General features: G+C 43.4%; 8 protein-coding genes across 12 annotated transcripts; 4 read left to right on the top strand and 4 right to left on the bottom strand.

Moving 5' to 3' along the window:
• Nucleotides 1–8,305: 8,305 nt before the first annotated feature.
• On the bottom strand, nucleotides 8,306–112,533 carry sema3aa (sema domain, immunoglobulin domain (Ig), short basic domain, secreted, (semaphorin) 3Aa). Of its 3 annotated transcripts, none has more exons than XM_041963926.1 (17): nucleotides 112,445–112,533; nucleotides 27,152–27,312; nucleotides 25,644–25,706; nucleotides 21,992–22,111; nucleotides 20,960–21,050; nucleotides 20,747–20,866; nucleotides 18,521–18,663; nucleotides 18,267–18,381; nucleotides 18,107–18,176; nucleotides 15,645–15,789; nucleotides 15,277–15,496; nucleotides 15,055–15,146; nucleotides 14,688–14,729; nucleotides 14,332–14,489; nucleotides 12,579–12,646; nucleotides 12,334–12,485; nucleotides 8,306–11,455 (listed from the first exon to the last, which is right to left on the bottom strand). In XM_041963926.1, the coding sequence occupies exons 2-17, from the start codon at nucleotides 27,308–27,310 to the stop codon at nucleotides 10,739–10,741; spliced, it is 2,475 nt and encodes an 824-aa protein (XP_041819860.1). In that variant the 5' UTR covers nucleotides 27,311–27,312; nucleotides 112,445–112,533; the 3' UTR covers nucleotides 8,306–10,738. The 3 variants fall into 3 exon arrangements, with proteins under 3 accessions (XP_041819860.1, XP_041819857.1, XP_041819858.1); XM_041963923.1 differs by lacking the exon at nucleotides 112,445–112,533 and adding an exon at nucleotides 39,949–40,663; XM_041963924.1 differs by lacking the exon at nucleotides 112,445–112,533 and adding an exon at nucleotides 39,949–40,663 and having other exon boundaries at nucleotides 12,334–12,482.
• tspan11 (tetraspanin 11) lies at nucleotides 105,496–122,865 on the bottom strand. Of its 2 annotated transcripts, XM_041963927.1 has the most exons (9): nucleotides 122,744–122,865; nucleotides 120,352–120,460; nucleotides 118,799–118,990; nucleotides 116,315–116,389; nucleotides 113,843–113,947; nucleotides 113,207–113,365; nucleotides 112,445–112,531; nucleotides 110,609–110,732; nucleotides 105,496–107,639 (listed from the first exon to the last, which is right to left on the bottom strand). In XM_041963927.1, exons 2-8 carry the CDS (start codon nucleotides 120,436–120,438, stop codon nucleotides 110,655–110,657), a joined length of 783 nt encoding a protein of 260 aa, XP_041819861.1. In that variant the 5' UTR covers nucleotides 120,439–120,460; nucleotides 122,744–122,865; the 3' UTR covers nucleotides 105,496–107,639; nucleotides 110,609–110,654. The 2 variants fall into 2 exon arrangements, with proteins under 2 accessions (XP_041819861.1, XP_041819862.1); XM_041963928.1 differs by lacking the exon at nucleotides 110,609–110,732.
• Nucleotides 122,866–126,608: 3,743 nt separating this feature from the next.
• Nucleotides 126,609–127,865, top strand: LOC121625576 (E3 ubiquitin/ISG15 ligase TRIM25-like). Its single transcript, XM_041963707.1, has 2 exons — nucleotides 126,609–126,685; nucleotides 126,836–127,865. Exon 2 carries the CDS (start codon nucleotides 126,838–126,840, stop codon nucleotides 127,846–127,848), a length of 1,011 nt encoding a protein of 336 aa, XP_041819641.1. The 5' UTR covers nucleotides 126,609–126,685; nucleotides 126,836–126,837; the 3' UTR covers nucleotides 127,849–127,865.
• A 4,571-nt stretch (nucleotides 127,866–132,436) lies between these two features.
• LOC121625575 (protein arginine N-methyltransferase 8-B-like) lies at nucleotides 132,437–144,824 on the top strand. The gene is made up of 10 exons (XM_041963706.1): nucleotides 132,437–132,505; nucleotides 133,147–133,371; nucleotides 134,784–134,939; nucleotides 136,462–136,525; nucleotides 137,516–137,658; nucleotides 137,976–138,063; nucleotides 140,702–140,817; nucleotides 142,332–142,482; nucleotides 143,527–143,648; nucleotides 144,711–144,824. The coding sequence occupies exons 1-10, from the start codon at nucleotides 132,437–132,439 to the stop codon at nucleotides 144,792–144,794; spliced, it is 1,218 nt and encodes a 405-aa protein (XP_041819640.1). The 3' UTR covers nucleotides 144,795–144,824.
• Nucleotides 144,825–145,394: 570 nt separating this feature from the next.
• On the bottom strand, nucleotides 145,395–155,763 carry cracr2ab (calcium release activated channel regulator 2Ab). Of its 2 annotated transcripts, none has more exons than XM_041963961.1 (18): nucleotides 155,695–155,763; nucleotides 154,558–154,930; nucleotides 153,480–153,591; nucleotides 152,594–152,783; nucleotides 152,292–152,438; nucleotides 151,243–151,333; nucleotides 150,869–150,964; nucleotides 150,388–150,575; nucleotides 150,193–150,264; nucleotides 149,934–149,982; nucleotides 149,751–149,833; nucleotides 148,840–149,500; nucleotides 148,564–148,702; nucleotides 148,031–148,112; nucleotides 147,583–147,697; nucleotides 147,309–147,410; nucleotides 147,156–147,232; nucleotides 145,395–147,024 (listed from the first exon to the last, which is right to left on the bottom strand). In XM_041963961.1, the coding sequence occupies exons 2-18, from the start codon at nucleotides 154,708–154,710 to the stop codon at nucleotides 146,937–146,939; spliced, it is 2,445 nt and encodes an 814-aa protein (XP_041819895.1). In that variant the 5' UTR covers nucleotides 154,711–154,930; nucleotides 155,695–155,763; the 3' UTR covers nucleotides 145,395–146,936. The 2 variants fall into 2 exon arrangements, with proteins under 2 accessions (XP_041819895.1, XP_041819896.1); XM_041963962.1 differs by having other exon boundaries at nucleotides 148,840–149,407.
• Nucleotides 155,764–155,997: 234 nt separating this feature from the next.
• Nucleotides 155,998–159,515, bottom strand: ccdc59 (coiled-coil domain containing 59). Its single transcript, XM_041964267.1, has 4 exons — nucleotides 159,150–159,515; nucleotides 157,998–158,361; nucleotides 156,840–156,948; nucleotides 155,998–156,697 (listed from the first exon to the last, which is right to left on the bottom strand). Exons 1-4 carry the CDS (start codon nucleotides 159,295–159,297, stop codon nucleotides 156,533–156,535), a joined length of 786 nt encoding a protein of 261 aa, XP_041820201.1. The 5' UTR covers nucleotides 159,298–159,515; the 3' UTR covers nucleotides 155,998–156,532.
• A 241-nt stretch (nucleotides 159,516–159,756) lies between these two features.
• mettl25 (methyltransferase like 25) lies at nucleotides 159,757–171,684 on the top strand. Its single transcript, XM_041964231.1, has 12 exons — nucleotides 159,757–159,970; nucleotides 160,761–160,922; nucleotides 161,046–161,152; nucleotides 161,280–161,843; nucleotides 162,161–162,308; nucleotides 164,970–165,064; nucleotides 165,281–165,310; nucleotides 165,823–165,896; nucleotides 167,643–167,736; nucleotides 168,106–168,180; nucleotides 168,671–168,742; nucleotides 171,407–171,684. Exons 1-12 carry the CDS (start codon nucleotides 159,757–159,759, stop codon nucleotides 171,512–171,514), a joined length of 1,743 nt encoding a protein of 580 aa, XP_041820165.1. The 3' UTR covers nucleotides 171,515–171,684.
• Nucleotides 171,685–179,170: 7,486 nt separating this feature from the next.
• On the top strand, nucleotides 179,171–242,091 carry tmtc2a (transmembrane O-mannosyltransferase targeting cadherins 2a). Its single transcript, XM_041964449.1, has 12 exons — nucleotides 179,171–179,253; nucleotides 210,833–211,433; nucleotides 222,314–223,151; nucleotides 224,392–224,506; nucleotides 225,291–225,376; nucleotides 225,991–226,175; nucleotides 226,468–226,546; nucleotides 228,062–228,183; nucleotides 231,475–231,556; nucleotides 234,200–234,314; nucleotides 237,103–237,166; nucleotides 241,095–242,091. Exons 1-12 carry the CDS (start codon nucleotides 179,171–179,173, stop codon nucleotides 241,296–241,298), a joined length of 2,574 nt encoding a protein of 857 aa, XP_041820383.1. The 3' UTR covers nucleotides 241,299–242,091.
• The last annotated feature ends 4,655 nt before the right edge of the window (nucleotides 242,092–246,746 follow it).

Here is a 246,746-nt window from a genome sequence, read left to right as displayed (position 1 = left end):
ACACACACACACGCACACACACACACACCTGCATACTGTGTACACACAGCAGACGTGCTAGCACGATGCCATCAGGGCCCTTTCAGCGTATTTCTGTCAAGGAGTAAACAAAATATTGACTTTTTATCTGCTGTTGAAGCTTATCTAGTGGTCGAGTAGCCCGGATAAGGAAAATCTACCTGATTAAATGCAACAAAAAGTACTTTAATGTACTTTTAAGTGAAAATACTCTGCAGAGAAATTACCCCTGTGGCCGATATAGCAGATCAAAAAGTAGCAAAAAAGTAGTTTGTGTATTTGAAATATAATTGAAGTATTGAAAAATCAAAACCAAACTTACTTTTTGTGCTTAATTTAAATTATGTTTGAAATATACTTTTAAAAAGTGTACTTCTAAATAGATGCCATTAAGTTCTACTTAAATGTATTAAAAATGAATATGCAAATTACGTGCACTTTATCGTAAGTGTATTATGAATTGTACTTTTAAAAGTGTATTAAATTACATTTTTTCTAGCAGTAACAAAGTGTACTTATGAAAAATATGCTTATTTTCAAGTCTTTTGTAAAACACTATTAGCATACTTTGTTGGTACTGGATTGGTACTTCGGTACTTGTAGTTTGTGCCAATTTAAACAACTATTTACACTTCAAGTACTCTTAAGTATTACTCAAGTGGTTCTCAAGGACTACTCGAGTACACTAAAGTATACTTGAAGGGGACTAAAATAGCAAAAAGTGTCTATTCTTCAAAAAGTATAATTGAAGTATTATTATTTTTATGTATATGACATTATCAGATTTTTAGATGCAGCTCTTTCTTACTGTTTTTATATTCAGTTATGTAGTTTAGTCCAAAGGTTTCCAAAATTAAAGGCTAAAGAGGAAGAAAAATTCTCTTTTTTAACTTAAAAAAACATTAAAGTTTCATCCATGAACAGCTCATCTCTGACAGTTATTTAAATGAAATATCTGAGAGGTTCAGCGGGGAAAGAGGTCACGAGCCAAAAAGGTCATGAACTGCTGGTTAAACCTCTATTAATGCACTGTATTTCCTGTATTTCTAATATTGTGTGTTTTTTAATGCAGTCTTAATGTGAAGTGTAAGTAGTGAAGGCAGCTGTTAAGTTAAGTTAAAGTTAAATTGTACTTAAGTGCAGTGGTTGTGCTTTCCACCTCTGAATGCACACACTGATCTACTCGTTTCCTGGACATTTACAGTTTGTGTGAGACGGACTTGACAATGTAACCTGAGTGTGGTAACCAGATAACACACACTGCGCTGTGTTCATTAAATTTGAATACACAGTTGGGGCATGAGGCAAAGATAGTAACAAAGACAATTTGTTGTGCTGCAGAGATCGGCGCCTTTAAAGTACCATGATATCATCCTCAACGCAACATGTTGCGCAATTTACACAACAAGACAATTCACCGAAGCCCTCCCTGTAGATCTGATACTTCTGAGACGCGCTCATGTTCTCCGGCAGCTCTTTTTCCCCTCCTGCGATCAGCTCGAGCTCTTTTCCAAACAAACTGCTAGAATCTTCCCTGGAGAGCTTTTTACTCCATAATCCATCTCCTTTCCAGAAGCAAGCGGCTCGTCCAGAAGGCGAGCAGGAAAGGAATTACATACCTTTACTTCTAGTGTGCAGGAGTGTGCATCCGGTGCTGTCGCTGAAGTTAGACGTGTGTGACGAGCTGAGGCAGCTCCCGGGTGCAAGTGATGTTTCATTTCTACCATATTAACACTGAGCCTTTCTCATCCCTATTAGCAACCTGGCACGCGCCTAAATCCACCGTCAACGCCAATTTCTCCTGACCAGCGAGACACCGTGGACTAAAAATACCTTTAAAGTCACAGAGGCTGCTTTCCCGTCCTCGCTCAGTCTTACTACCTGGTACGTACGGGTAGGCGTGCTCGGGCGCACCTGCTGCCAACACACAAACACTGCCAGAGACAAAGACAGGCTCGTGCACGGACATAAGAGGTCCCTCTAATCCTCTTTTCCTCTGAGAGATAGGCCAATCACACACCGCTCTGTGCTGTAAGCTGTTTTCTCGGGCACACGGTACAGGAAGTCCTGCTGCAACCCTGTGCTGCATTTGAGGGTCAAGTTAACTCGCTTTCAATCAGCCGAAACAACAAAACAAACAAGCAGAAAAAGACTCCTGGATCAATTATTCATCTCTTGCCAAACTACATTTTACCCTCACGATGCTTTCCCTCGCAGCGGGCGCAAATGGGCCCCGAAAGCTGCACCAAGAAGCCATAACACCACCATCTGTTAAAGCCAGTAAACACAAACAAGGGAAGTGGATGGAAAAGCTGCATCATTACAGAAACATACATTATTTCCCTGCAGGGTTTGAGAAGTAGGCCGTATTTCTTTCTCAGAGCACGTGGAGGCCCTTTCCTTCCAGCTGAATTTTCTGTGAAAAATGTTTCCCGCTCCCTGAAGACACACAAAAGGCGTCTGATTCAGAGACCCGGCACAATGGCGGAGTTACACAAGTGCCTTTTGTTTCGCACAAACAGAAAGCGCGCGGGCATTCGTGGGCCGGGAAGACGTACGCGTGCGCTGGACTGACAAAAAGCTGGAATTAACGAGGTTTTTGTGACAGGAACTGTGTAAAACATCGCCGACGTGCTGGGAGCTGAGTCACGCGTGCTTCAGCTGTCTGTCCTTCTGTCCTCATCTGCGTCTCCTCGTCACGACTGAGGTGGATTTAAGAGGCTGCACCTCTGAGTCTCCTGTCAGTCCAAATCAGTCCTGAGATCTTTGCATTCGAGGGGAAAGATTACACATTTCTGGACGGTGAAACAGATCTAAAATCAGCGTCTCTAGGATTTATTTCAAGGACATTGTTGTGGTGCTTGGGTGAAGGGCGTGGGAAGGAGACTTTAGCCGGTAACATGACTGTTAATAGGATTTACTGGTCACTGTCTAGAAGCCAATCTCTGAAGACACCGGTGGCTGATTGATGTAACAGCAGCTTGACCTCCCCCGCCAGTGAAAGGTGGAGGGGAAACAGTGAGATGACAATATGAGAAAACTATTAGAGAACAAATAAATCAATAATCAGAGTTACATAACGAAGTAAGCGGAGCGACATCCCTGATTTCCCAGAGATCACCCAGTTCTTAGGAAGTTTCAGTCCCTGAGAGAATAGAAGTCATTGTCTCAGTGTGTTCAATGGTGGCTGCTCATGCTAATTAACGAGGCTTTCTACGCAAGCTGCTGCCAGAAATAAAAACACATCCCTGGAGGACGTTTCTGGAAGAAGACCCACCGACAGTAAAACAGGTTTAAACCAGCAGAAAGTGTATTTGTGGATTATTGGCTTGATTATTATTACCTTTGCAGAGAGTCGGACGAGAAGATTATGCTGAATATGAAGCTATCCCCAGCAGACCGTTAGCTTAGCGCAAGAATTGGAAATGGAGGTAGCTAGCTAAAGCTAGCCAAAATCCTCCCACCAACGCCTCTAAAGCTCACTAATTAACACAGTTTGTCTCATTTGTTTAACCCATAGACAACTGGTGAATAAACGTTTGTCTGCGTTTTGGCGGTACTGAACGCGCCCGTGGCGTCACAACGAGGGGCCTCCAGGAAGTTTCCGACCCTGGCCAAGAAATAGTCAGATACATAAGCCCTATTAAACCACAACTTGTTGCTATTACATATCCTTTTTTTCTACAGATTGAACAAACAACTTGCAGTGTGTACTAATTAAGCTATAGTTAGCCTGTAGGCAGATGTTGTTATCTTTGCACAGTTATCTTAGCTTAGCATAAAGACTAAAGGCGTGGGGGGCAAACAGTAAGCCCGGCTCTGTGCAGAGGTAAAAACTTGCAGCGTGTTAATTAATGAGCGATTATTAGCTTGTAGGCACCTTTCAGCAGAGCCAGGCTTGCTGTTTCCCCAGTTTCCAGTCTTTATGCCAAGCTAAGCTAACTGCGCCCTGGCTCTAGGACCATATTTGACATACAGGCATTTTTCAAAATTGCCCAAAATGTCAATCTATTCCAGATCGATGAAAACGTTCTCATATCAATATATTTCCTGAGCAGCAACTAAACAGCGCTGTTGCTCATCAAAATGCAATTGCCAGTGAAGATATATTAATTATCATATTAATAAATAAAACAGTACACATCCCACTCATGCTTTACATTTCATTTTGTGTGTCATCTTCTTTGGAGAAACGTGGCATTTGAGAAAGAGCCGAGAAAAGCCGGCTCACCAGTATAATGGATTTGCGTTATCTCCTCCTGCCCTCGTCTCCCACTCTCACTCCACATGCCACTCTCATTTCTCCTGGTGAATTGACTGCAGCTGACATCTTAACTAATGCTGCTCCAGGATCTAATGGGCTGATTCATCAGGAGCGGAAGAGGACCGGGGCAGTCCTTCAGAAATGAAAAGAGACCGTTTCAGGAGGAAAAAGGCCGATAGATAATGTCAAAGTAATGCGGGTTTGAATGGCAATCAAGTCACAAACACCCCCGCAGTTCATGAATCATTAACAGCACACACCTGTTGTCAAGGTAGTGCGTCACAGCCGGCGACATCATCGCTTTGCAATGAGGGGGTAAGTCCCCTGAGTTCAGCTGGACTGAGCACAGATGAGTCACAGAGAGGGCAAATTCAAATGTGTGCACGTCCATACAAATACACAAACACATCACGAAGCAAACAAGGGGGTTACATAAAACACCCTCCTGAGGAAATGTTCCAAATGCTGCTTCAGCTTTAATACAATTTGTTTCTTGGCTTGTAACTTTACTAAGATGATGTTTGGACCAGAGAGCTTTGGCAGTCCTCGATGCATCGGCGAGTCCTTGAACGCAGCATCAGTATACCCTTCAGAGACAGGCAGGAATAGGTCATTGATCACCTCATCAGTCCCAAGCAATCAGTGAATGGCGAGTGTGTGAGGTCAAAGTGGTGTGAGTCGGTCTTTATCTGTGCAGCAGCGGATAGCGTCTCTGTTTATGACTCCCAGCCGTGTAGCTCGGTGTTGAAGAGGCGGGATCGCAGCCATAAATCACGGCTTCTTAACAACAGACGTGGAAACGTGGCTCCCAGAGGTCACTGCGTATACAGTGAAGCCCTGAGGAATGTATGCGCAGGGAGACGAAGCGCTTCCCTGTGTGGTTAGCATTTGAAGGTAAACATGGCTGAGGAGCTTTTATTCCAGTCCAGGCAAATGTGTTGAGATGTGATGGATCAAGATTGCTGACCTTCGTCAAAATGCAGCTCAATCAATGTTATATTATTATATGTTACAACCAATCTAGGCCTTTAAAATGGGAAGCTGGTCGCGGACATGTTTGAAATTTTTGCTTGAAAAATGACTGAAAGGATTATTTAAGAAATATTTGGCAATAATTAATGGATTGTTTCATATGTAGTCATTAATATTTAAATTTTTAAATATAAACATTTTGGGTGAAACAAAATGAAGACCCCTTTCCTGACCCCCCATTCTCCCTAACACTTTTCATACAGTCCCTGAATCCATCTGTTGAATGTTAAAGTGTTAAAGGGGGACAGCAACTGATTTACAAATGAAGTCAGATTATCATGGAGATTTCTGGACAGCCTGTGAAAACCCATGTGTATCGCAGCTCTGATAGGAGTTTCCAAGAGTCTGAAAAATAACCCTGATGATGTCATCAGCTTGTCATTTGCATTATGGGAAATGTAGGATCCAGCATTTTTGAAGCTTGCTGGGGGACTAAGAGTCAGGATATTACAGCCTCTATTGCATCGGTTTTAACCATTCCTTTGAGCCCATATAGGTTGTTTATGCAAGTAGGTCATTACAACCCTAATTCATTCATTCATTTATTATTTGTACGTAGTAATTATGAGGGGCACAAATGGTGCACAATGCACAGTATATGAGATACTGACAGGCAGAAGCTCTTAAAATCAACATAAAATGGGAAAACTGTATGTTAAGGCTAGCCATAAAGTACAACAAACACCCCGATACATATGTTTACATATGTGAAAAAAAAAAAGAAAATGTGCTCACATATGTTAGCACTATATATTATGCTTACGTTTACTTTTCTCGACAGTTTTGACCCTCCTGTGAACGCAGCCAGTGAGGAGGAAGCAAAGCTGCTGCCGGAGAACACGGCTGTGGCTCAGCGGGGTTCAGTCTTGATGGAAAATGTCATCTGTCATCAAGGAGAGCTGCTCTGAATCTGATCCCTCCCCAGTTGCCATGGTTTCTGAGGCAGCTGCCACTCACCTGCAGGGTTCCTAATTATGGGATCAGTTGAAGATTAGTGCAATGCACATATTGATTCCTCGCTGTACAGTGTCGCATGTTTATGAAGCCTACAGCTATGAGCTTCCCTGTGTGATTGCACAGCGGTTTACTCAGAAAAGAAAAGGGTGGATGAAGTTCAGTTTTACAGATGTTTTAACATCAGGTCAAAGGAGAGAGATGAGCTGGAGATGGAGGGTGAAGAGCATGGAGGCAGCTAAACAGCATGTATATTTAATACACTGTGATGGTGTTGGTGGTAGAGAGGGGTAAATAACAGTGAGTTCAGCAGTCTGCTGGTGCGTTGTCCTGCCATTGACCTAAATCTCCTTCTCTCTCTTTGCCCACAGACTTGATTTCCCACAATCCCTTGGGCTCGCTCCTGGGCAAGAAGGAATGAGTCAGAGCTTCTGCACAGAGCCTACTCTCAGGAGCCGCGAGGAGCTCTGGATACGTATACGCACATACTGCACATGCACTGAGGACAGAACACAAGTTAGAATATTAAATGAAGTCTGACTATTTAAAAACTCTATTCTCTTTTACTGAATATTGCGACTTTATTCTGAAAATCTCAAATGAATTTGCCCCCTTAAGAATCGGTCAAATGCTGTGCCATGAGGTTCAGACCAGGAAGACAAAGGGAAAACTCAAAAATATGAATAAATACATTTGATTTGATTCATCTAATAATAATAATTTAATTTGCCTTGGCAGTGATGAATGCACATGTACATGCATCCTGTGGCAGCTGATGTTGGGGGCTGACTGTTGCTGCTGCTGAGATGACTCTGGGGACATGAAGAAGAAAAAAATACTTGAGACAGTGAAGAAGCTCCCCTAAAGCAAAGGACAGATAATAGTAATAAAACCCTTTAACAGCCAGACAGCTAAAAATGTGTATTTTGAAGAGTCAGACAGATGCACACACAGGCACACAGGACATTCAAGGACAGTCGCCATGGTAACAGCGCCAGCCAGTTCACAACACGTGTGTGAAACTTGAGGGCAGGGGACATGATTGCAGCGCTCTAATCACTTCAGCTTGACATGCACGCGTGCACAGGCAGCTTACCGGGCGGGGCAACTGTGTCCCAGCGTGAGTGGGGGGGGGGGGGTTTCTGCAAAAACATGACAGCATGTCAAGATGCTCCAGCTAACACTCGCACCACAAAAAGACTCAGACGGGTTGTTGACAAGCAGGCTGCAAAGGCAGTGAGACAACAGCGGCCTCTGGTGGTTCTTTGTGAGAATCGTCTTGTTCTCTGCAGGCCGTGCTCCAGCAACAGAACCTGAGAACAACACAGATCTTCATCTTCATTTGTTTCTGCCTCATCACAATTCATTTTTAAAAAATCCAACCCTGAGCTTTCCAGCTTTCCACAATAGACGTTTTTAACAGCAGGTGTTTTCACTTGTCATAGCAGGTGGAACTAATTTCGTGTCGCAGTGCCATTAAGTGTCCCAGGGAGCCAGCACGCACAATACCTGAACCCTGGAATTAGCTCACCTAAATGGATTGCGGTGGTTTTTAAAATGATCAGTTCCACCTGTGCCTCTCCCCGCTATGGCGAGCCAGAGTGTCTGCTGTGAAAAAGGTTGATTAGTCGTAATTACTCCAGACAAACCAAACAGCTTGCTGTGATAAATTACCGCTGGATCTACTTTCATTAAAGGAAACTGTTGACAGCATGAAGGGGACCTGGGACAGTGTTTCTGGAAACATACGTTGCTGAAGGCATTTTAGCCACGTTTCACACGACTGCATACACACATTCATGTTTCCCGGAGGATGAATCCAACTTTGGTGACTGATCCTCGAGCCCCACCAGGAGGTTGACATTTTTAGCATTTAGTGAAATGTCTCCACAGCTATTAGACGAGCTGTCACACACATTACACACGCCCCCCTCAGCATGAACTGTAATAACTTTGCATCAATCATCACATCAAAATTTTTATTTGTCCAACATACTGATTTCTAATTAAATAGCTGGAAAACTAATGTCACTCCCGTCAGCATGCAAACATGCTAAAATAAGATGGTGAACACAGTAAATATTACACCTGCTATCAGCCTGTTAGCTCGTCATTTTTAGCATTTAGCTCAAAGCTCGGCCTCAAAGAGCTGCTGGCTTGTTTTAATATAGTGATATTGATTGATAGCGTTTGCATCTGCATATGTTCTTCGATAGATCTCAAAGCACAGTTGTTCCAGGCAGTATTTTCCCCTGCAGACCACATGATCCTGTACGTGTCGCTGTGTTTTGTCCTCAGACCAGCAAACATAAGGTTGTTAAAAGCTGAAGCCCAGGGTGAGGCTGAAATTAGAACAAAGGGACTCTTTTTGTAACGGAGATGTTTATTTAGACAACTGAATGCATGCCAGGAAGAACTGTGTTACAGCAGCGGTAACTTTCAGCTCTCTCGCTTTTCTAACTCTGAGGGAGAGACCCCAATCGGGGACACACCAAACTTTGGAGTTTTGGTAGAGAACACGATCTGCTCTAATTTATTGCATTGACACATTACTCTTGTCGTGGATTACGGGGACGGGGGAGACGAGGGGGGTACCATTGTTGAAGATTAAGGAGCTTGGATTTTACACAGTTTTGGCCAGAGTAGCATGAGTTGTTAATATCACTGTTTTGGCAAAAGGACAGAAGTAATTCACACCTTGCTTTAAGGGAACTTTACCTCTCACACAAAACACATAAAGAGACGATAAAAAAGATGCACTTACTGTAGGTAGCATTCACATGCAGTATAACGCGTCTTCTCCTTCAGACTAGATTTAACATTTTTCTCCACTATTTCTTACAGAGATTCACAGCTAATGTTTTTCAGATTGGGGAATTATCTTACACATAATGGCTACTGGATGAATAAAGACATGTTGGATGGATTTGGGAGAACGAAAAATAAACACTTATGAAAGTCAAAAGAGACACAATTGTGCTTATCGTTAGTGGGATTTAGTTAACGACGCAAACCCCTGTACTCGTGCTCCTAAACGTCGGTCATTTTCAACCCTTTTATCCCCAAAAAGGGAATTCTGTGACACAATTTCAGCCAGTTGGTCCATCAAAGTTTTCGAAGTTGCTGTTGCCATTGTTTCTCCAATATATTGATGAGCCAAAAATACCATAATATCAAAAATAAATGCAACCCTTTCACAAAACAATGAGCAATAAATAATAATCAAGTGGTGTTCTTGTACTGTATATGTACTGTATATACACAGAGAGTTAAGTTTGTTGTATATATGTACACAAAACAACTGGCAGTCTACGTCAGACTGGGTTTTTAGCGTAGCCTACAACTGGAATTCGTGCCCAGATTCTAGAAATCCCAGAAAAAAGCAACAACAGAATAACTTACACAGAATCCTGGAGAGCAGGAGGGATAATGCACAATGAGTCTACTATGTTGCTTGTGATTTTTTTTGCCCCAAAATTAGAAGCACTGGTCTGGAAAAGAAAGGAAATATAAAAGAAAGATGTAACTTTTTTTTTCTCGTAGGTAGGGTGTAAAAAAAAAAAAACAGCCTCTAGAATTCCATAAAATAACTAGCTTATTAAAACATTGATTGACAACAACATGCACAATGCTTTCCCAGCCTCGGGCGGAGAAGGTTATGATGAAGCGGGTTCTCCCCACCGCGGCGCTGCAGTTTTTGCATGTGATAATGCTTTTATTTTGTTTTTAGACAACATGAGGGCCACCGGTGCAAGCCGTGCACGCCTCGAGGTGAAGTGCAACCCTTCCCTTTTCTGCTGTTGTCTGTCTCGACTTGAAAGACTAGATGGGAGGTTCTTTTCTCCTCAAACAGTTCTCCAAAATAAGAGTTTGTTGTTTTTTTTAAATTCCACTCCACGTACGCTGTCTTGCAGTTCCCATGCTCAGGTCGAGGGGGGCAGCAGGATGCAGCGAATGCATAATTTCTGCCTCCATGAATGTCTGCGTATCTATGAATGTCTCCACAACTGTCCTCTCAGCATATTAAGTCCATCTGCATACCAACAAACACCTCACTAAACATTTTTGTCCCAGTCTTATTTTAGTAGCTTATGTACAGGAGGTTGAAGTGTCTGCCAGGCAGTATCCCAGGCAACCAGCCGTATCCTCACACATTTACAGTATGCATTCCAGCTCTTCAGTCCTCTGTTCGTCTCTGTCCTCTTCACGGGTTATGTGCGTTTGTGTATGTGTCTTCGAATGAGAGCTTTACTGTCGTGACACGAGTGCAGTTCATGTATTTCTACCTAAAAGTGTGTGCGGCTGTTTCGTCGATGGGTTTTTGATTTGCTGTTGTCATGGCGAGGTCACTGAATCATACGTTGGATACACAATCTATAGAATGTGTTTGTGTGTATGTGTGTGGATGCGTGGGGGCTTTGTGCTTGTGTGTGTAGATCTGGCTGCATGTGTGCATCTCTGTGCTTTTCCTCAAACGCTACGTGGGGGTCTTTGAAGCTCGTGGGTCCTCCTGTTGCGTCCCTTCTTATTTTCCTGCATCCGTCTCCACTTGGCCGCGTGCTGGCTGCTCGCCCGAGGCCCCCCCGCGACCTGAGAGCCGGCTGCGGTGCCCTGCCCCTTCTGGCCGTTTTGCGTCTTCTGGATGTTTTTGGGTGCTTGGCCACTCAACATACCCAGGTTTTGTTGGCCTTTCTGGGTATTCTGGTTCCGTGCTAGCCCTTCCACAGTTGGAGCTCCAGCCTGGAGCCATGGCCGGCTCTGCGGTGGACTGGCCTGCTGCTTCTGGGTGTTGGGAGCTTTGGGCCGCAATGCAGAGTTGGAACCGCCGGCGCTGTCAGGTTTACCCTGACCGCTGCCCCCGGGCGTCTTCACCCTCTTCTGTTTGCGCTCTTTCTTCCAAACTCGATCGCAAAACTCCTCCACGCTGTTTAGGTCTGGGTGGTCCAGCAGAGACAGGAAATCTCGATACCACAGCCTGTGCTTTGCGGAGTGACCTACCCCGCCTCCTGCACCGGGCAGGATGTCACCCAGTTTCTGCGTGGGGATGACCTGGAGGTTGAGGCGCAGCAGAGGCTGGATGAAGCCGTGTTCCACAGCCTGGCAGTGGTAGATACCTGTGTCGGACTGGGACAGACTGCGTATGAGCAGGCCCTGGTCTGTGCGGAGCACCCTGTCATCCAGCTTGATCTGAAAAAAGTCACAGAGAGAAAGACCAAGATATAAATAAAGAGCAAGAAATGAGAAAAACAGTTGCGTTCCCATCTGGATGGGAGTTTCTCAAACTCTACAGTTCTACAATTCATCACTTTAAGATTCATTCCAGACGTGTTTGAGGATGTAAAGTATTGCAGGGAATAAAAATGTATGTTTGATATTTGTGTCTGTTTCCACAAAAAGCTCTCATCTTTCTCTCTAATAAAAAAAATCCAAAATGAATATGCGAATGTTTACGTTTAGACGTTTAAATACTGAGATGTCTCCAAACAGTCCATTCTCAGTGTTTGTGCCCTGGAGGAAGTTTCCACATCACACTTCTGTAAGTCTGTCAAAACTATTTGTGATCAAAATCATGCTTGTACATGACCAGGATGTCTGAAGTCAGATTTAAGGTGAGCGCTGAGCTTTCGATGGTCGCCGTGCTAACTTTCCATGGAAGTAAAATCCTTCCTCAGGACATTACAACCTGCTGTGCAGTGGTTTGCGTCTGGTAAACCTTAAAACTCATCTGTTACTTAAACTGGACTCCCTGAGTTGTATTAATGACGCCTACAACCACACACCCTGAACACCCGGTTAGACAAATACCAGCACATCAGAAAGTCAGGCGAGAGCAATTGGTTACATCATAGGGTCAAAAGTCAGCCTAAACAACCACACCCACAAGGTTACTGAGGTGAAGGGTCATAGGGGTCAGAGGTCATCACATGATAACACAGACAGAGAAGAAAAAGTGTGGCCTTTAGCAGAGGGATATTTTGTTTGCAGAAATTTAATTAACGTGGAACAGAGCTGTGGTCCGAATTGCAATGTGTGGGCTTTACGATCATCCCGCTGCAAACACACACCTCCTGCTTGCGATCGTCGTTGGGCCTCTGCAGCTGCCAGTAAATCAGCGCCCTCTGAGACTTGGGGCTGCACTCCAGGAACATGCTGCTGTTCTCCACGCCATACACACTCCTGTCCTCCACGCTGCCTCCGAGGCCGTCCACGTCTTCTGCTCGAACCAAAACGCACACAGACAGGATGAATGAGTAGAAGAGGAAAGAGCGTGTGTGTGTGTGTGTGAGAGAGTGCGTGGTCATTCAGGTACCGTGATGCTGAAGGTCTGAGCACTGCGAGAGAGGGTCTCCGTTTCTGATGTCCTGTCGTCTGGTTCTCCTGAGAAGAAGAATGAAAGTCAATGGGCGGCAGTGACGAAGCGCTTTGATGTACTGACAATTTAAGCAACACATGTTCTACATAGACCAGAAATGATCACGTTCTGTTCCCTGTACTGTTTAATTTCAGCCACTAGGGGGCAATGTTAGCCAACAGTTATTCACATTCAGCTTCAGGAGTAGCGAGTGGGTATGCATTCAGCCTTCAACTCCACTGTTAAATCATATTAGCAACATAAAAAACCCCCACTAACCCTGGCAGAACGTAAGAGACATAAACCTGCGGAGCAGTGAAACAGCGTGCTTCATTTCCTTCTGATGAGCTGAAATTATGAAACACGTACAGGATTGCCTCCACCCTTGAAATGCCTTAAAAAACAGCCCCGCTCTTTGTCCTCTAAGCCATTCAGCTTTTTTTTTTTTTTTTCATGGTCTGGCTTTACTGACCAACTGCGAATGTGTGTTCCTAGTTGTCATGATCATGTTTAAAGTCTCTGACGGGGCGCAGTAAAAAGCAGAAAGAGAGGTGAGGCAAGCCAAAGGTGAGGCGAGGGTTGGAAAGAAGGGAATAAAGGAGGTAGAGGAAAAAAGTAGAACCGTTCCAGGTAAAAGGGAAACAGATGGAGTGAAAGGGTCAGTAGGTGTGCATGATTTCTGCACACAAAATACAGCCACTGACATCCTTTCTTCCTCACTTTGCGTGTGTCATGTTTGGTCGCTCGTCTTTCTGTCTCTTTGTCCCACGTGTCCCTCCTCTGCGTCTTTCCTGGGCTAAACATTCCTGTCTTTTTTGGCCGTCCGAGCACGTGCGGGGCCGGGAGTCTGGTTCTCGTTCTGGGAGGAAAAATATTTGCAGTGCGGAGGAGCGCCGAGAGGAGCCGGCCCTGGCCTTAACCACGGGGTGTGCCACCTTCTCTGTAACCCTGCCAAGCTGGAGTATACCCACTGGCCTACTTCTGCTGGTGTGAGAAGTTCTGGATGAATGAGATGCAGGGGTGTAGCACGTTGTGTGTGTGTGTGTGTGTGTGTGTGTGTGTGTGTGTGTGTGTGAGGGCTGGAGTGGTCAGCCTAATCCCGCTGGATACAGCAGAGGGTAATTTGAGGGTGTGTATGTTCATACCTCCTGGCTGCAGGGTGAAGCGGTCAGACAGCTCCTGTTGGCTATAATTTAGTGTGTGTGTGTGTGCTTGTGTTGATTCAGGTCCATGTGTGTCTCTTTATGGCTGTGAGTGTGTGTGCATCTTGGCTGTAGGGTGACGGGCTCACAGCTCGGAACAACTGTTACTGGCAGAAGTTATCACCCAGGTTGGTGGATTGTACCTCTTGGAATGAGCCTGTGTGTTTTGTGCCTGGGTAAGATTCTGACTCCAGATTACTTCCATGTTGGGATGTTTTGGCTTACGCCGCGTATCCGAGTTCATTTTTTCTGATTCACAGCGCCTGCTAATAGGCCAGTGGAGGTCTGAGGTCGGAGAAACAAGGTTGTATATTGAGATGCCCTTGAGCCTAGCATTCAAAGCCAAGCACAGCAGCAGAGTGCAGGTGTACTGATAACTCCCAGGTGTGAGCGCGTGTGACGGCATTAACGCAAAGGCAGGATGTTGCTAAAAGAAAGCATGCAAGCTCAGCAAAACCTCGGAGGGTAAATAAAGCTCAACGGTTTGTGAGGCGCGTGCACGCTCCTACCTCTTGGCGGTAGGGAAGTATCTGGAGCACTCGGTGCCGTCCCAGGCACAGTACGGGTCTCTGGCCAGGCAGCACTCAGCGCAAGCTTTCCCGTACACCTCGCAGCGGTGTAAAGACATCTGCGACACGCCCAGGGCCGAGCCAAGGTACAGCTGTTGCTGTGGGGGGGAGAGAAAGAGGGGGGATGTAAAAATTTTATATTCCTGCTTGGCTCAGTAGGACAGGATCTGGTTAAAAGAAAATATCTATTAGCTATCTCTGTTGGATATCGGTGTTTGCTGACAGGCCCGGAGGTTCTCACTTCTTTATTCCGCCTGTCAACAACCTTTGGATGAATTATTAAAACAAGTTTTTACCTGCTTGGTGGACAGCTCCATAGCAGTAATGGGCGTCGGCTCCTGCACAAAACAAATACAGAACAGTTGCTTTGCTATCACATCTCTTCTTCATGTTTTGTATTTTTTGTTGTTAGGGAACACGTACACAGAAGCACTGAACGGGCAGCTCGTATGTTATCAGCAGTTAGCTTTCCCGACAGTGCCAGGAAGAAAGAAAAGCATGCAAAGACAAGACCAACAGGGCGTCAAGTACAGATCAGCACAAGTCCACATCAGTCTCAGACTATTGTCTAAATTTCCAACCAAATTCAGCTCCTCGTGCGTATTTTGTTATTAAGCATCAGCTTCATAAATGGTCATTAACACTCATTTTTCAGTGTCGTACCCTAAAGACGGTCATCTCCTCCAGCACCACCTCTTCCAGGTCATGCCAGCTCTCTCTGGGGATCGTCACCACCTTCAGCACCGTGCCCATGTCTGAAAGAATACCGACGGTCACACTCAGTGTATGCCTATACAACGCGATGTTTGTTTATTTGTGATGCACTGTTAACAGAAGAAAAAGCTTTTTTTAGTATGGAAAATACATGTTACAGCACAAACGTACCTGTCCCGATGAACATGACGTCGTACTGTCCGTCCTCCGCCTCCACTCTGTCCACCACCAGCTGGGAGAACTGGTAGTCCACATCTGTCCGCACCATGATGGGACGTCCACCTATCGGGTGCACTGGGTTGTACATGGCTGGGTGACCCCTGGCGAAGGTGATGACATCATCGGGGAGGTCCTTGGTGGAGTCAAATCCTCCAAAAGTCTTACTAGGACACTGAGAACCAGACCAAAAAGGAAAACAGGCAAGTTTTAAATAATTGACAGAGTTTGATTGTTGTTTCTTTCTCTAAATTCTTTATCTGTTTTATGTTTAGTGCTTGTAAAATCTTTTATTTGTGGACTTTATTCTGACTGAGACTCACGGTGCCAGGGCGGGGATAGGGCACCCTCCCTTGGAAAGGCACCCACTGGTAGTTGGGTCCGTCTCTGTGGGCGTAGGGCCCCAGGAAAACCCTCCTGATGTCTGCCATGTTGTACATGCATACCGCCGAGCCTTTAAAGATGTTACTGCGGAGAAAGAGGGGGAGAAAAGGGGATGAGAGACGAAAAGAGAGGAAGAGTTCAAGGATGAAGAGATGGAGGGAGCGAGCGAGCGGCGAAACGAAGAAAGATGGCAGAGGCAAACAAAAGGGATTCATAAACAATCGGCCACAAGACAGGGATTAGGAGCTTGTGAAATACTGAAGAAAGACAACAAAATGACCCTTCATCGCACAAAGACGGAGGTTGTCATTACCTAAGTACAGGAATGACAGATTGGAACTTCACTCTGATTGCTTCCAGCCTCTCGAGAACAGACAGGAATTTGGGCACACCACCAACAGAACAGGAGACCTGGTTCAGAGCATATTTGAAATCCCCTCCAATATTTTGCGAGTGCTCGGCCGGGCCAGATGGGCGGGTTTCGTTTTCGCTTGCCAGACGAGGTCCAAAGCAGGCGAGGTCAGTCGATCTCGCAGAGGAACGCGGGGAGACGATGTGGATTTCATGTGAATTCATGCTCTGTCGCAGGTCATCCAGAAGACGGCAATTTGAGCGGTGACTCATTAAAGTGGAGAATGTGGGAGTTTCACAGGAATATTCCATGATATACATATTCCAAAAGAGTTCCTAAAATACTGGAGGCTGTGAAAAAGTAAGCTGGCTTTTTAAATCTCTGACCACATAAAGGGGATCTGTCTCACCAATTTTATAGATTTGTAGTTATTTGTTTTTACGTTCGACGCTCATTCATCAGCTTCTTGTCACATTTTACAGATGGCAGATTTGAATTTGGACAGCAAGTCTCTCGCATTTGCAGGAACCAAATGCTTCAATGAGATTCGGGACGTCCTTTGTCTTGCTGACTGCAATGGGAAGTTGTATCAGACTAATTAGGGATGTGGCTGGCGCGCACGCACCCGACAGCACTCGCTAAAGCGTGGAAGATGAATGGATTAGCATTTGAAAATGTTAATTACAGAGAAATTCAATTAACTCCAGGGGCAAAAAAAAAAAAAAAAAAAAAGACACTCCAATATCTCTGCTTAAGAAGAAGGGGCGAACATGTGTTTGCGCAGATACACACAGTTCGAGGGAGAGGACACACAAATTCAGCCGACCCCACACAAATGCACATACACACACACAAACAGGGGCACAATCAAACATTGATCTGTCAGTGGCGGCTTCTCTGTGCCTCATTAAGCAGTGATATTAAAAGCCGGTCCCTCTGAATCTCTGCTCTATTCATCTCTGAAAACCGGCCACTTAGAAAACCAATTAAACCACTCTAATTCCTCAATGCCCCATAATTGAATTTTAAAGCGTGCATGTGTGTGTGTGTGTGTGTGTGTGTGTGTGTGTGTGCGAGTGCACACATGCGGGTACGTAGGTGCACGCCCACCACCGTGCACCGACCTCTTGCTTTGAATGCATTCCAGAAAGCTGAGAAAAGCCATACGGGCCTGGTGATGCGAGGCGCTTGTCGGTACGCGTTAGCCTACGCCGCCGCTCCATTCAGCCTGTCTTATCATTAGCGGTGATTGATGGTGAAGTGTTTGTCCTCCTTTCAAAGCCAGTCAGAGACACTACTGGCCACAAGATGCCCCCGCCTCCTTCCCAAATGCAAATTCATCATCATCACGATAAGTGCCACCATCTGTGCCATTTCAACTCGCTTATCTGTCTTTGCCCCGAGCCTTCACCTCTCCGCATGCTTCAACAGAGCCACACCCGGCCTCTGAAAATCCCATTCAAGGCTGGGGCGGCGGCCAGGGGAGAGACGCTGATGACGAGTGCGTTCCTGCTGAGTGAATATCGCGTTTCTCTCGCTCCCTCCTGCTCCATAATCTGATTTCCCTACAAGGCTCTGCCAAGGTTTCAATGAAAAAGGGGGACAGGTAGCAGGGGAACGGGGGAATTGGCTAAAAGCAATCTCCAATCTAAGACGTGGGGAGGGGAACCATGCGAGGGGAAAGCAGCCATAAGACACCTGTAAGTGGATTACGGGACCGGGAGCGCTGTCTGGGAATTTGACGGGGGCACGCTCAGTTGCTTGCATCCCGCCTTGTCATATAAAGTGCTTACGAAATTACAGATAAAGGGAATAAAGGATGTGAAAAGGAAGAATTCTTGAGAGGAAATATGAAGCGTGTGTGTTTTTCAAATACAGAGGAAATAACTTGTCCAGAACATCTGAATGAATATATATCAGCTCCCTCTGATCGCCTAGCAACAAATCAACAAACAAACATGATACTACTGATGTCTTTCAAGCTATTTGGGACTTTCAGTCTCTGTAGGCACATTTTGGAGGTCGCCATGAAAAGATCGGGGCGGGTACCTGGATGTGGTGAATACGGCGTAGATAACCGGATTCTTCGGGTCCTTGGAGCTCATGAGAAACACGTCCTCTGCAAATTCAAAGCAGAAATAGGTGAAGGTTAGACCTGAGTCTCCGAGGTCGACTTTTCCTCGTGCACAAGCGAAGAGAACACACTCACGCAGCTCATCGAAGTGCGTGTCGATGCCGTTGACCCCGGGCACTGAGCACATTAGCCGGGCCTTGAGGAAAGTGGTCCACTTGTTCACCAGACTCCTGTGACCTCCCATGTCATTCTGCGCCACAAACAAAGAAAAAAAAAATCTCAATGCATTCCTGCAGCCTCTCACATAAACATAAAAACTTCCACGCAGCAATGTGAGACATGACGATGAATCTGCGATGAGGATTTTGTTTGTGTTTGTGTGTTGTTACCTTACACAGTTGTCCTATCCGGGCGATGGTGGCCTTGCCAGTGTGCTCTCCGTCCATGGCGTTCTCCTTGAAAAACAGGAAGATCTTGTCGTCTTCAGGGTTGTCACTTTCTGGGATCAAGTTAACACCTATGAACCTGGGGTCTGGAGGAAAAAACGGAAACGAATGAAGCACAGAAACCAACGGCGTACGCAGGGAAATACGCACACATTTGTTCATACACACACACACCCTCACACAAACGTATTTTTTACAATCCAGCCCCTGCCCCAATGGCAATCCCCTCACCCCTATTTTACACCTCCGAAACCAATCCCCCGTGATATTCTCCAGTCACGGCTCAGTAATAACAGCCATTCACTTTACACCCTGCTGTTACAGTATCTGACTTTACCCCGAGTGAGCGCTCTGAGTCCAAATCCCACATAACCCCTGTCTCTAGACCACATCCTCACAGCCACACATGGCTCCGATTGTCCCGGGTAACGCGTGAATAAATTTATCTCGACTTTTAAGCGCAAGAGGAAATCAAAGCTAAACGGGCGAGGCCGGGGCCTTCGGGCCGGGACATCTCCTGACTTGAAGGGGGCAGAGGGGACTGAGGAGAAGTGGCCGCAGTCACTGAGGCGTCGTCACGCTTCAAACGAGCCTGCGTCTAAAAGCTCGGGGGGTTAGCTGGAGAGAAACAAGCAGTGCCATGTTACGCCTCCGTGGCCGTTTAGGATATAGAGTAGCTGTGAAAAAGTCAAGTGTGGCCAAAGTGGGAAGCAGATTTATAAGCGCTGTGCGGGTGCGAGACCTCTGGTATGAATCATGTGTACCCCACACACGCTCCATACCTCTATTGCGAATATGCCATTAAATCTACACCTTCGTAAATTCAACCTTGCACGCAGCCGCGTACAAAAACAGGCTTCTGCCGCCGTCGCCAACCATTGAGGTCATGCAATTCATTTCATTTAATTCCCAACAAAAGGCCACTTTATTCAGCCGAGCTTTAATCTAACCTCAGTGCTGAATGTGAGGGCATTAAAGGGTGAAGAGATGTGTAAATAAACTGCATGAACCAGCAAAGCCAAAGCTACCGTTTAACCCTAAATCCTTAATGGAATCGACTGCTATTAAGGATTCATTCCCAAGTTTCTCTCTTGTTACATTTGAGTACCATGTAACCTTGTTGATAAAGGCTCAATAGAATATCCCCATCCCAGTAATCCATGCAATTACAATCCCCCCCTTTGTGGAGAAGGAGCTGGATTTTGCCGGGCTGGATGGATACAATCCCTGGCGTGTTTGTTTGAACAAGGTGAAAGATCGATGGGGATTAACGGGGTAACAATGACTTCTCCTTTTTAAATCTCTCTTTATTGATATGTCACTGTAATCAGCACTGCAGAGACGGTGTTTGTGAGTTTTGATGGTGCTGTGGAGGAGGGGTTGTTTGAGGGGAACTGAGAGGAATTTGACTCCACTACAGGAAAACAGCTGAGACCGGATTAGTTCTGTGGGAAAGGGGGGAAAAAGGGATGGCACAGCTTGAGGGAAAGGTTCAAACTGACCTTTTGTGGCTCCCTAAGTCCTCGGTGCCGAAAGATAGCCAGACAGACTGAACAGTCAATAACCCTCGCTGCCGCACTAATCTTACGAGCGCAGGCAAATCCAGTGACTCTGTGAATGGGCTCTGATATCTGATGTCTGCACATGAATGGAAATGATTGGAGACTCGAGGCTTGTGAGAGAATTTAATGCTTCAAAGTCTGCTGAAAACTGGTATTCTTTCTCCCAAACTGGTCAATGACAAGGGTTTGGTTACATCTTGCTCTGAATATTTGAGGTTTATTGCAGGCCACGAGTGGCCAGTTTTATTTTACTAGTGAAGTTTGTTGGAGTTTTGTGTGGTCTGAAAATGTATGCTATCTTGGTTTTGCAGTCTGAACACTATTAGCTTCCACTGTGAGTTTGTAGATGCAAATGGAGGTCATTTGCATCTCTTAAAAAATCCTGGAAAGGTAAGATATTTAGGTGGACTGTAGTTACAAAACCCAGAAAAATACAGTACAAAATTAAAGTACACACGAGGCTTCTAGGAAAACAGAAATATCTCTTTTTTCCAAAGGAAAAACGTATTTGTACAAAACACAGATTCTTTTTTTTTTCCTCAGGAAAATGCATTCCTTCAGGAGAGAAATTACATTTAATTCACATGCTATCTATTTATTTTTTTACCATTCAGCCATCTTGAATCATGTTGCTCTGTTCTGATTGGATGATGATCTCCCAGGGTACGGAAAATAGCAAAGTCCCTTCCCATGAAATCAGCAGATGTGCCAGAGTACAGCTCTCCATCTGCCAGTGAGAAAAGTATTGTTAGGAGCAAATGGCCACTTCTGAATCGAATGTGTGCTTCCTGGAACTAATCAGGGCTGAGATCAAACTCACCGATCAGAAGCGAGGCCGAGAGCATTTTGGGGTCGTAGGGGCTTTTCCCGCGGCCGTTCTCGAAATGTGAGGACAGTCGAAAGATGTTGTCCTGTGGTGGAAAGGGTCAAAGTTCAAAACGAGGCCAGTGAACACCACATTAAGCCTGGCTAAAGGTACATTTATAGCCTGTGTTTCAAATTACAACAAATTCTCATTATAGCACACTGTGTTCAGGGTGGGATGCACTGCAACTTCAGGCTGGACATGAGCAATACGTTGTTGTTTTTATACGGAGGACTTCTTCTTTTTCTGCTTTGGCTACAGATCAACAGTAGTTTCTGCAAACTGTGCAACAAAAAAGAAAAGTAGGCAATGAAGTAGGATCATGCTGCAAAAGCACAGCTCCCCTCAGACTCTGAATATATTAAAAGAAAAGTCACAAAAGAGAGACCCAACTCAGTTTTCTTCAAATCAATTACTGCCAACACCACCTTAAATTCAAGTGGACTCATGCAGGGTCTTCTATACTCAAAACCTGCATGGTGCAAACAGCCATTCCCCTCCCCATTGTCACACTGCAGAACCCATGCCGGTGCATTGATTAACCTGTAGACCTTCATCAAGATGACTGATTAAACTTTTATGTAGAGGAGAGGTTGTTTAATTTCCGAACCATGTAGTGACCACTTTTTTCCACTTCTTCACACAAAGGAAAACATTGATGAGGAGATAATCAATGGAGGGAGTGATTACTGCTGTGCTCGACAGAAAAATGTGTGTGTGTGCGTGTGTGAGAGAGAGCGAGAGAGAGAGCATGCTCTCAGTGCAGCCTGTGTGATTGCTGTGCACATTTAAGGGGAAACACTATTGGACATTCCCTCTCATTAGTTTACAATAGCACTATTGTCACATTTCATGACTCGTTAATGAATGCTCAATTCAGATCTAAATTACCTTTTGCATATATATAACTCATTAAACATGTAGACCCCCCCCTCACACACACACACACATTTTGGTGAGCCACCATTAATGCATCTAGTGCATTACCTCTGCCCTCTTGCCCATTTCCAGAAATGCACAGATGGGGTGGAAGGCTCCTGTGCCACAGATGTACAGATGGGTCTGGTTGTATGGTTGGAGGACCCGGATGAAGTTATTACACTCTTTCTGAAAAAGACATGAGATACGGAACATCAAAAACCCAACCAACGAATATTTATGCAGCTGGCAAAGAGATTTAAATACATTTATCGCCATACGTTCATGTGTATGCAATATCTGTCTGTGTTGATGTAGTAATCCTACCAGTGTAATATATTATAAAGCCTTGTAAAGCATGTGAAACGTTTGGGATTTTTATGAAAGAGATTGTTCGCATTAACCTCCCCCATATCATAAAGTTTAAATTAAGTTTTATCCTTTATGAAAATAATGCTGACACATTTAACAGAAAAAAGCTCCGGTGTTATTCAGTTGGAAATACAGACTTAATAGAAAGCAGAGAATAATGGAGAATAGAGCAAAGCTCTGTTGGAATTCCCTTTAAATCAGGGACTTTCCACTGGGTTTGGAAAAGACTTACTGTATGAAACTCAGTCTCCTTCAAGGAAATCCCACCTGTAAGTCAAATCAGGCACATCCGCCTCAGATCTTTAATGATCCATATGTTTGAATTTACTGAGGGTATTTGGGTTGGCTCTCCAGCACATGTTGCAGTCCCAGTGGTGTGAGACTGTTTATTAGTGTGCTAATCAACTGGATTGGTTAATGCAGGAGGGTCATTAGCAGCCTCGAGGAGCTGATTTGGGCACATGTGTTTAAGAGATTAGCCCGGGGTCTGCCTTATTATAAATACATGCTGAATACCCACCGAACAAATAAGTAGGCATTTGCTTGGGGATTTGGAAATGTAGTATACACATCGCATGATGTGATGCAGGCGGGCAAATTATCCTTCTTTCCTCCTCCTTTTCACACGTGGAGCACTTCGGGCTGCTAAACTTCACTGACATTTCAGTTTGGTGATTTGACGATGTCCCACATATGAGACATAAATGGATATGACGCTTCGCTGAGTTAAGGTTTGAGTGCTGACATTTTCCAGTGCAACATCAAATTGACTCTGGCATCGCACACTGAAAAACGTTTCAAAAAGACAGAATTTCCTGCTATTATTCAGAAAGTGTTCAAGCTCTGACTCTTTGTCCCCCTTAGTAATCTTCTTAACGCAACAGTCGGACATTCTGACAAACATGCTTAGTTACTTTCTTGTTGAGACTTAGATGAGAAGATATCTGGACATACAAAGATGGAGCCAGCAGGGGGAAGCGGCTAGCTTAGCTCTGTCCAAATGTAACAAAATCTGCCTACCAGCAAATTGATTTAATCTGTTTTACGGGGGTTATGTGTGGGACTGTTTCTTGGCTGGGTGCAGTGACTTCCTGAGTCTTGCCAACTGAGGTCCTCACGACAAGATTTCAAGAAGTCACTGCAGCCAAGAAACAGTCCCACACATGAAACCCCAGAAAACCACAGACTGACTTTTGTACTTCGGTTTTTGTATGATTCAACAAACAAAAGCGTGCTACGTTTGGATGGAGGCAGGCTAGCTGTTTCCCCGTGTTTCCAGTCTTTATGCTAAGCTACGCTAACCAGCTGCTAGCCACAAATCTGAATTTACCATCTAGACAACAGTGTGGGATTTAGCTCATCATCAAATTCTCACAAAAGCAAATTTCCCAAAATATTCCACAACTGTTTAATATGGAATCTGATTTCATCTTTACGTCACAATCTTGATTTAGTTTTGTTATAAAAACATCATGTTATACTGTAGCATGCTAGAAGTTTCTGACGTTGGTTCATTGAAGCACTCAACACCTTTCAACTGTGCACATTATCATCAGCTCACTATCCCAACAACAGATTTCAGCTGCAGGACTATCACTGAGCTCACACAGGACGGCTAAACTCGCATGGTGTCTTGTGGCTGACCTCAGCCCTGCACGTCCCTGCGCCCATGTGACTGTGTAACATAATGACTTTACCCTCTGTGTTTCCTACTGTCGAACAGCGGGGTCACCCATGACCCTTGATGTCCCCCCACATCATTCTCACGCCCTGATTATATGCATTTCACCAACTCCTGTAATTCCACCTCCCCCAGTGCCAGCTCTGTTTAGGATTTTGCACGCCTGTCTTCCAGTTAGACTCATTAGCTATGCGGTAGGTAGGTTGCATCCTAACACTGACGACCTCAAACACGCGGCTCTGTCTTGCGTCCAGGTGAAAAACGGCTTCCCTGATCACAAACCATGTCATTATGTGAAAACAGCAGCGGAGCATACATGACTCATTATTGGATAAAATGAACGACTCCCTTTGGACTGAGCATTAATGACGACTTTCCACGGGAGAAATGGGTGGACAGATTTGTATGCATTTGGAAGAGCTGAGAGAATTATGAGATTATGCTGAGGTCTCTAATTAAATATGGAAAATGCATTGGAAATGCAGGAAAACTGAACTGTGATTTTTCCTTTAATATCTGTAATCGCTGGAGAAAAAAACAGGGAATGACATCAGGCAGTATGAAACAGTGAAGACACACTCCAGTATCTGAACCCTTTGTTGACTGAATCAAACGCAACAACCTGGGCAATGTCATACACTCGTCCTGCCAAGGAGAATGATACAGCCATCAGGCATTTCAGAGGGCAGCTGTTACATTTGCTCTGCGGCTGTAGATTGTGGTCTGGAGAAATGCATCACTTTGGGAGCTCTGAATGCTTTAGTAATGTCCTAATCAAGGTCTCTCCGTGCTGCACTCCGTCTCTGCTCTCACCGCCTCATTTTCAAGAGTAAACATTTTCGCAGCACGCAAATACCTCATCGTTGTGTTCTGTGTGATTTCTGTGTGTGGCACACACACTCTCTTTCCACTGTGTGAGGCAGCGAAGGTGTAGCGCCGCTTGTGTGGCTGCGGCTGTGTGTTTGCGTGAGAGTCCCAGAAAGCTGGCGGCGAGTTAGACCCCAGTAAAACCTCTGTGATTTAAAATCGTAATTCAGGATAATCCTAAAACCCTGCAGCCGCTGCACTCTAGACCCATCCAGCCATGAAATTAAGATCAGATACAACGCGGAGAGGGCCTATCCAAACAGCAACACAAAGATAACACACACCACCACCATCGTGCACACAAGCTAAGCTGGTGGCATATAGTGTGTGCTCAGCAAACTTGTGCGGAATGCCACATGTGAGCTAACGCGCTGCGCCAGATAACAGGAACTCAAACAATACACTCCCACATAAGTATGCACATATGCGCACACTCTGAGGCACATGCATAGACACACTCCCAACAGCAGCAAATAACCTCTGAGGTAGTGCGTCATTGTACACCTTAGTGTGACCGAACATCTGTTGTACAGCGTGTTTAGCTGTGTGTGTCAGTGGGGGATGGCCTGCAGAGACTACCGTGTGCTGGGGAACATTTCTACTGTGCTATAATTTTTATCTGAGCTAATTTCCTCCCTCCGCAGCGCTCTCGCTGGATCCGAGCAACTTCTTCTGCGCTGTGTGAGAAATGTGAAGACCTGCATTGGACTGCACGGGGCAGCCGTATAATTTGTGCAACAATAGAAGCAAAAATTGCAGGGAAGAGTTCAAATGGTGACGCCGTCGTGAATGTGGACTTACCCCAAGGTCTTTCCCTGCCCACTTGCATTCATCCCTCTTGGAGGGGGTGGCGGGCCACGCGATCTGCGCAAATGAGAGAGCGACAAAGTCAGACGACGCTGGAGGTGGAGCGGAGAGATTTCCGTGCTGCTTCATGAAACAGTGAGTCAATGCAGTGAATCAGAGGAAATCAGGATTTGTGTATTTCCAGGAGAATGACTTCTGAATTTGTCATGTTTTAATATTGACAATTCATAGTTTACTCACTTCCTTATTTCCGTCTATGTCCCTGTCAAACCATCAGTGCTGAGGGTGGATGATAAATAAGGAATGGCCTTTGAAACAGTATAATCAAAAAAGTGGAAAGGAAAACGGTTCAGGTGACAGGTAAAAAAAAAAAAAGAAACAAATTGAGTTGAAAAAATGTATGTGCATGTGTGTCTAAGTGGAATTGAATGAGATACAGCATGAAGGTACAGCACACAGGAATATTACCCTCAATATTGCTGTTGCTGTGTCGATATAGACTATTTGTAAAGTCTAAATACGGGTTCTGGTTCAAATTATGGCATTTAAGAAGTTAAACTCTCTTCTCCAGTTGAAATCCTGAGCATGTGGTTCTGCTTTTCACTTCGACTGTGAAGAGAAAGTAGGCTTTTGCTACTTTGTTTAGGAGGAGATAGGACTCATTGTGAAATAAATGATGGCTTTGTACTGTCCTTAAGGCAAATCCATCTGTGGCCCCTGGTGTCACGTGAATTATAAACACGTAGAAAAGGAAGGAAAGTGCACGACTGAGCTGTAATGAGTAAGGGAATGATTATATACACATAAATTCGGTGCAGTTGAGCTCCGTTTTTTCCTGGTGGCCACACAGATGTGGACAGACAAATGAAATGCATGCACACGCATGTGCATGCATTATTATGTCCATACAATGTGCAAACATTCCTCGTTCAATCCCTAGACTTTATCTCCTCTTGAGATCAGCTGAGTGTTCCTCTCTTGGGAATCTGCGTTACACATTTCAGGATAATTACATTAGATTTGCTTAATCACTGCTTTCTGGTCTTTATCTCACAATGACGCAAAGATCAGAACAAAAGAACGAAAAAGGGGAAAAAAAATACATCCGAGCCAAGGGCAAAAGAATTCAGAGACACGCTCTCTCTCTCTCTCTCTGCATTCGCAATGTGCTTTTCAGCACTTTCATAGCCCTGCTCAGCTCTCTGCAACCTCCAGGCAAGTCTGTGTCAGTCTTCTGTGTCTATGATAGCAGCCTGAATCTGATAAAAAGACTGTTAACCTAGCCCAGGTGGTGTAATGGAATTATGGACAGCCCTGTCTGGACCGAGACAGACGGTGGGAGGGATGAAGGGAGGGGAGGAAGAGGTGGTGTAATGCACTCCAGAGGGAGGAGAAGAGAAGAGCTCAAATAACACCTTGCAACCTCGACCAAAAGAACATAACTGCATTCAACAATCACACACACCTACAAAAGACTAAAGTGGAGTAGATCCGAGGTCTACCTGTCTGTGGTCTCTGTTGATGTTGACGAGGTCGAACGAGAAGATGTGGTCCTCGGCCCCGACCAGTAGCCTCCCTCGCTCCTCGTCCAGGAGGAAAGCGTCGTAGCTCGAGCTGTTGGCCAAGCCGTTGAAGGTGACGAGGTTACTGGACTCTAACATCTCTGGAAGAGAAGGAGAAGGAAGAGCAAGTGTTGATCGTGCGCAGGAATGGCTGATGATGGCTAAATATTGTATGAGAGCACAACTATTCATACAGAAGTCAGTTAATTTTCATCATACACTTTAAACATGTGTCAATAGCTTTAAATATATTTGCATTGAAAAAGAATAAATATGTAAATGTAAAAACATTGTGTTTGTCTTTGCATTAATGACAGAATATCAGAGCTTCCACATCAAGATGCCCTCTTGTATGAAATGAGTGACTTTTTTTTCACATTTCCTTAATTGCTTTTCCACACACACATTTGCACACGCTTCCACGCAGACACACGTCAGTCAGGTATATAGCGTGAGACTTTTCGAAGTGAACACAGCGTGTCCCTGATTGGGACACGGTTCAGACTGTTCAGCCGTGTGATTGGTTGAATAATTCATATGGAGTCAGGGCCGGGGGAGACACTGTGTGTCAGTAAGTAAGTGTGGGTGTGTGGGGCATGCTGCTGTAAATGGGTTATTATGTAAATCAACACTGGAGAGTGTGTTTCAGGTGTATAAACTAACAGTATGCAGCCACGCTCAGTGAAAACCAGCACAGGACTTGAGGTGTGGCGGCTGGAGTTGAGTGACCTCTGATAGTCAGTTAACATTTAATCACCAAAGACTCTGATGGTATTGTATTAACAAAGAGACACACTCCCTTCCTGACACCAAGTTAACCCTGTGATTGAATTTCGTTTGCAACAAAAGTAAGACAAAATAGTTAATTTCTATTGGTTATAGTGTAACCGGGAAAGCTCCAAGGTTCAGGTGAATCGATGGAAGAGCCAGAATGTGCATCATCCTTCGGTCTGTATCAAAAATAGAGCTGATTAGTTATTTTTAGTTTATAGTATGAAGGTGATCAACAAGAAAATTAATCAGCAGCCTTTTGGATGATTGATCATTCATCAATCTTCGCTATCTTTTGCTAGTTACAGCTTTTAAAACCGGAGGATTTGCTGTTTTATAGCATTGTAATTTGAATATATTTATTGAATGTATTTATACTTGTGTACCTTGGGGTCTGAGAAGGTTTAACAGGCCTTTTTCACTAATCTACATATTGTAGATAAAGCAAATAATCAAGGAACTGGGAAAAAAAATAAGCCCGGTTAAACAACAGGCACAATGATTGTTAAGTTAAATTAATAAAAAGTTAATAAATTACGAATTAAAACTCATTCAAAATGCCCTCAATTAATACTACTGTGTACAAAGACGCTTAATGAGTCACTTTTCTTACCCGTCACATCATCTTATTTACGACATATTTCTACCATGAGAGCCCAAGTGGACCAAAAGCCAATGAAAACATCTTTAATTATAATTAAAAACAAAACAATGGAAGATGTTTAGCTAATTGAAAAGCAGCTGCCACAATTAATGTGGAATTTGTCAATCAAGAGTAGCATTTTTGCTCATAACCTCTCAAAAATATGATGGAAATAACAGTAATATTTGGTTTACAACTAAATTACTAGATATTAAATTACCTTAACCATGTGCCTCTGGTTGGTCCACTGGATGCAGACATGTGCTCTATATTTGCACCACAGGTACAGTCCTCTAACACATCAGCCTCACTATCACACTACATCATCCATCATCATCAGCGTCAGCGTGTATCACGGACACACGCAGGCACGCAATATAGAGACGAGCACAAGCGCACATACGCACACAAACATGTATGTACTGTATACACACACACACACACACATGCACACAGTCCGGCGGATTGTGATCTCCCTGCTCTCCCCACAAAGCTCTGATTGACGGGCTGCTATAGGAGCCATCTGCGCCCACTCACAGTGTGTAAGATCTTGGACATCTGTGTCTACATAAAAGAGGGGATTGATGGGAGGGGAGAAGGAGGAAGTGGCGTGTCAGCCATGTCTGTGTATCGAGTACCAGCGGGGCGGACGAGGACCGTGAGAGGGAGCGGTCGTCACCTAATAAAGACGGTTGCAGCTCATCTGCGTCAGTTGGATTTCGGGTTGAGGCTGAGGTTGAGGCTAGGGAAATGGAGTGGGTGGGTGTGGGCATCAATGGAGGTCTGTGGACGTGTGCTGGTGTGAGAATTCGTAGTGTACCACAGATGGGTTGAGCGTATGTGTGTGGGTTTCAGTGTGTGTGTGTGTGTGTGTGTAGGTATTTTTTTCTCTACGCTGGCCATTGCATGCACACCAACATCCAGGCATTCACGTTTTTACACACTTGTAATGCTATAATACTCAAACTGTGACGACAACTAATTAAATATTGAAGTAATGACGTGACGTCAGAGCCAATCAGATAGTCCCTCACGATCAGATAACCAATCAGACCTGAATTCGAGGAGGAAGTAAGGAAATGTGATTTCCAGTTGACAGGCTGCCAGAGGAGGTCTTCCCATGTTTCAACTATGAAGTAACGGAAAAAGAAATGGATGTGGCAGAAAGCCAGGGTATTCATAAAAACAGGAATCAAATGGAAAAATAAACAATTTCAGGCAATTGAAAGATTAGAAAAACATGAAAAGGGAAGAAAAGAATGAGACACAAGGACAAACAGTCAGAGGACAAACAACAATATCCTCTGCCTTCCCCCTGTTTCCACTTAGGAGAGACTTCTTCTCATTTCCACTTCACTGCCATCTTGGCTCGATTTGTGACGACCTGTATCATCTGAGAGCGAGAGGCTGGAGCTCGACCCGGCAGTCAGGAATGCGGTCCAAAATGGCAGCCGCCGCGGGCCGTCACGAAAGGTTTACCCCAGATGGGCCAAAGAAGAGAAAACACACTCGCGCATTTCAACACGTGGCGAGCTCTGACACAGGCACGGTGGCCTGAACGCGCAGATGCACACAGAGGGCCGCTCTATCTGCGCCGGGATCGACTGCGTGTGTTTGGAGAATCGGAGGAACTGGGCGTGAGCAGTGAAGGACCTCCAACCTAAACACAGACACGCTCGTTTGGAAATGAGAGCATGGGCAGATACCGGGCGCGCAGCACAGCTCATACAATATATAATAAGCAAGCAAAAGATGGGAGCGCACACACTCGGCTGACACACACACAGAAAAACACACACACACACACACACACACACACACACACACACACACACACACACACACACACACACACACACACACAGGCGAAGCAGGTTCGCCATGAATTCACTGCGTGCTGCTTTTAAAATGCAAACAAGTACAAACCCTTCAACTGACATGCATATTATATTCATATTGACCTAAATGTTTACACCACATCAATTCTCCCTGAACACACACACACACACACACACACACACACACACACACAGACAAACTTCTTCCCAGACTAAGTTGTAATCCAATCAGTATTTCTGCTTATGCAGCATGTGCTAGAGGAACAGTGAGCGCACTCAGCAGCTTCCACCTCTAACACACGCGCCCTGGCCCTGGACCCCCCAGCACACATAGATTAAAACACACCACCTCTCATGTATGTGTGTGCATACGCATGCCACTCAGGCCCCTCGCCGCACACAGTCTGCTTACACTAGCCACTGGACACACGGGCACATTTAATTGTATGTGCGTGCGTGTGTGCACGTGTGCGTATGCACTTCGTAAACACACGCACACGGCTACACACACGCACTCTCTGTTCAGTCTCCACTGCCCACTTCCATCCCACTTTCTCTTGTTACACAGATCATCTGTCTGCTCTTTTTCACTCGCACGTTCTGTCTTTTACACATGAAGTACACACATCCAGGCACAGTGGCCTGTGCAAACCGCTACACACACACACACACACACACACACACACACACACACACACACAGGCACAGACGTAAATCTGTAGACACCTGTGTGCATCCAAAGATATGGTGAAATCATCAACTTCATATGAATGAAAGATGGAAGTTTTCAGTTTCATCATATCTTATATATGCTAATGTACGTATTTTATGTATATATGTACCAGCTACACATTCACTCCATACACAAACACACACACTGTACATTCAAGGACGCCCCTCGAAACGGGCAAATACACGCAATTCATTCAAATAAATTATCATTTGTCCCTCTGCCACACTCCATTATGGAAAATAACCTGCCTCTTGTCTTAAAAAGCCCCAGGAAAAAAAAAAAAAAAGAAGAGCTACATTCAAAATTCAAGTGCAATTGTCTGTGGAGTACTCTTCACTCCCCCATTCTCCAAACAGGCAGGCATTTTAGACGCCTACATGCCACGCAATAGCGGAATAATGAAACGGCACGAAAGAAAGACGACAGGGCATTAAATGATGTTTGTCCGAATGTGTGTACGCGCCGCTGGTGTGAGTGTGTGTTTGAGTGACACGGAACATAAAAGCCCGACAGAGGAAAACACTTTACTGAGATTCAACAGATGGGTAATATTCCATTAAACTAATGCAACACCTGTGAAGTGTTTCTCCTGCTCATATATACAGGAGAGGGGCTTTCTATGCGTAAAAAAAGTGCTTGAATGACACATTTTACTTGTTAGTTTCCTGGTGTTGACACAGCTTTCTGTTTCATTCTGCTGCTGGCAAAAGGTGCATGACTTGGACTCTAGGTGTGTTTCTGCGGTTTGTCAGAGCGTGTAACTCTGTGTGTGACTAAAGAGCTACTCCGCTGACAGGCAGTGGGGGGAAAAAAAAAAGAAAATGGCAGCTCTAAAGGAACTGGCGCAGAGAATTACACGTTTATCTTTTAAATACGAGGCTAGTTTCAGAAAACCAAGGGCACGCAGTACTGTAATATCTCCAGCGGTTTGGTTTGGCTCGTCGATTCTCTCCGCCTTTCTCAACGCTGCCTCCAAACGCTTTCTTTCCTCTCCGTGTGTGGCGCCTTTTTTTTCCCGCTCTCGTGATGGCCTCGGCCACAAAACACAGGTGTCAGGAGGGAAAAAAAAAAAGGCGAGACGGCCGCCCCGTGGAAATTTGCCGAGGGCTTTGCTTAACAAAGTGTTCAAATATTATCCTAAGCTCAAGGATATCCACACATGCCTCTAAAGTTCGCCTCCCCTCTCTTTCTCTCTGCCTCCCTTTCTCTCTCTTTCTAAGCACAGTAGCAGGTGTGGGTTGGTTTCCATGGTGACCGTCTGTACAACACAACCTGGGGCCATCGGATTTCTCATTCAGGTGCGGCTGAGTGACAGCTTTGACAGGAAATGTGCAACCTCTCACACACACACGGCGATTACGGCGAGCTCCTGTGTGTGTGTGTGTGTGTGTGTTCATCAAAAAGAACAGAGAACGTGAACAAAGTGTGTGTTGATTGATTGTTCATTACGGCCGCGCTAAATATGTGACGAGTTTGCTGTTGATGCCATGGTGATATTGCTTTGCAGAAAGGGTGAGCGTGTTTCCTTTCATTTCCCTTCTGCGAGATTTAAGCTGAAATAGAAACTTTTCTGCTTTTTGACCGAAGTGACTCAGCCATAATTCATAATCAAGGACTGTATCGTATGGGAAATTTTAATACCATATTCTGCCCCGTGAATATGAGTATGTTCGACCATAGGATATGTATCAGAGGGACTAACAAGGAAAACGTGACCACATCCCAAACCACAGAGAATCCAGAGAGTAGTCTAAGTATGTGTTGAATTTCACCATACAGCACCATTCATCTCTCTCAAACCAAATGCTAGACTTCCTCATCACCGCACGACATTCCTGTCCTCCCTCGAGGGAGAGACGGACAGGCGGAGAGCGAGGAGGGATACTGAAAACAAGGGCACGGGGAGCTGGAGGAGTTGACAGCGGAGAAAGCAACATAATGACAGATAAAATAGAGACCAAAAAAAAAAAAAAAAATCAAGGATAATGACGGCAAACTAAGGCAGAAAACATGAGCGCAAGGAGGAAAGAAAAGCGCGCATAACAAAAGCGGTTGAATATGGAACCATTTCATTAGTGTGTGTCTCCTCCTGTCGTTGGACGGCTGGACCGCAGAGAGCAGTTTTCCACCAGCGCTGCGACCACAGACGGCTCGAGGCCTGGCCATGCCTACCGCAGAGAGCCCACTCGCTCACCACTAAATGCTCACGGTATAACCAGGCTGCTCAGACGCTCTGCTTCTTATTACTTTTAAGGAAAACACACGCGGGCAAACTTGCAGATATGCACATTCGCTTTTGTATGCAAACACAAACTTGTTTGAATATGTACAAACAGGCAAAATGGGCCATGTGTATCAAAGCACAAACACACACACACAAATCACAATATCGCTCCTCTGCAAAGCTGTGCAGGAAGAGGGAGATAGTGCTAACGCGAGGCGGTTTGATGGATGGACTTTGAGAGGGACCAGGCTGTGGTTAGCGTGGTCATGTCTGGAGCCACTGCCTGTTAGTGCAGCCTGTCAGCTGTACCGTGTAGCCGAATGGCAGCTCTGCCATTTTATTAGAAATTAATGAGGCACGGCTACAGATCTGAACGTGTCCCGGGCAAACTGTGACAGCAAACACGCCGATGCCACAGAGACGCTCGAACACAAATCCACAGGCGCGGATGCACATTTCAGCCCTGCACAACATTATCCGAGGATCTCATGGAACGGAACGAGGTTTCATAAGATAATTGAATACGCTGTCTGCATTTCATGAAATGCATTTGCACTTGAAAATCACAATAAACAAAATCCCAAGCGTTAATTATATAAAGTCAAGATTTATATTTGCCATTTCCCAACGTGGCGAACTGAAATATGACATTTGAGCAAAGTGTTTTCAAAACCTTCCTCATTATATCTCATGCTGCTTCTGACATTTATGACAGAGAGAGAGCAATAACAAGTCTACAGGAGAGAAAGAAAAAAAAAGACTCCACGACAAATTAAGTCTTAAATTATTGAAACTTTATGGGACTGGTATTTCAAGTTGACCTTATGTTTTGACATTCCAGGCAGTAAGAGCGGTAGAGTCGGATTAAAATCACGCCCAGTGTCTATAATTATTATAAATCACTGCACATCCTTAATGGCATCATTCCTGTGCAAAAGTCCATCACGCACTCCACTTTCTCTACTCCTTTAGGTTTCTGTTGTCTGCCACTCCCCCGTCTTCGTCCGTGTGTGCGTCTGTTGTCTATCAGTCGCTCTGTCTGTCTTTCTGCAGAGATGTCCCCCTCATTTGTAACACGACTCTGTTCAGATTGAATGGTGCACCCTTTCTCCATCTGACTGACAAGACTTAGCAGGTGGCGGGCCCATTCATACCCGCGGTTCAGCAATCTGCACCGCGCTGTAACCCAAGCCTGCGTCCCAAACACAGATGCAAAGGCACGGGATATTTTTCCTGTGTGCATGTCCGCACGGCGCTTAATGTACGCACGGACAAAAAAGAACGTGGACTGAACACACACAATTACTGTATGCACACACGTTAATCTTCGAGCAAACACGCGCTGCTCTGTCACTACCTCCTACTGCGCCTATAAGCACGCATCCAGCTTGTTTTTGCTAATCATTTTAGTTTAAATAAAATGTTCTAAAGCATATGGCAGCGTAATTAGGGAACATTTTATGAACGCTTGGGAAATGCTTGACATTCCAAAACACACAGCGACTTGAAAGGCGAGCAAGTAAGGCGCAATCGCTTAAATTACCTCTAATAAAATAAGATAGATTAAGTATGAAACAATCTATGATAACGAACAAAATCACCCACTTCCTGTATTAGTCGCAAGTGCAAAACTGCGACGAAAACAAGCGACAGATCCCTCTGCGGCTTGACGAATGGCTTTTTGTTTTGCAAGTGCATTTGAGTCATTGCACAACAATCTACGGGGCAATGAGTGTCGACATGGATACACACTTACACACGCTTCATTATGCCAGCTTTCAGCGTGTGGACTTGGGTGATGGGAGCTTACCAAACACTGCGGTCAGGTGTGTGAGTCAGTGTGAGGAAATGTAATATATTTGGATGTAACATGGGGGCAAACCACTGCAAAACATTGGCTTATACTATTGGAATGTGCCCGTGTGGGAGCAAAGATGAGGGCAGTTTAGAGTGTGTGTGTGTGTGTGTGTGTGTGTGTGTGTGTGTGTGTGTGTGTGTCCAAATCGAGTTGAAAAGAAGGATAGCCAAAAGATATGTATCAACTGAGCTGCAATCACAGAGACAGGAAAAGTAGACTAGCGAAAGAAAAAAAAAATTACAGACAAACACACAGACACACAGCCTACTAGAAGATTGTACTTAGGGTCTGCGGTGTTGTGGTTCCTCGAGATGCGACTGAGCCGCAGGAGAGGGAGGAGGGGGCAGGAAGAAAAGAGCGATGAGAAAGAAAGCGAGAGAGAGAGAAGGAGATGGAGGCAGACATCTCCAAAGTTGGCGCGTTGGGAGAACACCTTATAATTATCTACATCCGCTCTGTCAGCCCCGGCCCGCAGAATGGACAGATACAACAGAGAGAGACGGGGGGCCGAGACAGGCAGACAGATGCTCCTTCACATGTAAGAGAAGGAGCAGACGAAGATACACTGATAAACCGACACACATGCAAACACCCACAAACATACAAACAGCACATATTTTCATAGGCAGGCACGCCCACACACAAACACACACACGGACCCGCTCACACAGACGGGCTTATTATGGGGCTCAGTCCAGACTGCGTTGAGTGCGGTTCCACACCAAGTGTCTATTTTGAAGGCTTGTAAGCCAAGTCCAGATTCCCTGTCTCTTTCTCAGTCTCGCTCTGCCTTTCCTCCTCAGTTCCACCCATCCAGCCAGCGTGGGGCGGTTGCGATGGCATTAAGAGGTCATACAGTAGGCTCCGTAATTACCCACGCCAGGGGTAATTATCAGGTTGTTTAACGAGACCGTTTAAGTTTAAAGTGCCGCTCGCTGGCTCCTTTTTAGGGATCACAATAGGGTCAAGTTTTGCAGTTGCATGCATCTACCCCCATGTGTTCGCATTCGCCTGTGTGCTGTATGTGCGTCGATTGACCTTTAGGGGTCAGTGTTCCTCCTGATGACTACTTAACAGAGCAGAGTGCGGTAGATGGACTGTGTTCAGGAATGTGATAGTGTGCAGGTATGCATTGATCCATGGGAGCATATCATTGCGATCCACATGGTTGCTGTGCTGCAGTCGTGCAGCAGCGGCACCGAATAGTCTCAGTTGCGCAACATTAAGGCACTACTATGAAAGATTTCAATATGTTGGCAGTTGCACTTTGTTAGGCAAATCTAGGTGATGAGTCACTGTTCAGAGGCAATCAGGTGTACTTTAAAGATTACAACACAACACTGATTTCTCTCAGTTGTTTGAATGAGTCAGGCTTTGATGAAATGATACTAATACGCAAGTTGCCAAGCAAGATTATTTTAATTTGGACCTGAGTTTCACTTTGTGTCTCCCTCTCCTTAAGCTACTAGTCAAGGTGAGGAAAGTGAGAGCTATCCTAGTCTCAAGGAGAAGAGAAAATCATTAACTCTTGTGATCATAGTTCTGTCCCCATCAAGCCAGATCCTTTTACCTGAATGTCTAACTGGCCCCACTGGGAAATCATTTACTCTGCACTTGCTGCGCCAGCCGCCCCACGAGAGGTCATTTTATCTACCTGCCTCCGTTTCTCACTCGTTCTGCCTCTCAAACTGCTCACTCTGCAGTCGCTGCCTGTCCTTCGCGGCGGACGAAAAATCACTCACTTTTTTCCTGACGATCAGTCCCCGGAGGAGTGTCATCAGCACTCATTTGGGGATGATTTCATGGGAGCCTGCTCACATGCTCAGTGTTTATTTGACTTGCCCGAATCACGGGCCCTCCCTGTTCTTGCGACTGTCCGACTCCCGGGCCTCAGTCTCTGTTTCGTTCTCTGCTTGTGTGATCGTCCCTCTCAAGGACCCGCTCTTTTCCTCCGCGCTCGTTTGACTGTCCTTCCCAGGAGGATTCCTCCTTGTCGTTTATTTGACTTAATTACTATGCCGGCTTCGTGGAGGGAGGGGGGGATGAGTGACACTTCGTTTAACGACCAGCCTCTCTTCCTTCTGCGTCGTCTACTGTATGTCTGCCAGCTTTTCCTTCATTAAAAGCAAATTTCCTCCGCTCCACCGTCATCCCCCACCATGCCTCCGTCGCTCTCTCCGCCCCTCCACCCACCACAGTATGGGTGTTAACAGAGAATCATCCCCTGACAGGCACCAAGAGAGCCATCAAACACCTGTGGGCCCGAGACACAGGCGCAGACACTGGCGAGCAGTGACACACAAAGAAAATGGCAAACGATGCACTCTGATGCCTTCACGCCCCGTGATCGCTCACACAATGTCATGCATATACACACAACAGCAGAAGCCGACAGCAGTTTGCCATCGCACAGTATTACAGGAACGCAGCACAATGAGAGATACCGATTCGTGAGCTTATGCACACGTGCACACGCACAAAACCAGGTGTCTAATTATATGAGTGCACGCCAGACCTGACACATTTCTTGCCTCGCTAAAACACACACAGACTCGCGCACCGAGACACCGCTTACAGTCTAAGGGGAGGAAATCACAAGAGAGGGTGTTGAGTCCTCACACCAAGACGTGGCAAGAACATTCACACACACACACACACACACACACACACACATAAACAACGAGGCTTTGATGTACTTTTAGCAAAAATAATTGTACATCCACAAAAGTACATCTGCCATGACAGGCTAGTCTTTCCCTGCAGACCTGCTCTCTCGGTTTGAAGACACACATCCATCACTCGCACAGTCAGTCAATGCAGACTTTGATGCTTGATGACATATCTCTTGTCTAGTATTGTTGTCAGCAACATGTTCACTTGTCAGTCTGAACAGTGAAGAGGATCACAAAGGGGGGCAGGAGGGAACTATTTTCACATTCTTTAAACAGATGGCTGCGTGAAGGAGGGATGACATTTTCCCATCATGCCTAGAGGCTGCGTTTCGTGTGAACTGACATAATGGAGCCCAGGGGATATATGACTTAGCAGGTAAGTGCAACTATGATTTGTTCCAGATTTTATATTGTTCACATGGCAAATGCATGTCATCGCCCTTTAAAATCTTAGATCATGATATGCCAACTACGCCAAACCACAGTGGCACCAGGATGCATTGGAAAAACAGCATTAAATTACAAAAGTCACATGCCTTTTTATTTTAGATTTAAAACACAGACAATCGCCATACACGCTTAGAAGTTGACAGGGTGATAAAGGAAAATATACTGTACCAAAATTACAAGTTGCACTCCATCTAAAGAATAAAGCATGTCATATAGCAAGCCTCTAAACATAAGTTACACCAAACGTCTTGGCTAAAGATAGAAAATGAATTAGAGTGACAAACATCAGGTTTGCCCCCTCCAAGACTGAAATTGTCCCTCAGCATAGATTGAAATTATTTGAGGAACCAAAGCTTTGGGTGACACAGTCAAACACATAAAGGGACAATCAACCGCACGCTCGTGTTTTCAGACGCGAAACGACGGCAAATCAGCCTGTTCATAAATTTTCAGAGGGCATGTTTTATGAGAGAAACAGGACTAAAATAAAGAAATGGGAGACCACACTCCCAGCCATATACTTTCGGTCAACAATAGCCTCCCTCACTGACATTAAAAAGCAAAAAAACCTTCCCAAAATATGCCAAAAATGTTGCCAGTTATTTCTAGCTGAGATGAAAAGTCTGCTATTACAAAGAGCCTGATTTAGTGTAGGGTGTGAGAGAGGAGACGAGACAGAGAGAGAGAGAGAGAGAGAGGGAAGAGGAGGAGGAGGAAGAGGAGGAGAGGAAGAACCGGCGCTCCGCAGTCTCCCCTCAAAATAACACAGAAGGAGAGAGAATAACATGTTTGCTGTATACGTCAAAACTTACACGTGCACGATATAAAAACACACATGAAACTCCCTCTCACTCCCTGCCGATGCATTCTACTGCAAATAGATTATTTAATGCACACACGTTAAAGCAGCATGCATATATAGTTTTCCATTTAAACAAAACTCTGTGACTGTTGGATCCATTTAGGATAGAGAGTAATGAGAAGTCAGGAAACCTGCACGGCCCCTTAAAGAAAGGCTCTGTGTCATGACCAAAGCAGAGTTTTTGGGACAGAAGCCATCAAAACAGAGGCTTGCCGCCTGTTCCGAGCACTTAACAGGGCTGTACAGTGCTAGCAGAAGGGGACAGCACAAGGGGAAAATTGGTACAGGGGCCAATATATACATTTAACCCCTCAACATATGGAACCAATCTGACTATTTGTAAGAGGAATTGTGAATTCTGAGAGACGGGCAGAGCGAGTGAGAGGGAAGGAGTGAGTTAATAGGAGAGAAGAATACAGGAGGTTGAGCCGAGAGTTAGATGCTGTGTACTGACCAAGAGGGAGAAAGAGTGAATGAGAGAGACACAGAGGCAGAAATAGATTCACAGAAATAGGAGAGGAAAAAGGGATACTCAACATAAGGAAGAATGGAAGAAAAGAAAAGCATGAAAGAGCAGCCACGGGCAAGAAAAAACAGACCAGACAAGCGGGTCTACGTTAAAAGCACCGGCGACCACCGCCGTCCCACATATCCTGGAGTCAGGGGGGAATGGAGAATGGGCTTACCCTTGTATGACAGCTTTAGCCTGGGCACGTTGTGCTTGGGCTCAGCACCTCTCCCCGGCTGCACCGCCCCGCACAGCAGCACTACAATCCCAAACAGGTAATCCATGGTGCTGGAGCGCTGGCCTCCAGACCAGGGGGCACTCGCAACCCCGACCAGTGCCCAGAGATGAGTGTCTCCCCGCTGGGGTACGCCGAGCCTGGAGAGCCCCTGAAAGTGGAGGTTCCAGGGAGGGGGGGGTAGGGGGAGGTGGGAAATCCTGGTTGTGCTCCCCAGCTCAGAGTGCAGACTGTGAGGGGACTTCTGTAGTGTGAAGTGGGTGGCGGGGCGCCGCTCACATGGCTCCCCGTGTGGAGGTCCAGGCTATATAGTCCCTTGGCTTATCTGTTCTCCCCCAGGTGAAGGCTCAGCGATGCTTCAGCTTGGCGTGAAGGAGATGAACGGTTGAGCCTGTGTAAAGGTAAATCAGTTCACTTATCCAATAGTAAGGCTCTCCTTTCCTAGAGGCTTCTTTTTTTTATCTTTCTGTCTTCTGGCTTCTTCTCGTTGAGCAGACACTCACAGCAAACCTCTAATCCTTGTGTGCGGCTCCACCAGACTGCCAGGGAGAGAGAGGAAGACAGAGAGAGCTACACCATCCACGGGAGGAGAGGGGAGGGGAGGGAGAGCAGCTGAGAGAGAGAGAGAGAGAGAGAGAGGGGGGCGGGATGACTTGAGAGCAACGCTGAAACCAGTATAGTGGATAGAAAGTGTAGTGGAAGGTTAGGTTTTTATACTGTTTTCTCTTCCGCACTTAATTCCTTTTTTTTGTTCGTCATCAATCTCATGTCATCATTTCCTTTATATATTTCCTGCTTTAAAAAGCCTTTCCTGTCAGACTGATATCTTCCAATAAATTTGAATGATAAAGCTTGAACCTCACAGAGATCTGTACGGTTGTTTTGTTTTTGAGTAGGCGCCAGTAAAACGTTTCGGATGCACGCACGCTACACGGTTTAACCTCAGATCTTTGTCCTGAGTTAAAATCCAGAGAGTCACCTCGTTAATGATTGCCTCAGTTATTTCAGAGAAGCGAGGTTTATTTTGCTGTGCACTGATACCAAGTCCTGAGATGGTGAGATTCAGAGTGCCTTATTGAGAAAATATCTCACCACAAGGTCCGTGTGGCACCTTTTGTGGAGCTCTGGACCTTATCACGCAGTCTTCCTCAGTAAAGTTTGCCCAGCTGTCATTGGTTTAAATTTTCTATTTCTTTAGGAACTTTTCATTCATGTTGGCCAACAATGCTGAGACTGATTGGTTAGATTAAAAAAAAAAACATTAGAGACATCACATGTAAGAACAGGAGTGTTTTTTAAACGCTCACTCTATATGCTGTAGCTGCTTCAGCACGGGGTGACATGATATGTGATTTATATCCTCAACAGAATTTCAGGGAATACACAGAAATATTTTTCACAAATAGGATTTAGACCAGCACAGGTGAGAAAGGGCGTCTCTTTACATTTTAAATGCTCTGCAGATCATGTTCATGACTTTTCCAGCATGTGTGGGTTATAACTCGGGATTGAAGTGCGTCTGGGAGTTCGTAAGAAGTGGACTGGAGGACATGGATGAAGAAAAACGGTCATGGTTCCTGGGAAAAGTTGACTTTTGACTTGAAATAAATAAGACAGAACAACAGTGTCTAATTTCTAAAACACCCATATCATGTAAACTCCAGGCCCTGCAGAGTTCAACAAAGTGGATCCTAAAGAATTTCCCACATTTGTTTTCCTTTGAGAACTGAATATTTATATTTTTCAGAGAGCTATGAGGAATATTGCACATACATTAGGTGTCAGAGTTTTTTTTCCCACAGAGGGTACAGCTTTGGGTCTGTTTTTCACTTGTCCAGATGAAACCAGCCGGTTAAGGGGAACACATGCTGGTAGTTAACCCGTGTAGTCTGAGACGGATCCTGTATCTGGTTAAGTCATTCACATCAGCGAGGCAGGTCAACAGCACCCCCCCCACACACACACACACACACACACACACACTCCTCTCAACCCCCGCTAGCCCCTGCAGGTGTTTGTGTGTGAGTGGGCACCTCCTGCTTCCTCTCGGAGGGTGACAGCAGTGGTGAGGTGATAAAAGCTTTGATAAACAGGAGTGCTGATGTGTCAACTCACACACCTCAAGACACTAAAAGAAAACAACCTGAGAATTGGGCTGGTATAGTGAGCGCAGTGTGTGTGTGTGTGTGTGTGTGTGCGTGCGTGTTACATAAGGGTACCCTCATCTACTGCACTCCCACCCATGCTTTGTGTTGTGAAACTATTGTAGCTGCTTTGCAAAGCTTATACCTTCTGGCATTTTGTGTGTGTTTGTGTATTCTATAAAGCCTGAGCCTTTCCAGGATGCTCCTTTTTAATGCCCAATCATTATACTATCACCTGTAAAATGTTCCAAACAGGTGTTTTTGGAGCGTTCCACAACTTTATAGCAAGTTATCACATGCTGTTTAGTTTCTGTTTCACACAGCGTCCCAACTTCTTTGGAATCGAGGCACCATTGATAAAAGGTGAGACCCCGGTTAAACCTCCAGTGCAGCCAGAGTTATCTGGAAGAGAAATGACGGCATTTTTATCTACCACAACACAAACTGTCACTTCTAAATATGCATCACAGCTGATTTCTTTGTTTCAACTTTGACCAAATATGCTCACTATATTGTTGTGGGCACCCAAGTTTCCTGAAATATACAGACATTTCAGGTTTGCCTCCAATAGAGAGTTTTAGTTTTAGTCTTTTTTTCGCTGCAACCAGGCTGATGTGTGAAATCATCAGAGCTCTGATTTAAGAATTTAATTGGTTGCACCATTTTGCTCCTTCTTGGAGTTGTTGTCCGGAATGAATTTTGATGTGTTCCTACAGGTCTTCCATTGTCCATTCACTTCCACAACCGTGGCGTCCACGTCCTCGTATCTCATCACCCCTTTAGTCTAAACGGCCTTTTTAGCTGTTTACCCAAAACAAAACGACGTGTGGACAGACACATGAAAGCGCCCTCTTCTCACAGTGAGCGTCTCTCCATCGACCTCTGCCTCGCTCCTCTGCCCCGATCAGCCACCTCCCTCCCATTTATCCGCATTAGCCAAACTAATGGCGGCCTGGCTACCTGCATTGATCTTCACCGGCGGAGTGAGATGTGCTGGAACACGCCTTTACGGGTTGCCCTTTAGGGAGTGCAGCAACAGTCCGACCTATCCTCGCTGATCTATTTGCGACACCCCCCGGCACCGCGGCAGCCGGAGCGGCCCTGAGTAATGACGACTTAATAAATGGTGACACGCCGTTGGCGGTGGAATGAGATGCCCATTGACAAGGAGCTTCCAGAGGCTTTCAGCGCCTGCTGGTAAAAATAGAAGAGGACACGAGACACCCTGCTTATGAGGACGCAGCGGTTAGGGGATAGGCGTCAAACAGGTCTGTGTGTGTGGCGAGTGTCAAGGTGCTGTTACTGATACGATGCTGTATCTTCATCCGGCGGTAGGGGAAGGGCTGTTAATGTTCGGTGCATGTGTGTGTGTGTGTTTGAGAAAATGATTACGGTAACATGACGCCAGATGTCTGTTTTACAGAGAACATCGGAAATTTCCCGCCCTGAACTTCGCACACACTGCCCTTTGACCGTTGCCCGCTTTAGCACACGCCTACAAACCAGCCTGCTCACATCCTAAGCGACCCTAATGTTCCCGAAGCCGTTGCCACCGCCGGCGCGGGGTAACTAATTGCTGTTTCGATAAATGACACATGAAGTTCAAGGTAGGAACAGACATCACTTCCTCTGTGCCACGGGAGTTTCTCTTCCTATTCACTTCCTGTTCCCAAACACCACCTCCCGCTCCACATTACGAGGGGTCACACAGCAACTCCTTGCTCAGCAAATGACACGTTCAGGAAACGTCGATGAGGAAAAGGTGGGAGATAATCAGGAAATAGTAGCAAGTGGGGGGTGTTACGACAGGGCGGCACTTCCGTTTGCCGTGAACTGCTAACCAAGGCTGCTGATCACACAGGCTCAAGGCAACGAGACTCCAGTGACTTTTTGTGGGCACAGGTGTGCTCGTTTGAGGGGAGGGGGCTATCCGTGATCACATGACGCCATAAAAGATGCGGCAACAGATGACAAGTTAGGAAAGCGAAACGGTAAAACATCAGCACATGGCTGAGTTGCGCTGATGACGTTTATTGCAGCAGGGAGGGTAAGAGGAGGAACGTAAGTTAAGGAGATAACAGTGCAACTCTGGACTTTTTCATCTCACACATTTGGCTATAAAAAGGGACGATCACCTCATTTATCACCGGTGGTGTAAGCTGTATGTCTCACTTAAACATTTACCTGAACGTGTGGGCGTGGGAGAGGAACAAAAAAGAAAAAAACACATCTGCGTTGGCAATCATTATTGTAACTCTATAAACCTGTCTGTGTCTGTGAGAGCTATACAATGACCAATATATCACAGTACATGAAGCCTGAAAGCGCGTCTCGGTTAGCATGTGAAAGTGTCAACTCGGAGTTTCTAATGTTTCCAAAATCCAGACAAAGAGATAACTTTAACAGAAAAGACATGTGGAATGTGAAAGAGAGAAGGTCTGCTGCTTCCATGGCTACAGACACATACTTTGACCTCATTATAAGGCCTCGCAATCACAAAAATCATCCTCCTGTTTCATTACCTGTCCAGTCAAGTGCTGACACCTGTTCCTGCTCTTGCATGCTCTTTTTGCCCGACTCAGTCTTCAAACAAAGTGGCGGCCGCATTAAAAACCCTTTCTAGAGCTCATTAACAACGCGCCCTCTGTGCCAGGAGAGCCTCCAAACCCCGGCGGAGGGAAATGGGAGGTTTCCCTCCATTTCATGGCTTCTCAAAAGGTCAGAGGTCGGCCTCCAGGTTTACAATGGGGTCACGCAACCCCATCGGGTGCATGACGGGGCTTGGGTAATCTCTTTTAGGGAGGCCTTCCACCTACACAGACATGCACGCGGTTCCATGCGTGCGCATCCAGTTTCCGCATCCACTCAAGACAAGTACGGGAATGAGAGGATAAATAAACAAAAGTGGAACCACATTGCACCATGGGAGGGAAAACACGAGCGAGCTGTAACATCTGTTGCAATGAGGGAGGGACGGAGGGAAGTTGTTGGGTGTATTTATTCATTGTTGATACATTTCCATCCATCTTCTGGTGACGGAAGTCTCCTGTGGAGCGTTGCCTCGCGCAGATGTGTCCGCTCCGCTCAGAAGACGCTGGTGGTACAAGGCGGATCAGGAACCGTTTACAGGAAGCGAGCGAATTTGACTGAAATGTAGCAGTGATTCACAAAGTCTGATCATTTCCTGCCGTGACTCGCTGCTGACGTTCAAGTGGGGGAGGAGGACGGAGGAGTTGTTTTGTCTGATATCAGCTGGCGTGCGCTTGTTGGGCAAGAACATAGCCATGTCCAGAGCAGAGGTGTGATCTTCAGAAGTAAATTATAATAATAATATACGCCACATGTAAAGCAGCAGGCTTTTTAAATCAGAGCAGCTGAGCAACAAGCACATAATGTTACAAATGAATGACTGAGCGATTTCTAATTCTGGGATGAAAGACTTCTAACTTGTTTGAGACCAAAGGAGGCTCATCATGAGGCGCCGCTGATGCGGAAAGGACCAATAGAAATCTTGAAGTGAGGGGGGCGCGGACTAATCCAAGACCTGAAGGATTCCTTTAAATCGTATGTATATGTAAATGCAAAACACACCACTTTTGAATGGAGGTTTGTTGGGGGAGGACTTAAATCCGGGGTCGGGATGAAACAACAGCGGAGAAGCTCATTATTCCGTCTATGTGGTCAAATCAGGGAGCTTAAAGGCCTTGAAGAAATCTGCTTTCCCTCACCCCTTCCTCCCATCTACACCCGCAGTGAAAGTCGGGCCTCTGAGAGATCTCTCAAAGAGCATTAGCTTCTCTGCTAGCCCCCTGAAATTAAAGTGTCACCTAATTGAGTGGCAATGGTTTGCTAAGTTGGGGGAGTAATGATGGGACTAAAAGCACTGAATTGGGGCCTTGTTTATGCCATGCCCACACTCATTCAGATGAAGATGATGGAAAATGCAAATTTAATTTCACTTTTTTCTGAATGTTTTCTGAAATAGCAACGAATACATTTCTTCTTTCTCCGCCTTCAGTCTGATGGGAGTTCACAATCACTGAAATCCTGCACTACTGCCCCTCTCAGCTGAGTGTGGATGGATGCGTCCAGCCTTTTACTGGAACAAAACATGGCTGATGTTGATGTCTACTTGTTTGTCAGGCTAAAACACAGTTCTGTCAGCTTCCGATTGCAACTCGCTGTCTTTTATTTCAGAATACAGCTCCTGACATTGTGTTTGAATCCTGAATTGTTCTCACCTTTAGGACCAACTGAGGACAAACTGGCAATCCTGGCTGACAGCTGGCATTTACCACCATAAAGCAATAAAGTTTTCTACTTGTGCACTCTCCTGACGACAGTAACTCAAAATAAATCACGATGACATCGTATAACGTCACCGGTGTTGCATGGCAAAACTAAGACACAAAACAGAGTCCATTTCCTCATCAATGCTGCAAAATAAAAGTTCAAATGTACCCATTCTACGATTATTTTCAATATAGATTGATCTATTGATTATTTTGTACATTGTTTAATTTATCCATGGTCCATACAGTGTCAGAAAATAGTACAATATACCCATCATAGTATTTCGATATTCAGATTGGTTATTTTATCCAATTTCCAATTTAACTTTACATTACTGTTATTATTATTTATTTATTGTTCCTTTTTTATCATTAGTCTTTAAATGTATTATGATTCTACTTATGCACATCTGCATTACCCTTGGCACATTCACATTTTACTATTGTTATATTATCATGGTTTTGTCTTTGTAATTGGTGTAGTAGTTTGTAACTTTGTAGTTTATTACATTTTTCAGTATTTTATCCCTCTTTCTACCCGTGTGCACAAAGGAACTTCCCTGTAAGGATCAAAAACGTTTTTTTAATCTTAAATTGGAAAAAGATGTTCACTTTGATATAACAGAAGACTAAGAAAGCCATTTTGCTTGTTTGCATGTATCATCAAAATATATGTTTTTAAGATTAAGATTTAAAATTTTTGCATTTATTGGATAGCAATTGATGGTGAAAAGGCAGAGAGGAAACAAGAGGAGCTATCACAGAGCCCCTGTCTCAACAGTTGTTGATTAATTTTCTGACAACTGATTAACTGACAGATAGTTTGAACTCTAATCCTCTCTGAAGAGCAGTTTTTCTTTAAAGAGTTTTGAGGGATCATTTTTCTCTTTATTAGACAGCTTATAATAAAGTAGGGAGCAGAGATGAGGGGAAACAGTGGGGGAGAGACTTAAACCAGGGACGATTACATGGTCAGCGTCTTGAACCCCTGACCACCAGCACACCCCCTTTAAGAGCATTTTTAAAACCTCATCTGCAATGCGTGGAGAAATCGAATTAATAGTGGCCGTGAACGCCACTCACCGCGAGGAGTTCCACAGGAAAGTCTGACATCAGCGTTTACTAAATCAACTTAAAACATTTGTTTTTGTCCCGCACAAGCTCGCAGCTCGTCGACTGATTCGGATTTCAAGCCGAGCGTCTAAAATGGGACTGAAATGTGAAGCGAGACCTGTGATGTTTCAAAAACATGAATGTAAAAAGCTACAGGACCAAAAAAAAAAAAAGCATGTGCACTCCCACCAGCCGTTGTGGGCGTACAGTTTGCAGTAACAAAATACCAAACTGACGCTCCAAACACACATCGCAGGTCTGGAATGCTGTTAGTCACCATCGTGTTTCATACATATCAAGTTAGGTATCAGCATCTATACCAACTGACATCTTCTGCAACCATAAACAGCATGTATATCCATGTCTGTGTCATCCTATCCAAGAACCCGACTGCGACGAAATACGGTCAAGAATGAGACTCGCACATGAGTCTTCTTGCTGCCCCGTAAATCTCTCCTGTCAGGAAGAAATCCTCTCAGTATTTCTCTTTCTGCGTCTGTATGGCTGACAGGGCAGGAACAGTGACACAGCACTCCATCCCGCTCTTCCATTAAATATTTACACGCTTGTGAAACATATAAAACTAACCGCCGGCGCTCGCATTACCGCTCGGCAGAGGAGTCAGATTTAATATGGCTCACATTCGCTTCCAAGAATATGTGTGTTAAATAAGGAGAGGTAGACAGACAGACAGACAGACAGACAGACAGGCAGGCATTCGTACTGCTGAGCAAGTGTCCAGTGGTCGACTGGGAGCTTTGCTTTTTGGGTCTTTTTTTCTTTTTTTTACTCAAACAGAAGCCGAAAATCCCACATGAGGAAACTGCTCTTATATCCCATTTTATTTAATATAAATCTGTATGTTTTCATAGATTATGTGCTGCCGAAGGATTCGAGCTGCCCCTGTCTGCTTCCATCATGAGCGCTTTTTTGAATCATAATCATAACTCAAAATGTAATGCCTATGACTCAGGGAAATAACCATCAATTATGTTGTCTTTTAAGGCTGGGAGATGACAAATTACTAAATAATCACAACGGCATGCAGCATGACAAAGGACTATTTCATTTCCAGCAATTATAAAGTCTCATTTTTTTAAGTTAGTCATGTTAACTGTCACCCTTTAAAATACACGGATTAATATGAATTACGCAAAAACATGACACCACATCCTCGAAGTGATCATGAGCTGCCTCCCCTGATGTATGCTGCACGGATGAGTGAGGACAGAGATGCTTCGCTTCTCTTCTCATCGTGGAAGTATTTCCACTCCTTTTATTTTACGATGAATGTAATATTGGATTTCTGCACTGTAAAATTTCATTTTCATCTGTAATCATTCGCAGGGAAAGAGAGGAAAAGGTAGCTGAGTTCTCCTCGTGTTTCGGAGTCGGAGAAGAAGCTTTTGCCAGTTTGTGGTATATAACTAAATAAATCACTGCTTCCAGGGAGTAATAAGTAAAGTGATAATATTCCTTCTGAAATGATGAATGAGAACAATATATTTTTTGATTGGTACCATATGATTCCAGTGAAAGCTATCTGAAAGTAAAAATATGTATTTTAGCTTGGTTGGCGAATGTCTCCTTTTAATATAGTCGATGTGTTGTGGCATGTGGGTGACTCAGCCGCCGCATATTTCTCCACGGTGATTTGCCCCAGCTGTGTGAACAGGCTAACACTTCCACGCCGAGGGAAAACATTTCTGTGTTTTATCAAGACGAGAAAACTCATCGCAGATACGCGGCAGTCCTGCTCAGCTGGCACCGAACTTCGTCACCTCTCATTACCGAACCCTGTTTTTCCTCCAGATAAACGTCCGTACTCCTAAACAGAGTTATGGCCTCCATTTTTAACAACGTAATTACCTTCTTTTATTTATTGTCCTAGCCCTCTCCCGAAGCCATTAGCACAATATTATCAGTTCAGATTTATCAGGGCTCATAATGCAACCTCGGGGAACTTCAGGCAACCTTTGTGCCCCAGTCTGTCTGGGGAAAGTGGTTCACGTCTGTCGCTTTTAACTTCTTATGAAACCCTGTGTCATGTAACCCTGAGAACAAAACCGTCATGTACTCTCTATTCATTGCTCGACGCAGACAAAGTCCTCGCATTCGGCTAGCTTTACAGCATTCACATAGGGCCTGAGTGAATACAAACCATCTGTGTCAACAGACTTCTGACGGGCCGGTGTGGTGAGCGATGAGTCCCACCTGTGCAGCAGCACAATAGCTCTGGAAAAGTCTGAAGTGGCTATGTACCTTCTTATACAAGTCGCACAAGCTCATGCGCACTCACGCAGACTCTCACTGTATACCTGGGAGAGGTCGTCCCCGATAAGAGTAATGACTGAAATGACTCACTCCAATTCGACAAGGGATAATTGAAGGACATCCTGCCATGTTAATGAATGATATATTCTGCCATCTCCTCTCTCTCTAGTGCAATCACCCACTCACAAATTGATGCTTCACATTCGCTGTCCCTTAGATACCTTGTAAATCAAGTATAATTGACAGACAGAAGTGATGAAATGCAAAGCGCTGCAACTAAATGACTCCATCAAAGCAGCTCCATTAAAACCTCCTAGGTGACCAATTATCTTTCACACTTGCTTGGCAAATAACACAGGCAGGCAGATACTAAACAGCAAACTTTTTGCCTGTACACTATAGACAAGTTCTACACATAAAAGTGCTGTTCGGAAAAGAGGAGCTAACAATTTAAGGTGAATTTTTGGGATATGGCCAATATTCCTCTCACTATATTCAACAAATCCAGTGAGACGTCTCAGTGTCTCACCTTTATTCATTCATTCTGTAGCAGCACAACGAATGATGAGTGCTGCTGCCAAAATTTCACATATCCATTAACATCAGTGGGCTACTAATGATTTTCACTTGCACACCGGGCGAGCATGATAGCACCCAATGGTGGGCAAGCTCCCTCTCCTCATTCTTCAGAGGACATCTTGGTGAAAGGTGCTGTTAAAACGGGAGCGATGGCCAACGCAGTTCTTTTCGGTGTACTGAATCATTAGAATCTGTTCATTAAAAAGATTAATTCAAAAGATGGATTCACTGAATCGCTGTTGACCATCGCTCGACCGGAGCGCAGACCGTGTAGTCCCACTGTCTGAACAGAATGTTCAGCCTGGAAGCTGAGCAGGAAAAGCTAACAGTGCATTTTTTGGCTGCTGTGTACCTTCAGATCCATTGACAGGAAGTAATGTTAATCACTTGACTAAGCTGCATGTCAGCAATACGTCCATCCAGGGTTTTTACCACAACTATAAGGCTTAGTTGTAGCACCCAAGCCATTTTGGACCACCTAAGCTGAATCAATGAAAAATCAATGCGGTGAGCATCAAAATTAACTAAATGATGCTTCCCAGATCCAATGGTTGTAGTCGATCCTTTGATTCTTAAGCAAGTTTTGTCTCTAAGCTTTTTGGTTGTTATTTTATCATCTGCTCTAGCTTTCAACTCTTTGTACTCAGATATGGTCATAACAATGGTCTAAAATGATGTGAAACTGCATATTTTTCATGGGGATGGACCCCCAAACCCCCTGGCAAACACATGCACTGAAGTCTTCCATAAGTCTAGGGAAAACGCTTAAATTGGCAGCTATTCCGATACATGTATATGTATATGAATGCAGGCTGGTGTCGCATGGCTTGGAGAGACCACATGCACCACAGCACTGCAGCTGAAAAAAAGTTGTGATGGAAATGCATACATTCATAAACATATTCATGTTGTCTTTTGTGGTGGAGTTTATGCTCAAAAAAGGCGGGTTAATAAAAGCGCAACACAGCTAATAAGTTACAACACTTCCTCCATTTTTGACTCACCAACTCTCCGTTCCCTAAAAGGTCAGACCTGTCAAAGCAGCTTGCTGCAGGCCGACTGCATACATTTGCAGGTCAAGGTTCAAAAAACTAAACATTTGCACGGATTTTACTTTGACTCCACTAGTGGATCAGCAGTTCCTGAATGAAATGATTTTGCAGCAAACGTTTGCTGTTTTAAATGCTGGTGTCACCACGCAGTAGGGTGGACAGTTTCATTTCCTCCTAACAAATCCCATTCACCAGCATCTGTCAAAATCCATCTCTGGACTTCCAGCTACTCATGTCATCATCATCAACACACGTCAGCCCTTCATGATCTAAAGGAATCCTTCACTTCAACTGCAGGCGGAGAGCTGTTCTGTTCCGCGGCTCAACTTCGACTATTAAACCACTGGACAGATGGATTCAAAGCACTGTCCACAGGGTGATTAGGTTTCATTAGGCCAAATTAAACACCCCATTACTCTTTACTATCGTATAAAAAAGGGCTTCAAAGAATGCCTCCATGACTTAGAAAAAGAGGCTGTCCAGATATCAGGAGGAATGACCGTGATGCTGACTTTTGAGACAACGAGACAGACAGAGAGGATGAGAGGAAGAGGAGGAAGAGAATACAAATGTCAGCAGTTTGTGTCTGTACAGCAAGCCTTGTTAAAACAAATAAGTCAGTGTGTCATTGGTATGCTCTGTTCGACTGGCACAGCACAGTCCATCTGGGGCCTGAGAGGAATATCCAGAGCTCACGCAGAAAGATCCAGATTCAGCAGCGTTGCACAATTAATTTACAGGACGAATATCGTGCTGTGGTTTGTTCCACTACTCAACGTCACGAATGGGGACTTGCTTTTCCCCCGTTAAAATGCTGACAAGGCAGCGGCGGTCGGCACCCGTCTAATGGAGCAATCCTGATATGCACCATGCCCAAAACACAACACGCAGCGCCCGTTGCAACACGGGGCAGTCTGTTTGGACAGTTCCCCGGAAATTCTGTTATCAGCGCACGTCCAGATATGAATGCGGGGAGGGTGGACAGTGGGTGGACGGCGGAGGGCTCGCGGGGGCGGGGACTTGTTGGAAAAATCATTTGGATGGTGGCCCCCCAGCTGAGGCTGTCTGGCAGAGGATCAGTCTCATTCCTCTTCAGTCCATGGCTCCTTTTCTCTGACCCGTCAGTCCTGACGTCTCAGAGAACTGACGCAAGGCATGCAGCTATGAAAACAGCCTCTGGTCCTGCTGGTGAGAACTGGGCAAAGCTCGCAACCCGCATTCTCCAACGCACACACAATCACATCACGCGATGACATACGGACTCGCTGTACTGTAGCCATCTTGCATTTCAATAGGGAGAGCCAATGAGATACTGTACATTCGAGGGGGCTGTGTGTGTGTGTGTGCAGTGGGGTGTTGGTTGATGATAAAAGGAAAAGATAAAGATGATATTGATGTATTAGCGTCTCAAACAGCTGTACGGCATGTGTTCTGGCACTGAATCCCGCCTTTGAACTGAGGCCTTTGTGTTGACTGTAAAATAAGATGTAGAGGACTGACAGCGTAAGAAACCACATCAGTCACCTGAGCAGTGAATGGCGCATAATGGTGCACTGTTCAAATTAGCGCAGCTTTTCCTCCAGCCACGCTGAACTTTTTAAAAAATGCCCTGAAGCCTGAAGTCTATTCACAGCTTCATTTCAAAGCTGCCAACTTTTTTTTTTATTCTGCCGCCAAATGAAGCAAAAAAAAAAAGAGAGAATTTTTTGTGTGTATTAATGCAGCCACTGTTTGCTCCAGTAACATCGCGAGCTTCAAGGCTGGTGGCACGGCGGTTCACCAGTCACCTCAGGCACAGAAACTCATCACATCCTGTTTTCCCTGTGCCAGTGAGGTGGGACAATAGCAGCGCATCTCGCCCCTGTGTTTTTCTTCAGGGTGGATTCTTGTTGGATGATAGATGATGCAATGTCCTCCTGTTTCCCTCTGATGTTTGGGCTCTGGATTATCCCTCAGCTCAGTGTGGCTGTTTTGGGTGGATTCTGCTCTAATCTCATGAGCTTCTGTCACACTGGGATGAAAGACAGCCTGTTGGTATTGGCCCAGTGCTGAAGCTGACTCACAGGCACAGGTGCACCGTGTGAGAGGGGAGGTCGCACCACCAGCTGAGCCTCGCCGTGCGTTTACATCCTCAGAAACATTAATCCCGAATGTAAACGATGCAAAATAATGCGGCGTTCATCCAAGAAACAACCGCAAAACAAATGAAACAAATTAGCTGGCTAACAGGGGTTTGCGCCAACAAACACCTCATTCACCCTCAAGCAGTAAATACATGCTGGTTTGAACTTGCAAAACCTGATTTTGCAAGTTCATCTGCACGGCATGACAATTTACAGAATTCTGGCCCTAATCCTTTAAAAGGGGTGGAGATTTTTTAAAACAAACCGCTCACTGTGTTCTTTGTTGCACGTTTTTGCAGACCTGACAAGTTTAGCCTCTGCGGGTAAGCTATTTGTGATTAACATGTCTTCATTTTCTATGTGCAGGATTACCTTAAAACAACAGCTGTCATGAGGAAAATGCCTGCCTTCTGAATCATCTATTATTATCTGCACCAACACTGTATAATCATACTGTACACACTGTGCAGCAAGAACATGTCTGCTAACACCTGCATACCACAGGTGTGCGTCTGAGACTCAGCATCATTTACTCATTCAGTCGTTTATCAAAAAGAATCATTTCAAGGATAACATACTCGTGAAAATCAAGTCTAAAGCCGCAATAATTTTCTCATTTTCTCATTTCTCAGTGTTCAGGGATCTTTATGGATTTCGAGGTTTTGGTTCGGTGTGCTAATTACTGTTTTTTGGTCAATATGTTTTTTTTTGTTAAATTTTTTGAGATTGGCAGTTAATTGATCACATAAATAATCACGACAAACAGAATCCTGGGGGACGAGGTGGGTTTCTCGACCTGCTGTGACTTAGTATGAACCCTTTAATCTCTGCCAGACAACTCCTATATTTTACGCTTGGCCAGAGAACAACATGTTTTGATACCCTTCGAAACATACATGAATTCATGTCAGGGCGGGGGATTCTGCTTGGCCTTCTACCTGCTGGGGTGTGATGGGTAAACAGTGGCTCTGATAGTGGTTGGTGGTCTACAGCATTCAGTGGTTTACTAGGGATTCGCTGCTGTGGGGAGCAGCCCTGAAGAGGAGGGGATTACCTCAATCCTCTCTGCCTGCTTCACCCCAACCAACTCGACACTTCAGATTCAAACAAAAGCTCAGGGACTGTGGGCCTCAGGCCCCTGCCGGACTGCTAATCCCATTCCAGCTGGACAACAATCTGTCTGGCCGGTGGCCCCTGTGGGGCTGTAAGCCCCTGGTAAGAGGCTTGGAGGAGAAGTCAGACAGCTCATCAAGGATGAGGACTTAATTAGCCTTGCAAAGTCAACCTGGCTAATTGAAATGATTCGAGCTGCCGCAGGAGCAGAAGAGTGGAAGCGAGCATTTTTTTCCTGCATTGTTCAAGGTGTTCTGTTGCCAGGCGAAGAAAAATGCCAGGGATGAGGCACCCCTGCTGCTTCGGAGTTGGCAACGTGAAAAAGGGCCTGCTTGTAAGGTTAATTGGGCTGGACACAGTGCCAAGATAAAGTATGGGGGAACATGTCTTGAAGTGTTTTGCTGGATCTGAGCTTAATCTTTCATGACAGGCTTTATCGGCAGGGTCAGGAGAGTAGTTCTGGGAGTGATTCTACATGCCGGTTTTATTGGATGCCTCAAGTTTAAAAAAAAACAAGAATAACTGGGTGTGTGTTTCAGTTTGTGACTACTCAGAAATGCATCCATGTCTACAACCATGTGTGTGTGTGTGTGTGTGTGTGTGTGTGTGTGTGTGTGTGTGTGTGTGTATTTGTCAGCCCATGTGTATGTGTGCGCCAATAAACCCTCAAGTGTGCTTTCGTTGAAACGAATCACTCTGGTGAGTTTGTGTACCCAGGTTGAGCCGATGTCAAAACTCAGTCAGCACTCAACGGGCAGACAAAGCACACACACCTTGGCGAAATAAAACAGAAACTCTCATGACCCCCCTCCCTCTCCGCCCTCCATCAACACTCTGTTTAAGCATGCCATTGCCGCTCCAGCATAATGTGTTTAGAAATGTTGCACTCCCTCAACCTCTCCGTCTCCGTAATGCATTTTGCGACGCGACCCCCATCTCTCTTATCCATGTGTTTGACTGCGCCACTTCTCCCCAAACGCACCATGTTTAAAGAACGACACACTCTAACTCTCGAGCTCAATCACTGCAACGTGTTTGAGAGCACAGGCTGCCTCTCTCGCTTTGTTTAATTTGTTTGACGTTGCTAGCCTCTCCGACGCCACTTACACCTAATGCGTTTGAGCATTCACAGGATCAGATAGACAGACAGACAGACACACACACACACACACACACAACTGACGATGCTGACTGTAGAGAAAATAACTAATTTCATACCTCAGTTCATGAGGCGAGGCCAGCTAGTTGTGCCACCATTTACAATCTTGGATTTAATTAAACATTATGTTAAGATGTAAACACTCAAATGCTTGAACAGAAAAAAATACATTAAAAGAAAAAATTAACATTAAAAGTACATTCTGTTTTTAAATGAATCTATGAGGTTCATTCTATTAATGGATTTTTCATTCGTTTACACTGTGGGTTTATTGGCTGATCCAGAACTTTGGTCCAGAATGACACAGCTCAACAGCTACTGAACGGATTGCTAAGCAACACACTAAACTAAGAAAGTGAGCATGGTGAATGTTATACCTGCCAAACTTCAGAATGTTAGCATTGCCATTGTTAGCATGTTTCTAGCATTAGCATTTGGCTCAAAGCACGGCTGCGCCTCAGTGCAGCTTCGCAGAGATGCTAGCATGGCTGCAGATTATACGTCTTGTTCTGTCAATTTCATTATATGATGACTAATTTTAATTTCCTTTTGACTTCAGCTTGTGTGGTACTTTGTCTTTCAAATTTAAATCAGTTCAATTACTGGTTTTCAAGTGTTTGACACAATTCAATGAAACAGAGCAACAGGAATGGAACAGCTACTTACAGCTGCAAAAAAGCTTACATTAGCATGCATGTAAGCAATGCACCCATAACATTAGTACATCATTTTAAAAGTAAAAGCGTTTTTTTCTGTAATAATGATTTGGGATGCAGCACGAGTGACTGCAGTTACCGTCTTGACGAGACGTGAATTAGTAAATCACCTGTCAGCATTTTGCTGGTTGGGTCTTTCTTTCAAAACATTTTTCCGCTTTGTCAAGTCAAATGTATCTTTCAGCTAATCCCCCTCTGTCTCTGTCTGTCTGTCTGCTCTAAGACCCCCACTTTGATCCACGTCTTTCTTTCTCCCGGGCTGCCTCAAAGCAAACCCGGTGCTGACCCCGGGCTGCAGAGACCGATCTCCCACTGCTACGATGCTAGCGGTCTTCATGAGGTGGCGATTCTGCGCACGGCGTGGTGGTGAGGGCTTGGCGCGGCTCCGCGCACATGGAGCCATCACTCACGGGTGAGGACAGCTGGGAGTGAAGGCAGATTCAACTGAAAATGATTTAACAACTTCAGACATGTTTTGAATTCTCTCTCTCTCTATTGATGTATGTGGGTTTACTGTACCATGGCTGCCACACTGAAAAGAAGAAAAGAAAACTGGAGGCTTCTTATTCCCTTTTGAAGCATCTCCATAATGTATCCCATGAATTAGAGCATATCCCATTCGCATGTACAAATAATCTGTTGGCACACAGTTTGTTATTACAGGGATCTCTTGTCTGTTTAATATCAAATGCAATGCTTCTGGATTCAGCTGAAATAACACCACTGGTGTTTCAAGCAATTAACCTTTTCCACTGTGTAAATGGCTCGGGGGGGGGAACTCAAGTGGGAATGAATGTCTGTGCCTGTGCGCTTCATCCAGAAGAATACATGGCACGTTTCAGGGAGGCCCCAGCTGAGTCGGGCAAGAACCCTGCACAGTGTGAGTGTGTGTGTGTGTGTGTGTTGAAGGGTGGGAGACAAATGCAAAAGAAATCAGTGTGGTCTCTAAAGCGCTGTTCGGAGTTAATATAATGGGGGAAGGGGAGTGATGTGTGGGAGCTTGTGGCAGTGGGGGAGAAAGGGAGGTAAGACATTAATAAAAACTAAATCAGTCAGGCTTGACATAAACACCCCTTTGTTCTTTGATGTGATGGCAGCAGCCACACAGTCAGCAACGTGATACATCATGCACGGGACCGCTCAAACCCCCCACAGCCTTCCCCACTCGATTGCTTCATGAAGACCACGTACACTCATGCTCTCTCTGCCTCCGACTCTCTCATGCACACACACACACACACACACACACGCACACACACACACTGAGGCTTAATATCCCCTCGACCTCCATCCCCTACCTAGGAGCCTAATATCCAGGGCTTGATAATACAGCGCTGTGTCTGATTCGTGTCTGCAGGAAGGAGCCATGAAATTACCTTCCTATGCATCAAGGCCTATAGCATAAAGCCGCACCTCAATCACCAGGAGAATAAGGCCTATTGTTACAAGCCAGAGCTTTGACGAAAGTAAGCGATCCTACTTAGGGAAAAAAGAGAAGATGATAAGACTTGATATCTCTGAATGGTACGACTGTCGCCCGCAGTTAGAGCTTTACAAAAATCCAGGTCAAGCCCCCTCTGCGTCTATGTGAGATCTTGGAAGAAACTCTTGAGTGTGTGATTATATATTAACCCCCAAGTGCAGGAGCAGCTCTGTCCTTCTGCTCAGAGATGTTGAAAGGAGGGTAAGTTTTCAACTGGTTTCAGTTGGCGTTGTCTTGCCTTTGTCTTCTTGGAAGCCAGAGTTGAAGTTGGGTTGAGGCTATGAAACTCGGCGAGAGCAAACTGCCATTATCCCCTCATCAAATGATATAATGGGCATGTTGCACTGAAACAGTGGCGTTCGATGACCCTGAGCGCTACAGGTAAAAAGGGTCACAGTTGCCTTTTTAGCTTGAAAGGTCTCTAATGGCCAGAGGTCGGCGAGTCATGTTTGTGCTGCCTGGAGTGAATAACAATAGAGGAGGGTGGCGATGGACAGAGGCCGGCAGGTAGACAGATAATTAGATGGATGAGCAGACAGAGAGCTGAATCTTATCAGTGAGGAACAACAGGGAAGCAGACAATACTGGATCCCCATGTCCTAGTCTCTTTGTTGGATCCGCAGAGGCACATGCTCATTAAAAGTTTTGTCCCACATTCACAAAACAGTTTGCTACATCTGCCGCTAGAAAGATGGCAAAACAAATATGTTTAGTGTGTGCAGTTTGTTTAGGATTGTTTGGCTTGCGACCTCCTCTACACGTGACTAAAGGAACAGTGTTTTTTAAAAGAGACATAGCACATGATTTGCACCAAACAAAAACTGAAATTATTTAACGATTTAAGGATGAAGGTTTTTAGCTTTCTGTGAAAATGTGGAAGTTTTTCTTTGCTCCTTTTGGGCCATCAGGACTAGGAGAACATGATAATTTAGTCCAGAGAGGATTGGGATGATTTTTTGATAAGATGAAATTCATTAACAGAGACAGGCCATCATTTATTTAATTTAAAGTAAGAGGATAAATGAACCAAGAGGGTGACTCAGGTCCTCAGAGCAGAAGCTATTCTGGAAACTTTGCTGTAAAAAAAAAAACTGTACAGCTCATTTTGATGAGCACTAACTGGATCAAAATTCAGCAGGAAACATTTGTCTTTCTTTTTAATCTCAGTATTATTGGTGATGCTAAAACGATGATCAGTCGCGCAACATGTTATACCCTGGAAAAAGCTGGAGAGCAAGATTTACGATGAGAATTAAAACCCAGACTTTCATCTTAGAAATGCTCACATAAATGTTTGCTTAATTACCAGAGCAAGAATAATCCCATCAATGGTCAACGCCTTCAGCGGGGTTGATGGGTTCTGTTGCAGTGACAGCACTGTGCACAGGGATCGATCAGGGACTTTCATTAACACTGAGTGACGGGCGCCCCAGATGGGTCGATCCTGAACCAGGACCGACATTGACCCAGTTCCCTCCCTGCGTGAGTCCTGTGTCTACCCAAGTCCATCGTCACTGTCATCAATAGCAAAAGCCCCCGGGGGCAAAATGCGCGTGAATTGATCGCGGAGGGCACATGCAGAGCATTACTTGTGGAGGCACTGGACCTCATCCAAACCCTCACATTCATCACTACGCTGCCTCTGTTATCAATTCTCCATTATGGTTAAATTAAAGCTCAGCAGATTCCCACTCAAACATTTCGCCTCATTAGTTATGTGGTTGCTCTGTGATTTGAGCGATAATATGCCAGAATTTGTCTCACATTAAAGCAAAAATTGATTGAAAGAAGAGTGGATGTGTTGGTTGCTTAGCAGGTCAAAGTAAATCCGGCTTCTCCGTGGTTCTAATTGTGCTTTGAGTGATAATTTCCTGCATTCTTTCTCATCCCTTTCTATTTGTTTAAAGGCTTCCCAACCCCTGTCTCCCAGAAATTATGTTTACACACGACTAATTTGCAACAGCACATGCATTTTCATAGAAATATAATGCTGGCTCTCAGTGTTCTCAAGGACATTTGGCAAAAATATTTGGTGATACTGAATATATCTGCAGAAAGTGCACTGCAATTTATTTTGGTGGTTTTCTCGCATTTTCCAACGAAATCATACAGTTCTCTAACCTTAACCTGAAGTGCTTTTGCTGCATCAACATAATCACATACATCCCGTGCTTTGTACCACCACTTACCTCAACTGCCTCTGAACAATTCTCAGTGGTGGATAGTAACTATGCCCATTTACTTAAGTGCTGTTTTTAAGTACAATTTTCAGTTGCACTTTATTTAAGTGGATCCAAATAATACTTCTTTCTACTTCTATTCCACAACCCTAAAAATACTGCACTTTTTATTTCACAACATTTATTTAACTGCTATAGTTACTTTGATTGTCCAAACAGAAGGAGTAACTTATGATTCATTGTTGTGGACGCGCCCGTCACAGGTGTTTCCAGTTATGTTGCTGATTAGACCGGCTCAAGTTGGAGTTGTGCAAAGCTCTGCTGGGATTTACATGAGGTCATCACACGCTGAAAAGAATGATAAACCTGTAAATTGTTCTGCAATAAAACTAACAGGAGGGCCCCTTAAGTCCCGAAAAAGTTATTTTTCAACCTGTTGCAGACAATAATAACGTGTGTGTACAAATTGAAATCTTGTGTGCATAAGATTAAAAAAAACAACTAATCTTTCGGGACCTTGAAGGTACCATGCTTTAACCGCCACGTTTTTTTTGATGAGTGATGAGTTTGATGAATGCAGAGAATTTCTCCACTGTAGTATTGTTATTTTTAAAGTAAAGGATGTGAGTATTTCATCCACTTCGGGCGACTTCTGTGCAGACTGGAGCATTTCTTCAGTGCAAAAACACTGCCAGCGAACATGATTACATTTATCAGCAAATCATAATTGGAAAAACAAATTAGTTGTACATAAATGTAATTTCTAGGAGACAGAGTTGGCCTTGCTGTGTAAAGTCATTCACGTACAATTAGACTGCATCCATGTTCAACTGGCTGAATCTGAAAAAACAGCCTTTTGATGAGGACATTGGGAAGGGAAAACTATGACGCATGTCTGCCAGACACAACTGGGTGCCGTGTGGCGACAGAAAACCTAATGCTTTCAGGGGTAACTCATTTTAACTGACTAGATCTGATAATACAGTACATGAAGCTGTGCTTATGTTTATTTTGTCAGATGACAACGTGGCAGTACAGGAATTACGGTTCGCTTTGGTTAACAGGTAAAAGTTATGACTCGCGATTTTATGCTTGTTTAACTGAGAGAAAACAGCCAAGCAAGACTTTCAACTGTTTTACAAAAGCGACCTGAAAATGATAATGTGGACTCACGTCATTTTCACGTGCTAATAGATCATGACACAGTTTCTCACACTTATTAACCACGTTTACGTCTCTTTAACACTTGCCCATTCTATCATCGCTGCAGTCTATTTTTCTTGTTAATTCAACTTGCTTTACTGTCTCTCACACTGTAATGTGACAATCTGTGCCGAGTTTACCTTCTCTCTCTCTCTCTCTCTCTGTTTCTATCAGCAACAGCCCCCGCCACCCCTCTCTCCTCCCAGGGGAGTCACTCCAACAGACAGGACCAATTTTCTGCTAATTGGGCCTCAGGAAATTGCTCCTCGTTTTAATTTACTGTTGGACAGCCATGAAGACATGTGATCCACCGCTGCTCTTCTCTCTCCCTCCCTCCTACTTTCTCCTCAGCGGGTACAGGTGTGAGGATGAGAGAGGCACACTGCACTACACCCTCTCCCTCTCTCTCTTTGCAAAATTAAATAGTGGCCGATGATGCCAAGTTGAGGGGTTAACTCACCGTGGCAACCAGATACATTAAATATGATACGGTCCAAGTTGTAGGTCAGACACGCACACAGTGGGGGATGTGACTCAAAGGTGTTTAAAGTTTACTGAGACAAAAGAGAGCTTGAAGAGAAGAATGTATATGGAAGAGCGGGATCAGTTTCAGACTGTTTTCACCAACGCAGACTGTCACAATATTATCCAAACCACCGGGGCATAGAGTACACGCTATCCAAACAGGAAATGTATTCACTGGAAAAAGTATTAACCTTTGCTATCTGTGGACTGTGAGATCACCAGTATCGAATGACCACATCTGACAGAGCGTCGTCCAGAGGATTTTCCAGATAAGATTAATTGCTATATAGTAACAAAACTAACACGATAACCGTAACATTAGTAACAAGGATTACTCTGTTAGCAATTACTGAGGAAATATCAGAGGAAATCTACACCACACTCAAGATTTTCAGACCTTGATAGTGATGGGCAAGTGAGACAGGTGTTCCCTCCTCTGCGGCCGTTCGTTACAGGACTAGAACTGCTCCAACTACGCTTCAGGAAAGTCATTAAAATATATACGATTCAACACTGTCAATATATTTCAGGATGGGGAGAAATTAGTCACAATACTGGTTGTTACACATATGTGTGCCTCACAAATAAAAGCAAGATTTCCAAATGTGTATGATGATGTGATGTAATTTAGAGTGTTCACAAACCTACACCAACCAATTTGACTTGAATGAATCAGTATTCCACATACAGGATACAACATGTGTACAGCAATACCAACTTCAAATTATTTGATTTTGTTCATATAAATAAAAGTATAAGAGTTTTGTGTGTGTGTGTGTGTGGATCACTTTACATGTGTGGGTTACATTTCTGTGTGGAGACTTTTCACAGCCTCAGAACCACAAATGTTGCATTTAAGTGCTGGTGGGAAACTAAGACATCCGCCTTTTCAGGGCATTTATGTGGAATACTATTTTCAGTGTTGAATTGTGTACAAATTTCATTGAGCTTAGTTTGACATATTTTCTACACGTGCTGAAGCAACAACAAACATGTTTCCAAAGTTAGCATTTGACTATTTTTTTTTTTTACCTGATGAAAGTGTCAACCTTCCCACTGACAGAAAGCATGCCTCGTGAATCAGGGTACAATCCAAGCTGTCTGCAGAAGTCAAGGAGAAATGCCGTCACTCTTAATGCAGCTCCTAAATGAGAATTCCCCTCTTGCCTTGTTTCCCCCTCTCTTATTTAGTTTCTCTGACATCATCCATTTTTTTCAATTCTGCCCATTGTTCTTGTGTCTTTTGCAACATAAGCAAAGTAAGAGACATTGATTTGAAAACTGTGAGGCTTACCACTTTACTGACAATCTATAAACTATGAGAATAATGCAGGTTCGAGTGGAATTTAGTGGTTCAATTCAAAGCACATTTGAAATACAGTGAATACAACCTTCTGAAAATATCTCACTGGACTGATAGCCCCGCAATTGCGTTTATTGCACATGTTTACTGCACAATTTTGGCATTGACCATAGAAGCTCATGTGGTAGTAAACATTTCTGGAAATTACTCAATTTTGTGCTCACAGCAGAAACACCAAAAAAGAAAAGACAAACCCTGATGTGTATGCTGCATGTCAACACACACCTATGGGGTAACGCTACACTCACACACACAGCCCCCGGCCCTTCCTGAACACACGTGTTGCAGAACGACTAGATCCAACCTTGGTCGACATTCACACCAACACGTCGACGGCCCCCGAGGGCCCGCTCTGACCCTCGAGCAGGGTTCATCTGCATCAGCCAATCAATAGGCACGCATGTTTTAGCACAGAATCCCTCCATCCCTGTCTATCAATACTGACATGTTACCCAGGCCAAACATCCATCAGGCAGCCTGACATGACTCTGAGCCAAGCACCGCCATCCATCAGTGCTCGACTTTTATACACCTAACGACCTAATATGAATCAATAAGTCATGTTTTCAAACAATCTGCCGAGTCGATATGCAAAGCTGCACTCCAACACCAGCAGTGACCTCCATTCAAGGACCCCAAGCACAGTCATAACAAAGACTAACCTCAACTGCTATGCAGTACGCCACTGTAAACAAGCAGGAAATGGAGTTTAGCATGACTTGTAATAGTGTTCATTGATTCTGTGTTTTCAGGGATTAGCGAGGTGACAAAGCCCCTCTGAAGTAGTCAGGCTTGATAAATCTGCTGTGTTTGGTAAGATGCTTTGTTCTTATTAAAATGGGTGTTGGAGTAACCTGTGTGACCGTGTGTGCATAGTATGTGTGTTCACGTGTGTGTAGAGGATATAGAGGGAGAGAGGCGAGAAGGGGAAAAGGAAAAGACATGACCACTCTGTAACACACACAATCAAAAACACCCCTTTCTCTCTCGCTCTCTGAAAAGGACTCATACACACACACAAACACACACACTGAGCTCATTACATCCACCCCGCTGCCTGATGCCTGGTTGACAACTTAGCACCTTCAACTTACTTTCACACTTTCCAAACTTCCTAACTGCTCGGCCTCTGTGCACAGTGGAGCTCATTCACTCGAATCCTCAGCGGACGGAGAGGAGACAAATAACCCCGCGAAACCCGTCTCCCCCAAATCCTCGGTATCTTATCAGTTTGAACTCCTGACTTCCCACTCCCACTTTAATTGTTCACACACCGGCAAAACAGTGCTGGCCAAAAATATGCTTCAATAAAAGTGAGAAACTTTTTCCCCCAAAGCGAACAGGGGTTCTGTTGTAACTAAAATCTCCATCCATCATGCAGATAGGTATGTGTCCCTCGAGGGGACTCAGCAATCTTTGGCTCTTGTAATAAAGTGAACCTATCAGTCAGGATGGAGCAGACTTATTACTGTCTGTGTGGCCTCCTAATGCTTTACACACTCTGTAAAACCTCCTGCTGCTCCTGCTCACTGTGCAATAACAAACTGCTTAAAACATGGATTTAGAAACAGTGGGAGGCAAACCCCAGGGTACAGAGCAGGGGTAAAACATATCAATGGATACTAATGATAATGATCAGTGGTGATACTCAACAACAAACATAAAAAAAGAGTTCTCAGTGACATGTTTAATATTTAATGTAAATATAATGAATTACATGAGGAGCCTTTTACCTCAGGCTGACAGCTTCTGGCCAGACTTTGTTCTCATTTTGTTTTGATGTCAGAGGATTAATTAACTGGAAGGACAATGGCCAAACACATCCTGCAACCAGGGGAAAATAAAACAATGTGCTGCACTGCGGCCACCACACAAAGGCTTTGGCTGCAGCAACAACACAAGGACACTTATCAAGGATGCAGCAGCACTGCAAAGGCGACCGGGACTTTTTCTCCCCCAAACCACCACCACCACCACCACCACCACCACCACCAGAACTGTGTTCTCAGCACACCATAAACAGTTACATCAAAGCTGCAGTACAGCGAGACAGTTCAAATCAGCCCCCGGTTTCTGCCCCACAGAGATGCATCAATCTTCCCAGTAGTTTGCAAGTGAGCCAAAGGTTAAGTCTTGGAGAATAACTAAATTATTCGAATGACATAGTTAAAACCACAAACGCCGTATGCATCAGGACAGACGGGACTAAATCATAGCTTGCACTCTCGCACGGTGCACCTGAACGTGACTTTTGAGGGCTTGGTGAGTTTAATGGTGTGGCAGGTCATCTGCACTCTGCTCGACACCCCTGGGGCAAAGGAGAGCGAGAGCACTCAAAGACCTCCAACATGTACAGCTATGCATTCCACCTGGGTGGCGAGTAGTAAAGATACAGTGGGAGATCGGGGGAAGGAATGTTATGGATTTATGCATGTCAGGTATCACCTGTCAAAAAGTGGGGAAGATATACAGGCACACATCCATAATGAAGAGGCCAGGGCTTGTAAATGAGCTTTCCATGTTTGTGGGTTATGGCTCTTTTTTCCACTTTATCACACCTGTTTTCTCTCTTACTATATCACTGTCCATGTTTGTGCGGGTCTTTAGAGGTAAGATGTTTCTATGAACCCTAGGAGTTCACCAGCTGCATTTATTATGTCCCAAAGTCTTGCAGTTACACTTAATTTTTTACTTTATAACACACATTAGGTACTTTACTTATTTACTATCATAATACTACTACTTCTACGATGCACATGTGGTACATATTTCATGTCTTTAGTATGTCCTGGAAGATGGATCGTTCCTCTGTTGCTCTTGCTGAGTGTTTTTGCCATATATGAATTGACCATTCGTTAAGCCCCTCCCCTGAATATGGTTGTCCAATCACAGCCCAGCAACCGTAAACAGGCCCGGCAGCTTCACATTTCTAGAAATGCTGAGGTGGCGTGCACAGGGCCGTAGCAAGACTGATAATTTATCATGACTTTGGAGAGTCATATCTTTTTTTTTTTTTTTTAGCCTTTCCAAAACCAAAGCTACAAGAAAGAAAGAGGATTAAATGTAGCAAATGCATGTCTGGCCAACTATCTTACTATCAACGGAGGTAAAGCTAACATAGTCTTATTTCTAGGCTAACTCCATTATTTTTGTTGGGTTACAGTCCAGTAGCCCATAGAAATTAAGTCCATATTGCACGTGATGATTTGTGTCCACTGCTGTTGTTCAATGAGGAAAGTTGTGTGTATGTCGAGAAGCAGAGAAGCAGAGAAGAAGTGTGCGTGCGTAGGTGAATTGTTGTGTACAGGATATGGCCTTCAAGAGACTGCAGTTTGAATCCCACCACATTAGCGTTCCCATTACTATTAACCACTGATCTTGATCCAACCAACCCATACATTAATCCTATTTCAATTGCCATAACCACGATATTTCCATAATTTTAACCATTCCGTAGTTGTCAGATTTTGCAGAAAGTCAAATTAAAAAAAATCACTGGCAATAGAAAAAAGTTGTCCCTCGACCTAATCAAGCAGAAATTGCAGAAGTCCAATCAACATTGTTATCTGGCAGTAGGGTTCCATCTTACATGTTGAAATAAACTGCTTACTCTCTCTAAGTCCATTAAAGGACGAGGAAAGGCTGGGATTAGGCTGCAGGTACTGTGGTAAGCCATTATCCCCTTTGTCCCCGGGGACTCTCCGGTCCAGGCTGGGAATGTGCTGCAATTCCCAACCCCAACCAGAAGCAACTATTTCAGGTCATCTTTTGAAGGACTGCCCCTTTCCCCTTGCATCATCAACTACAGGCTCTTTTCCTTACCTGAGAGCTTTGGGGCAGAGCAGCAGGGGTCAAAAAAAAAAACCCGCAACCACTCCATCTTGATACCCATCACCTGTCACTATATGACCCAGGTGATGCATTTAAGGCAGCCTGCGGGGCCTTGAGGGTATTTCTTCTGTTTTAAGTATCCACAATCAAAACTTCTTAAAATATCGCGGAGTTCCCCTGAGGCTGGGTGCACCGGCAACCTCTGACCTTAAAGGTCAGCTGACTAATTAGCCAACACCTCTGCGGAGCTGTGGAATGCCCTGTGCCGAGGGCGGGAAAAACTGAAGCGGGATCTGTCAATTCCCTTTACTGGGACCATAAACACTCGCAGGAAGACACTTGGAAACAGCTGATGATTGTGTGTGTACAGTCACTCCTCGTGTATACGACACAGCAGTGGCACTGAGTGTCAAGTGGAAAATGACAGACGGGGAAGAGGAGGTGGTTTGGGAAGGAGACCTAGTTGTGGTTGTGTTGACAGGAAATTTGGTGCAGACATCACTGGCGAAAGCAAAAGCTTCGACGTGTTTGTGTCCCTGCCTGCCTGCACATGTACACATGCAATGTCATTTGCTGACTTTACCCTTATTTTACAGAAAAGCACCCTTTATTCCCAAAGAGTCTGTGCTAGTTTGCTGAAGGGGTGCAGTGTAATTTAATGTGTTTAGTTGAAGGGTATGAGCTGGGTTCTAATGACATATAATGGTCTGTGTCCTACAGCAGTTTATTGGCTTTTCAAGGGCATAATGATAGTCAATGGCCATGCATTACATTTCAGACCATGGCCCCCATTAGGTCCAATAGGATCTTTCATCTTCTACATTCCTGCTTGTAGCCGATAGAAGATCCTATGTCATTGTCAAAACGCTGTCCCCACGGTACAGGAATCAACTCCGGGCCACCTTGACACAGAATTCAGCATGATTGATGGTAATTGCCTTTTGTGAAATGCCACAGCCACTCTTTATTTTCCTCCCTCCCTTTCATAAAGAGCGACTAAAATACTTTACCTGATCTATATGTGGAAATGGCAGGCATCGTATGAAAGGCATGACACATTCCGCTCTCTGTGCTAAATGGCTTAATTATGCTGATGACATGTTGCGATTCATTGGCCTATTTGGACGCGGTGACTGTGGTCGAGCAGGGCCAGATATAGAAGGGATAAAAAGACTATTGTGTGTGTGTGAGGATGGACGGGGAAAACACATAAGGAAAGGCATCTGAAAATGAAACCAGATGTGTGCGTGAGTGTGTTTTTCTGTGTGTGTGTGTGTGTCTTTGCAAACGCGGTGCTTGTTTCAAGACTGCCGGCCATGCCATTTCTTGGCCGATGAATTTTTTTTAAGAGTTTGTGGCTTTGAACAAGTATGTTTGGTACAATTAAAGGAAAGAATAAAATGAGTAACACGGTAGGGTAAGAAACTGCTTGAGGGAGCAGAGGGAGCAACCAGGATAACAGGAGCCGAATATATCCAAAAAATGCTCTCTTGACTCAGCAAAACAGACCACACTGGGGGAAGAGAATATGTCAAAACCTGACATCCTGGATTCACATCACTGGAACAAAGGATGGGCACAAAATATCACCCGGGGATGACCTGACAGACGTCCCCACAGCAGATAACAATGTCCGGCCTTTTCAGAACTGTTCGCTCTGTCGGTGTAATAGCCGAACTGAGCAACAGAAAGTAATTTCTGTTTGGGGAAGTCATGAAAAAAGTGCTCTGGCTTTGCTCGGGACAACATAAGCCAAGAGACTCATTCCACTACGGCTCCACAGACGTCCCCTTTCCTTGCACCTTGAATATTTCCAGCCGCGCCAAATAAAATTGTTCCAGGTGCACCAATGAAAAGGACGGGCCCGATTTCCTAAAAGTGGGGCCAAGGGCTGTTAAACGGAGAGGCGTGAATTCGGGCCCGGCTTTGTAATAGCCTGAAGTACTGGCCAGTGGCCCCTGCGAAGGCTGAGTGGCCTCTCTCACAATACCGTGCGGTGTTATAGTTACAGGTGTCTGCTAACCATTATAACACATGGCAGATTAATTCAGTGTCGTAGCGTATGACAGAAATAGGGATGTTCATTGATTTAATGTTGTGACATCTGGTGGAGAAAAGAGCTATAGGAATTCAATTAGGAATGATAATAATAAAGGAGACATTACATATATTAAACACTGCAGAGAAATAAGCTAATACAGCTCAAAATTACACCAGGGAAAAAACAGTTATAGAAGTGCCACAGACTAACATTAAATATATATAATAATATGAGAATTTATATTATTTTATTATTTTTTGTAGCTAACTTTGGGTTACAATTAGTCCAAATAAATCAGCATCTTTAGAAATTTATGAAACAGAATGATTTACTGTAGCTCACTTATTATTTTAGTCATTACATTCAAAAGTGGCTAATGGTGATAATAACAAATTGCTGGTTAAGTCACGTCTGACTCGATCCTGCTGGCAGCTCTGTCAGTTAACATTATAATTGCAATGATATCACTTGAACTGTAGCTTGGGAAATCCAACTATTGTTAGCTATTAGGTGGTAGTCAGTGCTTGACTGCTATCTAAAGTAGCTAAACCGTGCAGGACAGGACAAGCACATGTGCAGTCAGCAAACACAAAATCATTTGTTGGCCGTCAGAGTCATCACTTTTGGTCTTTTTGAACAGCAGAAAAAACTAAACCCTCACCAACTTTTGAAAAAAACTCAGAGTATGGAGTGGAGTCCTCCCGAACAGTCCACCTGGGGCCGAGCAGACAGACACCGGACTGAGGAGCCTGCTAACAGCGTTGAGCGTGTCTTTTGATTTCATGGGGACAGTTGGGTGCTTGTAAGCTGTAGCGATGGGACATTTTATGTTTTAATAGGGACATTGCTCTTGAAGGCGAAGATGGTGCAGGGATCCGTTATAATTATTTGAAGACGGGGTTATACAAAAGATTCTGAAACTAGATTTGGCAAGAACCATGTTTGATATATGAGAACCATTTTATTTTTTACAAATATAGTGGCTGACTTCTGTAGCTACCTGCAGTATGGTTTTGCAGTGTCGTGTGAACCATAAAGCGGAGGACAAACAGAGAAGTGAGTGAGTGGAGCAGGACTCTTTACAATCGCAGACCAACAGATCGCACCAACTACCAACAGCTACTTCTTCTATGATGGATTTCTTTCTAAAGCCCTAACAAACTGTGAGCCTAACAGAGCAAAGCTTACGTTCAAGGTTCATCAGCAAGCTGAAACCTGAGCGGAGGGAAAAGGGCACCTCTACGTATGGAAAGGTTTAGGTGAGTAGTAAACTCCCTCCTACGGAACTGATGAGAAACACCTGGGTATCTGAGCAACAACGTCAGCCAGACGAATCAAAGCCAGAATAGATGATTGAGAGCGAGGCGGCACACATGAAGAGCTCTGATCACACAGTCCAGAAGCAGGAAAGCGAACAGGAACGGCTGAATGGCTGGCGTTGGAATGAAACCCGAGACACGCCATCAAAGACACAACACAAACAAAATATGACTAACAGAAAAATGAACGGATTAACCAAATACTTTGCTGTAAACATTTAATAAACAACCCAAAGTCTGCATAAATAACCAAGATCCAAGCTCTAATCACCGAGGAACTTCACATTAACAAACCGTAGGCAACACACTCGGGGGCATTAAAGGGGGCTTGAGCACCAACAAAATCAAGCCACTTTGAACAGAAAACCAAGATTTTATAGTGCCATGGGCAATTTTTGCGAACTGCCCTAAGTCGTCAGCTATTTTGGATAGTGTAACCAGATATTTCTTTCTTTTCAATTTATGTTGTCTTCCTGAAACCCAATTAGATCTTAAGCAAGAATGACCATTCTCAAGGTTGTACAGTTAAAAATAATTATATTCCAGATAATCGCAGGGGTTCGATGTTTCAATTTCCTCTTTGTGGGGAAGACGCCGCCGTTGGCAAATAGTACGTATACGGAAATGAAACACAAATGTCTCTCAGCCTGTGGTCCGAGGCTTGTGATGTGTTTAAGGAGGCACCATAAGAAATGTGGCCTTCACTGCCCACTGGTGATATGTGTTCTTGCATTGCATGCCTACTGTGTGTATGTGAGTTATCTGCAGAGGACAGATGTTAAAGTTTTTGCCTATACTCTGTTTTAAAGCATGGGTTATTGCAACTGTACTGTACTATGTTTATACTGTTGTGTGTCTGCCGTTTCCTTGCATGTGTGCTGGCGTCGGTACTAATAGGTCTGTCAGATGAGATGCTGCTGAGAGCAGTTGTCATAGCCCGATGTCCAAACTGGCAGCATTCACTTTCCACTTTCAGTCCCTGGAGAGAGTTTGACCTGAGTGGAGTTACCACAATGTGCTTTCACACTGCCCAGTCGGTCATCTAACCCTGCATGCACACACATGCTCTCACACACACGCACACACACGCACAGCCAGTGCAACTCAGCTGACACATTTAAAGAGTCTGCTACTAAAACCTCTACTGAGACCTTATTCATTATTCAGTATTACATTGTGCTAATCAGCCATATAAACAACTCAGAGCTGGGTTTCACAAGGACATGCGCACATTTTCATTTCATAAATGGTCACAGGCAGTAAATCCTGTACATTCTGAGGTTGAACAAAGCACAAACAAAAAGCTATGCTCACTTTTAAAAAGTCAAGAAAGTTGCTCATTAGCAATATAGTGGCACATGAATATGTCTCTTAGATGCAAATACAATAGCACTGATTATTATTATTATTTAAATATGGCATATTATTAAAGGGCGTTGGATTGTTTTCCATTTCCCTTGAAACCGAGAGAGAGCAAAACCTCCTTTGATGGATTCACTGTACTCAACATACAATAACAACACTTTAGTAGAAAAAAGATTTTTTTTTAAGTGTCCCTTAAAGATAAAAAATGATTTATTGACGCTGTAAACAGTCCCTTAGAATATGGAATAATAGCTTCACAGTTATGGCCTAAAAACTTATCAATTCATTGAGTCAGTGCTTTTTGCAATATCCTGCTCGGCGAAACCATGTTGTCAAAGGATTTCAAACAGCACATAAAGCTGAATGAAAAATCTGCCACTGACCTCAGATTTCTTTGTGTCAAAGTGTCAAGTGTGAGGGAAATGTCATTCAAGTTAAAATTAGAGTCAGACTCTCTGTATCACCATAGGTTATCTCACTTGAAACCTTTTCTCATAAATTCCAATTTCCGGAGAAAATGTCAAACCAACAATGGCTCTTCCTGCACGGGGTCGGGCTTTGGCCTGCAACACACACAAATGTATAATTCTTCCTGCACATGCAAATTTTTAAGGTCACGTACTTGTGGGCACACAGAGTCTCTGCAGTGTACACACGGCTTATGAAAAACTCCCACTGTGCTCACAGATGAGGCTGAGTATACAATGGAGCCAGAGGACAGAGACCTCAACCGAGATTTAACAGGAAAACAGCATGCCAGCGCGCTGGCCGGCCAGCAGACATCGCACAAAGAAAACAGCCGGTATTATTCCAGCCAGAGGAGACCGTATTGGCCATTTTGCCTGTTCTTCAACAAGACCTGTTTAGTCTTTGACTGATTTTACTGTAACTACTACTGTCTGTGGTCTACAATAACCACACCACCCATGCTTTCATTGGAAACGAATGAAAGTAGTGACCTCACTGCTCCGGCTGGACCACCCTTAAGAGAAAACTCGCAGAGAAAATCAAAGCGTCGGAGTTTGAGGCCCTGTATGAAACAAATCTCTGTCAGGCGCCTTTGTTGAGATTTCCCATTTTTGAAACACTGTTTTTGCGTGGAGGCAGGGTGGTGCAGCTGCACAACATCCATGTGCTGATGTTTATAAGTGATCCTGGAAATCCAGCAGAGCTCTGTCGCCACTATTAACAAGCCTCTGCAGAATGCTCAACACATGCAAACACATAAACATGCACATACGCAAGCAGCACGCAAACAAACACGTGTGCACACAAGTTCAGAGGGACAGAAATGACGACGGTGCACAGCAGTCCAAGTGACCTCAACCTGCAAATACCTCAATATTTTTCTCCTTCACCAGCACTTCTATGAAACACATTCATTTATTAAAAAAACTGTAATTTTTTCCTGATGCAGCCATTTTCCCTCTCAAATAAAACTGCATTGAAATCAAAATGGAATTCATCCATCTCTGTCTCATGGGTTCTTATTAATGAATACAACCAGGCTGTGGTTTGAGGGTTGTGAAGAGAGGCGAGCGTGCACTTGCATTAGGGTGCATGTGCATGATGGAGATTAACTGAGGGAGAAAATGTAAAGCTTGTAGTACTGCTTGTAATGCTTGTAGCTTTGTTGTGTTTGCAGGGGAATGTTTGCTGCCCAGAGGACAAGTAGAAGGCACCCAGTTCCAAATGACTCTCTATCTGTGCGCTGGTGCTGGCTCAGCAGGCTTTGAGTCCGCTTCATTCGGCTCCCTGATTGCATCGGCCTTCTGTCCACCTACCCATTGATTCCCGTGCCCCAGCCAAGCACTTTTCTGTTTGCCTTGCTTCTCCTCTAAATACCTACAACCAAAGCTGCCTCAATACTGGTATTACCACGGTGTTACCTGTATTAGTGCAGAGGTCAACGGGTTTGAGAGGGGACAGTTCATGTGTAGCGAAAGATGCATGGACCCCGGCTTAGTGAACCTGACATTATGACTTATACCCTCCTGCGCTGGTGAAACAGAGAACAGCTTGAACAATCCCATAGGTCAGAAGGTGCTGTTTCATCATTCTCCTTAAGAGGTCTATCACTTTGACTCAAGTTCAGTTATTGGTATTTCAAGTCCTGTGGGCAAACACTTTGCAAAAGGTTACAGGGGTCAGAGGTAAAATACATAAAAGCCTTTTTTATTCCTCTGTCCAAAGCATCCTATCCAGGATGACATCTTAGTTGCTGAAATATCACTTTCACCAAAAAGCTCCCTCTAACCTTCAGCTGCAACTGTCCCTCCAGTGCTGGATCAGAATCACACAAAGCGAGCCTTCTGTGAAACTGATATTGCCTTTAAAGGAGAGCTTTCCAGGCGGGCGAAAACACAGAGGGCACATTGTATTGTGCAATAGCTCTTCATCTTATGAGCATGTCTTTGATAATAATATGTCCAATTGTACAATGAAGACATTTCAAGAGTCTGGTGTGTGCCGTCTCTGACGCGGTGAGATTTGATCTGGCTTCAGTATGAGCAACCTTGCATTAGCACTGTCCTGTCATTCATGCTCAGCTACGAGGGAGGTTTCATAATGGACGGGAACATGAAACCGGACGCAGAGGTGGGAACGTTTGCAGACACAAAATATTCTGAAAAAACACAAAGGAATGCAAGTCAAGCCTTTGAAAATTAGAAACCGGAGCAGGCAGCCTGATAACACTGTCTGTCTGACCGGAGAGTTTTAGAATAGAGGTTCTGAAACATCTTATGTCTTGTGTCTTTAAAATATCAGGAAAACTTTTTTGGTCTTTTCTGTTTTGTTTGTTTTCACAGATCATTTATCTAAACTTTTCTTCCTCGGATCACGTGAATGACACAGCTTACACTGACAGGACAGATTGATTCCATTCAGGCTTGATTGCTCGACCTCGGCAGCTCAGACGTCGAAGATTTTAATTTACAATTTACTTGTGAATTTTACAAATACAATTTGAGCAACCTGACTTCTTAACTTGGCTTGTATATCAACATCATAATTTAACAATGTGAAGCACTTTAATTATAACAATTCTATATCTACTTTTTGCATATTAAATACTTGAATTTTCTTTAAAAAAACAACAAAACACCTAGTTTTGGAAATTGCACCACTCAAACAGAGGAATTAGAAACCATATGAATTCAAAAAGATGTTTTTTAAATTAAAATATTTCAATGCGATGAATTCAGTGGTATTTAACTTTCAAGATTAAGTTTGCAGTATAATTTGATTAAATTAAATCAGGCATTCAGTTGTTTATAAAATTCAAATGAGTATTTGCTTACATACTATCTCGTCAAACTAAAAACAATGAGAAAGAGAGACAGAGAACAATAAATATGAAGAGAAAAAGACAAGAACAAAGTGCAGACAGACCGACAAAAAGAATTCCTCTTAATGAATTTCACAAGCGGCCAGGCGCTTTAATGAAAATCAATAGTGTAATTTTCTACTTAGATAACCCAATCCCACGAAACTGATTCCCTCATTTCCTCCCGGCGCATCTTCGATTATTCAATCAGGATGTCGACCCCAACAGCACCTTCGCGCGGAGATTACAGTTTTAAAGTCAGTCGACTCCAGCCCTCGGGTCAATCTTCCACAAAGTTCATGGTGATTTCACCGGCCCCCTTCAATCGCTCAAATTCAGCGGCTGTTTGTTTGTAAAAATCCCTCTCACTAAGACATGCCTCTTATTTATGACTTAATCAATGTAGACCTTCAGACCTGGAGGCCAATCGATCCGATCACAGGGCTGTTAAAAATCTGTAAAGACTCGCAAAGCCGCTTTTCTATTGTGCTGATTGGGCATCTTTAAGGTTGTCAGTCATCAAGGCCCCGCTCACACATCGTCCGAGGATTTTGCAGGAGGCTAATCAGGGGGAACTTGTCATGTTTGTGCAAGTTAAACCACGGTCACAGAATCTGTGTTACCGAGTTCCTACCAAGCCAAGACTGACTCCTCACTCTCTCGTGTGCTCATGTTTTCCCCTCAGACATTTAAAGACCTTTAGCACTCGGCAACACTGGAACGACGGAGCACCTTCTGCGTTACATTCCTATTTTCACATTGTTAAACTGTTTGGATTTGGGTGGGCCCGGTTATTTTTGGGCAGATTTCATTGTGTCACACTGTTAAGTTGGCATTTCAACTCTTGTTTCCTGCCAGGAAAGTGCTAATGCTGGTTGTAAATGGAAGGCACTGCAAACCATTATCAGTGTGTCTAGACACATAAACCGTGCTGTTCAGGGAGAAACAGATAAGTTGTGGAAATAGTCAAGAAAGTTAATTTAAACTTGATACTACAAGTTTTTCAGTGCCAAGCAAATTAATGAGTTTTAAAAAGATTAAAAAGTCATTTAAAGCAAATGTTTTTTCTTCAATTCAAGCAATACAGTATAATGCAGCTTGCAGCACTGTCCAGTTAAAATGACAAGGACAACTGAAAGACCAAATGATTCTCTATGCTTCTGGAGCGATCTGTACTTCACAATCTGTACCTGCCGAAGTCTATAAATCAACATTTATCATGTGCTGGAACTTCGTAAATCTCCATGTGTGTATGAAAGAGGGGCCTCTGCTGAAGCCGTGCCAAAAGCGATTCAGAATCTCATGAAAAGGAATCAGCATCCAGATGCAGTGAGCATGGGTTTCTGTTTTGTATTTAATCTGTGGTCCGATCTGGGACTGAGGTAAGCGTGAGCTGATCGCTACCAACAGCTGGTATGTGCTCATTTCCATTGTCTGGATCATCTTTCTCTTCTGGACAGGCAGGGAAAAAAAAAAAATGGGGCTCGCGAGGTGGACATGTAAAGTTTCTCACTGGGAGAGGACGCGAAGACGGATGGTAAAACGGGAAGAGGTGGCATGAGAGGAAGGTGAGGAGGAGAGAGTGTGAGACAGGAAGAGATCTGGGCCAGGGCCTCGTGGTACCTGATCAAACAACTTGACATTGTGTCAGCACACATCTGGAGCAGATATACCGCCGCCTGCCCATTATGAAACCAACTCCTCCCCTCCTCCACATTCCCCTGATGCACAGTGATGCTATTAAAACAAGAAAACACATTTGATAGTGCGTTCATACTTCATTATGATAAATACTGATCAGGAAGAAGACAGAAACAAAGCTTAACTACGTTAATCACATAAGAGTTTAACTTAACTTCAGACTCCTGACAGTCTGTGAGCACTTGGCACAGAATCCCCTCCTTCCATTCTCTTGTTTGCTCTTGGCAGCCTCCTCTTGTTTTTATGAACTGGCCCTTTAATCCTATCCAACCACAATTGATGCAAACAACACGGGGCAATGGAGTACACACCAGGCGACTGCACAAACACAAACATGTCCTAACATTTACAGCGGTGATCGAAGTCGAGGCCTGAAACCTCGGAGAGACAGAGTGAGCCCGTTTTCCCGAGGGCAGGCTGGGGTGCGTGTGCGCGGGGACGAACGGTGACCATGTGTGATTCGAGGCATGTTCGGGGCATTATTCTTGGCGTGTGGACAAATCACATCTGATATTACTTCCGTACTGTAATAATAAACCGCTTCATCTCTTCGGAAAAGGATGGATAGAGTGTTCTGGAAGGCACAGCCCTTCCTGAAATTACATACCAGATGCTGAAGGCATCTCTCCTGCCTGATATGCACAGATATGAAAGCCGCTAGTAATGAAAGTACCATGTGGCCACATATGGCCCCCTCGCTCCTCTACATACAATGTGCCAAAATGGTCTCAAATGAACAGAAATATTGACAATATCAAATGTTAGTTTGTGACTAGTGACTGGAAGTAAAGACGAACCGTGCATCTCCACTTCCTCCCACAGACAACAAGCCAAAATATTGATTTGGAGCCAGAGGAGAGAAAAAAATAATGAATGGAATGAGTCATCAGAAGGAAAAACAAGTCAAATTGTGGATGAGTAAATACTGTCTGTAGATTTATTCACACACATGGTCCTAAGATTCACCAAAAACAGATACGACTACGCATTCACATAAACACACAGAAACAAACCACCCCCTGTGACATAACTGTGTGTGTGATCATTAAGTGGCTGTGGCAGGTTGTTTTTGCCCAGGCCGCCCTCTCTGCATCTGTTCCCCATAGTGCCTCATTAGTGGAATTCCTCTGGGAGCTGATGGGCAGGTCAGGAAGAGGGTCCCAGACCTCTTCTGTCTGTGAATCTGCCAGAGCTGATAACGCTGAGATCTGGACAGGACGGGGGAAAAGGAAGGCGGAGGGGGGGTTCTGATCCACGACCCCTGACCTCAGTGCCCATGATCTGATGAGAACTCGAGGCTGAGGAGGCGTGTGGAGAAGGCATCCCAGCATGCAGCCCCGGCTCCTTGTTGCTTCCTATCAAAGGTTTGCTGCTGTATCCTTGAGCCCACAGGTAATGTGAGCAACAGCGGATGTGTGAGCTGAATTATTAAAAGGTCAATTCACCTAACTACCAACTTTTTCATTTCATATTTGATTAATTTTAGTTTTTTCTTCTATGACAGTTGCATCCGTACTGACTATCTGAGATGGTCAAACATTGTTTATTACAACACAAATTTTATTCATTTACTATTTTCATTTATTTACTTAAATCACTGTGTGATCCAGGGTTCATCAGTCAAACTGGTGTTGGGCTATTTTGATAAGATATCCCAAAATGGTTTAATGTTCATAAATCTTTTTTTTTATTGTGCACTCAAAGGAATATCAATCAAACTGGTGTTGGTTTAATCATTTTAATAACGGTGTTTATCTATTTTTGTAAATGAACTCTTCAATATTCAAGCCTTTGGTCCGCTGCACATTTTCACGAGGCTGATGAAGCACTGAGCAAAACCCATTACTCATGTCAGTGTTAATAAAAGATCCTTGATTATATTATAGCGGGTTCAGTGTGCAGTCTCTCGTTTTTTTCATTATCAAAAAGATTGTTTGGCTTTCTGTGCTGAGACTCTGAGATATCTGTGTGCTGCAAATCCAAAGCAATCAGGTGAAAGGAAGATTTTTTTGGTGCTCATATGAGTGAAAAAATACATCTGAATTTTAATGTCTTTCCAGAAAACCTCTCCAGGTTATTAGGAAAAACGGACCACACTGTCAACAATTTTCCCTGAAAGAACCTTAACCCCTGAGCACCACAAACTAAACGTCTTTTACCTGCATTGTATTTGGGCTGTGGCACAAATCTCAAAATATCAGCAGATAAAACAGAAACTACATGGGTAATTTGGGTGAACCGACCGTATCGCCTCGACCATCGGTCATACTTATCCCTCCCCTGAACTCTCTGCTCCTCTATTTCCTTTCCCCTCACTGTTTGTTTCATCAAATCTTTCCTGTCGGGTCCTTTTTCTCTCGCAGACTCGTTCTCCATCACCAGCTCACGATTCCTTGATAGCGTTCATGTAATCAGTGTGAGTCACAGATAAATATCAGTAAACAGTGAGTGACGTCTCCCAGCTGGTTTTGATTTTTCTGCTGTCTTAGTCGGTCAGTCAGCGTCTTACACCGGATCACAAAACCAGAACATGATACCTCGCAAATCCCAGCAGACCGCTGGGGTTTGACCACTGATGTCTCTGAATTATACACTTGCAAGAGCGCACACCTATGTACGCACACACACATCCATGGTGTGCATATGTTTAAGTACACACACACACACAAACTAAAACGCCTGAAGAACAATCGCAAATCAGCAGCACTTTTTAAAGGGGCAGAATCTGTGAATACACAGATTCATATTCTTTAGGTGCTCGGTACTCAGTGTTACAGGACATGACAGGTGTCAGCATATATTCTTTTCCGTATTAGACAGATTTTCACCTTAAGTTGACACCTTCATTTGAAGTCAGTGGGAGTTACATTCTTTAGCTCTCTGGTCCCAGGGTGAGAGGAAGTTCACAGCCCATCAATGCAAATGAACAGCTTTCACAAGCAATTTAACTCAGTCTAGCCATAGGCTTCTGGGAGCCAATGCAACTTGGCAACAATATCAGTTTGACCTATTGGGAGCACAAAATAACCAGTTAATACGATAATTCCAAATAAATTTGACTGAGAATGAAGCCTTGTGAAATAAAACACCTGATTTACTATAAGCTTGGCCGACAAAAGACAATACGGATGAGAAGTAAAGGTGTTGAGCTTTATTTGGTCAGAATGTAACCTGAGCTAAACTATAACAGTCAGATCATCTTACAGAGTATACTCTCACAGTGCATTTCAAATATGTGACAACCTTCACTAAAGCTGATGCAATAACCTTTACTAAGTGAAATTTTGTTGTTATGTGTGTCGGTTTCCCCAAAATTCATGCCCGTCATCTTTTTTCATTGAAATATGTGACATTACAAGCAAACTAATGCCATTTTGTTACGATGAAAAATGTCTATTTTCATTTGTACCTCATGAGTTCAGAGAGCTACATTTTTGTTACCGACAAACTTGTGCAAAACATAAAATTTAATGAGCAACTGTAAACCGTGCAGAAAGTTACCACTAACCTAACGGTGAAAGTGTGTCAGATTTTTAATGGTTCCCGTTTTTGAGCCACTTCTCTTCCAACTATTGATAAAAATGTGAGGCTAACAGCCTAATACGTTGTGGTTGGCCTTACATTATAGACGAGTGCCAAGTCTTCACTGAGGATCACACACTGCTTTTACTGTTGGTACGTCATGGACCAGAACGCTGCAAACTAGTCAAACATACATACATTCGGTGCCATATTTAGCTTGTCACATACATGGTCTGTTTCCCCGTCGCACCGCTCACAAAAAGTGTACTAAACTATTGGCAGGTACTTCAAAATCTGGTTGGATTTAATGAAATGTGACTGCCCATTTTAAACAGGCCTCAAGTATGAAACTGCGTTCCCTCCACCTAATCCCACAAGGCTACGAATATCCATATAAATATGTCGCATTTGTCTAAATCCACAGATTTGACAGCCCACAGTGCAAGCAATCGTTTAAGGCTGACAGACACCATGGTCCACTGAAAAAATATATAAATAAAGAAAATAAAACAGCAGTTCCATTTTCCAATTTCATCTTCCTTCCATTTTGGTTATATTAAATCCCCCTGCTTTCCCCAGGCTGAAGAATTTCAGAGGGATTTTTCAGCGTCAGCTTAAAGGGGGAATTGCATCCAGATGTGGCCTGAGCCTGGCTCACGGTCAGTCAGGGCTGGAAACACAGGATAGGTGAATGGGGTAAAGGGGACAAGGAGGAACCACGTCGTTTCGGGCACACTCCGAGATTCACCGGACAAACATGACCCCGCCGTGACCCTCACCAGCCAGCGCCGCCCTCAGGGGGCTCCTGCAGGTCCATTAAACCTGTTCAGATACTTCAGGGCTAACCTGCCCTATTTCAAACTCAATCAGCGTCCCACAGGGGATCTGTTATACTGCTGTATGGCTAGAACTCAGCCACTACACCACAACAAGGGCCTCTATTGCTAGAGAGCGAACCAATATACCTACAGGAAAGACTGGCTCCGCTGAAGAAAAACAATTCAAGCACAAAATTGAGTTTTGATTCTTTTCCCTAACAATATCCAGCACACACACAATGTGGAGTCAGTCCCAGAGGGTAACATGCATGGCTTCTAAAAGGTTATTTTTCATCGATGCATCATAGAGCCATGCCTAAAAGCAGCCTCTCCTTCTCTGTAATGGATTCCTGTGGCTGCACTTGGCCGTCATGCTCAAGTTGGCGACTTGCATCATGAAAACAATTGGACAAGCGTGTGTGTTTAGCTGACGTCCTCTTGTTCCGTTGAGCGCAAAACGAAACAGATACGTGGCATTAACCAGAGATCACAAAAGCCGATAAGTACAGTTCTCTAACACCACCCATGGTTGGTTACAAATGCGGGGGTTTGATGAGTAATTGTTCTATCCCACCTCACACCCCTGAATCGCCCCCTGCACTCGCGTTTCACCGCAGGACATACACACTGAAATTTAAAAATAAATCTGACTGAAACACGGAGCAGGGAAATTAATTAGTCCAATTAAAACACTGTCTTGGTGTTGCTTTCACTCCATAATGTGGTGGAATACAGTGCTGTCACCTCAGCAGCTCACAAGTCTGTAACCTACTTTTGTTTCGCAGCTAGCGGTGACTCTGCAGGCATTATCAGCTCCTTCTAACACCAGCACTCGCAGCACCAGGATCAGCACTGCGGGCACTTATTTTCACATGCTGAAGAGCGGCTACGGAGCGCTCGCGACTCATCAGTGACTGCAATAATCAATTCATGCGTCGCGCTCCGAGGAAAAGTGTATCGATTCCAGCTGTGATGGGGGCTCTCGAGTACACCAGCAGAGGACGGCTACTTTTTATATTTGATTAACAGAATCATCATTAACCATTAAACTCATAAAACACATTTCTAATTGCTTTAAGAGCTGAGAGATGTTTGGAATATACAGTACATTATAGGGGTGATCATTTTTGCACAAGGCAAGGCAACATATCACGAGATCACATGTTTTCTGTTAATTTTATGTTATAGTAATAGTACTAGTAATAAAAGTATAGTAATAATAGTTTACAGAAAATTACCACATGGAAAGGCCTATTTCTTATTGCATTTTTAATTTTTATTGGAGTCTGCATGTATTTCAATAAGTACTCTTTGCTTTGTGTATTTTATGCAAATATTTATTATATTGTATAGTGGTATCTTCCAACAACAGTGGAAAAAGTATAAAAGTCAGCTGCTTTCAGCTGCTGATAACAGTGTCAGAAGACTTCCACAGCTTTGTTTTTGTTGTTTTTGGTAACACAACAGATGATTTCTGGGTAATAATAGATGTTGGGGAAAAAAAAGCTCTGTTCATTTTTTCCAGTTTAAATATAGCAACAACTTGAACATTTTGAAGGCTACCTTTCCATCAAACGTCAATTAATCCCAAAATGTCAAAATAATTTGTGCTTGGTTTCAGATTAAACACAAGCGGACAGGAAGAAACTATCTAAAGGTTTGGCTCTTCAAAGTCACGTTGTCGTACAGAAAGAAACGCGTTTACTTTTCCCATGGCTCATCACTGACGCTGATTGGTTAATTACACGAGGGGCATAAAATCAACCATTGGCCGTCTTTGCTTCCACATACCAGATTTCACCAAGCGGAGAAGTTATTCTGGGGCTGCCACAAGATTATTTGGATTCTTGTCAAGGCTTTAAATTGAAAACCACAAGCATTCAGAGTGTTTGCCCCAAGCCCTTTACTAATCAGACTTGGAGTACAGTGAGTGGTTTTCTCACAGGTACCGGGGCAGCAATGAACCCTCAAAAGTCGGTTTGACTCACAAGTGGCCTTTTGCTACAAAATCAGGGCATCTGCCAGCAAGTATTCCAGTCACTGGCTTTCTGATTTTTCCTATACGGTTCTGTGCTGAAAATGAAGCCTTTTTGCTCATTGTGGATGTGTTGCAAGTTTAGACTGACCACCATGTGACAGTTTAACTATGGTGAGAGAGTGATAAAAAAGAAATGGCTGGTCTTTCAAGAGCAGCTCTACCCACATATAAAAACATCCACAAAAATGTTACGAGCTTATGAACACAAAAATAAGATCTTGTTATCATCTCTACTATTGCATCTTAAGACGGTCATGACAACTAACAAACATATGCTTCTGAAAGCAAGCGATGTATGTGTAATCAGACCTGTGGGAAATCAAATACTTGTTTTATTGTTCTGGTTTATGTGTTTTTGGGAAGAAATGTTTACTTAAGCTCGAAAAGAAGCATCGAGCTGACAGATAACTTCTGAAAAACGTTCGTTATTTAACAGCATACTGTCTAGTCAGCATTTATCACATCCACAAAAACGATGGAACGAGACAAACATGTCACAAAAAGCATAAATAAATTCTGGACTTTAGATTAATTAATTGAGCATTTTTGAAAATCCGCATCAGCTAATTAGGCATTAATTATGGCTGGAACAAAAGCTGAGTACATGTTAACGCACACAATTAATCTATTTTATTACATTTCTGCTTTAAAAGTTCACCCAATCCTAATTCTCTCACAGTAATATCACTATTCTTCTTAAGTTATACTTTTATTTGCATAAATAAGTAGATCATATTTCTACTGGTTCTTTTGTCTTGGTGTTCTCATAACTGAAATGTAAAGACAGAGAGGCTCTTAAGTATTCATGTGAATGACCGTTTTTGCATAATAGCAACTGTCTGAAAAGGAAAGAGCTCTCATTACAAAATCTGCTCATGGTACTAAAAGAAAACGCCTTAAGGCAACACTGCATATTCCAATGACAGAAAGTGGAACCACTAATGATCAAATGTGCTACTGTCCATTAGTTATTGAAGGGTCCTTGGTAGGATTGTTTTTCACATTTCTAGTTCAGGCTGAGTGCTTACTGCCCTTCACAGTTTAAACTCCGGGTTGGAGTTGATAAGGTGCCCCCTTTAAGGAGTCCATTTGTGTTTCTCAAGGGTGGGAAGTCCAGAGATTATGTCTGAAAAAATAAACAGTGTCTGCACCAGTGGTTGATGCATGAACTCAGATGTCTCTCTGTTTCTGCTATTGAAGCAGAGATTTTCATGACATCCAGCCCCACTGAGACTGCTGACAATACGTTTGTCCGGCGGGCTTCTCGTCATGAAGTGCAGCGAAAATAAGCACAAATTACATCTTAAAATGTCTCTTCATCGCTCGGTGGTTATCTTATATCTTCGTAGATGTTGAAACATGAAGCGTATTATTGTGCTCCACTAACACTGATCCCCTGCCGCATCAGCCAAAACCACTAATTGGGCTACCACAGACGCTCTTGCCAGCCTCCCCAAAACTAGCAACGAGCTGCGCCCCTGAGAGTAATTCTGCCAAACGAGGACAACGGCCAACAATGTGTAGATGCTGTCAGAGGTCATTGAAATTATCTATCTACAAATTACTTTGTGGGCTCATGGTAATGTGAGGCTTCTAGCAGAGGGGGGAGGGGAGCGGCAAATTCAAGTCTCACGGATAATGTAGAGTTGGTCTGAGCCCAGGAAAGCATCATCAGAGTTCAGATGATCTCTCTGCGATCCTAACCGCTGACATAGAGGAAAGACGCATCACTGCAAAACACCGGATACACAGCCACAGCTCTGATATCAGATTCCATACATAGTTTGTGTTATTGAAACGTAGCCAAATGGAAATGATACAGCTGGTTCTTTGTCATGTTGTGATTTAGGATGGATATACACAGAATTCTTTATTTATTCTCAGGCTGTGAGCATCCAGCCAGCACTGACGTTAGCATTTAATAGTCCTCCGACTGACAGTATTTTGTCCTTGCGGGTTTATCAAACTGACACAGTAAAAAGTTCTGAATCCAAAGCTGTAGGCCTAACAAGTGTTAAAACAGAAATCTACACTATGTGACGTGCTCACTGACATGTCAACACCTGTGTCACCGGCAAGTCGGCAGGTGTCTGCCCCGTCTGTTCCCTGCAAAACAAGACCAGCACTATTCTCCCACCACAGACACTGACCTACAGTGAAAGTTCAACCGTCCTCTGACCTTAAGGCAGTTAAGGTCGCACAAGTAGGGCACAAGTGGGAAAGTAATCACTGTAAAGTAAGAACGGAGTCGGAGGGAGGGCAGACGCAAGAGCAGAAGAGCAGGTTTTTCCTCAGACAAACAGGGTCATTAGCACTTTCAGAGGGATTCCCGGCAAGGGGTCGGCACTTTGGGAGTTTGATCTCAGTGAGAGTGTCTGAAGCCGTGAAATGTGGGGGCAAACCCAAACCATGGGGAAGGGCACAAATGGTAGAGCGATCACAGGACTGCAAGCGGAGCTCCACTTTAAAAGGGGTCAGATGGCTTTTTCATCTCCGCTAAAGGCACTCGGCAAAAGTGACGTGATGCACAAAGGACAGGCACTGTGTTGATTGACAGACACTAGAGGACGGGGTTAATGCTATTCTGCATACGCTCATGCAACCCAAACAAAAGGGACAACAAAGCAGAAATAACAAGAGAAAGTGGAGCGGCCGGACACGTCTCCGAGTTCTCCCTGAGACAGCAGGACGAGAAATTGGAGACATTAAGTGATGGATGCTAAACTGCCAGTTCTAATAGGCAGCAAGGCAGTAGCACTGTACTGCTGCTTCAGTAGTCCAGGAGAGAACAGTCCAATGATCAACACAAGGGAGCCAATTAAAAACTAAACTTTGGCAGCAAGCTGCATTATACCGACCCTCATGTGACGCTAGAAACACATCAGAATCCACAGAGAGGGCTCTTTATTTTATTTTTATTTTCTGCAAAAACCTACCCAGCATCTTCAGTCCTCGCACTACAGGCTATTATCGATCTGTGGTCTCCTGTTAAATCACTGAGCCTCCACTTTAATTATTTCTAACTGACTGGCTGCAGGAGAGTCTGGTTTCACCCCTTGTTATGGTGAAAAGGGATGAGTGCTGACATCATTCCCTCCTCTGATAAGCTGGAGAGCCCAGTGACAAGGTCACTGAGGTGGAGGAGGTGAGGCTGCAGTCTATTCTAAAGATAACATGTTTCAGCGAAGGTTTCTTTATGCCGTTGCCTGCAGAGATCAAACACAGAGGCTGCTTTTTTTCACTCCACGATTGAATTTGTCTCAGTTCTCTGAGTTAGGTTGTTTTTCTCTCACTAATTGGAGAGAAGACTCACAGGCGGATGCAGGAGATAGCGCTTACAGAGGAAGGTCACTGATATGAGGTTCCTCTTCTTCTTTCAGACGCTTTGAAATTGTTTCAAAAGCGGCGAGTTTTGCTTAAAAGTTAGTCCCATGAGACAGCAAGGCGTTATTGAACTGGGAGAGATCTGCCAGGTGACCATACGTAAGCAGCAAACATGTTGGCAAATAGATGCGTTCTAAATAGAGTAGAGTTATTTCTGTATGGGAACTTCGACACTGAAAGACTAATTATGCTGGAAGCAACTAATTATATGTTGAGCAATCAATCTTCAGCCAATCAAAGCAAAGTAACAGCAGACAAACAGCTTTTTAACTCTTGTGATTACAATGCTTTTACTGAGCAAAGGCAGTTAATCAAATTCAAACAATCCAGAATCTTTGTTGATTTATGACAGAATGCCACATATGGAAAACACATCAGAGATAATCCATAACACATATGGACTGGTGATCACAACAAAGTGCAGGTTGAACTCTACAAAGCTCCTGAATCCTCGCTCTGAAATAAGCCTGAGCACTGCGTGAACAAAATCTAAAAATGACTCTGAGTGTACCTGGGCCAAACTATAATGTCTCTGCATCCTAGAAGAAACATTAGCAGACTTGGTGACAGAGATAGTGAGTGCAGAGTGTCAGAGATGTTTGAGGGTGTCCATCCGACCCTACGTCGTAACCGCCAAGGAGGCCAAGGCGGTCTGGAAATAGCACTTCCCAACGAGCCTTTGGTGTCTCCTCTTTTTACACTCATATGACCGACGTTTGCACCTGACTGACATTCACAGAGTGTTAATATACACTCACAGAAAACAAATAAAAGCTCAGTGAGCTATTGAGCGTTTAAGGTCTTGTGGCTTTTGCCATAAGGTGCCACAGTCAGTCACCCTTGTCTTCCAACAGAGGTGATTCCCTGCGTTGCTGCGGTTCGTCAGCCGGGTAAAGCAGCCGGTTCATCTATCACCATCCCCAGCCGACAGACTTCCATTGTCATGCTGTAACATCTGTCGAGCATCACACCAAATATCCTAAAGAATGAGAGTATGTCACATCTGCAGCATTCACAATGGCTGTAACTCATCTGTTTGAAGACCTCTATATGAAACATATGTCTGTCATTCAACCCCCAGAAATGAGGAGAGTTACAACCTGCTGCTGAGGAGCTGGGATCAGTTGAGTTAAAATGCAGCTCCAATGAACACCTCCTGCAACCAACATAAAAATACCTATGGGTCTCCCCAAAATGGGGTCAATGCTACTAAACCGAGTGATATGGGAGGAGGAGGTCGAGGTTCAAAAGATCAAGGGGTCACTGTCAATCGACACATCTGTCAGGAAACATTTTCTGTCTTTACATCTTCATCTGGTGTTTTGAGTTACAAGGGTCTCTGGTACGGTGGAAATACAAACACAGCGCACATGCAGCTCGTTGTAATCTGGACAAAGTTTTAACCGGTCGAAGCACCATCAAAGAGCCTCTCAATCGCCGGACAAAGATCAAAAATTTGGAGAGGTTGATGTTTGGTAAATATGCGTGCAAATATGTCCAGCAGACCCTTTCAGTTGTTGACTATTCTGGACTGAAATGTTGGGTGAGTCTGAACTGAATTCCATCCTTGCATTTCCATCAGTGACCTTGTGTTTGTGGTCAACATATTAGGACATGGTTTAAATCATGTTTATTAGTCTAAGTCTGGTCAGAATTTTAGAGTTATGATCTGTAGGTGGCGGGAAACGTCTGACCATGCACTATTTTGGGATTGGTCTGAGACACTGTGCAGACAGAGTCGTCTTTCCAGTTGGGGGAATGTCAGGCCGCCTGGGTGAATTCCTTTCCCCTAGTTTGGGGAATAACCTCTTGCCCTTTGCCCTACAAATCTTCAGATCCACAGGTCCTTTGCTGCTGGGAGTCCAAGATGGCTGTCCAAAGGCGTCACGGCCCGTTGGAAGAGAGCAAAGAGAGGCCCTCATTTTTCCAGTCACGTTAATGCGTGATTCAGTAACCTGTTGCGCTGCCAATGGGACACCTGTATGTCATGTTGCCCCCTAATGGCCACCACAATGAATTACAGTTTTTCAAGTTAACAACATGAGGCCAAACAACACACATTTCTTGAAAGATTAATCCAAAACATAGTCCGTATATGAGTTTGAGTTTTCCAAAACCAACACAAAAGTGAGCTCCACCAACTCCAGGAGCAAGCCATTAATAAATGTTAAGCACCAAAGCTGCAAGCATCTATTGTTTTTCTTCTCCTTGTTTCCTTTGGATATGTCTAATGTTTACATCAGGCATGTCCAAAATATTCCATAAAGGGCCGTGTGGCTGCAGGTTTTCATTCCAACCAAGGAGGAGCACACCAGGCTGGATCATTTAATCAGCTGATCTTAGTCTCTTGACCTCTTGACTGGTTGGAACAAAAACCTGCAGCTACACGGCCCCTCGTTTGGACATGCCTGGTTTACATCAGATACAAGGAAGTATGGTTGCAAGTAATGATTATTTTCATTATCAATTTATCTGTCAGTTGGCTAATTAACTGTCAATAAAATGTCAAACCCAGAGAAAGTGAAAAACACCAAACAGACCCACTCAGGTGAAGTCTTCAAACTGCTCGATCTGTAAATGTCTATTTCTCAAAAGAAAACACAGAAAAACAGCAAATACTCACTTTCGAGAAGCTAAAAGCAGTTCTTTAATTATTAACATTGCTGTTGATGGAGTTTTTTTTTCTGTAACCCAACTTATCAACGTTGATTTAGTGCTATATGGAAGCAATCTGTGCACCATCTCAGCTGCTCCCCCTTATTTTACTAATGATGCACAATCATGAGGGGGCTTAATAAATCATGTGAGGAAAAATACAAAAAGAAAACAATACAGATGAAAAAACATCACACAATGGTACACTTCTGTTCAGAAATGAACTCCACTTTGCTTTGTTATTCGTTGCCTCCCTTCACTATTGTAGACCAGAACATCTGTCAACCCCGGATCTTTTGCTTTTTACTTATAGCTCTCACTCTCCCTCTCAATTTACCTCTTGCGATCCCTCCCACTCACACCTACTCATTCTATCACCATGTCTCCTCTCTCGCTGTCCCTCACATGCTGCCGCAGTCAAGAGGATGAAATCACTCCATCAGCGAGTGGAGCCTCGACTGTCACGGGCATCAGACAGCTCCAGAGAAGGCCGTAATTAAACAACTCAAGCTCTGGTAATTACCCTACAGTGGCCCTAATTACCCCATTCTCAGGGTGATTACAGCCTACAGGGGGAAGGTACCAACTACAAAAAGCCCTCCCTGTCTGGGTGAATGGGGGTAGGAAAGATGGCAGCGGGGAAATCGTGGGCCCTTAATCCAGTGTCACCGTGGAAATAGAGGAAGCGAGCAGGTACATTCAGACAATGGGACTGTCTTGTTCTTGAAGGGCTGAGGTGACAGAACAGTGTGTGTACGCAGGAAAAGAAGCTGTGATTCACTGTGGAGAAAAGGTAGTGTTTAAAATAAACCACAGGATCCTTGAAGGAGTAAACAGGGCAGCAGGATGCAGCTGTTTGGACTGTCAGAATCAAGGCTCTGTTTTGCCTCGACACAAAGGTTACAACTGCAACAAGAGCCACAACAATATCAAAAGCTGTTCACACTGATGCACCGAACACCTTGAAACTTTGCCAAAAGGTTACAGTCTATCTCGTCCATCATGCAGTGTATCTTACACAGATCAGCGCATCTCCTCTCTGTCTCAGCATTTTTAGTACAAGAGGGGCTATGCTGCTCTAAGCATATCGTTCTCTTCCCTCTCTCCTTCCCCCCCGAGGACATGCTGACTGGGGGAGGGATCGATGCAATGCTCCAACAGACACTGGTGTGTCGATTCAGCACCTGGCCAGAGGGACAGGGTAAAAGGGAAAGAATAAAGTGACATCTCGACTAACTCTGACGAACTTGTGGCCTCCTTTGTGAAGGTGAGTCATTTTAGTGCTTACGGGGACCCCTGGGACCACCGCAGAGTGGCTCCCGTCCTTTGGTGGAACAATGCAGTAAGGTGAGCTGCGGCGGGATACTGCTGTGCCACAGAGACAAATATATCTAACCCTTTGGGTGTGGATGATTAATCATGAATCTGCCATTTTAGATGGTGGATTCGTGTTTGTTCTTTTCTGTAAGCTTGAAATAACTGGCATACTGTCAAATATACAGCATGCTCAATGTTTGCCAACTAACCATGACCACCACAATTCCCACCAACAATCAGATTGCATGATTTGTGCACTCTTATTTGTCAGAAGAGCTGTAATAAAGCACATTACTGTTAACGGTACCTTGTGGAGTTTTTGACCAGTAGCAGCAGCATGCAGGAATGTTGTTACAGGCCAACAGTTTTCAATCTATTCCACAGGGCTACAGGTGGCAGTAACAAGCCAAGAAATGCAGGAATGTGCCAACAAAGGCCTCGCCTCTGCCAACCAGTCAGGTTGCCGTTTATATTCATGCCTGTCCAGGCTCACATAGTACGTGTAGTGAAGACTTTGAAGGAATTTAATAAAATGTATTAAGTGTATTTTTTGGCAAAAAAGGAAATTATCACTATATTGTCATGTATGACTCCAGTGAGAACATGCTGTCTTTACTTAGCCGTCGCTGGCATAAAAATCAGCTTTGCAAATGTTTTATGAGGCAGGAAGTGCATTCAATATATTTGTTTGATCTCAAAGATACGCACACATTTTGGCAGGTGACACTGAATATAAACAGAAACTTTGTTTAAAAGAAAATTCGACAGGGAACGCTTAAATAACTGCGAATGCAAACACTTCCTACTATTGCTTCATATTAAAAGCCTTTTACAGGCCAATGTAGACACTGTAATGCTTTTATTGTGAAGCAGCAGCATATGTGGTATAAGACAGCTAACCTGCAGACAGTGGAGGGAAGACTGGAAGACAGACATGGAAAATGACGTGCAGCAAAGGTTCTTGACCAGATGCAGATATTGCCACCTTAATCACAAGGTATTTAACATGTCCCATCTGTGAAAAATCATCCGTAGTGGGCCCATATCGCGGTAGAGCAACAGGTTCCTCACAGTTCGGCAAGGTGCAGGTAGCCCTATACCGTACACATTTCATGCCAAAGCAAACAAATGCATGACAAATAATCAAATCTTCATGATAAAGTTGATGTAAAATGAAACACCAGCATTTTGAACTCCTACTCATTATAATAAAACACTCTCAATAACCAGTACGACCCACTAATCGTAGAAATTGCCACAGTCCACTGAAGGGTTTTAATTTGAACAGGCAACTATCAAAAAATTGCAGAAGAAACACTGAATTCTAATCAAACAGTGTTGAACAGACCACGCCCAACACCTTGCAGCCATTTGTAGCATAATGGGGATTTGTTTTGTCAAAGCAACAGAACAACATCATTAGCATGCATTTGGCATTATTTATGCCGTGTGCTGGAGGATCAGACTGGGACATCTGCTATGTGTTGAGTGAGTGAGGAGGGCCATTTGAGTGAGCGTGCTGAGGACCCTGATTGATGTCACACACAGCGGAAAGTCCCGGCGGTCCCATTAGCAGCTACAGTCTGCATTACTGTCACACCCGTCAGCCGTGATGGAGGACTGCTCCGCCACCACAGCCATCCGTAACCTGCCCTGTCTATGAAACGACACACAGGGACAAATGAATTGAATGCAGCACTTCCCAAATGAACACTGGTTGAAACCAGAGACACGCCGTGCTTTAATGCACCCCTCAGCTCTTGTGAAATTGCTCCCATTTCCAGCAGCGCGCATTTGGCATTCATCAAAATCGATATCACCTTTCATGCTCGTTGTTGCCTCTGTGGCCGGTTCTCAGTCATAACAATTCGCTTGGGATTAATGAAAGAAGAATACTGTTGGAATACTCAAAAATATTTACATGACAACACAATGTGATATTATGTACGTGCAGCAGGCTCAGGGCTTTGTTCCACCGGAATGGTCCAGATGCAAGATTTCATTACTTCCCTTTTCTCTTGGGTGAGTAATGATATTGGCCTTATACGCAGGTGCAACACGGATATGATATGAATCACCAAACAAGTGGTTCTTCAAAGGTCACTCTAACATACAGTCTGTTGCACAAAAGTATGCTACCCTAACAAGAAAAAAGTTCGACAGAGAAAAGATGTGTCACTGTTGAACATTCCCGATTGGCAATTCCCATAGCCTCTGGCCTGCGTGAATTACCCACAAAGCCCTAAGGATCCTGCCATGTGTCATACTAGCACTCTCAAACTCAAATCAAATGTCTCTGGCTGTTTAAACATCTCTGTGTTTGACTACACCAGACACCATATTCAACAAAAGGCTTCTTGTGCCCAAGCAGTACGTCTCTTGCCCCCAAAACAATTATCTTCTTACATGACAACAGCACTCTGATGTGTTTGCAGAAAAATAATTTACCCTTTCAATCTAATTACCCTGATCCCTCTTGCCCCGAAAGGCTTCCAACTCACAATGGAGCTGTTTCTAAAAGGCGAGTGGGGACTGCAGATGACATAATTGTGATGAATATGTATCTGAACCAAGACAAACAAGCATGGATACTTAGGATTCCACAATAATTGAATTAGGACATGGTACGATGTATCTTGTGCGCTTGTATGTTCCCTTACTGAAGCGATTAAGAATCAACAGACCAGGCTACATAACTGAGTTTATGTGCAAACGTGTATGGAAAAGCTTGTGTCTTATCTGCATGTGAACATCTGCAGCCTGTAGGACATGTATATATAAGCTCATTGTACGAAGTCTTTTGTGCTGTGAATGTATATCCATATGTTCATGTTCTGTGCATGGTTGGCTGTGCATACACACAAACATGTGTGCGTATGTGCGTGCATGTGTGCATCATACCCCTATGTGTTAGTCTCTGCTAGGACCCTGCTTACTTCAGACAACCAGGAATGTTGGTTATAGAGGGGCTGATGATAATCTAGAATCCACAGGACTTCAGTGGGGAAGCACAAAAGGCCACTGAAGTCATGTCATTCATGCTCCTTGTATGTTCGGGATGGAATAGCATGCCCTGTCCTTCATGGTCGCTCCAGTTTTAAAGCATTCCTTTTAATTTAAACATCGTTGCAGATACTGCACAACAATAACACAAAGACTTTTTTATAGATTGAGACTAAAATACAAACAGCAACTGTAGGTTAATGTTTGCATATACCAGATATTTTAAAATGGACAGACAGTGGGAATGTGTCCTAGATTTACAGCAGTGAAAAGGGAAGAACTGTGACAGAGACAGAGTTGTTTTATCCACAGCGATGCTCCTGCAAACACAACTTTGCAGGTTCATCACTATTTGCAGAAGACACATCTTGAGTTCAGCCAAAGGCCGCACGTTAAACGCGCTAATTCCACTGCGGAGAACATGGCAACTTAAAGCCTTCCTTCAGCACTACTGCAAATCCACTTCAACGATGCTTCTGACATCTTCTCTCTCTCTCTCAGCCTCTGGCGGACAACAAGGAGAAAGCAGCAACAGCAGTGGACGGTGTTGTGAGTAATGAGCATGGATAGCAGCTTGGCTACTCTGTCTCGGCCAGAATGATCACATGGCCCGTGAAGACTGATGGAGCTCGGCGCAGCGAGAGTGCCGTGTGCATGTTCTAATTCTTCTCAGATCCATTCTAATTTGGCCCTGTATTGATAACTTCTCCCCTCGAACCCTGTGTAGCAGTGTGTTGTGCATGTTAGACTGCAGAATAGAGTAAACCACCCATTTACAGCTATTGAGCAGTATTCATCATTCTGTAGAAGGCGGATATAATTGGAGACTTTTATGGATGCGGTCATGACTACTGTGCTTGTGAGTGTGTGTGTGTGCAGTGATCACTTGTAACTGAAGGCTATGTCGATACATGTATGAATGGTTACTCTGGGCAAATAGCTGAGAAATGAGTTACTTGATTAAGTTACTTTCACGCTAGGCTGCCTTGGAGTTCGTTGCCATCGATAAAAAATGACCACTCGCGAATGCAAGGATGGCTCATTGTGATGGTGACTTCATTTTACACATAGATGTGGCCTCTTTCTCCGTCCCGCAAACATGCTTTAGTCCTCATTCTGTCTCTCAAAAGGCCTCTTTCTAAAGTGGTAGTGTGTGTCGGCAAAGGGTCACATTTGATCCAACATCATTACCCCGTACTATTTCCCCTTCTTCTATCCTTTACTCCAGTCCATGCCTCATAAATGTCATCCCAGTCTGTCTAAGCATTAATCTGTATGAGCCCGGGGCCCAGTGACTCTCCAAAACAAACCAGTCTTGTTGAACCGCTCCCCTGCTGAACAGTAGAAGCTTGGCAGAGCTAGAGGAAACAGAGAAGTATGGATTGGGAGGGAGGGAAGAGGGTTGTCTCTGTCCTTTTTTTTTTTTTTTTACGGATGCAGGGGAGTGCAGCAGCAGCAACAGTGGGGTCTCCAGTGGGAAAAATATCCGCAGCATTATGGAGTGGGGTTGAGCCTGCCATCACTATCAATGAGAGGAAGAGGCCTGTCAGAGCACACAAAGGGGAAAAAGACACAATCCCAGACAAAGAAGAACGGGAGGGATGGAGGGAAGGAGAGAGGGAGAGAGGGAGAGAGGGAAACAACACACGAGGAGCTGAGAGAAGGACAAAGAGAGGGATTAAAAAGCATTCCAATTAGAGACGGAGGAGACAGTCGCTGCAAAGAGCTAAAGAGAGCACTGATGAGAGACTTAGATAAACCACCACAAACATGCTGGCAAATTGAATGAGATAGAGAAAAGATAGTGAGTCAGAGAGAGGAAGACAAAGAGAGAAAGACAAAGAACAAGCAAGAGAGAGCAGAAAAAAGGCACAGGCCAAAGAGAAATTAATTAATGACTTGAAAGAATGAGGCGAAGAGGTACAATGGGGAAAAAATAGACAATAGGAGACAAAATTAGATGAAAGGGAGAAAAACGTCCTGTCACAATGGCACATCAGAGCCCGCATGTGGCACCACTCGATAAGACGCGTCTTTGCCACCTTCCATGCTGGCGCCCAAGTCCCCCCCGCCCTCTCGTTCCCCAACCATCTGTGCCATACAAACACACCAAGCTGTCCGTCAGCGACGCAGGCTCACGACAACACCAGTTTTGTGACATCAGCCCCGGAGTCCGGCTCTCGGTGTCAAAGAGGGGCTGCCCGGCTCTGTGACATCACCAACCCACGAGCGAAAGGTGCCAAACAGTTAGCTCCCACAGAGGAGGATTTGAGTCATGTGAGCTGGGACTCCAACCACAGCGGCCTAATGGTTATTCTGGAGAGACAGAAAGACGGAGAGAGAGAGAGTTCGCCGGGACTTTTGAGAAACCCATCCACTCTGAAGTTCCGCTCTCCTCCCTCATTCCCTCCATCTTTCCATCTAAAACGGCTGTGAACAGCTGTGGGTATTTGAGTTCGCCTTACACGCCACCCAGCAGGGTAGCACCCACTGGCCGGGACTGACTGACATCTGACAAAGAGGAAATAGGCGTGGAACACAGCGTGGCGAAGTTCAACACAAGGATGATTGACAAGTAGAAATCCGCTCGCCAAGAATAGAACCTTGTGCCCTGAGTGTTGCCCGCTGACGCCTCGAAGGAAATGTGTGAAATTATGGTGAAGAACAGGGTTGAGTTACACTCATTCACTTCAGCAATGTCACTCAGTGGTGCAACTATTTTCATTATGAATTGAAAGGTCGAGGTTATTTTTGGTTAACTGATTGTTCATTTAGTCCATAAAATCAGATAAAACAATGAAAAATGCTCTTCCTTGTTCCTTGTTTTTACCATCAAACCCAAAAAACATTCAATTTGCAATTAAAAAAAAAAGACAAAAGCAGCAGATTTTCTCACTTAAGATGCTGGAATCAGTAAATATTTGGCTTGTTTGGGCCAAAGTGATAAAATGTTTACAATTTTCTGTCTTTGCTAGTCAATCAAGTAACTAATTGCTTCAGTGCTCATGTCATCATATCAAGACTTATTTAATCAAGTGTAATTTATCCATTTTATCATTAAAAAAAGGTTCTGAAATAATCATTTAGCATAATTGTAAATACAGGACTACGAGAAACAGACACTGGCATCAAAAGTGTCATTTATACTCTTCCTCTTTCCCACCTCAAGTTGGAGAAGACCAGGTTTAATTCTTCCACTAAATCAGTCCTTTGCTGTATAATAATTCATCCTGTAAGAGCGATGCCATATGTGTGTGTTTGAGCGGGTGCATATGGTGTGCTTGTGACTCAAGGACCCTTCTGAGAAACACACATACTCAAAAAGTAAGAAGGGACAAAAAGTAACATCATATCCATGGCAACAAATCAATTATTCCAGATGAAGAGCGAAGGGGGTGACAAGTAATGGAAAAAGATGAAATGCCTACAAGATATCCTCAATTGGCCAGAGGAGAAAAAAAATGACTGCACTTCGTCTTTCTCCTGCACACACACGTATTACATGACCTATCACAATCTCGATATCCGGTGAAGTGGAGAGAGTTCCTGCACTGCCTGGCAGTATATAGGAGAAGCTATAACGGTTCTTCCTTAGCCTGGGCAGGTATCCAAACAGCCTCCGCAGGCTTTGATGAAGTGTCCTGTCATGATGTCAGCCTCCATCGGTCTGTAGCTCACCTGGGACCTCCCTCACTCTTAACAACTCCTGGCTGAGAGGAGAGAAGGAAGAAAAGGAAGAAAAGGGAGGATATAACTGGCCTCCTCATCTAAACTCTCTGCTGCTCACTCCTCCTTCCTCACAGACTTTCCTAACCTTGCACTACGGTCAAATAACAACAATCAAAACTCAAAATATGGATTCATTAATCTCATATCTTTTCTCTCCTTCATCTCCCTCTGCTTCCTCCTCCTCTCCTCCTCCTGCTTGCTGGCTGTCAGCAGGTTAAAAAATGGCTCGGCACTAGCGAGGGAGAAACAATTACTCATGGCGCAGGCTGTATAGACATTAGAAGCTCTGTACTCCTCTGCGATCTCAGGGCCATGTGTTTCTAATTAAACGGTGCACTGGAGGAATTATCAAAGCTTAGGATTGCATAATGAGCACTGGCAGAAATCTGCAGCAGGCTGTGACACTCTTTGTCTCAAGAGGCACAGCGTGGTTAGATTGAATTAGAATGGAAGCGTGTCAATAAGTGTCTGGGAGAAGCAATCGCTTTTGTTGTGTGAGGATGCCCAGATTGCATCCTAGATGTGTTTGCGAGAGGTTTGTAACAGAATCATCACTTAGCAGAATCGGTTAATGTGGTGGTCAAACAGCACAATTAAGGAATTCATTCAAGGGAGCTTTTGCAAGGCGGCTTCTATTCATAAAGACAATTCTGCCTGCAGATCCCAGATCTCTTTGCTTGCGCGATGATCACTAACACCTACCCTGTTTTTCTCCTCACCAGTGTGCTTCTATCATCACACAACACCAGTTGGCCAGAGACGGACATGGTTGGTTTAGCTCGCCAAATGGAGGCATGTTCATCCTTACGCAGAGAGACACTTCTGTAATAGATGCCGGGTCAGCTTTTGTGAAACATCACACATGAGCCTGCACACGCATGTACACACACACACACACACACACATGCACTTAAATCCTGGTCTCCATGGTGATTGTTTTAGTGCCCATTTGAACTTACCCCCTGCATCTGTTTCTGTGTTTGTTCCTTGTGTAAAAAAAACCCCACAATTACTTATTCATAACCACATGACTATTTTAATTTTCTACAGAGCATTCTCCGAGCACCATAAACCAGCACAATAAATGCCAGAATGTAACAATAAGAAATAAGTACAGGGTACAAGCAGTTCCTAATTTCTTTCGAGGCAAACAATGTTTTGTGAATGCCTGTTTTTGTTTTACTGAGGATCGCTGAAGACATAATTCACATGTTCGGCGTTTCAGCACACCATCATCACAGCCATGAGTCCAAGTTGAAGGTTTACACTTCTAACAAGGAGGGAGTCCTGCCTGCTCAATGCCAAAGTGGCCATTCAGAGCACCGAGTCCATCTGGTGGATAAATGGAGAATCACACGTAGGCTACGCCTGACTCTTCAGTGTCATTTTACTACATCCTAATCCAGTTATTTTAATGTTTAATGCTGACTCTAGCCAACACTTCAGTGTAAGTACCACTGAAACAAATTGGATTGTCATGGGGTTCATCTCTCATGCTAACACATGTGAATAGATGAGCCTGGACACACACACACACACACACAGAAAAACGTATACAACTCAGTACAAAAACCAAGGAAGACGCCAGAAGTAATGTGAGGCATGTGTGTCAGAGACAGTCTCTTAATACTGTAAAGTTCAGCATGGATCCTATTCTGGCAGAGAAAAGAAGTGTGTGTCTCTAATGGTTTAGAGTCATCTGAAGTTTCCCGCACACACACACACTTGAGGTCACAGTATTGGTGAAATTTCCTTGCCACACATAAGAAACAGCTTACCAATGTCTGCTGAACTGTCTGAACACCAAACCACACACAAAGTTCAGACTGACACCAATAAATCTTTTGCCCGTGTAGTTTAGAGATCACCTGAGAGGGAAAACCAAAGGGGAGAGCCGACTTCCAAAGGCCTTTGCTTTGAAAGGTGTTCAATCAGCTGCATTAAGGCATGAAAGCTCAGACTACTTTTTCCTACTATGATGTTCACACAAACTAGTATACAATAAGTGTGGATATGCAGTATATGGATTTATTTAATCAAAGACAAAGTACACACAGAGTTGATTTTTGGCATCTACAGGCTTTGACCTCGTCACTCCACACAAATACACAACAAATTGAGCACTGTGGAGACTAGGCAGTGACATTACAGGCATTTCACAATCAGACCTTCAGTCGGCATTGTGAAGGTATCAGGTCTTTTCTCTGCTTCTGCTGTGTGTTTCATTTGCATTTGATACATTTAGTTTAACCTTTGTACATATTTGAAGACTATGAAAAACTAGCCAGGGAATGGGAATTGTATCCTTTAAACCAAGGTGTTTTTAAATGAACAAACCAGCTTAAGGGTAATTTCTGAAGAGAACCACCACTCTTTATTTAATCCCACACTGAAAACTTGCAGGACAAATTATGTTGTTTTAGGATCACTTGCAGAGTGTTGGCAGTGCAGACTCTGCTCACATTTGCAAGATTTAATAGTGCATGAAACTCAAGGTAAGACCACTTTTTTTTTTTTTTCTGGTCAGGCTGTCAGGTGGGTAAACTCAAAGCTCATGACCGCTCTGGAGTAGTTTATCAAAGGTATACATTGCTGACTTCCTTCAGGCATACTGGAGAGTTTTTTTTTTTCCGACAACAGTGCTACTTTAGATGAATACCTGAGGCTATCTTTGTTTATAAATGACATCAGCTTGTGACCATTATTTGCAGACACTAACAGATGGGATGCAGCAGCCGCACGGACGGACAACTACAACATTCGACATCATGTTCGCAGGATAAATGCTGATTTATTGAGACACGTTTCATCCTAGACGGTGTTGAAAAGGATCTCCAGATGTAAAGATTGTAAAGCTCCCACAGCTGCACACCTTAAGGTCTGACATGCACCTTCCTGTCCGCAGAGAACAAAATTTAGGCTGGCACTCCAAGAGCCGCATAAACACTATCACACCAGCATGAAATACCATACACTGTTTATGTTTCCAAACCTGCATTGCAGATTCATAAATGGCAAAATTATATCGAGGCTAATATAAAGATAAACACCCCAAGTGCACTGCTGCCGTGAAAACTGTCAATTAGAACATTAGTTTTTGTAAACACATAATTTCCTGGGGAGCCACGGCATGAGGAGATCCATATGCTTGGTTTACATTCTTCTGACTGGATCAGTGGTGTTTTAAGCAAAGGACTACACGATAATTCAGGCAGTAATGACTGATATGAGCGTTGACAGATGCTAGAGAGGCTTATGAAGAAAAATTGTTGGGAGGGATGTTTCAACACTCGCCATTTCTATAATGAACATCTGCATTATGGTTGAAAACAGGCCAAAATTTGACAAGAATGTGAAACTAAAAGATATTTCAGAAATTCAAACTAAGTGACATGATTTCCTGACGAAGACATAAAATACATTACAATCCTGAAATTTTGTGGCAAAAGAGATTTAGAGAATTCCTGAATTTGTGAGAGTACATCAAAAAAGTCTTGTCTAAGTAAGAAAGTAAACTTTTAAAGGACTGTACACAATGACATTGCTAAACTTGGCAGGGATCTTTGGAAAATTGTTCCACAAACTGCTTACATTTGTGCAAAAACATCATCCAGCATAGCTTTCCGAAACAAAGAAGGTAAATGTATGGTGCCTGTGCTCATTTAGTCTAAAATCTCTTTTGAATTTTGTGCATTTTCAAATTTCAAACATCTTTTTCCTCCCTTTCAACCAATTTGCCATCTGTCTTCATTGCCTCTATCTTACCTCTCAAGGCCAGGCGCTGTAATGGCACAGCGCCTCATTGTTTAAGTGTTTACTTCCTAAAGGGCACTCAAGAGCCTGTTTACTGATTACAAACTCTCCCTCTCTGTTTCTTTCTCCAAACTCACGCCACTCTCATGACCGAGTCAAGGTCGCTCCCATGCTCCCCTCCATGCCATCAATCTCAGAGGAAGAGGCAACACTTCCTCTCACGCTATTTTCTTCCTGTGCACCCCCGATTTTTTGTACGTATGATAAATACACTTTCCCTCCAAATATCATATCCGCTTCTTCCTCTTCTATTCATCTTGCAGCATAAACAAACACAGGTTGACAGACTCATCAGTTTTTATACAAAAGTCGCATCCTTTCCAGCTCACAGCTCTGTGTTTAAACCAACGCTGCTGCACTTCATTTCTGAAAAACTGCCATGTTCTGCGGCCATTTACTGCATATGTGCATCAGCTGTACATATTATATTTACATAAGCTCCAAAACACAGCAAACACATGCATATACAAAGAATGCTGAAAACAGGTTGTTGCAGTTTATTCTGTCTAGTTGCAGATTTTCTCCTTCAAAGCAGTTTATGTAGTTTTTCCTTTGTGCATGCTAACCAACTGAAAGAACAATCCATAGGGTGTAGAGACAGACTGCAGCCACCTTGTAAAAGTTTACAGACTCCAACCATTGCTTTAAACAGAAACACCACTCAGCCTGTATAAATTACAGTGCAACGACACCATCAGTGAATGCCAACGAAGCCAAGCTAAAGTACAGCGCTCCTGACATACTTGAAGCATGAAACTCCACTGCCTTGCGGGCCCACTTTACCACATATAAGCAACACCACATCCATCACTTTGAAACACATTCATTTGACCCAGCAGACACTTCTCTTTGACTCACGCTGGGGAAACAAGCAGACTGTAATGTAAGCAAATCTGATCACATACCACAAATCACAATTTATCCAGAACAAAGAATGGGTGTTACACAAACACAATGATACACAAACCTAGATTATGTAAGCATGCTAATTTACAGTAACTGTCAGTATTTATCAAAGTGGTTGATGCTGCCCAAGCACACAATAGAACATCACTCTTTTGTATTTCAGTGTGTCAGTCAGAGGGCACAAGTTCCTGCTTTATATCGCTGTTTCACCAGGTACCATTATTGTACCTGTGCAGGAAGTGCAATACTTCACAAAATGGTTGTGTAGCCTTCCAAACCCCCCACCATCTGTTTGGTATCAATCAACACCCTCATCAACATGACGCTCGCCATCATTATCAGACAGCAGGCTTTTGAAATGCTGTCTTGAAACACTTTCTGAAGTTTGTTTCCATCTAAATTCATTCTCCCATGGACAAAGACCCTCCCACACACACTGCAAAGCACACACACATACCTCAGAAACCACAGCTTTCTCAACTGTGGGGGTACTGGAAAGCGAGTGAGAAACATTTGAGGGTCTGGGGTGTGTACTCATAGCCCTCATTTCGAATTACTACGTGACATGTTATAGTTGTGTTTCAACACTGCAACATAATGTCTGGGATTCAGTCCTATCAAAATACCATCTTAGTTTATTGTGTTAGCATGCTAACATTTGCTAATTAGCACTAAACACAAAGCACAGCTGAGGCTGACAAGTATGTCATTAGCTTTGCAGGTATTAGACAAATTAAATTTGATATGGTGATGGCACTGGATGTCAAAATATTACCAAAGTTATCAGGCTACATCCATGAGGGAACAACAATCCCATGGCAATCCATCCAGTAGTTGCTGAGATATTTCAGTCTGGACCAAAGTGGTCCAGACTGGCATTGCCACCCCTGGAACCACGTTAAACCTAAAGCTGCTATGTCTGCTACAACCGTAAGGACACAGCGTGACATCACCCATTAGTTTCAGAGGGGACAATTAATATTTAGCCAAAAGCTGTCACTTAGTTGGGCTACAAAGTCCAAGTTTGGGCAACATGTCGGAGCCCAGGTAGAGCTGAGCTGAGCAATCGGTAGTCATCATAACTTAGTGTAATGGCATAGCTGTTATTCATGGAAAACAAAGCCCAACACATTGTAAGAAGGGCTGACTTTGTATTTCAAAGGAGAAGTTGAGGGATTTCATATTTGTCATCATGAGCACTTTTGCGACTGGATGGATGGATGGTTATATTTATTAACGCCAAAGGGAAATTGTACTGTTACATGAGCTAAATCACACTTAATCACAAAATGCCTTGAATAACATAAGGACACTCAAAGAGGTCGATAAGTATTAAAATATGGAATAAAGCATACAGGCCTGGAAGTAGCATATGTCCATGTTGGTACCTACAGTCATTTACCAAATTAAAGCATTTTTTACTCAATCAGGACAGATATTAGGTTTCAGGCGTGCTGGTCTCCAGGCTCCTAAGCTTTGACGTCCAGTACTAAAGTTATCTACACACGCCATCTCCTTCTCTACGTCTTTGATCCCTGTAGAAATCTGTTAAACACATTTATGGCCAGAGCTAATGTGTTGCAGGCCAGACGCAAACTTGTTGAGAGGTGAGTCAGAGTGTGGAGGTGAGCGTAGATTCAGAAACCAGATCTGATGAAGAATTAGTTGGACTGAACTCCACCTGGACTTGAATCGCTAAATTTCATATCATAAATTGAGAATTACGTCAATGGAGCCACACTGTTGGAGCTACTAGATAATAAGCGGTTAAAGGTCGGCAACACTGGACAGGTACTGTGTCATAGTGTTTATTTATGTTCAACTATTACGTAATTCTGCAGTTTTTGTGGCGAAAGCACCTGCAGTCTGTGTACAAGATTTAGCCTCTTTAAGAACTTGGTTGATTGCCATGTTGCTTTGAGGTCCATTTCCAGACCATTTTAATAGCTGACAAATGCTAACTGACGTTCAAACCTAATCTGACCCACCTTTCTAGCAGTGTCTGCAATTGTCATGGATTTAACTTCTCAGGGAAAAAAAGTCCTTTTCCACAAAGTGTGACTCAATCCTTAGACACAGACGCAAGTTTCAGTTCAGGACAAGACCCTCATTGTCTCCCTGGTCTAAACGTACACACGTAGACAGAGTTTCAAGAACCATCCTGACACAACGAATCCTTAACCACACAGTTACAGAAGTCCTTTCCCACACATCTATTATGCACTGCACTATTCAACTGAGGCTTTGAGAATTCTGCACATATTAAACACAGGTGCACTTGTTGAGACAATAGCTTGTGTTATGCCAGAATCCATTTTGAGAGCTTAACAAAAGCTGTATAGACACAGAATACCGATAACTCAAGCGTGTGATAGCACGCTAACATGCAAGGGCACATATACAGAACTGTAGAGAAGTGCATGCATTCACTTAGAACTTAGAGATGGCTTCAGTACATTTTTTTTGGAACGCTTTGCCAAAAACTACAGGTATTAATGTGTTTTGTACTTTATCTCTGCATATGCAAACACAAGTTCACAGTGGACTGATAAATGATATTGCAACATGTGTTCACTGGTAACTTTTTGCGCTGTCCCACTGAAATATCGCCCCTCTGGCTACAATGTGATGAGGATGGAGGGTGTAAGTAGTGTGTATGTGTGTGATGCAAAGAGGCTTCAACACATGGGAGTGCTGAATCTCCAGCTGCTCCTAATTTTCCCTCATGGGTCTCTTCTGGCAAAGGGTGTTAACCGCATGCTAATGTGTGCAGCCACTGAGTTGTGTGTGTGCTTCTATCTTGTCAGTGTGCCCTTTTTCTGCATAGTATGTGTGACATCTGCAGGAAATGAGAGCCATCCTCCTATAGCTGATGAAGACAAAGAGACTGACAGACTCTCTTAGCTCGCTGGAGGACATCCAAAATCTTTGGGCCCTTTTTCCTAAATGGGTGACAATGATAGATCGCTCTGAACTAACACAGTGTCTTGTAAGCAATATGGAGCTGTGGGGAAGCTAAGAAAAAGTCAGGATTCAAAGACAAATAGTTAGGTCATATGGCAACAATATAGGACAAACAAAGCACAATCTATATGTGCATGGCTTTGTGTTTGATATATGGAGACCTTGCCTCAACAAGGCCCTAAAACCACACAAAACTGCACCAGCGCGGCATCATGAATAAATGTGGTCTGAACTGGAAACCCTTCATGATTTTCCGATGTGGAATTGTGGGAGACCCCACACAAAACGAGTGTTTTCACAATGCTCTCTAACTGAAGCCCACACACTCCATGACGATGTGACCAATCTCAACCTGAGATCTCACTCCAGCTTACATTATCTGGCAAGACTCTGACACTGCTTATTGTGTATTGAGTAAATACAGAGACAGATTTAAAAAAAGAGAGAGACAGAGAAATTTACATGAAACTGCAGCTGTAAACACAGGCCGAAAATAGTTTGGGCCATTCAAAAGAGCAAACTTGATATCACATGTATGTAATGAGAAGGCACCACGAATGAAAAACAGACCTCAGAATCATTTTTAGCATGAATCAAATCATTTACTGTTTGAATTGCACTGCTGCAGCTCGCCTGCTACAGTAAGTAAGTAGCAGAGTAGGGTTTGGTTCTCACAGGTATCAAAACACAAGAAGACACATGCAAATTGTATCAAGCATGGTCTTTGTGAGGCAGCGAGCAGATCAGACGTATAAAAATTGAATGATTGTAGATTGACTCTACATGATAATCAGGTATCCTCTGCAATTAGCAATGGGCACTTGCCATTAATGTAATTGGATTTCAAGCTCGGACCACTGGAAATGGAAAACCTTTGTCTCCCTCTAGTGGTTTACTACCTGAGCTCTAAAAATGTCATATGCTGTACAAGTTGTAAAGCCCTCTGGAACAAACTCCTGATTCTGACCTGAATAAATAAACTGACTTCAGTTAACATACTGCCCCCATAATCAAAATCTCATTAACGAGAATACTGCCAAATACCAATCATGTCATCAGAACTGCCTGTCCAGAACAATTCTTTCATTTTCACAATGCAATTTCTTAATGCAACAATATTTAAACATTTATTTATGAGTTTCATATCAATATTTTGAATAGCACAGTCAGTAGTTGGAGCACATGCCAGTGTTACATCATTAGCTCATCAACAATCCACATACAAACATTCATCTGTGAGTTACTCAGTGGGGAAAAACAAACCCAAATTCTAGGAGGTCCCTTGGCAATGATGATGAATTGCTGCAAAGGATTTCAATGAAAAATGTCAAATGAATATTTCAGTTTTTGATCTTTAGATCAGAAACAGATGCATCCAGCCAGAAAACTATTTCTCTGACTTGATAATCCACGAAAGCCAAGCCAAAACTCATCACCTCTACAGTGTTCCGTATGTAATATCTATGGGGAAAAGGATGGCATGTGATAGATTAGGCAGTGAAGACAGCAGCTTTCATTGGCTCTCACAGAAGTCAGCTTCTTCACTGCAGAGAATGAAACCTCAGTGTTTAGGAAAATATGAAAATAAGTCTAAGATTCACAGAAGTGTGTTAATGTTTAAATCCATCATCTGACATGTATACGCATCCTTAGTGTGTAGTGCTGCTCATAGATATAATTGCACATTAGACCGGGCCAGCCACTAGGTGGAGCTATAAATTCAGGGATTTAAGAAAATGACTTTACTTTTTCCTTTTCTTAGTAGACTGTCTGGGAACATCTTAATAACTTGAGTGTTATCACTGGTGTTCAATTAATTTAAACCAGCCTACAGTTCAACATTCAGTGCTGCTATTTTCATGAATGTAGACATAACAAATATAAAGACAGTGAACTAGACTTCATTCGCTGCAGCTTGTCACAGTGCATTGTCAGCTCCCTTTTAAAGATTTCAGGCACAGAATTAATATAGTTATTTACAAGCATCATTGTGAAAGAGGCACATTGTGTTCACTTAAGATACAAACAGAAATTACCTTTTCTTATCAACAGTGACACCAGTGTACACTGTGTCCTTACAGAGCTTACTCAAGTACTGTAATGGCAAAAAACATTAACATATAAATCAGCACAGTGGAAACATGATAAACGAACCTTGATTATCACTAGTTTAACAGAGTAGAATGTATTTTGAGTACCCAGGTCCATTACTTTTGTCCAGCTCAAACTAAAGCATGCATCTAAGCCAAGGCAATGATGCTAAAACAGTTCGGGTGTCACAGATGTATAAGCCTGGATCAAAGTCCATTGGAATGTACGTGCAATACTGCACATGAGGAACCAAGAATCAGCCTGGTGGGTCAATGGCACAATTTGTTTCTGATTGCAATGGACCTGAAACATGTCTGTGTGCTTGGCTTAGATCACTGGGTCAGAGTTCAAGATTCAGAGGTTGAAGTTTACTTGTCAAGTCATTGTTCCATCTGCCTGTTGAAGGTGCTGTGTTGGGGACCCGGAATGCTCAGTAAGGGTCCGTCTTGATCCTTCTGTACAAGCAGCTGGTGAACACCATCCCACAGATCTGAAAACAGGATGTGTTAGGGGAAAAAAAATGCTGCTAAGTCACCATGGAAGACTGCAGGAAACTTGAATGCTATTGACTGTGGGGATAGAAAGAGGTTAAAGGTGATGGGGTTAGAGGGGAAATAGTTGGTTACTGTGGGGATGTCAGCAGTCAAGCAGCCATTATTGCAGCAGCATGTGTGTACACACTTGCAAAAGCAGATGCAAAATGAGGCGTTGCGGGTGGGGTCAAAAAAAAAAAGGAATGCACAAATACCAATCCTAGCCGTCCGTTTTCTTCACAGGAAAACACTCCAAAAGACGAAACCACTGTTCACGAATACTACTGAAATTTCAGATTGGACTGAAGATCACTCCAACAGTATAAAGTAGGGTTGTAACTGCTATAAAAAGAAAGCATCCAATAATTTGTCTGATTAAGTATCTTGTGTTCTGCATTAGAGTGTAGGCTATCCCTTTAGCCTTAATGCTAATGTTGATTACAGAAACTCTTGACTATTATGTTGTATGTTACCAATTTTACAAATACAAACCACTCCTGTTAATGTCAGATAATAACATCACATTTTTCAAGTTAGACTAAACTCTACAATGCTCCTGACAGAAATGGGTTTAACCCAGAAAATGCTAGTCTCCGACCATGTGACTGAATGCTTCAGCTGGTATTGATTTCAACATCTAAACAATATTCCAATATGAGGCATTGTATAAACTGTGTTGTTTTAAATTCATCTGGAAGTCTCTACATTTATAAAAGACGTATGATCTCTTGGTGTAATCTCTTGGCTTCAGGGTAAGCTCATAGACAGTATGCAGAACCTTAAAGAATGCACAAGACATGATTTACAGAAACACTGTGCAATACACTACAACAGAAAAGGTCAAAAATAAAGCGAGAACAGCAGGAACAGATATTGATCTAATCCACTGGGCCTGCCAGGCTTGATGGATAAACAGGGAAGTGCACAGATTTACTCTTTGAGTCTCAGAAAGCCCACTGAGAAAACCTTATCGAGCAATTGTGTATTGACTCCACTGCAACCTCTCTTCAGGCAAGTTTCCAATTTTATTTTCCCCTTCTCTACCACCACTAGTAACGGCTATGTAGAAGCACATTTTGGCTAAAGAACGACGATATGACAGGAAAGTGAGAAAGTGTTTTCCTGAAGCCTAATTTCAGAAGACAGGGGACATTGATACAAAAAAGCGGTGATGAAACATTGTGTAATGAAAAAAAAAAGCAAGAAAATACTTCTGGTTGGATGGCAGGTGTCTTTTAAAATGCATAACTGGACACCACAAACAGAGTTCCAGTCAATCACAATTCCTGAATCACTGCTCAAGAAAGTCAATGTTATTGATACCCTAATTTATTTTAGACTGCAACTTACTATAGCCCTATGCTTGCCGTTTCCACAAAAGCACTTCTGTTTTTTCAAAGCTGAAAATGTGCTGACAGTGCTTTGGAGGCTAATTTCAGAGACAGCTTGTGCCATCAACAAATACTGAATGTAAAAATGTCAGCCCAAGACACTTAAAACGAGTGTTTGCACTGGCCCTTGCTATGGATGAAGGGAAGGCCGAAGCGCGCAGGGAGAGAGGATGGACCGGCCGGTCTATGTGTTGTTCATAACATTTGTGAGTACCATCATTTGGTTCAACAGCCAGTTCAAGGAGTATTTCATTTGAGCAGGACACAGTTTGAAGTGTTACAGTATTATCCCACCCCTCCACTGTGATTGGACAGCTGGGTAAAAAGTGACAGTGAGGAGTGCAGAGCAAAGAAAACATACATCTCCTTTTTATTATTGCTATCTATAACGATAATTATACCAATAAGTATTATTATTTATATATTATACTTATTAAATAATTAACTTTCCCCAGTGTGGGACCAATAAAGTTATATCTTATCTTAAATTGCATTATGTAAAAATTGCATATGAAATCCATGCGCAGCCTTAGTTATGTCCTCACTAAAATGCAGCGAAGGCTGATGTTAATAGTGAGCGATTCTGGAGAAAGATTGTTATTTGAACACAACAGCCAAACAAATAACTCCCCCTCCCCTCCAGTCGGTGCTCCTTTCGAAGTTACACCCATGAAATTCATGGACGTGCATTGCCAAGGCAACAACACAAACAACTGCACTAGCTGACCAAAAGACAAACATGGCAGAATCCTGAGTGTCCGCTCAGTCAGTCTGTTCACAGGTAATTTAGCCTTAAACAGCAATGTTACCAAGGCAAATATGTGTAATTTCAAGGAAAAGAATCTGAGGTCCCAAGTTGGCAAGTTAATATCTCCAAAGTTATTTACATTTCACTACTATGATTGTGTAGCTCATGAGCGAGGATGTCGTAGAAGGAGAGTAGCAGAAGCAGAGGACAAGTTAGAGGTCAGAGTGCAACTGCTTCCCCTGTAGCGGATTGGCTGGAATAGTGTTGAGTGCCTCGGTCCAGGTCACTTTGTTTGTTTCCCATTTCCAGAGCCAGGGCCAGGACTTTATTTTCAGAACACACACGGAAGGAACAGCTAGCAGACCATGAGGAGATAGTCGCTAAATTTGTAGTTGAAGCAAAACTGCCTTTAGACAAAGAAAACCTTGGTATATTATAATGTAAAAGCATATTTCCGCTTCTCTTGTCAGCACAGTTACTTTACAGAAATAGGTGCTACTGTGGAAATAATCATTGTGCAGAAGCAGTTTTGATTAATCAAGCCATCCGTCATGTGATTAACCTTCATCACATCCTTATCAGCCAAAACAGCCCACATGCACAGCAACAATCTGCAACACACAGTGAAAGCCAGGCAGCTGCATGCACCACACCAGGCAAAAGATCATGTAAGAACATAAATATGCTCATTTAGTACACGTGGGCCACAGATTTCACATTTAACAGAGAGCAGACAGTCACACAAGGACATGCAGTCAGATATCAAATTTCCACAATGCCCTCCAACCTTGTCTCTCCAGTTGATTAAACCACAAAGCTGCTATAGAGCTAAATCACAATGTACCGAAGTCCTCTTCCTCTTCTTTATAGAGCAGATATATAAAGCAGGCTGTCAAGACTGCCCCGGCCAGCTATTGTGACACCACACACACAAACACATAAGGACATAAAGACATACAGTGCAATTCACCATGGACAGGTTAGTGTGGTACACGAGACACACATGTAGTTTATGCCATAAATTAAAGACAAAAACTACAGCTAGTCTGGGTTAAAATGAATTTCAACACAACTACATTATCTCAGTGAGTCTGGCAGTTACTAGTATGACTTCCACAACACAGAAAACACAGACGCAATCACAGAATTTGATCGCACAAACGTAATCAACTGTAAAACATGAAACATGGCAGAAAATTACAAATGTGGATGCAATTTATAAAAAAACATTTACCACCTACCATTTTTTCACAGCATTTAAGCCAAATGAACAGAAAAAAAACTCTGCTGCTTTGGTCTGGTGACACATACGCAAAGAGCCATGTGTGAAAGAGGCAGAGTGCTAACAAGAGCTCATCCCTTCTACAGACTCTCAGAAGTGCAACCACACTGACAGATGCGAGACGAAAGCTCGTTAAAGACTACGTCCCTTTATGCACAGAGTAGCGTTAAAAAATAGCGCAATGTTGTGTTATAACGAATTCATTCAATTCATGGTATTCATTTGTTCATTTCTTACTGAATTGTTGACATTTTACTAATCCACCACATGATTAGGCAATTTTCTGCTGACAAAATGTGCTTAAAACTTAAAACACAAAATTGTGACTAACTAAATCTGAACACGGAATTTGGAAAAAAATAAAATGGAATCTGGAAAAAATTACAACGGAATTCATAGGGCCCTACGGAGACAGAAAAGTATACTAACATTTAGACAGACTGGAGCAGTTGACAAAGACCAGACGTAACAGTAAGCCCAGAGTACAAAAGGAGAGCACATATGCTTGGACAGACTCATGCAGCACTTTGGATTTTACATCCATTACTCCAGGTATGTTTTATGTATATATTCAGCACCTCATCTATATGTTAAGCATAATCCCTTCAGATCCGTTGGGGATTAAAAACCTGTCACCTGCCTCAGACATCAAGGAGATCACAGTCTGGTGATTTCTCATCTTTTGCTGTTGCAAGCATTGATTATCATGGTAGAGAACTTCTGGCCTCATGTCAGCACGAACATCTGGCCTTATTCTCAGTTCCCATGCGCCTGATGAAAACTGTTCAGCATGTAAAATGCTGGGCATTAAAGGGCATATCAGGCTTACGAATACCACTGGGAAGAATCAGTGCAGGTTTGTTTGGTCTCAAGTTTCCCTCATGTTAATTTACAAAGAGGTAATGCAGAGCTGTACAAGGGTTGTCAGCCTGCACAGAATTATATTTATAAAAAAGCATCCCTGTATGCCTTCTTGGGCTCTTCGAGGCTTAAAAGCTTAAAAGCTTCAGTCCATCTCAGACTGGGACAAATCAAATAACAGGAATGAACAAAATCAGATAATGATAACAGATAGACTAGGGTGAGATGAAAAGGAGTGTCCATTTAGAGGTTGTTGACCAGCAATGGTACATTTGCAGTAATGGAAAGAATAAAACCCATCTGTCCAGGGTTTTGTAAGGTTTTCTTCAACAAAGGGCAGCATTTCATTGAGAAAGGTAAAAGCAACATCTCTATTTTTGCTAAAATAATAATTGGCCTTCTATAAAGTAGAGTTTACTCAGGATAAGCACAGCAGACTAGTACTCTGCAACTTCAACATCTGAACTATATATCACTTACCTGCAGACAAGCCACTCCTATTCCCACAGCACCAATGACCAACAGGTGGTCAGCCAGAAACTGCTCCAGCTTAGTGATGCAACCACCCTGCAGAGCCAAAAGCTGTAAGTTATAATAGACAATACATACCACCGTACAGATAGCCATTAGGCTCGCGTTTTCTATGGCTAATTTCAACATTGTGACAGCAAACAAGAAAACATCCTGCAGGGAATGTGGGTTTATTAAAGCTGGCATACTCCAACCTGTTTATCTTAAGTACATTTTCAGACCACTTCTACCTATCTCCCCTCCTCCCCCATATCATGCTGACATGTTTTTGTTTAATTCTGAGGGTATATCTTCATGTTTATGCCTTTACACATGATGCAGGCTGTGTACTGTCAGTGATAAGAGGCTGGGGGGGGTGAACGGTTTGACAGAAGAAGGTGGAAAAACTTCACCAAAGCAGCACAGATAAGCAAAGCATTCAAAACCTCATCTTTTATTCATTTCCAGGGAGCTCATTTCATCAGAGAAAAGTTTCAAACTACAGTGTTTTCTCTGTTTCTGTCTCTATGCTACTTCCAGGCAGGAACTATAAGGACATGGGGAAATCTCAAAAATATTCTTGCCATATTGTCTAACGGCAGCAAGCAATGTCCTGTGATGTCTACTGGCGGTCATTTTGTCATTCAATTCCACAAATGCTACGTGATATTTATGATTTATATGGTACTTGTCACTTAGCATTTCGATTTTCCTGAAGAGTAGTCCACTGACCTCCACCTTGTAGATGTTGGAGGGGTGGTCTCTCTTGCCACATTGAAGGGTGATGGTTTTACAGCAGCTGTCTGGCACCACCCTGCCTTCTGCCACCTTTGATGAAATGTAGACGCTCATCATCCAGTCGTGGGAGCTGTTGCTGCCACAGCACTTAAACTGGTTAGGAAGAAAGAGGAAAGCAAAGGGGGCTTGGTTTCATGATGTCACACACTGTTGCCACAAATCCCTCCTATTCATAATAACTAAGTCATGGTTTAACTCATTCATTAATTCATTCATTTGGCTCAAACTTCCTCACATTAGTATTCTGTAAACTTTGACAATTCTTGCAGCAGAAGGGAGTGACATTCCTTCCTCTCAGGACAAAATTACTTCAGTTCTAGTTATTTCAACAGTCATTTTAGGCACAATACTTGAAGCAAACCCCAATGGATAACACAGAGCTAGGAGCAATTTGTTCTCCTGAATTTCAGCATAATTTAAAACTACTTCACAGACGGTAGCTGCAGACTGAGTCACGGAAAATGACTTTATAACAAGTGTGACCATGCTTGACCATACTGAAAAAGTGCAGTATATAGTCTTACATAAACCAAACAAAACCTCAGAGGCTTTTGTAAATATAGTCCATACATCCTGTTGTAGTCTGTCCACAGCTAATGTGATGGCCTCCTTCCCTGGCTGGGCATAGTTGTCCGTCATAGTCTGGTTGAGATGCTGCTTCAGCTCCTCACTCAGCTGGATATGAGGAACAAAGAGAGACAGCAGACACACACAGTAAGAAACGGTGTGTGTAAGACAGAGAAGGGGAGTGTTTGTGGGAAAGGACAAAAAAAAATGTATAACCACAAGCTGCTTCATTTATTACACATGGGACACACCAAACACATACAGAAGATAAATGCAAAAATGTACATAAGCAAAGACTATAAGGTAAGACAGTTTTGAAGAGATAATCTTGACAAAAGGGAAAAGAGTGGGAGGATTAGGGCAAGACAGATAAGTAGCAACTCCCACGCGTCTGTGAGTGCTGTGATTGAAAAGACATTGCAAAAAATAGATTTAAATATAGGCTTTAATGTGTGTATATGGACATACACACACACAGACACACACACATACACACACACGAGCAAAGAAACACAGAGAGGAGATGAGAGCCCTTATCTTTAAAGTGATTCTATCCTGTGCTGAACCCTTTTCCATTATAATAAATCTCTGAGCTTGCCCGCAGATAGTGTGCTGCTCTTTGCAGTCCTAGCTGACTGATGGGCAGATGTTTGTGAGATAACAAGATCCTAAGAACTGTGTGTTAGATAAACTCCAGACACTGAACATAACACTCAGTGCAGGTGGTACACAGTGACAACCCACATGCACATATAGAAAGGAGAGAGAACAGCAAAAAAGCAAAGCTTAAAGATCTAATGTAGATTCTCCAGTGACTTATTGTCGTCCATGCTGTACGAGACGGAACAAAGACCACTGGGAAACCTTTTCACATAAGAAAAAAATGAAAAAAGGGGGGTATCCTTACGAGATTCATTTGTAGGCACATGGCATTGCTAATGTCTTCAAAGTATGCAATGATGCCCTGTACGCGACTCCTTTCTTAAGTTCCAGTGAAAAGTCCAGGAGACGGAGGGGTCATCATAACTTATGTCCAAACTAACCAATTTTTGTCACAGAAAACTACATTTTCACATCCTGTGGCCAGTCAGTGAAAAGCACTATTCTTAATGCAGTGTTTATTATCGTCTTGTTGATAATGCCCAATCATCTTTGAACACTACCAACCACTATTTTATGGAGGAATTTATAACTGGTATGGGCTAGGTGTAAGATTTAGGTTGTAACTTACATCTGTGTTGGAGCTATTTCAGACAGTGCAACCCATAAAATGATAGCTGCACATAAACTCTGTCCTAAGTTAGAAATTATGTTCAAACTAGGCTAAACTCAAACTAGGCTGAAGTCACGCACAGCTGGAGCAACTCAATGCTGGAGTCTGTGTCCCTGCATGGCAACTGTTCATTTTCTGAACTCAGTCATCAAAGATCACAGATAGACTATTCTGAGTTGGCAATTAAGAAGTAAGCTAATACCTCCCTGACAAAGCAAAATTCATAGTAGCATTTTTATTCTCTATTTTACACCATTTTACAGTGGCTTCCTCTGCTTTTAGGCACCTCTGCTATTGTAGCTGGAAGGAAAGTATACAATGATACTTTCAGCTGGGAAATTCTGTTTTCATTTTGTCCCTTCAACAGGAAGAGCAGCAGCCATGGAGCTGGTAGGAAAATGTTCATGGCACTTCAACATAGTCAATACTCAAGGTCACAGATCTTGAACAGGGTCTCCCTTCTCACCGCCTTATGCCCTGAGAGGTATAAACTAACTGTAGTTAGACGTGACTGTGACATGGATGAAGGACAGTGGAAATCTAAAATTGTAGCTAGCCTCATCCACAGCAGCCTCAGGGTGCATTATTAAAATGTACCAAAATCAAGATGAGTCACAACACTTTGAGTCCTAAGATGCCAAAAATGCAGCACAGGCGTCCAGTGGAGACTACACAGAATGAAAAAAAACAGTCAAATGATTATATTACAGGGATTTTCTCACAAATAATTATCGATAATACTTTTAAGGATAATTCAGTGTTATTTCTCTAGTTATTGCCATCTTGACAATTAAGTAGTTCAAAAATGTCTTCACTGAGGAGCTTTAAATAACAATTTTGCAGAATGTGCTGCTCCTCAATGCACACCCAGAGGGCAAACACTATTTGTAACACTCATATGCAATTAAAACATTCTCTCAGCAAAACACCCTCACTGCCTACCTGTCTGCATCCCATATTCTCTTCACTCGATAAATATAAGAATGTTTTAGTGTAAGACATATCACAACAGATTGGTCTGATGGTCATCTGGACAGTAACATTAAAGTTTGTAACTTTTTCATCCAGTGTGCAAACCTTAAAAAGCCTTTAGTCGACCACTGTGGCGTACAGTTGCATAAACGCTGTTATAATCTTTAACTAGTCTAAACAACTAAATAATTAAGCAGTAGTTTTAATGTAATTAAGGAGTGATCACTTACCCTCTGGTAATACACATATGCCAGTACTCCAGCAACCAGTTCAATCAGGAAGATGAACAGCAGGCAGAAGAAATACTGTAGATGAGAAAGAGGACAGAGAGCTAGTCAGAGTAGTATGCTGAGGTAACTCATTTGAGAAAGTTATTCACACTTGTGACAGCTCAATAAAAACTTCCATCAACTGTCATTGTGCTGCATCTGTCACTTCCAACACAGATGGCCACAGCACAGAAAGAGACAACCAGAAATCAATCTGACAGGCTGTAGAATCAGATTTCTCTCGGGCATCTTACAAAGAGATACTGTAATTAACTTCAAAACACCATCTTAGCAAAAACTAAATTAAGGTGATTTAAATATTAACCATAAAAACAGCAAAAACATTGATTTAATGTAATAGTAATATAATGAATCAGACATCAGATCAGTGTAAATTAATACCAAAAAACAAAAATGTCAGTCAAAAAGAAATGCCGCTAGTTTGAACTGCAAGCTTTATCCCTAATGATGAGCATTATTGTACACACTGAAAGGCAGAGCACAGTTATGTAAACTGTAGCGAACAGATCACCCACACATTTTGAGGGCTCAGGCAGACAGTTGTGGAATCAGTGAGATCAGGCTAAAATAATACAAGCACAAACTTACGCCTTTCCATAAAATGGTTCACAAACCACACACACACAGGCCATGCCGCGAGACGCAAACACACACATACAACTAATTAGGCCCACCTGTCGCAGAGCGGGAAACAACAGCTTGACAGCAGCGACAGCGCTGCTTCACTCAAGATCATTATGGAGAGACAGATGCTACTCCCCATCCTGCACGATGCGGGAAACAAAGTGATGGCAAACTACTGGTCAAACAAACAGCCGCAGGAGAGCAATGATCTCACTGAACAAATATATGACACTTGAGCAAACACTCTCTTCTGTTTTATAGTTATCACAGTAATTATGTCAGGCAGAACACAGCCTGCTCTGTATCTCTTGGTTACAAGAAGAAAAAAAAAACAACAACACTCCACTCCATGTGTCTGCTGCCCACACAAAATGCTAACTTCACTATTTCTTTACACACACACTTAGAGGCTAGCATCACTCATTCTTCCCAAACTATTCTATAAATAGCACATCAGTGCAGTTGATTATCAACCAAAAGACTCCAAATCCTCTAAGCATCTACCTCTTCACTCCTACAAGCCAATTTCTCTTCGCTATTGCTCCATCCATCAACAGTAGATGGATAGACCTATAAATAGTCCTGCGGCAGTGAACGTTCACCTCCCGCCTGCTTCTCTCCCACTGGGCTCTGTCTCTGTAAAATAATGAGGACAGTAAGGGTCCTGTCAGAGCCATTTGTCAGTGATAGACCATAGACCAGGGAGAGAATGGATGAGTTCCATGCTATGTTGTTGTCTAGTTGTGCAGAGAAAGCTAACCTGTGTGTCTGTATGTGGGCGAGCCTCTGGCTTCTCAGTGCAGACATGACAATGTCATCCCACTAACAAGTAGCCTGGACCATCACCATTGTTGCCCACATAATCATTCAAATTACATAACTCATGAGACAGTATGGCAGCACAGTATTTCAAACACTTGCAACAAGAAACGTCAACTTACGATGACTACGTGACTTACGATCTTGTAGTTTGAGCAGTTCCACAGTTTGATATCCAGCATGGCTGTTGTCAAAAAAATCCATTATAAACTACAGTGAGCTTCTTTTAATATTATTGGAGTAGTACTTTACATGTTGTGTGTACAACTGAAAACTTGAGACTGCTGTGATATAAAACTCTTTCTGTTTTCTTACTTTACAATCAGAGTAAAACTGCACAAAGTAGAGCTGTCTTTCTCTCTGTTTGTCATCATTGAAGACACAGCCATTTTGTTTGAACGATGGACCAGAGGGTCTGTGCATACCCCCAGTGTGAGCACCCACGTCTTGGATGATCAACTGATCTGTGAAGTTGCAGGTTCCGGGGAGCAGTGTTAGCTAACACATTGTACAAGATCAATTAAATCAAAGTGTCTGCCCAGCTTACTAGAGAAAGCAATCATTTGTTTAAATCATCATTGGAGGACAATGTGACAACATATATCTCCTGATATTTATTTCAAGTCACACCACCGAAGGACAAAGTGATATGATTCAGTCATCAGCCTCGACTGTACTGTACCAAGGCACAGTTGAGTTGATTTAGTCTCTTGTTTCTTGTCTTGTTTATTTCTGCTGTTTGATAGGCTGTTAGATCTATCCATAGAGTAACAATGTGTGAACCACCTCATCATTATCAATGTAAATTTTATCACAATCCCCTATCAAGATTGTTTTGTTACCCAGTCCTACTTGTGAATCTGCTACAATTCACATTCCTTCATCCCATACATGCTACACCATCTACTTCACACCTTAACAACTACAAACACAAATGCAGGGACTTCAGTGGAAACTCCCTCTCTGGGCGCCCAGTCTCACCGTGGACAGACAGCTTTTCTGCTCCCGGATGACAGCACAGCAGCCCAAGAAGCCTGTAACCACCACCAGGCCTCCAGCCAGGATGAGGATATATGCCGAGACAGCAAAAGTGCTGGAGGCCAGCAGACTCAAGTAGTCACTCTTCTCCACCAGTGTCCAGATTCCAACACCCAAAACAGCTGCTCCACCCACCTGGAAGAGAAGAGAGAAGTCACGGTGGCTAAATCCACTTTTATACTTTCTGTGTATTACATGAGTCACAAACATGAGACGACAGCGGAAGGGAGTGGCATTATACAGGGCAAAAAGAAAAGAGAGGAAACAGAAAGCAAAAGGGAGAAGTGGCTAGGCATAAACATATATAAAGGCTGTCGTAATGACCACTTCCTAACAAACAATCCTGGATAACAGGCCAAGGGTGGCGTCCAGATCTGTTCTTCTCATCAGTATCAAAGGCGGGCAAATAGGAAATGCCTAAGGGAGTCTCTCGCCTTCATCCTGCCATTCCATTTCCGTCAATAGCAAGATCCACAGACCCACAACAACACATGCCCAACCAAGGAGGCACCACTTGGATACATACAGGGGCCCAGAGGAAGATGACCCTTCCCAAACTACAGCATATTTAGGACTTTGATTTTATTTTCAACAAGTGAGATACGCAAGTTCCACCTAATTATAATATATTCACATAGATGTTTTAAAGTAGGGTTTGAAAAAAATAAATACATGTTTTAAACTGACATGGTTTGGGATAAGTTTGGGGTTCGATAGCATTTTATCAAATCCAAATCCAGAGTCAACTTTCAATAAGTAATACATATCCCTTAAAATCTCTTAAAGAATATCTATAAATCTAAAAAGTGATGGGAGGAAAAATATGTCTGTGGTCCAGGGAGGAGAGAGAGATGATGTGTTTTCTCAGGAGATGAGTTTTCAGGTGGTGAGCATTGACCCAAGCCTGATGATAAAGCTTGATCCCTTGTCTCTTTAAGTGCTCCCACACACAGATCTGTGCCTGTCTACACACAATATTCTCTTTGCCTCAGACTTTAACACTGTTACAAAGCGACCCCAGGCACTCTGCACAGTAGCTGTGAGTGTATACATTTTTAGCAGCAAAACTGCAGTATTATAAAGTGTGGTGCCAGAGAGCAGGTCTGACACACTGTTCCCCATCGTACACTGACAAGCCCTAAATAATCTATGACTCACTTTGGGCCGAGTCCATAGCTCAGCCATTTCAGAATCAGAACTCTCTTTAATCCTCCTCCCTGTTTCTACATGGCTCCGTCCCTTTAATGTCTCTATCTGCAGCTTTAAAAGGAACATTAAAGCCTTTTTACTGTGTCTTAGAGCAAAACATTATGATTTTGCATTCACTAAACATACCTAGTAAAATTAGCTCTAATTACTCTTTTAAAAACAGGATTAATTGATACATACGATCACTGTGAGACAAAGTGTAACCACTGCAAGGGTTTTTCCTGTAAGGTTTTTGTGAGTGTAGGTATCTTTAAAAGAGGACTACTACATTTACAGCTCTAACTTACCCAGAAGAGAAAGTTGAAAACAAAGAGCAGGTACTTGAGACACACTGTCAGCCAGTCCTCCTGGTCATCTTTATAAACCGCCGACATCTTCTTTCCTCCAGTTCCAATTCTGAAAGTGCGGATTTCTTTTTAATACAAGAAATGATAATGGGAAGTAAAAACTATTGACAGCAATAGTTTTGGGACCCATGCTTAAAAAGCTGTCATGACAAAATTTTTTATCTATACAGATACCGCTAAATGAAAACACATGATTTCAGTTTGGCCTCTGCAAAACAAATGTCATTGTCTTTACCTTAGGGAAAACAAAATTAAAATTGAATAAAAGGGAACAGCAGCTTACACAGAAAGACAGACACCGACAGGTAACTGAAGTGGGTCCAAATTAGTCAGGAAAAATAAACCTACTCATGTCAAGGCTCAGCTTATTGTCACCTGACTGCTCTGTACAAATGTGCCCCCAGCAAGTGAGAGTAATCGCAGCGATTGTGTTCACCAAAGAGATACAGCTGCCTATCAAATGTCACAACAAAAGCAACATCTCAACACCAATGACAAGTCCCCTTTTCAGCATTTACAGTCCCTCTGCTTTACCAAGTCAAATATGCTACAAAAGGCACAGCTGATCACACAGCAGCATCACCTAACACTCTCAGAGGGCCTTTGGGTATGACTGTTGAAAACTTGAATCATGCTAGCAAGCTAAAGGCGCATTTCTTTCACCACTCTGCAACTTCAAACTTTTCATTTTGATTGTATTCTAACTGAAACTCCTTCCGCTGTACTTTTACCATAAAGCTCTTCATTGGGGCCACATCTTGGTAGTTGTTAAGTGATGCAGCATCCAAGTTCACAATATGACCCCCTCTTGTTATATCCACAAACCACACTTTTAAATTATTCATATCACTGAACAGACCATAAACCTCTGAATCATTAATTGGGTTGAGCACACTTTCAGTTCTGTAAATAAAAGGCCATGGGGTGGGAAGCACTTAGACCCATTAAATTGATCTACACAGTATCCTTCAGCAGTCTGCACCAAGGGATATAGCGCAGGGTTTGTGTCTGATGACCAGTTGTATAGCATATGTCCACAACAGTCTGGGTAGGTTGTGTTGGATTACTCGTAATACTTAACCAGGCCTTAACTTCAGTTTGATACATAAACAAACTGGTGTTTCTTCCACAAAGAAAACATGTTTTCACCCCAGTGGCATGCAGCCATGCAGAACATTTTGAGACACTGTATCTGCATTCACTCAGGTACAATGGAAGTGAATGGTTTCATTTGGGGCGTTCACAGCATTAAGGAAAATAAAACATCAGCAATATCTTCCATACATTTTCCCACTGCTCTAAATAATCCAGGCCTCCATGTGAACCGTTTTTTATATATAAAATGTAGTTCCACTTACATAATTCTTCTCAGTGCATTCTGCAGATTATTTAGAGTAGTGGGCGCAGTTTCTGGACAGACATATAGCTGCTGGTTTTTTAAATGTAATTTGTCAATGCTGTGTGCAGCCCAAAACAAACTGTGTTCACTACTTTTTACTCACAATGGAGAGCAGGCAGAAAACTTCAGCACCTAAAACCAAACTATCTGCATGGCTAAACAGAGGAAATATTTTGGATTTGTCGTAATTTGGGCAAACCAACCCCTTGAATTTAATGTAATGACTACTACATACCTCTAGGATCAGAAACCGAGCAGATTAACAGGCAAAAGTATTTTGACTTATGTGGACATATAGTGACTATAGTACAGCGACATTATAGTACCCGCCTTGTGCTCACCTAATTGAAGCACCTGTGACCGCACTACTTTAAATATTAATGCGTGACACAAAAGTCGTAACTAAACCTTTTACTTTTCGCCTGGGTAACACGCAATTTGACTAATATTCTCATTCTGGCCGAGAAACATTACGCTGTTTTTCGGTTTCCTGTTTAAATAAAGCCTAGTGCCTTAAACAGGCACCTTTTGTTAATACAAATAGTGATTTTAAAGCAGTTCGATTAAGCTAGCGCTTCCCACTGTTCGTAGCCTGACGCTAAATAACCGTTGACCGTCAAGTCGACCGGCAACGTTGGTTCAGGTTTCCTCTACAGATGACAAGCCCTGCCTGGGAGATTTCGGACTTTGACCACTGCAGGTGTCCTTCTTAAGCTTCCCATAAATCAAGCGAATATACGTCTTTTACGGTTAACAGAAACTTTCTTTACTCCTTTTTTCAGGATGGGATGTAACGTCAGGCTAGAGCATCCTGATAAAAAAAACACATCCCTCCACCTGCGTTGTTGATGCGCAGGACAAAGTTTAACCGAATTATCTTGCCGTTACAACGACTAACTAACGTTTTCCTCCCATACCCGAGGACACACTCACCAGACTGGCGTTTAGCGGGGACAAATAACCTCGTTTTGATGCTATTTCCGTCAAATCACACAGTGTACGGCACTGCAGCAGTTTGCGTTTTGTCCAGTCAAGCTTGTTGCTTTCAGGCTGTCCGACAGCGGGTTTGTGCGGATGCTGCCTTTGGGTGCAGCTCGTTTTTTCGAAGTTGATCGATGGACATTTACGGTCCGTTTGCTCAGAAATAATCGAAAGGGATCAAGTCATAAATTTCAAGCAGCCTGTTATATATACATACAATACTAAAAAAAACAATTAAAAAATAAAGTATATTATGTACAGTAAGTGTAAGAAAAAATAGAAAGTGTCTTTTGCCCAGCAGTAGTTCATTTGGATGTTTGTAATCACAGAGAAAATACGATTAATGCAAGCAAAAAATAAATATTAGCTGTGATGTACACTGACTTTCATCTCAATCATACACCCCCGGCCATATAAGTAAACACACACACAGAATAACTTCATGTAGACAGACATTAAGCAAAATATAGATGTCAAGGTATATATTCTTGATACTGTATATAAAAATAGAAATGTATTCCAAGTGTCAAATTAATGTTGAAATTACTGTTCTTTAACTAACTGGCTACATTCATTGCAAATGTATTGCACTGTTAGGATATGAGATTATTAGGCTATGTAGAATGCTGGAAGCGTGACAAAATTTTTTATTCACTTTTAGTCTACGAGCTGCTCAGATTTCCGGCAGTCATTGAAGGCAGCGCAGTGCGAACTTGTGGAAAGGATCATGTGGAGCGGCAGAGGAGGAAATGGAGCTGCTACCCTTACCCAAAAGATAGGCTGAATAGCACCGTGCCATTAACAGCATAACCTTGGTTACAATGTAACCACATACCCCCTGAAGAATTTCACAATGAGGTGCACGTGAATAAACACAGATAAAGGGGGAAAAAACCCAGACTACAGTGAACACAGCCTCAAACTTAAATGTTTTTGCAAGGCCAGTGAATGGATGTGCATTGTAAACTCTTGGTGTTTACTTGGATACATCTCATTGTGAATTCCAGTCAAGCCAGTGAGACTAACAATTGATTTCAAACTAATCTTCCTTATGTAAAGAAGACTAGGAAATGACTGGACAGAGTGCCTCTGTGACCCCAACGGGAGACATGGTAATTTGGTATTTCAGTAGCAAGCAGATCAGCATTGATTTGATTGTCTGGACTTACTTCCTTTTTTTCCACTCAGGAGTCATTTAATCACCCAAGAAATGCAACTATATACACAATCCAAAAGGAATGCAAATATACACAAAATGTATATGAAGGAAAGATTTGGCAAGGAGAATAAGGACATGAAACTCTGTAGAAAGAATAACTTATTCTTGTGGTACCTGTGCATAACCATTATCATGACATAAAAGCCAATAATATTTTCTGAATAAAGCAACTGAAGATCTGGTTGCTGTCGCTCTGTTTCTTCACAACTCTCAGTAATTTTCTTTTTTTAATAGAATTGTGTGCCTTCATCACAGCAAGACTTCCTCTCTGACCAAAACACTCTTCACTGTGTATTTGCTTCTTTTTCCACCTCAGTAATTCAATAAGCTTGCAAGCTATTAGGAGTAGGTAATGGCTGCAGGGGGAGGCACTCCGGGGTGGTCACCTGGACTGGCGACTATCAGTCTACCAAAACAACATTACTTAGCGAAGGATGTCATGCGTCAGGTCATGTTTTCTCCAGCAAATATCATCCAACCAGAACAGAAAAAAAAACAGGATATCTTTGTCCTGTGAGTAGGAATTTGGTGCGTGTCTACTTTTCCATTTCCTCATATTTGCATAGGTGACACATGGTGGAACAAACAGAAATGCGGTTGCCCCAAAAGCCAACTAATTTCCATGCCAAGCTCGTGCCTCTGTGTCCGGTCTCATTCTGCTGGAGTTAGTTTATCACCTCTCCTGCTTTGTAAGCCATCTAGTGCTTTCTCCCACGGTGGGGGTAGGAGCAGAGCATGACTGAGCATGCATGTCTAATACAAACTGGCTAAGGGGAAAGCAAACATGATGTACATTGTTGTGTGCATGTGCGGTTGTTTGAGTGACAAAGAGAAAGAGGCATGTGTTTAAGAAATAGAGGAAAAAAATAACAAAGACTTTCAGAATTGCACACTTTCCTGCAGATATGCATCCATTCATTTAAATGTCACTTTATATTTGCCAAGTTTTGACATCTTTTTGCTTGGATGCGTGCCTGTAGACAGCAGAGTGTTGGGATTTTGCACAGGGAAGATGTGAATTGATTAGTATGTGTGAAAGTAATGGGTAAATACCAAAAAAATCAAAATATGATGATGAAAAAAGTCTTGCTTGAGAGATTTTTGAAAACTGAAATAATGAATGAGACTAAATCACACAGAGAATTGATGCCATTTTGAAGCATTTTAATTGTTTTGTTGGCGTAGTTAAATCAGTAGTTTTGTATAGTCTTGCATAGATCAAAGGTTCAAATCCCAGAGGTGCCCTGTAAGAGTGCAATGGAGCCAAGTGTGAGTCAACCCAGCTCCTGCTTGTCGTGCCTGACCTCTTGTGGTTAGACTCACCTGGAAGCCACATGACAGACCGGCCTCTTCAAAGAGAGCACAGTTCTATTATTACAAGTCAAGAAGAGAAGACAAAGGTGGTGGAATCCACAGTGCAATTCAGGCAGATGATGCAAAATATCAAAAGAGATATCAAGCTACAATCTTACCAAGAAATAGAGAACCATCAGACCATGCAATCCTCTTTTGCTACCTTCTGGATTAGGAAAAGCCAGGATGAAGTGATAATAATCTTCTCTGGACAGGAACCAACAGCACATTTTATAGGTGTAGCAGGAAATTGCTGAAGTAAAAGCTCAGGCTAGGCCCTCCTATCTCAGAGCACAACCGTACAATGAAAGAACTAGAGAAACGCCTGTGGTGATGGTAACCAGGGATTTCTGCAGAGAGGCAAGCCTCAAATGAAAGAGACAAAATCAACAGATGAGCTTTTTGCACAGACATTTATCTTCCCCAGAGGATAAACCTCTGAGCACATCTGGCACCACTGCATGTTAGCATGCTAATGTTAGCACTAGTTTAAAGCACCACTGTGCCTAAGCAGCCTCACAGAGCTGCTAGCATGACTTCAGTCTTGCTGTCATAAATTCTTCCCTTATCATCAAGAAATAAGATGAGAGCTGAAGTTCCCTGTGGATGAACTGTGTCTTTACATCTCCTCAAAAATTAATATATTTATCAATATATACAAATGAGCTATAAGGTGACATAGAATTTGGGATGATATTTTGCAACAATGAAACTAGCTAGTGCATCATTAACCTCCCATATACATATACAAATACTCTTCTCAGTAGAGTTAAAGGTAGAGCAGGAAGTGTATAACTACAGAGCACTGAGGTTTAAAGTATAATCAAATCAGAAATGAAAATTAAATGGTAGGAAGTGCAGGGTAGAGAAAATAATGACAGATACTGCTGCAGCATTCAAAGTAGAAGAAATGAGAGGAAGCATTAGAAACAGAGTGGAGGAAAACATTATATCAGAGATGAAGTTTGGTCACGCCGGTCTGAACAGTATATTAAACATTACGAATAAGCACGCTATTAAAAACGTTGCAGACTACAGGAAATGGTGGAGCACACACAAAAGTTGCACATCAGTTTAAGTGATGCAGGATACATTCAAAACACAGGAATTAATAGCAGTAGAAGTATAGTAATCCAGAAGGTGGTGGTAAAGCATCCAAAATGTGGCAACTGCCATTAAAAAACAAAAGAAGAAGAATTGTGCAGCAGGAAGGAGCCCTTGCCAACGTCACATGTAAAACGAAAGTGAAAGTTAGAGAAGCATTTTAAAACTCAAAGCGTGGTTTGCCTTCAGCTTTTGCTTTTAAAACTGCTTATTAACAGGTAAGATATTTCAATTGTTCCCTTCACTTTCTGTGTTACTTGTCGCACATTAGATAAAATAAAGCAAAAATATCCTGTTTTCACTCGGCCCTTTGAGTTGAATTGTGCGAGTTGTTGTAGTTGTGTTGTAACTTCTTAATTCTTGTCCAGATATGGCAGCTGCCAGCGGTCTGCTGTCAGAGGACAAGTTCCTGTGTCCCGTCTGCCTGGATGTCTTCACTGAGCCAGTCTCAACGCCATGTGGACACAACTTCTGCAGCGAGTGTATCCAGAAGTACTGGGACAGCAGTGATATTTGCCAGTGTCCACTATGCAAAAAGAGGTTTTCTACCCGACCTGATCTCCAAGTCAACACTGTCCTGTCTGAGTTAGCTGCTGAGTTTAAGATGCTAGTTCAAGTCAAAGCCTCAAGTCCAGACCCACAACTTCCTGAAACAGCCGACGTTCTTTGTGATATCTGCTCTGAGGTGAAGGAGAAGGCTGTTCAGTCTTGCCTGATGTGCCTCGCGTCTTTCTGTGAAGTGCACCTCGAGCCACATCAGAGAGTTGCTGGTTTCAAGAGCCACATATTGTTCGACCCCGTGAAGAATCTAGATGACAGGATGTGCAAGACGCACAACAAGATAACAGAACTATACTGCAGGACTGATCAGGACTGCATTTGTGTCTTGTGTTTTAAAACCAATCACAAGGGTCACGATGTTGTTCCACTTGAGGAAGAATATGAAGAATTGATGGCAATAAAAGATGCGGCAATGGCAAATATCCAAAGTATGATACAATGCCAGTCTGAGAAGATAGCTGAAATTGAAAAGTCAGTTGATGAAGCCAGGATGGCGAAAGCAGCCAGCGTGCAGGTCTTCAAAGACTTGATCCGCTCCATTCAGAGAAGCCAGGCCGAGCTTGTTGAGGCGATTGAGGAGAGGTACAGAACGATAAAGCAAACAGCTGAAGGTTTTCTCACAGATCTGAAGATGGAGGTCGCTGAGCTTAAAGGCAGAAGCAGCCAGCTGGAGCAGCTGTCACAGTCCGTGGATCACCATCATTTTCTCCAGAGCTTCCCAACCTTATGCTTTCCTGTAAACAAGGACTGGACCGACATCGGCGTTCACAGCGGTCTGTCTTTTGAAGCAGTGAGAGATGCTATGACTCAGCTGAAATAGAGAGTTGATGAGGCGATGGAAGAGCTTCCTGAGGTCAAAATGAAAAGAATGAGGGAGCATGCAGTGGACTTGACTTTTGACCCTGACACAGCATATTGCTCACTTGTCATAAGCCAGGATGGAAAACAAGTGATCGATGGAGGCACGGAACAGAATCTTCCCCACAATCCAAACAGGTTTGAAGTGTGTCCGGAGGTTTTGGCAAAGGAGGGCTTCACAACCGGGAAGTTTTACTATGAGGTGCAAGTGAAGGGGAACATTCAGTGGGTTGTTGGAGTGGTCAGAGAGTCAGTTGAGAGAAAGAAAGGCACATTACTGTCAGTTGGAAATGGTTTTTGGACCATTGGGCTCAATAACGGTATGTATGGCGCATATACAACACAAACTGTTGAAGTCAAACTGAAAGAAGACCCTAAGAAGGTGGGAATCTTTGTGGACTATGAAGAGGGAGTGATTTCTTTCTATGAGGTGAACTCTAAATCACACATCTATTCTTTCACTGGCTTCCACTTTACAGAGAAACTTTATCCATACTTCTGCCTTCAAGACAGCGAAAATGGAACAAACTCTGCCCCTCTCGTCTTAACACCTGTGCACAAACACGTTAATGTTGCTCTTCCTTAAAAAGACCACAGAGAAATTAACTCCGATCTCTAGTAACATGCTTCACAAATCTGCTTATATTAGTAATCAAACTAGCGTCTTTAATATCCTCAATGCTTGCTGTCTGTGTATGAAAGTATGAGCCTGTATGATCACTGGCATTCTAGTCCTGCAGTGTACTTGACTGTATGTGTGTAGATGGTACTGATGTTGCACAGTAATGTTGTCAGATGCAGTTGTACAGCAATGACTTAGTGTCATTTATCATGATGTAATGCTTGTTAAGATATCCTGTTGCTCTCTCATGCACGCTTTGATTGTTGAAATAGGTGATAGCAGTAAAGTGTACATTCCTGTACATAGAGCCACTACCCTGGCTAATGTATCGGATGGAGATTAAAAGGAAAAAAGGAAATCTGTATTTTGCATCTTTCTTGTAATTCACAGTGGCTTGAAATAAAGTGATTTTGTGGTCTAAATAAACTACACATCTGGGCTGACCTCCTCGTGTCATTCCTGCCCAGAAGCTCTGTTACAATATTAAACTCATAGCTCCTGAATCTTTAATGTGGGCCTAACCCATAAAAATGTAGCATAATGTCAGCGTAATGGCTTCCTAGTAAAGAGGAACCTGACTCCTTCCATGCGCCATTTTGAAATTGAAGTAGATTGGGCACTGTAAAATGTCCATAGATGTGCTTCCATCATAAAATATGTTGCCATTTTTTTTCATAAGACTTAAGGCATTTACAAGCCTTCATTGCAACACCTCTGTTATGTTCATCGTTAGAGTGATTACATTACAAGAGCAGCCATGGCCACCAGTCATGGAGCTGTTTAGTGTTTTGCACTAAAAGCAAATAGATTCCGAGGGGTTCGCACTTGTGACATTTGGTCAGCTGAACTACATCTGACTGCAGGGCTGCTGCCAGATGTCACTCTCGCTGAGCCCTGCAGTTTTTAACAGTTTAGTTGTAAAATGGAACTCAACGCTATCTTAGGCCTTTGTCATGTTACCTGCTTTGCGAGGCTTGCAAGTCAATCAGCAGTGGTCTGCCCACTGCTTTCACTCCTGACTCCTGCCTATGTGCTCCTGCCCCCACACTGATTTGTATGTGTGTGAGATAGAGTAGACGCACACATTATCCTCGAGTGTGATGCGTGGGCCGATGTTCTTAAGCACCACTGATGGAGCTCATCCATAACTGTGACTAAAACCTGGTGCGTTTCATTGTACTTGGATTTCATTAATGGGACACGAGCCCATTTTTCTTTAGTGACAAATATCTTGCAATATTTTTCAAAATAGGTTACTACTGAATCCTTTGATACAGTATGAAAAGAGTGAGTGAGCAAGTAATGGAAGAGGTGCAGATGCAGACATCAACAGAAGGCTGCAGAGCGTGGAAATCAAACCCCCTGAAGAAGGAGATGTGATCCAGTAGGAAAACAGTATGTAATGTGGATATAAACGTATTGTGTGAAAATCCCCCATCATGTCTTCAGCTTGAGATGTACCTTTTTTCTTCTAGAAATCTCACCACCAGACATATGAGGGTCCGCTGTGTGAGCGTGTGGAAAATGGAAATACATGGATTTTATGCTGGGCACTGTGGGAGGTTGATGTCAAATATGAGTGAATGTTCTCTACAATGAAAGCAAAAGGGAAAATGTGAGACCTGAAAGAAGGCCAGGAGAGGGCAGTGAATATTGGAAAGGACTCCTGGAGAAGGTGTTAAAATGGCCAATCGCGGCTCTCTGAGGATTCAAAAAGAAAGCATGCTGCACACCACAATCAGTGATGACACAGTAGGTGTTTTGATTTTTGGCAGCCAATGAAAAGTACCTGCTGTGTCTTCACTGACTGGGATGAAGAAAAAGGGCAACATGCTTGAAGGTTTCGATTCACAGAGATTAGCACAGATGGAGTGTTTTTTTTGTAATACAGTTTCAACAAGTTCTCAATCCTCGACAAAGGGTGTATGATTTTATTTTTTAGCTATTTCTTTAAACTAGAATTTTGAAATGACCTGTCATTAGTGTGAAAATTCACTCACTCCTAAGCTATTTTTTAAACTTTTGGGACAGTCAGGGTGAAAGGTTATATTTTCTGTAGGGTAAGTTCAGTAGTGGAGCAAACAAATAATACACACACAAAAAAAGTATAGAAATATTACCAACAAAATGCACTTTAATTATCAAAAATATAAAAGTACTCATGCAGAATGGCCCCTGCCAGTGTTATATTAATATGTAAGTGGAACTTTAATGTTGCAGTTGGTTGAGGTCCTGCTGCTGCTGCTGGGTAATCTATAACAATGCATAAAATCTTAAGTACTGTATTTTTTAGCTTAATTCAGCCTATTGGAATGAGAATAATGTAGCCTAATCTGGACATACTCAAGTAAAGAGGGCTACAACTACCTCAAAACTTACTACAGTACTTAAGTTAGTGTACTTGATTAGTTTCACTGATTTTGATCTGTTTTTGCTGAGTCCTTTGCTGTAAAAGTGCCCTGTGCTCGGTTTCTTTTTATACACGTTAAACCTAAAACATGCCATTTATATAACTGTTAATAGCCTAACAAAGGATGACAGTGTTGATTTTCACTTTAATATATCTTTATACTCTATTCTTTGTCTTTAGTGAAAAGTAAGTTATATAACCTAAAAACATAATAATAGCTACATAGTAAGCCCACATTATTGTTTTGTTTTTCTGATCCTTATTCTGTGGTGATGTGCCCTTGTCACTTTTAATTGTATTGGGATGAATATATATATCAAAATACATCTTCTAGCCACAAGCAGCTTTCTGTAAGAGTATGACCAAGAAACAGTTGTTAAACTCCCTTCAACTGCCAATGAAACTGGTACAAGAATTAAAAATGCGTCTCTGAAGCTCATTGGCTTTGGAAATTATCCAGATAATTCTAGACCACTGGCCCGCGATTCTTATTGGCTGAATTGAATTCCACGCCGTTAACGAACGCGCTAATGTGTAAGTTAAACATCTTTACATATAATTTAAATATGCATGTATCAGCGGAAAAGGTCAGGAATGGGCTACTGGAAGCTGTAAGTGTTGTAGCTCACACTTTATTTTGCCGTGGCTCAAGACGGAGAAAATTAACATATCGTATGAAAACACCTGTGTTATATAAGCGTGCGGCTGAGAAGCTCACTGGTTGTCGGAGAGCTGCGTCTCTTCTGTGGTGTGAGGACGCACCTGCCTCTGGGAAGCAGAGATTTATTCCTCTTTTGTTTGTGACTGTTATTTTAATATTTTTTGTCACTGCTCAATGACATCCGTGGGGCTCGTGTGTTACGGAAGCGCACGCTCACAGTTTGAACCCCCAACTTTGTCTCCGGGAAACCCCTCGGGACTACGCAACGGACTTTCCGCGGCGCACGCGAAGGCAAGAATTGTGTGACTTTCAATGCGCGCGGTGCTGACAGTGTTTCCAAGAGAAGAAGAAGAGCAGAGGCTTTTTTTCCCTGTATGGAGTTTTGTTTCTAGGGCGCAACTAGGTGCATTTTCTTGCTCGTTGGTGACTCTTGACATTTTTCTCGGATACTCTTACCCAGAGATTTGAAATGAGCGAGCAGGTAGAGCTACGAGGACACCTAAACGGGGCGCCCAGGTGTTGATGGACACATCGACTCCTGCCGGGATCACACCTGAAACCTTTTAGCCGCAGCACAGCCAATAGACGGCTCTGCCACCCCTCGTCCTCCCTCGCTAAAACAACCTGTATCGCAGCTACAGAATGTACGTGTCAAATCCATTTAGCAACTTTTCTCGGGGAACGGATTTAATTTCGTCGCAACCGTGATACCTGCACGTCTCTTATGATGACTTTCACCTTTACTTGTATTCCTGCCACACATTCGGTGGCTTAGTGTTATTTTTGACACGTTTCTGCGAAGAATTCAGGTCCTCCGTACACTTAAAAGAGTTGTTGCCTAAATCTCGCCGGCTCTCATGGGACTGAGGCATTCGTCGCGTTGTTTGCTGCTACGGCGGAAGATGGCGGAGGCGGACAGCTCGGAGGTAGGGACCTTGTGATGTCCTGCGCCCGGTAAAAGCGGGACCGGGACACTCTCAATATGGCTGTTTTTACGGTGAAAACACATCAAACTTGAATATTATGTGTACATCTTTTTTTTTTCTTATCATCATCGTTGCAACCACATTTAGAATGAATGCTGCAATATCATGGCGTGCAAGCATAGCGAAAGTGCATTTCGCGGTGTCCTGCAGATGTTACGGGTGATCTAAGTAGACCGCTGTAATTGCAATAATTGCGGTAATGCATGCAGATGCTTTGCAGTTAGGTTAAATGATCAGCTGTGGATGCACGGGCGTATTGAACGTGGGTATGTCCGCTGTCCTTGGTGCTGAAACGGAACCTGCATCTTTTGCCGTCTCTTCTCTGAGTCTCGTGTCTGTGTAATGACTGTGACTGTGTTTTTTTTAATGCATTTTTGTCTACTTATTATATAATTCCCCTTTGGCTTGCAGTGATTCGACTCTATCAGCCCCGTATTAATTATTAGTAAAAATGACACTTGCAGTTCTGTAATTGCCTTCCCCGAAATCCGCAAACCTTTGCTTTATGATTCATTCTTGTCTGTAATTTATAAATCCTGATACAACTCTAACCCTTTTTCTTTCTTATTTCTCCCTAACAGCGGCAACAGCCTGTCACGTCCCCCCTCTCTCAGTCAGCCCAGCCCTCCCCACTGCCTAAACCAGTGCCTACGACCCACCATGTGCCCTGCATCCCCCATACGCCTCATGTAGCGGCCCTGGCCACCTGTCCTGGTCGAGGCAAGATTGCCAAATTCATCAGCCCAGAGGAAATGACATCACGGGACTACTACTTTGACTCTTATGCCCACTTTGGCATCCATGAGGTAGGCAGGCCAGGCGTACAAGTGACAGCTTGGTGTGGCCAGGGTAAAAGAATGACACCAGCTTCCTGCTCTGTCTAACCTGACGCTCTTTAAATTGCCAAGGAGTGTCATCGCTGTTAGCCTGGCTTTCTGTCAGCAGGATATGTCAAGAACTGTGGCTGATTTAACACCAACAGATTTTCATGGGCAGACATGCTTTGATTTTGGTCGTGAGCCAAATCTTCTTTCTGGAATAGACTATGTTTTATCAACAGCTAAGAAACTATTGCATACAGAAAGTTGATTTCAAATCCTCAGTTCATTGAGTCTGAAAATCAATAGAAAAGTAGCAGTACAAAAGCCAAGACAGCTGCTGAAAACAACAAAACAAAGATCCAGACAAAGTAAATACAAGTTGAGCCCTCAGTCCTCCAGCACTTTCAAACAGGAGTTTAAACAAAGTATGAAGCCAAACACCATCAAAAACATGATACTGCAAACCTCTCTCAGAAACCTCAAATCTAAAGCTGTGCATAGCACCTGTTGTACAAAAAACCCCAAAACATTTCAGTCAGATATCAAAATGTTACTTATTACCGTCTACCCCAAATTAAAACCAACTCCAAACATAAACCTCTGAGGCAAACATCCTCTCACGAACACCCAGACTTTTGTTTAAGAATGATAACTCATGAGAAAATGTCTCCTAGCCAACAAAAGAGCAGGCTTTTCCATTACCAACCAGCACTAAAGACAGCAGATGCATGGTAATAATCCATGTGCAGTGCTCCATAACTGACAACAATCTGTGTCCGTCTTTTACAGTCGTCTACAGCAAACTGCTAAATAAGATCATGGAGCTTTAGTCTTGCTAATGACCTTGATCTGTGACGGGGTGGTGGTGGAAAAGTTTGGGGACATATAGACCTTTTTAAATAGTGTCCATATTTAGCATGTGGGTCAGGTTTTTGTCTGCTTGCAGACAAAGAGAGTGTCCTGATTAGAGGAGTGCAAAGCAAGAAAGACGGAAAGTGGGATGTGTGAATGGGCTCAGGGAGATGGATATCAGGTGGTCCCCAAAGGCTTTGTGTTGTACTCCTGTCTATTTCAAGAAGCTCCGCCACTGTCACTGAGGCTTCTGGCCTAAATACTGACTTATCTACCTCATTATACATGAAAGACTGATGGATTCACAGGCTGAAGAAAATATGCAACTGCCAGCTTTTAGCATAATGTATACACATTTGTATGTTCATTATGTAACATTATGTGTTTTATGTATTCCTTTGAGCATTTTTATGAATCACACTGTTCCTCAGGCTGTCTATACCAGTTCAGTATAGACACTATAGTGGTTTGCATGTTATTCAAGACTATAAAAATCATTATGCATCACAGCTATGAACTCTCAGTTTTATCTCTAATTCAAACAGGAGATGCTGAAAGACGAGGTGCGGACGCTGACCTACCGGAACGCCATGTACCACAACAAGCATGTGTTCAAAGATAAAATCGTCCTGGATGTTGGTAGTGGCACGGGGATCCTCTCTATGTTTGCTGCCAACGCCGGTGCCAAACATGTGTATGGGGTGAGATAGACAGATATGCCCTCTGACCACAAACAAACACCCCATAGTTCAGATGCTTCATTAGACTCTTCTCAGCTCTGCTCAAATCTTCATGAGAGAGAAAAGCCAAATTAAACGTGCAAATTAAAATCATATCTGACTCTGCCATCACATTATCTCTCATCCATTGCTTTTCATGCGCACACACATCCTGCCTTTCTAAAATTCCTCTTAAGGGCTAGCATCTTGTGTTGTGTGTTGAGTCCAGAAATCAGTAATCTCTCTTCGACAATCTTAAACACAGAGGCAATAACAGAGACTTGAGAGACACTCCTTTTAAAGCAAGGCAAGGCAAGGCAGCTTTATTTATATAGCACCTTTCATACACTGGGCAAATACAAAGTACTTTACAGAGTAATACAAATAGAGAAAAATATTAACAATTAAAAAGTGGAAAAAGAGCAGATAAGGAAGCAAAAGCTAAAATACTTAAAACGTAAAATAATGCAGTTCAAATCAAGTGAAATGCAAAAAAAAAAAGTTTTTAGCTTTGACTTACAAATGGTCAGAGTCGTGGCTTGTTTGATATCATCTGGGAGGTTTGTGTTGCATTATAACAAAATGCTGCTTCACCGTGTTTTATTCTATCTGCTATAGCCAGTAGACCAGCACCAGATGTCCTGATGGTCCTAGAAGGTTCAAATGGTGCAAGCATGTCAAGCATGCTTGTGACAAGCAGCAAGATCTTGAAGTCCAATCTCTGAGTGTGTGCTTTTAGAACTGGTCATATTTCCAAGCTTTTTCAGATGGTAGTAAGCCAACATAGTTACCAATTTGATGTGGCTATTGAATTTTAAATCTGAGTCCAGGGTAATGCCAAGATTTCTGGCTTGAGATACAGGGAGTCAAGGTGAGAGCCAACATTCTGGCTTTCATTCTGTGCTCCAAAGACACTTGTATAATTGTGGCAGGCTACTTGGTTATTTTGTCGGATTTGGCCGAAGGGAGATCTAGAGACATCTAGAGATTTAAAAAAGAGAGGTCCCAAGATGGACCCCTGTGAACCCCGAGGGTTGGCAGTCTTGCCAATAGAGACAAAGTACTTTCTGTCATGAAGACTTGGACCACATCAGGACAGTTCCAGAGAGTCCCCCCAGTTTTCTAATCTTTGTAACAGATTTGTGTGGTACACAGTGTCAAAGGCAGCACTAAGATCAGGGCTGTAAGTCACAGGTTATACTTTACCGGCAGTAGTTCCCACAGTTATGCATGAGTCACATACTGTATTACACCTATGGATGGACGAGTAAAAGGATTTTTCATGCTGTCTGAGATTAGTGATCAGGAGATGGATTAGCGGGGTTTGATTAAATTTGTCCTTCCGATATTACCCCAAATTATAAACTTCTGCGTACAGGGAGGGAAAATGGTAGTTAACATTGTTAAAAAAGCATCATGACGTGTCATTTCCACAAACATTCAGCCGTTTCCTGTTCAGAAGACACCAGACCTGTGGTTTTGTCCTTGTGCCTTGTGCCTACAGATTGAATGCTCAAGTATATCCGAATACTCAGAGAAGATTATCAAGTCAAATCACCTACACAATGGTAAGTTCAAGTGCTTTTCCATTCATACTGTATATCTTATATCCATCTGTCTGAGTGCAGCAGAGTGTGATGACATCTGGATTCGAAGTAGCGTGAAAAATCTGCATATTTCCATCATTACCGTCACACCCGACAACATTAGTCACAGTTCTGATGGTTAACTGGCAGCTCGACTCTAATGTCAAATAACCATAATCTCTGCCATCAATCAGAATTCGCTCAGTGGTGCTGATTACCATTGTAAATTTGCCACCCTGAACTTCACAGATGGAGGACCGGCAACAGATGGTGGGTTTCGTAACCTGCACATTTGATATTGGGCTGTTTTTTGTTTCATCTGTTATATTTACATTTCAAGTGTTTAACATCCAAGTGTCAGTAGAAACTCTTTAATGTATATGCCATTATTTATACAGTAACTAATTCGGTTGATTCAATCAGTATCCAAGCAAATTAGATAATCATGGTTATTGATTAGGAATAAACAAATTGAAAATGCATTTACTGCATTAACTAAATTCGAATTACTGCACCCTTAAGGTGCTTAAGAAAGGGCTACTTTACAAAGACAACATCTGCACATTAAATGTATTTTTCTTCCACAGACGGGTTAAAATGTTTTAATCCACCCTTTTAAGTGATATAAATAATTCAGCAGTATACACACATACAATTTTTTATGTGAAAAAGTACATAAGTGTTATTTTATCATTACCAGTTCTGCCGTTTTACATCTATTTCACTTTGCTGCATTTTCTTCGGAGTATCTCCGTGGGTCAAAGAGGCCAGAATGGAAAACAGAAAACAAGACAAAGCAAATTCATGCATAAAACACTGAGCGCAGTAATTAGGATGCACTAATTTTCCGCAATCCCAAGGCATAAAAACAGTGTCATCTGAGAATAAAGTCATCGTTTGATTTGCATTAATATGATGAAGGTGCAGTGTAGTAATTTGTTGCCTGCTGTCTTGTGGCTCTCCACACCACAGTCATTACCATCTTCAAGGGCAAGGTGGAGGAGGTGGAGCTGCCTGTGGAGAAGGTGGACATTATCATCTCAGAGTGGATGGGCTATTGCCTCTTCTACGAGTCCATGCTGAACACCGTTATCTTCGCCAGGGACAAGTGGCTGGTATGATGGTGCTGCTGGAGGCCTGGGGAGGGTTGGGGGTTATGTGTGTGTGTAGCTGGCTGGACAAATAAGGCTTCAACACATAAACACACCAAACAGTGATGAAGTAGAGGATTTACTGTGTTGGCTGCATGTGTCTGCTGCTCAGATGCTGAGGTCAAACATGAATGATTGAGCTTCTAACCTCAGTAGCTGCCTGCAGGCTTGAAACTCGGCACATGTGATCTTACTTTACATGCCAGGTGTGCGAATAATAAAGGTGATGGATGGCCTTTGAGTGTGCATGCATTGATTCCTGAAGCTTTTCTTGTATTCAGAAACCTGGAGGCCTGATGTTCCCGGACAGAGCCGCTCTCTATGTGGTAGCCATTGAAGACCGGCAGTACAAGGACTTCAAGATTCATTGTGAGTAATGATGGCAGATTTGTTAGCCTTCACGTTTTTGCTAAGTCATTGCTTTCTTCAGTCTCTCTGTCTTCCTCTCAGCTGTGCGGTGCATAATTAACGACCACTGTGCAGATGAAGCAAAACCAAACTGAAGTTAGATATAAAATTGTAAGGTTCCACTTTCTCATAAAGATAAGAGCTAGCTAAAATCAATGTTAACAAATATTTGATCACATTTGCCTTAATTGATATTTTTGCCATTTGACATATTATCACCTCATAAAGTTAAAGTCAGCATGACAGTTGCCTATTTATATGTTTGAAGTTGTCTCTCTGCCTACCTAATGAATGTAAGTCCAATATTTATTCTCCCTTTAACACTGTTTTTCTCTCAACCAACTCCTGAGGGACATATAAGCTCTTCAGCCACTAAATGCTTCACTATGCTCACTCGTTAGTCACTATCGTCTGTCTGCCTTTATGTATGATGCCAGCAGTGAAACTAATTTAAAAATATTAAAGTTGTGGGACGTGAAACCGCAACTAAAAGAGCTGAAAGACAAAAATGCTCCATACAGATGAGGGGAACAGCAGAGTCGAGTGGATCCATTACTTAAGTGACCAGTTTTATAGTACAAAGAGTCCTTTGATGCATCGTTTTTATAAAAATATTAATTAAAGCAGCTTTGAGGCTTTACTGACAGGCAATAAGCCATTAATAAGGACAACATTTGGATTGCCAGGTTGCAAAAAATCTGTTCGGCTGATGTATTACTGCAGATTGTGTGAAATGAGTAAGTCATAAATAAAAGGTCATGGGTTTGTCACGTTTTAATGAGCCATCAGGACTGTAGTTATTATTATTAGTGAGTCAATAATAAAAAGTTTCTCCACCATGATAACCCATCAGGTTTGGGCTTGAAGTGTATTTCGGTCAGCAGCCCTTCTGTAGACGTGCTTGAAATGTCAGGCTAGCCGAGTTAGCTTTAGCTAAAAAGACAAAGCAATTTCTGCAAGGATATACAACAGCCAGGGAGGATTTTTCACAACCTGGCAACCCAAATTATATGCTCCAATGACTTGTTACATTTCCCAGTCATTCTGCACTCGTTTACATCCTCAAAGATGACCACCAGGCTGACCAGCAGGAGGGAAATTACATTGCCAAATAATATGATGGAACCACTTAATTTTAAATAAAAGTAATACCAAGGAGCTTTTCAATGATATTAAAAAGAAATAGGCTGCGGTGACCCCTGTCCTGACTAAAATAAGGCCATTGAGATGGTTTCATCTTATACAGTGAGCACCTTGGTGGATAAAAGGCTGGACTGGAAAAAGAACACCAGTGCCATCTTTGCTACAACCCAGTCCAGGCTGTTTTTTCTTCAGGTAGCTCTGGACGTTTGATATCCGCAGGTCACTCTTGTTTTATCAAAGCATGCTAGCGAGTGTCCTATTTTACGCTGGGTTTTGTTGGAGGTGCAGCTTAAGCTCAGAGGACAGGAACAGGAGCAACAAGAACGGTATGAAGTTCAAGAGTGCTCATGTGATGCATAACGCTGTCAGCGAGCTGGAGGGCTCTTTTAGCGACAGGCTCGGTGCTCTTCAGAGAGGTTCAGGAAGCCCTTTGCACCTGCTGCGGTGGAGTTTTGTAATGAACACTGTCACTGAGCGTCACCACTGATGATGACGATGGTGATCTGATGTTGATGATGAGGATGGCAGTGGTGTCCATGAATGTTTTGATGTCGTATGTAACCACTAGCATATACTAGCACACTCACATTGATGTTAGTGCTCTCCCTTTATTTTGTGCTCCCTTGAGATGTGTAGATGTGTATTTCGTATCATATATATAGACGAATAAAAGGTTATTAATTAATAAAGCCATTAGTTCCAATATAGAAACCCTGTGTAAAATATCCCTTATAAGAAAGTAGTAGAAAGTATTTAAACAGTGAGGTGCCTTTATCCCGCAGTACATTCTCTGCTTTATTTGTGTTCAAATAACTATCACAGCAGGAGTGCTGAGCTTAACATAGTGATCCAGATCAAAGCACCAATATAAAAGGTGCCATTCACACCCAATCTGGGTTAATAACTCCTACTGAGTTTCCTTCTACTGCATAGGTGGCCTTCTCTGTTCTCTTACAGCCATACTTTCACATAAATCCCAAAAGAATTCAGTCAGCCCAAACCCTCGCGCTTTTATTTTTAGTTTCTCTGTGCGTCGGTGGCATATTCCACCTTCTCGTCGTTCAGACTTAGTGTTTGGCCCCCTGACGAAGCAAGGTGGAGTGGAGGGACAGAGGGAATGGGGGAGGAAAAGCCTGCTTGGTGTGTTTTCAGTCCAAATTATTATTTTAAAAAAGCCTGTCAGACATGGCGGAGGAGGTGGAGGAGGCCGGAGTCTATTTTCAGGAGGGCTTGTCTTTCTCCACGTAGGGGCTGGGTAGACGGAAAGACAGCGTTTCCTGGCAGGGTTAAGTGCTTTGTTTGACTTTTTCTTTTCATGCTGACAGCTTGGCAGGAACAGAGAAGTGTATGAAAATTTGCAAAGTAAAAATCCACAAAAAACATACCGCGATGCACGTGTATTCATGTGGGTGCTGCTCTTCAGATGTTTATGTCGTGTGTGTGTGTGTGTGCGCAGGGTGGGAAAACGTGTACGGGTTCGACATGAGCTGCATTCGCAACGTGGCCATCAAAGAGCCTCTGGTGGATGTGGTAGATCCCAAGCAGGTGGTGACTAACGCCTGCCTCCTAAAGGTGAGTCCGTGTGATGTGATACGATGAAGGGGTGTGAACACACGTCAAGCATTTGTCTCTCATGCCGTATTGTTTCATACCTTGGGTGTTTTTCATTTTCTGTGCTCTGCTAAGAGCTCCTTGAGTTCCTAAAAAAAGTCTGAGACAGCTATCAATCTCAGAGCCTCAGAGCGTTTCAGTCTGCCGAGCCTGTTTTCTAGTACGTTACAGCGGTTTCTGAAGAGCCGTAATAGTCTGCGGCTCTGTTTTCATGCTTGAAGATACAAGAGAGGCTTGTCTTTCATCTCACAAATGAACAGAGGATATGAGGGAGGCGATATCTCCTCTCTTTGTCCCCTCCACCTCCACCTTTCTCTCTGCTTCATATCCTGTTTTTTTTCTATTTTGAGTATCAGACATCTTCATTCCTCTTTCGTCTTTTTTGTCCCACGTCATTTTTCGCTCCTTCCCTCTCACTTCTTCTTACCCTTCATCTTCTGTCACTTTCTCTGATTGAAGCAACGTCAGGCCTCACCAGTCTGAGCGACTGAGGAGGTCTCGCTCTGTCTCCCCCTCTGTGCCGAGGTGAAATGTCACACAAGAGCAGGCTTTGAGTCTCCTGTGGGCATGAAACGAGCTCCCCATCACTTGAATAGGCACCAAGGAGGATGGTCTGTCCTTAGTTAGTGACACGCCAGTCTAAGGATTAATTCTCACTCTCTGTATTGCTTTTACATGTATGTCTTCAGGGCTTAGTCACCCCGTCCCCCTGCTGCCAGCCACGTCTTAATTCAAACTGCCACTCATGCCTCACAAGTCTAAAATTTCTCCCTCCTCCTACAATTTGCTGTATACGATACTGGTCTCGTATCATTGGAAAGGACAGAGGTGTTAAATCACAATCTGTCATGCTGACGCCACATGGCCGTGTGATCCGTAGCCCAATAGGCCGGGCAAGATGAACAGGTTGCAGCGTAAAATCCCCCCCCCCCCCCCCCCCTCCTTCCTACACACTCTCACACACACACACACAGTCTTCTTAAACGCAACATCATCTACATGCAAAGCAGGAACACACCTGCTGCACTCCTATTTTCGAAACCCACAGTGATGCCTGCCAGGTGACAAAATGTGATCCTTGAATTTGTGGCCATATTCATCAGGCAGTGCTTGATTTAGACGCGAGCAAATGTATACACACACACACACACACACACACACACACACACACACACACACAGCCTCCCTCCCTTGTAGACTTGAGGGAGGACACCCACACAGCATGTGTACTGTGAGCAGGCTTCGTTTGCCAGCCATGATTCAACCTGTGGGCTTTCACACACAAACACTCACACATGCACAATAATCGTGGTGAATAATCAAGAAGCACTGACATATACATGCACCGCATGTGTGTGAGAGGTGGCAAGCGGGGGTGACAACTTGTGTGTGCGTCTCTGCTTGTACATGTGGCGTGCTGTTTTGCTGGGCTGCTAGGATATTTCATGAATTGAAAAGCACCCGCTTGTTTCCAGGAAGTGGACATCTATACCGTGAAGCCAGAGGACCTGTCCTTCACGTCGGCCTTCTGTCTGCAGATCCAGCGCAACGACTACGTCCACGCCTTGGTCACCTATTTCAACATCGAGTTCACAAAGTGTCACAAGAAGACTGGCTTCTCCACTGGTGAGGCTGGCTCCTACAAGCTTTTCTGTTTCCAGTCAGTCAGTTTTATTGGCCCGCATTTTCAGATAAATGAATGTCAGTGAATTGAATTTTATATCACAAACACTATAAAATACAGTATTTTCATGCAGCTCTATGTAGTATTCATGAGTGACAAAGCATATAAAAGGACATGAGCGAAAACAAGCAGCAGCATTTTCTTTTCATAAATACATTTTTGCTGTTTCTCTTGATAATTCATACGACCTGTTTTCATTGTTTTTATTGGAATTACTTTCTACCAAAGAAATGACATGTTGTATAATGTTGGAAAAGCATGTAAAATGCGAAAATCGCCAGCAGTATTATTCGAGTTAGCCAACCCCTTAAGCGTTAGTGTCCACAGAAGACATTATTAAAATGTAAAAATTCAGACAAGAGCACATAAAAGTAATGGAACACATGAAGTTTTTGCAACCCGCCCGCCCTACGGTGAAACATCCAGCAAGCATTCCAGATTTCTTTTGAAATCTTTGAGCATTTCTGAGCAGTAAAATCAATGAGAAGGAGCTACGGCATGTCAGCATCTTAGCTCTTGGCTACACTCTGCTGGCGTTGCACGAGCCGACCCGCTGTTTGCAGCGGCGGAATCACCAAGCACTTCTGGAAACACGGCGCCTGTTATAGAGAGGGTAGCTAGGCTGTTATGTAAGCTTATGTTAATACATTCATGCATCCAGCGCTTACATAATGTTGTGTAGAGGAGGTTCTATGTTTGGCCGAGTCTGTTGGGCCTGAGGCTCAGCATCACTGAAAGAGTTTTCTGCTATCAGCCTCTGTATTTCTCCCACTGGGCGAGTGAGTTTCAGACACTTTGCTGTTAAATTCCTTCCATGTTAACATCCCGAGGGAGCTGAGCGCCCGCTCGAACCACTGCCTTTTGTAAATTTTGTAATTTCTCACACTCCCCTTAACTTTTCTCTCCTGCCTCTGCTTCACCCCTTTCCGCTTTCCACCTTATCTTCCTCCCTCTCTACATCATGCTCCCCCTCTCCTCTGCCTCAGCTCCAGATGCTGCCAGCACACACTGGAAGCAGACAGTGTTTTACTTAGAAGACTACTTAACTGTCAAGAAAGGAGAGGAGATCTTTGGCAGCATTGCTGTCAGGCCCAATGAGAAGAATGTGGTAAGACTCAAAAGAAATGGGCACAAAATTGTCACTAGTTTAGATTTCAGCAGTGGTGGAGAATGGAACAAAATTGACATTTTGGGAAATATGCTTATTCACTTGATAGTAGTAGCAGTTAGATGAGAAGACTCACAACACTCTCACATCTGTCCATTAAATATGAGGCTACAGCCAGCAGCTGGTTAGCGTAGCTTAGCATAAAGACTGTTAATGGGGAAATAGCTTGGCTCCATCCAAAGAAAAAACCTCTGGAGTTTATTAAATTATATGTTAAATGTTGTTAGTGGAAAAACTCAAATTTACATTTTTATGGGCGTATTCACATTAGAGAAAGAAAAACTGCTTTCATGGGCGGTGAACTGAAAATCAGCTGACTCATGTCACTGCATTTCCAGAGCTGGACAATCGCAAACGGGCCCAAATATCAACAGAAAATAAAGCGGAGTCTCTGAAATGCAGCATCTGCTGCCAGCAACGTTGGCATTGTAGCTAAGGTAGCACAGTGTCATTGTGAGACCATTGTTTTTCTGCTGTGATGTGAATACACCATAACAAATACTGCAGGATTTTGTGACCTTTACACAGGTTAAGCTAGCAGTTTTACCTTGTTTCCCATGTTTGGACTAACATTTAATTGTTTTAATCAGCTCAAGCGGAGCTAATTTTAACAGTAACATATACTGTTGGACAGTTCAATTTATAACAAAGCATCACATTTTATGAGCTTATCATATGTTTTATTTATGTAACAGCTTTATTTGTTCTAAACCAGTAACTACAGCTTTCAAATAATTGTAGTGGCATAAGAAGTACAATATTTGCCCCTGACAATGAGTGCAGTACAAGTAAAAAGTAATAAGTAATGGAAATACTCAAGTACATGTACCTAAATTTTAAGTATCTATATGAGTAAATGCACCCACTGCTGCATTTAAATGCCTTTAAAGGACATTTTTTTGTTTTGTGTGAAGGTTTTGTTTGGCTCATGCTAAGTGGCAATTTCTGCCTTTTTTAATCATGACTTAATAATTAATAAGAAATTGTTCAAATCTTTTGCAGCGTGACCTGGAGTTCACCCTGGAGCTAGACTTTAAAGGACAGCTGTGTGAGGCCGCCATTTCCCACGACTATAAAATGCGTTAGGAACAAGAACCGACCAACCAACTACCCTCAGCCCTTTGCGACCCACTTGGAGAGGAGGGGGAGGCCACAGGCTCTCCAACAAGCATTCCAGTTGGCCAGCAAGGGTGACCAGATGCATCTGATTGGATGCCATCATGCCAGCACCAAATGATGTCACCAGAAAAGGCAAGTATCTATCAGCAATAGTGCCACCACCTGCACCAACGCGATCGACTCGGGCACATCGTTGAATGTAACACCCTAAACGAACTTGATTTGTTTGTTTTCTCAGTAGTTTCTGGAATTTTGTTATTTTGAGTATAAAATGAAAAGCATTTACGAGTCTTTATATTGTTAGTGCAGCTAATTGAAAAGCATTGATCTGCGTGATGTTTAGAGGGTTACAGCACAGCCATTATCTGTTTTTCCTTTAGTCATTTGTTAGGATTTGTTATGCACTGTGTAATTGTGTAGCAGGTACAGTAATCAATTGTGTTTTATTTTATTATTTATTGTTCGCATGTGAGAGTTTTTTGCTTCATTGATTTCAGAAATGTGAAATGTAATTTATTTATTTCTTTAATTGAGGATAATTCAGAGCAACTGTACTTTGGTGCCAGAGTGAAACAGAGCAATGAGTCAGAACAGTAACAAACACAGATGCAATATGTCATGTACCACTTTGTTTTGGAGACCAGAGAAACGACGAATATGAAAAAATGAAAGATGAACACAATGATGAATAAAACGTCAGAGAATCAAGTCTGATTTTCCTCACACGATTTTCATTTAAACAGCTATTTTAATGAATTCCAAATAATTTATTTGAGTATTAGATTCAACATAAAATATAATGACAGACTGGTGACAAATTAAAGGAAATACCAACATAAAGTGTCTCCACCAGAACAGCTTCAACACGCCTTAGCATTGATTCTACACTATTTTCACAAAAGGTATTCCCTCATTTGGTGCTTTGATGATGGTTGATGGAGAACGATGTTAGTTCAAAATCCCCCACAGGTGATGGTGAAGTACCTTATGGATGTAGGCACTGCCCAAACCATGTCAGTAAATCCCCATCAGAGCATAACAGAGCCACCGGATCCCCTCACTGTGGGGGTCAAACACTCAGACCTGTGCTCTTCTCTCTTTGTGCAACACCTGCATTCACCCACTTGTAGAGAATATGTTGATGGATGACTCATCTGAACACTTTTTTCCACAACTCTGTAGACCTGTGCTGATGGTTTTTGCACCACTGAAGTCTCCAATGTGCGTTCATCTTTGTAATGAGGGGTTTATGCACTGCAACCCACCCACATAACCCCCCTCTCTGTGTGCTTCTCAACATACTGCTCTTGCTGACAGTCTGATCACGGCCTGCATCGACATTCACAGTCACCTGAGGAGGAGCTGCTCGTCCGTTTTTCCTTATTTTTCCTCAAGTGTCCACTGTCGACCACAGTCTCTGCCCCGTTTACTGATGTCTTTCCCATAGATGTAAATGCAGATGTCACTTCAGTCACTGTTCCCACTGAAACAGAAGCCAGAACTGAAGCTTCTGCCATCTGTGGCCCAACAGCGAACCCTCTCTCAAAGTTACTTAGATCTTCTCCCTTTGCCATCTTGATACTAAATCAGAATCAACAGCACCTGCTTAGCATTTTTATTCAAGCCACAGAGCGTGATTGGACTTTAAATGCTGCTCCACTCACTAATCCAGGTCTTTCCTTTCATTTGTCACCCGCCTGCACATTGACATATACGACCCCAGAAAAATGCAGAGACATTAGGTTATGAAAAAGCTACAGAGTGTTTATGATTTAACTTGGGTGGTAATTATAAAACAGTTTCTATTTTAAATCTTACAGACGGAGCTACTGTGATCTAGCAGCATTATTTACAGGAAATGACGCAGCACCTTATTTTTTTTTTTAACTTTAGACAACCTCTTCCTCTGAGCCTCATCATTTAAGCTTGACGGTAGGTTTCACGTTCACATGGGCAACACGCCCCTTCACGTCCACGTGTCAAAGGTTTTTGGGCCAAAATGAAGACACAATTTCATTCTATGATAAAGGTCCGAGAATGATTTCAGTGCTGTCTTAAAACACTGCAAATTCAATGTCCAAGAGGAACTCGGTAAATTGAGTTTACGCTTCACTTGCAGCAGGCTTTCTTCTTTATGGGCTGAGCACTGAGGATGACTGTTGTGTCTCTCACCCTGTCTTCCTGCTCCATCAACACCCTGAGTAAAGACAGAGGGACGATCAGATCAGTTTCAGGATCAGGTAAGAACAAAAGTCCGACCACTCCTTCGCCATTTCATCATGCGTCTGCTGCCTGCTGTGCAGTGTGTGTGTATAACCTCGATCTCACCTGGCCAGGTGTGTCAGGGACTCGGTCACATTCTTGGCAGTGTAGGCACTGACCTCAAAGAACATCACCTTGTTTTCCTACACAGGATATTGAAGTTAATGAGCGGTCATTTTTTCAAATGAGAACAGACATGTAGCTGCGGATCAAACTCACATAAGCCAGTTGCTCGGCCTCTTTGAATGAGACCTCTCTGTCTCCATCCATGTCCATTTTGTTGCCCAAAAGGAGGATGGGGATCCCTTCTCCCGCTGCTTCCTGAAAAACACAAGTCCAGTGATTTCATGTAGCCCTTTTACACAGAAGACATTTTGACGTAGCTCCAAGTGATAGAAACCTGACAATGCCAATGGCCAGCGTTTGACAAGTAAACCACTACAGTCTCCAAAGTGTGCACATGCAGAGGACTTGCTGGGGTCAAAGGTCAGACCTGCACATTGGTGAGCCAGGGCTGCACAGCCTTGAAGCTCTCCGCCACGGTGACGTCGTACATCACCACCACACCGTCCGCCTTGCGAAAGAACTGCTTGGTTATGCTGCGATACCTGACAATGACAGAGTCTGACTGTCACCACACGACCTCCTGTACACAACTACTAGTATTATATGTTTTAAATGTGCCTAAATACTACCACTGCAACATTGTACATACTTTTTAAGTACGCAAAAGTACAACTAGAGGAATAAAACTCTTTAAAGTGTCCAAAAAAACTATCAGGACATGTTATTCATACTTGCATATGTAGCAATAGGTAAACAATAATCAATAAGCATTACATCCATTGATTATATGTTGATTTTTTATCTTTATTTTCTCAGTAAACTTGCAAATTCAAGTTATGTTTTAGGTTAAAATAGCATAATGGCTTCAAACTCACCTCTCTTGGCCTGCTGTGTCCCAAAGCTGCATGGCTACCTGCATATTGTCCAGGGTTAGTGTCTTCACACTGTAGTCAATACCTGATCAGGATCGACAGAGTATAACCAGGATATAGTCAGAATTTCCAAGTAGAAAAATGTGGCAGCGCTTCTCTTGCTTAGCTTAAAATCATTGTTTTTCGACAGGACAGCAAAGACAAAAATGGCCACTAGGGGGGTTCAGCGAGGTGTGACTCGTTTCAGAGGAGAGGTGGGGGAACAAAGTGGAGATAACAAGGCTCGAGTGAGGGCTGGGAAAGATGAAAGCACTGAGGAAAATTCATGAGAAGTGACATAATCTGCAGTACAATGTGTTCCAGGGCTCTTGGACAGGCAGTGTGACTTCTCAAGCCCTTTCATGTGATGCTAAGTCGCCCGACGACCTCCTGCGTTAGCATCCACACACACACACACACACACACACACGCACGTGCCATTCGAATGCCAACGCTTTTGTACACATATACAATATTATTGCAGTTTCTCTTCTCACCCACAGTAGCAGTTGTGGAAGGGTGAAAATGGCCCTCACAGAAGGAGCGGAGCAGGGATGTCTTCCCTACGCTCGAGTTGCCGACCAGAACGACTTTAAAGAGCCGGTCTGGGGCAAAGAGTGCTCCTTCCTTTGCCTTCTGAGGAGGATAAAGCACAGGCAAAGGTTAATTAATGGTAATCTGGTTTAACTGATGTGTTTCATCACCTCTGCGGTTACTTCGCCACAGGTTTTTAAGATCAAAACATATTTTGAGCTCCAAAGCTGTGGACGCACTTGCTGGGTCTCCTTCCCGACAGGCTGCCCTCTTGGTGACATGGGAGTCTTTTTTGGGCACGTAGAGCGGGATTTCCTCACCGGGGCAGCTTCTCCCGACACGGGGACTGGAGGGTGACTGGAGGGTGGGGTGGCAGCCATGACAACACTTGTGTCAAGGTCACTCTGAGCTTCCTCCTCCTCGTCCTCCTCGTCCTCCTCCTCGCTGAGCTGGTGCAGCAAAGGTTGAGGCCCTCCATGGAGCAGGTGGGGCAGGTGGTCCTCCTCGATTGAAATGACCCGACGGAGGGGCCACCCATCTGGAGGGGCGTCCAAGACCTCCTCTTCTACCCCTATCTTCTTCTCAGTTTCCACTTTCTTCGCTCTTACTCTGTCTTTCCCTGTCACCTTCTTAGCGGCAGCCATCTTGGTGGGTGATTTTTTGGCCCTCGCCTTCACATCGTGCACTTTGGGTGGAGCGGGGCTGCCGTACCCGTTGGCTAAGCCGGAGTACTTCTTTGCCGCAGGGCGCTGCTGACACACTGGGTTGCTGACGGTGGTGGCGGAGGAAGGCGTGGCGTCATCCTCACTGCAGGAGGAGGAAGCAACAAACACGATTTGAAGGTGCTCTATAGGCAAGGCCTCCAGAGACTGGTAGGACCCGTCCACCAGCAGTGGGGCTCTTTAAAAAACAAAGGAGAAGCAGAGGATATGCTGGATCAGTTCAAAATCTGGAGGCCAAAGCACTCAAATGTTTCTGGTTTTAGTCTAAAAACTTAAATGTTATTTTAACTGATTGTTGCCAGTGTACAGAATCAGATATCCTCTGTTTTTCCTCCTTTGATACATGATTTTCACATCGCACTGAGGCTGATATGCACTCTGACAAAGATGATTAGTGTCAAAGAGCGCTGGGAAGATAAATGAATCACCTTTTTGCCGGCTGGCTGGTGTCATCAAATAAGTTGGCGAGGCCCGCTCTCTGCTTCTGCTTCTTTCTGAGCGAGGTCCGAGGCTGATTCAAAACAAAGGGGATGCAATGTTTGTGTTACGCGGTTGTTTTAAACCGGCGCCACGCCAGATGCTGCCGCAGTGCTGTAGGATCAAACACTCACCACACCGCAGCATATGTCCCGCTCGTCTTTCAAATGCTTGTTCATCTCTCTGGGAAGATCGAGAAAAGGGAAATTAATGAGAAAAGTGGAATCTGCTGCGGAAGAGGATGCACCGAAGCATAAAAAGCACCCGAGTCTTTGACTTACTTTGCAACCAGATTTGTGAGGTTTTGCCAATTAGGACTGAACAAGAAGCCAAAAAGATTAAAACCAAGCGCTGGCCAGATCTGATTTATTCCCGTGGGACGTCTTTTCGTACCTGAGGAGGTCGAGCTGCTTCATGAGACTTTGCTTCTCCCTCTGCAGTCCCTCAGTTACTCTGTACATTTCCCTGAAACAGCACAGAATGACAAACACACAGTGAGTAAACAGACATATCTCTGACAAAGGTGAGAATTAACACCCTTTAATACAAACGAAACTTTAATATGCACAACAGGCGCGTATCCCCCACATCTCTTTCTCCTGCTGCAGCCGGGTGGCCTGCTCCTGCAGCATGGCCAGCTGGTCCTGGGCCAGCGTCAGCTCCTGGCTGGTGCTCTCCAGCGCTCGCGACAGCTCGTCGTTGGTCGTCTTCAGCTTGACGTTCTCCACGTGGCTCTCCTGCTTCTCGCTGCTCAGCTCGTGGCACTGGAGCTCTAACTGGAGGGAGACATGCACCGGAATGAAGTGCAGTGAGGCGGGTGAGTCTATTTAAAGCACATCTGCGGTGGAAACTGACCTGTATGACGGCTCTTTAAATCCCATCCTAAAGCATTAACACCACCTAACCCCAGACATTCTGATAATATCGCCCATCTTGTGTGGAGTGGTTCACATCATTAGAAATGAATGTGCAGGAGTTGCATCAACCTATTTCTTAATCAAATATAGTGGCAATAATTTAAAAGTGATGCTTAACATCTGGATGGACGTTGTCGTAAATACGCACTCACCCTTTTCTGCTTCTGGAAAAGATGTTCCAGCTCTTTCTCCTTTGCAGACAGTTGGTGCTCCAGGTCGTGGCTGCGCAGCTGCAGACGCTCAGAGTCCTGCACGGCCAGAAGAAGAAGACGTTAAAGGTTTGGAATAATTGTTTGATTTGAATATGCAAATATTGTTTATCTGAAAAGTTTTACAGCCTTCTAGCGTCAAACAGTGCACATGCATCATTCTGCACAGCGGCTCGAGGCTCGAACACCAAAGTGAGGAAACGATAAGGGAAACGCATCTTTGAGTGGAACCAAAGAGGAGACTTCCAACAGCTGTTATTCTGCTGCTAACATAGGCGCTGCTTTGTTCAGCTCTGTTTCTGGTTGAGCTCTCGTACCTTTAGCAGCAGCCTGTCCTTCTCGTTTTTGATCTGTGCCTCCATCTCTTCATACAGGTGACGGATCTCGCTGTCGTGTGTTGCGGCTTTCCTGCAAAGAGGGACAGTATGTGAGCGGTATTAGAATAATTAATGACCAATCAATGAAATAATATCTAGGAACAGAACAGCAGAGTCGTCTAGGCTGAGCTGAAGGTTGTATTATTCGCTCAGTCTGTAATTACAGCGGCTGAGCTTCATTTTCAGAAGAATACTGAGTGGTATTTGCATTCCCTCTGACAATTGTTAAGACCCAAACAGCCAATTAGTAAAGTCCAGAGGAATAACAAGCTGTGGCACACACAGTACCAAGCAGTACCATGGGAAATCCACCATATGCACTAAATCGCACTGATTTAAGCTCCAGTTTGGCATTATCTTCAAACATGTTTCTCTGCATATCATGGGAGTATAGCTACAGTATTATATATAGACCAACACCACCACACGCTTCTTACTGCTTTTCATGTCTCAATCAGGCATAATATGAATGGATTTCCACACCAGCAGAGGGTGGTCAGACTTCAGAGGGTGCCTCCAGATTAGTGGTCATTTGACATGGATAAAGGGGTTGATCTATACAGAATTACAGGTAAATCCATGCAAACACTCTGAGGCTGCAGGCCCGGCATGGGGCACTAATGTAAACACACACACACACACACAAACAAGCTGTTATGTCACTGATTCTTTAGGTGGCTAATGAGAGAGAAGAACGTTTGCTTTATGTGATGCATAAAGTACAGCTCTTAAACGCTTTAAGTGTGGGAACCACTTGAGAAACGTGGCCTTTTCAACCCTTTTTCAACACCCAGCGTTGAAGCAGTAAAGACACACCACGTCCTTTTAATCCTTGGATTTCGGCTCGATTCTCCTTCCTGCGTACCATATGTTAGCTTTCATCCCCTATTCATTCCCTCTCTTCATGTTGTGTGGTAAAGAAAAGCTTATAAAAGTGTAAGATGCCACAGATGGAGGGAATCCTGTCTCTTTTCTGTGCATGTGTGTACCTCTGGAGGGCGCTCTCCATCTCCTTCTTCTCCTGATGGGCCTCCTTGATCTGGTGGGTGACCCTGGCCAGGAACTCCTCAAAATTGGACAGGAGGTGCGGCTCATCTCGCCTGAGCTGGGCCCAAAGACTGCGCACCTCCCCTGGACTGGAGAGAGGGGAAAAGGCGGGGACACGAGGAGGGAGATTAGTCACATTAAACCACATCAAGTGTGGATTATGGCGTTTACACAGCATGTTTTCATGTGCAAAACAAGCCAAAAAATACATATACGCAGAAGGGTTCGCAGTGATTACACTCACTCCTCAAACACATTACTGGCCCCCAGGCTCTCCATCAGCATACTGAAGTGTCCCTCCTCCTCATCTTCAACTCCCGCCAGCTTGGCCTCCCATTGGCTCTGGTAAAGGGCTTCTTTAGCCCTGAAGACGGGGCCCGGGGCCTGATTTTGGTCATCAGCCACAGAGATCCTCCGGCCATGAAGAAACTGACCTGAGATACACCCATACAGGATGGACGTATTAACGGGTGGCTGCAGCATTACATTAGCATTAGCTTTAGCTTGACAGTGAATTTCCAAAACACATCCTGTCATCTTTTCTGTTTAGCACTTGTGCAGAGACATATGTAAGGGGAAATAAAAGATGCTGACAATGCTACAGCTAACAATGTTAAAGCGACAGTTCGTAACTTTTGAAAGAATAAATATCACACTCTTCTTCCTACAGATGAAAAGGTGAATTCCCAAGTAATAAAACGCACCTTCACTTGATTCAGGACACTCAGGGGTTTTCATGCTACAGCCTTCATTGGTCTGGTATGACCACTAGCTCATGGCGGCTAATGTTAGCAAACTTAAGTAAATATCGCTTTGCAACTCAAATTCAGTTAAGTGACTTTATGACTCTTCTCTAGTTGTGTTAATGTTACATTTTAGCAACTATTATTATCCTGTAATTTTTACTTGTTGCCGAAGTGGCCTCTTTAGCTAAAATGAGTGTTGCTTTAAGCATTTATAGGCTTCACACACAAAGCAAAGGGCATAACATGCACATTATTTTCCATTATCTGATTTTAAGGCCACGATTTTTTTTGTCAAGGCTCTACTTGACGCCTTAATCGACTGTCATTTGCTCCAGGTCTGATAGACGGCGCCTTGTGCGAAGGCCCCAGGCAGCAGGAACCTACTGAATCCAGAGGAGAATGCCTCCAGCGTGAGGTAACCAGTGCGCTTTGTATCCAGAGAGTCAAACACGTCCTCCAGCTCCTCCGCAGACAGAGGCAGCTCTCTGTGGAGCCTCTGCCAGGAAAACATAAACACACAGGACATTTAAATGCTGTCGCACCGAGCGGGAGCCAACAGGAACGATCAGCAATGCACAACATGAGTGGACGAGGCTGGAGCTCGATTATAAACCATTTAAAGAGGCTATAACTAGTGTATAAATGAATAAATATCACGTAACATTGTGGAGCTTTAAAACTCTGCACAAAGTGGCTGTTTTATGAGTCACCGTGCAGGGTTTTACTTGGAACCCCTCGACACAAACAGCAGCAGCAAAAGGCATGATGCTCACAAAGGCCCCGTCCCAATGAACTGACGCCACAGCTCGGACGTTGCCGGTGCTTTGAAGAGGCTGAGCTGAACCTGCACTCATCAACACTTCCATCAATGGTGCTACTCCGCCACTTCACCGGCTGCTCCGAGTGCGCTGAGTGGGTGAAGCGCTTTCTTTAACAATGGTGATATAACATGAGAAAAAAGCAAAACAAAACACAGAGAAGCAAGCGCTTTCTGCTTGCCTCTCAGTGTCACTGCAGCACCACACGACGCTGCATTATGCCACAGGTAAAAGCGTGTCCCCTTCACCTGTTCTTCTTCGCAGTGGAGGCTTAATGCATTCGAGAGCAAGAATGTGAGGCATTTAGGAACCAGAGTGTGTTGGAAAAACAAGCCTCTTTTTAAAAAGAAAAATCATAAATTAATTAGAATTAGAAACATTTCTGATAATTGATCAGCAAAAAAAGGCTCCAGACTCTTAAATGGGAAAAATACATGCTTTTTCAGATATTTATGATATGATAATGTTAACTGAATATCAAAGATTCATTGATTAATAGATACATTTTGTAGCAGAGTAATCTGTAACAAAGCTCTAAAATCATGGCATCATTATCTCTCCTGATGACCAGTCGTGTGCAGACTTTACAAATATGCTGTTTACCTCAAACACACACAAACACACACACACACTCCTTCTCTAACCCTCATATCTGTGCGGGTAATGAAGCCTTTGCCCTCCACATCGCAGGTCCGGAAGAACTCCTTGGTCTTGTCCAGCAGGGCGATTCGACCCCAGTCTGAGCCCCTCCTCCCTGGGCTCAGCCCGAAGCCATTCACCCTGCCCTCCTCCTCCATGCCTGGGACTCTTCTTCGGGGACACTCGAGCACCACGGTGCGTAACTAGCATGTATTTCAGCAGCAGTCAGGCGCGGAGCGAAACATCAGGCCCCCTCACTGGCCCTGGATCCAGTGCTCCGGGGCCCTCACAGTCGCCATGACGACAAAGACAGGAAGCCGCATCAGATGATGAGTCTCTGATAACTTTGTGAATAAACTCACAACTAGTTCCAGGCTCCTGTGAGACGGAGAAATTGTACAAATAGTGAAGCGTATGAGAAAACCAGCGGGAAAATGTTACACAAGCGATCGGAACTTTAATGCAACAGTAGCACACTTGTGATACACTACTTCCCTTTTACAATAAGCCAAGAACATGCAACTCACAAAGGTATGTAAACACAGCCAAGGATTATCTTAATACCCAGCCATACAGAACACATGACAGCATAATGCCTGCAAGACTGCAAGAGCCGCAGTGTATCCCCTCTGTGCTCTTTGCTTTCAGCACAACTTCCTGACTCAAAACGAGGTTTTGAAGTCTTGTTTGCACTCTTCAGAGTTGGGTTGCTGTTTGTCTTGGCAGAGTTTCTGAACAAGTAGCAAAAAGTGAAATATAAGAGGCAACTATGCGATTTTGAAGTCGAGATGCGTCAGCTGAACTCCTGTGATGGAACGGTCTGTTTTATTCGGTCGGTTTCAGCCTTGCAGCAAACAAAATGTTTTAAAAATGGAAAATTTGACACAAAATACATTACACTCCTTTTAGCAACCACAAATAAACTCCCTTTATCCACCTGCAGTATAAGCGTACTGTGAAAGAATGATTGAACTCCTCTAAATATCAAGTATGAGGGAGAAGAAAAGCTTTGGGCCTTTCCTTACAACAAAACAAAGACTGGCTTCTGCTGCCGGCCTGAGTTTAACACAGCCTAAACTAACTTTGCAGTAAACTACAAATGCCTCCTTTGAATAAACCAGAGACAGAAAGAAAGTTCTTACCTTTTGCAGATGACCCGCACAAGACACTGAAGCTCCTCTCCGCTGCAAGCATCAACAGAGCAGTGAGCGCGCTCCGTGTTGGGGAAGTCTTTCCTCACAGATGAATGTCAGAGAAGTCATTCTGCAACCATGTGATGTCATGAGGAAGTGGCCCGAGGCTTCGCAGCCTGCGTCCACACGCAGCCCCCCCCCGCCCCCCCGCCCCGAGAGAGGGAGGGCTGCAGAGGGGAATCTATGCAACAGGCTTACATCGCCTGTAACTATGACGACAGCAGACACAAGTATCTTGAATGTAATGTGAAACTGAAAAGGGTTTTATTATGGCGGCGTGGCTTTGTCAAAGTTCAATCAGAAAATTACACATTTTGGAGTAATTTTAAGAATAAATAATCAAAAACTAATGGACTGCTGCTAGATTACTTATTATTGAACGAAAATGTCTGCTTTATTGCAATTAGCTACAACTGGAATTTAGCAATTAGCTACAACAGCACTGTACAAGAAACTTTCAACATTTACAGATTGAAAAATGTCTTACATGAGCATGTTTTCCAATCTCTTCATGTCTTACAATGCCCTCTTGTGGTCTGAGATAAAAATGGGCCTTTAGGTTTTCAAGGAGAAAATACTGGAAAAAATAACACAATACAGACGTAAAGAGGTAAACTGGTCTCAGAGTGCCACTCTAACTGTAAAGCACCACTGCAGACAGTGTGAAAAGCACAGTCCTGATTGTCCTCAGGTAATCCTTTATAATGTTTTTTAAAAAACAAAGTCAAACACAGGAAACGTCCACTCATTTCCCATAATTCTCCAGTGTCGGCTCTGGCTTGGGGAGTCATTTGTCAGTTTTTTGGATCTTCTGAAGCAAATACTCCATTTGCAGGTTCAGATTGGGCTGTCCTTTCTTGGTCTTTTTGCTCAGCATCTGAAACGTCTCCATCTTTTTCTGTTTGTACCTCTGAATGGCTTCTTCTCTCTGCTGCTTGTTCTTCAGGTACTCCTGGGATTTAAAAAGAAAAAGACAACTTGTCAATAGAAAATCTGCGATCTGATCTGAAGCTGCAAAAAGCAAAATCAATAACCTTATTTTTTCATTCTGGAGGTTAAAAGTTGACAATAAGCAGTAAAGAGAAAAGCGTCACCTCTTTCTTTTGTCTCCGTTTTTCTCTGATTTCCTCAAATTCCTCTTTTGTCTTCTGGTAGGACGTCTTCTTCAACAGCTTTTTCCTCATGCGGTTGCTCATTGGAAGGCTGGAAGAGAATATGATAAAGTCAGTATTACTCTATGTTTCCCAATCTTAAAAACAGACAGAATAAAGAAAAAATGAAACAATGAAAGTGCACCAAAATTTAGGCAATAGTCATGTTTCCACTTAAACGGACCGATTCCTGTCTGCAGATCACGGACAGACATTTTTAGTGCTCTTAGGAGAACTGGATAAATGTGATGCTTCGTAATCAAGCTTAAAAAGCTTTATCTGTGGTTTCTGAAACATTTGGAGTTCTAAGGTCTTCACCACCATTGAAGAGCATCTAACACATCAAAATGATAAATATACACCAATAATTTAATAAAATAGATTAATCAGATGTTTCATTAACTTAAAAAACTCACTCCACTGATGTATCATTACACTCTTTTAATGCTGTCAAACTCACTTTTTTTTTTTTTTTTAAAAAGGGTTAAAACCGATGCAAAACCAGATATATCATCTATTTTCACAACAAAACCTGGTGCCTACATTACTCACAATGCAACTCAACCACAACAGTTCAGTTAGAGATTCAGGCATGTTATGCTAGTAGTGGCTAATATGGCCTCGAGCTGCTGGTCTCTGCCACTAGAGGTGAGGGCGAAGTTAAGTAGGTCTGGAAAACTCATTTTCATTTTTGTTCTAATTTAATTTTAAATTTCAGAGAACTTAAAGCTGTGGAAGCTCAAGCACTGAAAATCTATTCAAAGTTAAGACCAGCTTTGGCGACTCTCCTCCCTTGTGCAATATTCCTCCAAATGTCTTTAAGATATTTGGCACTTAATCACCTTTATCATAGTTTTAAGTAGTAATTTATCCAGTGTGCAGGATTGAGTGGCATCTAGTGGTGGGGTTGCAGATTTCAGCCATCTGAAGACCCCTCGCCTCACCCTCCCTTTCCAAGCATACAGTAGATACTACGATGGCCGCGAAACATGAAAATTGTGAAAGCAGTTGTCTAGAGTCAGTGTTTGTTTTGCCCGTTCTGGGCTACTGTAGAAATATGGCTGTGCAACATGGCAGACTCAAGTCCAGAAGTTGTCTCACCTTTCCTTCTCCGAGGCAGCTGCTGGTTCAGGGATCCCAGGGACAGAATCTGTCGGCTCAGATCCACCAGTAACTTCTGGATCTGGCTCAGCAGCTTCACTCTGGTGTGCAGAAGCATCATTTTGATCTGTCTCCTCTCCTTTCTCCTGCCCTTTCATCCTCAGCTTAGTCCTGTTCATTCTATTGGTCCAGGCCTCATTCTTCAGTTTCTCTGCCTCGGCCACATATAGATGCCGGAGGTGTTCTGGGTACTCGTCCTTGTACAGCGCTTTGGACTGAGGGTTGTTCTTCTTCTTCTCCTTCCGCAGCAGCTTGTTATACTCATGTTTGACTTTTTCCTTCCTCTTTAAAGCAAACCCTTGACCTGACAGAACACAAAGGTTTACCATGAAATATATATATCAAGTTGATATTTACAGAATATGCATACCTATAAATAAATGTTGATGCTGTCTTTCTCTGCTTCTACTCTTAGGCCCTTGGATGCTGTTCATCATTCTGCTCTTAGGTTTATTACTGGTGATGATTATTGCACTCATCATTGCATCCTGTACGAAGAAGCTGGGTGGTCGTCTCTGTCTGTGAGACATGATAGACATATGTATTTATCTATAAGGTCCTTGTTGGGATTGGTTGCCATCTTACATCACATTGTAATTACATTACATCATCATCAATGCTACTTTTCCATGTCAGTCTTGACCTAATGACTGGCTTTCACTGCTAACCCCTCCAGCGTGCACTGAACATGGAAGATCTGCTTTTAGTTACTATGCCTTGTCTACCTTTAACTCTTTACAATGCATCTTAAAAATATAAAAATAAACTGGGTGAAAAAAATCTATGATCGTGAATCATTCAGTTTTAATTTATTTTTTTTGTGTATTGTATCTTTTATGAACTGTATTTATGTACTTGTTTCAGTTGTTTCATTCTGATTGTATCTTTTAAGTAATTTTATATTATAGGAAGACCCTGATATTTTGTAAAAAACAGTTAAAGCTAACTAGGATCTAGGTTTGTCACGTAAAAATAGTTGTTTAAATTGAGAGGTTTCTTAGTGGAGTTTGACATCGTTACTCAATTTTCTAACCACTGTTCCTTCCTCCTTTACTTTATACTCGCTCTTCGTTGTGTTTAGCAAAAACTCACCTTCCTTGACGCTGCCTTTGAATACTTTGTGCTCGGGGATCCATCTCCTCTTCTTTTTGACACCATGTGGGTTGTTTTGCGATTTTTTCCTGTTGCCTTCTTTCGCTGTAAATGTCTTATTCTTCATTTTTTGATCTGTCGGTGCCATTTGAGTTAAATCATATGTTTACAACGCTCACGCGGGGTTCAGCCTGCGTGCGTTTCCTCACAGGCGCAGGGTGATGACGTAAACACGGCACATGAAAAATCGATTGCGGATCATCCGATCATGAAAAAATATATTTTAATTTCTGGGTCGGTTCATTTAACAAGAGGCCATTTCTACAGCCATGCCATTGCGCACAATTATACACACAAAAATAAACAAGCAAACTGCTTAAATTAACTATTTATAATTGATTATAAATGTCTAAATGTCTGCCTTTTTAATACACTCTAACCGCCTCCACTTTTATGTATGCTAAAGTAGGTTTCATTGAAAAATTTGCAACATATATCGTGAAATTATCGAACAGTATTTTCGACTGGTAATGCCTTAGCGTACATCGGAAGCGAATGACGTCTTACATGCTTCGCTCAGGTCTTCTGTAGAGAGCTTTTTAATACGATGTCCTCCTCATACAGCCTCACAGAAATTCAACGACGGATACATGAAGTCAAGCGGTTTCTGTCTGTGACTCTGAGCATCGCCAATGCTCACACTGTGGAGTTTTACACTCATGACGCGTGGGACCGTTTCATGGCCGTGCCGCCGGAGGAGGTCCTGTCAGCTGTTAGTGCCTGCAGTGACCAGCAGAGGGCGCCAGAACACAAAGCAAAAGGTAAATACTTTCAGTCCTTGGGAATGAGACAAATGTCAAAGTTTGCACAAGTGGGTGCAACTTTGCAGTAAGGCATCCTGTATAAAGGTTTTATAAGTTGAGAAGACCAGCTCTATTAATGCTTTATAGATGTCATGAGTTAGGGGCCATTCGTTAAGCATGACCTCTACCAGAAAAAAGCTGCAGAGAATCTGGACCAAAATCCATGTATTAACAAGCATTTATTTATGAAAGTGTGATGTTGAAATGTTAACCAAGATTTATGATTGCATTTTAATGGAAAGTATAAACACCAGCCAAAAGGATTTTTCTGGCAACCTAAACTCAATTACTGACTGAACTAGTTTTCTCATTGTCATTGTCAAATATTTTATAATGCATTGCTCAAAACATGTCCAATTTAATGCATCTCGCTCATTACAAAAAGAGAATGCAATCTCACAAACTAGCCATGCAGATGTGTTTTTTTATTTGCCGCATTTTTCCATCAATAGGCTACTGTATTTTTTTAAGAGTAAGGGTATTTCTTCAATAGAACAAAGTTTCAATGAAAAGCATTCACAGTGAGGTCTTTGACTTTTTAAAATGTAGGTTTTCAGTGCTGAAAATGCTACAAACAATTGCACTTTTGTCATCCTTTGTATTGAGGTTGCAGCATAAAACCAAAATATCTGTTGCAATTTTTTTTTTTGTAATTTCTCGTAAAGTTTCACTCTGAGCACTACAATGTGCAATTTGAGTGTGCTTCGTGCAACTTCGCCATTGTTTCTGTCTCTGCCGCCCTAAACAGAGCAATCCAGGACCACATTCGGGTTTTGCAATGAAACAAACCGGCTGCTTGATGCCTGCGAACTTTTGCAGGCGGCCAAGGCCCACTCTCTCCCCGGCCTTGGAGTCTGTATGAGCAGGGATGAACTACTGCAGGCCCTCAGAGAGAACAGGCAACTCATAGGTAGGAAAGAATGAACGGTCTGAATGCATTGTTTCATGCTGAGAGTAGGAAACCAGTAAAGGATTGTCCAGGAATGTCCAGCTGAATGAATATGATGTGCTTTTTTTGTTCTGTCTAACTCAGGTGCTGAGCTGGAGCCAGAGGAGTTCATGAACTCTAAGAAATCTCATGAGGTCCAGTCCATGTCTGAGGTGGTGGCCTGTATGGCCCAGCACTGTGGAGTCAAACAGGTAGACTAACCAGTTGCAATGAATACTTTCAAGGTTGTGTGGAAAGAGTCCGCTAGAACTGTGAACAGAAGGAAATTTTATCTGAGTAATGAACTTTTGGATTTGACTTCCATCTCCCCTCTTCCAGGTGATAGATGTGGGTTCAGGGAAGGGCTACCTGAGCTCCTTCCTGTCTCTGCAATACGGCCTCCAGGTCTACGGCATCGACTCCTCCAGCACCAACACCCACGGAGCCCAGGAGAGGAACAGGAAGCTGAAGAAGTTCTCCAGGGCGTACCAGAAACACAGCAAGGCACAGGTAGCGACACAGGAGGAGCTAGTCAAGATAAAGCCTGGAATGAACTGCGACGGTGATGTTTCATCCGGTTGTGGGGCAGGAGTCGTGTCACCGGAGGAGGAGAAGGTGTTAATCGGCTTATCCGATGCCAACCCCGCAGCTGAAATGCACTCAGAGCCGAACCCAGAAACAGAGGAGCTCTTCCTTCATGCCCTCTCAGTGGATGTGATGCAGCCTGAACCCCCCAGAGTTCCCCCCATCCAGCTGAGCGAAGAGGAGAGGGAGAGGAGGAAGAGGGAGAACCTGGAGAGGAAGGCTCAGAACAGAACCGACGGTGCCAACACTGTGTTTTCACCCCTCACGTCTTACGTCACCCCAGAAACGGAGCTGCGAGAGCTCATCGGTGAGCTGAAGGTGAGCAAAACCGAGGGCGAAAAGAAAAGTGAAACGTTGAAAATAGATTTGCTGTGTGTTCGGGCGGCGGCGGCGCTGATAGGAGGCCGGCCGTACAGTAGAGCACCCGAGCACGATTCCCACAGCAGCTCCTGAAATTACACGTCTGTCAAAGCGGCTGGAGTTTGCATTACTGGAGCAAGTGCTGGATGTCATTACGCTGCCAAATCTGCATGCGTGTCATCATCAATAAATTTTGCCATCGATCTTCATCCCTCCCCTCCCCTCTCCTCTTCTTCTGTTCTCTCCTTTCTCTGCGTGCTTCCTCCGAATTCCAGGAGGCGGTCATGGTCGGCCTGCACACTTGTGGTGACTTGGCTCCCAGCACCCTGAGGATGTTTGTGGCTAAAGCGGAGCTGGCCGCAGTCTGCAGCGTGGGCTGCTGCTATCACCTGCTGTCTGAGGAGTTTGACCCAGCCGGGCAGGGTAACCACACACACACACACACACACACACACACACACACACACACTGATAGCATATGGTTTCTATTGAGCTCACAGTCTATATCTCTATTGGTTTCACTCTCACACGTCCCCTCAGTCCCACCTCACCTGCGCCGCTCATCTATCACTCTGAGCCGCATCACCATCATCTCACATAAAGCCACGCAAACACTTAAATTCACATTTTATTGTAAACAAGTCAAATATTCCACCAAGAGTCCGGAAAACTCAGCCAAGTTACCCCTCTGGAGATTGAGTTGAGCTCAGAAAGCCGCTGCTTGAGCCATTAGAGTGGATTTATGGATTTAGGATGGCTGTTTAAGGCCACTGAAAATGAGATTTTTTTGACCTTTTAATTTAGCAGGGAATCAATTGAAAGTGATTGATTCTGCAATTTAGAGTGTAGTATTTAATTGTGGTTTAACAGGACTGTTTAGTTAGCCTGGACTTCCACACTGAGGAGATTGCGCGTACTACATCCGCCTCACCTCAAAGGTTAACCCAGGTGCCAAAATGCAGGATAATAAACTGATATCATCCTCGTTTCATGCTCTTCACCACTCAGTTTACAAGGTATGAAATCGTCTACATGTGTCCTCATGCTGTGACTGTAGCCTCCGCGTATCCATAAGAAAACAGTCGACACGGTATCGCGTCATCTCTTGTTAACAGCGCGACCTTCGACCCTCTCGTCATCAGGGCCCCGTCGCGGCTTCAGCCAAGAGTGGAAAATGATATCACGACAGCTGATTGAAAACACTCCTTTCCACGCTTGTTTCTCGAACTTGATCTTTTAAAGAAGTGTGCAAAGGCGCACACACACACACACACACACACACACACACACACACGCAAACACACACACACACACACACTCTCCCCTGTTGGCCTTACAGTGCAGTCTGGGATGCAGGCCAGCTCCTGTGGTGGCCTACCTCACCCTAAAAAGGAGCTAAAGAGCTGAAAAGCTTCATTATAGAAGGCACTCTATTATTATTATTTTTAATCATATTCTCCCATTTAGGAATGAAGCAGTTCCTTGAATGCATCATCCATGTTTAGCACCGTATGTTACTCACAACAACAACTGCTCTAAGATGAGTACATTCAGGCGTCTGAGGTCTGGAGCCGGCGTGCCTCTTCACCAAGTATTTCCAAGTGCACGATTGCTCATGAGGACATCAGAAATATTTGTCTTTCTGAGTGGCAGTGCATGTATGTGGCCACTTCAGATGTGAACTCTGTGGCCGGTTTGAGGCTAGCTACTATAAACAGTTCTGTGCATGTACTGTAATCCACCCTTCAGACGGGGGAAAGGCTTGTCCTCTTCAATAGCCTCCGAGGGCCTCTGTCAGCAGGCCATGTGCCGGGAGAACGGAAGCTAACCTGATTGCTAACATGTTAGCGTGTTTGGGCCGCAGCTGCACATGTTATTCCTGCTCCTTTTGACTGCATCCCTCTGGATTCCCTGCGCCTCGGCCTCGCTCACTGACCCTTTTAGACATGACATGAAAAGGATGGCAGGCTGTCAAGTAGTCACACTCCCACTGGGAATCGGTGTGCGTGCATGCTAAGCTCTGCCATGGTTGGAAATGTGTGGTGCTGAATGCTCCTCTCACTACAGCTAATCAGACTTTAAAAGGCAACATCGATTTGTTGGCTCATCTTCAATACATAGACTTGTTTTAAAGGAATAGTTTGACTTTTCTTTGCTGCAAGTTAGATCAGAAGATTGATACCACTCCATTAGCTTAGCGATTAGCGATAACAATTAGCTTAGCTTAGCACGAAGACTGGAAACAGCTAGCCTGACTCCGTCCAAAGTTTAGAAATGACCTACCAGCACCTCTAAAGTTCACTAATTAACACGTCACATCTCGCATGTTTAAACTGAACAAATGCAGAAGTGAATGTTACTGCTAAGATAGCTGGGGATCGCTGTGTCGGGGGAATGACTAGTCCGACACATGATCGACTGTAAAACAAAAAAATGTGGTTAATTCATTTGAGTTTTGCGCCGGAATATAAAAGGAGATGTAATGTGTAAGTTAGTCTGCTTATAGGTGCTGATAGGTGACTTTTTTTAACCTTTAATTTTAGAGCCTAGCTTAGCTTAGCTTAGCTGTGCTTAGCACAGACTGGAAACAGGGCGAAGCAGCAAGCCAACAAATCCACCCACCAGAACATTTGTGAGCTCTAGTGAGGTGCTGGTTGGCAGATTTTGTTATCTTTGGACAGAGCCGGGCTAGCTGTTTCCCCCTGCTTTCAGTCTTTGTGCTAAGCTAAGTTAACAGTCTCCTGGCCGTGGTTTTTTAGATTTCATGGACAGACACAAGAGTGGAATCAATCGTCTTATCTAACTCCGGGGAAGAAAACTGAGGGTTTTTTCCCAAAATGTCAAACCTTGAAGCTGATGTTGAACATAAATAATTAGTAATTCAAATCCATCTTAGATGATTTCAGACAGTCACAAAGAAAAGAAGAAGATTCTGTTTCATCATAAATCAAAATTAAAATGTTTCCTTCTCCTGCTATCTTGAACTTTCCCTGGCAAATACTTAAGATTCATATCCTCTGATTGCCGCCGTTTGAAAATCAGTCAGCCAGTTTACCTCCATTATCTCTGTGTGTTCCCTCGCAGAGTGTTCTCGCGGCGTGTGTGGTTTCCCTCTGAGTCAGTACCTCCGCGACCGGTCCTGGTTCTGCGGCAGAAACGCCAGGATGTCTGCGTGCTTGGTGAGTTTGAACGCCGCCACGAAAAATGTGCACAGCAGCCTCTTTCCTACATAAACATGTTCAGTCAGATGCATCTGTGGTGAATTGACAGTTTGAGGTTGTTGTTATTTACAGAGGGTTTGTGGATGAAGCAGTTTTTAACGTGTTTTTTTTACCTTTGCGCCACTGTTTTTTTAAAGAAATACTTAACAATCTCCCATGTTTCTACAAAAACAGGCACTTGAGAGAGTTTCACTCGGCCAAGGGGTGAGTACACTAATTGTAATCAATACTGTAAACTGAGAATAACTGTCATTATTCACACCCATCTAAACAAATCCATCCAATTATTTCAATCCACAAACATCCACAGTCACTCCAGCCTGCATTATCTTCACTGTAGATCTCCTCCACGCATTCAAACAACCAGCCCATTAATTCTGCCATTGTTGCACGTCCCTGATTGACTACAGTGTATTTATTTGAAATGTAGAGCTCGGGGCTCCCGGCCAAAGCTGATACACAATACCAGCAGCCATTAATATGGAATGTTTATAAATATTAATGCAATCACGGTAAGATTGATTGCTCGCCGGGGCCGGGGCCGGCTTGATTGCTCGCTCTTCGTGGATCGGGCTTGGAAAGTGTCGGAAATATTCATCAACTGCTCGTACGCGTGCCGGATGAGTCGCGAGGGAATAGCAACAATAACTTTTTGCGTGGAATATACGGTAAATTTGCATCACGTGGAATCAAGTTGACTTTGACCTTCTGTGCAGATTCAGATGGAGTCTCTGTTTTACCGGGCGGTCCTTCACGTTATTCTGAGGGATCACTACAGCTCCTTTAAAAGGTAACGCACAGCCGTTTCCATCTGGCAGCACTTAAATATGAGAAATTGCAGCAAGTGTCTGGCACCTTAAATATTTGCTGTATATTTTTTTCCCTGTAATAGTTCATTATTTCACAGCGGCCACATGTGCTTTGCAGGCGTGTCAGTAGCAGTCCGGAGGATGAAAACTCACTCACTGTTGTGTTTTTCTCTGAACCAGAAACACGTTGTTGTTTCTGGTTTATTTAGGTTACAAATGGACCAAGACTTGCAAACAAACATCACACGTACTCAGCAGTAGACCAGGATTTGCATGGTAGCGCAGGATTAGTCGAGCGGCAGAAAACTTCCGTCAAGAACGATTTTGATAATTGATTTCAAGCCAAGATGACAAATGTTTTCTGTGTTCCAGCTTCTCAGATGTGATTCTAAATGCAATACTGACTCCCAAAAAGTTTGAAAACCATAAATAAAACAGAATGTGATAGTTTGCTAATCCTCTCTGACATATGGTCAATTGACAACCCTCCAAAGACAATATATTTAATGTTTTTACCTCATCAGCTTCATTGAGTTTTGTAAATATCTGCTTATTCTGAATTTGATGCAGCAAAATGTTTCAAATAAGTTGGGACAGGAGCAACAAAAGACCGGGAAAGTTGTGTAACGTTCCAAATAGATAGTATCATGATTGGGTATGAAAGGAGCATCCTGGAAAGGCTCAGTTCACAAGCAGGGATGGAGCGAGGTTCACCACTTTATGAACACATGATGGTATAAAGAAGATTAAAACGTGGGCTCAGGAAAGCTTTGTAAAACCGTTGTGGTTTTACACACCGTCTGAACTTCTTTGGATCCTTGAGTCAGACCAACTAAGCAATCGGTAGACGTCATCTTGGGCTGGAGGAAATTGTGTGGTTTCCCCTTTTTTCTTAGATTTTATGCAGCGTAGTGCTGCTGCGTGCAGAAAAGTGAGGAAATTAATATCATAACTGTTTCTACAAAGACAGGCACTTAATGACATCGAGGGCACTGGAGGCTTGCAGTAGAAGCTGCTGTGGATCATGTGATTCAGACTTCATGCCTGTGCTAATGTACAGAGAAAAGTCACTGGCTGCACCCTTAATGAACTCATCATAATTAATTTCTAGAAACAAATTTCTGCTCTTACAGTACTGTGCAGAGCATGAAGAGAAGGCAGAATTCGTTTGGCTTTGGCCTTCATGTTGTTATGGTTTACTTTCCAAACATGAGTAACTGCTGGCTCTTAAAAGGCAAAACCTGCTGGTTTACATCCATAAAATCTTAAGTTCTGGGGTCGCTTGTGGTTGTTATTCTGCATTCCTAACGACTGAGAATTTGCAGGCATTTCCAGATCTTCGTTGGACGACGAGTCATTGCTCTCCTCTGTCTAAATAAACTGAATTGTAGGATGCAGCAGATTTCAGTCAGCCATTATCAAATGTGCTCAGTTGCAGACACGAACCCAGACGCTCATCTTCGCCTGGTCCCCCCTGATCTGTGACCTTCACTTTAATGACTAACATCAGATCAGGATCGACTATCTATTAGTTTCCTCTTAGCAGCACCTATTCGTCACTGTTTAGTCCTTTTAGAAGTGTTTAGCAGTTTGCGTCTGGTTGCTAAAGTGTGATTTAAAAAAGAAAAGCATGAGACCAAAGGAGTGAATGTTGTTTATTTCACTGGGCAGAAATGAGACGTTCAGGGCCTGAGAAATGATGGAAGTACTGTATGTTTGCCCTGCAGTGAAAAGCGAGTTGGGAACGTCTACTCCAAGGCTAAATCCTTCGTGGACTACGTGCGTCGAGCTCTGCGCAGACTGGAACTGGACGAGTCAAAGGTTGGGACCAGTCGTCTTACAGAACACCTTCCAGAAGTGTGGAAGTACACTGAAAAAGCACAACACCGGAGGAGAAAAGCTCATTATTTTGGCACCATCAGAGGAAAAATGTTCCCTTGTTTCTGTCAATCTGAATATTACAATTCATGTCAGGTTATTAGATAATAAAGGTGCTTGAGATGCTCGCTCTCTTGGTTTAGGATGTTGCTAGGCGCCAGGATGTTGAGGAGTTGCGCCCTGGGTATCCATGGGAATGATGCATGTCTCCTCAACACGTCCTCATTCCATCTCCCACTTTAACCCGTCTGCATTCACATTCACATCCCCCATGTTGTGACTCACACGCATGACCTCTTACTCTCTCCTCAGCTTTCTGACAGCGACATCCAGGATTACCATGACACATACAGGCCCCGAACGAGCGAGATGCTCGCCTTTAACATGGTAAGTCCATCTTCCCGGCCTGTGCAGCATCTTCGTTTTAAATCCGCATCCGATACTTCCAGCCACAACAACCTGTTTGAACTCTACTTTTGCGTAAAACGAGCTGTGTGATGCCAATAAACTGCAGAGCGTTAAGTGAGATCATTCTGTTCTGCGGGGAAGTAATACAGGAATGATTGTTCAGAATGGGAAGAAAACCAGCCTCTGGTTTCAGTTGAGGCCACTAATTGTGGTGTCAACCAACTTACCAATTTTCCTTCATGACACAAAGCAGTAGAATGTTATTTGGGGATCGCCCACCAGCTACTGGGAAGACACTGGTGGGTTTTTCTGTTTGTAGAATCAGAAGTGGGAATAGCCTAAATTGATGAATTACCAGAAAAGTGGCATTTCGTACCAGATCTGTGAAAAACACAAGCAAAAATCTTTAGAAGTCATCATAATAGATCTTAATAGTTCTCTCTTCTCTCATGTCATCATCTTCCTGTAGCTGAAAGTGGCCCTGGCTCCTTGTATTGAAGGGCTGATTCTCCTTGATCGCCTCTGCTACCTGAAAGAACAGGTAAAATCTTTTCAGTCTCATCAAACCGTCATTGCAAGAATAATACATGAATTCATTTTGATGCTTCAGAGCAAATCAGCTGGACTTACCTGTGAGTTAATGGACCTACTTTGGTAGAACCAGACATTAAAATGAGTAATAAACTGTGCTAACGTTACAACAGGTGCAGTCATGACTCCCACTGATTTTAAACCAGCAGCTACGTGACACACAGGGCTCACTTATTCTCCTTTTTCAGCTGGAATCGTCTTTTTTAATATGCTCGAACAGCTCGTTGATTGGGATTTCACATTTGTTTCCCACATGATGAAAGCAAAGAGGCACGGATCTCGGCTGAAATCTGGAAACCTTTTGATTCAGACCGCTGACAGTAATATAGGTGTTGCCTAAATGAAAGTCAGCCTGCAATTTAACATCTAATGCTCCTGCAGCCAAACACAACACGCTAATCTTTATTCTGAGTCATTGTGATGAGATATGTACAAGCCGAAAGCTTTGAAGCTGTGATTACATGTGTCTTAATCGGGTCATGTAATCAAACTATATCACATCAAGAGAGCTGGTCGGCTTTGGGAGAGCTCCCTCGAGGAGGAGCAGCGGAGGGAAAGGAGGAGGTGATGGATGGATGTGAATGTGATCCATGTGATGATAAGTGTGTTGAAGCAGGTTCAGCCTTAAAGAACGACTTAAACACACACAGATCAGGTTGTTTAAGTTCGGGGCAAGAGCTGTGATTATCGTCCAGAAACACACTGTAGATTTGTGTATGCTTCCAAAAACTCTTGAGGGCTTTGCTCCGGTGTTGCAAAATGATGCACGTATTCAACAATGTGGACTTGCAGTTTGTCTCTATGTGGGCATGATGTCTGCTGAAAGGTCAAAGGATCAAAATGTCTACGATAAAATATGCATTGATGTGTGAGGTGTGTGCAGGGATTCAAGAAAATCAAGGGATTTTATTCCTCAAGCAATAAAGAAAATAGTGTTTTGTGTGTGTGGATTTTAGGGACGGGACACTGGTCTGTTTGTGTGTGCACCGCTTCGGTCCAGACTGAGATATTTTGACAATTATTAGATGGATTGCCAATAAATTTTGTACAGACATTCATGTTCCCCAGAGGATGAATCCTACAGACTTTTGTCTTTTTTTGACTATTCATCCAACGCCACCATGAGGCTGACATTTGTGGTTTTGAGTGAAATGTCTCAACAACTCCCAGAAGGCTTGAGATGAAATTCAGCAGAGACATTCATGTTCCCCAGAAGATGAATCATTACAGCTTTGCATAAAGACTGCTGCAAGGATGTATTTTTAGGCCAAAAGTTAGCATTGCCCTGTTTCCCTTGACATCAACCCAGTGGGATTTTTCCATTGTATTTTGGATCATTGCTGAAAATAAACTCTGTGGCAAACAGAAGTTTATGATACATACATGTTTTATTCAGAAAGGAGTTGTACAAATAAGAAATAAATAAAACCACTTTTATGATTGTTGAAGCATAAACGCAGGAAGTAAAAAGCTAATGTTGGACTATAAATGAACTCCAACTCAGCCACATGACGTCAACGTCATTACCACTAAGCTTCCTGCTACACTACACTACACACAATTTACTATAAATTAATAAATCATAGATCTACAAGTTGGAAAGTTTGAGATAGAATAGTTTGTAAGAGCACGACTATAAACACCAGAAGGCTGTAAAGGCAGACTAACAAATAGAAGAGTTTATGTTAGCCGGAGACCTTATTTCAGGCATCCAACCAGTCACCCACTCAAAAATCTTTGAGACAAGGGAACCAGAAGTGCAACAATGCTAACTCATCTCCAAGTTTAGGACTCATTCTCATGCAATTTTAGTGCTAATTTGCAAATGTTAGCATGCTAGCATACTGAACTGAGAAGGTGAACGCAGTAAACATTATTATGCTAAGATGAGCATGGTAAACATTATAGTATGTCACCTAATGCCACATTCACATCACATGGATCAAAACGAATTGGAACAAATGCTCATGACAGTATTTAAAAAACTAACTAACGGAACTAATTCCGAGTCAGAAACAATATGTCCTACTTGGTGGAAATAACCACACCAGTAGCTGCAAAGCCTCGATCACTGCTAGTCAGATCTAAATGAATCAATATTAGTCTATCCAACTTATTCAAAAGCAGCTATACACTGTTTGAATCTGGTTTCACTTGCTAGGGAGCTCCTCCAAAAAATACGTAACACAGCAGAAGTAGCTCATAAGTGATTTCAACTGTGCGACTTGATGGATAGCATGCCGTAATGCATGAACACTCCCAGGACAGAATAACGGGAGGTTCTCCTGATCTTTCAGTTCTGCTGATGTGCAGACATAGTCTTGATTCTATTCCAATGTGACCACAAGTATATCTAAACAGCTCGCCATTAAGGATGACAAACTTGTTGTACACATGAACAGGAGTCCACCTGACACAATATTTGTACAGATGTTTCTTCTCTGGGGATCCAATAGAGAAATCTTTAATAGCGAGAACATCATACAGCAGAGGCTGCCAGGGGTCATGAAGACAAACTGGGAGGAGAATCAGGATTTTTATGTGCATGTGTTTTTTATTCAGTTCTGATGTGTCTCATTGTTTTTTTGGGTGTGTGTGTCTTTGTGTCCTGCAGGAGGATTTATCATTCTCTGCACTGGTGCAACTCTTTGATCCCCTGCTGTCACCAAGATGTTACGCTGTTGTTGGACTGAAGAGCTATGAGGACAGAAATTCAAGCTGATGAACATTATAATCACATGCACATGATTATAATATCCTGGTCATGATTTTACATGATTAAATCAGCAATCATACTTCAGGAGTTGCTGTATTATGTATGTTTTGTCTCCTGCTTGTTTTAATTACATGTATGATTTAATCTCAATTTTGTAATTTATTATTGCAGTCTCTGTATTACTTTCAGAAACATCTTGTTTTGTTTTATACACTTTACTCTTTCTGGTGAAAAATAAATCTTCAGTATTTTATTTTATTTTTTGCCTTGACGTTATGCTCCTCATGGAAAAACATGCTCAAAACACCTGGAAAAACTGTCAGGCCTGTTTGATTGATCTGGACTGTGTTCGTTTCAGACTTTTGTCTTGATGTTTAGCGACTCTTGAGAAAACACTTGTTTTTAAGGACTGTTCTGGGAGCCAGGGGCATTGTGGGATTTAGAGAGGCTTGGATCCCCTCTGTTGACAGGCCTGGAAACCCCATTTCTAGGCTCCCCAACCAGAGGAAGTGGGGGGAAAAGATAGACAGGGCAAGAGGCGCCCTTGACCCCGTTTTCATCTTCACGTCTGTTTTACTCTATCCTCGGTCATTAAATAAATCACGCTCTTCTTACGTGTTTGCTAACAAATGTTATCGTCTAGAGTGCTCTCATAAATTGTGGTCGTAGGAATTACACTAAAGCTGATAGAAAGCAGACACCGGAGCTAAGGTGGGAAATGGAGCATAGGGGACTAAAAACATAAACTTATTGTGTTATTAGCTTAATTTGCTAATTACAATACAATTTCTTTTAATTAGCTTACTTTGACATAGAGATAAAGTTCCCATCTGTGTCTAATATTTCACTTCAATTACTCTTCTGTAAAAAGAAGATGGCCGCGGTCAGTGATTCCCAACCAGGGGTACGTCTGCAGATGAGAAGATATATCCACATATCTAGCCAGCTGTAAGATCTGAACAGCATGTGTGTGATTAAGAGTACATGAAAAGTAGTAAGCAAGATGATACAACTACCTAAAGAAGCCAAAAGGACCTATTTAAAGTAAAAGATAATGTTGAAATACTGTATCTAAACGTAATTGACAAATAGTTAAAAAATGAGCTGAAAGTACAAAGTAGCACAAAGTGAAGGATAAATGGTTGAAGTAGTTAGCACAAAGTAACAGATAAATGGTTAAAGTATTTAGCTAAAAGTAACGGATAAATGGTTGAAGTAGTTAGCTAAAAGTGACAGATAAATGATTGAAGTAGTTAGCACAAAGTGAAGGATAAATGGTTGAAGTAGTTAGCACAAAGTAAAGGATAAATGGTTGAAGTAGTTAGCACAAAGTAAAGGATAAATGGTTGAAGTAGTTAGCTAAAAGTAACAGATAAATGGTTGAAGTAGTAAGCAAAGTAGCCTTATGGGTAAATGGTTGAAATAGCTAAAAGTAGTGATTAAATGATTAAAGTAGTTAGATAACAGTAATGGAGAAATGGTTGAAGTAGTTAGCACAAAGTAACAGGTAAATGGTTGAAATAGCACAAAGTAACAGGTATATGGTTTAAGTATAGTTAGCTAAAAGTAATGGTTGAAAAGTTCAGCCTCTGCCACTCGAAGCAGTGACAGGAATGCAAACGTAGCAAAAACAACCTATAGATAAAGTTGTTAAGTAATATCCAGTTTAAAATAACTTCAAAAAGAGCACATTTGGAACAGATGACAGGTGTTGAGTTCATCCGACAGGGCCGTAGGTTGGGAACCACTGGCCTCAGTTTTCTCTTTCATAATGCACATTCATTCAGTCTCACAGTACCCACCACTGAGTCTGAGTAATGGGCATGACAGCTGCGCATGGGAACAGTGCTGAGGAAAGCTGTGTATGAACATTAGTTTACAAAATTATGGGGAATATTTTGAACAAAATTAGCATGAAACAAAGCCAGTATGATGCACTTCCCCACTGTGCATTACTGGGACAAAGCACTTCCTCCCCTCACTCCTATCACATCTATCCACTGCCACAGTTATTTGTCACTGCAGTTGCGGCAGCATGCACATCTGTGGGCCACCCATAGGTCTGTCAATGCCGCTGTGGTGAAACCGTGTCCCAGAGCGTTATTTTTATCCTGCTAAAGACAGATGGTGAAGCTCTCTGCTGCGTCTGGACCATGTTTGGATCCACGACAGTGTTTCGCATTGACAGCCTGCTCCGGCCAAACTGGACTGACATGAATGCAAGCAATTCAAGATGTGACCGAGGCTTGTTTCGGGATGTAACTGTTGCTGGGTTTTGTTGTGGCCGAGTGACTCACATCCTGTCAATCTGTCCCGTCCTTGATGCTTGCACGCATGTTTACGCGCATAAATGTATATTCAAACGCGACCTGGCAAAGTCTTTCATGTGCCCACGCTGAAGACAGGAAAATGACATGATAAAACGCCTGCTTCCAATACACACAAACAAACGCGCAAACCTGTAGGGAAAAAAATCAGCGAGGAAAAGGATGTGATGAAGGCTGCGAGACAGAAATAGCCGGCATGGGGGATCGTGCAAAGCAAACCCACCTCAGATGAGTTTTCATTGCATTGGAGGAATGAGAGGAAGTGGTGGGGAAGTAGTGAGGTGTGTGCGTCAAACACTTCGGCCCTTAGATCGGTTTCTCACGGTCGTGTTTGGACACGAATCAACTTCCTGCTACCTTCCTTGATTTGAAAAATCATCTCGGGGCTCCTACAACTTCATGAACAGGAAGGGGCTTAAATTTGCAGTTTGTAGACTTCATCCAATAATGTCTGCGTAATTAGTTCTCAGCTGGTGAATGTTGTGTTTTGGACCTTCTTGTGAATGGGGAGGCTGACTCTTAATTAATGAACCCTAGAGAATCAAAGGGTGAAATTTGGAAGGGACGTGGCAGGATTTATCGAGCATCAACACGACCTAATAAATGCGGAAAAGGAGTGAGAGAGAGATAAGTTCAAGTGCTCATTTGGTAAATGGCATGGCGATGGTGAAAGAGTCATTTAAAGGTCTGATTCTAAACCACCTTTACTTCTCCATCCACTCATACATCCAGTCCTAATGTCTTCCATCTGAGCATAATCACCATGTTGTCCTGTTTTAACTGTCCCAAGCCCAAAATGGGATTTTTTTTTTTGGCCTGGGCAGACAGCCATCAGAGAGAAGGGTGCCAGGAAGTGGTCCTGGCGTCCATCATCATGCCCCTCCAGTGAGGAACAGGCTACGTTTCTATGCCAGATGCCCTGCTTGTGAGAAAGAGGGGATTTGGCCGGACGTTAAGCTGGCACACACTGCTTGTTTTCGATTAAAATCACTGTTATCACCACAAGTCACTGCAGATTTATTCTCTGAGGAGCGGACAAAAATGCATTTCACACCTGTCAGAGATGTATCTGTGGATGCGTACACAGGAACGTCAAGCCATGTAAATGTTTGACTGCGAGCCTCAAACAACGTCGCCCTCTAGGAACACACAACTGCTGTTTTCAATGTGAAACACGGCCATCACATATTTATAATAACAAGACTTGTCCCCCTGATTCATATTTTCCATTAATCTTGCCCATTCTTTTACGATGTTACCCAGATTAATATCAAATTAGATCAATCTAAAACATCTGCCAAGCCATAGAAAACACATTGTTACGTGTGGGCTTGTAAGAAAGCAGTATTCCAAATCTACAGCTTCAACCTCTCATTACAATTGTAAAAGAAGTATAATTGATTTCTTCCCCCTGTCTTAATATGCCATATATATTTGTATATTACACTTAAATCTAATAAGATGTTTGAAAATTATAATTCCCAAATCTGTACAGCTGTGATTTCTGGATGCAAAATATTTACATTTCATAGTATTTACATCATGTTGGCCCAAACTGCAATGCTCAATGGATGGTGACACAATGAAACTAGATGGACGGATGGATGGATGGATGGATGGATGGATGGATAGATAGATAGATACTTTATTAATCTCCAAAGAGAAACTGAAGTGGAACACTAGTTTTTCCTGTCAAGTAGAATAAACCACTCAGTATTTGTACTGTCCTTTACTGTCATTCGGTTTAAAGACTTTCCTGAGGTTGACTTGTATAAACTGGAGTTATTTTATGGCAGCGCAGTACTCAGGAAGCGTATAGTAGCAGTAGAAAAGCCTCTAAGGTAATCTAACCACTCAGGTTTAGCATCCCTCCCATTGTATTCCCAGACAGGGCAACTTCACGCTCCAAAACACACTGAATTTTTTGTACACCGTAATGAAAATAGTAAAGGAACAATGAAAATCACTGACCCTTTTAACCACGATTCAAGCCTTATTACAGGCCTCATTCAAACGTAAAAAAAACCAAACACTCATTAACTCAATTCAGCGGCAAACCCAAACAACCATCTTTTCCAGACGAAGTTATATTTCTGATCTTCCTGAAGCAGTAGGTGACACCCTCCTGGATGTTCCACAAACCAGGGTGGATTTGATTTGGGTTGTGATATCTCTTGATTTTAGGTTGCCGGGCTTCAGTGTTGATATTAATACCACGGGTGCGCTATTTCCATGAGGGCAGGGCCCGGCCCGGTCCCTCCAGCTGTGATTATCTGTTTCCTGTCTGATGTTTATCTGCTGAGGTGAAGAAGCAGTGGTTCCGGAGTATATAGCATGGGGAAATTGCCATTACTCGCTTTGTGTGGCTTAAAGGGCAGCGGAAATCTCTCAACAGCGGCATCGATGGAAGTAGCTGTTGGAAAAGATTGCCCTGTTGGTCGGTTTTGCCTTTTGTCTCTTGAATTGGAAGAAACAAAGGCGCAATGCACAGTGATGCTAAAAGGAATTGTTCAGGAAATACATTTACATCACTCGCATCCAGTGATGGCTAGTTGCTAACTCACAGATAACGTCTTACAGTGGATACATTAGCTGTTTGGAGAAAATTCAACACTCTTAAAACTGTCCAGTGGTCAAATTTGCGAAAATAACGCAAGACGAATACACAGCTGAACCCAGCTGTAGATAGCTACGACAGCACCCAGTTAGCTTAGCCTCGATTAAAAACTTGAAACAGGGACACAGCTAGCTTGTTGTGAAAAGCTGTGCTTTTTACTTCCTGTTCCTGAGGTCTTTTTGTTTTACACACGGGTTTTTGTACAGATTTAATAAAACAAACAGTGAGCTTTTGCAGTGCTAGTGAGCAGGTTTTGTTACATTTGGACTGAGCTGGCCATCTCTCCCTGTTTCCAGTCTTTGTGCTGAGCTAAGCTAACCAGCTGCAAATGCTCATTTAAAGCACTTAGGGCCACGCTGAAGGTCTCAACAACAAGGAAGAGCTTGGACCTTCGTCAAGTAAAATATGCAAGCGTTTGCTTTGTCCATGAGCAGAAAAAAATGTGGTTTAAATGAGAAACCCCATGCGCTTTAAATTATAAGCTCTTTAAATGGTTGCGACTTCCTAAAACAGAAGAAACTAAATAGGCACAGAAAGGAGAAAAATACATTCATCAAATCTGAAAAATATTTAGACTTTATTTTTGAAATGCAGGGATAAATGGAGCAAACACTGCACGCATGCCGATTAATTCCTCATCATCCATTTACCGCGGCCCTCAGATGCCTCTTTAGACCTGCATCTGAAAGTAAAAAATGCTGTTTTTATTTAGGTTTGTTGCCTGTTTACACCTAAAGAGCAAGCAGTACACTCATTACACTCCGCCACGGTGAGGATGTAGAAGGTAATCAGTCAGAGGGAGCAAACACTTCTTCTCCTGTAATGTGTTTGTTTTGCCCTGGGCCTGTTTACACTCTCCACAGGAATATTTCCCCTCTTAGCTAATCCCTTAATTACTTGTGACGACTGCAAGACAGAGCAGCCGTTGTCCCCATGGGGCAGAGTGAGGGCGCACTGTGCGTCTTGTTGGCTTTGTGTTTGCCTGGAAGTACGGGTTTGTTTGGGTGCATGTTGTGATAATGACAAGAAGGTCATATTTTAAGGTTATCTTCCATATAAAGTGTCTTCCCACAACCCAAACAGAGTCCGTCATTGGTACCTCTCGACACTGATGAATGCCGTGGAAGAGGAAGCACTTCAACATAAGTCTCAGCAACAAAAACACAGCAGTCTGACTTTCTAAACAGTTCAGCAGGTTCCATGAGGTCACGGTCGAACCTTGTTCAGCATCAGGGTCACAGGGTGCCACTGTTACAAATGACTCCATCCACTGTCTCACCCATCACAAACTGACACCCTTACGCTCCATACATCCCTCTCCAACCATCTGTTTTTCTATCTGCGCTGCTCTGCTCTGGATTTCTTTGCCTGGAGCCCCGACTGAGGGACAGGCGTTGGTCCAGCTGGAAGTCAGCAGGACCAGGCTGCACGTTTCCAAACTGACGCCCGTGTGCATCCTCACCTAGGGTGAGGTACACCAGTTAATCAATCACGCCTACTCCCCCAGTTTAGCCTCAGCACAGAGACGGTGGGGGGGTTGGTGTATAGCAAATAAATCAATATTTTTAATTTGGGGTTAGAATGAGATGATACGACACCAGCAGCTGCAGCTCCATCTCAGCTGTTCAGCAGGATACCTCATCTTAAATATGAGGCTTTAGGTGTCCACTGTAAAATATTTGACTGTAGGTATACTGGCTACTAGTTGCTATACTTTCACAGTAAGTTACTGTGATTTTTTTTTTTTACAGTAAATTATTATAAGAATAGTCAGTTATACTGTTGCATCACTGTGATTTGATGGCATGTCACTGTACAATTAGTACATTGGACTGTGAATTTACAGTAAAACACCCAACAAATTACTGGTTTACAGCAGGATGTTGCAGAATTACTGCAGTGAACTGTGATTTTACAGAAAAATGTGCAAAACTTTACTATCTATAAGACAGAGTTCCTACAGATTATCTTTAAAACGGACATTCAGCTCTGTTTTATACATTTTGCTGTCTATTTTTACTGTTCAATGAAACATCAGAGTTTTAGGGATATTTTAAATAAATGTTTCAGAAAAATATATTTTTTATTAATTTATTAGGCCTATTTTATTTTGTTTTATATGGAAAGCACGAAGCTACAGTAACTACAGTGTTTACTCTTATGTACTTTTCCAGCTGAGTCAGTCTGCAGCTGTTAAATGAACATATAATGTTACCCTGACCGCTGGACTTCAGATATAAATGTTCATGCTGGACTTCTTGTGCGCGACTGATTCTTCTTCTGGCCCATCGGTTATGCATAAAAACACAATTCCTTATATCCAGCACTCCACCTTTTTTTTCCTCCAGTGCAGAGCCCAGTGCGCATGCCCAGCCTCCGTGAAAACCACATGCGTCTCCCCGCTCTGCTTTCTCCAGTGCCAAGGCGGAGAGATGCGCACACTGAGGACACCGCAGCACAGAAATGCGCACAGCTCCGAGCCGGACCCGGCGATAGCTTCACCTCCCGACACCCCAATCCCGTCTCCCAACACAATGGGTTAGAGGGAATATGGCAAACTTTGACACACTTTGCATGCCATGGGAAATGCCCTGCGTTGTCTGGAGAGCTGTGCTGCCGAGCGGTTGAATTAAGAGCACAATAACAGAGACTTGACAGAGCGGGGACCCGATTCCAGTCATTTCTAGCCCAGCTCCTCTGCCACTTTGCTTTTGAGAGATGATCACGGAGCTGGTGTGCACCGCCGTGGCTGTGGGTCTCTATCTGAACACGCTGGACGCGGATTTCTGCTACGATGACAGGTAGGTTTCGCCCACATAGCGCAGCAGCGCCGCTGCCAACACCATCACCCCCCGCTCCTCCACTTGTCATCTCCTCTCGTTACCTCGGCACGGAAGCAGAGGGGGGACGGGTCGTTGCGCCTGCCCGCATGTTTGCATGTGCTTTTGTCCGTAGCCTGTAATAAATCACTGCTTATATCCCAGCTGCAGTCAAAGGCACAAACACAGGGAGACGAAAGGGGGGTATACTAACACCTGAACGGTAAAATTGGAGTAATACTACCAAAATACGCCTGCAGCGGTGAATAACTTGGACTGCGCTTTTGCAGCTTATTGAGTTCATATTACTTTATTGCTCTTAATTGTCCCCTGTGTGCCTGTAATATTCATTGAGGGCAATTTGCAAGGTGATAAAAAAAACCCTCTTGTATTTATTATCTATTTATTATTTCATAGCTTGTTATTGGCAGAGAAAGCGCACACCACATGGTCCATGTCCACAGTAACTAACAGCCAAAGAGGTGAAGTTCAACACGTTGTGAGCTGAGAGCAGCCTCGGTCCATCCCATGCTGCGCACATGAGGTGGCTCAGATGCTCTTTGTGTTGATGAAGCACTCATGCCTGTTATAACAATGCCTGCACCCTGGGGGGATTCAGGCTAATTTAAACCGGGAGTTTCATTTTGCAAACAGCTGAACAAACATGTCAACACTATCATGCTGTGGGCGAGAACCTGTGCTGGCCTGATGAACAGGGGTGCACTGTGGAGGTAAAGGAAAAGGTGGACAAAACATGACTTTGATTAATGAATCAAAGTAAGAAACTTTTTCTGACAAAAATCTGTTGGCTATATCTCAGGAGGTGATAAATACAATGACAATTTAGACTATAGTTGTCAGAAAACAGTAAGAAGCGTCCACTCCAGTGTCCAAGGTGATGTCTTCAAATGGCATGCAGAGAAAAGCAACAAATCTTGACATTGGAGAAACTACAATCAAAGAATATTTAGCTTTTTTGCGTACAAAAATAGAGTAGCCCTAAGACATATGTTTTTCTGACATAAAATGATGTTTATTCTCAGATTTTTCTCAAATTCTGGCCTTTTTCTTGTTAAATATCCCATACTGTTATCTCTCTCTTTCTCTGTTTATAATCTCACTCTCACGAGAAAGAAGAATATGCTGTGAGTTCTTTTTTGGGTGAGAGTGCCTGCCATACATCCGTGCTTGTAAGAATAATCGGCCTTCATGTGATTGTTCAGTAGTTGCACCGCAGCTGGTCTCCTTGGAAAAAAGCGGAGCTGGACAGGTAGTTCTTCATTGACTCTGTAATGCTGTATATGGGCATAAGGGGTTTTGGCTCATGCAACAGTTCTGTCAAAACTGGTATTAATTAGTCTTCCATTATCAAGCATTAAATCACAGGGTGAAAACTACTGATATGCAAGGTATGTGGTAGATTTCTCTGGGGGTTTAAAGAATGAATGCACGGTAAACAGGACGCCTCCCTTCTTCGTGCACAGCTCAGTCAGTTGCTGTCTGGTATGCATCTCCAGACACCCCTTAAAGGTCAAAGATCCCCCCCACTTTACTTTTCAGCACCAGCAGTGACCCCTCTGTGTGTTATGTGTGAGCAAGACGGAGTGTGCGTGGAGGTGAAGGAGGAGGTAGCGGAGAAACGTAGAGCGTCGGGAGAAATGAGCTCCGTGTGCCGTCTCCAGTTCCATCACACCTCGCCAAGTATCCCCGCAAAAGCTCCCAGCGGCGATTCATCCATCAGCCTCGTCTGTACATGTGACCGTGACACCGCAAGGTTGTCAAAAAAGCCCTTTGGTGACATATTACCTGTGGCGCTGCCTTGCCTGCTCCAGCCCACGCTCGCAGTCCATCCCCTCAGTGAAAGTTCAGTATTCGCCGACGCTGTGTATCTATCAAAGTCACCATGGTAATTTGCACTCTGGGGGACACATGCTGGCGTTTTGGTTCAGCGCCCTCAGATGGAGGAGGTTGAATACCAATCAGAGGTCTGACCTTCCCGGCTCATTCATCAAACGGCGACGTCTCTGGGGGTCAAGAGTCGTGTGCTCGCGGTCTCTCCCCTCAGGGATTAGAAGAGAGTTATGAGCAAAAGGTTAAGGCAAGAGAAAGATTGAAGTGGAGGAGCGCTGCACTGATCATTCCGCTCTGGAGATGTCAGAAAAAGACCGTCCTGTGTGTACACAAATTTGTTTTTCTCCATTTGTCTTTTCGAGCTGCCTTGCTGCGAGCTGAGACGATCTTATCTCACCTTTCACCCTATAATCGAATTCTGGTTGCATGTCACATGTGGTTCTTCACATGGAAGACAAGATGGCGAGGCAGATAAATCTTCTGTGTCCAGGCACTCCAAGTCGTGGGGATGTTCTGGCCGGTCTCTGCTTTTTCAATCATGTCAAGTGTTTTTCCTGGGCACTGCTCAGGGCCCAGCCAAGCGCTCTCTTGGCCAATGGTAATCCGAATGAAAAGCCTCTGCGTGTGAAATGACTGAGTTTTACAGGAGCTGAGAGAGGACTTGAGCCAGGCCATTTTTGATTTGAGGAGGAAAAAATCAAGATGTGATCTGCTGGTTTACAGTCAGGCTTTTCTTGGGTTTAGCCAAATGTATTCACGGTGCTGATAAATCCATGTTTGTACAGGCTGTTAGATTGATTGCTTGAGCATTGTGGTCATGGGTTGGAAAATATATGTACCATCACCTCTGAATTCTCCTTTGAATACCTATCATTTAGGCTTTTGGCATGTTAACAAACGAGGCTCCACATGAGGCAAACATCTCAGTAATATTGATTTTTAACAACAGCTTTTGACAAATTGATGCCTTTCCGAGGAAGACTAGGACATTTTCCAGTAGACACCAAAAGCGAAGCAAGGATAGGAGGTAAGGGAGGCGTCACTGTGAAATGAAATGCATCCTAAATGGCTTTCAGCATTCAGAGTCATGTATCCCAAACCATCTGTGCCTCCAATCACGTCACAGGCCCTCTGCCCAGCTCAGAAATGCATTATGGTCCCCCAGGGGATTGAAGTGAAAACATCTTTCCTCTTTGTTTCAGAAGAGCAAAACAATTTTAATCTCTGAGTGAAGGGCCGGGCTTTGGTGGAGCTGGTGAGGTTTGGATTTCACTGGCACATTCCTTTTATAATTTCAGTTTCATTCTCTGTTTGAAACGTCCTCATGGTTAACACTGAAAATGCTCATCTCAAGGAACAGTTTAAACAATTAGATATGCCACTCAAATAACACAGAGGTGACAAAGAGTAGTGGCTCTAGAGAAGACAGAAGATCACAGCGTCTGTCAGCTGCAACATCTGTTCTCTTTTCTAGCTCGGTTTCTGAGGTTGACCGATAAATGCGTCAATATGGGATTGTCTTCAAGAAGTGCCCTTTCATCATAGTTCAAACCATAGTGCTTTGACTTGAAGTGCTGATAAATTGCTTTTATCTATGTTAAAGCTGCTGTTTAACCCCCTGGATCACCAATAAAGGTGAACAGCATCTCTGTGAAACTCTCCAAAGATGATAAAACAACAGACAAGATAAAACAAGAGCCGTTTTCTTGCATCCTTATTTTTGTCCTTCGTGGAACATCCAGTTGTCCCGATTATGAATCTCTTAGTTCTGTAGCAAGCATGTGGACGGAATATCAATTAATAATTCATGTTCATGTCCTTGTATGGACTGAGACAAAACAGACAGTTCAGTCTGGAGGTGGGTTTATGACATTGTTTTTGCTAGCTGCTGGATACTTAGTAGATTTACGGCACCATGATCAAGGTTGGGCAGGTAGTGACAAATTTTATTAATGCATCATGACTTATTACTCATTGAAAAGGTAGTTGCATTACTTACTAACGACTCACCATTAAAACAAGCGTTGTGGATCTTTCGTTACTCAGGCAGCTCCAAAGCCGCAACACCCACTTGTGGCATCTTTCGTATTTAAGCCGATCTAATCCATATTTTTATGCTCGCTGCATAGAAAGTTGTTCGGCAGCTTTATGTTTTGGTTCAGCCTCACCTCTCATGTCAACGCCCACTCATTACAGCCCCAGCCGGCACCTGTTATAGGTGAAGTTAACACGTAGCTTGGAGCATTTAGCAGCTAAAGAGTCAGATGACTCCTCCATGGGTTGGTGGAGATGAGACCAGAGTTTACAGCCCACAATTAGAGCAGGCTTAACACATAGAAATAGAAAAGGAGATGTGCCAACAAGCACCCAATAGTTTGAAGGTATTTACTGATCATCAACACCTAGCTTAGCTCCATTAACAGCACACCAACACCCTAGTCTCACAGTGAAGCCACGAGGTTAGCACGCCCGCCAAACACAACCAAGTGATAGCGTAGCGTAGCGTAGCTAGCCATGAAGAAGACACACAAACAAGACAGCTGTGGAGCTAGAGAAAGGCTAGCTGCCAAAGCTAACAAACTTTTTAATCATCCCTCCATCAAACTCCTGGAAAGGTGGGAAATAAGTTGACCCCCCCAAAAATGTTGTCAGAACGAAGCATTGCTGGAATTAATAACTGTAATGCCATTACTGCATTCAAATTGTAAACATTTACACTATGTGTTGCTGTAACGCCAGTTAATATCCTTGAGTTTCTTGATTGTGTTCCATCAAAAAGAGCCACATCATCTCTGTTTTCCATAACTGCTCATAATTGCTATCTCTTAATGGGTTGCCACTCCCATGCTCTCTGTGATCGGTCTCAGCCCTCTGTAGTAAATGTTGCCAGGAATATCTGTGCCTCTGGTGGAATAATTATCTAAAACATGTACCCTACTTGTGTTGAGGCTGTTTAAGTAACTCGGTGTGCTCCGAGCAGATAAATATTAAGGAGAGATGTAGGCTAATGAAATGAGTTAAGGGGAATCTATTTTACTGAGTTGTTAGTAATACAGCTGAGGTGAAAACACTTGTGTCTGTCAGGAGGAATTTTTACAAAGCGTTGTAGAAATGACGAACAAGTGGGAGCGATCAAGTGGACAAGGCGGTGAATCATACTAATGAAAAAAGTGTTCATGAATAGTAATTTGAGATGGCTTTTAGGCAAGACGCTTTTGATTACATTTGCTTACAGACTGTACAGGATTATGTGTTTTCAAGGAGAAACTGCAAATCTCATGAAAGGCGTGGTGCCGTGCTGGAAAAAAAGATGTCACCATGTCATCCCACTGTATTTAAGTGTTAACATATTTTTTACTCATGGATCATAAAAAGACTTTTGCTATTGATGTCTTGTTTTTGCAGTCCGTAGCCTCAGATTTGGTGGTGGAGGGCCGGGACTATCAGTTAAACAATAGAAAAGGGGGGGAGCAAAGAGTCTCATTTTGATTACTAGCAGATTTTATTCACGAAAGCACTTAGTGGTCAACTCTGCAGATGTTGTGGCTTTGAAACTGCTTTAAAACCACAAATGAAGGCTTGAACCCAGCATGTTGGATGGGGTGAATTAGAATTTCTCTTTGGTGTCCAGTTCAGTGTTTGAGGAAAGAAATGGCAGTGGAAGACAGAAGATGAAATGTGAAAGCCTATCTTCTTGCACTGGGATGTGCTCCAGCATTTGCAATCCTTAACGGGCAGGAAAAGCAGTCTTTTGGCATGTTTTTTTATCTTCACATTGAGGGGTACTGAGGCATGCACAGGGCAGAAGTTTCTTTAGGTCAGGAACATTTTATGAAAGTTATTGTCGTAGTAAACCAAATCTCCCTTATGTATAGTCTAAGGTTTGCCAACTTGAACTTGCTGAACATGCTGTAGACTTTCCTCCCACTTCAGTGTTCATGCTGTACATCATCTTCATTGATGTGAGGGGCTATCATTTGATTTTAGGCACTGGCTTTTGTAGCACTTAGTATTTTAACCTTCAAGGAGTTTTGACAGTTTTGAAACAGCCTGATCATTACAGTACTTTCCAGCCAAATGTCAGAGTTTGGAGTAGCTGCTACCCAAGGTAGCTCTACAAAGAAGCCAAAGAAGCATATGTGTGTGTGTAAGTGTGAATGTGAGCATTAGTGTGACACAAACTGTGGCTTTGAACTTAATGTATGAAAGGCAGCATGTAAACAGACCAAGAACGTCCTAAAACAAACATCATATGCAGCTGTTTGTTTCAGCTTTGCTTAATTCCTCTGCAAGTAGCAGCATACATGACAACCTTAATAACCGTAATACTCAATCCCACCCCAGCCTCTGAGAACCACTATGGCTACTAAATGAGATATGGTGGAGAGATGGGTTTGTTTATTTTTAGGTTGTCCCTTTTCGTCCCATTGGGTCCCTGTGATGTACAACGCTGGTTGAGGCTGTTGCTAACCCTTGGCTGGCCCTTATGCTTCGCAGGCCGCAGTCGACCCACCCGTCTGCCAAGACATAACCGCCAAACCTCAGTCCCAGGACCCTCCCTGTATACACACCATATGTGGATCCCAAAACACTGGTATCCATGGACAACTGTCTTACAAGTTTGCCATCTCCCCGTAAGATGCGCACGCCAAAAGCCGTAGATTTGTCATGTAACACCCATGCCAGATTTCGGAGGATGACAACCTAAAACCATAGATAAAGGGGTGAAAAAGATCTCACAAGTTTCTTATCTGGCTAACCGCATGCATGTTCATCATGCCCTTCCCTAACTGAGACCTTTCACAACTGTGTTCAGCAGCGAGGGGTTGAATTTTCACCTCAGCGCACTAAACTCACTTTGTAAGCAAAGCTCCTTTTTGTGGCGTTGGATTACACTTACAAGCTGGCATCCACTTTCTATCTTTAAACCACCAGGTGAACTTCTCAAACAAATTACAGCAGTTGGGGCGTAATACAAAACCAAACCCAAGCTGCGGATCACACGATTCGCAAGCAGTTACCCTTTCTACCTTTTGTAATCAATAGCCACTGAGTATCATCTTTCAGTGACCGTGGAGGGTTTTTTTTTTGACTGGAGCCCAGAACAGCTGTCAGAACAGAAAATCAAAGTGTTTTTTTTTTCCCTCTTTCTTTTTGCTGCACTTGACGAAGCGCTCACATTTCACTACAGCTTGCATAAGTTGTGATTGAGAAAAGAACTGGAAAGCGGAGAGTCTGTCCTCCATCAGCCAGTTCCTCAGCATCTGAAGAGGTCTGTTTGTGCATGTGGAGGCTATTTGTGTTTTTCATGTGCGCTGACAGCTGACAGTAGTTGATGGTGTCAGTGATCAGAATGATGGAGCCAGTGTTGCCAGGGTAGGCCAGTCTGACTACTTTTTATTTAATTGGGCAGGTAAAAATTGCTTTGGGCAGGTTGTGATAATTTTGTACCGTATGGACTGTTTCCAAATATTCCAATAAATGGCCCGCTCCTCTCATCCCTGTATGATTTAACTGAGTTCAGCAGACTCTGCTGTCTTGCCTGTGGTTGGTATGATCTGTGAGCTGTGCATGCAGGTCTTTTCAAGTCGGTGGAAGATGTTGGTAGGTGGAAGTTTTACAGGCAGTGTCTGACGTGATGCCGATGGGTTTGCATAAGTTTAACTTTAAGAAAGAGTTCAACATTTTGTGAAATATGCCTTTTTCGCCGAGCAGTATTTGAGAAGCTCGATACCACTCTCATGTTGGTGCCCTCATGGAGCTAGAGGCAGGGGGCAGTCATTAGCTTAGCTTAGCATAAAGACTGGAAGAAGAGTGAAACAGCTAGCCTAGCTTTCTCAGCAATTTTTACATTTCTGTTTTTCCATTGATTAAACAGACAAGATGCAACATGTTAATTAGTAAGCTTTAGCTCTTCTAGGCTAGCTGCTTCCCTCTGCTTTCAGTTTTTATGCTAAACTAAGCTGAAGAAGCTACAGCTAAAACTGCAATGTGTGTGTACTCCTTGGTTTTTGTACAGCTTAAACAAAAGAAAGTAATGTATAATATGCATCTTTAGAGTTGTCAGTAGGCGGACTCTCTTACCTTTGGACAGAGTTAAGCTAGCTGTTTCTCCCTGTTTCCAGTGCTAAAGCTAAGTTAAGCTAACCGGCTTCTGGCTGTACCTTTAGATTTACCCTGCAGACATGACAGTGATATCCATCCTCTCAAAACGCAAATAAGCTTAACTTTCCAAAATATCAAACAGCTCCTCTAACCCTGTTAATGCTCACCACATTCAAAGTTTCTTTGAACACAAAGTGCACACGTAACAGCGGGTTGAAATGAACTGCACTAACATTTTAAGCTGCCTGCTGTTATCATCACCTGAAGCAATATCATTGTTCCCAAGCCTCATGCATTTAGCTGAGCTGGCAGAAATTTCTCCCGAACATGAAGTGAGAAATAAATGTTTATGTATTGCAAAACAGAATATTTGTTTGACAAATATCTATAATATGATGAGCTAAAAATCACTGTGCTGTGCGAGCTGTGATGAAACTCCCATTCATCTCAACATGAGATACAGACTCTGTGCAGCGCCTTGTTTATAATATAAGTGCCAGGCGCTTCGCAAAACCAATAGAGATTCATTAGCTCGGTAACCTTGGCGCTGAACCCTAGCCGAGCACTGCACACACTCTCTCCATCTTCACGCATGGCTACCCCAGCTCAAGCTTGTAAAATAAACTAATATGCATAAGGCTTTCTGGTTTGGTGTACCTGGGATGTGGGCGAAAGTCGGTTTGGGCTTCTCACCTCATAAAAACCCGAGAGGGGGAGATTGAGAGAGGTGGCGTGAGGGCTTGAGAGATTTAAGGTTCGGCAGGGATCAGATGGCAGCCCCGCTACCTTTACTCAAGGGCACATTTAGAGTGTTTGGTATTGAGATGGAGGAGGAGTGAAGTGATTATACTGGAAGCTTTGTCACTCAAGTGTGCTACACTTGGTATTTGTTTGCCTTCAGAGTCTTCGTAGCATGACATCGGAGACTTTCTGAAGAAATTTGCAGAAATAGAACCTGTAGGAGGACGTCATGAAGGTACTGTGAGGGGTTTTAGATGGGTTTCCACTAATCTAGCTCTGAATTTAAGGCCGTATGTACAAAACATGTATAACGCTTCAGTTTACCGTATAATAGTAACTTAAGCTTTTGTCATCTGTTTGAAGGAATATAATACGTTCATATTTCATTCTCATCCACATGATTTACTCTGTGGAGGGAAATAGCCTTTCTCCTTTTCCTGTTTCCTCCTGATAAGTGCCTGAAAGCGGAGAACCCCACAAGATAACACAGATAGAGGAAGTGTGGACGTCTCAGTGCAGCTGTGTTGTTTAGACGTTCTCTCATTGTGGCACAATGGAAGGCTATTTAGAGGAATGAAGGGAGATGATAGTGATTGTTATAGATAGTCGGACTTAGAAGGAACTGCCAAGTGGTTGAAAACATGTGGATTTGTTCAAAAAGAGGGAATCTGCATGGCTTGATGCTAAGCTGCTCAGAGTTGGAACTGAAATTGTAATTTCCTGCCTCACCATATAGCTGCAGATCTTGGTTTTGTGGTACATCATTTCCAGCCCAATCGAAACACCAACTCACTCAGGTTTGGCTCAGATGGAAGGTAATTATTCTGCGTTTAGAACCATAAAGCACATCATCCTTCAAGTTAACTATCCTCCTTAATTTTTGATGGAGGGTCAGGAAACATTTAAGCCAATTTCCCCATTTTGATGGACTGCACATTTAAGCATTGCTCAATAGTCTGCCCACCCATCTCAGTGAGGAGAACTGAACTCCTCATTTTTGCAGTGTTGGTCTCATGATGGGATCAGCCGCTGGTTTTTCAGGTACTCTGAGCTTGCGGGAGATAAGGCGAATCTCTTTTTAAGTAAACATGGCAGTTCTGACTGCAAGCAAGCCACGGCGGAAGTTGATAAATGGGAGAAATCTGCATTTGATAATGGCTGTTTTCCCGCCTCAGTCAGCCTGAGATACACCAGCCACTGTATTTATCTTTTTACAGAATGCAATTTGTTTCGCACCATCATTCTGATATTCATGGATCAGTGGCTATGGGAAAGGGTGTATGGTTATTGTGCATTCACTATGTTGTATGACAACACTGTAATTTATTTTTGATGTGTTTTGGGGTAAATCGACCACACCACACTGGTTTATCTCCTTCACAGTTCACCCCTTGAATTTATTATTTTCATCTTTTAATCTGGTTGACTGTACTGAAGGTCACTGAATTATGCATGTTTCGCTTTCGATGGTTTATATGAGCTCTGTGATGCATTTCTGCTTTCGTTTTGATAAGAGACACACCGCGGGGAGCTTGGACTCTGTCAATACTTTGATTGGTTGCTCCCTGCCTAAAAGAAATTCAGCATCCAAGGCAATCAGTCTTTCTTTTTCCTGTGAATCTGAGCTTCCAAAGGCGCTGTCCTGTTGTAGATTCGTATCTCTGCTCTGTTGACATGGAGAGCAGACAGATGAGAGGTCACCGCTGAGTGCGACGGTGTCAGCCCATCCACCACGCTGCGCATTTCATCAAAAAATCCACACAGACTTCTCCCCCCAAGGCTCGCTCATTACCGTGATACCACATCCAGTCAATCCATTACAGAGGCGCCTGACAATGACAATTTAATCTCCACGCCGTGGCTTCGCTGTTTTTTTCCCTGCTACGACCAGCAGCAGCTACTCACCGATAGCGTTATCAGCACAACAAATATACCAAGTGTCATCCCAGTTGCAGACAGGAGAGATGTTTGTCTGGGAAGTGAAAAGAACCCGTCCTGGTATTTTTCCCCCTGCTGCACATTGACATGGAGATGCATGCTGTGTTCAGCATAGTGTGTCAATGCATCAACTCTTTCTCTTTGGCAGCTGTGGAGAAGTTACAGAAAAAGAAATGTGCTTATTGGCTTTCCTGCTGAGGCTCACATGAGATGATTGATACCACTCTCTCATCTGTCTCTACAGTAAATATGAAGCTACTACTGTAGCCAGATAAGTTAGCTTAGCACAAAGACTGGAATCGGGTGGGAAACAGCTAGCCTGGCTCTGTACAAAGGTAACAGAATCTTCCTACCAGGACCTCTAGCTCGCTAATAAACATGCTATATATGGTTTGTTTAATTCGTGCTATAAATGGAAGTTTTATATGGGGTTATGTGCTGGACTATTTCTTGACATCTGGCTCTTCGGTTTTTGCACAGATGAAACAAGTGGTCCGACATGTTAATTAGTGAGCTTCAGATGTTCTGGTGGGTGGATTTTCTTACCTTCAGACACAGCCAGGCTAACTGTTTCCCCTCATTTCCACTCTATGCAAAGTTAAGCTAACTGGCCGTTAAACTTTTCCTGTAAGCACAGCCTCATGTCAGTCCTTTTTAGCTGTGGAAGTGTTCAGTTTCTTTCCGTCAGTGCTTTGTATCGCTGTGATTTATATTTATATATTGAATAACAAAAAGAACAACTTGGCCACGATCGCTTGTAACCCGGCCCTCCATACAAACCTCTTGACGTCGTAGCATGACATCATGTCTGCATGTCCCTCCAGTCCATCTCTGAAGGGAATATGGTACTTTTATGATGTTATACGATGCGTTTTATGGTTTCATAATGGAGTTTCCTGCAGCATTTTAAACAGGGCCATATATTTTGAAACCCCTGCTGATAGTTTGACAAACTTGGATTATATTAAACCTCCTGCAGGGAAATGCATCTGACATATTTTATGATTGTACTGAATTCTGTCGGTCTCATAATTCAAAGGCTATAATTATTTGCCTTTGGACAATTGAGAGAATTTGTATTGCAAAGGTGTTTCTGAGTTGAATGAAAATGTGGCTGGAGTTAAAGTACCTTTGATCCACTTTAGCCAACTTCTGCTTTGTCCTAAGTTAAGGGTCAAATGGATGGGGTTTGCACTTAAACGATGACTTCATTGGATCCAATGTGAGAGTCGAGTTCAGGCAAATGGTTTCGTTGTACCAGCCTTGTTCAACAGATCACAGATCAGAATTTCAAAAGATCTTAGATAATTAGCACAGATCCTTGAAAAGAAGACAGATTCGGTTTGGGTTGGCCCCTGTGGTACCCCTCTATAGCTGCCGTTTCTCTCCCGCTAATGCTGGAATGTGACAACTGGTCACGGCAGAAGAAAGGAAGGCCTATTCTGGATTGGTTACAGTGCTGTACGGCCTGTTTGTGCGGCATACTTGGCCATTACAAATGCTGCATGTGAATCTGACCAGTGAAAGCTGTCAGAGCAGAAAGAAGCCAGAGTGTGACGCTGCTGGGTGTTTTGTTTCCTCTAGAGCTCTTACCCATTCCTTACATACAGCATAAAGGCACAAATCCTTTACATTCTCAAAATAACTGCATTTTTTTTATTTGTGACCAGATTACAAACCAATTCTGATGGAGCATTAAAGTGTTTTTTTTTTGTTTAATCAGAGACAGAAGGCTTTAGAGCTGAAACAGAATGCTGCTTTGTTTCTCCAGCTGCTCCCTTGGCAGCGCCGCAGCACTTAGATCCTCCACTGGCTTCGCGATTTGTCATCAGCAATTAAAGTTGTCCTCATTATGATCTCCGCATCAGATCAAAAATGATCCGGTTTTTCAAAGGAACTTTGGAAGTTTGAACAGAAGTTTGTCCTCCGCGGAACAGACCACAATCTGTGGACTCATATCCACATTTGATTAGCCCTTAGCGAAAGTACTCTTTCCTCTTTATTCCTGTGTGCTACTTTACAGCAGAACAAGTGTTGGGGGAACATAACAGTTCAGTTCTTCAAGTTCCAATGGTTTTCATGGTCTGATGCACAGTTTTTTGGGGAACTTTTTTCCTTGGCAAGGGACAGTAGACCCTAGTTGCTGCCAAGGTCTGTCATGCTTTTGATTCCAGTGAATATAGTGGGCCTGCAGTACTCTGGAGAGGGTATTGGTGGGTTTTGTTGATGCAGTGTGTCCACACCTGGTGCTCTGCATGCGTGCATGCAAATCATACAGCTGAACTAAGGTGAAAGTGAGCCAAGAACATTGGCCGAGCCGTGACTCTTCGTGACCCATCAACACTCATCTATTCCCTGTAGACACGAATCAATGCCGGACAATGCATTTGTCCTCACTGTTCAAGTCCCCCATTTTAATTCAAGTGTGGAAGGGGGGCCTCCGTGATGATGGGCTTGGGCGGCTGGAGGTGCACGTTTTTATAGGTCACTGTGCCAGCACCCGCAGCTTTTCTGGAAGTAGGCCAGTGGAATTGATTGTAGATGCAGAAGGTACGGTGAATTAAAGAGGTAAGGGAAAAGGGAAAAGGAGAACCTGGCGCTAAAAAAAATACATGATCACGTGCTGGTGATAGTGAAATAGTCATGCCACTGGAGCTGTAGTAGTAACCATAGTAACCTCAGAAGAGTAGACCTGAATAGAAAAATAGGAAAATGACAGCTCTTAAGTCATTTTTTTCTCCCCCCAAACAAACCCCAATATCAAACAAATGAGAAGTAACAAAATTTGAATTACTTCAAATGCAGCCCACATAGCCACATCCTAAACTCTGGCTGTGTCTCAGGTCACTCCTAATTTACTATCTAGTGCACTAGAATTAACTGACATCCATTTCTGAGTGTCCTAATTCTGAGTGTGAAATGTATGTAGTGCCCTCAAAAATTCCATAATGACATGAAAAAAGGTAGTTTTCTGCTAACAATTGCGCAATGTCACACACGACATTTTACAGATGATAGAAATTACAGTTAAACAACTCTACCGCTGTCAGTTATCAAGTCTCCATTATATAGTGAGTGAGTGAACAAGGGAGTGATTACTTGCCTTTATCCACATATTTTTCCATCTATTGTGTTAAATGCAAACTCCTTCCTCACATTGTTTCTCAGATGATTTGATGTCATTATTTTCCATTGAGCACCAATGGTTAGTTTTCTCCTTTTTCCATTAGCAGAGAACGTTAGCCTAGTTTATTAAAAGGGCAACAGGGCAGTGCCTGTTGCACTGAATTTTCAATACAAATAGATAATTACAGTCCAAATACTTCATTTTCCCCTGTTGCTTATTTTTGTTCAGTATAATTGATACAATGACATTTACAACCAGCAAATTAAGACCCCAGTAAAACAGCATATTTCTACATGCTTCCTGTAGAAGCGACACTGTTGTATCTGCAGCCGCGAGCTGGGATACAGCAACATCTGTCCGGCATTTTAAATCATATCCCCGTCCTGCGCACAGCTGTGATTTATGTATTGTTTGGCTAAGTCAGAGAACAGCCCTCACTCCGTTTTTTTAATCAAGCATCACATTTATCACTGTGGATGCAGGCGACTCGGGGAGGCCACCCTAATTACCCGTCCACAGTCAGACACTGTAATCAACTGTCGAGACCATGCTGGATGCAGAATTTGGACAGACTGATTGGCTGCTCATTTGTTTTCTTGTAACATGCTGGAGGTGGTTTTCTGGCTGGACGGAGGGCGTTAAAGTTGGCCACCGTTTCGCTGATAAGAGCTGGATGTGTGGGAAAGCCAAGGATTTTAGAAACCCTATAAAACTCTCAGAATGCAGCGCTCCTGGACTTGGGCTCATTTAAATGTGTTTTTCACTGTGAATGCTGTTGGGCACAGCACCATACTGTACACATACGGCATATTTATTGGGTGAGACGTTTTTAAAATACCTAGAAATTTCACATTAGGAGCTCGTATCTTAATGTATAAGGGAGAAACAAAACTGCATATAAGAAGGAACATTCCTGGTGGTCTTCGGGGTGTTCATGAAGGTGTGAAATTGTAATTTGCTGTTGAACTGAACTGTATACTCCCTGAACCTCTGTCTCAAGTGTTTTTCAATTTGATTGCATTCGCACATTTTGCTTTTTTTTTTATAGTACAAATAATCTATGTGGCAGGTCTGCTTGAAGGCTTGCTCAGCTTCAACAAGCTCCTGTTCTGCAAGGACAAACAGCTACAAAGACTTCTTGTACACCTGCAGTCGAACAGTAAGTTGTCATGTTCAAAAACTCAATTCATTGCACTGCTTTTTTGAGGCATGAATTTTGACCCCCTTAAATCCCAACCCGGTCTTTCCCTTCACTGTGTCCACTATACTTATACCCTGGGGGAGAGTAAAGCATTAGTTTTATTAGCCATTGATTTCCCATAGCCTTTCCCCCTGGTGAGGCGGAGGATTCATCACAGCCTTTTATTGACACCATCACTCAGGGAACGACGCAGTGGGCTCGGCCTCGGTTTTAGCTGAGGTGGCAGTGGTGGCTTTGTTGTCAGATCACCTCTATTTTGTGCGACCGGCTAATGGGAAGTGATCAATCCATCACTTAGATGGAGATAAAGACTCGGCAATCAATCTGCTGAAAAATAGATGAGGGAGCCGCACTCTCAATGATTGGGTTCATAATTTTTTAACCGCTAACTGCAGCTTATTGAAAAAAAGTCTGCGTAAGACATACTCTAATGACAGCTGACTTGTTTCCACACCTGTAAGGTGTGAAACCAAGATTAATTTCAGTTGATGGGACAAAATAATGATGGATGGCACTCTTGTGAAGCGAGAGCCAGGAGGCAGTTAGCTTAGCTTAGCCTCAAGACAGGAAGCAGGGGGAGTATTTCTTGGCATAAAGCTAACTCCCGGCATATTTTTGAACTTTGGACAGATCTAGGGTAGCCGTTTGCTTCCACCAAATTTCCACCTATTACTTCAAGATGTATCCTTGCAACCGCACAAATTTTGCTTTGCACCCAGATGCTAGGATCAGCCATCAATGTGCGTGCTTGCAGAATGCTCTCCTTTTGTCAAAACATCAAGGCAAACTCTCCCCACACCCGACAAGATGAGCATGCGAATGGCTGTGCTGAGTGTATACCTCAAGTTTGCAAAACTGGAAAAACATGGCAGCCGTTCTGTCAAGGTTCTCAAATTTCAAGCATCCGCAGAAGTCGAATCATGTCTGATGTTTAGATCTGCGATATCCGTTTGAAGGAGCTATGATGCTTGGAAGTTCAGAGGATGAGAGTCAACAGTCATTACAAATTCAAAATGCAGCACTGGGCGTCCTCAAATCTCTCTGCTTTTCTGATTTTTTGGCTTCCAGCTGCCAAACTCTTTTGAGGCGAATATCCTGAAAGCAGCTTGTAGGATGGCTAAGGGTAGCAATGTTTGATAGAAGCAAGGATCACACAAATGGGCACAAACATTATTTATCAATCATTGTATATCTCCAAGTCATGGTCTAGTTCAGAGCACAACCCTGGTGCATACAATTTGTTGACCCTGGCCTATTTGGAGTTAGCTGTTGCTAATCAGGAAAGCGGCTTCACAGGGGACATGAAAGCGAGTCCTTGGCCTGACAAAAGAGAGACGGCCAACTTCCTGACGCTTAGCTCACACTCTGTCGCAGCCTCTTTGAAGCCGAGAGCCCCCGGAAGAAATCTGTTTCTCCTGATTGGCTGCTTGGACACACTGAGGATGTGGAGGAGACTTTATCTTAATCAGGTATGAGTTGACCGTTGGGCCAGCTTGATGATGAAGCTAAAACAGCTGGACTTCAGTGATGAGGAGTAACTGTGCAGAAGTGTGTTCTTTTGATCACGCAAATTAAATCCATGGACACTTCTAATACTTTGTTGGACTTGGGCCAGATATTGTTGTGAGTGGAACATCACAAAGTTTTTAATTATGTGTCAATGTGCATCGTAGCGTAAACCAGGCTACATCCCTGGAACGCAGTCTGTCTTCTAGGGATGTAAACAAATGCAAATATTTGTGTAAGAATCAACACATCCTGTACAGATAGCAGCTCTGCCTTAGCCCCATAGTGGGCTAATGCAAGGGTGAATGCACGCACATGTGTCAGCTACCTTTTTTACAGGCGTCAATGTCTTAATTAACACTTGATCAACAAGCATTCCCTTAGAGTTAATATATGAATCCATGGATCTGTGAGCGACAAACCACATAACTAAATATTTTTTTTATTAGCTTGTTTAAAATAGACTGCTTTTTGTAATTTGCTGTGCTTTCACACTAATTTTTGCGTGTGGAGTTAAAATAAGTCATTTATCTGGCCTTTTCATTCCACAAAACCTCTGCCTGGTTATTCTGCACCCTTGGGAAAGCTGCTGGGAGCAGCAGGATGGGCTATTTTTAATCAATGAAAAGATAGATCCAGTGAATTGAGCAGGAGAGGGGAAAAAAATGTAGGTTAGTCCCTTGAATACAAAGTAAGTTTCATCCTCTGTGTCTCAAGTTTATTTTCAGCAATATGAAAAAATGATGAAAATCTTGCCAGTTTTTTTTTCCTTCTTCTTTTTTTTCCCTTCACGTCATCAGTGCCCAGCTATGCTGAACGTCATCCAGCAGCAGTTTATCAGTGTTCACACATTTCAAATGATGGAAAGAAACAAATAATTGCATCTGAGCTGGACATAAAATCTGCCAAATTAATGTCAAATTTGGTCTTACGCAGCAGGAAAGGGAAGAGGCTCTGCGAGGCGAAGCATAAATCTTTCCCAGCTCGACCACTGGCAGTATGTGTTTTATGAATGCTATCTGGACATTTATACATTTTCCCCCTCCTCCCATATTCGTGCCAGTTCGGCGTGGGACGGAGTGTGGGAAAGTAGCGGTGCCACTTCTGGTCGGGGCATTGTTCTGCCAGTGGTGTCGTTGACGTATAATGTTTAAACACACCCTCAAAGTTCACTTCCTGACCTTTCAGTCTACAGATATAAAAACTAAACAGAAACACAGAGGTGATAAAAAAGGAGATATTGTATTAACATCTTTATGTATTGTTTGTGTCTCTTCAGCATAAGAATTTAGTGAGGAGAAATATGATTTAAATAGGAGAAAGATCTTCATTAAGGTAGGAAGAATATTGAGGAGGACAATGTTCTAGCGTCTTCCTCCCTCTCTCCATCTTGTGGCGGTTGGTATTGTCTGTGCTGTTATTTTGAAGGTCCATTTCCTGTGTTCTGTTTTGTGGGCTGTAACTTTACGTTTTGTTTTCCTGAGGCTCCCTTCCCCCCGATGCGTCGAGGAGTGATTGGGCACACCTGAGTTCACTTCCTGAAATTAGGACGCCTATTTAACCTCTGCGGAGACGCTCCTCGACGCCAGAGTATACTTCCACGTACCGTGGTATCAGTTGGTCTCAGTCTCCTGTGGTATAGTACGTTTTGATAGCTTGCTGAACTTTTTTTGATTTATTGTTTGTCTCTTCTCTTTTTGTTCCAGTGCCTCCCTTGCCCACACAGCCCAGCACTCTCTGGACCTCTCTGAGTTCGTGTTTTGTTTGGACCTCACGCTGCCAGCGATTGTTTCAGTTATTGCCTGTTGTTGCAAAATAAACTTTTGTTAACCTTCTCCGTTTCCGCTCCTGGGTCTCTCTCTGCACCCGCCGTCACAGAATACTCTGGCCAAACATGGACCCAGCGGATTCGGACCCCTTTCGAGCGGCGCTCGCCCATCAAGGACTACGTCTCGGCCAGCACGAGGACATGCTGCGGGGAGTAATGGAGGCAGTACAAGGTCTCAGCGTCCAAGTCCGTGACCTCACCGCTTACCTCAGCCGCATGGACACCCGTGGCTCTCCTTCCTCCCCAAGTCCCACACCAGCGCCACCCCCACCGGCAACCGCTGCAGCCCAATCTACCTCTCTGTCTGTCTCTCAGCGTGAGCCGTATGTGCCGGCCCCCGAACCCTTTTCAGGTGAAGTTGGTAATGCTGGGGGGTTTATCTTGCGCTGTTCACTAGTATTTGATCAACAACCCCTTAGTTATCCTTCTGATAGAGCTAAGATAGCTTATACAGTTAATTTGTTACGGGGCAGGGCAGCGCAGTGGGCTACAGCGTTATGGGAACAGCACTCCCCCATTCTCTCGTCTTTCGACAGTTTCTCGAGGGAACTTAGTCGTATTTTTGATCATTCACGACAGGGGCAGGAAACTGCTAAACGCCTATTCTCCTTGGCGCAGGGAGCGAGATCAGTGGCAGATTACTCTATTGACTTCCGTATCGCAGCTTCAGAGAGCGGGTGGGGGGAGTTAGAGCTACGAGGTGTTTTCTTACGGAGTCTTTCTAGTGAGTTAAAGGACGAATTAGCTTCCAGAGATGAACCCGATTCCTTAGAGTCATTAATCTCCCTCGCCATACGCATAGATAACCGCTTGAGAGAAAGACAGAGAGAGAAAGCCCAGACTCTCCTCTCTCATGTTCACGAGCCAGCTTCCCTCGCTCCCCCTTCAGCCAGTGGCGGATCCTCCGGCCACTCCGCTGCTCCCTCCACGTCCTCCTCTCACCCTTCGGAGCCCATGCAGTTGGGTCGGACCCGTCTCCACCCCAGCGAGCGGCAGCGACGTTTCAGCCAGCGGCTCTGTATCTACTGTGGCCAGGGAGGTCATTTTCTCGCTAACTGCCCTCAGACGCCAAAAGGGCAGGCTCACCCGTGACGGAGAGCGCACTGGTGAGTCAGACATCCCCTAATCCCAGCTCTCCCTCCCGTATTACCGTGCCCTCCTGTCTGCTTTGGGGTCGTGAGTCGCTTCCCATGAGGGTTCTGATTGACTCAGGGGCAGACGAGAGCTTCATCCACACCGAACTAGCCACCCAGCTTAAGCTCCCCCTTGAATCCCTCCCGGTGCCCAGAAATGTAACCGCCTTAGACGGCCGACGTATAGCTCAGGTCACTCAACGTACGGTCCCGGTCACGCTCATAATCTCTGGGAATCATAGAGAAGACATCCAATTCTTCGTCATTCCTTCCCCTCAGATTCCCCTGGTGTTGGGCCTCCCCTGGTTGCTTAAACATAACCCCCAGATAGACTGGACTACAGCTAGTATCTCCACCTGGAGCCCATTCTGTCATGCCCACTGTCTTCGTTCGGCCAACCCCTTTTCTTCCCGTGTTTCTCCACCACCTCCCACGCCCCCTGTCCTTACCTCCGTGCCTCCCGAGTACCATGACCTAGCCCCTGTGTTCAGTAAAGAGTTAGCCCTGTCCCTGCCTCCTCATCGCCCCTACGATTGCTCCATAGACCTCCTCCCTGGTGCTCCTCTCCCTTCTAGTCGGCTGTATAACCTGTCACGCCCCGAGAGGGAAGCCATGGAGACATACATCCAGGATTCTCTAGCCTCTGGACTCATCCGCCCCTCATCCTCTCCGTTAGGGGCTGGCTTTTTTTTTGTTAAGAAGAAGGACGCCTCCCTTCGCCCCTGTATCGACTTCCGTGGACTTAACGACATCACCGTTAAGAACAGGTACGCTCTCCCCCTCATCGACCCCTCCTTCGAACCACTCTGCTCCGCCACCATCTTCTCCAAGCTTGATCTGCGTAACGCTTATCACCTCGTCCGGATAAAGGAGGGTGATGAGTGGAAGACAGCTTTCAACACACCGTTAGGTCATTTCGAATATTTAGTCATGCCTTTTGGTCTCACCAACGCCCCCGCTGTCTTCCAGGCTCTCATTAACGATGTCCTCAGAGACATGTTAAACCGGTTTGTTTTCGTTTATTTAGATGACATATTGATTTTCTCTCGAGATCTAGAGGAACATAGACAGCATGTAAGACTAGTGCTTCAGAGACTTCTTGAGAATAAATTGTTTGTTAAAGCGGAGAAGTGCGAGTTTCACTCTGACTCAGTGGGTTTCCTCGGCTATATCATCGCCAAGGGTCAGTTAAGACCCGATCCTGCCAAGATCCAAGCTGTCACGGATTGGCCCGTTCCCACCACCCGGAAGGAGTTGCAGAGGTTTCTCGGCTTCGCTAACTTCTACCGCAGATTTATCCGTGACTACAGTAAGGTAGCTCTTCCCCTCACTAGACTTACTTCTGTGAAAATCCCCTTCCAGTGGTCTCCCGATTCCCAACAGGCTTTCGCCCAGCTTAAAGCACTGTTTACCTCTGCCCCGGTGCTCAAACACCCCGATCCCACTCGTCAGTTCGTGGTCGAGGTGGACGCTTCCGACTCCGGTGCTGGTGCCATCCTCTCCCAGAGAGACCCTCAGACTCACAAACTGCATCCCTGTGCTTTCTTTTCCCGCCGCTTATCCCAGGCCGAGCGGAATTACGACGTCGGGAATAGAGAGTTGCTGGCTGTGGTTTGGGCGCTTCAAGAATGGAGGCACTGGCTGGAGGGCGCTACGGTTCCCTTTTTGATCTGGACTGATCATAAAAACCTCGCCTACTTACGCACCGCGAAGAGGCTTAATCCCCGCCAAGCCAGATGGGCTCTGTTTTTGAGCCGGTTCAATTTCACCCTCTCCTATCGCCCCGGCTCCCGTAACACTAAGCCCGACGCCCTGTCCCGTCTCTATGCCCCTCCCCTGGACTCGGAACATCAGGATGTCATCCTCCCGCCGGCTTGCATCGTGGGTATGGCTACATGGGAGATCGAATCCCTCGTGCTCCAGGCGCAGAAGCAACAACCGGACCCTGGTTCCGGTCCCCCCGATCGCAAGTTTGTCCCGGATTCGGTCCGGTCGCAAGTTCTCCAGTGGGCTCACTCCTCTAGACTTACCTGTCACCCTGGTTTCCACCGCACCCTCCAGTTCCTCCGTCAGAGCTTCTGGTGGCCGAGGATGTACCGCGACACCCGTGCATTTATTGCCGCTTGCTCTGTCTGTGCCAGGGGAAAAGCTTCTCATCATCCCCCTGCGGGGTTACTGCACCCCTTGCCCGTCCCAAGCCGCCCATGGTCTCACATCGCCGTGGACTTTGTTACTGGTCTTCCTCCATCTGAAGGTAACACTGTCATCTTAACTATTATTGATCGCTTTTCCAAGTCTGTGCATTATGTTCCTCTGCCTAAACTGCCTTCTGCCCTCGAGACTGCTAGTCTACTCGTGACTCATGTGTTCAAGCTTCACGGAATTCCCCTCGACGTGGTCTCGGACCGGGGTCCACAGTTCGCTTCCCAGGTGTGGCAGGAGTTCTGTAAGGCGGTGGGGGCCACGGCAAGTCTGTCCTCTGGTTACCATCCCCAGAGTAACGGCCAGACAGAGCGAGCTAACCAACATCTGGAGTCCGCTCTTCGCTGCGTGGCTGCTCATCATCCCGTCTCTTGGAGTACACACCTGCCTTGGATAGAATATGCCCACAACTCCCTCTCCTGTTCGGCCACAGGTATGTCACCGTTTCAGTGCTGTTTGGGTTATCAACCTCCCTTGTTTCCCGAGCAGGAGACTGCGGTATCCGTCCCTTCTGTGAAGGAGCACCTCCGGAGGATTAAGGAGGTATGGCAGTCTGCCAGAGCTGCTCTCACCCGCTCCACGGAGAGGAACCGACGGCTGGCCGACGCTCGCCGCGTCTCCGCCCCCGAGTACCGACCGGGTCAGCAGGTGTGGTTGTCGTCACGGGATCTTCCGTTGGATGTCGAGTCACGTAAGCTCTCTCCCCGTTTTGTCGGTCCTTTCGAGGTGTTGAAGATCATTAATCCGTCTGCCGTCAGGCTCAAGCTACCAGACTCTATGAAGGTCCACCCCACCTTCCATGTTTCCCTGTTGAAGCCGGTGCATTCCAGCGAGCTCAGCCCGCCGGCCGCCGCCCCACCTCCCCCCCGCCTCATTGATGGTCATCCCGCCTACACGGTGTCACGGATCTTGGATGTCCGTCCACGCGGCCGTGGTTTCCAGTTCTTGGTGGATTGGGAGGGTTACGGTCCAGAGGAGCGTTCCTGGGTCTCCAGGGGACTCATTCTGGATGACTCTCTCCTTCGGGACTTTTATGCCGCTCACCCGGACAAGCCGGGTAGAACGCCTGGAGGCGTTCGTTGAGGGGGGGGTACTGTGGCGGTTGGTATTGTCTGTGCTGTTATTTTGAAGGTCCATTTCCTGTGTTCTGTTTTGTGGGCTGTAACTTTACGTTTTGTTTTCCTGAGGCTCCCTTCCCCCCGATGCGTCGAGGAGTGATTGGGCACACCTGAGTTCACTTCCTGAAATTAGGACGCCTATTTAACCTCTGCGGAGACGCTCCTCGACGCCAGAGTATACTTCCACGTACCGTGGTATCAGTTGGTCTCAGTCTCCTGTGGTATAGTACGTTTTGATAGCTTGCTGAACTTTTTTTGATTTATTGTTTGTCTCTTCTCTTTTTGTTCCAGTGCCTCCCTTGCCCACACAGCCCAGCACTCTCTGGACCTCTCTGAGTTCGTGTTTTGTTTGGACCTCACGCTGCCAGCGATTGTTTCAGTTATTGCCTGTTGTTGCAAAATAAACTTTTGTTAACCTTCTCCGTTTCCGCTCCTGGGTCTCTCTCTGCACCCGCCGTCACACATCTTACACTTTCATCTTCATCACCATCTCCTTATTCGCCTGCCATCGCACTGCGGCCACACACTGACAGCATTATAGCGGCTGATAATCAGCCAGTGAATGAATCACTCAGGCCCAGCCAGCAAGCGTAATGGCTTTCCGCATGATCATTCAACCTTGCACTGTGATGGATGGGTAGGTACCTCCAGGATTAGACAAAAAAAAAAAGACCAGATCACCATCTCCACGTGCTCAGTTGCCTCATGTGGTGCAGTACAATACGCTCCCGCCTGGAGTGACCATTGAGGTGAAATTTATGGGATTTTTTTTTATCCTCAACCAGCTGTGGCGTTCAGCGGGAACAAAGCCACAAAAGGTGTTTCCCTGCCAACTGTAACACCACGTGGAACGAGGACACCGTTTCTTATGGATTGCATATGGCGTCCTGCAGCATGAGTGGGGCGCTTTGAGCACACACACACACACAACATGCACCCTTTAATCACATCAGTCGTTGACCCCCGACCTCCGTGCATGTCTCAGAAACTCCGTGCACTCTGTGATCACTTTCTAATCCTGTTAGTGTTGGATTAGCACAGAGGTGATCTGGACCCTGACACCCACCAACACATGCACTCTCCCGGTAATACACTGCTCCTTATCGCACAGTCAGTGCATGTGAGGCAGAATGGAAATGAAGATTAAATCAATAACTGGTGGTGGAACGGGTGAGAGCCCCCGTTCTCCAATGCAAATTGTTTTGAGAACTCAGGAAAACTTGATGTTTAAATCAATTAATTTGATTTATTGTTAGTAAATTATCAAGCATTTGTTCTTAACCTAATCAGGGTCATTTAAAGCATAATTCTGGCAGATTAAAAGGGATGAATGAAGGAGGGTAATGCGCTAAATGGGAGATGGAAAACACCTTTGCCGAATAAGTTCTGATGTAGCCAACTTAACTCACATGACTGATCAGCTGTTTCGGCTACAAAATGCAAAGAAGAAGAGGAAGAAGAAGAAGAAAAAGCTGCTTCCTGCTGTCATCGTCTTCCGGGATATTTCCATTGCACGGGAAACATGGCCGGTTGTACCAACAACAGCATGAAACATGGCCAATACTAGCTGACATGACAGAACAAAATGAATGAAATTCCTGCAGACCTCTCCCAGGTGGCTAAGGTGACCAGTTTTCAACGTTCCTCTTCTTCTACTCTGTTTATTAAAGCCATGCGTAACGTAGCTCATACCACCGACCTCTGATGAACTTATGTTCGTGCAGACGCGCCTAATTTGCATTTTCTTTGTCTTGTCTTTTTTGCATTGTTACAATTTTGCTTCACAACAGATGGAAGCACGGTTAATGAAACAGATCGCAGAAAACCGGCAAACTGCCACATTGGTGAAGCTGAAACAAAAAAATGTTTGGTGTAAATGTGGCGCTGTTTTGGACTTTCTCAGCCAAAAATGGACAATAGTGAGAGAAAAATGCCGGAATCCTTGACCGGCAGTCCAAAACAATAGTCTTATATTGTACTGTGAAACATGGCGCCAAAACACTGTCACACTGAAGGCTTTGCCAACCAATTCTTCTTTCTACTCTGTAGCCGCAATTTTTAACTAAATAGTTGAAAGGAAAAAGGTAAAGTATCAATGAGTGGCCAGTGCTTGTTTTCTGCTGCCTTTTCTATGCACACTGTAGTGCTACGATTTAGGTAGTTGCAAAATCTGACATGCCTGAAAGCTAACATCTGACTCAGACTGGTCATCAGATCAATAACATGCAGAGTGACGTGCAATGAACACATTGCTGTTAATATATACAGCCATTCTCTTCACTATACAAGAACTTAAATGGGCAAATACGTGCTGATCCAGGCATTTTCCGCTTGTTTGTGAAGGCGTCAGCTCTGCAATCACGCTGCTCTTTAGTGGCTCCACCTTAACACGTTTTCCTCTGTGCTTCTGCGATGCGGATTTGTTTTGTCGCTTCAGTACGGAGGCCTTTTCTTCTCGTGGAGTCTTAGTCATCTGCGTTCCTGTTACTCCTGCACAAAGCCAGCAGCATCGGCGGCGTGTTTACTTCAGATTAGCATTGTGTGAATAGGCCTTTCTGCCACGGCTCTCTGTCTGTGTGCTTCATTAACACTCAGATTGCTCAGTTAGGAGATGGAAATTTAATAGATCTTGGGCTTGCTACCAAGGTGGCAAAGTAAACCAGTTCAGTTATTAAGGAGAGGAGAGAGATTGAAAGGATATGGGAGCTAAAACGTAAGAAAGTAAAGATGACAAGTTAGGGGACAAAGATGCAGGATGTGCACAAAATTCTATCAACAGAAGAGAAAAGAAGGAAAATGAACACAAGAGGTGATGATATCCATGAAGTAACGAACAGGCCAGCATGCATTAACAGCCCTGTTTTCATGATGATTGGCTAATCCATCCCATTACCGTCAGGGAGCAGGAGGATACACTCTGCTACAAAAGGCCGTAATTCAGCCAGTCCTGATTATGTTAAGTGATGGACGTTTCGTACTGCAGATGTTTATTCGAGCGGAGAGGGGCGGCCAGTGCTCGCGCTGCAGACAGACAGGCTGGACGAGGGCCCAAATATTTAAAAGAGACTCAAGTGTGGTGCTTCGCAGTGCAGTTAATGATTTCTGTTCTGTTAAAGGAGCACATGAAAACATTTAAACTGAAGACACAGTAAGTTTACTCACAGACCACAGAGAGCGGGAGACGGAGTGCGTGTGTGCACAAACCTGTCATCTGAAATCCGGAAACTGAACTTTATGAGGGTGCAATTAAGGAATCAGCTCTTCACAGGATGCAGTTTCTGACTCTGGGGATTCATGCTGAAAAAAGAAAAGAAAAAAAATCCCTCCACAGCAAACAGACTGTTGTATAATAGTTGTTTAAAATCGGTCATCCTATGTTAACACGCGTAAATAGGTCTGCTTGTGTGTCGACTAGTGCAGATGCATGCAATATGAGTGTGTGTGTACTCTCGTTTCGTATATCAAATTTAAAACATACTAGTAGCCATATGAAGCCACGCATTTACAACTTCCCATTTTGTTTGTGCAAGGACACACGTGCGATACACATTCCTGTCGCCACTTTTGCGCAATTCCTCTGATGGGCAGTTGGTGGCAGCAGCGTGCTAAGACTCGTAGCAGGCAGTAGAGAAGAAGACTGCGAGCTAGCAAATATTAGTGTTGAAACGTGCACGGTTTTAAATAACAGCGGGCTTTGCTTTGTTTTATGAAAGAAAAAGCATTCAGTATGGATAAATGCAGCGTGTTTAACACTAAATGTAAACATGGCTTTGTTTATGCATGACAAAACCCCACAGGGCACCTCTAATATTTAAATTTTCAGTAAGGAAACTTAAGATTTTAGCACAGGATAACCTAATTAACAGATTGTGTCAGTGACAGGTTTGAAACCTGTGCTAAATCTGTGCATTTTATTCCCTTGCACCGAACATATTTTTAATTAAAAAAGCGTCCTGACAGATTGGGGTGCGCCGGCTCTTTTTAGACTTGCTGCACAATAAATACTACAAACTGCTGAAATGTCTGTCAGTAGATTGTGCTCCACTTTCGCTGTTTTTCTGGGAGATGCAATCATTTCAGTTCCTCCCACACAAAATCACGGAGCCGTCCTTAAAAAAAAAAAAACCTTCTATAGTTCCTCTTCCTCTCTTTGTCCACATCTCCTCCTTTGTGGCTGATGTAGTGTAATAACGAGTCACGGCTTTCACTTGGATTCACCTAATCAGCCTACAGAGAGCGTCGGCCGCTCCTTTATGTTTTTGCACATTCAATGCATTTTGGCCCACTGTCTCTAAAAGAGGCCCATAGTGTGCATCTGCAGGCAGCCACGGCGCATGAAGAAGCAAATCACTGGTGGTGAGATCACTGTTGGGGAGGTGGTGGAGTGCTGCATTTGCATATTGAAAAGACACATACCCAAACACTGAAAGACAGCCAATTTTCTCTTCACTTAAAGCACTGGACAGGTGAAAGAAGACCTCAACCTACTGCAAAAAAAAAAAAAAAAATCCTCACCCCTACCCGCTAATGTCTCTTTTCAGTCCAGATGGAAATCCCTCCGATTTTACCTCCACCCACTAAAAGGAAAAAAAGAAGAAAACTGAAAAGACCAAACCCGTCCTGTACTTTGAGGATTGTGAATAGAGTGCCCCACAGCCCGCCTGCCTGCCCCACATACGGTGGCTGAATACAAAAGACCCCCCTCTGTAAGAGCAATCACTACGGGAGACCACTCTATCTGCACGGCTGCAGCGACAGGTCTCAATGAAGCCATCAGCACGGGCGCCGCTGTCGCACGCTCTCGCACATGTGCGCGCGCTCACAAACACAAAGACGCACACCTTTGCGTGTCGCCATTTATTCCTTCAGCCCTTAAAGGCGCACACACACACACACACCAGTGCTTTCAACCCATTCCCGAACCCTCACGGCTAATGCATTCTTTTCATCCTCCAGTGGCGGGCAGGAACAGGGAGGGAGATGAGTGGTTGGCGCTGATTTGAATATTTAAATTATTTATCACCAGAGGGTATTGAGATCCAAGCCATGCCAAGGGACGCGAGGGAGCCGGGCGAGGGTGAATTCAGCCATGTTTGGATTAGATAGTGTGCTGTTATTGCCTGAGGGGACAGGAAAGTGGAAAAACAGGGACACAACTGCTGATTTTGGACATGTTGCTTATTCTAATCACAGGCTGCAGATTAAATGTGAGGTTGCTGTCTGTACTCTCAAGACGTTCATGCAATTTACAGCATCAATAAAACTTTCAATGTTGATAATCATTACCTCTCAGTATACGTTTATTGTTCTTGTCCTCCCGCCACCAGCTCATACTCTGCTCTGTGCTGGGAGTGTAAAACATTTTCTAAATAAAAGCTCACTGTGGAAGTACAGTAAAAATAGGAAGCGCACTGAGTGATGTAATGCGCTGGGTTCTTAGAAATATCGGACGAGGGAGAGTTCCACTTTGGCTTGTTGCAGCTCAGAGCCTGAGAAACAGACGCATGCCTTTCCCTGACGGAGAACAATCCTGGGAAATGGAGGAATTTACTATACAGCTCACGCGATGACAGGGCTGTAGGCTTGGAGGAAAAAACATTGAAGTTAGGATTAACACGTTGAGCAATTTATGGCTTTGACTGGATTTGTAGGCAATTGTGCCTTTTAATTTTTTCTCTTTTTTTCCCCTCATCGTCAGTCGTTCCCTTTCACCTCGCCTGCTCTCATGCTGGCTACAGGCTGGCAGCTCGGTTTCCCTCGTCTCCTCGCCCTCCCTCTCCTCTATGCACTCTAAGTTACAATCTCCAGACAAAGGAAGTCCTCGGCTGGCCCCCGTGTCGCTGTCCTTTTCCCTCTCTGGTGCGCCATGCACAGGCACAGAAACCAGCACGAAGCGTAACCGAGTCCAGAGAGAGAAGAGCGCCATCGGGCCAGTGCGATCAAATCCTGGAAACACCAAGTTTGATATGTGATGTTCATTCTCACACGGCTCGTCTTTTCATGTCGCAAAAAGCAGAAACACTGTGTGGCCTGGTTAAAAAAAGCAGAGAGAGCGAGGTTTTATCTCTCTGCTTTGCTCGTTATCTTTTGATATTCTGCATGTTATTAACCCATCACTTCTGCAGCGAGTAGGTCATGAGCGCGCTTCTCTTGCATTATGAGTTTCTTTTATACTTAATCATTTTGACAATCACTGTAAAAGGTGATTGAAACAAAATTTTCTTTGTTTGCTCCAGCGCTTCAGTCAGCATGTAGGTTCTCGTTAGGCAGATATTGTCCACTAAAAGGCCCTTTTTCAAAAGCCAGTAGCTGTTTTGGGCCTTGACCACACAGATACACATATTTTCTATTTTCTCCTGTAGACACAGCCTTTGTTTTCTAAAATATATAGCAAAATGATTCCAGACGCTCAAACAAGCATTTCGGGTCAGTAGGTGAGGATAAAATCTACATCAGCAATAAGTCAAATAACAGAGAAATACATTTGGAGCACATGCAGTAACTTTAAAAACACGAACAATAGCAGCTAAATCTTTAGCTATCTGTAGCTATTTAACACCTTTTTGGTGCACAGCGCAGCGGCGCTAACCAAACGTTAACAGCTTGTTATTTCAGACGCCTGCTCGTTACACAAAGCAGCAGTGGGCATGTGTGAACTGAGGTGATGACATTGCTCTGTTTTACACGTACACGCAGATACACAGAAAGCAATTTTTAAAAAAGCTGCACCTTTTAAAGCATTCGTACGAATGAGAGAGGCAGGGTACAGTGTTCGTTTTGCCAAATATTCGTATACGTGTGAACATGAAATAAATGAATAGTAGCATTCAAAACGAACCCAAGGTATTGACATAGCGCTTATGTTCTAAAGCAGATATAAATGACCAGTTTTCAGTCTCTTTTTTATTTATTTATCACATCTAACTCACACATCTGTCACATAAACACAAATAACATTTCAGCTTTATGTGAAAAACTGCTCTGACAAAACCCTTTTTTTCCCATTTTCGACCTCCGACGTCACTTCTTTGTTTTGTCAGTGTTTGGAAGCCTTATTGTTTCCTTCTGGCAGGCTGAATGGCGTCAGGAAAATAGAATGCACAATGTCATCTCTAATTTTTTTTTTAACAGACGTTTATTGTTTATGCAATGAAAATGGTTTCTTAATTACTTTGCAGACAGACAGGGAGACAACACAGAGACCGAGACAGGGAGAAAAGACAGAGAGAGGCAGAGTGGTTTCTAAATGACTTTGCCAGGTAAGCAGCCTGGCAGAGACACATATTATGCACATCCAATACTTTCACTCCCCTTAGCCCACAGTTTCAAGTCATAAAATATATATAAGTTAGATCAGATGGTGATGAGTTGCCTGATTCGTACTAGAAAACGATATGAGATCATTTGTCTCACTCTCACTCAACAGTCCAATGGCAGAACATTGAAAATTACTCGATCTTAATTTTGCATTGCTCCGACAAATGAAAAATACAATTTTAGAGAGGTTTTTTTTTTGAGGAATTGGAAAGCCCTGAAGCCACAGGGCTGTTTTCCATTCAGCAGCTCAGTGGCGTATCATTTTTCAGGCATTTAGGTCTCTCAAGCTAGAAAATAGGCTAATGACAATGCAACATTCAGACTGATTATGACTGACTGATTATGTCATTGAAACAGTCCCTATTCACTGTGTTCCAATGAGCTTATAATCAGTGAAAATACATGCTTTAATTGCAGCATTGAAAGTGAGCTCCAGGTAAAACCCCAGATGTTAACAGTGTGTGGGAAACACAGTTCACCCCTGCGACCTTCCTTTTTATTTATTTATTTGTTGTTTATTAGTTTTCCCCACCTGCTTCCGACAGGCTGCCTGGAGTCAGGAAACAAGATTTCACTGAGATATTCTTGTTATTGACAGCCAGCGTGCTCCATTTTTGATCAAATTTGAGATTTTCACATTTGTTGTTATCTGTATGTCTTGTGGGAGATTCTCCCGTTTGGCTGTCAGTTATCGTGGCGTCCATTCATCTCTCTTAATCCCCGCGGTGAACCTCGTTTGTTGCAGTCTGAGAGCGTACACGAATGCAGCTCGTGTCCCCGGTAATGATCCCCTAATTATGAGAATCCACAGCAGCCTCAGGGGTGTGAAACCACCTGCCCGTATGTGTGTGTGTGTGTGTGTGTGTGTGTGTGTGTGTGCAGGTACCTGTGACATATGTCCATGCTGTGAGTGTGTGAGAGAGGGAGCAACAATGCACACATGTCTGTGTATTTAATCACACCTTAAATTTCACTTACGACTGGATCAGCAGCAATGTGGAAAACATATTATTCCACATGACGCCGTGCTGAGTGTGCAGCATGTGTGTCAAGATGCAGGGATCCTACAAAAGCCTTTTAGAAATAAATGGTTTATTCATACTCGCACGTTAAAATACATTTTTTAATATTAGCTTAAAGCTGCTATCATATATTAATATTGACAATTGATCATGTGACTGTATGTAAAAGGGGTCATTCATGATGATGTAAAGAAATTCACTCAGCTTTGCTGTACTAAGCTTTAAAGCTACTTCAGTTCTTTGTGTTTGTTTTTTTGGTTTGTTTTGGTTCACTTTGGATCACAAATAAGCCACTGTTAGCTAACGATTTCATGATTGTAAGACGATAATATGGTTGCGCTGTTGCTTGCTTTTGCTGCCCCCAAGTGGCCAAAAAATAAATAAATAAATAAAAACAGGATGTAATGATAGTGACACTTTTATTTGATGAGCTTTATGGTTAAGAATAATGTCTTTCTGCTGCTCCTTTCAGCCGAGCCATCAAGACCAACCAGGACCTTCTTCCTGAGACCCCGTGGACCAACATCCTGTACGACGACTTCTGGGGCACCCTGCTCACTCACAGCGGCAGCCACAAGTCCTTCCGCCCCCTCTGCACCCTCTCCTTCCGCCTCAACTACACCCTGCACGGCCTGCGTCCCTGGGGCTACCACCTGCTCAACCTGGCGCTGCACGGGCTGGTCACCGCCCTCTTCACGGCCTTCAGTCGCCCGCTTCTCGGTGGAGGACTGTGGAGCCTGCTGGCCGGCCTTCTTTTTGCCTCTCATCCGGTTCACACCGAGGCCGTCGCTGGCGTTGTCGGGAGGGCGGATGTTGGCGCTGCGTTGTTTTTCTTGCTGTCACTTCTCTGCTACATGAGGCACTGTGGACTTCGTAGGGACCCACACGGGACGTTTCAGAGCGGCCCAGTCACCCGGTGCTGGGGCTGGATGCTGGGCAGCCTGTGGTGTGCAGCAGCCAGCATGCTGTGGAAGGAGCAGGGGGTGACGGTGCTGGCCGTGTCGGCTGTGTACGACCTCTTCGTGTTCCAGAGACTCCGGTTTCGCCAGGCGCTTCTTCTCCTGCTAGGAAAGGTAAATTAACGCATGCCACAGGGTTTGGTGTGTTCTGCCTCTTGTCTTGGCGTCTCTACATATCCAGTTTCCTCTTCCTTTCCTCAGGGGCAAGCCTCATCCAGCCAGCTGTTAGTGGTTCCTGCAAGGTGGATTAAGTTTTGTGTGTGTACTTAACATGGTTGTGTGTGGAAATTGTGTGTGTCCTTCGCTGTTTGCTTTTCATTAGGAGTGTAATTAGGAAGCGATGTTTGCCGGTGCTCAGTTGGTGCATGAAAAATAAGCTATTCTCATTTGTCATCCGCTTAACAGGAAGAAACTATATGCAGAGGGGGAAGTTTTCCACTTCCTCTCAACTTCAGCCTGCTGCAGTAAATAGATACACATTAATGCAAGGAAATTTAGATTACGACCTCAGCCTCATTATGTGTTTCAGGAAAAAGAGCAGTTGCACAGGAAAAGCTATTTTCGGGGTGAGCTGTTTCTGTTTGTTTTTTTTTTTTAATTCAATTTAAGGTGACAATGTGCAGAAAAACAATAACACATCCTACTCTGGTGAATGATTTGCTCCACTTGTCGAGTGAGCTGTCCAAGCATATGCAAATGTACACCCACTATGCTTCCTCTGCAGGACTCCATTTGCCCTTCCAAACTCAAGTTATCTGAGGAGGACAACCTGGACGCAGTAGCCCGTCTATAATAATAATAATTAATAATAATACATTTTATTTATTTGCACCCTTCATGGCACTCAAGGTCACCTTACTTCAAAAGATCATACATGAAGCAATAATGCACGAGAAACAACAGTGAGACATGCAATAAGCAGCAGGGCGTAGGTTAGTAAATAAGTTAGAAGTAGAGATATGATGCAGTTAAAGTGAGTTAAAGAGAAGGCCCGAGCGCCCATCGTGCTGAGGTCGATGGCTGGTGGTGCCAGCAGACCTCCAGATGCAGTCTGCAGGGAGCGAGGGGGTAAGTCTGAAAGAGAGATAAACAGGGGGATATATTATGGTGAGCTTTAAATATTAATAGCGAGATTTTAAAGTTAATCTGCGGCGACACAGCGAGCCGGTGCAGTCGAATCAGCAGGGGAGTGACGTGTTCAGTGGACGCTGAATGTGTAATAATCCGTGCTGCAGAGTTCTGGATGAGTTTGTCGGGGATGCCTGCCAGGGTTGCACTGCAGTAGTGAATGCATGAGGTGACCAAAGCATTGACTTCCGTGGAGCGTTAAAGCAGGATGTGATCTGGAGATGTTTCGTAGGTGGAAAAATCCAAGAGGCTTTGTTTATATGACAGGAGAAAGAGAGGTGGTTACTGTCCAGGATGACAGGCTTTTAACCTGTGTGGAGACAGGTATGGTGGTTTTTGGGAGTGTTGATTTATGTTTGTTATCCATATCTGTATATCATGGAGACACGCAGGGGAGAGTCGAAGTGGACACGTAAAGCTGTGTGTCATCAGCATAGCAGCGAAAATGAACAGCGTTGTGCCAGAAGATGTTGCCAAGAGGGAGGAGGTAAATACTAAACAGGAGTGGCCCCGTCTGATTCTGGGAATCAGTGTCTGACTGGAAAACCTCCTCTCACAGGCGCTCTGCATTTTGATTAGAGAAACTGCTCCTCAGCCAATGTGATGGTCCTCGTAAAATGCATAACTGGCGTAATAAAAAGTCCCCTTGGGTTTACTGAGCAAGGGCAGCCTGCCTCTCAGTGGTGTGTGTGTGAGTCTTTTTATAGAAGTTTCTTCTTGAGGAAAACGTCTATTAATACCTCTGTTTGCTGCCAGGTTTGTGATGCAACCTTGTGTAGTTTATCACAAAAGTCCTCTGGAACGTTCCGTGGAATACAAACTCCAGCCCATCACAAGCTTGCGCGTGACTCCTACGTACACAGCCGGCATCCAAATGAAAACATGTTCGGCCCGCATGCGTGTGAGGCCTCGGCGTACCTGTGGGGCAGCTTCTCCAGTAGTCGTTTCTGGCAGAATGATAAACCACAACTGTTATTAGAGGGCTTGTGGTGAGCGGCCCACGGCGATCAGAGAGGGGAGAAATATGATGTTTTTTCCTTTGCAGAGCTTGGCAGGAGTGACTCCTGCGTGTGTGTGTGTGCAGATGCAAAACAACACTCGTCTTTCAAATTGCACCCAGTCATCTATTAAAGCTGCTAAATCACGTTAGAGTGAAAAGGGAAAAGGATGTAACTCATTTGCAGATGATGAGGCAGACAAATATATAATCATAAATGCGATCGAGAGACGAGAGAAGAGAGGGGAAAGCAACAGAACAGCACAGCATCGCAACTGATGACTTAACCTCTTCAATTACAGTTTTCGCCTTTATGTTTACCCTCAGCAGCTCGGTTTTGAAAAGTACTTTCACGAGCCGTCAGATGGCTCCATGTTGACGCTATATCTGGTTTCATTCAACCAATTGGTGCACATTAATGCGAGGAAGTCAAATTTCGTGAGAAAATTTCAAACTTTCTTTAACTGTGTTTGTTGGAATTGTTTTGTGTAACCAGCCGTTCCCGTTTTTTTTTTTTTTTTTTTTTGACTGCCAAGACAGTTGAGACAGAGTCTTGGAAATGAAAACAGACCACTTGTTCCAGTCTGTTGCACTACGATCTCAAAGATTTCATCACCTTTGCTGCTTGTCAGAAGCCGTTATGAATAATCACATTTCCTCATGCATTTATCATACAGGAGAGCGGCACTATCATCAGCAGCCTCCACCTCTCTGCCCGGACACAGTAGCCCTAGCTGGCATTTCTGTGCCAGCCCGTCAGGTCCTGGTGCCGACCCCTTAGCGCCCCCCCCTGCCACCAGCAGCACATCTGGCTCGTTTATCACTCCGGCAATGCCCTCCACTATTGCCCCAGTCACGGTTATCTTGGCAGGGAGCTCGTTATATGCTGGGGCCAGCAACGGGGGCAATCACTACCTCAATTATGAGCCAGACGTCTCAGGACGCCTGGGAACACAAAAGGGAGAGGGATATCGAGAGAGAATAAGCGAGGGAGAAGGGAAACTATGCTCTCACTTCCTTTCCTTTATCTGTTCTTGGTCTTTTCTCACCTACTGTGCCTCTGAAAGCACTTTGGGAACAGACAGCCTGGCTTCTCCTGTATCGTATTCTGCCGCTGAGGCGCAGTCAGCGGCCGCTGAATTGGACGGCAGGCAGGGAGGCAGCAGACGTTCGTGGCGGAGAACAATGCGCCGTCTGGTATTTTCCCTTCAATCAAAAATGTTCCATTTCTTCCACAATCAAGCAAGAGGATTGGAAAATCGTCCATATCACATTACCTGACCGCTGCTTCACAGCAGCCACAAACAATGAAGAAATGCAAATCGGCTGCTGCGTAGCAGAGGAGACAGATGTGCTTCAGCCGGCACTCCATTTCTCATCCTATTAACTCTCTAATCAGACTGAGATGAGATTTCAAATGAGACGAGGTAGGACGGAGGGAGAGTTAGAAAGTGATAGATAGAGACAAAGAAAGGTGTGGTGTTAGCACTGCAGCCTATTGAGAAGCACTCTTACTTGCCAGGATCATAAAAAGATAACGTCTTTGTTCTCTCCGCTCTCTGTTTGTCAGCGACTAAAACAAATGAGTTGATGAATGAGGCTCCAGGCTATAGACGGGGCCCAGGGAAACAGTTTGCTTTTGTTGGTCAGCAGGCGTCATTAAAGGTGTTTGTTTAAATGTTGAGCGAGGATTTGAAGCATTTACTCGACTGAATAACAGATATGTCAGTGATTAAACCTAAATCAAAGGTGTCAATGTGTGCACCTGGAATCAATGAAAGATGAGAGATGTCATTTCAGTTGAAGCACGTGGACAGTAGACTAATCTACTAAACTGTGTCCTTGCAATTAAAGTGTTAGGGGCCCCTCCTCCTCATCTGTCTCAATGAGTGCTGCAGGCAGGATTAAATTCGGTGTAACCAGCTGACGACTTGATGAATGCTGCGCCAATTATTTCGTAGCAGAGGCATTCGGCTGCAAAATGATGCCCTCTGTTGCAACTTTCTGCTGCGTGCTCGTTATGTAGCTTGCATTCGCGGTTAATGCCAAAATTAGTGCATGCTCAGACTTTCTGGCACATCCAGACATTTTTTTTATTCCTGTCCTAAACCTGTCTTCCAAAAAATAAGACTTGCCCGTACGAGTGTTCCAGGTCGGATTCAGCAAAACCGTCTTAACTGCACAAACTTGTAAATTGCTCAGTTCTGCTTGATGAATGCCGTGTGAAACCGGCACACAAAACATAAAACTTTCAGGAGTGTCGGTCGTGTTCTGGAACCCAAAACAAACCAAAAATATTACTACGGCTGTCAACACCATGTTGTTGCAGTTCTGTGGAAGAAATAAAGAAGGAATAGTTGAATGTCTTTCTCAAGCTCAGTGGTTTGAAAGATGAAGGGGATGTTTACGGCAACATGTTGTCACCAGAAAACATCCTGATTGAGACATAAACAGCTTGAACAGGGGCAGACTATATGGCAGGTCGACACCGCATGTAAATTTCGTACAGCAAAATTGGTGGATGCAATAAGCTCTTAGACCCTATTTTCACCTCATGCGCCTGGGGCACATCGTGCAAATAAAACCAGGGAGCAAAGAGGCAGACTGCTCACATTCTTGCCTGATATTAAAGGTGCAGATGCATCCGTCTTGCAAAGATGAACCTGTAATTTTCACTCCTCCTGAGTGGATGTCAGTGCGTGTTCTGTAGAAACATCGCAGCGTGTGTCCCCTGCGATGACGGCAGCCGAATGTACGACCAAACCGAAGCGTTTCCTCGACCCCTGACTGGTTTGACGATTGAAAGACTTGAGTGCATGAGGTAATTGTAAAACTAAAAATGCTCAAGTGCAGAAGTTGTTTTTCTCAGTCACCGAAAAAGCTTCGGTTCACCGCTACCCTCCGCAGCTGGAGAAGGGCCGCCGCTGATGTGCATGAAGCATGAGAAAACAGAGACAGATAGCTGGCACATTTAGCCAGCGGTGACGCATATGTGGCTAAGTCGCATTTTCAATTCACACGGAGATTTCATCCAGATACAAGACATTTGAAGTAATGTCAAGTATAAATGGGGCTTTAAATCACGTCTGCTTGCCAATTAAGAATTAATGTGTCCGTATGGGCAATCCTTACAAAGGCTTTTTGTATTTTTGCTCTGTGAACATGCATTTAAGCTGTTCATAATCATCTTCAATAGCGCAAATCAACTGATCAAAGTCTTTCAAGTAACTACGAAAGCATTAAATGGGGCCAACAAAGCTAAATCAGATGCATGACATCTCATCATCATCCCTACGCTGCACCCAAAACCCTTTCGCGCCGGTGTCCCTGCGTCACTCTAACAGGAAGCTCATTAAATGTCAAGCGAACACCAGCGGCGCCCAGTGCTTTGATCAGCTGTCGCGGCGGACAGCGCGCGAGGCCTCAACCTGTGACCCATCTCATTACAGGTCTCTGTGCCAGCAGCAGCAGGGCTTTCATGGGGAGAGCTGTGGGGTAATTAGGTCACTCTATCAAAGTCAACCCTCTCAATGGCAGCCATGATGGCTCGCGTGAGTCGTGCCAAGTCAGCAGAATCCAGAGCACATTAGAGCGCTGGAAAAAGAGCTGGATGCGTGCCTCGTCGTACCTTTCATCACAGTTTAGCATGTCACTGGTAATGCATCAAACATGAGCGCTGCTGGATGTGTGTTGTGCAAACACAGCGCGTCCAGAACTTTGAAGGGCTTTCCGTGCATGTGTTACCGAGAAGGATGAGGTAGCTCCCACCTCAGCTTTTTGAGTACTTTCTGATTTGAAAATTAAACCTTCAGTATTTAAATAATCTTTTAAAGACTAGGCGGCAACAAAACATTATGTTTGGCATGATACTTGTTGAATTTTGACGATGTGTTTGAGAAACGTACATTTATCGTAATGATCGACAGTCGCGTATTCAGTAAAAATAGATATTTGAGGGTAATTTAATATAAATTTCTCAAATGAGTAGCGGGAAAAAAGGCATGCATGATCAGCCCAGTGCACTGAGCTGAGTTATGAGCCGTTTAAATTGGACATGACTTTAACAAGAAAAGTCCGGAAGATTGATCCCCTGCTGTCTTGCGTCAGTTCGCAGCAGCTTTAAACAGTGCACGTATGAAGTCAGCCGTATCCCGCTGTTTCTTCAGGCATGTTTTAAACACTCTGCACGCTACAGTGTCAACAGGCGGACCACACACTTCTGGGATTAATAAAATGAGAGCTTATAATGAATGGCACCGTTAAAAGATGAAGGCTCCGGAGTTTAATGCTGTATGTTTATGTGCGGAAAGAGAGCGGCGGAGAGAATGAGAGGAGGTTTAATTCAGGAAGGAGAGGGGATCATAAACTGAAAGAGAATCAAAAGTAGTAAAAGGGAAAGCCACAAAGATTGACACTGAATTTCCAAATGAGGATCCAAAGTGGAGGAGATATGTGGAAGAGCTCGAGGTTGAAAGGCTTGGAGCAAGCGGGATGTTGTGTTTGACAGTTGGCGGGGGATTACGCCAGCCATCCTCCATGGATACACGCAGATCTCAGGAAGGCCAGTCAATCACAGCGAGAACCAGTTCCCATGAATTTCATTTGGACAGCAGGAAAGCTGGAAACAGTGAAATTAGACGAAGTCTTGAAAACTAGAAAGAAACACTGGTGATGCATGTGGTGTTCGTGGGGGCATTTGCATTTCTTTTATATTCCCACTGATAAAAAAAAAACATATACACATAATATGCCATGATGTAGACTCACTTCACTATATTCCTAGAAGTTTGTTTGTTGTGTTCACATGGAAGCTGGCACAAGAGGCGTCCAAAACAACAAATTTCCACCTTTGTTGCAGAAATCTGAGAAACACAAAGTGACAAAAGGTGGTTTTTAATTGACCTCTGAGGAAAAAACTAAGCTGCAGTCGTATTTACTCGATTTCTCATTTTCCTTCCGTGGGAATTTAAGTGCAGAATAAACCTCTCCGGTCGCAGCAGGTTGGCTTGTCAAACACAGGTGGAACACGTAACCTTGATGGGCTCTGTCCTGGTGTCGAGCGTGCTGTTTACTGGCACACTTGAACGTGGCAGAGCCGTCGTCAGTGTGATTAGCTGCACCTGTGCTTCACCTGCGTGGAGTCAGACTCTGCAAGCTCAGGAAATGTCCAGAATCTTGTCTAAGATACCCATGAGATGATTGTTTTTCACTTCAGGCATTAAGCCACTGTTGTTACTCAACGGGTATGTACATTTTAGAGAATGAAGACTAAAGAGCTCATTTATTTTTGACAGTGTTGAAGGTGATGTTGGACTGTTGAAGATCTATTTTCTATTTCAACTCGACTTGGCTGGATCGTAACCACTCTCACAAGAAATGAACCCAGCGAAGCTTGCGCTTCACGGCGTCCTCGACGACCAACCTGTTGCTTCTAAAAACACACTGATTAGACAAAGCTCGCATCAAAAACCGCAGCTATTTGCCGCCGAGTTTGTGAATTCACAGCGGCGCATCGCTGCAAAGCAGAACCAGGCTCTGCTCGAGCACGCTCGCTGTTTGAGTTGTGAGTTTGTGATTGATCGGGGAGTCAATTAAGGAACGATTTAGAAATAGACAAGGCAGCGAGGGGTAAAATGAAGCTCATTCACCTAAATACCAAGAATGTCTCTCTCTCTCTCGCTGGAATTGGCTTATCTTCTGATACCAAGCAGAATTGGATTTCTCAGGCAGTTTCCTCCCTTGACAGCCCATATGGGCTCATCCATCAATAAGCCCCCCCCCCTCTTTTTGTGTAAAAGGCACTCTCTCTTATCCTTTGTGTACCACCTTTCAGCATCCAAATCAATATCCAATTTTTTCCCCCACTCTCACTTCCTTACTCTCAGAGTGCTCCAAATTGTTGAACTCCTTGAACTGGCCCTTCTCCATCTCGCTATTGACAAGCGACTCTCTGTAACTAGCTGTGTCTACACTTCCTACCTCGGCTAAACTCTTCGGGGAACACGCCTTTTCCATTTCGGATCAGGAGGAATCAGCTGAAGCCAGCAGGTCAGGCGAGTCAATGCTAAACCTCTTATTCTAATCCTAACATGGGTTTGTTATGGATAACTTGTGTTTTCCATCACGGTTCCTGAAAGTGCACACATGAGCTTACTCAAGCGTGCTCGCCATGAGAGAGGGAATAATTCTCTCTAAAGTTTATTAATGAGGCAAATGAAAGCTAGTTCTTTGTGTTCTGTGTAGCTTGTAAAAAAAAAAAAAGGTTTTATCTGCCTATTGTGCAATTCATTCAGAGCGGATTATACTGAGAGTCTGAATTATTACTATAGTCACTATAGTATATATAAACTCACTGTGGAGATCAAAACAGAAGTAGGGCTACGCTGGAGTTATTGATGCTATGCTATGTAAACTTCTCCTGTCCTGCACAGTAATAATGCACAGTATAAACAGCATGCACTGTATGTAAGCACCAGCCCTGAGTCTCTGTGGACCGGTTCAAACAGAGTTCATATTGCTCTGGTGCTCGGAAAGAAAAAATGGGCTCAGAAAATAGGAAGTGAGCAGCGTCTCTATGATCATCGCTCATGATGCTGTGTCGTGTTTAGTCCGCGAGGAAAACTCCTGGTGGAACACGAATAACAAGCACTTATTGGTCCGGGCCGCGCCGGGCTGTCTCTGACAATAAGCCCCTGCCTGTACGACATCCCAGTTCCATCAGTGTTTAATGAAAGAAATGAAATCAGATTTGCTTAATCTTGGCAAAAACACACCACTAAATCAAATTGAAGCGGTAATTGATTTCAGAAAGCATCACAACAAAATGTGGTATTGAAGAAATCCGACATCAGAGCATCCGAGACAGAAAGCCAGACAAAGACTGTCATCAGTCTGACGGCTACGCCTCCTCATTTCTCTCCCGACTGTCACTGACGAATGTCATCGAACAAGCTCGTCAGGAGGTCAAGGATGTGATCCCACAACCATGTCACGTCTTAGTAACTGTAACTCTCACTGTCATCGACGTATACAGCCCATTGTGAAGCAACTGAAATAGGGCTTTTTTATTTCCGCAATGCAGAAAACACGCACGGAATTCCAGAATTTGCTAATAACAACTGAATCAGTTGTAGAATATCGCGGAAATTGCCAAAATGTGGATGCAATTTATAAGAATCAGGGTTGTCTAAGCTGAATGAACAGAAAAAACTACGCAAGTTTGTTAAAGACTTCATGGCTGTGTCTGTGAAGTCAGATATTCTTTTGGAAAGAGTGAAAAAGCTACTTCCGTTTGAGCTGCATATGGAGGCTGTCCTGCAAATGACCTGTCTCATGAAAAATGTGCAATGTTGTGTTACATTAAATTAATTTCTATTCACTACATTTTGAACCTTTTCTTATTGAATTATTTAAATTTTATCCACCCACCACGTGATGAGACATTTTTACGATGACAAAATGAGCTTATATCGGAAAACACAGAATTCAGAAAAAGCAAAATGGAAAACAATGAATTTAATAATTGTAATAATGCTAAACGTTGTTATGTATAGCGCCTTTCATACAGGAATTGCAGCTCAAAGTGCTTTTCAAGAAAGACGTCACATGCATCAAGCCCTGCTTAATAATCCTTTGCTGAATTATCCTTTTGGTTCTGTGGAGTATCGCATAGTTCCTGCCTCTCAATCTAATTGATGCATCTTTGATTCTTTTTTTTCAAGAATCACCAACCAAAAGTCCTCAGTATTTTCTTCCAAGTATGCATCGATTCAGCCATTTTCAGGAGTTTAACTTGATTTCCAGTTTGCAAAGGAACCCCTGAGCTGAGCTCGCAGCGAGCGCCCAGCTGGCGTGTGACACTTCATTGAAAGGTGTTGCGTGACAGAGGACCTAATGGTGATCATGCAGCAGAATTAATGCTCTTATGAGATGTAAACAGCATCTGCATACCAACACAATGAGTCTTAAGCTGATTACCAGTCACACTCACTGCAACCCTGACAGGCAACAAGGAGAGACTTAGAGAGAAAGCCTCTCATGCTTCAAATTTGCTTCAAAGTTGACCCCAGCTCGGTCAGAGCTGAGGCGGGTGTGGTTTACTAATATACGGAACATTTTAGAAGTGACCTTTACTTCACATCAATGTGGAAGTATGTTGATTTTTCCCCTTGATTTCAGACTTTTCGATTTTTCCTCCATTACCCTTAATAAAATGTTCTTGACATTTCAAAACAATGCATTTTTTGCCGGTTTGAATGTGACACATGCCATTAAAAATGATCACTCTGTGATATAAGCAGTCACATTGCTGATGACTGAAAGTGACACCCATTACGCCGCACAGATGTCCAAATCCCAGTGCGTCTTTCGCCAGTTTGAACATGTTGTATTTCACTATTTTCATGTAAACAGAGCTGTGTTGTTTCTGGCTACGGTGCATTTTAATTTTAAGAACTGCGCTCCTCTTACAAAGAGCTGTATAATTGTATATGAGTGCGGTTTATGCCCAAGGCTGCTATCAAAAACATTCCAGACCTTGCTTTGCATAGTTTCTCTTTCTATGTAACAGTGGGATAATACATTTCAAAGATTTATAAATCAAGCCCCAACAGCTCATGCTGAAAGACTGGACCATCCTTTTTAAAAACTTGTCTACAGAGACCACAAACACATTTATGGAGCCGTTGTTGCTCTAATTCAGCTCTGATGCATAGGTGACAGGTATTAAAATAGCCATCTGAAATGAAAACAAATTCAGCTGTTTCCGAGCACCAAAAACACACTGTGGCTTTGACGAAGCGCTTTTGACTGAACTGTTGATTTAGGTGTTTTCCTTTAGCGTGAGGCTTTTTTTTCTGCTCCCTTTCAGAAAAAGAACATCAGTGTTTTGCTGAGTCTCGGTGTGCTGGCTTCCTGGGGAGTGATTCTGCTGTCAGCTCGCCTCTACTGGATGGGCAACAAGCCTCCCAACTTCTCCAACTCTGACAACCCTGCAGCTGACTCGCCGCATTTTCTCACCCGAACGCTAACGTTCCTCCACCTGCCCGCCGCCAATGCCTGGCTCCTGCTCTGCCCCGACAAGCTCAGCTTCGACTGGTCCATGGACGCTGTGCCCTTGATCAGGTCCATGGCCGACTGGAGGAACCTTCACACTGTTGCCTTTTATGTTGGATTTATCCTCCTGGCTTTGTTCGGCCTTCGCAGCCCCACCTGCAAAGCCAAGGAGCCCAATGGAAAAGCTTATGTCACTAATGGGAAATCAATCACTAATGGGAATGGTTGGCACGCCCCTGACACAAACCATAACACAGACCAGGGGCTGCCAAAGACCGCTCTGAATGGGTCAGCTGGACTCCACCACTGCCCTCCACCACGGACGTCCCTGCCCCCTACAGAAAACCTAGTACTGTTTTCATTAGGCATCATGTCATTGCCTTTCATCCCAGCCGCAAACCTATTCTTTTATGTCGGGTTTGTAATTGCAGAGAGGGTACTGTACATCCCCAGTATAGGCTTTTGTTTACTGGTTGCAACTGGTGCAAGAACCCTGTATGTCAGACTGAGGACTAGAGGCTACAAGGCCTTGCTGGTATGTCTCTGCATGGGACTAGTGCTGCTGAACGGGCTCAGAACTGTTCAAAGGAACGGGGACTGGAGCAACGAGGAGAACCTCTACAAGTCCGGGATTGGTGTGAATCCTGCTAAAGGTAAGAGGAGGCCGACAGGTGTGATTAGCGACGGGTATCAAACCTCAGTGCTGGTCGACGCAGCACTGAGTCTCCGAAACTGTTGAGCTGATTAAAGCAAGTCTAACTTTTCAAATAAGAAATTGATTAAAAAAAAGAAATCTTGTTATTAAATCCGGCAGTGACTAGTAGCTTATGATGGCTAATGTTAGCTAAGGATAGCAAAAGTAAGATACTGCTGTACAACTGATATTACCGAGTCAATTCGCTGATTTAATGTCTTTATTTGTGCTACTTTTACACTACATGTTAGCATTTAGCACCACCCTGCGCCACTTGTAGCCACAACAACATTAAAGCTGAATTTTTTTCTGTAACGTTGCCAACTTCATACCCGGAAAACGTTTTTGGGTTTTTTTGAATGATACACATTCATTGATTTAAAACATCGCAGGAAGGGAATACATTCAATACATCTGTGAGACCTCGAGTACACACACGGTGTGTTTTGTGAAGAAACGCTGAACGTTAACATAAGTTTTGCGTCTTTGTACGAAAACTCCACACCTTTAAAGCATAACTTTCGTTTTTTACAACCTGGACCTTATTTCTAGCATTAAATATGACCATTTACTCACCCAGACAACTTTGGTGGCATTTGGAGTCGTTTTGAAGAAATTAGCCCCAGTGGAGCGGCGCGTATATCCGTATAATGCGAGTACTCGGGGCACGTTATCCTTTAACACTGTATCGTCTTAAGGCCGAGTTCCTGTACGGCAGACAAAATGAACCCACAAATGCATTCAAGAAGTTTGGCTTATTTTATTAAATGGCTGGAAAAAAAAAAATGCACAGCATACCCAGCCCTGCGTATTATATATATCCTGAAGCTGGGTGTCTCTGAAGCTTGCTGTAGCCAGCCCTTGCGATCTTGAAAGCTGCGGAAAAGTTGGAAGGCGTGCAAGAAAGTAACAGAAGCATCTCAGCTTGGGGAGCACAGTTAAGCCCACAGAGGAAACCACAGTAGGACGGTGACTTTCATGCTTCTTCATGCAGGACTTGCTTTGAAATAGTTCAATTTAAAATTAATTCTGAATTACATCAGTGAACATAAGAATTCTAACTATTTACACTGCTCTACAATAGTTTCTGTGATTATTTGTTATTCAGCTCACTGATTACTGATTGCAATAACGCTGTTTTTAAATGAACTCCAGCAACAGTGAAAGTGCAACTTTTGACTGACGCATGTCTCCTGTAGCCTGGGGAAACTTGGGGAACGTACTGAAGAACCAGGGCAAGATGGCGGAGGCGGAGAAGGCGTACAGAAACGCTCTGCACCACCGAGGGAACATGGCTGACATGCTGTATAACCTGTGAGTGTTAAACACGCCGGCTCCCCCTCTCCTCCCGTGTGCAAAGTCTTGACACGAACGAGCTCTGATTCCTCCCATCCATCACTTGAAAGGACAGAACAAGAAAGGCGGAATGACAGCGAGAGTGACAAGACAGGAAGGCCTTAAAGAAGCTGAAACAAAAATAGATCTAATGCAGGAGGAAAAGAAGCGAGAGCGACGCAGAGCTAAGTGTGATGCAAGAGTGCGACAAAGAGGCAATAACTTTGTGTCCCTTGTGGCTCTTTGTACCCCCTGCCTCTGATTTGATTAGTCGTGGTTTGCAGGGCCTGTGGGAGAACTCTACCAGTCCTGCACCACGAGGTGTCAAAGGTGCCAAAACCTCACAGCAGACCCGTGTCTCTAGCTCTCACGCTGTTTTTCTCTCCACGTCTCTGCTCCCTCTCAAGTTACGGGTGACAGGAAGCTGGCAAAGCAACACAGGGAGAAGGGAAAACCAAACGATGTGTTTTTGCATTCTTGAAAACAGAGGTGCTGCTTGAATATGATGGATGGTCGGGTGCGTTGGGGTTAGGCGTCGGTGTATTGGGCAGGGGACACTGAAGCTGCTGCATTCTTTCTTCTGTTTTCATTTCTTAGCTTTTACCCAAAGTGCCCTCGTCACTTTGACGTGCTGTAATTTTGGGTGAAGCTCACTTTACTGTTGCAGTTTTAAAATAAAAAACAAGACAAATCATCTGTTATGCTGTTTGTTGTAAAAAAAAAAAAAAAGTCTCACGTTTTTGCTTTCTTTTCTGTCTGTCAGTGGCTTGCTGCTGCAGGAGAATGAGCGTTTTTCCGAAGCGCTGCATTATTACAAACTGGCCATTGGGAGCCGGCCGACGCTGGCATGTAAGTAAACTTAAAAGAGAGTCTCATTCTGCAGCTGATACACGCTGAGCGGAGCCGTCGTGATCAGGGGAAGAGTTATCAGCGATTAGATGCTCTCATTTTGGCTGAGTCTTTTGTTTGGATTAATTAGATGTGAGCTAAGGGTCCGATACCAGATCACCATCATGGTCCAACTTTAATGCTGAATTGGATGTTCTCTCGCCACATGGTCATTTGGAGGGCCACATTCAGGCTATTTCAGCGCGACGGTGAAATGATGAGATTCAGTCTCACACTTGAGTGCTTGCATGTGAGATGAGGGTCCGTCTTTTACTGTACCAAGGGCAATTTATGAGAGGGGACGCAGTTCCACACTGCATGTTCTATCTTCAATACGTCCTCAGCCTAATCTCCTTTTTATCCTAATTTATTTCCATTTTTTACTTACTTACTTTTCTTATGATTACCTCTCTCCTGCCTCCTTTTGGCCATATTATTGCATGTCCATCATCCCTAACACCTAAAAAAACCTTTAACAGCATCAGAAAATGACAGAGGTGTAGTTCAAATGTGTGATTGACAGCAGGTCAGAACCCTGTTGTGCCGTTTTAATGACTTTCCCCTCCTCCTCACAGCGGCCTACTTGAACACAGGAATCATCCTGATGAACCAGGGCAGCCTGGAGGAGGCCAAACGCACCTTTCTGACATGTGCCGACATTCCAGATGAGAACTTGAAGGACCCCCACGCCCACAAGAGCTCCGTCACCAGCTGCCTGTACAACCTGGGAAAGCTGCTCCACGAACAGGGCCAGCAAGAGGTTAGGATCGTTTTAGGAGCTTTTTAAATCTGAATCATCAGGGTAGGGCCAAAATGCTTGTTGTATTGCTTTTCACAATTACTTCATGGCCACTAATGATTTAACCACTTACCACTTATCCTTTATTGTGGGCCTAAAAGCTCAACCATTTAGAGCCGAACAGGAAACTGCACAGTTAGTAAAGCCCGCTTTGCTCAGAGTCCCTAATCAATTACAAGGCCTGCATTATGCTGATGCAAAACAAAAACTGGACTTGCTAAGTCTAACTTTTAACTAACTTTTTCCCCTACAGGAGGCCCTGTCTATTTATAAGGAAGCGGTTCAGAAAATGCCCAGACAGTTTGCACCACACAGCCTTTTCAACATGATGGGTAAGTTGACGTTGGAGCCTGTTTCACCCCGAATCTTTGTTTGTGATGCAGAAACCGAAACTGCAGGATCACTACTTTGGCGACACACACTTTGAAATATTAATCCGTAGATCCATTTGCATGCAATTAAATTTGCACCAACGATGAAGAACAGTGTCATGATTGCTTTAGGATGTAAGTAAAACAGTCCCGGGGCAAGTTTGTCTTGAGCTTTAGTGATGAATTTTACGTTTGTTTCCATTTCAGATGTTGGTCTTCTATTTTATCTGAGCTTTGACTGTAATTCAACAAACTGACATTAACTCATTGCCAAAAAAAACCCTCTGGAGGACTTGAACAACCTGTTGGATTTCAACACTGTAGCTCTAAGTGTGTGCACAGACTTTGTGTCCTCTTGCAGAGGCCTGAAGCTAATCCATGTAATAGATCACATCCATCTCTTTGTTATTCTAACACTAATTACATTATTGGGAGCTCATCCTGACGGCATGGTTTAGATTGCAGGGAGATGTCTGCAGAAATTCCTTGGACAAGCTAAATGAGAAGAGGAAGCGTGTTTTGTCAGGTGGAGGGAGGGGTCGGAGGACGGCAGTGTTTGCATTAGCGTGATGTCCGGGGGATTCTTTGTTGAAACTGATGTCATTTTACCGCAGGGGCCAACAGCATGTGCTCAGATCAAACAATATCTCAGAGTTTTAAACACAACAATTGTTCTTTGAGAGAGAGTGTTTCCCAGATTGAACTACAGTGGGGTGTTTATATAGCATGTGAGGTATGCTAACACTGTGGATTAGAGTTCAAGGCAGTTTATTTGTCCTGCACCTGTTAAAAAAACAAAACAAATATGCAATAATATGCAAACATGAGTAAATTCGACCTGCACGTTGTTGCACTGGAGTCCGATCACCAGGGTGACGGGGAAGCTGAGAATATTGTCAAATGTGCTTTAAGGCTAAAAGGCCTGCCTCTGCACACCACCGCCATCTGCTCCAGCCTTAAACCACGACAGCTGCTGACTCTGTGTCCTCAATTGGTTGGAAAATGGCCAGCAAAGCGAACAGAAACTAAAAGCAACAAAACATGAGTTCTGTCAGTTGCAGGCATGCCTGACATAAGAGTAATGAAGAATAAAACAGCCATGTTTTATTTATTTAATCAAGACGAAATGTGACTAGTATCTTATTCTCTTGAAATGGAATCATGTTTTAGCTCCAAATGTTTCATTTTTGCATTTATTAATAATATTCTTGAAATATAGATGTGAAAGGCATGAGGCAAAAAAGCAAGTTTTCTTTTATACAACTCTGTGTTTCACTGTGCTGTGAAATGCTTTTATTAACCCCTTAACGCTGATTGTCGCAAATTCGCATCATACCGCTTTAATCCACATTGCAGCCGAAACGTGCATGCATTCCTCTAATGCCTCTAATTTTTAAATATAATTCTAACTAAATTTAGGTGTCAAAGGGCTAATAAAAAAACTGATCCTGACTCCTGATCTGTGTTCTGTTTCAGGAGAGGCCTACATGAGGCTGAACAGGCTGGAGGAAGCAGGCCACTGGTACAGAGAGTCCCTCAGGACCAAGCCTGACCACATCCCTGCCCACCTCACTTATGGCAAACTCCTGTCCATCATCGTAAGTCCCATTCCCGACACATACACACACAGGCATGTAGAACCATGAGGCGAGCCGAGGCGTTATCTTAATGATTGCAGTGGTTAACTACCAGGCAGAGGGTAATTAAACGGGACCTGAAGTGGCACAGCACAGCAGTGAATAATCCATATTGAGTGGCTTATGGGACATGGAAGTGAGGCGAGCCCATCCTATGGATTCCCCTGCAGAGCCTGAAGAGCTCTGATAATTGTTATGAAGTGTGAGCTCCTGACTCTGCACCGTGCATGCTAAACAAACTCTTTTTCCCCTTTTCAGACATCAACAAGAGTCATTTTGATGCATTCAGGAGCATGGTGTTTGACCTCTAGCGGTACTAGCTGGATGAAATGATTGCACAGTGTAAAAGATGAAATTAAGTCAGAAATGTTACCACCCTGATTGCAAAAAAGCAGAGACTCTGTGTAAAATGTAAATTAAAAACAGAATGCAGCAGTTTGCAAACAAACTGTGTTTACCAACAACAATTTTCTGATGTCTTCCTGAGCCCATGTAGTATCATCCTTTATCCAATCATGTGTTCACAAAGTGTTGAACCTCGTTCCATCCTTGCTTGTGACCAACTGAGCCTTCCCAGGATGCTCCTTTCATACCGAATCATGATACTATCACCTGTTACCAATCAACCTGTTTACCTGTGGAATGAGCCAAACAGGTGTTTTTAGAGCGTTCCACAACTTTCCCAGTCTTTTGCTGCTCCTGTCCCAACTTTTTGCATTTTGCTGCATCAAAAGCATCAGAAGCAGATATTTCCAAAAATCAATGAAGTTGATGAGGTAAAACATTAAATATGTTGTTTTCAATTGAGTTTATGCTGAAAAGAATTAGCACATACTTCCCAACTTTTTTGGAATCTGGATTGTACGATTAATGTGTTTTTCAGTGGCCTCGCATTGACCCTGATCCAGGACTGATGCCAAATAGCTTAAAAAAAACATTGTTGTGCATTAATTCACGTCTGATCGCCGAAGGTTACAGATGTGGAGAGTTATTCTGGTGTGGGTGAAAGCTGTGATTGGCTGAGTTCCAGATTATCTGTGTGTGTTGTCTGTCCCTCACTGTGTGTATCTGTATGCGCATGTTGCAATGGTATGTCAAGGGCACACAAGTTTGCCCAACTTTGTTTCTTCTGCAGCAAAAACCCACACTTCCTGTCCTCCCTCCGCCTCCCCCTTCCCATAAAAACAAAACACACTTATGTGACAACAGATGTGTTCACAGCTGAGTCAAGTTTAGAAGTGGGGGTTGAGCTGTGTGACCCTCTGTAACCCCTCTAGAGATGTCTGACCTCCTCCCTTCCACAACCTTGGGTGCTGAGTAAAGACCCGCGGTGCCTTACGCACTTGCAGCTGCAACCCTCACAGGCTTTAGACCTCAGTTCCGATCGTTTCCCCTCTTTCTGCTTAAAGATGTGAAGATATACACGCTCACACACACCTAAAGCACAGGTTCAGATTAGAGTCACCCAGTGTGGCTGGACATCTGCTGTGCTCCCTTCGGCTCAGGGCTGCAGACCCATGCAGGGCCCCCCTCCACTACTACAGGGCTTTAGGAACAGGAGATTGGATGGACCCTGGACAATGGGCCAGTGGACAGGCTTATAATGCAATTACTCCCCTTCCTTATTGAATCACTCCATCGGCTACATTTTTGGCCGTCCTGCCGGAGTCAATCGACATTACAGACACGGGGATGAAAGGTCAAAATGAAGTCTTGTACCGTGGTTCACCCCATTCTGTGCTGCAATGCTGTTTTTCTCCGAAAGTTGATGCATAGTAGTACTCCAAGCTTCCCAGTGACCCTCTCCCCTTTCATTAAAAATAAATCCACACAATCATAAAGCTGGAACCCGATACTCTTGTACCCATACACATTCCTCAGCAAATAACAAGTGCAACTCCTAAAGCCACTAATTTGCCCTATTCTTCCCGAGGTGAAATGCTTTCAGATGAGTCTAGTGTAACATTAGAGCCCTGCTGCCGCTCAGAGATCTCCTGCCGGAGTCAGGCGGGTGTGGTGTGCATTAGGGAAAGTTGTGGTCAGTGAGCGCTGAGCTGATTTATGAATTTAAACTGCGTATTTAGATGCATTCAGCACTGATGCTAACCACCGCCTGTCACGGTGGAACATCGATCAATAATGCACACACAGATGATTACGTGCGGTGAAAGTGTGCAAGATGGAGACGTGCAATAAATCATTTTAAAAAAGAGCGTGTCACAAGCTTAAAAATGTAATCTTTTTTTAATATTGACCTGAAACCATTCATAAATCTGCTAAATGATGCCTTGCTCCAACCCCCTGGACTGAGCCACCCTACTTTCAGTTCTGACGGATGGCGGGGGAAAGGGTTTAATTGAATGTAAAGCGAAAAGAGCCAAAGAAAATGTGGAATGAGCCATCAAGGCCCGATTTCCGCTCTTTCATTTGGAGCGATTGCGGGCATGGGAGAAAGCTAATGAAGCAAACCTAATATGCCCAGTCTTCTCATTTCTTGTTGCATGGCAAGTCCGTTGGCAATATGGAAGCAATCAGTGCTGAAGCATGAAACAAAAGAGGTGGAGGAGTCGAGCCTTGTGCACATAGAAGCAATATCTTTCTCTGTTTGGTTGCAGGTACACACACACATACACACACACCTTGGAGGTTTTTCTAGAGGTGCAGCATGGGAGGTGGGGTACTGTGTTCTTTATGAGCATCGGTTTCCTGCTGGAACTTAACAGCAGGGTTGCCATTCTTCAACTGAGGCATGTCTGTGCTCTAAAATAACAGTAAAATACAAGTGATTTTAGTGGCTGTGTTTGCTTAAATGTGTCTGTGCGAGCATTTGTGTTGAGCTATACAGTATTCATGCCATATACTCATATTGTGTAGACTCTTGGTGCTCGAGGAAATCTTAATTTTTAACATTTTTTCTCATTTATTATCAATTTTAACCTTTGACTCAATTACATAGTCTGGTAGCGCTGTCACTCAGCTTGTACCTCATTCAAAAATTAAAGATCTATTCCCTTCAAACACATTCAATTTTCATTTTATACCTAACACTCATGATTTTAGCATGATTTCTGCTCATATTATTTCACTGTCTCGTATATTTATATGGAATAAAAAAACATCTTCTACCTCAAGTTGTGCTATTGCAAAAAAGTAAACACTCTGTATAGAAACAAGGAAATATTACAGAAACACCATCACAGTTTAACTTAAATATCAGGTGTAATCACTGGTTTTCCTTCCTTTTCGCTCCAGGGGCAGAAGACAGAAGCAGAGAAGTACTACCTGAGAGCTATTCAACTGGACCCCACAAAAGGAAACTGTTACATGCACTACGGTAAGAGGAGATATCAAAGGTTTCCCTTTAACATTTTCAGCAAAGCCTGTTTGAAAAACTGACGTTAGAGTCATAAAAAGGAGACGTCTCTCTGTGCTTGACAGAGCTACGAAAATCTAATTTGAAGTCCTTTTCTACTAACTATAACATGCCTGATTGCCCATAATCCAAAACTCTGCCGTAGGCTTTACTATAATGATCAGGCTTTGCTGCAGTAAGCTGTGCTCAGGATCAGTTTTTTGGCAGGGGTCTTCAGACTTCAACTTTGTCGCATCGCCCTCAGACCCAGAGTCATTAAATATACCACATCCTCTTACAATTTATGCTGTGAATCAGCCTGGATGGAAGCTCATAGCCTCTGTAACCTGATAAGACTTTTGGAAAGAACCAAAGCCGTGTGGTGATCAAATACCCTACTTTTTTTATCACCCACCCCCCCAAATAATCGCAGGACATTTAACAATCCCTGCGCCACAGTCGCTAACGTGAAATGCAGTCGTTTAACTCACTGTCGGTGTCGGCGCTGGGAGCGTTGGAGCTGCTGGAGGTTTTGCAGATGGTGCAAACACACGCACAAACAGGCGCGCACGCTTTGTTTATCTGAGCGAGGAGACGGGATCAGAGTACACTGTTTGCCATTCGTAACAGAGAGTAAAACACGATAGCGCGTTCCGCCTGCGCCGCCGTTAATGCGGCATCTCATATCAGCTTGGAGGAGCAGGCTCCGTGCTACACCGCGTCGCTATCTTTAGGGCATGCACAGGAAATGAAATGTGCGCCGTCTGCCTGAAAACGCCATTGTGCGTCGCCCCATTCTCCTCTTCCTTATCTCTCTCCCGTCCTCCTGGTGCTTTCTGTGCGCTGGATATCTTAGGGTTCGAGTTTAGTTTGGTCCCTGGCGAGGGGTGCTTTGCTGTCTTTGGACTGAGCTGTTTCCCCTTACGCTCCTTCCGCCGCCTCTGCCCATCTGGCTGTTTTCCTTATTTCAATGTTATCTTGTAGCTTCTTGCTATAGGTGATGTTTATTTGGGCCCGTCCTCTCCTTTATCACAAATCTGGCTGCTTTAGCTATCCGGGGCTCAATGGATGAGCTCCAGGTGTGAGCGTGTAAGGAGCGATGATATCTGGCCTCGCTGTAACGTGGCGGATGCACACACGAAAACACACATACGAGAGAGTGCGAGGAAGTGAGTACACAGTGATGGTGATGGCAAGACAAGGCCGTCTTTCCTGCCATTGTTCACAGCAACACATTTTAATGCAAACTGTCCTTCAAATGACCCGCTTCTCAACAGCCTGCTTTGGTGTCTAGTAGCTCAGGCAAATGCACTTAGCTTTCAGCACAAGAAAAGCCAACAGAATGCGCCTCCCAGCATTCCCCTCTTCCTACACTCAGTAGCATTTGCGGACGTTAATTTATAGCCGCTGAGGCAGGCGCTTGTGGGTGCCGCACCAGGTGGCCGGACTCCCACAGGAAAACACATGAAATACCTCTGCCTCATCTGTGTTCTCCAACAAAGCAACAGTCCTTTCCCTGTCTCGCTGTTTCTCTCGCTGCCTCTGCCTCCTTGCTGCCTTTCCCGTGTCGCTCTTCTCTTTCGCTGCCTCCATTCATCTTCCTTTGTTTCGCCACCGATCTCCATCTTTGTCTGTCAGAGCTCCCCCACAAGCTGTCCGTGTCTTTCTTTGCGTTCGCCTCGATGCCGCTTCCGTCATGGAATGATGTGATTATTAGCAACAAACAAACAAAAACAAAGCAAAACGCAGATCCTCTGTTTGCAAGTAAACAAGACAGCGACCGTACAGCCATGCTCGTCTGTGAGGCTGCGAGCACGATTTGATCTCAGCACTCTAACACGCTCACAATGTCAACGCCAACATGCTGATTTTTAACATGCGTACTGTTCAGGGTGGAAATTTGGTACAGACATCCAATAGTTGTCGACATTTCCATTAAAACCAAAAGTTTCAGCCTCGTGGTGGCCCGAGAGGGAAAGTCGGGGGATCACCAGAGACATGAGAATTCATCATCTAAGAAACGTGAATATCTGTGACAATCCATCGAGCAGGTGTGGAGATATTTTACTGGTTAAGTTAAAACTCTGCAGTGATTGAAGAAGTACTCGGATCTATTACTTTATTCAGATTCAGATTCAGAAAAACTTTATCGATCCCAGCAGGGAAATTGCTCTGTTGCAGTACAAGTTGCTCAACACACAGTTAGAAAGAGGGATAAAATACTTAAAAAGGTAAAAACCACAAAGTTACAAACTGCTGTAAGGATAACATAGCCAGAATAATAATAAATGTGTAGAGGCAAATGTGTATTCCAAGGGTAATGTAAATGTGCAAATGATACATAAAATAATAATAACTTGAGTGAAATAATAATTGCATAAAAGTAATTAGTATGCAGATGTCGATTTCAGAATAATGTCTGTTATAGTAATTGAGTAATTATGTAATTATAATGATGTATTAACGCCTACATAACTTGCAGCTGGTAAAGGTGGAGCTATTCACTACATATACTGCATCATAATATTGCATCACAGTTTACTTGTTCATTATATTTTGTCTCATTAATCTGGATCTGCAAAGTATCTTAAGTTATCAGATAAAGGTAGTTTCTTCTCTCTCCAGGTCAGTTTCTGCTGGAGCAGTCCCGTCTTGGCGAGGCGGCGGAGATGGCGGAGAGAGCCGCGGAGCTGGACAGCTCGGAGTTCGACGTGGTCTTCAGTGCTGCTCACATGCTCAGGTTGGCCAAACCGCTGATGTACAACAACCGCGCACTTGAAAAAGCATGCAGAAAATTAAATAGACTTATGTATATTTCAAGAGATGTTGGGGTTTTTGGAGTCCGCCGCTGTGCTGCGTTACCATCTGTGGGTTTATTCTGTACGGCTGCCATTTAATAACCATCTTTGAAATATAAATTATACCAATGTTATAGAGCAGTAAATGTCCTCTCTATGGAAATAGCTGCCGTAAAAGCGATTATGTATAACACTTATAAACAGCAGTACAGCTTCAGTCCGTCATAGTGATGTTTCAGTCCAGGGCTTGTAAAGACGCCATTGGAGAATTTTCCCTCAAAGTTTGGCAAGCACGCGCACAGACGGCGTAGAAGTCTTTAAACGTGTCAAAAGGGACTGCAAATGTCCTCTACTCCCAGCCACTCAAGGAACTATTGGAGCGATGTGCCTTCGTTCCTTTTTGCTCTACATATCTGGAAAAGTCATCACCGCTCTCGAGCATCCTCCTAAATACAACTCCGCAGAGGGTTTCCAAAACGGCTGAAAGTCTCAGGCTTCGGCGGAGCTTTGCTTTTGGGAAGCGTGAGAGTGAATCTAAATGGCAGATCACTGTGCCGCGCTCTGGTCTCACTGGTTATTTTCTGCTGGGACTGGCTTGGACGTAAAGCCGATCTGATTAGGATTTAATGAATGTGGCGCACACCTGTCATTAGCTGGATTGGAGATGCTCCTCTCATAATACACATGAGCTACAAATATTGACCGACCATAACCAGGATTCTAATAATTCACCCAGTTCATCCAGTTTGATGGAAGGTTTTCCTTTAAATCATTTAAGTTTTGCATGCATCAGGCCTACATTTCTTTGCCGCCATCCACTCTTATAATATAGATACTGTGTTGGTAATCTGGTATGTGATCTCTCCAATTAAGCGGTTAGTTTTTCCACGTTTTGGGTGAATCTATAATGCATTTTTCTTCTTGAAAGAAAAAAGACTTACCTTTCCCTCAACCCAAAGCTGCTTTCCTGAAAGACTGCCTGAGTCTCTATATCTGCCTTCTTTATTGATCAAACAAAACAAAGACCAAGGTTATAAGATGATGACTATGATAGTCACATATAAACTCCAGTGAACCCTGATAAAGTGTTGCATGCATCCTCAAGGCATATTTTACTTCAGTCACAGTCTTATAAATATTAATTGCCACGTCGGGAAAGAATGGTTTCCTTGACTTTATTAACTTTGGCACTGCGAAGTCCGGTTCATGCACTATTTATGTTATATGTATGGAGCAGATTAACTGTTGCCATCCCATAAACCCAGCTGTAACATGTAAGGGAGGAACAGTTGGTGAAGTGTTTCTGTCATTATAAAAACATTCATCTCTCTTATGTGAAGTATAATGGACAATGAGCGAGTCATCATCTTAAAGTAAGTCATTGCTGCATTATCGTAGTTATTACGCAGCTAAAGAATGAATCACTTGACACAGAACATTATTTCCTAATGATTTTATGAGAAATGAAAGTATTTTACAAGCTTATATAATAAATATTTCAACATTGCTGCAGCCGAAGAAGGATCTGGACCCTCCTTTGGCTATTATGTTACTGTATGCACTCAGTAGTGTTCAGAGACTACTGAATATACAAATAAGTCCATGTTTGTGAGCTAGCTGGGCAAGAAACATCTTTGCCCGCAGGAATTAATGTAATTTTGGCATAAAAATAATGGTATTTAATTAGAAATGAATTAATTTCCCAAAAGGATCTGATATTTTAGTGCAGGGTAAAAAGGTAAGCAGTGAAACAGTTGTCAATGAGTAATAATGATCATCATCGGAATATGCAATAAAAAATACAGTAGTGCAAAACATTTACAATCTGGGGATCAGGGATTAACTCAAACCAAAAGCAGAAAAAGATAAATACATTTCTGATACACAAAGTTGTACTTACCTTTCACACTATCCTCTAATTTTAAAAACTGTAATGAAGGTTTGCAAGTAGACCTTGTTCCATTTAAGGGGTCACAAAGCAAAAAAAGTCTATAAAACTGCCTGTTTATAGGAAATGAATCAGTGAAAGTCTATACATTTTAGGCTTACTTGAGCACATAATCTGTCGCATACTCGCCATATAAGATGTTCATTTTTTATTTCATGTAATCCTGTATTTAAACAGACGGTTCCTGACAGTGGGGTTCTTTTATTCAAGAGAGACCTGTGCATGAGTAAAGAAGAACATAAGCACTGACAGACAAACTGAAATTCACATCACAGGCGAGGGTGATTTTAATTTCTAAGTATAGTATTTAAAGATGTGTCTAGAGAGCAGGAGTAGTGAGGCCGTTCTTCCAGTAGAGCCTTATAGATAAATAATGTGCTGTGCAACCGTCCTGCCTTTTCCCACAACACATAACGGTGAGTGAGATAAGCATCACCCGTGATGAAACTCACTGCAATGTGACGCACAGAGGCATTAAATGAACGTTTCCTGCTTAAATGAATGCTTCCTGATAATTTAAGTGAGATTAACATAATCTCAACATGCAATGAATCTGACTATTCCAATGAAAATTGTAAGTAAAATTAACACTGAGGCATTTTACAGCAATTTACACAATTAATGAATGGCTAGCTCTAATTATAGTAATTCACATGATTAGCTGTGCAATAATGAATGAATACGATTATAATAAGTAATTTGTATTAGTCCAATCTATTAATATATAGTCTGTTATGTCAGATTTTTACTCTTCTGTTCTGTCTGTTCTTCCTTTTCTTCAGACAGGCCAGTCTAAATGAGGCAGCAGAGAGGCAGTACGAGCGTGCAGCCAGCCTCAGACCAGACGTAAGTACCTGGACTAGTGGGCCTGTTGCCACTTATCATGGAAATGCACACACAGGCCTGAACTGTAAATTCAATTTACACCAAACTGTGTGTTACCCATCATTTTGACATGATGTTATAGTGCTGTTGTTCCTGGCAAACAGTCATACAGTTGAAAATAAAATGGAAACTGTGTTCTGCTCATGGCTGGGAACGGGTACGTGCCTTCATGTGCTTGTACAAACATAAACGTGAGAAGAGCTCAGTGGTTACTGTCGTCTGATATTCAGCTTCGGACCTGATCACGGTTAAACAGACAGAGCCTTGTGGGATATTGTGTCTCTCCATGTCAGCACATGTGGCCGAGGAAGTTGAGGGCTATTATATCCTGTTTCTGCCCAGTATGAATCAGTCACTTCAAAGGGAAAGGGTGCGTGGACCGGTCTGAGGGACGTAACGTGGAGTCATAGGAACCCCTGTGTTTTTAGACCAGACCTAGAAGGAGCTTCCTGCAGTCATTTGTCATGTTAGTCTGCTTAGTGACCGTCTGTGCTGTGACTTATGTTTCCAGTTCAGAGAGGAGAAAGGGTTAGACTTTCATCTTCATGCCCTTCACTTGAGTAACTCCTGTTATAGTGACGCACCTTTTCTAGCAGTATTTCCTCACCTTTTGTGTCGGATGAAAGTTACTCCCACAGCCATGCTAGATGAACTCAAGTACCCCTTCATCGACACCACTCATGTTCCAAATGTGAATTTTAATTGATCTTCAACTGGATGTGATTCAACACTTTTCATTACATGAAGAAATTTTAGGTATATTTCAACCTATAATCTGTGACATTTAGCTAACCATTCAATCATTTATCCAATACAGCTTGCTGCAATCTGTTTTTTGTGCTAACAAGTTTTACCTATTATTTCAGGTATTTATTTCAACTATTTATCCATCACTTTTAGCTAACGCATTCAACTGTTTATCCATTTCTTAGCTATCCCAACCATTTGTCTATCACAGCACTTTAAATATGTATTTCACCCTTTACTTTTTAGCTCAACTATTCCGACCATTTATCTGTTAAACATGTTTAGCTACATCAACAGTTTATTCATACTTTCAGCTGATTATTTTAACCAATAACCTGTTTCTTTTCACTAGCTCTCAACCGTACTTTTAGCTAACCATGTCACCCATTTATCTATTACTTTTATTGAATTATTTTGACTGTTCATTCATGCTTTAGCTGACTATTTCAACCATTTATCTATTATTTAGCTCACTAGCTACTTCAACTGTTTATTTATACTTTTAGCAGACTGCAGCCATTTTATCTATTAGTTTTAGCTATTTCAACTATACTTTTAGCTAAGTACATTACATGTAGCTAACTATGTTAACTGTTTATTGATGCTATAGCTGACTATTTCAAACAATTTTTTATAACCTTTAGCTTTTAAACAGTCTTCCTACTTTTAGTTTCAACTGTTTATCCATTACTTTCAGCTATTTTTATTGTTTAATAATGCCATAGCTAGCTATTTCAACCATTTAGCGTTATGCATTACTTTTAGCTAGCTGCAAGACCTCAGTGCTAGCTTGCTCACTATTATTCACTCATTCTCAATGGCAGCGTGTACTGTTCATTTCCATTTATTAATTTTGTTTTTCAAATTAGCTGAGCTACTCTACAATTTTTCCACGTAGCCCCTGGCAACAGCAGAACAAGCCCATGGGAACGAGCACTGGCTGGGAATCACTCCTTTGTAGCATGTGCCCCTTTTTAGATAAAGTCTGCCAGTCTCTTTATATCCCATTTTAAGCCCTAAAGGCTGAGTAAAACCATAGCGGAGGAGAATGCTGGTTGTCCATTTTAATTTGGAAAGGCATGTATTTATATTTCATTCTGTAAAAAATAAGCTGCCTCGAATTCACGGTCATTATAATTCACAGCCTGGAAGCCTTCATGTGCACATTCAGGCAGGCTTGTCATTTGTCACGAGTAAAGTGCTTCTTGTCTTTGACATTTTCCCGGCACACGTCTGCTTAGTGAATGACAGTCTCTCAAATATCAACTTAATCCAATAGCTCTCAGGTCATGAAAGATTCAGCGCTGGCTCGACGTGCTAAGAAAGGCAATGATCTGTGTGCCTGGAGAGAAAGGTGCAAATGCACTTTTTCCTTTTGCATAAACAGACTGAGGTGCTTTGTAACACCACTCAGATTGAGGTTCGCCTAAAGTATCACGCTGTACACTGAGCAAAACGGGCGGTTCACTCTATGGAGATTGGTCCATGAGTTATTAAGTTAGAGTATGTTCTAATAAAAAAAGCATTTTCCATATTCTAATCTTGTGTTTCCATGTGTAATTGCTCATTTATCTCCTGCCACATGCCAAATATGTGTCAAAAATATTATTTTTGTGTAGTTTTATATCCCTCATGTCCACTCTTTTCTCTTCCTGTAACCCAAACATATCTTCGATGAACTATTATTCAAGGCAGAGTGTTTTTATGTGTCTTAAAACACGTCTGGAGGGGATCTTTAAGGATTACAACTGTAGCTCAGAGGGCAAAAGAAGTAGATGCTATCTTAAAAATGCTGTATATCCAACTTGCTGAAGGTCAAGAGACTCCATCCCTTCCATGGCTGTTAGTGTATTACAGAAAACCAGACCTAACTTCAGAAATAATTGTTTCAGTACAAGGAAAGGCAAAAAAAGTCAATGCTGACTTATTTTCTGGCTGCCGTCCAGGGCACAGAACACATGTATCCAGCGCTCAGTTTCTTATGATTTAGCCCATTCTGTGTATTGCATATCACCCAGTTGTTTAGAATGACAAAAGAGACCCTCATTTATCTAGCTTAGTGTGTCTTGGCTGCTCATGAAGTTCCACAATAGTACAAAAAGCAGACCAGAGGTTTGGAGCAGTTTGAGATGTAATGGCTTCAGCTACGATCATTTGTTGCGCTGGGTGAGAAAAACAAACCCACTGAAAAAAGGGGTGGCATTGCTGCTCTGCAGCTGCTAATTAATTCATTTTCCAGCGTCTTACCAGGCCACTACTCGAAATGAGCGATCATTTGATACATTAGGTGAGAAAAACAAGCTCCCGCTCCCAAGGCTAGTCTTTTAACACCGCTTGAGGAGTGGAATGTAAACACGTGAAATATCAGCGTTGAGAGGAGACGAACAGTTGTGTTTGGGGAGAGGAAATCTGTGAACGAGTTGCCAAGTTGAGAGCCATATGTCAGGCATCGAGGACGGGGGCCTGGGAACAAGGCCAGGTCTGGGGGATGAGGTGCCGACGACTTTTAGGATGAGATTTGGGCGCGTTTGTTAGTTATGGCTTGCTGAGAGTCACGTCTATGACCTGGATTTTTTTAGATTTCCACGACTGGTAAGCGATCAGGGCCAGGTGGTTTCACTTTGCAACTTCAAAAGATGGTATTTTATTAAATAAGAGTCCAGACACACCTCTAAATGGGCTTGTTCATTCATATCATAAAAAAAACTTCACACGCATCCACACACAAACTGTAGCTACCTATTCTTACACTTTGGCGCTGTTAAAGCACACACTTTTGTCTTTGGTCATGCCTGCTACTGTGCTGTGAGAATGCATCCAGGCTAATTTAATGCATATTTGATTTTCTTAGCCTTCAGCAAATTTCACCAGAGCCCCTGCCTTAATCTTCCATCCATGAAAAGCCTGGCCGGCTTCCTAAAAAGCGTGTACGTCTCAAATAACTGTCTGTGTCAAATGTAGAACTGAGAAGGGCAAGTTTAAAATAGTTTGCCCAGATAGATAAATCCAAGGTCGACACAGTTGCAGTAAGTACAGTAATCCTGTAAGTCCACAGCCTGAGACCTTGGAACTCACTGTAATTATGGCATTACGTAAACCTCATTCTGACCCTTTTCCTCTCTGTGCTTCCACCTTCTCCCAGTATGCGGCCGCTCTGATGAACCTCGGTGCCATCCTCCACCTGAATGGGAAACTTCCCGAGGCCGAGGCCAACTACCTGCGTGCGCTGCAGCTCAAACCCGACGATGTCATCACCCAGTCCAACCTGCGCAAGCTGTGGAACATCATGGAGAGGCAGGGGCTCAGGATTAAGCATGGGCTCGGGATGCCGAAGAGCGACCTATGAACTGAGAGAGTCGCGGCGCTCTTCGACTAATGATGACGCGGTGTCCTCCAGCGGATGAGCTGGAGGCTAAAAGCTCTCTGTGAGACAGGGAAGACAGATTCTTTGGCCTGCGAGGCTTGTGGAAGACAGTTTGAGGTTTGGCACGTTTGGGATTCAAGGGCAGCCTGATAATACGTCACCAACAGTACTGTGTGGTGGTTAAGACAACTAAGACTAATGTCACCTTTTATCATTACATTTTATGAAATAATGCTCAATTTCTAAATTATGTTTTAAAGGCAAATAACTACAAAGTCATAAAGAAAAAAATCTTGAACCAAGGTCTGCAGACTGGGTTTTGAAATGTCAGCATTGTTGGGTGAATGAGTTTCATTATGTCTTCCATGGTGCCAGCTGGTTTGTGTTAAAGGGGAACTCCACCGATTTTATGCATCAAAGTCTGTTTGCTGGTCTTTGGGAGTAACGCTGCATATGTGAAAAATGTTGTCGAAATCATCCTGGGGCTGAAGGCTACAAGTTTGGAAATGAAAATGTGTCGTTAGAAAGATGTGAGGTTAAGGGACCTCTGTAGCCCGTTCTTCATCTCTGGTTGAGGCTACATTAGCTGCTAGTAGCATAACACACCAGAATGTCTGTCCAAACTGTCGCCGGTGGAGATGCATTATGGGAAACGTAGGTGACAGACAAGCTTTTTTTCTGGTGCTGCTGCGGCAATTTTGATCCTTTCTCCTTAAAAATGTTCACCATGAGTCCAACAGTGTTGTCGGAGTGCTGTGCTAAATCAGTAGAGTGCTCTTGTAACAAATTCCAGATTAAAACCCTGATTAATTACCCTCAGGGTGCCTTCAACTTTAACTCTTAAATGCATAGCATTAAAAGCATGCCAGTGCTAAGACACCTTCAGGTACCACCCTGTAATACAGAGCTGTATAGTAAATTGCTTCAACCAATTAAAAGAGCAGGTTAAAACACAGAGTAGTGCACAGCCAATCGCATCCTGTTGTCCGAGTCACTGAAGGTTGTTTGCACCTGGTGCATTTTGAACTCTTGTGACTGTAAAAATGAAGACAGCTCATGAGGAAACTCTTCAGCGGTGCCAAAGCTTGTACTGAGTCTTTACGCCTCCTGTGCCAAGCAAGAACTGTTCTCACCTGTGTGTTGTGTTCCTCGTGTCAAATGAACATGTTTCACGTCATGTGATCAAATGATCAAACTTAATTTATTAATACATGTTGTTTTATGTGAAAAAGCCGACACTGTGCCGTCTCTGTCACGGCAGCCCGCCCTCTCTGGTTCCTCCACATAGATAGGCGACAGTAGGCAACATGACAATTGCATTAAAATGTTTTTTTTATATTTTTTTCTCTCTGCTCAGGGACATCAGGTCGTGTTTCCTGTCACAGAATGGGTTTGTGACACAGAGAGAGCTTCTTAAAAACGACGTTAGATGTTTTTTGACGATTGTGACGTTTGGTTAAATTATAGAAAATGAGTAGCTGAAAAATGTGTCGTGTTTTGTAAAGAAAAGTGAACCTTTTTCCATAATAAAAAACATGATTTTTTGCTCTCAGCGGTGTGATGTGCTTCGGGAAGTCTGTTCCTCTCAACGGTGGAAATTCAGTCAGCCAACCCACATGTACATCTATGTGAATACAGAGGATGCACATAGTTGATCAATCCTGTCACTGCGTGCAGGCATACACCTCCACCTGCTTCTCACAGTGAAGATATCAAAGTACGGCAGCGAGATGATATGAACCCGCTAAAGCAGGTAACATTCAGTAGCCTTACATTAGTTTATTTCAAGACTATAAGAATCGAGCTCGAAGACGTCACAATCCATGTGCCACAACATTCAGCCTCGATAAACAGTCCGAGCAGGAAAACCACAGCTGTAGTTAACACTGGCTGAATGTAAGTATTTGAGGTACTTATACTTTACTTGAGTATTTCATTTCATGACACTTCAGTGTTGTACTTTTTACTGCACTGTCTGACAGCTTTAGTTATGAGTTATTTGATGAACAAAACATGAAGCACCTTTAAAACGTGATCCATGAATGATTACCCAGTTAATCAGTTGATTCATCCGTTACCGAGAAATAATTCAGTGACTGTTTTGTCAACTGAGTCATCATTTCAGTCATTTCTCAGCAAGAACGCCTGAAACGTTTCATGGTTTCATGATCACCGTGACAACTTGCTGCTTTTCTTTGTCCTAGATGACAGTAAACTTCATCACTTCGAGGTCTGGGCTGTTGGTTGGAAAAAACAAGACGTCTGACGTTGTCCCTTTCAGCTCATTATATTTAAATATAATATGAAAAAAATTGATTCATCAAGAAAATTATCATCAGACTAATCCATGATTGCAACCCAATATTACATATAGCAACAGTATATCTTATTAGATATATTGTACTACACACACTCACAGGGGGAATTGTACTTTTTCCTGATAATACTTTCATACTTTTTCTGAAGTAACAATTTCAGTGCAGGAGTATTTTTACAGTGTGGTGTTAGTACTTAAGTAAAGAGTCTGAACATTTCCTGGTAATTAAAAACAATAATGATGGCTTACAGGGCTGGAAACTGATCGTTAACATGATTAATCACATTAAAATGTCTGCTGTGAAGAGGTCTGTTCTACACCAGCAGCAGCAGCAGGTAGCAGCGAGTGTTTACAGCACCCTGACAGCACGTGAGCAGGGCAGCAGCTGCAGTAAGCTGTTGACTGTCTAACCCTCAAGGTCCCAAAGTCCCCAAAGATTAATGTGTATATATAAAAAAAATTCATTTTCTTTTCTACTTGCTTTATCCAAACCTAATATGTGTGACCATAAAGAACTGTCATCACACGAAATAAGGAAATATTTCCTGTTTTACATGTTGAACACATAATGAATATATGAACCTCTACTAATAACTAAGCTACTAAATGCATTTACTCAAGTACAACTTTGAGGTACTTACACTTGAGTATTTCCATTTGCTTCCACTTCACTACATCTCAGAGGCACATGTTATTTTTTTTTTACTGTACTGCATTTATTTAATACCTTTAGTTTACCTTTACCTTTCAGATATCGTTCACGAGCTACCCAGCAGTATATACTGTAAAGAATTACAGATATACTATATATAAAGTTTAAAAAAGGGGGCCATATTTACCAGCTGTACACATTAATGCATCAGTGATTATAATCCTATAAAATAATATGTTTTATTCTGAAATGGGCAATCCTGCATAATGAGTACTTTTACTTTCGCTAGTTTTGTACATTTACTTAAGTAAAATTTAAATGCAGGACTTTTACTTAGAGTATTTCTACACTGTAGTATTGCTACTATTAAAGATCAGAGGACTTCCTCCATCACTGATTAGACCCCAGAGAGTCTGTTAGGGGACATCAAACACAAATATAGAGCATATAAAGATCCACTGACTTTAATAGTTGGAGTGTGTGATTTTATGTCGTGGACTTCAGACAGAGTTCAAAATCATGTTTATAAGGAATTCACATAAAATCAGTCATGAAGAATCAAACTGAATAAACAATGATACGAGTATTTGCATTGGATAAACACAGAGAGGAGTGTGTCATATGAGTGTAGCAGTGACGCAATCGTCTTCCTGGACTAGTTTGCTGGCTTTGTTACATTCAGTTCAGATTCCTAAACATGCTTTGGGGTGTTTGAAATGTTAAATAATTTAGAGAGGAAGTCATCTCTCTCCGGGGCTGTTACCTCGTCTTGGTTTCAGTGGAGACGGAGAAGAATAGTGCCACACACAGACAGCCTTCTGAGTGGAACCACTAATTAGACTTGGTCTTTTCACAGACTCAACATGTTGATATCATCTGATCAAGCAGACATCAAAGAGGTTCTAATCACACGCCAGACTCCGAGCACACCAAGCCGTAAATATTTAAGAAGATATCAAACTCCACTCACTTATTGACTCGGAGGAACTCGCAGCCCCAGTTTCAGACATTTCAAACTCGGCACTAGAAGCGAGCAGGAATCTGCGAGGACAGATTTTGTTATGCAATAATAATAACACTGAATCAAGAATGTGTTTGTTATGCGTAGAAATAACATTATTTTGAAACCCCGTCTGCAAAACTCATCACTGAATCTGCCCACAGGACCAATTAAATCATCTACAACTACAAAAACTACCAATATGGCAACAATAAACAGCCACATACACATGTCTCGATACAATGCTGACAATAATAACAAATGAATAAATACCTAGAAATACAAACAGAGGAGAGTGAATGGGACTTTTTGCCCCCCAGATGAAATCGGGGTGTGAATATCTTGGGCGATAAAAATGATGAAATAATAAAATGATTAGTGTGTCTGTGTGAGTGTGTGCAATGGTAACGTTATACACGTTCTTATCTTGAATACAGTCAAATATTCTGTCTGATGCACAAATGTGATGAAATATTGCATCCTCTGGATTTCACTGTGATTCTCATGTAAAAAGTTAGAAAGTTAGAAAAAATGAAGTTTTCGGTAAATGAAATTTTAAGAGATCAAATAAATTCAGGGCATAACTCAAACATGGATGTAACATTTCTGAAATTATTTCTAACTTTTGGCAAAACAGTTCAATGTGTCTTATCTTGGACTGTGCTCACACTCTCTCCATAGTGATAAAGCTAATTGCCCGTTAGGAGCTCCTATTTTTGCCATCTTTGTACGCCAGGTCACACGAGCTTGACGCCCAATGAGGAAGCACTTTGATAACCTTTAATCAAAGGGGCAAATCGTCAGCAGGATCCTCTGTTCCAGGAACAAGTATAAATCAGTAAGTCAGCTTCCTGTCTAATTACAGCTGTGTAGCATGTTGCCTATGCCCAACTACCAATTAACTGCAAGCCGCCTTTGTCAGCCAGAAGATGAAAGTTATTCACACATGATGGCCATATCTGGCAACAGCTGGACCTACATGTAGAGTAAAGCACTAAAACTACACAAAAGGGAAGGAAGTTCGGCCGGCCAATGACCAGATGAAACATTTCCTCCCACCGCTCGATACTACGCCTGCAAGGTAAGCATGTGGGAGTAGTGGAAGCACACGGCTGGCGCCTAATGTCTTTGTGTTTCCTTAAACTAGATGAGGTTTAATTGAATAGTGAGGCATAAAAACAGTTATTTACCTGAGTTAAAGAACACAGATATACTCTCAAAGCAAGGTGAAAGATCAGTTTAGGTATTTGGTCCAAAGCCTTCAGCGTTACCTCTGTTTTTATAAGTGGATTATTACCTGGACACAAGCTGTAATTTCAGCTTTTTATTGTGTGGAGTCTGTTTAAACTGCATTAATGCAGGTAAGTTAGAAGATGCACATGAAGAAGAACTCAGATCAGTGAGTAAAAGTCATGTAAAAATACTCCACACTATGTACTATAAATGACAAGTAAAAGTCCA

This window comes from Chelmon rostratus, chromosome 22 (assembly GCF_017976325.1).
Source record: "Chelmon rostratus isolate fCheRos1 chromosome 22, fCheRos1.pri, whole genome shotgun sequence".
Classification (NCBI taxonomy): Eukaryota; Metazoa; Chordata; class Actinopteri; order Chaetodontiformes; family Chaetodontidae; genus Chelmon; species Chelmon rostratus.
Note: the sequence above shows the minus strand (reverse complement) of the source record. Positions and strands in the feature narration are given on the sequence as shown.

Excerpts from the sequence above, each read along its gene's own strand:
- LOC121625576 (XM_041963707.1), top strand. The coding sequence starts at position 126,838 with ATGGCAGCTGCCAGCGGTCTGCTGTCAGAGGACAAGTTCCTGTGTCCC.
- ccdc59 (XM_041964267.1), bottom strand. The coding sequence starts at position 159,297 with ATGGCACCGACAGATCAAAAAATGAAGAATAAGACATTTACAGCGAAA. Across the intron at positions 158,362-159,149 it reads CAAAGGCAGCGTCAAGGAAG|GTCAAGGGTTTGCTTTAAAG; the intron begins GTGAGTTTTTGC and ends GTGTTCTGTCAG. Across the intron at positions 156,949-157,997 it reads GCTGCCTCGGAGAAGGAAAG|CCTTCCAATGAGCAACCGCA; the intron begins GTGAGACAACTT and ends ATTCTCTTCCAG.
- cracr2ab (XM_041963961.1), bottom strand. The coding sequence starts at position 154,710 with ATGGAGGAGGAGGGCAGGGTGAATGGCTTCGGGCTGAGCCCAGGGAGG. Across the intron at positions 150,965-151,242 it reads AGGACAGGCTGCTGCTAAAG|GACTCTGAGCGTCTGCAGCT; the intron begins GTACGAGAGCTC and ends CTGGCCGTGCAG. Across the intron at positions 148,113-148,563 it reads TTCCACAACTGCTACTGTGG|GTATTGACTACAGTGTGAAG; the intron begins GTGAGAAGAGAA and ends GATCCTGATCAG.
- sema3aa (XM_041963923.1), bottom strand. The coding sequence starts at position 40,054 with ATGGATTACCTGTTTGGGATTGTAGTGCTGCTGTGCGGGGCGGTGCAG. Across the intron at positions 25,707-27,151 it reads TCAACAGAGACCACAGACAG|ATCGCGTGGCCCGCCACCCC; the intron begins GTAGACCTCGGA and ends TCATTTGCGCAG. Across the intron at positions 18,382-18,520 it reads GGATAGGACAACTGTGTAAG|AATGACATGGGAGGTCACAG; the intron begins GTAACAACACAC and ends TTTGTGGCGCAG.
- LOC121625575 (XM_041963706.1), top strand. The coding sequence starts at position 132,437 with ATGGGACTGAGGCATTCGTCGCGTTGTTTGCTGCTACGGCGGAAGATG. Across the intron at positions 134,940-136,461 it reads GTGCCAAACATGTGTATGGG|ATTGAATGCTCAAGTATATC; the intron begins GTGAGATAGACA and ends TTGTGCCTACAG. Across the intron at positions 136,526-137,515 it reads GTCAAATCACCTACACAATG|TCATTACCATCTTCAAGGGC; the intron begins GTAAGTTCAAGT and ends TCCACACCACAG.
- tspan11 (XM_041963927.1), bottom strand. The coding sequence starts at position 120,438 with ATGTCGGCGGTTTATAAAGATGACCAGGAGGACTGGCTGACAGTGTGT. Across the intron at positions 116,390-118,798 it reads AGAAAAGCTGTCTGTCCACG|TATTTCTTCTGCCTGCTGTT; the intron begins GTGAGACTGGGC and ends TCTCATCTACAG. Across the intron at positions 113,948-116,314 it reads CATATGTGTATTACCAGAGG|CTGAGTGAGGAGCTGAAGCA; the intron begins GTAAGTGATCAC and ends CCTCATATCCAG.
- mettl25 (XM_041964231.1), top strand. The coding sequence starts at position 159,757 with ATGTCCTCCTCATACAGCCTCACAGAAATTCAACGACGGATACATGAA. Across the intron at positions 159,971-160,760 it reads GCCAGAACACAAAGCAAAAG|AGCAATCCAGGACCACATTC; the intron begins GTAAATACTTTC and ends CGCCCTAAACAG. Across the intron at positions 161,153-161,279 it reads AGCACTGTGGAGTCAAACAG|GTGATAGATGTGGGTTCAGG; the intron begins GTAGACTAACCA and ends CCCCTCTTCCAG.
- tmtc2a (XM_041964449.1), top strand. The coding sequence starts at position 179,171 with ATGATCACGGAGCTGGTGTGCACCGCCGTGGCTGTGGGTCTCTATCTG. Across the intron at positions 225,377-225,990 it reads GAGCCGGCCGACGCTGGCAT|CGGCCTACTTGAACACAGGA; the intron begins GTAAGTAAACTT and ends TCCTCCTCACAG. Across the intron at positions 226,176-226,467 it reads ACGAACAGGGCCAGCAAGAG|GAGGCCCTGTCTATTTATAA; the intron begins GTTAGGATCGTT and ends TTTCCCCTACAG.